Genomic DNA, 280,139 nt, shown 5'->3' with positions numbered 1-280,139 from the left:
GTGTATAGGATTGCAGGCTTTGCCCTGGCAGGAGAAAATACAGTTAATAAATGAGGAAAGATATGGAGACAAAGTGTTATTTAGGTCCCTAGGCAACTGACAGACCTAGCTCTCATTTCTGTCTTCCTGGTGGAAATACATTCATAACAGTACTATGAGCTCAGTATTGTCTCTATAATTAAGATATTAAAGAGATTTGTCTATAGTTTTATGACAGTAGCTTATTGAATCCTAAATACAGCCCTTAATCCTCTAGAACACTTGAGTTTCAGTCGTGAACAAGACTAGAACCAAGTTATGTTTCACTGTGTTTTGCAGGATGTGACCTAAACATGGCCAGTTCTTGGATTCCAGGTAATCCTCAGCATCAGCTTTCTCTTTCCCAGGCTGTGTTGCCCTTTCCCTTCAAACCAGCACCCAGACCGGCTTCAGCAAATTCAGTGAAGCAACGAGGCTGCTTTTACCCTTAGGGAATAACCTGAGCAGGTTGGCTTAGGCCATCTGATATGGAAAAGATTCTCGAGCGTTGGCGTGTCACAGTTCCTAAAATATTAAGTCACTGAAAATGCCTACGTAAACAGGGTCTGGAGGAGGGAATCAGAGCTTCTGGCTCCAGCGCCTCTTCCCTTTGCTTGTTCAGCTTCCAACTGCATGTTTTCCCCTTCCCTTTCCTTCTTCACCTCTTCCCTTCTGATAAGGGGGCCTACCTTCATCAGAGAACCTGGTTTACAAGGGTAATACCATTGGGCATCTGCTAAATGGTGTACATTTACCACGCGTGATTTTCACTTTATGGAAATAAGCCCTTCCTTTCCTAATCCTAAAAAGTCCTTATGAAGTTTTGGCTGTAAATATGAATCCTGCAGAAATCACCAAATCTTTCTTCTGTTGTGAAGAATGTAGGATGTGATCAGAATCAGTGGCATTTTGCCCATGCTCTCTTCCCAGTGTGGTATCAAAACTAAAGCACAAGGTCTTTCTTTACATCTCTCTCCATCCTTGTTTTCATTTCCTGAGACTGCCAACAAGCAATCACTTTATGCCAGAGAGAGGGAGGTATTTTGCTTGTCTGCTGCTGCTTGGCTGATGTATTTTCAATGTTACATTGGCCTTTTCCATGGGTGATGTTGCAGTTGATTGCTTGAGAACAGCAAAAGCACAAATATGGGCTATGTAAGGGGTTTAATGACAAATTCTGAGTGCAGAACGTGCGTAGGTTGTGGTGCTTGAGGTACTTTTGGAGATTGCATGCGATCAGGATCTATCACTGTACAGTGAAGGAGACGGGGTTAGCAGGAACGCACCTTTGACAGAGCAGTATTTGCAGGTGTGCAATTAATGATCTGGTGTCAGCTGCATTTTGTTGATAATATTTTGCCCTCTGGAAAGAAATGGCTTTATTTTGTCTATCAAACTATCTATTTTGTATGTATCAAACTATTTCTTTTCTCTATCAAAGACTCTTTTCAGTTATTAGCAAGTCTATAGGTTTCTGGATCTCAGAATGGCCAAGTTGACTGTTCATCCCTGTTGTTTTCACCTCTCCATTTCCTGATGCTAACTAGCTTAGGCAGCAAGAGAAGCAGTTCAAGATGGTTGCTCACTAACAACTTGTGTGATTCCTTTGATCATCTGTGATATCAATTCCTGAAATACATTCTCAGAATGTATTTTTTTATACCTAAGAAACTCAGATTTTGACATTTCCTTACATATCTTCAATTCCTTCAGGCAAATGTTGTCATGGTAGTTTCCTACAGACTGCATTGTGCTCTATAGTCTGTGAGCTTTGCTATTAGCACTTCTGATTTATCTCCCTAGTTTCTCTGTGAATACAGCTCACATCATCTCCTCTGGTGCGTGGAACACATCTATTTTTACAGGCCACTTGGAATATTCTCTCCAGAAATTTGCATACTGCTTCGATTCCAATTCGGCCAAATCCAAGTGCTGGTGGACAGGTACGTGGATACGTGCAGAAGGTAAGATGCTGTAGTGGGCAGCAAATCAATCTTCAGGTGTGTGGGGAGCTTCTGAGAACACAGAGTTGGATTCTGCCTTTAACATGCAACTCTACCTTGACCAGACTTTTCAATTACAAAGGTAGTGCTTTGGTATTAGCACCCTTAAAACCACCGAAGGAAAAGGGGCATATTAACCAATCCTGTGATTTGTACATGTGAAATCATGATAGGAAGCCACAAAGCTGCCAAACTATTGCTGTGTGGCTCAACCAACCATAGGGAAAATGGTAGGTGCCCTCTCCTCTTCTCTATGGGCAGGAACATGGTTTTGTTCTGCATGTATTGAGTCATCCAGTTATTGTACTTACTTTGTAATGTCATTCTCAGACATGTTAAGACAAGATTTAGCCCTCAATAATGGTTGGCATGGAACACATCCTCCTTTTATGATTTGAATTAAACCAAACTATGAAATCGTTGTTTTGGTATAACAATGCGTTTTGTTAAAACAGTCTTTATGTGCAGTCTGGAATGACAAATACCAGGACGTGTTTATCATCATAAGGAGAAACAGAGTGAAAAAGACTAAAGACAAAAAGAGGGTTATCCTATGAAGCTGTAACACTGTGATGGGGAAGGGCTGAGGGACCTGGGGGGCTCAGTCTGGAGCAGAGAAGGCTCAGGGGGGACCTGATCGCTGCCTACAAGTGCCTGACAGGAGGATGGAGCCAGGAGGGGCTGGGCTCTGCTCCCAAGGAACAAGGGATGGGACAAGAGGAACCGGCCTCAAGCTGCACCAGGGCAGGTTTAGATGGAGCTGAGGAACAATTCCTGCCCCAGAGGGTGCTCAGGCATTGGAACAGGCTGCCCAGGGCAGGGCTGCAGGCACCGGCCCTGCAAGTGTTCACACAGCGTGGAGACGAGGTCTCAGTGCCATGGGTTAGGGGTGGCCTCAGCAGCGCTGGGGTAAGGGTTGGACTGGGTGAGATTAAAGGCCTTTTCCAACCCAGTTGATTCTATGATTCTAAGTAGTCTTTATGGCTGTGTACTTCTGGCTTGCTCCCTGCGTTGATGTGATGAGGCTGAAGACATCTGCTAGTGCACCAATCCTAGAATGTCTCAATTTAGTATTTTAGTAAAGACTTGGTGAATCATCTGGGTCCAGAGACTGCTCAGAAAAGAACACTCATTCTGTCCATGGGATATTTTGGGTTCTGACAATACCTTACATTGCTGAGTTTCCAGTGATCTGACTCCTTGTTTCCTGCCTATGAAACTAAGACTTTTGTTAGACCTTGATGCTACTAATTTCTTGCTAGTGAACAGACCAAGCTTATTTAAAGAAATGGGCAATTTTGCAACTACAAGGTTTAGAATTACTAAGACAAAGCTTTAATTTGCCACCAATGGCAAATTCCTTCCCTTTGTATGAAATCAATTCAGAGAAAACAAAGACACTTCCTTTATGCACAGGCTTCCATCAGCTGGTGTGAGATGTGCAGCACAAGAGAGATAGAAGCCTGGCAGCAGTGCTCAGTATGTGCAGGAGATGCCATGCAAGATGGATTCAGAGTCTCAGACAGGCCAGAAAGCAATAGAGAAAATCACTGCAGGACTTGTTAAAAGTTATTTCCACTTGGTTGTATTAAGTCTGAGAGTCTTTTAGGATGGTTATTTCCAAATTACATCACTCTTATTTCATTATCCTATATCGTAGCATTTGTGGAAAGCAAGAGGCAAGCAGCAACCTTCCTCTCAGCAGCTTTGCTCTGTACAGAGCTTCATTTATGTTATGCAGGGCTTAACAATGCTTCAACACATGCATTCCAAATGGCTCCTTAAAGTCATATCTGTACACTGCACTACCACAAGTGGAACTCCTGCTCCTAGTCATATTATTTACAATGCAGTAGCACTCTCAAGCCTTTGCAAGGATGAGGCCCCAGTAGCCCACTTGCTGTTTGAATCCAGTAAAAGGCTGTGACTACCCCTAATTGCTTGCTAAGCAGCGATAGCTATTCATGACAGCATCTGGAGCCTCTTCTGCTTCGTGCATCATCGAAATAATTCTCAGCTCAATCCTGAATGCTCCTCTTTCTTCCAGGTAATTATGCAAGAGGCACAGAGATCCCAGGTTGAATTTCAGAGCCAAGAGGAAACGGGTGACGATGGCAGTTAAGTCATCTGTTGATCTGCAGATTGGGCCACTTTGAGACGGGGTCACTGAGATCAGAGCCGCTTACGCTGCCCATTGACTTGTGCCGTGTGAACAGATCTTTAACTCAACTGGGAAGGCTAAAGCAGCGAAAGAAACAGCCAGCAGACTGCTAGGATGGAATATTGCTGTACCGAAACATGAGTGCCTGTTTGCAGCTGCTGCCTGATTGTCAATAATTCAAAAGCCTGAAGGGGAGGAGCAGTGCAGAGGCCTTTGTTAGCACCAGCACACTACAGAGCGTCTCCAGGACGTAAATTAAGGTTGTTTCTTTGGCAGGCAAATCCACTCACTCAAGCAGGTGCAAACTATAATATTTATGGGCAAGACTGTGTGCCTATTGCTTATATCTGCGAGGAGGTAAATAGAGCTATTCCCATTGATTTCATGGTAGTTGTTCCCTCCCTGCAACCTGCTGATAGAAGGGACCTGCAAGCTGGGTCTGAGAGCTCCATTTCTGGCAGAAGGAGTTTTGTAAGTAAAGAAAGGTTGCAGGAATTAGCATTTTCTGAAGGCTTTGGTTCCAATGTAAGCGTTCCCCTTAACTTCAGGACAAACTCGGTTCTGACCAAGCTAGACTGTAACTAAAAGGGCAAACTTTATAGCATACATTCAAATAAAGACCCAGTAAGAGAAACTTAAAGTTTCTTTTATGCACTTCTTTTGGGGGTAGCTGTATGAGTTCCAGTCAAGGCCCAAAAGACAAACTATCCATCATACCAATAGATGCCCATAAGACCCAAACTACAAGAATTTGCTTACTTTCTAAACTGAGCAGTATTTTAGCTTCCTGATTTTTAGTGCAAACAGTGGGGTTTAGCTTCTACTATAGTTTTTCTAGTAATTGCACACTAAAGCTTAACTCTGGTTTCAGAGCCACAGTAATAGAGCAAGGAGATGTTTGCAATACTGTGCAGATTCCCAGTGCCAAACAGTGATTTTGGCTGGTCACGTGTTGGCTGGGCTGGTCAAATAGCCCTTGAGTGAAGTTTAACAGGCCAGAAGCAGAAGGTGCCTTTACACCTATTACAGGTGGAAGGACAGTGCTTCAGATTCTGGCACATAACAGTTCAGCTTCATAGGCCATGCTGACAGCAAGCTTTGCTGCTGCACACTCTGCCACTGCTTCCCTTTCTCCCTTTACTCTGCCAAGTAGTTGTAGAGGAGAGAGGCTGCTATGTGATGTTCATGATAACCAAAGATTCCTAAAGCAGGTGAATGCAATAGCTGTGAGTAATCTACTTGGTCAAACTAGCAATGACAGCATTAAAACAGGAAAACCAAATCAAACACCAACCAGCTGTGCAGTCAGGCCGATCCTATAGACCACAGTGCAATTGCACAGCAAGACCACTTGCATTGATGGCAGCATTTCTGCAGTGTTTTAGCTTGGGAATAAACAGAAAACAAATGCACGGCAGAAAGCAAATGCAAATATCATCCAGGATAAGTTTTCCTCACAGGTAAGGCAAGAAGAACAAAGAACTCAGTGGAAAGCATTAGCTCCCTCACTCCCAGATCTTATCACTGGGGTTTAGCAGTGGGCATCTTTGAATATAATACAAAGCTCCAACAAACCATTGCAGTGCTTGTTATTTCTATTGACCACGCTTATTGCATTACCAGGTCAGAGAGTTATTCTCATCAGTGGTGAGTTTAGTCATTCAGTGCATTAACTGCTTTATGACGGGATGCACCTCATCAAGAACGTGGATTATGAACACTCAGACATGAGATCGTATGACCCAGGTGCACAACACAGAAAACTTCTCTTAGGCACATCAGATGCAACCAGAGAATGTGCTAAAGAGAGACAAAAGCACCACAAAGGGAAAACCAAAAGGGACCCCCAAAGCTCCGGGGAAAATATAAAGCCCACGTAAACCCCTTATTGCTGAACAAGCTGTTGTGTGCTACATGTTAGGAAAGGACTCCTGTAATGGCTGGATTAGCATCAGTCAGTCCAAGGGATCACAACAATGCAGGTGGTTATGCATGTTACACATGCTCCCTGTGTTATCTTTCTGTTGTCCACTCGACATTTGTTCATCTTGTGGACCAGAACTGCCGTTTGTAACATCTGCATGATGGGATGAGGTCTCACTGATCACCAGTTCTTGGTGTAAGTGCTGAGAACTCAAACAGATACTGTTGATCGGGTATTAATAATGTTTCCATCATCCATAGTCACGACACTACCAGAAACTTCATTATTTCGAGTGTTCTACCCTGTGCAATTGTTCATCCGTAATACACAAACTGGGGCATTTCACTGACATTAAAACCAAACCCCCTATAACCACGTAAGGATTGGTTCCTTTATAGGCTAAAACAATTCCCAAAGGTTTCCCATAGAATAGTGCACACCAAAAACTTTGCTTCGGTTTTACAGGTGGCAAAACCAAGTGATGGCAGTGATTGAGCTGTGCTCGTACTTGCCTGTCTTTGAGGGAAGAGCAGGCTTTGAGTTTAACTGAAAACAAGTCAGGATGGAGGGAGCTACCACAACTCATGTTTTTCCTGCTATAGGTTCCTTCTCAGCCACCAGTTCCCTGTGTTTCACAGGGTAGAAATTACAGACAAAAGAGATGCAGAGGTTCAGAATCAATCAGGGAAATCCTCTGGTCCTCTTTTATAGAAGCATCTAATCAAACCTTCCATCAGTGCTGGATCTCTGGGTACACACTTCCCTAAGAACACTGTAAGTCTGCTGCTGCAATCATCATGCTACTTCCCAAATACCCTTTAAGCTGTGCTTATTGCTGTTCATAGCCTGCTTTCCGTTCGCTGTCATCGCCATAAGGAGATTCTCAGAGGTAAAATGCATTAAACATGAAAACCCAGTGCTGCATCTCTCATCAGAGTATGATATTTCTCAAAACAGACATGGCTCATGGCAAAGGTTAATCTATTTTCCAAAACATTCTTTGGTACCTTCATTGAACTTCATCCAAAATACCCTCAAAAGTTTGGTCATAGACTTTAGCCACTAGAAAAATGGTCAAAGTATATTTAACACACTGAGTTCTCTGGGAAATCACTGGTTTATTTATTGATTTACCAGTGAATAAAAGCCAAGAAGGGCTAAATCCCTCAAGAGCCACAAAGATGACCAACTCCTCCAGCCTACACATCTGGGTGATGGAGTTTCAGGGAGGAAGGAGGAGGAAACTCCAGTCTGCTGCAGCTTAGATCTACTCCAGCAGCCACATTACAACTGGGTTGACTTCCTCCTTAATCCTTAAAAGGACGTTGCCTCCAGGCGTTCCTGTGTTATGGGACAGAGCCTGGACATAGTTCCCAGAGAGGGCTAAAGGGGGTGAGTCACCGTGTTTCAGATGTGGAAAACCCATGTCTTCTACAATGTGATATTAAGTCTATAGAGTAGACGCTGTCTGATGTGGTTGAGTCTGTTCTCAAACCAGGTCATTCCATTTAGGTCAGAGTCATTCCCTAGCGTGCATACTATTGGCAAGCGTAGATGATCTTACTTTGACTTGGCTGGAGTCAAGCTTTCCTGTTCTATGAAGCAAAGCAATCTTGCTTGAACTTGGCCAACACTACAACGTGCAATGGGTGTTTTGGCTGGGTGTGTGTGCCTCTCCCATACACTTTCTCTCTTCAGTGGCATTGCTTTTGACATAGTTGTACTGGGCTTTTGGTGCATATTTCTGATAGTAATTTGAGCACACTGCTCAATTACCAACCTCACTCCTATTTTGGTTGTTATACTGCCATCATCAGTGTATTAGGTGAACAAAATAACACACAGTTCTGATTTCTGACCCATGGGGGGTTTCTATCTTGTTTCCAGTGTCAGAATTACATACCGCAGTATCTTGATCCACCACCACTCCCTTTTCTTCCCTATTGTGATAGAGACTGTGACCCCCCAACCTATTGTGATACAGGTTCATAGTAGAGGAGACCATCTAAGAGGTGGTAAAGAGGTCAGAAAAGGGTTTGGGACTGTCCCTACCTTCCTGGAGGCTCCATCTTAGACTGGTGTCTGGGTAACTCTGGATTGCATCTTCACCAGGCGGTACAGTCATAGAGTTACAGAGTAAGACTTGGGGTTAAGGACATGACATCCACAATTATATGCATTTTAAGAGGTTTCTCTTCTGCCTGTTGCCCAGCTGATGGTGTGAATGAATGCTAATGACCAGCTGGAGCCCATCTTCTAGCTCATCTGAAGGGAATTGCTATGTGCTCTCCCAGACTGCTCCACAGTGGAACCATAAAGTTGTTTCAAAAGTACAAGGCCCAAATCACAACAAAAGGTCCCCTCTGTCATAGAATCCCAGCCTGGTTTGTGTTGAAGGGATCCTAAAGCTCATCCAGCTCCAACCCCTGCCACTTGCAGGGACCCCTTCCACTGGAGCAGCTTGCTCCAAGCCCCTGTGTCCAGCCTGGCCTTGAGCACTGCCAGGGATGGGGCAGCCACAGCTTCTCTGGGCACCCTGTGCCAGAGCCTCAGCACCCTCACAGGGAAGAGCTTCTGCCTAAGAGCTCAGCTCAGTCTCCCCTCGGGCAGGTTCAAGCCATTCCCCTTGCCCTGTCCCTACATCCCTTGTCCCAAGCCCCTCTCCAGGTTTCCTGCAGCCCCTTTAGGCACTGGAGCTGCTCTAAGGTCTCCCCTTCAGGAGCCTTCTCTTCTCCAGGCTGACCCAGTGTCTGAATGGCTCCTGTAGGTTGCACTTGATAAGGCAGCTGAGTGGTTCCCATGTGAAGGGGTACTGCTGGTATTCAGTCCAGTGCAGGACAGACTAAGGCCACCTGTGTAGCACTGAAGAGCACCTTGAGGAGAACTTCATTCACAATGCAAATTCATTGCTAAATACCAACCATCCGTTCAAATACCTTGGCTGGAAACATTTACTAGCCCTATGCATGCTGCAGAGAAGAAAGGGATACCCAGCAATTTTGTTGTGTGTCCATAGTGAAACCCAGTAATACATTGATTTATAATGCATGAATATTCAAAGATTACAATTTTCCCAGTTTTAATTAAGTCCATAATGAGATCACTGGTCTCTATAAAGCCTGTTCTGCAGTCATGAAGATAGATTCTCAGATGGAGAGTAAAGATATGCTTGCATATGCTATTCTTGGTGCATTTACATGGTATAAGATCTCCGAGGTGGTGTTCTAGTGCAACTGAACCTGAGTCTAGAGAAACAAGCATTCCACCTCCCCTTGGGTGAGGATCTGTTAGTTCAAACCTTTCCCCCCAAAAGGACTGTATCAACATCCCACGGGATGTTTGCTCAGTGTTTCACAGGGAAAGGGTGGTGAACTGAGCAAATTCAGAGTTGTTTCATGATTAGAACAGCAAGAAGTGCTCCAGAATGAGCTGGTGACTGCTGAGTTGCACAAGAGGCTTACCAGATAACCCCTAAACAATGTGGATGTTTCACTTCGGTGTGCCGGAGGGCTTCTGTGCCAACAAATACGTTTGGCTGGTTCATATTTCATGTGTTAGACTACCTGGTAACTCCTTTACATAGGGCAGCTCTTTATGAAAGCAAGTTTACCCTCCAGATAGTTCTGTTTATCTGACTTGGAAACTGTTGGCTGTGGTGTTTAATGCTTACTCCTCAAACAAAGCCTCAGGATTTCCAGTGTATAGGGTTTCACAAAGCAGTCGTTCTGCTGTTCTAAAAGCAAAATGAGACTGTTCCGTGCATTGCAGCTGGGTGACAATGTACCCATTTACACCTTTAAACCACAGGACAGATTAACTTAGGCTTTCAATTGTCCTCAGGTTTTCTTCCCTCTTCTGCTTCCTGCTATAGGGGATATAGGAGCTTCCATTACGCCAGGTAGCCCATAGTCCTGCCTTTATTATCTCCCCTCCCTTCCATGCTATTGCTGCCTATTTTGGACAGTTGTTGTTGGTTTGGGGTTTTTCCCCCCTGAAGCGAGTGATTTCGAATTGATTTCAGGGCGGCTGATAACGGCAGGTATCGGTGATCTCTGAACAACAGCTCCCTCTAGTTTTTGTTCTCTTCTATTTCTGGCCAACAGCGAATGGAAACTAAAAGAAACCTTTCCCCTCCCACAAAGATTCATCTTGGTGTCTCGCTCCTCCAGCCTGAAATGCAGCGTTTATCACTTTGATCCCAAACCGAAAGCCAAATGCCATTACAACAGTGGAACTGAGGGTGTTAAAAAGGACTATGAGATTAGAAGATTACACACACTTAAACATTAAAACATATCTGGGTAAAAAGAAAGGAAATGACAATGCCCATAAGAACCCAAGTGATTTTAATGCTGAATAATGTGGGTCTCAGTTTTTAATCTGGAGGTACAGAACACAATTGTTTGTCTTTATTGGCTAAAGCTGATACCCCAAGCAAGCGACTGAGCTCATGGAGCTTTTGGGAATGTTTCACCCCTCTCTGCTCCTTGTTTGCACCATGCACTACAATCAATGATGCTGCGCTTCACCGACCATTCCAACTCAGAGCTGTGCTGTCCAGAGCTCTGAGGTAGCATCAAACACTCTGAAGGAGACCTTCAGCCCCTCAGTAGCAAGAAACAGCAAACATCTAGGCTGAGATGCTGAATCACAGGATCCCAGCCTGGTTTGGGTTGAAGGGGCCTTCAAGCTCCTCCAGCTCCAACCCCTGCCACGGGCAGGGACCCCTTCCACTGGAGCAGCTTGCTCCAAGCCCCTGTGTCCAACCTGGCCTTGAGCACTGCCAGGGATGGGGCAGCCACAGCTTCTCTGGGCACCCTGTGCCAGCGCCTCAGCACCCTTGATGTGAAGGGTTAACCACAGGGAAGAGTTTCTTCCTTATCTCCAACCTGAGCTTCCCCTGTTTAGTTGGAACCCATCACCCCTTGTCCTGTCACTGCAGCCCCTGATGGAGAGTCCCTCTCCAGCATCCTTGTAGCCTCCTTCAGATACTGGGAGCTGCTCTGAGGCCTCCCAGGAGCCTTCTCTTCTCCAGCCCCAGTGTTCTCAGCCTGTCTTCATATGGAAGAGGGAAGCTATGGCAGGGTATGCTAAAGCCCTGCTTTGGTACCAGCCCTTTTAAAACCTTTATAATCCTTTAGTTAGCACTCCAGTTTGGGGAGAACCTACGTAGAGCCAAGCTATCTGTTCTCAGCTATTTTGTTTGTCAGAGAGCAAGGTCTGTGGTTGAAAACTTAAGTTACCAAAATAAAATGTGAAGCAAATGTGCAAAGATTTTCTGATAGGCAGATAATCATTGAACAAGGTGTTAACATTGTGGTAAACACTCCATCCTTCAGAATATTTAAATCAGGTATGACTGTCTTCCTAAACGGTAGCATTTAGACCACAAAAACTGCACTTCAAACCAAACCAAATGCTCTCCAACCAAACCAACACCACGCAGCACAAATAAGCAAAACCCAAAGGGAGAAAGCAGTGACTTTGTGAGCTCAATAGCTGCAACACCATTTACTTCAGAAAGGTTCCTTTGTATTTAGGTTCTACCACTGTTACGGAGGGTTATCATTCAACAAGCCCCTTCCACCTTCTCCCTTAGCACTCTGAGCTCTGATGGGTGTCTCCTCCACTGCTGCAAATAGCACCTGGGAAGTTAGATAACACCCTCCTTTGAGAAGTGAAATCATATTCCAAGACAGAAGTGACAAAATATAAAGGTATCCGAATATTAAAACTGGCCTTATCTGCTATCATTGATAAAGATGGAACTGCTGTGAAACTAAAGCGTTCTAACCCCTTTCACTGCAGTATTTTTGACTTTAAACTTCTACTATGGGCTTGCAAGATGTGTCATATCAACTTCTATCAAACCAACATACCAGGAACAGTTCAGTAACCTGGATGACAAAGTGTTTTCTGCTCCTGACTGAGATGCTGCTGCACCGCTCACATGTTCAATGTGCAATGTACTTAAAGAATCTTCATTCAAATATGCAGGTTCCTACAGAAAACAATTATCAGCAGGAAAGTTCTTGGCAGAGTCACATCAGAGAGATCTTAAGAGAAAACACTTCAGGAAGAATTAATAGTACTGACTCTCAGGCTGTGATGGTTTATATCCATCACCCTTTTGCCAGTGGCCCAGCGGGAAGAGGTTTCTGGCTGGTTACTAATCTCAGCTCACACACCAGCCTTTCAGCGAGGTCATTTATCTTCTCCCACAGAAGTTTTCCTTCTTTCTTCCCAAAGAAGGCACCAGCAACCTTTTCTGCAGAGCATGTAAAAGGATGATTACATCTGTACAGAATCACCAGATTGTGAGCAATGGGGATGTTAGTACATGCTGCAGCTCTTTGCCTCGACCTTTTTATGTACATGTAAACAAAACCCGAATCCTCCTCTTGCACATTCTATTCCAATTCTCTGTACTGGAGAGCTCGGAAAGAAGGTGGAAAAGGAACCCTTTACTGCCATTGAAATTAAGCCTATCAACACAGCCTCTGTATTTCAGTCATTTCCACGTTCCTCTTCCCCTACACACATAGATGCAGTAGGAAATTTGTTTTAAACTCGCAGTCATTCAGGGAATGAAGGGAGATCAAACCTTTCACCAGTGCCATATATGAACCTTCTGAATCTGCAAGAGAAAAAGTGCTTTAGGAGCTCCACGGAGCATTTAATTACTGCAAGTCAGATTAATATGCTGACATTGCAGGGTTCCTGCCCTTACACAAGCTTCTGAAGAAAGGATTTTCCTTTCAGTGACTGATTTTTAGAGCACCCCAAACAAGTGCCATGCTCATGAAGCTGGTAAATGTAATCAGACCTAATCTGATCAGTATTTACCCCACTCTACCAATAGGCCCTTGTCTCATCATGTGGCACGTCGCCTCTCTCAGCTTTTTTCTATGGATCCAAAGTTTTTAAGCCTAATGATGTAAAAGGGTATGTGACTGGTGTGAAAGGCTGGACGTACATGAAAGTTTGCTAGATTATTTGCTTTTTCCCATTGGATTAACACAGCTTTTAAAATCATAAGTTGAAAGACTAGTGCATTAGCTGTTCCACTTTGCACATTACTCTAGATTTAGTGCTTCAAATAGAGCTGCTCCAAGAATGAAGCTGTATTCTCTCCAAGAACTTGTTATATTCTGACCCTAAACTGTGTAAGCATTGTCAAGATGTGTTAATTTGACAACTATTTGCAGGCTTCAGCACTCAATATTTGTACTTGAGCATCCAGTAACATAAAAAGTTATTAAGGTTTTATCTCTTTCCAAAGAAGTTTTAAAGACCAGGATTAATTTAGTTATTGACAAATGGTCCACCTAAATGAAAAATGCCAACATCATAATGACAAAGGTCATGCCAGTCCTTTGGAATACAGAAGGCAGGATTGTTTTGTGGAACTGGAACATACGAACTGTTTCATAATTGAACCACCATGGTTTGAATGGCTCACATTGTAATTCCCCTGATGATACGAACATGCAAAAGGTCACAAGTCCAAATTAGACTTGCAAGTTAAGAGATCTAACAAACTTAACTGCAAACATGCACTCATATATCTGGTTGTGTCATGCTGGGGCTTTCTTACATGACAGAATCACAGCTTTCAGTTTTATTCTTGTAACAGTGATATCACTCTGTCAAGTCATCTGCAAAACAGAGGAAAGACTTTAAACAGGAGGCCTTGGTTTGTACAGTGAAGGCTCCCATACTCAGAACCCAAAGGAAATGCAAACAGAAGAACTGAAGAACACGGTTTGTTATGTGGAACAATCTGATTTTAGTCCATGTCAAACACGTTGTTGAAGAGTTGAGAGAAAAGGAAGAGAAAGAGGTTTTCTACTCACAGATGGGGCATGTGTTTCCTTCCTTCTATTGGGAAGATTTGTTCTCATACTCCTTTATTTGTATTGCAATTCTGTAGATGTTCAGTCACCTCTTTCTTCTGTGGACCTTCACAAATTAGCGTGAACATGGATCTGCCATCAGATCTTCTGGGAACAGACCAGGCCTTAAATTCCTATAATAGACAATAGATCAGTCAAGCAGAAGTTGCCACACAACATAAGCTTAATACAAAAAGCCAGAAAGTGTGCTTGATCCGAGTAAAGCCACCTCAGGTGAGTACTGGGTACATGGACCTGAGCCATTTGTCCCACTGTTAGAAATAGCAAACTTGGATGGATGCTTTTCAGTTTAATCCTCATATTACTTTGCTTTATTTTCTTCATATAATCCAATCAGCTTAATAACAAAAGAGTTTCAAGATGGAGTTCATTTCTGGGTAGTTTTTGAACTGCCACAAAGTGGGAAATTTAAATGGGAATTGCACTTGTAACTGTAAACTTTGCCTTAGTGTATTAAGTGCAATGGCTTAATGGTATTGTTCAGGAATAAGGAATCCCAGCCTTGCCCTTTAGTTCACTGTGAAGCATAGGATCAAAGGCCAGAGATAAAACACATCTTCCAATCACCCTGTTCCTGCAGGGCACAAGCAAAGCTTTGCAGTCCCGTTCACCAGGCTTTTAATGAGAACAGGATCAAGTCCATATTTCATGCAACTTTCCAGTGGGTTGAGATAAGGAGGGGAATTTAAAACCAATTATTAGTGTTTCCAAAAAACAGTCACTTATCAGAGTTCATTTTATCAAAGCAACAGAGAAATCCTCCATCATTTCCATAGCAGCCGTTAAACAAGTTCCAACCCAACCATGTGCGTGAGTTCAGGAAACAAAGTGAAGTTTGCCAGGATTAGCTAACCAGTTTATTGTTTCGGTGAAGTCAGGCTGCCTCTCTGCCAGCAAGCTGCTTTTTCAAGTGCTATTCCATTTTTAAGCACAAAGCTTCCCATATTTATAGAACAAAGATTATTCACTCAATAGCGGAGCAGATGGATGCTTTCTCCCTTCTTGAAGGGGGCTGTGGGAACACAGCTACATCTCTGGAGACAAAAACCAGGCACACGCAGACGGGGTTTTGCAGGAATGACCATCCTTGCAGGTTTCTATCACTGTAGAAATAGCTTGCATAAACACAGCCCTATTTTGATGTTGTTCTTGAAATACAGGACTAAACTGGGGCTCTCCATCCAATCTGGAATGCCATTGAATATTCATGACTCCGGTGTTGGTTTTGTTAAGTTTTAGAGAGGAAATGGAATACGTCCTTTCCTAATTCTGATTTCCTGCATTCCACTGATGCAAACCCAACCCCACTCGGCAGAAAGAAGGCGTTTTAAATTAAGGTTAAACCCATTTAAGTGTGCATTAATGTAGGCCTGAGGTAATCCCACTGACATCAGCGTTATTTCATGTCTTTGACTTAATTTAGAACAGAAAATAGGCCTCAGGTATTTGGGGAAAAAGTAGAGTCAAAATTAAGCAGCGCCCTGGTCCTATAACCAGGTAAGGACAAAATCTGATGCCATTCAAAGCTTCCCTGACATCAACATAGAGTCTCTCGAGTAAAGGGCTGCCTTTACTTAGCCAGACAGCCCTTTGCAGAGCAGGACCAGCTGCCTTGCCCTGTCCTTCCAGCCAGAGGAGAAGAAAGCTAAATTAACAGAGAGCAGCATAGAAATAAAGCAAAATTCAGTATTCCTATGGACTTATATTCTCCTGCATGTAACTTGCTGTTTGTCTGCAGGGAACAAGCCTCACACTTCCCTTTCATTTACCAGCAGCAAGCAGTTCAAAGGGAAGTTTATCTTACAGGCCTATCCCTGTGGCCTTCCTGTCTGTTCTTTTCATACTGCATTAGACTGAGGAATATTCTCTTACTTGCTCATCCCATCCCCAATATATATTATCCTCATCTTTTATTTCTCTCCAACACCCTTAACATGCGTGCAGGCATGCTGGCCTCATTATTTTACATGCTTATCTGCCCCTCACACTTTGTTTCTGACTCTCCTCTACCATTTCAATGGCTTTATCTTCACAGCACCGTGGGCTTGTTTATTTACATTGGAGTGAGAAGCTAAAGCATAGCAAGTAATTTAGACAGGGTAAATTATAGCAGAGCGCAAAACTGAATCCAGCCACCTTATCTGGCACATGAGGGTCTCGAGCACCGGTTGTATTTTCCATTCAAAACTTGTTTGAAGCCAGGAGAGCTCTGTTTCTGCTGGGGCCACGGGCAACTCTGTGAAATAACACAGCCATTTGTCTGTCTTTGATGTCACCCCCTTGGAATTACCGCTTCAGGAGCTCTCAAATTGCCATCTAGAGAGTAAACCTCTTGCTTTGGAGAAGAGAAAGGAATACCCCCACTTCTCAAGACCAATGACGTTGCTATGGCTCCAGTTGACTCTTGCAGTAGGGGGGTTTTATGATGCCTTAGAGTTAGAAGTGAAATATTTATCATCCAGACCCCATGTTAGTATATAATGGACCAAAAGAAGTGCAAGAAAAATTAAATGTAACAGGAAACATCGCCTTCTGCACCACGTCTTAGTGAATTCTTCACTTCCTACTAAGTTTCTGCATCATTTCTCACAGCGAAAGCAGTTTACGTGACACAGCAGAGTAGGACATGGCCGCAGTAAAACATGGGAGAGCAATCGTGGATAGAGCACATGTGGTTTTAAAACTGCATTACACTTGGAAATGAGAAAGAAATACATTCGAGTGCACTCATGTAGCAAGAAGAAACATGATAAAGCAGCCGCAAGCAATTTAAAGCTATGCTGTGTGAAGGAGCAAGCAGCCCAAGGAAAACAGCAGTCCAAATATCTCCTTGGGATAAAAGGCAAACACACACTTAACAGCCAAGGGACAAAGCACTGGCCTGGGAGAATCCCGCAGGCTGTAATTCCACACAAGCAAGTACAGAAGGGTCACCTACCAGAGCAGTAGTGTGGGTTTGATCCAATGTCCCAACCCCCAGCTAAACCAGTCAGAAACAGGGTTTTCTCTACCTGTAAGTTATATTCTTTCCCCTGGTTTAGAGATGGCACTGCACAAGGCAATTCCCCAAGAAGACACAGAAAACACGTGTTAGATCCGTGATCTACCGTGATAGCAGCCTGGTTTTACCCAGCCAACTTGCATTTAGCACTAAAGAAGACAGGACCTGCGGCCACCTCATGAGCTTCAGCACATTTCCTGCTGTTTTCTGTGACCTTTCATATGTAAAGTAATAATTAGAAGCTTTCAGACTCTTTTCCTGGTGTTACCATGACAGACGGGGCTGTGTATAAACGTTAACATACAGAGAGCTCTATTGCAGGGTGCCCTTGAGGGTTAGGACAAGCAGCAGACCTCCCCCAGGGTACATATTAAAACAAACCAGCTTCGCATTCAAGCTGGGGCAGATCAAAGTGCTCGCTCAAAGATTACATTGCCATGTAATAAGTGAGACCAAATTCTTCAACCTGAAAATCCCATCTCCCACATTACACAATAAACCCCCCTCAGACAAGTTGGCAAGGCAAATCCTGGTGCTTCCATAGAGGTGGTTTCCTCTGCAACTCCGTTTAACCAAGCAAGCAGGGTCAGAACAGATCCCAGGAAGGAGGTGTCAGTGCATCATTCAGTAGTATCTATTAATGTCCTTCATATGTTCCTACATGATCAAACCAGAGCAGCAGTGTTGATTTCTGTCTCCATTCTAGAGAAGCTGCTGGATAAATTCATATTGTTAACAAGACATGGACTAGAATTGGAATTGCCAATAACCAACTGTGCTGTTACATCGAGACCTGTGTAATATTTCCCAGGGAAATATTGGTGCCTCCATAGCAAACAACTTGAGTGGCTCATCCCTTCTGCACCACAGAAAAGCCCTTTTAGGTCCATAGGGAGAAGCTTTTGTTCTATTCAGTATCTAACCATGGAAGAGTCTTTTAAAGAAATGGAAGAAACTGAAGACACCAGTCAGTTAAGGGAAGTCTTTCCCTGAGCATTAGCACATTTCCTAGGACTCTGTGACAAAGGAATAAAGGTAGTGAAATCTGTTTTGTACAAGGGGAGTTACATAGCTTGGAATAAAGGGGAATTGATGAAGACACATCATTAAAAGGGAGGAAATCTTCCCACTGTTATTTAAGAGCACAGAGTGATGGTCACTGTGGTAAAACTACAGCAGAGAGATTCTAAGAACAGTGACAAATTATACCCTCCAGATGGGAATTGTCTAGAAGATGCAGATCATTCTGAATTGGAAGATGGGATGATTAATCCATCTATTCAAAGGTGAATAATAACGGTGATTACAGAGGTAGGACTAGAGCCCATACTTGCTGCAGAGAATGGCATTCCTCAGTAAACCAGAGCTCAGCAAAAACTGGTACTTGGATGGTATTTCAACACTCAGCATGCACAGACCCTTGTCCTTTCTATGTTACAGGGATTCTTCTACTTCAGAAAGCTTTGATTCTTCCTGCCTGCTCCCAGTACATGTAAAGCCAGCATGCGTCAATGGCATCAATGCCAGTTGGAACGCTTTGTCTCCCACTGTTACCTCATAGAATGGTTTGGGTTGGAAAGGACTTTAGGATCATCCAGTTCCAACCCCGCTGCCATTGGCAGGGACACCTCAGTTCAGACCATGCCACCCAAGGCCCCATCCAACCTGGCCTACATCAGGGACAACTTATGGCCTATATTCAATATATGTGCAAACTCTACCGTTACCCATACACACATGGGAGCTACATCAGTAACTGCAAGGAACTGCACTATAGCTCAATGGCAAACCGTGTAGATCTCAAAGTTCTACTTTTATCATGGATTGGTTTGAGATTTGACTTGTTTTATGAAGAAAGGGCTTCATTGTTCCTCTTTCAAGTTTTCTATACAGCTGGAAACACACCATTCCTTCTCTATCTCCATCCTTTATCATTCATGTGACTTTCAGCTGGTTCTGCTACAGACACCAAAAACCACTTGACAAGGAGATGGTGTTTGCATCTTGATGCTTCTTCTACAAGTCACACACTCAGTTGCTTTATTCCTGGACATTAATAAACCCACCAGACCTTTAACCGAGCACTGTGGGGCAGACACATGAGGGACAGTTGTGGGGTTTATTGTTACAGATTTGGAAGCAAAATGCAGATCCCACAATGTGACAGAGCCCACCACAAGCCACAAGTGTGCTCTCTGGGTACTGGTACACATGGCTAATAGCACAGTCATACAACCTGCCCTTTCATCACTTTATAAGGCTTCTCTTTGGGATAGATCCAATTTAACTGGCATCTTCATGTATTCCAGCCGCAATCAGAAGTTAAGAGACACAGCTTTGTTCATCAAAGTTATTTTTAATGGGCTTCTTGTCCTATTTTCTGTCTGTGGTCTAAATACAGTCATTTCTTTGACTGCAGACTCTTTCAAATAAGGCAGAATGAGGAAGCAATAGGTTTCCCTGCTGCTCATTGTAATCACCAAGCTGCTTGCTCTGTCTCAGCAAACTGCTGAAGCAATTAGATTCAGAGACTGTAGCAGGAAAAACATTCCTGTTCCCAGCTTCACTGCAAATAACCCAACTGTCTGTATTCCCGAGTTTGTCAGCTCTCCCAGGGGACATGGCAGACAGCGAGGCACAAGTCTCAGAATGAACCTTTCCTCTTCCAAAGGTAAGGAACTTCAGAACTAGGGGTGCCATGGTGTGTGGAGGTAACAACTGAGATGGAAGGAACATCTAGAGGGTTCTGCTATTTTGCACAGAAAGGTTGGAAGTGTACATCTTTCCTGCTATGCCAGCGTGAAGCCTCTCTTCTCTTGGGTTTCCTCAGTCTCCTGATGACAGTCATTGGGGTTAGGAATGGTACCTGTTCTGCCCAAGAAATTTAGGGGCACAGAAAATGGGAGAAAAATGGTAACCAAAGGGCAGCCTAGAAAGAAACTGAGAGCTCTACAGGTAAAGAGCTCCCTTGTTATGCCAGCTTTCAGGCAAAATCCTTTTCCTTCTTTCTCAACACAAAACATGTAGGCAAACCAAACCATGGGTAGAAGGGGATGGAAAAAGGAACAGGAACAGCCCAATAAAATAAACCTGAAACAACATCCTGCTGGTCATGTTAACCAGAACAGTCTGATTTTCTGAGGTGTTATGTATGCAGCACCCACGGGGATTAGTAGGCAAAGTAAGGATGGAGATGTAACTGTGTGTGGTAAAGCTTTCGACGTGTGAAATGATCAACTCACAAACTGCTTTTTCATTTTCATATTTCTACAGTATGAGTTAACCTAGAGTCTGATCCAAGGTCCACTGCTTTTGATGGTTAGTACCCTATTTATTAAGTAGGAACTTGATCTGCTCATCAGATTCCATGCAAAAAGCACTAGCTCACATCAGTAAATACTCTGTACACCTTTTCATCCACAACTCATGAATATAAAGCCATTAAAATGTTTTGCAGCACTTCTTTGGTTTCCTGTTCAGTTAAACAATCACTCTTCACCAAGAAATGCCCTTCCCCTGTGTCACCATGGATCTAGAGAGGTTTCTAGAAGGAAAGCCACTCAGGATGAAGATTCCAAACTCAGGCAATGCCAGCACTGCTGCGAGGGGAGGGTATTCAGCAGATCCCTTCTCTCATCTTTGGTAGGCAGTATTCAAACACTCATTCTTCTCCAAGAAGAGAAGTAGCTGTGTAATTCATTGTTGGGTTACACAAACACATAAAAGGGATTTAGAGACTATAAGGCTTTTCCTATGAACATTTATCAGCTTTAAGGTACATATTAACTCCGAACTGTTGGATATTATTCTTTCAGGTCACCATCATGTGATAAAGAGCCTTAACAAAAGGCTCTCCAAATCCTAGAACATCAATGCTAAGACACTGTCCATTATTCAACAGCAGCCTTTGCCAAGAGCAGTGTTTGATTTCTTCTGTTGTCTTCATAGTCTCTTGGCAGAAGACTCAGAAGAGGAAGAGATCAGTGTCATATCTGTCAGATTGCTGGAGGTGCTCCCACAAACGCACTGCTAGAGCCATGTGGCTGTGTGGGAAGCCTCAAATTTGTTCATCAGGAACGGCTGAAAAAATGGGTCAAAGCTAAAAAAAATCAGGTGAGACCCATGAGATATCAAACACTGGAGGGATGCTTCTGCCACATTCACCTCTCAACTGATTCCCCTGTACTAGTGGGGTTGAACAAGATGAAGTCTTTAGGTTTCCTCATTAGCTTGCTCACCACAGTACTGGTATGTAATGAGCGGATTATCAAAACCAAACCCACCATTTTCTGGTGCTTGGTTGAGATTCAAACAAGATCTTTGCTATTAAGTGCTGAAAGATTTAATGAGCCCATCTACAGCAACTGGGAGTATCAGGCAAACGTCAGATTTTGCAGTGATCATAAACTGCATGTGTAAGACTGATAGGAAAGAGAGATGTTTGAATGTCAAATAAACCCCCCAGTGATATTAAATGGAAGGATTCAGATAAGGAGTGCAGAAGGAGCATAAGCAGGTCGAATTCCAGCATTCAAGAAGGTGACTCCCAGCTAGAGAAGTGTCAGATTGATCATCCTTTGATTTCACCCTCACTTATGTCACCAGGGGTTTCTTTTTTCTCTAAGCACTATTCCTGCTGTGCCATTTCTAGTTCCATGCTGAACGAAGATTACCAGTGATGATACACCACTGTCAGTTCAGATTACAGGAGCATTTGTACAATATGGACCCTATCTTTAGCGAGAGATTAAAGGTAGAATCATAGAATCGGTTAGGGTGGAAAATACCTTTAGGATCACTAAGTCCAACAAAGGTAATCACAGCATGAGCTGGTTTGGGGTTTTTGAATTATTTAAAGCTGCATTCTACAGTGCCTGTAGACCACTTGGGTAGACCATGGCTGCTGAAGTGCCCAAGGGAGCTGTATCATTTTCAGCTTACTCCTTGTAAGCCAGCACCTAAAATACCAATTAAAAACCCCCACCATCAGATAACAACCAGAGAATTAACCTCCAGAAAGGATACAGGTAAGTGCAGGATACAGACAAATACCTTAACCTCACGTGGATTGGGTAAAGTGCCAATTCTATATGTGGCGAGATAACAGCTCTGCCAGCTTTGTTTCTTCAGTCTAAAAGGCAGATGATGTGAAACCCTGTGTACTTGGGTCCCTGCCAGGCCTTGTTCATTTCAGTTCCTGCCTTGCCCCCAGCTTAGGGAAGTGATTCACACTTCCCAAACCTTCCCCAAATCCTGTCCTTGGAGCTAGCTGACAGCATACAGGGACATGATCCCATTTAGAGGGAGCTCCCGAGGGCAGGAACCAGCACAAGAAAAGAGGTGGCGGTATGTTAAGCAATGGAAGAACCTCATCTCATCAAAGGTGCTTCTTGGGACATCAATCTTAACACACAGAACTTTTGCTCCTGGTTTGTGAAGTGTGTGGAGAAGGTGTCTTGGTTTGTGATGGGATTTTGGTTTGGGTGCACATGGAAAGCTCTTCCTCTTTGGAAGTTTCTATTCCACATCTTCTTTTAAAAGAAAAAGGGAAAAGAGAAACAGTTGATAGGGATGGGGTGCATCCATTTATTTCATGGCAGTCAAATGAAATTCACTGTGGTCTTAAAAATAACAAGGGGAAGACGCAAGTAAATGACTCCAGGCAACTCCTTGGCTTTTTAGATGCTGACGAGGCCTTAGATAGTGGTTTATATACGGAGTCCATTACTGCATTTTATGTCAGCGTTGCTCATGATCCCTATAGTTTTATCCATAAAAGCTACAGATTTGGTCATTTCAAAAGCAAACAAGAAACCCAGTGCAGCCATATACCACTCAGAATTTAAGAGAAGGCTGTTCCAGTTACCCCTATTATTACAAGCGTTTAGTACAAGAATGCAGTGGCTTCAAGATTCAAGAGAATTCCAATAAAAAGAAAGCAATCTGTACAAGATGGCTTTAAAATAAAACACTTCCCCATCCCAGTTTTATGACAGGAATGATGTAGGTTGAGGTTGAAGACTTCATTGTTTGCCTTATTGCAGGGGCTGACTTTATAGGAGGCTGTGAAGACCTGTGATTTGCAAGCAGAACCTGATCACTGGTGTGGACAGTTTGAAGGTGAATGCACACTACAGAAATCACCAGCAGCTGTGAAGAAACTGCTTCTCTCCAGATAAGAATCCATAATCCCAGTTCAGTATTGCTGCCTTGCAATTAGTTCATTGTGTAGTGAAGTGTCCACCCCAACGGTAACCTGCTAAACTGAGAGGTGCTTACTAATGCAGATTCCATGGGATGCAAAGAGACGTCCTTAAACTTGTCTAATCCCAGAGGATTTCTCTGCCCAATATCTGGAGGCTTTACATGGAGGAAACCTGTAATTAAGTGTGGCAATGGGAAACAAATCTTATTTGTTGTGTAGATACAACACTGCAGGAGAGAAACAGGGTAAGGGAGAGCAGCCAAGGGTTTAGTTGTCCTTCACAACATTATGCTGGATGAGGAATGTAGCTGATGAAGCCACAGAAGAATCAAACATCTTCCAATGAACATGGAATTTTAAAGGAAGAAACACAAGAGCAAGTGACCAAGATATTGAACCCAAGAGCCTCGTTTTTAATGACAGCCAAGAATATCCTTGCTTCTGAGAAATAAATCTTACCAGATGCACTGGTTTCATTACACGGTGCTGCTAGGACTGAGGAAAGAGATGAACATGCTCAGCAACCAAAGAAAAACTCCTTGGTAACATTTCAGCATGAAGTTCTTGATATTTAATGCACAGATTCTATTCCTTCATTGTTACTGGCATGTTTCCATGACCTTCGGGAGTTCAAGTCGTGGATGGGACCCCACTCTTTAAGCTGGCAATAAATAAGGTGTTACAAGGCCTTTTAGCAAATGGCAATAGAAGTTGTCTTCTCCAGAAGTCCTGGCTTTCCTCAGAGTACCTGGTAGGAGTTTAGGTCCCCACTTCCACCCAGCCATTGTGGTACTAGCAAGTCAAGGAACAAGGCTTGCACACGAGTCATGTGCACACAGTTCAGGTTTGAAGCTTTTAGAGCACAGGATTAGAAGGGGTGCCTGTACCATTCTGATTTGATAATCCAATGCATTATGCTTCGACATTCCACACAAGGAGCAGCTGCCAGGCTCATTTCCCCCCTCAGGCACTTTAAAACCAGGATGGATTGCAAGGGCATATGTATTCAGAATAATTAAGAGTATAGGTTGCTTCTCTTTCTGGAGGTGTTTGATCTATTATACTGCTATACTTTTAAGGGTATTGCTTGTGATGCCTTCCCGGTGATGACAGAAACTTGTAAAACATATGCTTAGGTGCCCTTTTCAGTATTTCTTCTCCTCTAAATCAATAATTCAATGTGCTGGATCTGTCCTATCCACTAGGAGAAGATGCACAATCTGGTAGAAACGCCTTTCTCAAGTTATTTGCAGTAAACAGTGTATATTTCCCCATCTGCATGCCTTCAGGCCTTCCTTCCTCATAAAGAAAAGGCAAATGACTTCTCAGAATGCTTAGACAGAAGTGTTCACCAGCAAACTATTTTCTACGTGATGGATTTGCCACTCTGCTGTAACAACCATCTGAACAGAAAGCCTTTTACTGAGGCTGAGATTGGCAAGCACCCATTGGAAGCCTAAAGGAGAAGAGCATCATGGCTTGAGATGTCCAAAAGCAGTACAGGAATTTAGGGGGAAAACAGTGTTTCAGTCTGAACCCATCGCCCCTTGTCCTATCGCTCCAGTCCCTGATGAAGAGTCCCTCCCCAGCACCCCTATAGGCCCCCTTCAGACACTGGAAGCTGCTCTGAGATCTCCACGCAACTTCTCTTCTCCAGGCTGAACAGCCCCAATGTTCTCAGCCTCTGTCCAACATGAACATGCTAGAGCACAGAGTACTATAACACAAAGACCACACCACCCCAGCTACAGCCTTTCCCAGGTGTATCAGAGTACCTATCCCATCAGAGGTACACTCCACCCCCCAAACCACCTAAACTACAACAAAAAGGTGTTTTGATCACAGCTCTGTGGACTAGGATGAATTCAGGGTTAAGGGTGATGCTGCTTCCATGCATAGGCTGGCTGCTCCTGCCTCTTCCCAGAAGAGGAATGTGCTTCTCAGAACACTATTAGCAGCCTAAGGCAGCCCTTATCAAGCTTGGGTTTACATCCAGCGTGGGCATCCTCTAAGTGCACACATACAAAACTCCCTCCCTTTGCCATTCTCCCTTTTCCCACACACAAATGCACTTCTGTATACACATCATTTTGTGTCTCTAATGAGAGGAACACAGCCATCTCCCACTTGGAATGAGGGCTGCACTTCCACGCCAGCAATACCGTACAGTGTATTTACAGGGGAAATGATTATTAATGTCTATAGTTTGTTTCCCTATTGGCAGCTGGCGCTTTAATTACGGAGGCAAAATGCAAACAAAACACTTGTTTGTGAAGAGGGAGACAAGAAGAAGTGTTTTGTCCCGAGGTTGATTAGATTCACTGTTTTAAAAACACCATTCAATTAGACCCATCGAGTGGAGATTCGGGGAGGCACAATCAATTACCCCCAGTGGAACGCAGCCAGGATGCTGCGCTTTGCCTTGTGACAGTCCCAAGGGCCCTGAGATCTGCAGTACCTACAGGTGGTCAAGGTCTCCTGCTGGTTCTCCCTGAGAATGGACACATTTAGGGGCAGCCCACCCCTGTTTCGTGATGTGTTTTAGGAAAGCTTCACACCGTCTCATTCTGCACCTGGCTCCCCACCGTGCCAGGATTTTCCTTCGAGACCTTCCCTCTAGGAATGCAGAAAATTCACCCCTTGGCGTTCACGTTCCTGATGATTAACTACATTGTAGTTGATCTAGATTGGAAGAGAGAGCAGACTTCTCCTCCCAAACCCCACACACAGTTCCAGGTAGTACATCTGTAGTTGTAATTGCACCTTTTTCTCTGCTGGGACTTGTCAAGTTCCATTTCAAATGGGTATTGTACTCAAACTGTTATATCCCATGTTCTATTTTATACCTGAGGCCAGACTAAATGTTCATCTTTCAGTTACCTGTGTTCAAGACCTCCATTCTTTCCTTTTTAACAGGATATTATCCCAGTAAAAGCAGCAACCCTGCATTTTTGCAGGTCAGGACTCAAAATCCAAGAGGAATCCCTCAGCATCTTCCCTCCCTTCTGAGGATGCCGAAGCCCCACAATAGCCAACAGCTGGGAGTATTGCTAGCTCTTACTGGGATTACCACCACACACAACATTAACTATGAAAACAAGCAGAGTTAATAAGTGAATTGCATTCAGATACTCAACCCGCAGCCTTTTTGCCCGAATATGTCTCATATGCAGCTTCCTTCTTTCTGAAGGCCTCTTGGATGCAGGCAGGAACACTGACCTGTTAGGTTATTCTGGTCACCCCCTCCATCCTAGCCTCTTTGAGGCTCCAATCCCATTACACTACAAGACATAGAATGCAAAATCACATCCTACATGCTGAGCTATGATAGCTACATACATATGCATCCCTAACTGTCAGTCATCTGCCACACAACTGTGGTGCCTTTGGTCATGCCTTTCCATCACTCAGTGCTGCACTGCGCTCCTGTCACATACATACTTAGTGTTAAACCTAAAAAGAACCTGCTTCTTAGTCTTGCAACTTAAGAGAGGCCAATTAAACAGAGGGATAAACTGCTATCCAGGATGTCCCAGCTGCTAGACACGTTACCAGTACTCCAGCAGTGCTAAAGACTCAGTCCAGTCAGTTCTGGCATCTTTGTGTAGCTCAGCACAATGTAGTTACCAAGAGGCAAAATACAGGTTTGGTTTTCACACGCAGGCTCAGCACAGGCAGATTCAGGTCTTGGACTGCATCACCTTTACAGAGATGTGCAGAACTCATGATCCTGGCCACCAGAAAAAGGGCAAGAAAAGTACCCAAACCAACAGTGCTTCCAGTTGCCTTGTGGTTATATCTTATCCTCACTGCTTTCCTCTGAGAGCTACAGCACTTTAACATTGCTCTTCTATTGCCAAGCTCCTCAGTCCATAGAGAACCACCAAAGCAGCCCCAAACAGACCTTTTTCTTCAACCATCAACTTCTTGTGCAGCTTCCTCACAGGCTCTGCAATCACAGCTGATCTTCAGCCTTCCTAATGTCCTCATGCAAGGCAATTCATTCCCTTGTTGTTTTCCAATTGCTTAAATGACCTTCACAGGGCTTTGGGCAGCTTAAACAGAGTCACCTGTGCTCACCAGTCAAGTATCCAGGTGTATAGTCCTATACAATCCCAAAGGATTATATGCTTGGAAAATGCACCCGGAATGAGTTAGGAATGAGAATGACATTTTCACCAGTGCTAATTTAAATGAGCACAGATATATCCCTACCAGCTTCTCTGGTTGATGCTAACAGCCACCAACTCCTTTCAATAGTGTGGGCAGCAATGCATTAGGGAATCTTAGTTAAACTCAGGGTGAAAATGAGGGGTTTGATGAGACCCTTTTTGCCTCACTCCTCCTTAGGAGCATCTCAACCCATGTGAAAGCTTTTCTTAGCTATGGGTAAATCCTATTTCCATCATCTTGAGAGCTCCTTCATTATTCCACTCCTTTCAGGCATGTGACAGGAAGAGTTCCAATCCATTTGTGGTGCTGTCGTTTGTGACCAAGTCAGTGGGGCAGCACTATGGACCTGTCAAATTAAAGCGTGTTTCCCTTAGTTCAGCTTGTTATGGATTGCAAAGCTGCAGATGTAACTCCCCAGGTAACTGACAGGGAAAACTCAGCATGAAGCTGGGGCTGTACCTTGCAAAGCTCTCCAGAACGAGACTTGTGGGGCTTTTGAAGTCAAAGAACATCTCTGCACTGGGCTTTAGTTGAGCTCATCTAGACAAAGGTCAAATGAACTGACCCTGTGGCTGCTTGTGGTTTGTCTCAAGTCTCTCATCAGTCATCTCGAAACTGCAGGAATAGGGATTTTTGGTCCTGTCTGGAGGCTGGGAAGAGGTCTAATTAGAAGCCAGGCCATGAGATGGTGGATTCTTGGGACTCCTTTCTAGTCCTGCCATTCTGAAATGGCCACTCTAAAATAATGCTGCCATGGTGATAAGAATAATGCTTTTATTGTTGTCCTTATGATATGTTTGCCCTTACAATTAGTGGTATTTCTGGATTAGTTAGGGCGGAACATCACTAAAAAGAAGACAAAAGGACTCAACCCCCCAAAGAACTGTGCAGCCTCATGGTTTTCTCCTGGCAACCCATGAGTCCAGATGAGAAGGCAAAAAGGGAAGAGAATACTTTCAGATGTAGCACATCAACCACCTGTATGTGGGGCATCAGGACCTACATTTCCACCACCTCCCTCTCCTTTTCACCATCTATTAAAGGATTTAAAGCCCTTTCCATTTGCCATTCAGAATGCAACACTTCCAAAAATCAGGCTTATATACATATAAGCATAGTATATAAGTATAAAGTATATAATATATATAGGGTTAAGTATAAAGTATATAATAAGTATAAAGTATATAATATAGTATATAAGTATAAAGTAAGCATCCACCAGTCACAGGTTTGTCCCAGAGAAAAAGGCAAGTCTGAGATACAGAACTCTCTCTTTTATTCTAGATAAGGTTCATTTTGCCTTGTGAAGGGTGGTTTAGACTGGTCATAGAAGTACCTATGTTGCAGACATGAAGCTGAGCACAGATTGCACCTCAAGTGGTTCATGCTGATGACTGGAAAAGGGGAATCAAAGCGTGTCCCTAAATTTCAACCTCTGACAGTTGGGGTTCAGGGGAGAGACACCAAATCCTGGAACAGAAGAGGGAATTAGGTCTGGAATCTGCTCTGCTGGATAAGCCCCTGGCATGGCGCAGTAGCAGGAGAGAATTAGAGCCAGAATGAGTCTGGTTTCTGAGCAACCCCAATTATCTGTTAATGGCCCAGCATTACATGGGCAAATGTGCTCTAAATTAGTCCAAGTCCCTCTCCCATAATATCAGGCAAGCTCATCGAATGGGGGACATTTCCTGCAGGCAGGATAAATAGTTGAGAATGCCGAAAGCTTGTATTTACCACCGTTTCCCTCAAACTTCCAGGGCTCAGAGTGACAGCTTTAGTGCCAAACCATCCACTGCTGCAGCAGCCAGAGGTTACAGATGGCCCTGGTAAAAACCCTCATAAAGTCTAGGGGAACAGGCAAACATGAGGGAGAAAGCACTTGCAGACAAACACTTCAGAGAGGACTTGAATTAAATCAGAGACCCCCGGGAGCAGGGCAGGGAAGCTTTTCACAGCCGTTCATTACTTACTCATTCAAATGGTTGGATAGAGAATGAGGCACATTCAGTTCCGAATGGGGTAGCTGAGTCAGCCCACTTGAAGTGCATCCATCAGAGCAGGGAAAGAGCTGAGCAGGCCCCAGAGGTGGCGCAGAGGCAGATGTTGCTGCGTCACTGATGGACAATGAATGAGTGCCTGATCCTATTTTGAGCCCTTGATCCTATTTTTGCAGACATTCACCCTCAGTGCTCTGCTGCCGTCAGGCTGCTGCACTGTGTAACCTTCCTTCCCCCCCGCAGGTCTGTGTTAATCCAGCTTGGATGAGGAACAGTACACGAGCCTCCGGCTATAAGAGACCTTTGGGCTTTGAAAACGATGCTCTCCATCCCCCAGTGTCACTCTGGGCTCACAGGGATGGCAGAGGCTTTCCCATGCTCCAGGTGCCATCCAGTGATGAAGAGGTGACAGACCCTTAGCTGAAATCGGAGAGGGGCTTTGGACCTGTAGGGACAGGCCAAGGGGAATGGCTTGAACCTGCCCAAGGGGAGACTGAGCTGAGCTCTTAGGCAGAAGCTCTTCCCTGTGAGGGTGCTGAGGCGCTGGCACAGGGTGCCCAGAGAAGCTGTGGCTGCCCCATCCCTGGCAGTGCTCAAGGCCAGGTTGGACACAGGGGCTTGGAGCAAGCTGCTCCAGTGGAAGGGGTCCCTGCCCGTGGCAGGGGTTGGAGCTGGAGGACCTTGAAGGTCCCTTAAACCCAAACCAGGCTGGGATTGTATGAAACGACCACAGGTTGCATCAGCAAGATGGCATGTTCGTGCATCCCTCCTCTTTCAAAGCCTCAGTTCCTATTGGACTTGGAAATGAAGAACACTGAGTGCAGATGCCAAAGGCTCTCCCACATGGATCTCAGAAGAATGCATGACTCCTAGGTTTGATTTCAATTGTCCTTCTGAAGGTCTGAGCGTTACTGGCACAAAATCATGATTAAATTCATGCACATCTTTGAAGCAGTTCTTCCCCATGTATAGACCTTATTTCAGAAAACAACTTTAAAAAAGATCAGAAATCATAAAAAGAAAGCTACAACCTGAGATTTTCTTGTGTTAGGACCGGCTGCTTCCACGACACAGGTCTGTTAAAGTAAAATGTAGGTGGGTAAAACACAATGGCAAAGCAGTCTGTTTACAAGTCATTTTGATATGAGAGTAATCCAAAGCTTAACTGTATCTTAAGTATTAACAGTAATTTCCTCCCTTGCCTTGTTGTTAAGCATTTTCCTGCTTTCATTTTCTTCAAAAGCATTCTCTTTGCCTTTTCTACCTATATTAAATCGTTACCTTTAATCAGGGTTGAAATGGGGAAGCTTTATTAATTCTGGTTGCCTTTTCCTAGTGCTCCAAAAAGCCTAAAGCAGAGGAAAATGAAAGCAAGCTTTGGAGCTTAAACCTCACTGTTACAACAGTCGTGTTGAATTGTTCTCATTAAAGATGTAGGAGCTCATGAATTGGCAAAAGCTACGAAAGAGATGCATTAAACATCAAAAAGGGGAGGAAACAAGCCAGGAAATGCAAGTTTCAGAAATTAGGAGAATTTACGTGACATCAAATGTACGGGAATTGAAGTTGCCCATGAAAACAGTGAGCAGTGAGAAGAGAAAAAGACAAACCCCACCATGTACAGGTTGTGGCTGTTGGGCTTTAGTCCTTTAATTCGTCAGCAGTCTATGCAGTAGAACGCGATCTGTTACACACTGCGTGTGCTCACACTCCCCCTGTTAGATTCAATATGATATTAAAACGCCTTTACCAGCATTTACGAGCTTTTGCTGGAACACCTAAAAAGAAGGCTGGCATCTTGTTAAAGGCTATTCATGCCACAGGGCTTTTGTTTCCAGCTAATTCTGTTCCAGCAAAGTCCCTGTGTTTTCTTCCCTTCGAGCTGCTCAGAAATTCTCCATACCCAGCTCCGACAAGAAACTCTAACAGCAAGACATCAGCACACACAAAACAGGGTGATGAGCCTGATGCTGGGTTCGGATGCCATCACAAACTGCTTTTGCTTGCAAACCAAGCGTGGGCTCTGTGGGGTAGAACACAGAGTGCTCACTCACGCCGCTCGTCCCTACGATGTCCAGGAGCATGTCTACAGCAAACACTGAGGAGGAGGAGCCCGGAGCTGTTGTCCACACTAGGTTCAGTGTCCGAAAAACCAGCAAGGGGAGCCTCATCCTCTGAGAGAGATTCCGACCTGGTTCTGCTCTTTCAGGGGTCAAGATCTAGCACCGTATTCAGCCACTGGGTTTTTAGGTGGCCGCCCCTGCTGAGCTCAGGGTCCCCTTTTCTCACCCCTTCTAACTCTCCATCTCCTTGCAGCTTGTTCCTAACCATGACCGCTGGTCCTGATATCTGCAATCCTGCTTACGGCTTCTAAGTTCATAGCAATAGCCACCCTGCAGTATCTTCTGTGAGCAATGGGGGTTTAAAATGAATCAGTGAGAAGAAAAGAATGATTTTGAAAGGCAGCTAAGACACTTGTTTGAACTTATTTGCTCACTGCTACTTCTGTAAGTTTGGGATCAGTCAAATCCCATATCTGAGAGTACCAAGCCTGTATTTGACTTTTGCCCTTGTAAAGCTGCTCCACAGCTTCTAGACCCAACCTTGACTCTGACCTCAACATTAAACGACCCACTGCAGAGATATTTGATCTATTTTCCATTACAAAGACATGTTTCTTTGTCTCAGCTCTGGTTTTGTAACAGGTATTTAAACCAAGTAAACTTCATCTATAGATAAGTTGTGTAGACAATGATTATTGGCTCGGACGAGATTAACTCCCATTTCTGATGTAAATGCTGAATTGCATTGCAGAACAGGGACTCTGTTCCTCAGCCAGCAGCAAGGACTTCCTTTCCTCTCAAAATAAAAGGGAAATAAAAGGGGAAGGAAACTTTCTTTGGTAAATCATTATTAAATTTAGCATGTTAATAGTCTCCAAAGATGTGAAATTGCCGCCTTTGGCGGAGCCAGCCGGTTCCCTTTCACCTTCTGGGTCCTATTACAATTCATTGTCCAGGATTAGTGAAGAGCAAAATGAGAATGCATGTTTTAAATAGACATTGTACCCGTGAATGACAGGCGCTTGCTGTCTTTGCAGATCCCTTTACAAGGAGCTGATGATGAGGTCTGAAACTGTGATGCTGCCGCTCAAGGTTTCTCTGGATTCCAGCACCCACCGGTTACAGGAGAAAGAGCACACGTAAACAGGAATTAAGACTCGCCACGGCTGGGAACAATGCTAAATGCCAAAGAGTTATTGCATTCTGGAGCTTATAACACAGCGAATACCTCAGAGCAAACCTCCTCCGGCTGCAGCGGGACCCGGTCCTTTGTTGGCCTTTCTCTTCCAGAGGTGTTCGCCGAAGGATGGATGCTCCCCTTCTCTCAAGCGGGCCTGCACTGACACCTAGTAACTGCTGAGCTCATTGCAGCCCAGCTCTTCCCAGGCTCTACCCGCCCTGCTGCATCCAGCAGGGAGGAATCCTTCCACTCCAGCAGGAGATGCCTTCTGCACATCCTCTGGATTGCCATGAGAGTCAGTCCTCTCTTCTCACTGAGAAACAGCAATTTCCCTGCCGACACCGACAGCTCCTTGGGATGTAAAATCTTGCTTTAGATCAGACATTGCCATAGAATTAGCACAGAATGGTGTGTCTTAAAGGGAGCTTAAAGCTCCTCCAGCTCCAACCCCGGCCACGGGCAGGGACCCCTTCCACTGGAGCAGCTTGCTCCAAGCCCCTGTGTCCAACCTGGCCTTGAGCACTGCCAGGGATGGGGCAGCCACAGCTTCTCTGGGCACCCTGTGCCAGCGCCTCAGCACCCTCACAGGGAAGAGCTTCTGCCTAAGAGCTCAGCTCAGTCTCCCCTCGGGCAGGTTCAAGCCATTCCCCTTGGCCTGTCCCTACAGGCCCTTGTCCCAAGCCCCTCTCCAGGTTTCCTGCAGCCCCTTTAGGCACTGGAGCTGCTCTGAGGTCTCCCCTTCAGGAGCCTTCTCTTCTCCAGGCTGCCCCAGCCCAGCTCTCTCAGCCTGGCTCCAGAGCAGAGCTGCTCCAGCCCTCGCAGCAGCTCCATGGCCTCCTCTGGCCTCGCTCCAGCAGCTCCACGTCCCTCTGGTGCTGCTGCCCCAGAGCTGGACACAGGGAGAGTCCCCTCCCTGAGCTGCTGCTCACTCTCTGGGGGTGCAGCCCAGCACACGGGGGGTTCTGGGCTCCAGCGCTCACTGAAGCTGGGTCATGGGATGCCTCCCATTGACCAGCACCCCCAAATCATTCTCCTTAATTTTAATTAATTACTGATAGCATAGCTTCTAAAGAGACCTGTTTATAATTTACACACCCCCTATGGCCACTGTGCCAGCAGCTCATTCCCCAGCACTAATAGCTCTTCTAGTTATCTTAGGGAACAGATTACATTTACTCCTTAGGTAATATGTAAGGGTTAAAGAACAATTCAAATGCTATAGATTGGACAAGCCCATCAAGTAAATATCACAATAAATCAGTATTTTTAAGCAGGACGTGGCAGTTTTGCACAATTCACAACCAGTGACTTGCGAAGGTTCTGCACATGTTAAATCTTAACAGCAGTACAGTAACAACTACAGGTTTCCCATTTTAGGGACAAAGATGGGCACTTCAGTGATTTCCACACTGTTTAGGTGTTTATGTGCAACGAGGAGTCCAGATTCTCCACCTTAACATACTGTAACTCAAACTGCATAAATCTGAAGGCTGTGTCAATTAATAATTCTCCTTTGGATGCTGGGGAAGCTGTTGCATCCTCCAGTGGGCAGCAGGAGTAAGTTTGGAAGGGCTGAGAACAGAGCAGCAGGACAATAGTGCAGATAACTGGCAATCAAAATAATTACTCAGTGACTGTTATCTACTTGCAAGCTTCAGAGAAAGGCATGGCATCTAATCTTGTTCAGGGAGTGCTTTTCTTATCGATGAAGGTGTTCTAAAGCACCCTTCTTCCTTCATGTACACATCCCGACTGAGAAAGCCAAACACAACTCTCCCGACACCCAAATTCCACAAAGAAGCCTTTATATCGAGCACCCTTTTCATTGTTTTTTATACCCTTCCTTTCATTAAAGCCAAAACAAGTGTGCTCAGGTCACACAGTCCTTTTTGTACTCCTATTGATGTCCTTACCAGTTCAAACACTGACTGCTAATTCCTGTAGGAGACCATAGGTCAAGGTAAGAAGCAGTGAAGTCCATGTGGCATTTCTGTTGCTTGTGTCCTGGAACTGCCTCCCCTGATTGGAACCAGTTGGGTTTTTAAGTGCCCTCCTTTAACCTTTCAAATCACAAGCTATGGGGATGCCTGTGGTTCCTTCCCTGTGTGTTTGGAGGCACAGACAACAGGGACGCTCTTTGCTTCCGAGGTTTCTGCTGATTAGAGCTTGAGCTTACAACATGGTGCGATCCTGCGCCGCTTACAGCCAAGAGGTCCAGAGCACACTTCTGATGGAATGCACATGACACCAAACCATTGAGGGCCTTGCCTTCAGCTTGAGTGGAATGAGCTTTTGGTTAATGTCCTGGGTTTAGCAGTGGCAGTCATTTTTCTCTTTCTTGGTAGCTGGTGCAGTGCTGTGGTTTGACTTTCAGCTGGGAACAGAGCTGAAAAACAATGATGTTTTGGTTTGGCCAAGGACTTTGTGAGCCTCATGCTCTGCCAGGGAGGAGGGGAGCTGGGAGGAAGCAGAGACAGGACACCTGACCCAAGCTGACCAAAGAAGTATTCCATACCACAGCACGTCATGGCCAGGATGTAACTTGGAGTGAGCCGGAAGGGAGAGGGGACTGCAGGGTGGGATGAGGTATGGGTGGGTGCTTGGTCGGGCTGGGGGGTGAAATATCGGTTGGCTGGTGGTGAGGTGTTGTATTCTTTTCCCTTGTTATTTCCTTTATCATTACCATTATTGGTGGTAGCAGCAGTGATTTGTGTTATACCTTAGTTACTAAACTGGTCTTATCTCAACCTGGGGGAGTTGCATTCTTTCTGATTCTCCTCTCCGTCCTTCCAGGAGTAGGGGGAGGGCAAGAAGCGGGGGAGTGAGTGAACAAGTTGTATGGCTGGGGTTAAACCACGACAGTTAAGTTCTTGTGTTTCACGTTCTGGTTCTGCAACAACCAGCATGGCCCCAAGAAAGAGGAGGTCTCCTTTGTGGGAGAGGGAAGAATGAAGGCAGAAGAAACCCAGTTACTCAGATCTCCAGTGCTGACAAAGACACGGAGTGGAATCCATGCAAAGCAGCTAGAACATACTGCTGTTATTTGGAAGTAAAGACAGGAAGCAGCCCGAAGGCTTCACTGCACTGCCCAGCAAGAAGATGGGAGGATATGTATAACAGCAAAAAAATGGATTTATTGGTACAAATTTGTTGTAGCAACAGTCCTGGGTGCATCCTGTGGGTACCGAGAGACACTGGTTCCGGTGGGGCACAGTGGTGGCACTGGGGCAGAGCTGAGGGCCAACCTCTTGCTGCCACATCCCCATTTAACCCAGGAAGTTCCTTGTCCCCATCCAGCCCTGTGTCCCCACAAGCTGTCCTGGGCCAGTGTCACCAGCAAAAGGCAGCAGTTTCACCCCCAGACCCACCTCGAATGGGGCACTTCCCTGCACCATAGGTGATGCTTGGCATCCCCAGCCTGCTGGAGCAGTGACCCCCCTGTGGACCCACGCTGTGGGGCAGCCATGGGGCCAGAAGGCCCCTGTCCCTATCAACTGGCAGCAGTGCCTGCGGTGCAGAGCCCACATGGGGCAGGGGACACAGCACAGGGGCTCCAGGGATCCAAGCATGGAAAACCGTCCCTGGGGGTGGCTGCGGGAGGCAGCGCTGGGATCCCCCTCCTCCTCCTCCTCTTCCTCCACAGCCCCCTCTGAATGAGGCAAAGGAACCAGGAGCAGCCTGGAAGGTTTAATTGGAAGCTTTGAGGCTGGGAACCAGCAAAGGGGACACGGAACGGGGGACACAGAATGGGGAACATGGAACTGGGGACATGGAATGGGGGTTAGAGCAGGGACTTGGGGGTGACTGTGAGAAGCAGAAAGGCTGAAGGGGATCGCGGTGGGGCTGCAAGGAGGCCGCAGAGGAAGGAAGAAATCTGGTACCTGGGATAGGGCCATGGGGAGGGATCCAGGAGCCATCAGTGCAAGAGCCTCATCGGCTGGGGGTGTGGGCAGGGGGCACAGGGGTGAGTTCTTTGGGCCTCCTCTTGCTGCCCTTCTTGGTGCTGTTCCTCCAAGGAGGCTCTGAGGAAGACAAGAGCAGAGAAACCCTGGGTGCTGCTGTGGGCAGAAAGCAGCTGCTGGAGCTGCAGAGAGTGCGTGCCCAGGCTTCTGCTAAAGCTCATTCTGCTAAACCACATTAAACCCAGAGGAAAATGAGGAGAGAAAATGAGGAGACTCAAATCCAACTTTGTTACACCCCAGCCCTCTCTATTCTCTTGTTGGGTGCTTTCCCAACCTGCACATCCATACAACGCTCCATCTCATTGGCCTCTGTGATCCTCTCCAGGTAAACAGTGCAATCACAGTGCTGCAGACCCTCTCACAGCCCCCCCAGCTCCTGGCCCCAGGGCTGGTCACCGCCCCAAGGCCTCAGAGCTCATTCCTGAGCTCTTTTTCATGCCAATCTCATGGCCTTCACTGCCCACATCTCCCCCTTCTTTGCTTTGGATACCCACTGTCAACCCCTGCTTAAGGGCTCCATCCATCACAGACTGCCTAAGCCAACGGAAACGAACAAAACCAACACTCTTCATGCAAGTTTCTCCCTCGTGCTCCTACCCTAGCAGATGAACAGGTCAAGAACAGTTCCCTTTCTGCACTCACAACTGGGTTTGAGCTACAGGAGGAAAATGCAGATCCAGCTCCGTTTTACAGTGGCTGTAAACAGCTCCCGGTTGTTGTACCCCCAGCATCCCCCGTGTGCACAGGGTGCGAGGCTGCCATTGCTGGGGCTGCTGAGGGAATGGCAGCCCCCATGCAGCCGTCCCACAGCAGCCTGAAAGCACTCCTGGCTGTGGCAGCCGGCAGGCACAGGGTGTCTTGTCCTGTCCATTGCCTGCAGATGCTCTCCTGTGGCTGGGCGGAAGCCACGGTAGGGGCAGTCCTGTTGTGAGGAAGAGGCAGAAGACAAGGCCGGAGGAGCCCATCCTGCAGGGATCCCCAAAATGGATGCAGGCACCCCCTTCATTGAACCCCTATGGTCCCCCCCTCATTGTCATCCCTGTATCCCTGCAGCCGCCACCATGGTGGAGCTGGGCTGGGATGCTCCGGATCCGGATGCGCTGGCGCAGGCCCTGGATTCCCAGCTCGGGGACTTCGCCTTCCCGGATGAGTTCGTCTTCGATGTCTGGGGGCCATTGGCGAACCACATCTATGGGGACACTCTCCCCATCATGGACATGGGGACCACCCCTCATTGTGGACCTCATCTCCATCTGGAGCCACCCCAATGCGGGGACCCCCATCAAGACCACTACAAACCCTTTCTCCCACCCCATAATTGGGCCCCCGTCAAAAGTTGGACCCTCCCCCCAAAACCTGCTGGAAATGGGTGCCCCCCATGACACCTCCCTCCTGTCGCACCTTCCCAATGGATGCTTCCAGCCGTGCCCCCCTCAAACCTGGAACCCTCCCCATTGGGGGATGTCTGTGGAACTAAGGGTTCCCCCCCAAATCACAATAGGGCTTGAAGCTTAAAGCCCCTCCCCTTATTGACCCCCCCATGACATTAATGCTCCCCCCACCAGGGTGATGGATGAGGCTATGTCCCCCCCATTGAGCAGGGGGGTGGAGGACACTGGAGCTGCCCTGTGGTGCCCCAATGAGACTGGGGTCTTAATGGATCTAAATGGGGCCTTACTGGATCGTAATGGGTTCCTAATGGGGTTCTAATGGGATATTAATGGGGCCCTAAAGCAATATTAATAGGGTTCTAATGGGATACTAATGAGGTCTTAACCAGGTCCTAATGGGATATGAATGAGATCTTAATGGGTTCCTAATGGGATCCTCTTGGGGTATTAATGGAGTCCTAATGGGATCTTCATGGGATCTTAATGGGATCTTCATGGGATCTGAATAGGATGAGGGGTGAATGGAGTCCCAATGGCAGTTACTGAGGTGAATGTGGAGCCAGTGATATGGAAAAGGGTAAGTGGAGTCCCCAGTCCCTGCTCCTGGCACTGGGGACCCCAGTGCTGGGATTTGGGAGAGGTCCAAAGGGTGCTGGGATGGGTGTCGGGACCTGGGATGGGTGCTTGGTGCTGGGATGGATACAGCCTTGGAGCTTGTGAGGTCCCAAGGGAATATCCCAACCCTGGAAAAGGGATGCTCCAGCTGGATGCAGGGATGAAGTGGGATGCGCCAGCTGGATGCAGGGATAAAGCAGAACCATGGAAGGTTGGGTTCTCCTTCATCATTTGGGTGTGGAAGGGAGCCTTCAGCATGGATTGCAGCCATAGGACAAGGGGTGATGGGTTCCAACAGGAACAGGGAAGTTCAGGTTGGAGACAATGACTGGACTTGATGCTCCTGAACGTCTTTCCCAACCTGGCTGATTCCCTGATTCCCAGCCCCTGCTTCCCACTGATCCCTGCCTTCCATCCCTCATTCCCATCCCTCCCCATGGACCAGAAGAAGAGGTGGGCATGCAAAGCATCCTCTCTATGGGAAAATAAAGCAACTTTATTGAAGCTTGAGGCAACTGCAAGCGATGCCGCTCCTCAAATCTTCTCCCCGCTTAGAGCCTGCAGCAGCTCCTTCACCCCAGTGATGAATTCCAGCAGCACCCGGACTGGGAGGGAGCAGAAGCCACTGATGCTGGAGCCCGTGGGCGCCGGCATCGTCTCCTGGACGGGGGTATGGGAGACGTGCTGGTGGCTCCACGTCGGGGGCGTCGTGGGTGCTCCCATGGAGCGGAACATTCCCAGCTGGTGGAGGATCCACTCATGGAAGTGCTGCGTCGAGGTGTAGATCCCCGGTCTCTTGGCCCTGGCGCAGCCGCGGCCCCAGCTCCTCAGCCCCACAACCCAGTAGAAGTTGGCGCCCTTCTCCCGGCACATGAGGGGACCGCCGCTGTCACCCTATGGAGGAGAAGGAGCCAGGATGAGAATGGGGATGGGTCGCCACGGCAATGCCAGAGGGGACCACCACTGTCAGCCTATGGGAATGGAAGGGTTCTCCTTCATCAGTTGGGTGTGGAGAGGGACCTTCAGCATGGATTGGAGCCATAGGAAGAGGGGTGATGGGTTCCAACTGAAGCAGGGATGCTCAGCTTGGAGAGAAGGAAGCGGTGGGACACTGGGATGGGTTGGATGGAGAAGGCTGGGATGCTCCATCCCCAGTCAGAGCAACCTCAATAGACCCGGATGAGCTTTACCCTCCCTTCCACCCCATTCCGTGAATCCATGACCCAGCATTCCAAGGCCAACGGGTCTGTCAGGCACTCACTTCTGGCCCCCCTCGCTCCCCATCCGCTGACGAAGCACTCGGACAGCTGGGATACCCTGAGCGTCGCATCGGGCAGGCAGGCGAGCTGCACGTGGTACCCGCACCGCACCGGCTGGTCCAGCTCCAGCAAGGCGATGTCGAAGCCGCTGGAGGCGCTGGTATAATATTCATGGACCACGACCTGCCGGATCCAGCGCTTCTGGGTCTCGGAATTGGCCTGAGCCAGGTCCGTGATTCCGAGCATCACGAACCAGTCCGTGGTGAAGCTGGGAGGGAGTGGAAGAGCAGGGATTAGAGCCGCAGGACAAGGGGTGATGGGTTCCGACTGGGAACTGCAGGGTGGAGATAGGGAAGGGATTCCCTGTGAGGGCACTGAGGTACTGGGATGGGATGGATGGAGAAGGTTTGGATGCTCCATCCCTGGCAGTGCTCAAGGCCAGCTTGGAGCAAGCTGCTCTATGGAAGGCATCCCGGCCCATGGCAAGCGGTTGCAAGTGGATGATCCCAAGCTCCTTTCCAATCCAACCCAATCCATGATCCATTTCCATCCCATGCCATTCCATCTCATCTCATCTAATTCCATGCCATTCCATTCCATTCTATGGGGAAGAGGATTGGGAAGGACCACATTCCTGCTGCTTCACAACGGGAAGCACTGGCCCAGCGCACCTCAGGCTCAAGGGCTGTCAAGCTGGAAGCAGCCTTCTCCTGAGCACTCTTCCCAGTGCATCCAGGATGGGGAAGGGGACGGGATGGGAGCTGCTCCTTGGCTATTCCCTATGGCTGGAATCCCTTCTGCCCCTTACTTTTGCCCAACGAAGCAGTGAGCGGCCGTGAGGACCCACTGGGGGGTGATGAGGGACCCGCCGCAGATGTGCAAAGGGCCGTTGGCAGTGGGGAACTGGATGCTGACCATCCATGGCCAGGCGCCCTGCTGTGCGTCCACGCCTCCGACAATGCGCGACATCCCATAGTCTTCAGCCATGGGACGGGTACCGCAGGTCCCTCTGGAAGCAGAAGCCCAACATTGGATGGTTAGGGATGAAGGGCGAGCATCGTCCCACCCCACAGGGTGCTGCAGGGACAAGGGACCCTATGGTGTGCCCCATAGGTGAGCATCATCCTGCACCATAGGGTGCTGCAGGGACAAGAGGCCCTATGGGGTGCCTCATAGCTACACTGTGCTACCACATGGGGCGATGGCAAGGAAGTGGGGCTCTCCCAATCCCACCACCCCATTGGTGTAACCAGGGTTGGGAGCAGCAGTATCTCCCTATGAAATACCAGGAGCCCCAAGCCTGGTGCCACTCACCCACAGCTGTCCCAGGAGCCATGCACCAGCCAGGGCAAGAACAGCAGGATGAGGACTCGGAGAAAAGCCCTTGCTGGCATCACGTCAACCAAATAGCTGCAAGCAAGGAGCTGCCACCAATGAGCTGCAACCAAGGAGCTGCAACCAAGGAGCTGCAATGAAGGAGCTACAATAAAGGAGCTGGAAACAAGGAGCTGCAACCAAGGAGCTGCCACCACGGAGCTGCAACGAAGGAGCTGCAAATAAGGAGCTGCAACCACAGAGCTGCAACCAAGGAGCTGCAAGCAAGGAGCTGCAACCAAGGAGCTGCAACCAAGGAGCTGCAACCAAGGAGCTGCAACCAAGGAGCTGCAACCACGGAGCTGCAACCAAGGAGCTGCAAGGGTGAACCACAGAGCTGCAACCAAGGAGCTGCAACCAAGGAGCTGCAACCAAGGACCTGCAACCAAGGAGCTGCCACCACGGAGCTGCAAACAAGGAGCTGCAACCAAGGAGCTGCAACGAAGGTGCTGCAAAGAAGGAGCTGCAACCAAGGAGCTGCAACCAAGGAGCTTCAACGAAGGAGCTGCAACCAAGGAGCTGCAACCAAGGAGCTGCAACGAAGGAGCTGCAACCACAGAGCTGCAACCAAGGAGCTGCAACCAAGGAGCTTCAACGAAGGAGCTGCCACCAGGGAGCTGCCACCAAGGAGCTGCAGCCACGGAGCTGCAACCAAGGAGCTGCAACCAAGGAGCTTCAACGAAGGAGCTGCCACCAGGGAGCTGCAACCAAGGAGCTGCAGCCACGGAGCTGCAACCAAGGAGCTGCAACCAAGGAGCTGCCATCAAGGAGCTGCAACCAAGGAGCTGCAATGAAGGAGCTGCAAACAAGGAGCTGCAACCAAGGAGCTGCCACCACGGAGCTGCAACCAAGTAGCTGCAACCAAGGAGCTTCAACGAAGGAGCTGCCACCAAGGAGCTGCAACCAAGGAGCTGCAACAAAGGAGCTGCAACCACAGAGCTGCAACCACAGAGCTGCAACCAAGGAGCTGCCACCAAGGAGCTGCAAACAAGGAGCTGCAACCACAGAGCTGCAACAGGAGCTGCAACCAGGAGCTGCACCAAGGAGCTGCACAAGGAGCTGAAGGGTGGGTGGGGTGGGAGGAGCTGTCACACGGAGCTCAACCATGACAAGGAGCTGCAAACAAGGAGCTGCAAACAAGGAGCTGCCACCAAGGAGCTGCAACGAAGGAGCTGCCACCACGGAGCTGCAAACAAGGAGCTGCAAACAAGGAGCTGCCACCAAGGAGCTGCAACCAAGGAGCTGCCACCACGGAGCTGCAAACAAGGACCTGCAATCAAGGAGCTGCAATGAAGGAGCTGCCACCACGGAGCTGCAAACAAGGAGCTGCAATGAAGGAGCTGCAACCAAGGAGCTGCAACCAAGGAGCTGCAACCAAGGAGCTGCAACCAAGGAGCTGCAACCAAGGAGCTGCAACCACGGAGCTGCAACCAAGGAGCTGCAACCAAGGAGCTGCAACCACGGAGCTGCAACCAAGGAGCTGCAACCAAGGAGCTGCAACCAAGGAGCTGCAACCACAGAGCTGCAACCAAGGAGCTGCAACCAAGGAGCTGCAACCAAGGAGCTGCAACCAAGGAGCTGCAACCAAGGAGCTGCAACCAAGGAGCTTCAAAGAAGGAGCTGCCACCAAGGAGCTGCAACGAAGGAGCTGCAACCACAGAGCTGCAACCACAGAGCTGCAACCACAGAGCTGCAACCAAGGAGCTGCCACCAAGGAGCTGTAAACAAGGAGCTGCAACCAAGGCGCTGCAACGAAGGAGCTGCAAGCACGGAGCTGCAAGCACAGAGCTGCAACCACAGAGCTGCAACGAATGAGCTGCAACGAAGGAGCTGCCACCAAGGAGCTGCAACCAAGGAGCTGCCACCAAGGAGCTGCAACCAAGGAGCTGCAACCAAGGAGCTGCAACCAAGGAGCTGCAATCAAGGAGCTGCCACCAAGGAGCTGCAATGAAGGAGCTGCCACCACGGAGCTGCAAACAAGGAGCTGCAACCAAGGAGCTGCAACCAAGGAGCTGCCACCACGGAGCTGCAACAAGGAGCTGGGGTGGGTGGGTGGGTGGGGTGAGGAGCTGCACCACAGAGCTGCAACCAAGAGCTGCAACCAAGGAGCTTCAACGAAGGAGCTGCCACCAAGGAGCTGCAACCAAGGAGCTGCCACCACGGAGCTGCAACCAAGTGGCTGCAACCAAGGAGCTTCAACGAAGGAGCTGCCACCAAGGAGCTGCAACCAAGGAGCTGCAACCAAGGAGCTGCAACCACAGAGCTGCAACCAAGGAGCTGCAACCAAGGAGCTGCCACCAAGGAGCTGCAAACAAGGAGCTGCCACCAAGGAGCTGCAACCAAGGAGCTGCAACCAAGGAGCTGCCACCAAGGAGCTGCAACAAAGGAGCTGCAAAGAAGGAGCTGCAACCAAGGATCTGCCACCAAGGAGCTGCAACCACAGAGCTGCAACCAAGGAGCTGCAACCAAGGAGCTGCAACCAAGGAGCTGCAACCAAGGAGCTGTCACCACGGAGCTGCAACCACGGAGCTGCAACCACGGATATGCAACCACAGAGCTGCAACCAAGGAGCTGCAAACAAGGAGCTGCAAACAAGGAGCTGCCACCAAGGAGCTGCAACGAAGGAGCTGCAACCAAGGAGCTGCCACCACGGAGCTGCAAACAAGGAGCTGCAAAGAAGGAGCTGCACCAAGGATGGGGAGGTGCAACCAAGGAGCTGCAAGCAAGGAGCTGCAACCACAGAGCTGCAACCAAGGAGCTGCAACCAAGGAGCTGCAATCACCACTGCGCCCAAAGCGCAACTGCCCCAGGGATACGGGTGCTGGATGCAGGTCCCTTGGTGCTGGGGCTGACGTCATAGAGAGGAAGGTTCCATGGGGGGTGTTTCATGGGGGGGGTTCCACGGGGATGTCCATGGGGGGCCCCATGGGGGGGCATGGGGAGATGGGGGGGGTCTGATGGGCTTGGGATGCTCTGAATCCCTATGGGATGCTCTGGAGTTTTGTGGGATGCTCTGGACAATAGAAAGGGCTTCTTCAAATACATAGTGGAGAAAACCAACACAAGAGGCAGTAGAGGCTCACTGCAGAACGAGGCAGGTGCCCTGGAGACAGAGGATATAAAGAAGGCAGAGGTGCTGAATGCCTTCTTTGCCTCTGTCTTTACTCCTGCAGTCTCTCCCCAGGGACCCCAGATTCCCACGGTCCCAGAAGGAGTCAGGACAAAGGAGGAGTTTGCTTTGGTAGATGAGGATTGGGTTAGGGATCAGTGAAGCAATCTGGACATCTATAAATCAATGGGTGCGCATGGAATGCACCCATGGAGCTGAGGGAGCTGGCGGAGGTCATTGCTTGGGCACTCTCCATCATCTTTGGTAAGTCGTGGCAAACAGGAGAGGTGCCTGAGGACTGGAGGATGGCAAATGTCACACCAGTCTATGAGAAGGGCAAGAAGGAGGAGCTGGGTAATTATAGACCGGTCAGCCTTAGCTCCATCCCTGGAAAGGTGATGGAACAACTTCTTCTTGACACCATCTCTAGACGTATCAAGGATGAGGGGCTCATTAAGAGCAGCCAACATGGTTTTACCAGGGGGAAGTCATGTTTGAGCAACCTTATAGCCTTCTATGAGGAAGTAACTAGGTGGATGGATGATGGTAGAGCGGTAGGTGTGGTTTCTCTTGATTTCAGTAAGGCATCTGATACTGCCTCCCACAGCATCCTCATAGATAAGCTAAGGAAGCATGGGCTTGATGATCAGGTAGTGAGGTGGATCAAGAGCTGGTTGAAGGGAAGAGGGCAGAGAGTTGTGGTCAATGGGCAGAATGTAGCTGGAGGTCTGTGACCAGTGGAGTCCGTCAGGGGTCGGTGCTGGGATCAGTGCTGTTTAATATTTTCCTCAGCGCCCTGGATGAGGGAACTGAGTGTACCCTCAGCAAGTTCGCTGATGACACTAAACTGGGAGGAGTGGCTGACACAGCAGAAGGCTGTGCTGCCATTCAGCGAGACCTGGACAGGCTGGAGAGTTGGGCGGGGAGAAACTTGATGAAATTCAACAGGGGCAAGTGTAGAGTCTTGCATCTGGGGAAGAACAACCCCATGTACCAGTACAGGTTGGGGGTTGACCTGCTGGGAAGGAGTGAAGGGGAAAGGGACCTGGGAGTCCTGGTGGGATGGGGATGAGGGCTGGAAGGCAGGGAACAGTGGGAAGCAGGGTCTGGGAATCAGGGAATCAACCAGGTTGGGTAAGACCTTCAGGAGCATCAAGTCCAATCATTGCCCCACCATTAAAACATGGCATGTAGAGGGAGGGGGTTCAGCTCCCATTAGACCAGGTTGCTCTAAGCCCTATCCATCCTTCTCCATCCAACCCATCCCAGGGTCCCAGCACCCTCACTTCCTTACATCTCCAACCTGAACTTCCCTGTTCCAGTTGGAACCCATCACCCCTTGTGCTATGGCTGCAATCCATGCTGAAGGCTCCTCTCCCCATCCAAATGATGAAGGAGAACCCAACCTTCCATAGTTCTGCTTCATCCCTGCATCCAGCTGGAGCATCCCACCTCATCCCTGCATCCAGCTGGAGTATCCCACTTCATCCCTGCCTGCAGCTGGAGCATCCCGCTTCCAGGCTTAGGATCTTCCCTTAGGACCTCATAAGCTCCTGTGAGGGTGGTGAGGCACTGGAATAGGTTGCCCAAGGAGGTTGTGAATGCTCCATCCCTGGCAGTGTTCAAGGCCAGGTTGGATGAGGCCTTGGGCGATATGGTTTAGAGCAAAGTGTCCCTGCCCATAGCAGGGGGGTTGGAACTTGATGATCTTTTAGGGTCTTTTCCATCCCTAACCATTCTATGATTCTATAAGCTCCAAGGCTGTATCCATCCCAGCACCAAGCACCCATCCCAGCACCAAGCACCCATCCCAGCTCCCAACACCCATCCCAGCACCCTTTGGATATCTCCTGAATCCCAAGCACTGGGGTCCCCAATGCCAGGAGCAGGGACTGGGGAATGGGCTTACCCTTTTCCAAATGATTCAGCCCACATTCACCCCAGTAACTGCCACTGGGACCCCATTCAACCCTTATTTCATTAAGATCCCATGAAGATCCTGTTAAGAACCCATGAAGACCCCATTAATATCCCATTAATAAGACACCCTTAGGAGCCCATTATGATCAATTAAGACCCCATTAAGATCCATTAAGACCCCATTAATCTCCCATGAGGATGCCACTAGGACCCCATTAATCTCCCATGAGGATGCCACTAGGACCCCATTAATATCCCTTTAGGACTCCATTAATATCACATTAGAACCCCATTAATACCCCATTAGGACGACATTAGGACCCCTTTAGGATCCCATTAAGATCCCATTAGGATTCCATGAAGACCCCATTAAAATCCCATTAGGTCAACATTAGGATCCCTGTAGGACCCTATTAGTATCCCATTAGAACCCCTTTATGACCCCATTAAGAGCCATTAGGATCCATTAAACTGGTCCCAGCATCTGGGGTGGGGGGTGTCCCATTGGGTCTCTTCCATTGGGTGCCATCCAAGCCCCCCCCAGACCCCCCCCTCCGCCACAATGAGGGTGCAAACCCAGCCCTAACCCTGCCCCCCCTCCCCCCCAATTCTCCTGTTTATGGTAAAATCACCTTTAGTGGCAGAGACAAAAATAAGCCCCGGGGGGGGGATGGACACACAGACGGCACAAGACCCCCCATAACAGTCGTCCCCCCCAATAGGGACACAGTGACCGGGAGGGGGGGTTGTGCTGTGCCCCCCCGAGGCACTCAGTGCGATGGGGGGAGGGCTCAGGAACAAACTTGCAGCCCCGTTTCCAAGCTGACAAGCAGGTATTCTTTATTGCGGCGCCGGGAGACACGGGGAGAGCTCCTCCTAACGGGTGTCCCCAGTGCCACCCAAGCCGTCCTTTCTAGTCCCTGGCCATACACACATATTCAGGAGGCTACGGGGGTTTACACAGTTTCCCAGTACTTCCCCCATGCGTACACAATTGTGGTGCTGGTCTCTGAGGGTCCTTTACTTCTCCCAACAATCTTCATCACTTCTGGCAGCCTCTGAAGCACGCGCAGTAGATGCTCATACCACTTTAATTGCTTCGTTAGCACCAGAGACGTAATAATCCTCCTGTCCTCCTACTTATCTGTTAGTTTACCTGCAGCCCATCCTGGACCCCTGCAGTTCCCAGATACTCCTTGTCCCTGTGTCCTGTTCTTCTAGACTGTTTTTCTTAAAACTATGCCAACGACAACGATTTACCTTGTGAGAACTCTCACTACGTTCTCTAGCTGTGCTCTGGTTTTTTCCTCTATGTATCATGCACCTCAATCATTTTCCATTGCTACTGTTACAAAGCCATCAAACTGAACATTACTGAAAACCAACTCTAAAGGTTTCTATATTCCATTTTGCGATTTTGTGCCCCTTTGTCTCAAATTCCCCCCTTTTTCTGTCCTGTTGCAAATCCTTCTGCAACATTTTATGTATTACCATTACCATCAAGTCTTTTTGAAATAATCTCATTTCTACTTGGTGCTTAATTTCATTCCTTTTCCAATCTTCATAATTTATCATAGATCCTTTACAACACCAGAGGGAACACTGAATCATACCACAAGTAATCAATATTAAAATAATTAACACCAATATTCCTGCAACCAGTTGCCTCAACCAGGAGAGACTGGGTAACCATGAAGTTAACTTTTTCCGTATTTCTTCAAATCCCCAGGAGGTGTCATCCGTGGCCTTTTCATGAAATATCTTAGTTTGTTTCCAAATTTCCTCCAGATCTGTTTCAATTCTGCCACTTTAGTCTGCATAGGAAGAACAACTTCCATTCATTATGGAAGAAATCCCTCTTTGTGATGCCAGTAACATGTCTAGAGCCATTTGGTTTTGTAATATCACCTTAGATAGGCTAGTTATCTCTTGTTGTTCTGCCTGGATTATATCATGTTTTTACTTGCCATTTCCTCTATGGTTGCTGAGATATTTACAATTGCCTTCTCTAATTCACTTACTGCCAAAGATGGACTGTGCCGTCTTACAAAACCATGAGATGCGGTGTGCCATTCAATAACAGGGTTAAACCCTCGCTTCATTTGTTTAGCAAAACTTCCAATCCAGGCCCCGGAAGGAAACCTGTCGATAGTCGTGAAATTGGGTATTACAGCACCTAAGGTGCATGCCCCCTTCCAGTTGGGGGGTAGAATCTTACAAGCATTTTCTCCACATAACCAATATCATCCTTTCCCTTTAGGAATGGGACACCACTGAACTACAATACCATCTATATTAATAGTATGATTGCAATTTGAATGGTGACCTACATCTGTGCCATTTAAACAAGCCTGATCTCCTACCCTGGTTCCTGGTGTAATACATCTTGGTGCACAGGTGTGCACAAACACCTGGTTTAGGATTAACTATTCCAAATGTTAACCTTTCCTTCGAATACAGACTGCTAGTGTTCACCCACAAATTTGTCCATGAGACAGTGTTAGGAATTGGAACTCCAACTAATGGGAGATCCAGGCTTCCTCCTGATTTAGGCAACTGTGCACACACCCAACAGTCACTGCCATTAAAAACATTAATAACATTCTGCACTAATTTCAGGTGTAAGTTCTGGTCCCAAGCTTGTGCGCCAGTTATCCTATGAGTCCAAATCTGACCCATGCAGTCTCATACGTAAGGGTCTTGAAGGTTTGATCTGCCATGTCTTCTCTGGCTCTGCTGCTTGCTTTGTTCTTGAATAATGCATCCAGGCAGGCTGTTCCTTTATCTTCACTGCTGTAAAGGTGGTCAGTAATACCTGGTACGGTCCGCTCCACTTCTCCTCTAGAGAGAAATTCTTAACACAAACCCAGTCTCCAGATCTGAAAGGGTGAATCGGATCATCCAAACCTCGTGCTCTTGTCCCTGCTATTCTCCTATTCATCTCGTCCAATGGTTTTCCCAGATTGATCAGAAACTATCGGAGATAGCCTTCTCCCTCTTCCTGAAGACTTTCTCCTTTAAGCTGGGACTGATATGGTCTTCCACACAAAATTTCAAATGGGCTAACCTCTTCTTTCGACCGAGGTTTAGTTCGAACCCTTAATAAAGCCAGTGGTAAACCTTGGTACCAATATAAGTTCATTTCCTGACACATTTTACTAGTCTGTTGTTTGATCAGATGAACCAGCTTTTCTACTTGCCCACTGGCCTGAGGCCTGTATGGAACATGGAGTTGCAATCAATTTCTAATTTTTGATAATTTCTTGTAACAATTTTGCACTAAAGCGAGAGCCTCGGTCGGAAGGAATTGCCTCTGGTACCCCCAAAAGGAGGTTATTATCTCCTTAAATAATGTTTTAACCACTTGTTTTGCATTAGTTATCCTACAAGGGAATGCTTCTGGCCAGCCTGAAAAAGTATCCATTAACACCCATAAATATCAGTAAACCTCTTTTCTTGGTAATTCAGAAAAACCTATTTGCCACTGCTGTCCTGGATAACTTCTTCTATCTGTTGTCCCAATTTGATTACTATTTTCAGTCTTAGGATTCTTCTTAAGACATAGCTGACATTATTTTGTCACTAATTGAACTGTGGTGTAGAGATTCTTTCCTACAATTTGTTTGTCTAAATATTTATACAAAGAGTTGCTACCCCAGTGAGTCTTATTATGTTCTTAGAATCAGAGAACAGTTAGGGTTGGAAAGGACCTAAAGATCATCAAGTTCCAACCCCCCTGCCATGGGCAGGGACACCTTGCACTAAACCATATCACCCAAGGCCTCATCAAACCTGGCCTTTAACACTGCCAGGGATGGAGCATTCACAACCTCCCTGGGCAACCCATTCCAGTGCCTCACCACCCTAACAGGAAAGAATTTCCTCCTTATATCCAATCTAAACATCCCCTGTTTAAGTTTGAACCCATTACCCCTTGTCCTATCACTACAGTCCCTAATGAAGAGTCCCTCCCCAGCATCCCTATAGGCCCCCTTCAGATACTGGAAGGCTGTTATGAGGTCTCCATGCAGCTTCTCTTCTCCAGGCTGAACAGCCCCAACTTTCTCTGCCTGTCTTCATACGAGAGGTGCTCCAGCCCCTGATCATCCTCGTGGCCTCCTCTGGACTTGTTCCAACAGCTCCATGTCCTTTTTATGTTAAGGACATCAGACCTGCACACAATACTCCAAGCGAGGTCTCACAAAAGCAGAATAAAGGGGCAGGATCACCTCCTCCGACCTGCTGGTCACGCTCCTTTGGATGCAGCCCAGGATACGGTTGCTTTCTGGGCTGCAAGCACACACTGAAGCCTGCTCATGTTCATTTTCTTATCAACCAGCACCCCCAAGTCCTTCTCCGCAGGGCTGCTCTGAATCTCTTCTCTGCCCAGCCTGTAGCTGTGCCTGGGATTGCTCCCACCCAGGTGTAGGACCTTACACTTGGCAGGGTTAAACTTCATGAGGTTGGCATCAGCCCACCTCACAAACGTGTCAAGGTCCCTCTGGATGGCATTCCTTCCCTCCAGCGGATCAACCCAACCACACAGCTTGGTGTCATCGGCAAACCTGCTGAGGGTGCACTCAATCCCACTGTCCATGTCAGAGAGGAAGAGGTTGAACAAGACCGGTCCCAACACGGATCCCTGAGGGACACCACTTGTTACTGGTCTCTGGGTGGACACTGAGCCATTGACCACAACTCTTCGTGTGCAGCCATCCAGCCAGTTTTTATCCACCAAACTTAGTTCTTCCTGAAAGTCAGTTCTTCCTGAACTAACTTCCAGAGCTGGTTATAGGGGATTACAATTTGCCAATCAGGAATCTGAACCCAACCCTCTTTATTTTCCTGTCCTTTTAGATCCTCAATCAATTTTCTATCCTTTTTTGAATACCTCGGTTTGGATTTCTCTATTGTTAGCTTGCCATCGAGGACTAAGGACATGATTTGAAATTGTTCAGCTGCTCGTTTGGCTTCAAAACTGGCCAATTTATTTCCAGTTGCCTGATCAGAGTCACCTTGTTGATGTCATTTACAGGACATAACAGCTACTTCTTCAGGTAGCTGAACAGCTTCTAGTAATTGTAGAAGTTCTGTCCTTGTTCTTTCCAGATAGCACCATGTGCATGGACCACACCAAATGCGTACTTAGAATCAGTCCAAATATTTACCCTTTTCTCTTTAGCCAATTTCAGGGTTTTCGTTAACACTATTATTTCTGCCTTCTGGGCAGAAGTGTTTGCAGGTAAAGGTTTAGCTCTTATTACCTGTGAAGTGGTGGTAATGGCATATTCTGCCTTTCGCTCACCATTATTCATGAAGCTGCTACTGTCGATAAACCAAGAATCAGCATCTTCCAGGGGTTTTTCTTTCAAGTCTGGTCGGCTCGAATATACAGCCTCTACGGCGGTCAAGCAGTTGTGTGTTAGTGGTTCTGCCAACTGTTCCTGCAAAAGGATGCTGGATTCACAGCATTAGTGACCACAACTTCTATATCATCCTGCTCCACAATGGTGGCCTGGTATTTTAAATAAAATGTGCAGGAGATAACCAGTGGGCTCCTTTCTGCCCCAGGACTGCTGATACCACATGGGACACTGGTACAGTAATTTTTGTCCCACGGTGAATTTGCGAGCCTCTTCAATATTCATGACCACTGTTCCCACAGCCCTTGGGCATCCGGGCCATCCTTTGCTCGTTTCATCCAGCTGCTTTGAAAAATATGCCACTGCCCTTCTGTAGGGTCCTAGTTTCTGAGCAAGGACCCCCAAAGCTGTTCCCTGGTTTTCATAGGAATACAGCTAAAATGGTTTAGTCACATCCGGAAGCCCCAGAGCTGGAGCTCTCATTAACTCTATCTTTAAATTTCTAAAAGCCTCCTCTGCTTTAGCAGTCCAGTTCAAAGAGGGAGGCTTTCCCTTCACCAGTTCATGGAGTGGTCTTACCAGAACACCATAATCATGGATCCAAAGTCTGCACCATCCTGTCATTCCCAGGAATGTCCGGAGCTCCTTGACGGTCGACAGTCGTGGACTCTGCCAAATGGCTTCTTTTCTAGCAGCTCCAAGTTCTCTCTGTCCTCCTGTTATTTCATATCCTAGGTAGGAAACTCAGGTTTGGATTAGTTGGGCCTTGTTTGGATACCTGATAACCATTCAGCCCCAGAAAATTTCATAGTTCCACTGTCCACTGTGTACATTCTTCCTTGGTTTCTGTAGCAGTTAACAGGTCATGCACATGTTGTAACAGAGTCCCCGTCTGAGCAGGTGGCTGCCATGATTCTAGTTCTCATGCTAGAAATTGCTGGACTGTTTTTAAACCCCTGTGGTAATACTGTCCGAGTTAATTGAGTTTCCCTTCCTGTGTCAGGATTTTCCCATTCAAAAGCAAATACTTTTGGCTTTCTTTGGCCAATGGGAAGCAAAAGCAAGCCTCCTTTAAATCCAGGACGCAAACCATTTCTGATTATTAATCAACTCAGTCAGTAAGTCATATGAATTAGCTACTACTGGACGAATAACCTCTGCAGTTTTGCTGATTGCCCTGAGATCGTGGATCAGTCTGCAACTTTTCCCATCGTATTTCTTTACTGTCCAGATACGAGTGTTACATTCCAATTCACATTCAATTAATAATCTGTATTTTAAAATTTCTCAATGATTTTTTGATTCCCTTTGATCTTCTAATTTTAAGGGGTACTGTTTTATTCTAATTGGGCAGGCCCCCCTTTTTCATTTCCACTTTAACAGGCAAAGCATTTTTTGCCTTACCTGGAACTTCAGATGCCCATACTCCCACATATACCTGATTAAGGATTTCTTCTATTTCAGGGAGGTCCTCCTTTTTGCTTTTCTGTTGAATTAAACGCAAAACTGCAATTAATTGATTGGTTTTAAGTCTGAATTCCATTTTGCCTTCTTTAAATGTTGCTTCTTGTCCTAATAAAGATTTTAGAGAATTTGGCATGCATAAAAATGTATGCATTCCTATCTGTTTTACCAATTTGTACTTTCAAGGTTTCAGAAAGAATGCCTCACTTTTTTTCTTTTTCTGCTTTTTCTTGGTGGCCACTAGCTCCCACGTCTGTAACAAATTCTTTTCTCTCTGATCTAACACCAAATAAGCTGCTCCTGTACCCACTAAAATTCCACTTCACTTCCTCTAGGCCCTAGTTTTAATTTAATCAGTGGATCTGCTAGGGTAGATTCCCCACGTCCCTGTCGGTCTAGTTCCAATTCAGTCACCGGAGCCACCCCATGGCACTGTCCCCCCCCAGGGCAGTCTCACTTCCAGCGTCCAAACTCCCCATAGCACACACACCGATCCGGTCCCACAGAAGAGGACCCCAAGATCCCTCCTCCCACGCTCAAACACTGGAGCTGCTCCAGCTCCCCTCCTTTCCCCCTTGCTTTTCCCTTTTTTTCCTCACAGCGGCTCCCCCTGCTCTGCAGGGCTGCAGGTGCCTGCCTGTGCAACAGCGCTTCTGGTTTAACCCCTTCTCAACTCTGAACGTGGCTGTGCCGCTGGTTGCCAGTGACAGCAATCTCTTCCTCCTTATCAATATCAGAGAGGACAGATGCAGACGCTGCTCCTCTAGGAGGTACCTGTGGTACATGACTTTCCAACCTCTCTTCCTGATTACTGTTTTTTAACTTTAGATATCTTTCCCCAATATCACAGGCTGAACAACATTTCTCCAGCTTAGCTTTCAGTTTTTCCCTGTCCTTTTCCAAAGCCAAAATTAAGGAATCTGGCGGAGCTATATTAATTCTGCATTCAGTCTGTCACTCTGTGTGGTTTCTTGAAGTGAAAAACATATCTGCATACATTACTTCATCCCATTTTCATTGCCCCCTCAAAACATCATTAATTGCAACAATGTATTATAATTCAGAGTTCCATTTTTAGGCCATTTATCCCAATCATCCAAAGTATACTAAGGCCAACATTGGTTACAATATTTTACCAATGTTTTCTTACTTACCAAGCCTTCAGGAGACCCTCCAAGTTCTTTCCAGTGTGCCAAAATGCACCCAAAAGGATTCTTTTTCAAGATCTCTTCACTCTGCTGATTTTCCACTATCAATCTCACATTCACACACACACACACAAACGGGATGCCCCAGACACACTCCACACAGTTACAACACTTGAGACAGAGACTTAAAATCAACCTTAATATAACAAACCACAAAATAAATTAAATACCAACAAGATCCAAAACCATTTCCACAAGACACCCCCTGCGTCTTGCAGGACCCAACCCACAGGAAGCCCCCTGCTTCCTTTGGCTGTATACCAAACGGACGCTGGCAGCCGGGTATACGCCTTTACCTACGACATTTCCTATCTCGGTTTACGGAAGGCTTCCAAACCATGCGTACGCTTACCAAACCAGCCCAATTCCCAATTGAGTCTTTGGGCAAGATGCCCCCTGCACCTTTCAGACTACACAAAAGAAAAGGTACCTTTTAGGAAGATGGTCCTTGTCTGCTCCCGCAGTGATCCGAAGGAGGCGAGGGGTCCCTCCAGGAAAAAGCCCCGAGGGCCCTAGGGAGCCCTGTCCTCAGCGGGTCCTGCAGCCGAGCAGAGAGGGTCCCACCTGAGTCGCCAAATTGATTCGGAGAAAACCCCAGGGACAAACTTTCTCTATGTATCATGCACCGCAATCATTTTCCATCGCTACTGTTACAAAGCCATCAAACTTAACACTACTGAAAACTAATTCTAAGGGTTTCTCTCTTCCATTTTGTGATTTTGTGCCCCTTTGTCTCAGGTGGCAGCAGGGACAGGCACCAGGCTGCTGGGACAGCTCCGCTCGGAGCTCCAACGTCTCACACCGGACCTCGCACACTGCGGGAGGGCAACGGCTCAGAGCGGGGGAAGCAGCTGAAGGGGGGGGTCCTGGAGCTGGGCAGGGCCTTGCGCACCCACCCCTGCCCTAACCCCAGAGCCACCGGTACAACCCCAGCGTTACCGGTACAACCCCAGAGCCACCGGTACAACCCCCAGCTGCCTCCCCAAACCCCGAGGGCACCGACCCCTCCCCTCCAGGGAGCCTCCCGCTTCAGAGCATCCCACAGGGATTCGCAGCATCCCACAAGCAGAGCACCCCACAGGGCTCCAGAGCACCCCACAGAGCTCCAGAGCATCCCATAGGGATTCAGAGCATCCCAAGCCCATCAGACCCCCCCCATCTCCCCATGCCCCCCCATGGGGCCCCCCATGGACATCCCCGTGGAACCCCCCCCATGAAACACCCCCCATGGAACCTTCCTCTCTATGACGTCAGCCCCAGCACCAAGGGACCTGCATCCGGCACCCGTATCCCTGGGGCAGTTGCGCTTTGGGCGCAGTGGTGATTGCAGCTCTGTGGTTGCAGCGCCTTGCTTGCAGTTTCTTTGTTGCAGTGATGGCAACAACGGCTTTTCTCCGAGTCCTCATCCTGCTGTTCTTGCCCTGGCTGGTGCATGGCTCCTGGGACAGCTGTGGGTGAGTGGCACCAGGCTTGGGGCTCCTGGTATTTCATAGGGAGATACTGCTGCTCCCAACCCTGGTTACACCAATGGGGTGGTGGGATTGGGAGAGCCCCACTTCCTTGCCATCGCCCCATGTGGTAGCACAGTGTAGCTATGAGGCACCCCATAGGGTCCCTTGTCCCTGCAGCACCCTGTGGGGTGGGACGATGCTCGCTCTTCATTCCTAACCATCAGGTGTTGGGCTTCTGCTTCCAGAGGGACCTGCGGTACCCGTCCCATGGCTGATTACTATGGGATGTCACGCATTGTCGGAGGCGTGGACGCACAGCAGGGCGCCTGGCCATGGATGGTCAGCATCCAGTTCCCCACGGCCACCGGCTTCTCGCACATCTGCGGGGGGTCCCTCATCACCCCCCAGTGGGTCCTCACGGCCGCTCACTGCTTCATCGGGCAAAAGTAAGGGGGAGAAGGGATTCCAGCCATAGGGAATAGCCAAGGAGCAGCTCCCATCCCGTCCCCTTCCCCATCCTGGATGCACTGGGAAGAGTGCTCAGGAGAAGGCTGCTTCCAGCTTGACAGCCCTTGAGCCTGAGGTGCGCTGGGCCAGTGCTTCCCGTTGTGAAGCAGCAGGAATGTGGTCCTTCCCAATCCTCTTCCCCATAGAATGGAATGGAATGGCATGGAATGAAATGGAATGTGATGTTACGGATCATGGATTGGGTTGGGTTGGAACGGAGCTTGGGACCATCCAGTTGCAACCTCTTGCCATGGGCCGGGATGCCTTCCATAGAGCAGCTTGCTCCAAGCTGGCCTTGAGCACTGCCAGGGATGGAGCATCCAAACCTTCTCCATCCATCCCATCCCAGTACCTCAGTGCCCTCACAGGGAATCCCTTCCCTATCTCCACCCTGCAGTTCCCAGTCGGAACCCAGCACCCCTTGTCCTGCGGCTCTAATCCCTGCTCTTCCACTCCCTCCCAGCTTCATCACGGATTGGTTCGTGATGGTCGGAATCACGGACCTGGCTCAGGCCAATTCCGAGACCCAGAAGCGCTGGATCCGGCAGGTCGTGGTCCATGAAAATTATACCAGCGCCTCCAGTGGCTTCGACATCGCCTTGCTGGAGCTGGACCAGCCGGTGCGGTGCGGGTACCACGTGCAGCTCGCCTGCCTGCCCGATGCGACGCTCAGGGTATCCCAGCTGTCCGAGTGCTTCGTCAGCGGATGGGGCGCGAGGGAGGCCAGAAGTGAGTGCCCGACGGCCCCGTTGGCCTTGGAATGCCGGGTCATGGATTCACGGAATGGGGTGGAAGGGAGGGGAAAGCTCATCCAGGTCTATTGAGGTTGCTCTGACTGGGGATGGAGCATCCCAGCCTTCTCCATCCAACCCATCCCAGTGTCCCACCGCTTCCTTCTCTCCAAGCTGAGCATCCCTGGTTCAGTTGGAACCCATCACCCCTTGTCCCATCGCTGAAGGTCCCTCCATGTCCTCCTTATGTTGAGGATGCAGAGCAGAGGGGATGCAGCCCAGGCTATAGAGGGTGTTGATGGCTCCCATGGAGCTTCTCACCCCCCAATACCCCCAAATCCATCCCTTGTCCCCCTAATCCTGACCCCTTTTGTGTCCCCACAGCGGGGGCATCGTCCCCATCAGCCCTGCAGGAGGCCAAGGTCCGCCTCATCGATGTCAACCTCTGCAACAGCAGCCAATGGTACCGCGGGGCCATCAAGAGACACAACCTCTGCGCTGGGTACCCGCAGGGTGGCATCGACACCTGCCAGGTAGGGATGTGCCATTGGGGCTGCCTTCTCCTCTCCCATCTGCAGGGCCTTGCTCTGCATCCTCCTTTATCCCTGCTTCGGAAGCGCATCCAGCTTCCATCACCATAGGCTGACAGTGGTGGTCCCCTCTGGCATTGCCGTGGGGACCCATCCCCATTCTCATCCTCGCTCCTTCTCCTCCATAGGGTGACAGCGGCGGTCCCCTCATGTGCCGGGACAAGGGCGCCAACTTCTACTGGGTTGTGGGGCTGACGAGCTGGGGCCGCGGCTGCGCCAGGGCCAAGAGACCGGGGATCTACACCTCGACGCAGGACTTCCATGAGTGGATCCTCTACCAGCTGGGAATGTTCCGCTCCATGGGAGCCTCCACGACGCCCCCGACGTGGAGGCACCAGCACGTCTCCCATACCCCTGTCCAGGAGAAGATGCCGGCACCCACCGCCTCCAGCATCAGTGGAGTCAGCTCCCGCCCAGTACGGGTGGTGCTGCAGATCTTCACTGGGGTGAAGCAGTTGCTGCAGGCTCTAAGGATGAAGATTTGAGGAGTGGCATCGCTTGAAGTTGCCTCGACCTTCAGTAAAGTTGCCTTCTTTTCCCATAGTGAGGATGCTTTGCATGCCCACCTCTTCTTCTGGTCCATGGGGAGGGATGGGGATGAGGGATGGAGGGCAGGGAACAGTGGGAAGCAGCGGCTGGGAATCAGGGAATCAGCCAGGTTGGGAAAGACCTTCAGGAGCATCAAGTCCAATCATTGTCCCACCATTAAAACATGGCATGAAGAGGGAGGGGGAGAGCTTCCATTAGACCAGGTTGTTCCAAGCCCCATCCATCCTTCTCCATCCAACCCATCCCAGGGTCCCAGCACCCTCACTTCCCACTTCCAGTCTTGGGACCTTACTTAGGACCTCATAAGCTCCCAAGGCTGTACCCATCCCAGCACTAAGCACCCATCCCAGCTCCCTACACCCATCCCAGCACCCTTTGGACCTCTCCGGAATCCCAGCACTGGGGTCCTCAGTGACAGGAGCAGGTACTGGGGTCAGGGCTTACCCTTGTCCATGTCACTGGGTCCCCATTAACCCCTCATCCCATTAAGATCCTATGAAGATCCCATTAGGGCCCCATTAATATCCCAAGAGGATCCCATTAGGGCGCCATTAATAGCCCAAGAGGATCTCCTTAGGACCCTATTAAGATCCCATTAAGACCCCATTAAGACCCCATTAGGACCCCATTAATATCCAATTAATATCCCATTAGTATCCTTTTAGGACCCCATTAATATCCCATTAGGAGCCCGTTAATTGCCAATTAGGATGCCATTAGGACCCCATTAAAATCCATTAAGACCTCATTCATATCCCTCAAGCCCCATTAAGATCCCTTGAGGATCCCATTAGGACCCCATTTATATCCATTAATATACCTTTAGGATCCAGCAGCCATTATGGGAGCTCTTAGGGGGGGGGCTAACAGGGGGATTGGCAGCTCCCATTGGGGGGTTCCATGGAGGGGTTCCCATGGTGTGATCCCAGCACCCATTGGTTGGGGTCCCATGGGAGAACCCGGGGGGGGGGGGGGGGTCCCAGTATCCATTGGAGGGGTTCCACGGGGGGGGTCCCATAGAAGGGTCCCATGGGGGGAGGTCCCAGCCCCATTGGGTGCTGTGGGGGGGCTCAGCTCGCTCGCTGACCCGGATGCCCATGTAACTCTCCAGGAAATCGTCCACCTTGGCCACTGTGCGCTCCTGGAAGGCTGAGGGCTGGGGGGGGCACAGAGGGGTTGGGGGGGTTCCCAGTATAGGGGTGTCTCCATGATGGGGGTGGACAGGGATATGGGGGTGTCTCCATGATGGGGTGGGTCAGGGATATGGGGGTGTCTCCATGATGGGGTGGGTCAGGGATATGGGGGGGTCTCCATGATGGGGGTGGTCAGGGATATGGGGGTGTCTCCATGATGGGGGGTCAGGGATATGGGGGTGTCTCCATGATGGGGGGGGTCAGGGATATGGGATGGGGGTGTCTCCATGATGGGGGTGGTCAGGGATATGGGGGGGTCTCCATGATGGGGGGGTCAGGGATATGGGGGGGTCTCCATGATGGGGGGGTCAGTTGTTTGATCACCATGTTCAAAAGAAGCCGCTCCCCGATCCGGCTCCCAGTGCTGCACCGGTGGCACGGCCGGGATGGAAACTGGAGCCGTGCAGTGAAGGAGAACAACCCCCAAACCCTTTCAATCTATGGGAGCACTGGGGCCGTCTGTAGAGACCCCACAGACAAAGCCTCAAGAGTGCCTGCAAGACGCAGGGCACACAGGAGGAGCCCTGCTCAGGGTGTTTAAAGTGCCCTGGGCATGAATCCGGGGCTGGGAGGAACGGGTGGGATGGATTGGGTGACACCAGAGCTGCTGGCTGGAACAGTGAGAGGGGCAGCGCAGCCCTGGCTCCATCAGCCCCATCACCTCCATCACCCCGTCAGCCCCATCAGCCCCATCAGTTCCATCAGCTCCGTCAGCCGCATCAGCCCCATCAGCTTCATCAACCCCATCAGTTCCATCCCCTCCATCAGCTCCATCAGCCCCATCAGTTCCATCAGTCCCATCAGCTCCATCAGCTCCATCAGCTTCATCAACCCCATCAGTTCCATCAGTCCCATCAGCTCCATCAGCTCCATGGGCTCCGTTGGCTCCATCAGCCCCATTGGCTCCATCACCTCCATCAGCTCCTGTGTTTCCAACCTGCCGGGCCCTTTACCTGCAGGGAATGGCCCAGCCAACTCCTGCAGTGCTAACACTGGGCCGCTTGCTTCTGCAGCTGCTGCACGCTCCTTGTGCCTCAGAACGCCTCTGCCCTAAGGAAACCCTTCAGCCTGCTGATAACCTGGGGGGATATTTGTGTCCTCCTGCCTGCAGGTCCATGGCGGCTGCCTGCAGCCTTTGTCAAGCCTTGCCATGGGCTGGGCAGGGGAGTGCAGGAACCGGATGCCTCAGCTGCAGGAGCTGCCCGTGAATGCCCCGAGCACAATGAGGCAGATGCAAAGCATCACTTGGGGGCAGCTGAACAGTCACAGCTTGAATGTGTGTGCTTGTAACGCAGCTGTGATCAGGGGCTGGGATCTGTGTGTAAAGCACCTGTATTTACTGGGCAGGTGCTGGTAAGAAACTGCACCTGGCATTGCACGGATTTGTCCCTTGTACAAGAGATGCTGGAGCGTGCACATCTGCAGCAGCTGCTAGGAAACGCTAAGGCAAAAGGCAGGAAGATGCCAATGGGATGGCAGTGTTCTAAAGCAGGCGTTGACAGCAGATCCCTGGAGCAGCCCAGGGCAGGTCAGGGTTAAGCCCCGAGAAGGCCCAGTGAAAGTGTGTTGTGTTTGGGCTGGTTTCAATGGCTGGATGGAGGATGGAGCTCCTGTAGAGCGCCAGGGCCGGGTTCTAAGGCTCTGAGCAGGGGAGAGCTCCTGTTAAAGTGCGTAATCCTGCCCCTCCTGCATGGGAAGGCCCGTTCCCTTCAATAACCTGGGCCGAGGCTGTGCTTGTGTTCCCACAGGTAAAGGACCTGGCTGGGTCCCTGCAGGATGGGCTCCTCCGGCCTTGTCTTCTGCCTCTTCCTCACAACAGGACTGCCCCTACCGTGGCTTCCGCCCAGCCACAGGAGAGCATCTGCAGGCAATGGACAGGACAAGACACCCTGTGCCTGCCGGGTGCCACAGCCAGGAGTGCTTTCAGGCTGCTGTGGGACGGCTGCATGGGGGCTGCCATTCCCTCAGCAGCCCCAGCAATGGCAGCCTCGCACCCTGTGCACACGGGGGATGCTGGGGGTACAACAACCGGGAGCTGTTTACAGCCACAAGACATTGATCTGGGAGCACTGTAAAATGGAGCTGGAGCTGCATTTTCACTCACACGTGCACATCCGTGTGTGCCCATGCTCCCAGGGAAGCACACACATGCACTTCCATCCCTCCACACCCGTGTGCAGCACACATGTGCCTACCCCTGCCCGTGTGTGCCCTGGGCACATACACACCCGTGCTGCGGTCCCTGACCGTGGGTGCACCCCTAGAGCTGCACACGCTCATCCACCCTTGCACGTGTGCCCCAGGCACAGCCACAGCCACCCTGCTCTGCACACGCAGGCACCCATGGCCGGTGCACCCATGGCCACGCTCCCCGGGTCACAGCCCCCGGACAAGCCCCAGCACGAGCATGGATAAAGTGGGGTTTGGGGGCACAGGGCTGTAAGGGACATGGGGCACACACGGATGCTACCACAAGAGGCAGCCAGGATGAAGCTGGGGGTCAGGGGGTCACTGCAGGGATGCTGAGGACAGGATGGGGACAGGTCGCACAGGCTGGCAGCAAGGTGGCATCTGATGGCTGGGAAAGGCTCCCTGGGGGCCGCAGCACTGGGACAGCAGCCAGGCCCTGCTGGACCACAGCCACCAGCACTGGGGCACCGACAGCATCCGGACAGGGGCGGTTGTAGCAACAGTCATGGGTGCAGAGCAGATTCTCCTGGAAGGCATGGTAAGGGACATGGAAAACAACAAGGTGCTTGGTGACAGCCAGCATGGCTTCGCTAAGGGAAATCCTGCCTGACCAATGTGGTGGCCTTCAAGGATGGGGCTACAGAACTGATGGACAGGGGTAGAGCAGTTGATGGCATCTCCTTGGACTTGTGCAAAGCGTTTGACACTGTCCCATACGACATCCTTGTCTCTACATTGGAGAGACATCCATTTGCTAGGTGGAGCACTCGGTGGATAAAGAATTGGCTGGATGGCTGCACACAAAGAGTTGTGGTCAATGGCTCAATGCCCAGCTGAAGACCAGTATCGAGCACCCTTTTCATTGTTTTTTATACCCTTCCTTTCATTAAAGCCAAAACAAGTGTGCTCAGGTCACACAGTCCTTTTTGTACTCCTACTGATCCCCTTACCAGTTCAAACACTGACTGCTAATTCCTGTAGGAGACCATAGGTCAAGGTAAGAAGCAGTGAAGTCCATGTGGCATTTCTGTTGCTTGTGTCCTGGAACTGCCTCCCCTGATTGGAACCAGTTGGGTTTTTAAGTGCCCTCCTTCAACCTTTCAAATCACAAGCTATGGGGATGCCTGTGGTTCCTTTCCTGTGTGTTTGGAGGCACAGACAATAGGGACATTCTTTGCTTCCGAGGTTTCTGCTGATTAGAGCTTGAGCTTACAACATGGTGCGATCCTGCGCCGCTTACAGCCAAGAGGTCCAGAGCACACTTCTGATGGAACGCACATGACACCAAACCATTGAGGGCCTTGCCTTCAGCTTGAGTGGAATGAGCTTTTGGTTAAGTTCTTGTGTTTCGTGTTCTGGTTCTGCAACAACCAGCGTGGCCCCAAGAAAGAGGAGGTCTCCTTTGTGGGAGAGGGAAGAATGAAGGCAGAAGAAACCCAGTTACTCAGATCTCCAGTGCTGACAAAGACACGGAGTGGAATCCATGCAAAGCAGCTAGAACATACTGCTGTTATTTGGAAGTGAAGATAGGAAGCAGCCCGAAGGCTTCACTGCACTGCCCAGCAAGAAGCTTGAAAGATTCATATAACAGGAAAAAATTGGATTTATTGGTACAAATTTGCTGTATGAATTCTTTCAAGCTAAGCTCAGATTTGTACATGAGCCCTCCAAATTCTTGTCCGATGACCACACTTCCTAGCTCCTCAATTTCACAGAACTTTGAAACCTATGACTTAATAAATTGCGATTCTTTTCACTGCGTGTGATGAGAGGGTGTCATTTTGCAGGTCTTAAGGCACTTAATATCCCCTATGCTGTGTGCTAACACTGTGCTGGTTATTGCCTGTCACTGGAAAGCTCATCTGGAAGGATGGCTGTGCTCACTGGGCTCCAAGTCAGTCCTTACAAACTATCGACTAACTGGATTAGAAGGTACTCATGAGCTACACAAGCTAATATGGCCAATAACCTCCCAAGGGAAGAGCACCTAGCACGTCTGTGATTATTCCTGAACAAAGCTACTTACTAAGCGGACTGCATCCACAGAAAGGCACATTCCTCCTTTTCATCCAGCAAAGATGAATAACTTCTGAGTCAGGCTTACGCCTGGATTCTGGGAATGAGGAAACAAAGATCTTGTGGTTACTCGTTTGCACAAACTGATTCTTGTCAGAGCAGTGGTTTTTAGCATGGGGTGAAATGAAAGCAGCTGCCAACTGCCATTTGCTTCTAAAGGGCAGCATCCACTGCTCACATCCTTGCGTGGCTGCAGCTCCGAGGAGCCCTGGCCATGGATACACCACAGCCACTGAGTCTATTCTTTGTCCTGACTGTTTGACACTGTCAGAGCTGAGTGGTAAAGGGCAGGCTCCTTGCCTGCTTACTACAGCTTGTAGACAACACCACCAGTGTGCCTTCAGCAGAGCTGAGCGTGGCACAGCGGCTTCTGCGCTGTCATGGGGCTCCCAGATGTAACTGAGCACTTCCCATGCACTGTGGATCCTGGGAGCATCTCAGTGCAAGGCTAAAAGTACTCAGTGCAGATGATGAGCAAGTTCTAAGCAGCTGAGGTCTGCTCTCACCTATCAGTGCAGGCAGAATCGAGGGAATTAACCTCTTAGGGCAAGATTCTGCTCACCAACGTTGGGTACCATGTAAGTGCTGAAACTCGTCATCTGCCACAGGGTTCTTGTTGTGTTCTGAACAGGGCCCTTTGGGTCACTGTTATCTCAACCAATTTAGACCTATTAGTGCCCAAGAAGTGCACCAGAGCTGCCAGCAATGGGGGCCTAAGGTTGTGCCAGCACCCCAGATTGACTTACAAGATGAAGCCCACCCTGGAGCTGAGGTGTGCTGAGGACATGCTATAAAGTGCTCTGGAAATAAACCCAACATTCCTCTTTGGAACCCTCACCACTAATCCAGGGACTGGCAAGGAGCATCCCTGACAGTGACTTGAGTGTCCTTATTGCCTGCCTCCAAGGTGCGGCCTTCCCTATCTGATCCCTAAATAGTCAGTAGAGAAATTAAAGGGGATTAAAATAACGAGGTTATTTCACATCCTTCTCCAGATGAACCCAACCTGGACCAGACCTCACGGACTCTGCTAATGACTCCCTTAAAAAGGGTTGTTCTCAATTCAAGTTTAGAAAAGCAGGTAGAAGCTGGAGACTTCATCTTAGTGAGAAAGGGCCTTTGGTTACAATAAACTACTATTTTCTCCAAAGGCTGCATTTCTTGTAGGTAATATATATATATATATACAGCATATTCTGTGCTTCGCTATTTAAAATCATCAGTTTAAGTTTTATCAGGCTTCTTTTAGAGAAACCCCACTCCTGAAGCCAGGTCAGCTGAGAGCTGACCCTGAGAGCGTTTCAGCTCCTGAAGGAGGGTGCCTGGAGCATCCCTTCCCCTGCTTCAGTGTGGAGTCGCTCAGCATCGTTTCCACTCCTGTTTGCAGTTCAGTGGAGCAGCCCCGGCTGCCCCCATGAGCTCCTCTTGGGTGATGCTGTCAACTCTCTGCCTCAGAAGAGCTCTTGTGCCATGGCTGTGGTGCAGCTCAGCCCTGCGGTGCCTGGAATGCTGGTGCTATGGTGGATGTGCCTGTTCACCGTTCCCATACAAGCTAAGGGATCACAGACTCGTTTGAGGTGGAAGGGACCTTAAGGCTCATCCAGTTCCGACCATTCCCCCTTGACTGTCCCTACAAGCCCTTGTCAGGGATCAACACAACACCCCCCTCACCTGAGCAGCCTTTGAGCCTCCTCTGCTAGAGACAGGTAGGTTGAATCCCAGCTTTGTATTTGCTCCTTGTGAGAGACACAGGGAAAGACAAGGTTCGGTTTTCTCAAGTGAAAATGGGAAAGAAAAAAAGGAGGAAAACAGGTGGGGAAGGAAATTTTATTTCCAAGCTTCTAAAAGGATCTTACAAACCACAGAGAGTTAAAAAAAATGCAAAACTATATATATATATTATATATATATAATTGACAGGGTCCTTTTAAGCAATTCTTCACATTATTCTAATGGTGATAGGAAATACCACTTAACCATATATGTGTTTTTCCCAGAATCCTGCTCACTGCCGACAGCTGATGAACCTCTTCCCATACATCTCCCCTGGACTGTAGAGATTCCTTCTCTTGGAAGCAAAGGAGGAAGAAAGAGAACAAATTCATCAAGGAGGAAAAAGAGCAGCTCTCTTGAACACGGTGCTCCCAAGCGGGGCTGTGTGAAAGCCAGGTGTGATGCCCCTATGGGATCTTGTGCCTAACCCCAGCACTCCACACCTCTCAGTAACTCATCCCATCCCAGCCATTCCCACCTTCCCAAGGTCTCATGTCCTTCTCCAAACGAGCCCTAGTGCTGCCCAGCTGCACCCCTCAAGCTCAGCACCCCTCCTTGCCCTCTCCTTCCCACCAATCCAATCCTCAACCTTTATTCTTCAGCACTTCCCAACAGCTCTGCTCATCCACGAGGAATTCATCCCAGCTCTCCATCCCCACCAGCAGCACTGCTTCCACCTTGGCATCCCTGCTGCAGGGACTGGCTGCTGGCTACATCCACACCCGCTGGGGATGAGAAGGGATTCACACTCGGCTGCTCAGGATCTGGCACCCACATCGGGAAGCCATGGGCCCGTGGACAAAACCAACAGCTCCAAACCAGAAAGGACCTCAGGAAATAAATGCAGAGAAAGCCAAGACAGAGAAACGGAGCTGGGGCAGCTCCAGATTCCTGCTCGCCCTGAAACATCCTGGCTGCTTTTGGACGTTGCCAAAAAGTAAACAAAACCCCAATGACCCCTTGTTCCCCCCATCCCACCCCCCAACAGTTGAACACTTAATGTCCAGCTTAAGTGAAATCAACAGATTTGAAAACCCACACAGATGGCAAAAAGGAGAGCAACAACAACGAGGCAGTTCCTGTTGTCCTCACAACAAAAACCCCAGCTCGAGCCTCGGAGGCAGAGGGCTAAATGCAACATCTCTTTAAGGGCTGTGCCACCCCACTTCGGAGCCTGAAGGGGCTCCTTGGGTCCCATTCCCAGCAGGGAACCAAACGTCTCTCACTGGCCGCATCCTCTGTCCGGCCCTAGCACTAGGGATGCTGCTGCAGGCAGTTGATGGAGGATGGCTCAGCCCCGAGGTACCCGCTCCTACCTGCACAGCTCAAAGCCCTGCATCACCTTCCTCCTCCTCTACACCCTACACGTAAACCAGGCAGCCACAAACACCCCAGCCAGCTGTGTGAAAGAACGTATATATTCAGCACGCACTCAATACAGCATAGCAACAAAAGCTGTCGTTTCCTTAAAAAACAGAGGAACACCAACACCCAACTTCCAGAACAACCACCAAAGCTTCCAAACCTCTCCCCACCCTACAGCCCTGATACTCATCCTTCCGGCCAGAACAAGGCAACCAGTGACCCCAGCACTGCACACCCCTGCCTGGCAAGGGGCAGAGGAGGGGGCTGCCACAGCACCCAGCTCCTCCCGCGGAGCCTGGGATGCTCCCAATGGAGAGGAGCCTGGCCAGCAGTTTGCTCCCGTGCAGTTATTTGGGACACCCCCCTCTCCCACCCTCCCAAAGGAAACAGAAAGGGGGGCAGGCTCTGGATGCAGCTCCCAGCATGTGCCAGGGAAGAGAGAGGATCCCATCAGCGACGCTGGCAGGGTCCACGCTCGAATCGGCATCTCCGTGTCTCTGCTTTCTGCGGGAGGTGGGGGACGGGGCTGAGCAGGGGGAGAGGAGCAGCACGGTGGCAGGGACAGGGGCTGGCAGGGCCCTCACGCTGTGTGCAGAGGGGAGGTAGATCGGCTTTAGGGACCTCTTGCCCAGGAAAATGCCTTCTCGGACACAAAGCTCCGGGGGGAACGAGCCCACCGCAAGGCCCTGAACACCCACACTTGCCTTCTCCCGAGGGGAAGGCACCTCGGAGCCTGTCCATGCCATCGGAAAGCTTTTTAGCCCTGAAACTGCCTCCTGCGGGCAGCTGGGGACCAGCCTGGAGATGGCAGCAGCGACCCGCGGGGCAGGAGGGACCCCAGCTCCAGGCCGGACCCCAACCCCAACCCGCGCCATGGGGATAGCGTTTGATGCTCCGTGCCCCCCCCTCCCTCCCCAGGTCCCCGTCCCCAGCGTGCCCGTTAGTCCTGCTGCTCGTTCATCTCCATGTCGGACACCAGGATGTTCTTCTCGGCCGCCTCGCTGGGGTTGGACGTGGTGCGGCTGTACCGGGCGCTCTCGAAGGCGCCGCGCTCCGCGCTCCGCCGCCGCTTGTAGAGGTACACAGCGACCGCCAGCACAGCGCACAGCGCCAGCGCCGCCAGCACCACCACCGCCACGGCCGCAGTGTTCTCCGGCAGCGCTGCGGGGCGAGAAGAGGCTGGTGAAGGAGCCGGACCCCTCCTGCTGCCCCACCGCGGTGCCGCCCCTCTGCTCTGGGGACACCCCCTGCAGTGTGGTGTCAGCACGGGACCTGCTGGTCCGGAGGAGGGGCACACAAGCGATCAGAGGGATGGAGCACCCCTTCCTATGAGGAGATGCTCTATGAGAGAGTTGGGGTTGTTCAGCCTGGGGAGACCTTGTTGCAGCCTTTCAGGTCGTGAAAGCGACCCATAAGATGAGGAGAGACTTAGCAGGGCTTGTCGCAATAGGACAAGGAGTGATGGTTTTAGCCCTAAAAAACCTAGAGTTTTTTGGGGCGATGGAGAGGTGAGCCTGGAGGAGAGAAGCTGCATGGAGATCTCAGAGCAGCTTCCAGTATCTGAAGGGGGCTATAGGGATGCTGGAGACAAACTCTTCGTCAGGGAATTTAGTGACAGGACAAGGAGTGATGGTTTTAACACTAAAAAACCTAAAGGTTTTCAAACCTTTTAGGTTTAAAACCTGAAAGAGGGAGATTCAGGCTGGATGTGAGGAAGATCTTTATGAGGGTGGTAAAACACTGGCACAGGTTGTCCAGAGACATGGCGGATGCCCTACCCCTGGAGACATTCAAGGCCAGGCTGGATGTGGTTCTGGGCAACCCGGTCTGTTTGAAGATGCTGTAGAATCCCAGCCTGGTTTGGGTTGAAGGGACCTTAAAGCTCCTCCAGCTCCAACCCCTGCCACGGGCAAGGACCCCTTCCACTGGAGCAGCTTGCTCCAAGCCCCTGTGTCCAACCTGGCCTTGAGCACTGCCAGGGATGGGGCAGCCACATCCCCCAGCCTGGCCTGGCACTGTGGGCAAGGGCAGGGGAGCCTGGCTGGACACACTCCTCCATGGAGGGATGGCTCCTGCTGCTGGAGAGCCCTGACTGAGCGCCAAAACCACCTGGAAATGGCATTTCCCACCCACAGACATCATTTCTTTGGCTACTGATACAAGCCAGGCACCAGGTCCTGGTTCTGTGCACAGGCTAAAGGTGCCACTCACCTGCCCTGGAAAAGCTGCTCTCCTCCACTGCAACGGCAACACAGAGACGTGAGTGCATGGCCATGGCACCCTCCCCTCTTCCCAGTGCCAGCCCCACCAGCCCCACATCCTCCACTGCTCTCAGTGCCACATCACACTGACACGAGGCGATGCACCCACATCCCCTGGTGCTGCTCCACCACTGCATTCATCCTGTCCCAGCCATTTAGACACACAGAGCCCACCACTGAGCCCAGTGGGGACCTGCAGACCCCAGCCCCTACCCCTACAACCAACCCCTATTCTGGAACTGCCCAAAGCAGAGCTCTGCCCTGCAGCATCCTGCCCTGAGCCCCAGCTCACCCCACATCACCCCAGGCACAGCAGTGGGGGTCCCTACCTCTGGGGATCTTGCAGATGACCCCCATGGTGACGTTGGTGCAGGAGCCCAGGCGCCACACACCGTTGCTGCTCTGGATCCAGTAGCAACTGTTCTGGCTGAGCATGCTGGGCCCCGTGTCGTGCTGGCCCCAGTTGGAGTAGTTGACGGCGGTGTTGTCGTGCCAGACCAAGGTGCCACCTGGGAAACGGGAGAATTACAGCTGAAGGGGACACCCCATCTGTGGGAAGGTGTGATGGGGTGATGGGGAGGAGAGCCTGGAGAAGAGAAGCTGCATGGAGACCTCAGAGCAGCTTCCAGTGTCTGAAGGGGGCCACAAGGATGCTGGAGAGGGGCTCTTCATCAGGGACTGCAGTGATAGGAGAAGGGGTGATGGGGTCAAACTGAAACAGGGGAAGTTTAGAGTGAAGGAGTGAAGGGGAGGTGGAATGGAGCAGTAGGTAGGTGGGATGGGGCAGTGGAAAGATGTGATGGGGAGAGCTTATGGAGTGATGGGGCAATGGAGAAGACCAGGGGCTGCAGGGCATCTTTCTGAAGGGGCAGACTGCAAGTGCCTTGAGGAGGCTCTGGCCTTTAAAGGCACCACTGCCATCCCACCAGGCCAGAGGAGGACACACATGACACATGTGCCACTGGTGCCACCACCAAGGACTTCCGCTCACTGAAGACCTGGTGGGAATTCATAGTGGTGTCTGGAATATGTAAACCCTCACTTCTTCCTTTGTACCTTTGGGGTTGAAAGTCATGCCCAGCCAGGCGCCCTTGGATGGACCCTCATATGCCTGGAGATGCTCCCACACGAAGACATTCTCCGTCTCATCCTGGATGGACAACACTGTGCCGCCAACTGCAGAGGAAAGAGGATCAGGGAAGCACCCAGACCTCGGAGGATGGAACTTGACCCTGTTCCATTCCCAAGGATGCATCACCCCTTCCACCCCCACAGCCCCTCTCATACCTTTCTGGCACCTCTTCATGGCGTCCTTCTGCCCCAGCGTGATCTCCATGTGGAAGGTGTAGCAGTGGTCCCGGAAGGGGATCCAGGATGAGTCCTCCAGTGATTTGGGACAGCTGCCACTGTAGCTCCACTTGTGTGTGCGGGGGACACCTGGGGGGCACACAGTGCATTGGGGGCAGGGCATCACAGAATGGTTTGTGTTGGAAGGGACCTTAAAGCTCATCCAGTTCCAGCCCCCTACCATGGGTAGTGACACCTTCCACTAGAGCAGCTTGCTCCAACCTGGCCTTGAACACTGCCAGGGATGGTGTTGGCATCTTACAGCACGCTGGGGATAGCCCAAGCCCCACAAGGACACACACACACACACACACACACACAGTGCAGAAGGTCCCTGGTGGGATGCCATCTCCCACCCTGCATCCCACCTGGTCTGCCCCACACCAGGCCCCCCCCAACCAGCACCTGCTTGGAGTTGGCAGATGCCCCCCTGGAGCTTGGTGTCGCAGCCGGCCGTGCGCCAGGTCCCATCCACATCCATGTAGGAGCAGCCGGAGACCTGCTTGGGCTCCCCATCCTGCCAGTTGGCATAGAAGAGGCTCTCCTCCGTCAGCCAAGAGTAGCTCCGGCCTCCCTGCAGAACCAAGGGGAGGAGAAGCTTTGGGGGCTGCTGTGACCTGGGCTGGGATCTCCCTTCCATGCATTTTCCCCCTTCCCTCACCTCATCATTGACCAAGCCGATCCAGAGCGGAGCACGCAGGCTGCTGACGGCCTGGGTGAGGAACGCCTGGCTGTAGGGGTCGGGGATGGTGGCCAGGGTGGCGTTGAGGGTCTCGCAGAGCAGCAGCGCCTCGTGCCACCTGAGGGGCTTCTGCAGGATGCGGTAAGTGCTGTTGTGGTACAAGAGGGTGCCGGTGGGCGAGGGGGGGTACGGCGTCCGCGGGGGGCTCAGGGACGGGTCTGGGGGAGCAAAGAGACATGGTCAGAGGGCATGGAGCACACTCAGCTCCTCATCCCCACCCCATCCATCCCTCAGTGTCCATGGCAGCGCTGTGCACAGGGCATGGCACCAATGGACATCCCGGTGTGACCAGGGAGAGCAGAGGTGCCACGTCCCCATGGGCAATGAGCAGTGATACCCCAAGGCCATCCCCACCTTGGAACTATCCATCATCCCTATGGACACACCAAGCCAGGCTGGAGTTACCCCACAGCTAGGACCAGGAACATCCCACACTGAGTTCTGGGGAGAGCAACTTCAGCACCTCAAACTCCCCCCATGCTGAGCCCAGTGGTGGTGGTGGCAGGTCCCCAGTGAGCAGTAGCTGGGGCTGTCCCCCTCGTACCTATGCTCTGCTGGCAGATGTAGCCGTGCTTCTCCTCCGTGCAGCTCCGGTCATCCCAGCGTCCCGTGAAGTGCGGGGGGGAGCCGTGCCACACCACCACGCAGTTGGTCTGCATGGACAAGCCATGAGGTCAGCACTGCCCTTAGCATGGCCCTCCCACCCCATGGATACCCCCACCCTGCAGGGCCAGATCCCTTGGAAAGCCACCCCAGCACCCTAAAACCTTCCCTCCTGGCACAGGGTGCCCAGAGAAGCTGTGGCTGCCCCATCCCTGGCAGTGCTCAAGGCCAGGTTGGACACAGGGGCTTGGAGCAAGCTGCTCCAGTGGAAGGGGTCCCTGCCCGTGGCAGGGGCTGGAGCTGGAGGAGCTTTAAGGTCCCTTCCAACCCAAACCTGTGATCCTCATGGTAGGACATAGGGATGCTCGTGGGGGTCACTCACTGGCTTGTCACGGGGGCTGGAGGCGCTGCATCCCGAGGGCTCTCCGGGTGCCCAGCTCACGTGCTGGAGCGGCTCACCCACCACCCACTGGAACTCCCTCTGGGCATCGTGGAGGCCGATCCAGAGGTCGAAGGAGATGTTGGGCAGCATGGATGTGATGAAAGCTGCAAGCAACTGATGAGACACTGAGGACCATCCCCAGCAGGTCCCCAGCCAGCGGTGCCAGGGGGAGGCAGAGGGGGGGACCTACCCTGCTCCAAAGGGGTGGCGATGGTGGCCAGGACGGCACCCTGGCTCTCACACGCCTGCTTTGCCTCTGGCCACTTCACTATCTCAGCTTTGTCATGGCCATTGAAGCTGAAACACTGCATGGGTGGGGGCACAGGATGGTCCGGGGGGTGCAGTGAGCCCTGTACCCTCCCCACTCAACCACCAGCCCCACTATCCCCTTTGCACCCAGCTTGCCAGCCTCCCAGCCCCTCCTGCCATCCCACACCTCTCCCAGCATCCATGTGCACCCTCCCCATCCCCTCCCGCTCCCCCAGTGCATCTCTCCCTGCATCCCCGCACATCCGCCAGCATCATCCCCACAGCACATGCACGTGTCCCTCTCCGCCCTGCCGCATCTCAGCCACCCCATCTCCCCTCTCCATCCTGCCCCACCTTGTTGAGGAAGGGAAGCCAGCCACGGGGACAGCCCCCACTTGAAGGAGCAGGCAGTGGTGGGGTGGAAGGCTTTGCTGTTGTCCCATTGCTCCGCTTGCAGATGTAAGGCAGCGCTGTCATGCACTTCTGGTCCCCCCAGTCCTCTGTGGGGAGGGAAAAGCCAGGCATGATCCCCCTATTGCAGTGGGGTGGGGGTACCCCTGCTCAGCCCCAGCCCCTTCAGAGCCGGATCCTGCCCCTCACCTCTGCTCGCTGTCATGTACACGCACTTCTTGTCCTTGTTGATGGGCCGGGGCTTGCCCGGTGCCCAGGAGACGAAGTTGAGCAGGGACCCATCGGACCACCTGGGGAAGGCACCAGAGGCAGCACAAAGCCAAGCAGTGACTTGGTGAATGGGACCCATTGCACACCCTCACCACAGCACTGCCCTCTCATGGGGGATGAGACCCCTGGGATGCAGGCACTGAGCCACAGGGCTCTAAGAGCTGGGGACAGCGGGATGGGGACATGCGGGAATGCAGCGCCTCTGTCTCTGACTTACTTGAACCTCCCATCGCTCTCATAGGTGTGCAGCCCAATCCACCAGTGCTGCTCCTGGCCCCTGGAGAACTGCACCCAGAGAGGACACATCAGTGCCCTGCAGGGACTGGGGAGTCCCTGGGACAACTGCAGCCACTTCACGAGCCTCATCGTGACCCCATCAGAGTCCAGCTGCCCCCAGGTCCCTCCAGCAGAGGGTGAAATAAGCAGGGGAGGGAGTGGAGCCCGACAGCGGCATCCCCATCCCCTGGTACCTTCTTGAGGTTCTGGCCCAGGAAGCGCAGCTCAGCCTCGCTGTGCACTGATGCCAGCTCTGCCTGGAACCAGCTGCAGATGCGCTGCGCCTGCACCCACGTCGAGTGATGCTCAAAGAACTTGTACTCGGCCTCCTGGTACTTCACCCACTCTTTGCTGCCTGCAGGCAGGGACCAGTGTCATGCCATGGCCATGGCACCCCTGCCACAGCCACCAGCACCCACCGCCCTGTCCCTCAGTCCCCTGCTCTGCTTTTGCCCTGCTGCTGCAGCTGAGGAGCCTGACCCTCCCTGGTTGTGCAGCAGGGGGCAGCAGCAGGATGATGGGGCTCTCCTCCCTCCTATGACCCTGCACAGGATCCATCCTTATGGGGACACGCTGCAGGGATGTCCCATAAGGACCATGTGACGGGTGGCAGATGCCCAGGGAGGATGGTCCATGCTGGATGGACACAAGCCTGTGACCAACGCACCTTGGGTTGTGATCTCTGGCTCCTTCACATCAACACCTGTAGAAAGGGCAAGGGGAGGCTGTCAGAGGGTGCAGGTCTGGGGTGCAAACCACCCACAGGCTCCAAGTGTGAGATGCCCTCCTGAATCCCCTTGGGATGGACAGTGCCTTTCCCAGCCTCTGGGTTAGGACTCATCACAGAATCATACCACAGAATCCCAGAATGGTTTGGGTTGGAAGGGACCTAAGAGCTCCTCCAGCTCCAACCCCTGCCACAGGCAGGGACCCCTTCCACTGGAGCAGCTTGCTCCAAGCCCCTGTGTCCAACCTGGCCTTGAACACTGCCAGGGATGGGGCAGCCACAGCTTCTCTGGGCACCCTGTGCCAGCGCCTCAGCACCCTCACAGGGAAGAGCTTCTGCCTAAGAGCTCAGCTCAGTCTCCCCTCAGGCAGGTTCAAGCCATTCCCCTTGGCCTGTCCCTACATCCCTTGTCCCAAGCCCCTCTCCAGCTTTCCTGCAGCCCCTTTAGGCACTGGAGCTGCTCTAAGGTCTCCCCTTAAGAAACCTTCTCCCATAACAGTGCGAACTTCAGTAGGGAGGTGTCAGAGGGTCCCCCCCCACACCCTCTGCACCCCCCGCAGCCCATCCTGCACCAGGTTCTCCAGAGCTCAAGGGTCTGGGGGCCTCCTGGCCGGTACCTTTGGGCAATTTGCAGATCCAGTCCAGCTGAGCTTCGCACTGCATCGGCATCCACTGCAGGGAGGCCAGGTCCAGCACGGCGCAGCTCCGGATGCCGTCGTCATCGTAGTTACTGCGGTCAAAGTTGTGGTAGAAAAACTGGGGGTCGAGAGAGACGGGCGGGGTTGGGCATTTCCACCAGGGCCCCGTTCACCCCCCGCTGCACCCCGAATGCCACCCATCCTGCTGGCACCCCACACACTCACCCCCAGCCCATCGCTCCACCGCCAGCTCCTGTCCCCCGCTGGGTCCCGCCGGTTCAGGCCAATCCAGAACCAGTGCTGCTCATGGAGCTCCGGCTCCGACTCCCTGCAGGGAGCCAGGGGGAAGGATGAGAACAACCCCCCCAAACAGGAGCGTTGTATATGGATATACAAATACATGTACATTTATATACAGATATCCCTTTACAACCTGGCCTTTTTGCTTGCTTTCAAAGCCCGCTGTCCCCAAACACCCAAAGGCAGTACCGTGGGCACAGCAGCTCAGGGCTCAAGGAGGTTCAAACCCAAGCTCATCCCCCAGTGACACCAAATTTCCTGCACTTCTCCCTCTGGTGTAGCCAAACTGAGGCACCTTCAAGCCCACGCTCAGAGAACCACATCCCTGCTCCATCCACGGGGGTGTGGGCTCGTGCCAAGCGCACTCGGGCAGCAGGACACGGGCTAAAACCTCACCCAAAGATCTTGTTGAGGGTGTTGGCGATGAAGTGCTCCTCCTCGTAGCTGCCCAGGCTGAGCAGCTGGGCCCCCAGCTCCCGGCAGAACTCCTGTGCTGCGATCCACGTCTTCTTCTCCTGCAGCTTCTCATAGTTGAACACCTATGGAAAGAACCCCAAGACCAACCAGCTCCAACCCCTGCCGTGAGGGATGCCTCATGCTAGACTATGTTGGCCAAGGCTCCAACCTGGCCTTGAGCACTCCCAGGGACGGGGCATTTACCACTTCTCTGGGCATCCTGTGCCAGCGCCTCACCGTAAAGAGCTTCTTCCTTATATCCAACCTGGCCTCACCTTGTAGCAGTGCCGGAGCTTGGAGTCGGAGCTCCATCCCGACGGACAGGCAGCGGTGAGGCTGGGAGTGGGGTATGGCCCGGGCAGCTCAGGGTTCACCGGGGTGCCCAGGTTCTGCCGGCAGATGTACTTGGCCTTGAAGGTGCTGCAGTTCTTCACCTCCCACAGCCCCATGGAGCTGCCGGTGGCCAGGGCCACGCAGCCACCCTTGTTGTAACCTGGAGCGCTCACGGGAGCGGGGGGATGCCTGCCTTAGGGTCGGAGCACAGCCAGCACCCACCCTGCATGGGGGGGGATGTCCCCGTCCCACCCATGGCCACCTCCTTACCGGGCTGGTCGCGGTTCCAGTGGGTGTACATGACCTCGTCGCCGCTCAGCCAGCGGAAAGCACCCGTCTCATTGATGTCCTGCAGCGCTGTCCAGAAGTACTCCCCATCCCAGCCATAGATGAGGCTGCTGACGTACGCCTGCTCGAACCTGGAGGGGCAGCAAGGACGGGTGATGCTGTAAGCGGAGGTGCTGAGCAGCCCAGCATGCAAAGCCCAGTTGGGGGGGTCATACCCCGCCATGGGGGCAAGCCCACCACCACTGGTGCGGCACCGACCTGTTGGTGATGGTGACCAGCGTGGAGCCGTAGTCAGAGCACGTCCTGCGGGCATCGCTGTAGGGGACACGGTCCTCACCCAGCCAGAAGCAGGAGGGGCTGTGCCACTTCCAGCCCTGGGGATGGGTGACAGGGAGCATCCACCACTGCTCAGCCCAGCCCATCCCAGAAGGATGGGAGCGAACCCAGGCATTGAGAGCAAAGTCCCACGTCCCCCCTGCCACCACTTCTGCCTTCTCCTGGGAGGTCTCTTGCCCTCGGCCACCCCAGCTTGACCCCGCTCAGCTCTGAGCTCTAACAAAGCCCTGCTCCCAGAGGACGTGGCTGCAAGCAAAACAAACACCCAGGCAGCTTCAAAGCCAGGGAACGTCTGTCCCTGCCAATGTCCAGCCCGGCTGGGGTGCGGGGAGGGGAGCACAATCCTCCTCTATGCGCCATGGGGCTGGATCCAGAGCGAGTCCCACCGCAGCCTGCTTTAATCCCCCGCCTTGTTGATGTTGGAGCCTCTCCGGGGCTGCAGACACAATAGCTCCTGTCTTCTGCCAGAGCAGGGAGCGGGGCGGCCCCGGGGCTGGCAGCAGCCATGGGGAGGGACATAAGGGATCACCCACGAGAGGAAGAGCAAGGGTGGGAAGGGGCTTAAGGGGGGAGGCTCAGGGACCCTCCTGGCACAGTAGGAACCATCACCAGGGCTTTATCCCAAGACTCTGGGATATACCGCAGACTGCATCTGCAGTAGCAGCTTTATGGTGGGGAGGAAAGCATCTTTGGGAGACCAAGAGGGAAATTACCCCAAATCCCACCTTTATTTCCTCCCAAATTCCTGCTCCTGCAGCCTTTCCCCAAAGTCAAGGAAAAGGGGCCAGGACCATCAACCCCAACTGCTGCCCCCAGCTCCTGGCATGCCCTGCATCCCTGTGCACCTCTGCCTTTCCCACTGCCCAAACCTCCATCCCCCCCCAGCTTCCTTTATGGCTCTTACAAAAGTAAAGAGGGTTTGAAAAGGGGGACAAAAAGCAGCAAAGCCACCAAGAAAACCGAGCATGGGGACAGAGAGAACCGGGGCTGATCGTCCAAGCAAGAGGCTGCCTCCTCTCCCTCTGCCTCTGCATCTGGGTGCAAATGTGAGCATGAGAAGGATGGGAAACGGTTCATGTATCACAGCCAGTTTGCTCCCCAGAGGGTGCACCTCTGTTGGGCACCCAGGCTAACGCTGTGGCTAGCGAGGCAGGAGGGTTATATCCGCATGGGGCCACACTATTAGCCCTTGGCACGAGCAGATGGGTGATGGCAGCACCTTGTCCCCAGCACTGGGATTCCTCTGGCTCTGGCTGGCAGCTCCCATAGAGCCAAGGTTTGTCTCTGCTGTGCCCGGGTGAAGGAGCCCATTGGGGCTGTCACTGGTGTGGATGCCAGTGCCCGCTGGCTTGCTCTGAGATGCTGGGAGCCATTCAAGCGCTGGCAATGCCAGCCTGGCTGCTCGGAGCCTTGGGACAGGCACAAAAGCGACTTCCCCGCAAGCGTGGGAATGGGGTGGCCTCAGCTCAGAGGCTGGGGAAACTGAGGCAGAGCACGGTGGGGTGAGAACCCACCACATCGGTGGCGGCGTCCCTGGAATGCCCGCATCCCGCCTGGAAAAGGCAGCCTGCCATCGTGCCGAGCACGGGGCCGGCAGCTGCCTCCGTCCCACGGGTTTGGCACGGAGAGAGGCGACAGAGAAAGGAATATATTAACGTCCCTGCTGGCAAGCAGGCCAGCCCCAGGGGGAGGATCTTGGATGATGGACACGGGAGTTTTGTCCCAGTTTCCTCCTGCGGCCTTGTGCAACCTTGGAAGCGAGGGGCTGAGCCCCCAGGCACAGCAGCAGCTCCAGGCGCTGCTCATCAGGGCTGCCTGAAATGGGTTTGGGGAGAGGCCCCCGTATCCATGAGCATCAGGTAGAGCCGCATCCTGCCCCAGGTCCCCCTCACCTTCCGGCACCCGTGGTCATCCTCCTCCTTCTCCTGGCTCACCCTCCCGGGCTTTTTGCAGATGGATGGCAGGGTCTGGTTGCATGGACTGTCATTCCACCTCCCCTCCTGCACAGCACGGAGAGAAGCAGCAGTGAGCTCATCCGGGGTATTTCCCAGACCATGCACCCCCACCTTGGTGCTACACCAAATCCCCAAGGATGCTGCGCTGGATCCCTCCCATCCCAGCCAGGTCCAGCCCCATCTGGAGACGCTCCCCAAGGTATCCCTCCCCCGGCCATGAGGATGCTGCTGGATAAACCCAGCGCAGGCTCTCACCGGTCCCCAGATGGTCACACAGTCCTCCAGGCTGTCACGGAAGTTGTTGGGCTCAAAGGGATGCCAGTACGTGAACCGCACGGGGGTCCCATCCGACCACTCGAAGTTCATCTGCAGCTTGAGGTCGTTCAGGCCAATCCAGAGCTCCTCCACATCTGCCGGGACAGGAGGCTTTGGGGCTGGAATTCCCTCTGCTTGGCTGAAACCTCGCAGAGCTCCCCCCAGCACACGAGCCCCAGTGATGGGACCAGGTCTCTGCAAAGCACCAAACCCCACTGCAGGGCTCAACCTCTCAGCCCAGCGGTGCCAGCAGGACAAGGGAGGGCAGCCCCTGCCTGCAAGGAGTGGGCAAACACAGGGACATTTGCCAGCGGTTTCGGGCAGAACCGTCAAAGTCTGGACCCACAGGCTCAGGTCCAATGGTTGCAACCATTCCCAGCCTGGGGATGTCCCCCTCCTTCACTCACCCTCCTGCCTCCCCCAGCAGTAACTCCATTCATTCCTCAGCCCCTCCCCAGTGCCCACTGGAGTCTGGGTCCTCCCATGTCCCCATTGGCTACCAGGCACTTCCCTTTGGATAAGGGTCAGGATGCAGGCTCACCGGATGGGCTGCACTCGTACGGGAGGAGCAAAACCCAACCTGGGGGTGACCCTCATGAGGGGGGGCCCAAGCAGGTTTCTCTCATATTTTTCTACATTCAACCAACTGGGCCTGGTGCCATTCCCAGCTGCAGCTGTGTGCTTCCCTCCTAAGCACTGCAGGCTCCCAGGAACAGCTTTTCCATTTGCTGGAGGGATGATCCAAGGAACACATCACTCCCAGCCTGGGCTTTCCACTCCCTTCATAGCCACTGACTAACTCAGCTTCACAGCATCACACAGAAGTGACCTTCCCGTGGACCCCATCACCAGGCAGCAGGGATGCTGCTGACACAGCAGCTTCCCCTTACCTTGCTTGACCTGCTTGGTAACAAACTCCAGCTCGGAGAGGGTGTGGATGCTGACCAGGTCCCCCCCGCTCCGCAGGCAGGTCTTCTTCGCCTCCTGCCAGCTCTTCTTCTCTCCCACCAGCCGGTAGCAGTTGGACTGGAAGGGCTGCCAGCTGGGCTCACAGTCCACCTTCACCTCCGACCACGAGTCTGGCAGGGCACAGAGCAGCTTGAGGGCTCCTGTCCTGCTCTCCACCCTTGCCAGACCATAGGGAGGGAGTCCCTTGGGGTGCTCAGGACAACCAAGGCAAAGCAACAGTGGGAAAGCTACAGCTAAAACATAACGCACGACAGCAAAGTGCAAGCAACGGTGGCTTTAGAGCTCTGGGGACAAAGAAAGTCCCCTTAGTTTGCAGAGGAGCAGAGCAACCCACCCCATGGGGACCACGGGGGACCTCCCACTGCTCTCAATTCCCCTACCAAGCACTACTCATCTAGACATCCCATGGGAGCTCAATCACTGCTGCACACATCCCCAGCACCAGCAAGCTGGGGACACCAACAGCCATCTCCATGGGCAGCATCCCCTGCCTGTGCCGGGATGGGAGCACATCCAGCTGGAACACGGGACCACCCATTCCCATCACTGCCGGTGCTGCTCACCCGTCAGGAACGGGTCCACGGTGGCGTTGGGCTTCTTCTTGCAGACATAGGGGAGAGCGATGCCGCAGTCGCGGTTCTGCCAGCCCCCGGAGGACTCGGTGCGGATGACGCCGCAGTTCTCCTCACTGGGGTTGTCGGGCTGGTCTGGGGTGGGGGATAACGGGGGGCATGGTGCTGAGGAGCTGGGGCAGAGCACAGACACAGCGGGTCCTTCTGCCCCGTGAGCATCCCAGGGTTGGAGATGGGCGCCTGCGGTTGGGGACCACTCCTCAGCCACACGCCAGTACTAAGCTTGGGTGCAAGGACCCTTTCCTGCTTTCCTGTAGAGCCTCTTAAGGTATTGAAAGGCTGCAGTGAAGTCTCTGGAGTGTTCTCCAGGGGTTACAGGAAAGCTGGAGAGGGATTTCTGACAAGGACATGCAGTGACAGGACAAGGGGGAACAGCTTTAACCTTACAGAGGAGAGCTTTAGAGGGTGGTAGGTGCTGGTGCCCAGAGCTGGAACTGGATGAGCTTTAAGCTCCCTCCTATCCCAAACCATTCCATGATGATTCCATGACCCCCCCAAACAAGGAAGCTCAGCCCAGGTTATCCATAAGGCCCCCAGGCACTTGCAGAGGAACAATTCCCACTCCAGCTCCTTGTGTCTCCCCATAGGCCCATGGATGTCCCAGGCTGCTCCACATCCCCATGGCGCTCTCTGTTCTATGGGACAATCCCCACTGCTCACGAGGCTGTTCCCCAGCATCCCCATTACCACCATAACCCCTTTATCTCACCACTCTCCCAGTTGAGGTACTTGAGGGGAGAGTTGTCCGACCATTGCCAGCCTCCATTGATGTCCAGGTCATTGAGCCCAATCCAGAGCGTGGAGCTGTACCCGGTCAGCAGCCCTGGGGCCAACACAGCCAGAAAGGGCAGGATCAGTGTCCCCAGCCCCAGCTCAAGCTGTCACCATCCCCAAGCCCACCCCTGGGGCAGGCAGAGCAACCTGGCACCCAGGTGAGGATGAGTGCGTGCCCAGGGTGCCACTGCCTCACCATTGATGTAGGTCTGCTCGTGGATCTCGGTGATGCTCAGCAGGTTGGCCCCTTGCTGCTCGCAGCTATTCCAGGCCTCCCTCCAGGACAGCGTGGACTGGAAGTTGAACTGGTAGCAGCTGTTGGTGAGGTGGTCCTTGTCCCAGAATGTCTCACAGTCGTTGCCTGTGGGGCCAAGGAGGGTGAGCACCCATCAGAGTCCCAGCCACGGCTCCAAAACCCCTCATTAACCCACTAATAAACCCCCAACACCCAGCAACGCTCCAGCACTGCAGCTGCTCGCAGGAGGAGTGATGAGGCAGGAGGGAAAGGGAGAGGCAGGAAAGCTCCCAGATGAGCACCGGGATTCTGCTTTTCCCCATGGGATGCATCCCCAACACTTACTCTTTATGGGGCAGAAGCCCCACCGCTCGTCCTTGCCGTAGTCCTGGGTGGTGGCACACCAGAGATGCCCATCTTCTCGCCCCGTGCTAGTGCACTCGTGAAACCACTGGTTGTCGTACTTGAAGGGGATGGTGCAGGGCTTCCCGTGCGAGTTGCCCTGGATGGTGTAAATCTCTGGTGGAAAAGAGGAGCCCTTGCTTGAGGCTGTGTCTATGGGAGACTGGAGGGAATTCGGGATGAGGGCTGCTGGTGTGGGGGTTAGTGAAGTGCCCACCTCCCATCACCCCCATCCAACTAACAGGGACCCAGCTCCCCAGGCAGGACCCAACTGCTCACATTTTGGGGGTGGTTTTGGTTCATAGAATGGTTTGGGTTGGAAAAGACCTTAAGATTACCCAGTTCCAACCCCCTGCCATAGGCAGGATGCCTCACACTAGACCAGGTTGGTCCAATCCCAATCCAACCCGGTCTTCTAACAGGGATGGGGCAGCCCCAGCTTCTCTGGGCACCCTGTTTGGGTTATGGGATAACACTAACACCCTATGAGGCATTACCAGAGTAGGGCACGGAGCACAGGTCCTCCTCGGTGCCATACGTCCTCCACTGCGAGCCTCGTGCCTGGTCCCCTCTATCCAGGGAGGAATTGCCTGAGCGGGCACTGAGATGCTGCGAGAGCTGCTCCCCGAGGCCGCGGCAGCTCCAGCGCATGTTGACGGACTCCCGGTCGCACTCGTAGGTGGCCAAGGGGTGCAGCCCCGCCGTGGCGTTGGCCCCGTGCCACGACACCCCCAGGCACTGCATGGCCCCCACGTTGAAGAGGCGGTTTCGGGACACCCATTTCCACTGCTGGGCCGGGGCGCTGGTGTTGCAGCCCTTGGAGAGTCGCACCAGGGAGTCCTTGGTCTCCAGGCAGCCCTGAGCACCCGTGTCGAAGATGAGGAAGACTTTGGAGTCTGGGGGGGGGGGGAAAGGGTGAAAAGGGTTAAAGCAATGAGTAAAAATGGAGAACATTGGGGCTGTTGAGGCTGGAGAAGAGAAGCTGCGAGGAGACCTCAGAGCAGCTTCCAGTGCTTGAAGGGGGCTACAGGGATGCTGGAGAGGGACTCTTCATCAGGGACTGTAGTGATAGGAGAAGGGGTGATGGGGTCAAACTGAAACAGGGGAGATTTAGGTTGGAGATAAGGCAGGAGCTCTTCCCTGTGAGGGTGCTGAGGCGCTGGCACAGGGTGCCCAGAGAAGCTGTGGCTGCCCCATCCCTGGCAGTGCTCAAGGCCAGGTTGGACACAGGGGCTTGGAGCATCCTGGCTCCCCTTCCACGCACAGCAAGTTTCAGGGCGCATCCCTGGGTACAGCACCCAGCACATCGGGGACCACCGCTTCCCTGCAAAAAGAACCCCAGGGATTCACAGAATCATGGAATAGGTTGGGTCGGAAGGGACCTTAAAGCTCATCCAGTTCCATCGCCCTGCCATGGGCAGTTTGCCCCAGTGCCTGTCCTCACGGTGCTGGGCTCCAAAGGGGGGTGTTTGCCCCAAGTGTGGCATCCCCACAAAGCACCAGTGTTCGGGCATCAGAGCCAACAGCATCATCAGAGCTGCTCAAAACTGAGCTCCCAGCAGCAGCAGCAGCAGCAGCACCCGGCTGCAGGAGCCCACGCCAATGGCTTCAGCACCGGCCATCTGCTCTGGATGGAGGAAAAGAGCAGGGAACAGCGAGCGCATCCGTCATTTTTATGTGTATTTGGGGACCTGTTACAGCAGAAAGAACTGCGGGGTGAATCTCCCAGCGTGTGAACAGGGCGTGATGGAAAACGCCTGCCCGCAGCCACAGCTCCCACGGGCACAGCCCCAGCACATACGGAACGTCGCGTCAGGACCCTCGCAAATCCCAGCCCAGGCGCTGGAGGCGGGAGCAGAGCGAGGGAATCGCTGCCAGCAGATAAAGCACCCGTGCAGCTGCGGAGGGGAGAGAGCCTGATCCCAGCCCCGGCTCCAGCCCTGCATCCCCAAGGCAATCTGAGCCCCAGCATCGCCCCAGCGCGTGAATCCATCCCAGAGCCTGCAGGAACCGGTACCCCCGGGATGCTGCACTGGGACACACGGCCCCAGCTGACGTGTCACTGCTCAGAGATCGTTCCTTCCCCCAAACCCATATTTCTAAGCTAAAAAGTCACCCCTGGGGACCCCAAACAGCCACTTCTTGCCTCGCCTGCCCAGCACAAAGCAGCGCATCCACAACACAACTCCTGTGGGGTATTCTCTGCTTTAAAAGCAGCCCATTTGTTGCTCCAGCACAGGCGTTCAGCAGAAGTCAAGGCGAGCTCGCGGGCCCCGCTATATTTAGCTTGGGTTTGCTTTGGGTTCTTGCCATTGTATGAATGTTTTTGGGCTAGAAAGGTTTTCATTTCCTATTCCCCCACAACCTCACCCTACCCCAGCTATGTTATTGCAGGCGGCCCTGCTGCATTCGAGCAACAAACACCCCTGCTCAGCAAACCTCCCTGCGCTGTCTCTGAGGGGAATTGGAAACAGAGGAAGAAAGACACCCCCAAGACACCCCCACTTCATTCCAGAGCTCCAGGAAAGCACTGATGTAAAATGCCCATTCCCCAGCTGAGGTGACATCAGTGATGACCTCAAAGAGAGAGGAGCGAAGCCCGCTGGCGCGGTGGTCCCCAGGGAGCAGAGGCTGTGCACGTGCAGCAGGAAAAGGCAAGGTCTGCGAGAAGAAACGCTTCATTTCTCAGAAAACATCCTTCAAACCATGGCAAAATAAGCAAAAACTCCAACGGGGCCAATTTTGGCTGCCTTCAGGCTGGTTCCTTAAACCGGGGCCGGCTTGATCCCAACCTGGACATCAGGAGGCATCATCATCCTCCCCAAAACACCCATCTCACCATGCCAGCATCTCCCATGGCATCCCCATACAGCGGTGGGTGGTGCAACCCATCACCATCACTGCAACCCATCACCAGGGACACGGGGGACAGTTTAAAGCATTTCTGCATCAGTGCTGCATCCCAATGGGCCCGAGTACCAGCACTTGGTCAGGATGAGGCCTCCCTGGGTCACAGTGCTCCCAAAGGAGCCAAACACCAGCCTGTTGGTACTGGGAACAGGAAAGGCTGTTTCACCACGAGCATCAGTTCACAATTAGGGTTCAGCAACAGGACACCCTTCTCCATTTATCTGTTAACATGGATTTGAGGAGAACATGAGCAGCACATTGGGAACCCTTGGAGCCGCCTCAGGGTGCTCAGCACCGCACCGGGGCTGTGTGGCACTGTGCAAGGGCAAAGTATGGGCCTCAGAGGAAGCTGTCCAGACCGGAGGGGCAGCCCCAGGGCTGGAAAAGCACAAGGTATCATTTAACTCTAAAAAGAGAAGAGCTGGAGGGAGGAAATTACAGGCTGAGGGTTTGGGGCTGCCTCCGCACGCTGCAGGCAGCTCAGGGATGGGCCCTTAGCTCCAAGCAGGGAGATGCCGCTCAACGTGTCCCCTGCTGCATCCCTGCTGAGCCAGGAGGAAAGGGAAAGCTTCAGCACCAGCTCAGCCTTCACCCCTCCCTGTGCCCCCATCTGCCCCCATTGCAGATGTGCTGTGTGCTGAAGTCAGTGAGGCTGGAGCATGGGGAGCACCAGCACGAGCTCAACACGCATCAGCAAAGGCACGTGCTGTGCTTCACTTGGGGTGAAGCTTTTCTTTCATAGAACCAAAGAATGGTTGGAAAGGACCTGAGGATCACTCAGTTCCAACCCCTGCATGGGCAGGGACACCTCACACTAGACCATGTCCAACACTTATAGGGAATTTGGGGCTGACCTGAGCCCTGTTGGTGTCCATGTCATTGAACAGGCCCCTGAGGCATCAAAAGGAGCTCCCAGCCTCTCTGACCCCCTGAACCCCAATGGGCTTCAATGCTTATGGAGCAAACGGCTTCCAGTGTTTTCTGCATGGTCCCAACCATCTCCCAGCCACTCCAAGATGGGCACTGGGCCGCAGCACTCCAGCACTACCACCAACCTGAGCTCTTCCTTCTCCCACCCAGCTGCTGATGACCGGGATGGATGCAGAGTTGGATGGGATGGGACAAGGTTGTATTGATGACTCCCTTCTCCCAGCCTGGTATCCAACAGAGCAAACGCAGCCCTTGCACACCCCATGCCTCTCCCTCCTGCATCCTACATCTTTGGAGCAGAGCCCTCTCTGAGCAGCTCTGCTCCATCGTGTCCTGCTCCTCCTCCTGCTCCTCCTCCTGCACAGAGGAACTGTGAAAGCAAAGCGAAAGCGATGCTTTCAGCAAGGATGCTGTCACACAGACACCAGGATGCTGCATCTGGCTTACTGGGATGAGCATGGAAACCAAGCTGGTGCTACGAGGCAGCGTGATGGTGGGGATAGCGGGGAGCTGGGACTGATGCTTTCCTCCTCCTCCTCATGGGAAATACCAGGGTGCTCATGCTCCAGCACAGTGGGAGAAATCAGCCTTGGAGCCAGTGACTGAGCTCTGCTGCAATGGAGAAGGTGCTCTCTGGAGTAGCCTCGAGGGAGTTTTTACACCCTGTGCCTGCCTCCACATTCTTTTTCCATTGAAAAAAGCAGGGTTTTAGCCAGCAGGAAGTCAGAACTGAAGGAACTGAGCTCAACCCTTTCCCACCCCACAGCAAGCAAGGAAAGCTTCGCAACCTGCAACTGTGGGGAGTGTGGGCAGCACCAATGAGACAGGCAATGGGGATGGGGAAGCTCCAGGGGACAGAGGTGACCCTCAGTGGTGGCAGACATGGAAAGCACTGCAGCATGGAGTCCCTGTCCCAGGAGCATCCCAGCCTGGGCATCCACACCAGCACACCCAGAGCATCCCTGCTCTGCTGTGTTTGTCACCCTCCCATCACCAGCTGCAAATGCAGGGAGTAAATTCCAAGAGGGAACTGAAGCTACTGCTGGAGCCCAGTCCTGGTTATCCCGGATGGATACAGTCACACTGGTCCCAGGATGGCAGTGCCACTCAGCTCTGTGCCCGCATCCCTGCCATGCCTTTGGTGCCTCTGGAGGATCATCATGGCACCCACTTGATGGCAGAGCCCCATCCAGCTCCACTGGTGAAGGGACTGCCCCAACCACCCAGCCCCAATCCTGCTTTGTGCAGGAGGCTGAGCAGCAACTCCAGGAGAGGCTGATGCCATCCCCAAGATCTTGGCATGGAGAAGAGCAAAAAGTGGTCACTGCCATAAAGAGTGGCACATAGAGCAACACGGATGATGCTCTCCGTGCTGCAGACATGGCCATGGATGCAGTTTGCTTCACATCACAGTATCACAGTATGTTAGAGATTGGAAGGGACCTCAAAAGCTCATCTAGTCCAATCCCCCTGCCGGAGCAGGAACACCTAGATAAGGTTACACAGGAACGTGTCCAGGCGGGTTTTGAATGTCTCCAGAGAAGGAGATCCACAACCTCCCTGGGCAGCCTGGTCCAGTGTTCTGTCACCCTCACTGAGAAGAAGTTTTTTGTTTAAGTGGAACCTCTTGTGTTCCAGTTTGACCCATTGCCCCTTGTCCTATCATTGTTTGCCACTGAGAAGAGCCTGGCTCCATCCTCGGGACACTCCCCCTTTATATATTATATACACTAATAAGGTCACCCCTCAGTCTCCTCCAAACTATAGAGACCCAGCTCCCTCAGTCTTCCTCATAAGGGAGATGCTCCACTCCCTTATCATCTAGTTGCCCTGCGCTGGACTCTCTCCAGCAGGTCCCTGTCCTTCTTAAACTGAGGGGCTCAGAACTGGACACAATATTCCAGATGCGGTCTCACCAGGGCCGAGTAGAGGGGAAGGAGGACCTCTCTCGACCACATCACCAGGCAAAGGCTGCAAATCCTCAAAACCCAGCATGATGCCCCAGGCACAGCAGCAAATGGGGCTCCTAGAATCAACCAGGTTGGAATTCCAGCCACTCCTCATCACTGCCAAGGCCACCACTAACCCATGGCACTGAGGGCCTCATCCACACGGCGTGTGAACACTTGCAGGGATGGAAAGGGAAGCCATGAGGGCTCCAAGACCCAGACCCCCATGTGAGGAAAGCCAACCTGCTGACAAACCCCTTCCTCTGGAAAAGCTTTACCCACCACATCCTGCAGCAAGAAACCCACCCTTCACTCCCACAGTGCATAAAGAAACCTTTGAGCCCGAACCTCCGGCTTTCACATGCTCCCACCCATTAGAAAACAGGGCACAGGAGCCCCCTGCTCCAAACCAGCAGCCTGCCAGCCTGTTACACTGCCTGAGGGTGAGCAGAGGCTCCAAACCCCCCCCTGCAGTGATGGAGGGAAAGCTGTGGGAACTGGCAGCTCCTTCACAAAGTGGGAATGCACCAAGCTCGGGGGGAAGACCAGCAGCGAACCCCCTGGAATAAAAGAATACGACAGAAGAAGAAGGCGGCGGCGTTGCCCATGGGATACACAGCCCTGCAGGAGGAGAGGGAAGTGCTGGGATAGGGAGAGACCCAGGAAGGAGCCTGTGCACTGCTCCAAGGGCTAGGAAGGGGAAGCGGTGCTAAGATGCTCCAGCGAGAGCTCCCGACAGCAGAGCTGAGCATCCCTGCTGCCATGGACCACAGGGTATGAGAGCAGCCCCAGCCCACAGGGAGGGCATCACTGCCCTGCCTTCCTCCACAGCTGCTTTGGGGCATCAATAGACTCTTACTGCCTTAAAGAGGAACTTCAGATCTAAAAGACAAACCTAAAAGGGAAGGAAATGCAGATACCAACAGCCCCAGGGCACGCCATGAGTGCCTGGCTCAAGAGGGGCACAGGCACTGCTCCTGTCCGCTTGAGAACTGATGGCAAACACCAACCTCCCCACCCCTGATGCTCCTCAACTAGAGATCTGCATCCAGACAGTGATGCTGCCCAGTGACCTCCAGACTGCCCCCAGCCCAGCACATCCCCAGGGCTCAGCTGGAGCCAGAAGCAGCTCTGGGTGCTCCAAGCCCAGCTCCAGAATCAGAATCCCAGACTGGCTTGGGTTGGAAAGGACCTTAGGATACTTCTGGATCTTAAGCTTCTTTGGGCACCCTGTGCGAGCGCCTCAGCATCCTCCCAGTAAAGAACTTCTTTAGATCCAGCCTAAATCTCCCCTGTTTCAGTTTTAACCCATCACCCCTTGTTCTATTGCTCCCATCCCTGATGAAGAGTCTCTCCCCAGCATCCTTGTAGCCCCCTTCAGACACTGGAAGCTGCTCTGAGGTCTCCGTGCAGTTTCTCTTCACAGCCCCAGTGTTCTCAGCCTGTCCATAAGAAGGGGTCGGTGCCTGGATTTGCATTGAAAGCAACCCCAGGAGCAGGAGCAGGAGCAGGAGCAGATCCCTCCCTTTCCCCAGGGAAGAAAGCGAAGCTCCCGATGGCCTGGTTCAGGGTTTGAAGCCGCAGGACCTGTGCTTGGGGCTGAGCAGCTCCTCTTGGCTCGCCAAGAAGCTGCTGTTTACACGGTGGGAGCTGCACGAGACAAGCTCCTTACTTGGCCGCGATGCGCAGGCTACCTGGCACCCTGCTCACCCACGGCTCGTGAAGGCTTTGGACGGGGTCCCACAGTCTGCACTGCAGCCTCTCTGCAGGCATTAGAAGCCTGTTCTCCCACAGCCTGCCTGGGATGCAAACACATTCCACAGGGAATGCTGGCCTATGGGCAAGTCAAGAGACACAGCCACAGCCATTGCAGGGGACAAGGACCCCAGCATCCGCCCTCTGGTACCCAGAGCCACGTCAGGCTCCGGGCACGCATCCAGAGGGGAAAATCCCAGGTTTGCTGACTCCTTGGAAATGCAGGGAAAGGAAGGCAGTGCTGTCCATCTAACAGGACACAATGGCTAGGATCAGCATGAACCCTGTCCCATGTACATGTTCTCATCCAGCCTGGCATCCTCAGCCTTCTCCTGGGGATGGCTCTGGCTCATCTGACCACCCCGACCTGTGCACCCCACCAGCACCACAGGCCCCCAGGCAGCAAATCCGTGGGCACATCCAGGGGTGTGATGGGATACGTGGGACACGTGTCCCCATGGATGTGGCTCCATCACAGGTGGCTGAAAACTACCACTCTTTTCAATACTACTGAAACTTCCCATCAATCATGCTCTAAATCAGACATTTTCATAGTATTATCATGGAATGGTTTGGGTTGAAGGGAGCTTAAAGCTCATCCAGATCCAACTCCAAATGCACGGGCAGGGACCCCTTCCACTGTAGCAGCTTGCTCCAAGCCCCTGTGTCCAACCTGGCCTTGAGCACTGCCAGGGATGGGGCAGCCACAGCTTCTCTGGGCACCCTGTGCCAGCGCCTCAGCACCCTCACAGGGAACAACTTCTTCCTAATGTCTCACCTAAAGGGCTTGATCTCCCCGCTCCCAGCTCCAGCATCGTCCTGCAAACCCACTGCTTTACATGGAAAACCCCATTTACATCCCTGTTGCGACAGCACGAGGCGCAGCAGAGGATTGAGCTCCCAGCTTGGAAAATACCCTGTGCCCCTTGCAGACAGCCAAACCTTCGCTCCCGGGCTAAAGAGTACCCTTAGGAATTCACAAGTCAATCCCCTCATCATTTTCTAATCCTTAATTCATTAAAGATGGATCCTTTAAGGAAAAGCGCATCTGTGTGGGTCCCTTTTGGGCTCAGAGCAATCTGAAGAATGAGAAAAATGTTGATGCTCTGCGGGCTCGGCACAGTTCACAGCAACCAAACCCCTGCTCCTCGCCTGCACGTGAAGGACATCTCCTGACTGGCTTGAACACCCATAGAGGAAACACCAGGATGGGCTCAAGGGGCTGCTGCTGCTCCCACCTGAGAGCTGGGTGCACTGGAGCAGGGCACGATACACCCGTGATGCACCAACATGGGCAAAAGCCTTTTGTTGCCCTTCTCTAAGCACCAGAGCCAGTCTCCTGCTCTGGGTCTATCCGTTGCATTTAACAGACAGCAATTACAGCCCTTCAGCCGCCCTTTGCTTTGATTTGGGGGCAAAAAGCTTCCCTGGAAAACACTTAGGGAAGCAGAAGGCAGGAGCGCGCCTCTGCCCTGGGGAAAGGTGCGAAACCCAGCCAGAAATAAAGGCAAAGAGAGAAGCCTGCAATGTGGCTTTAAGCATCACCAGGACCTCACACCTCAAACACATTCCCAAGGTGCTGCCCCGGGGTGGGAAATCCCATCCAGTGGCTTTGGGGGAGGTTTGCACTGAAGGCTCAATCTCTTTGCTCCTCATTGCTGTGACTTGCGCAATCTCAGTCTCATCCTGCTGAGGCAGCGAGGTCCCACTGTCCCCTGCCAGGCACCCAGCCCCTGCACTCCCAGCACCAGAACCAACACCGCTTCCCCCTTCCCTCCTAAATAATCCACAGAAGATGGAGTTATCACTTCTTGGAGCTGCATTAGCTGGGCAACAGGTCACTTCCACTGCAAACCAGCGGGAGCTTCAGGCAGAAGCTGCTCTGTTTGTTATACAGGCTCCTTGGGGTCCCTTCTGCCCCCTCCCCTCGGTGCAAAGCTGACACAGCAGCTCCCACCTATGGTCCCATAGACACAGACAAAGCTGATCCAAAGCACCAGCAACACCATGGTCCCACATCAACAGCAGGACCTCATCCTGCCTGCAGCCACAGCGGGACAGGAGCTGCAGCCTCAGTTTCCCCAATAGAAGAGTGTGGGTACCCAAGTGATGCTGCAGAGATGGGGCAGCCAGTGGTAATGCTCCAACGAGAAGCCACAAACCTGATCCAGCTTCCCAGCTGTCCCAAAGGCAGGGATTTGTGAGGAACCCCCCACGAAGCGACAGCTCTGCAGGGAAAGCAATGCTGCAGACAGGAACTAACCCATCCCAGCGAGGATCCTTTTTGAGCTGCAAACCCAGCCTGGTGATGGGGGACCTCGGATGTGGCACTTCCATCGGCACCATCCCCTTCATCCCCTGGGTCCAAGCGAGGGTGATGGTGGGGAAAGCAGTGGAGAGGTGGCTGCACTGAGGATGCCAACACGGTGCTCGGTGTGAGCAGCTCAGCACCGAGGGCTGGAGCTGGCTGAAAGCTGCCTTGTTCCTCGCCCTGCCCCGGCGCAGGGACAGAGCTGCCTCTGTCCTGGTGCTCGCCAGCCCCAGATCCCACCGGCATTTCTCAGGGTTAAGCAGCCAGAATGGGCCCTTACAGGTAGCTGAGCCCTGCTGGAATCAAGCAATCCCCTGGAAAACCACAAAAGGAGGAGGAATTCATGGCCCTCGAGTAAACTGTGGGGAGGTTTAACGGGAATTCAGCTGCAGGATGCTGGGGGTTCGGCTGTCTCCAAACCCTGGCAACCGCTGTTCTGAATGCCCTGGGGTACAGGGGACTCCTTCCCCATCACCTCCTCTCTCCACCTCGTTTCTCCAAGCCGTGAGCCCCCAAAGCTCAAGGATCCCCTGTCCGGCATGGGCTTGGTGCCACCGGGATCACACCAGCAACACCAGGTCCTGCCCTGGCTGTGCTCAGCCCCAGTGAGCTGCTGGGCTGGGAAGAGATGGATGAACAGGAGCAAAGCAGGGAGCAGGGCAGTGCCCTTCCATGCTGCCATTCCCAAATCCGCTTTGGATTTGCAAAACATACTTGAACAAACCAGGCCGAGGGGTTATTTTCAGGCAAAAGCAGCCAATTGTGCTCTTCTTTCAATAAGTAAAGTTTCCCAACAAGGCCAAATGAATCCAAGGCAGCAACAGGAGCCGCTCCTCACTGCTGGGACAAACTATCCCGGGGTAAAAAGCGTCTTAAACGGCAAAGCCAGGGCTGAGCCTCAGGCGTTTGGCACATGGTGTTTCCAGGCGGCTTTAAACCAGAATGCGCCCAACTGATTGTGAGAAACTAAGGCGGAAAATGAGAGAGGCTGCGGACAGCCCGATCCCGCTCCCGCTCCCTGTGATGGGAATGGGAAGGGGGGAGCAGGAGGGGAGATGCAGGAAGCCTCCAACAAAACCCTCCGGCCCCTTCCCGACCTCCCCCTCCGCGAGCTGCGCTCCCCGGGGAGACAAAAGGCGCGGGGCTGCGGGGCGCTGCGGGCCGGCGGCTCCCGGTTCCCCCCCTCCGATCCCCGCGGAAGCGTTTCCGCCGTTTTGGCCAGACGCTGCGGGGCCGCGCGGCGCGGGAGTCAAACGGGAGCGTTCCGGAGGGGGGGGACGGGGGACGGGGGACGCGACGCGGCCAAACTGGAGAAAACAAACCGCGTCGGAAGGAACGGCGAGCGGGGGAGGATGGGGTAAAACAAACGGCGCTAAACGGGAACGGAGCATCCCGGGGGGGAACAAAACCGGAGCAACGGCAACGGCATTGTCCCCCCCCCCCCCCAAACCGGGCTGTCGGGGGGTACCCCAATAATAACGCGCGGATAAAAGGGGGGGGGGTCGCGGTCCTACCCGGGTGCGCAGCGCCCAGCACCAGCTGGAGGCCGAGGAGGCAGCAGAGGGGGGTGCGGAGGGGCCGCGGTCCCGCGGAGCCGCGCCCCATCCCCGGCCGCACCGCACCGCGCTCCGCTCCGCGCTCCGCTCCGCGCCGTCCGGGCCGGGGGAGGGGGAGGAGGAGGAGGAGGGGGGAGGGAGGAGGGAAGGGGGAGGGGCGGCGACAAGAGGGAGGGGAAAAAAGTTTCAAAAAAAGTAAAATTAGGGGGAAAAAAAGGAAAAAAAAGCAGCAGCAAACGCGGAGCGCGCGGCGGCGCCAGGAGCTGCGGTAGCGGGACCCGCACCCGCCGGGCCATGGCTCCCCGCAGCCCCGGCCCCACCTCGGGTCCCGCCTTCCCCTGCCCGGCCCCCGGCTCCTGCGGGCGTTTTCGGGCGCAGCCCCCGGTGCTCGCGCTCTGCCTGAAGGGAGGATGGAAAAGGACGGAGCTGGGCTCTGCTCCCAGGGAACAAGGGATGGGACAAGAGGAACCGGCCTCAAGCTGCACCAGGGCAGGGTTAGATGGAGCTGAGGAACAATTCCTGCCCCAGAGGGTGCTCAGGCATTGGAACAGGCTGCCCAGGGCAGGGCTGCAGGCACCGTCCCTGCAAGTGTTCACACAGCGTGGAGACGAGGCCTCAGTGCCATGGGTTAGGGGTGGCCTTGGCAGGGCTGGGAACGGTTGGGTTTGATCATCTTAAAGGTCTTTTCCAACCTGGCTGATTCCATGATTCTGCCATCCCAAGCACTGTATTGCTGAGCCAGCCCAGCTGCATCCTGCTCCATCCACCCTGCAGCACAGAGCTGGGCAGCTCCTGTCTTGCCTGTGGATGGTGAGTGCTGAGGTCAGACACAGCTCATTACACCTTCTCTACCCCAAGAGCAACCCCATCCCTCCAGCCATGGAGGGCTCCAGCTCCTCAGTACTCCAGTGAGGAGTACAGCGGTCACAGCATCACACAGCAGGAATGATGCACTGGAGGAGCTTTAGGGTCCCTTCCAACCCAAACCAGTCTGGGATTCTATGAAGAAAGCTGGGGGGAAACACTCATGTTACAGTGCAAAGATTTGGTTGCATCCAGAAGGGTGCTCATGGTGCCCATCCCATAGGAGCATCCCTGAGGATGCAGGAGCCTCACTTCCTCCTCAGGCTTTCAGGGATTCGGGCAGGCCTCAGCACACAGGTTGTGCCATACATACAATGCCATGATCCCTGGAGCAGGGAGCAGGATCTGTCCCCAGACAGGCTGAGCCAACCACGTGTTGTTTGGCTGCTCCTGCAGAACTAAATGAAACAAGGCAGGAAGGGCCTGGAGAGCGGTGCCAGGATGGGCTTTAGGGATGCGAACCCTCCGGGAGGGCCCAATTAAGCACATCAGCATCTGGGCTGTTGGGTTCTTTAAGCCAAGGATTACTTTTAATTGAGGCAGTGCTTGGGAACAGCCGCAGTCGCCCTCCATGGCCGGACACACACCGGGGGCTGCCTGCTGGGAATGAACCTGGAGGAGGGGAGGGAATCGCCCGGATCTTCAGTCCCATCCCTAAACCTTGGAGCCCGCTCCTGGAGGATGCCTCCCACCGAGGCTCCAGCAGCTGGATGTGATGGAGCCATCAAACCCTGTGAGTGGGACCCTTCATCCATCCCTTTCCCAGGAGATGAATCCCATCCAAGGAAGGGGACAGGGCAGAGCTGAAAGGCTTCAGAGCATCCCTACCTCCTCGCCTGGTCCATCCCATGTCTTGGGTGTGATTAGAAGCTAATTAGCACTTCCTAATCATTAATTCCTCCAACTCAGGCCAACAGCTCCTCACCTCCTAATCCAGTTTAGTACCAGTTGAGTTGTTACTCGTTGGAGTGGATCGGGAGGAAATGCATTTTTCCCTTCCCCTGGGAGCATTCCAAGCTGTCTGACCTCTCCGGCACTAAGGAATTGCTGCCAGATTGAGGGGATGTGGCTGTGTGCAGGGGACAGGCGACAGCAGCACTGGGATTGCGCCTTGTCCAGGACAATGGATGGGAGCTACGAGCTCATCCCGGGGTTACCCAGCACTTGGGACATGCAGCGTCTGTGCCCGGTCCCTGCAGCCAGAGTGGGATCTGTGTCCGTCCCCTTAGTTGGGAAAGTAAATGCTTCTGGGGTTGGAAAACACTCCCAGGGATGGATCCGTGGCACTCGCCCACCTCTGGCTGCAGGTCTGCCCCGGTCAGGAGCAGCAGCAGTCGGGATGCTCAGCTTCCACAGGCTGGCAAATCAGTGCCATTAATGGGCTGTGGGACCAAGCCTTGAGGGATGCGAAGGGAAACCCTGAGCTGCTCCATGGGTGTTCTGCCAGTGGCAGGGGGATTGGAACCAGATGATTTTAAGGTCCTTTCCAACCCAAACCTATCTATGAGTCTATGGCCCTGTGCGTTACCAAGGTTGGGGCTGGTATGGAGCTTGTGCCAGAGGCATTAGAGGACAGGATCTGGGGACCTGTGGGGCACAAGAGCAGTGCCCATACCCCCAGACTCAATGCTTTGAAGGAAGGATCTGCACCAACCCATCAGCAACCTCTGATGCCCGGCTTCAGAGCCTGGGGAGGACATGTGGGTGCATTATATGACATGGGGGGGCTGCATATCCTGCTCGATCGTGCTCTTCCATGCGTGTTCCCCCCATCCTTTGCTCTCCACAGGCTCCGGGAGCGCAGCAGTGCCCTGGGCTTTGGGGACCAGCAGCACCTGCCAGGCCCCGCTGCGAGCTCATCCCTCCATCCGCACCGCCCCGGCCTCATCCTGGCCCCCGGACGGGACGCTCCGGGCCAAGACCAACACCCCCTTGGCAGGCGCGGCGCTGAGCTCACTGCTCAGGGAAGAGGCCGTCCTGGCGTCTGCTGGCTCCTCGCCCCCGCGCCGGCAGCAGGCGAAGGCCACGTCGCTCTCCCCTCATCAGAGGCAGGCGGGGGGCAGCCAGGACACAGCTTCCCCCCGCTGAGCATCCCCCTCCTCACTGGGATGCGGGGCTTGAGGCATCCCCAGTGCAGCGGGGGTCACCCCCGTTTGCTTTTGCAGCCTTTCCTCCCAGGGATGAGCCTGGGATGCTGAGGGGGGGCTCAGCTCCTCCATGGTCCCAGCATGAGGATGCTGATGCTCCCAAGGGTTTGGTGCTGGGAGAGGGGTCTCGCTGCTGGGGGCACTGGGGGGGGCTGTAATGCAGTTTGCTCCCCGTGCTCCTCCCCTAAGCACAGTGTTGAAGATCAGCCCCAGCTTTACTGACACCCAGCTGGGGATAGAATCATCCTGGCCATAAAGAAGGGCCGTTTCCCTGCTCTTCCAAGCCATTCCCTCGGCTCTTGCAGGGAGCCCACGGGGCTTTGCCAGCCGCTGGAACCTTGGGGCAGCCCCAGACCGTCCTCAACTCTGCTCTCTCCCCACACAGCAAAGGGGGTCCCTTTGTGGGCGCCCCTCGCTGCAGCTTTTGGAGCTCTTTGGCCGCTCTTTTCCTGCAGCCCTTCTAGAGTCAGGCGAGTTCAAGCCGCGGCTCAGCTATTGAAACCAGATGTGCTCGCTCAGAGCTGCCACGAGGAATCCGAGGGCTCAATCCTGCCCTTCCGCTGCTGGGGGCTGCCCAAGGAGCAGCTGCCCCCCCCCGAGCCCAGCCGCTGCCTCTGCCTCCTCCCCACTGCTCCTGGGCGAAGGAATTCCAGCCCCGTGCAAGGAATCTGCTTTGAGGACAGCACTTTCCCCCCATGACTCAAGGAAAGCAGCTGGAGAGCAGCGAAAGGACAGCACATTCCGAATGGCATCTTCCTCATTCCGGAAGTGGGGATGGGAGTGGGAAGTGGAGATCCCACCCTGGCCTACAGGAGCAGCGTGGTCCAGTGGGTCCCAGTTTCATCACTTCCACCTCTGCTGCCGCCTCACCTCACAGCCACAGGCGCATCCCCTTCCACCTCCATCCCTGCCATTCCGTTCAGTGTGGAGGGGTTGTGGCACCGATCCCAGCCGCTCTCCTGGGGCTGGGTGTGAGCGGGTGGATTTTCAGGATCAGCCGGAGCCGGGATGAGCCAGTGCTGAACAAAGCAGGTTTTGAGCCCTCATCGCACTGCAGAGCTCAGCCAGGCCAAGAGCAAGGAGGATGCTGTGGACACGGCAGCTCGTGGCTCCCGCGCTGCAGCGGCTTCGGTCAAGAGAGGACAGGGCTGAGCAGAGCTCTGGGTTTCTTCTTCCCATGAATGCAAACCAGAGCCAAGCCCTTCCTAGCCCTGCTGCCTGCGTTCCCTGTAGCTGCTCGAATGGGGATGGGAGATCTGGCTTCTACTCTCCCCATCCCTACCCTGCTGTTCCTTACAGCATCCCTGCATTCTTAGCTCCATCCCATGCCTTTGGATGCAGCTGGACCATTGCACTGCCCTGCCCCATTCCTGCAGGAGACGGCAGAGCAGGGCCAGGGCTGCCTGGTGAGGCTCATCCAGCACTGGTGGGGCAGGTGGTGGTTTACCTGCTTTCAGGCTATACTGGACCAGCCCGAAGCACTGCCCCACCAGCCAACAGCATTTGGAAATGAGGAGCCACAGAGCAGTGGAAACACTGAGCTGCAGCTGAAGGGTGTAGGAAGAAAGGCTGGGAGTGAAGAGGAGCACAGAGGAGCGTGCAGCTCCTCACCAACAGCACGTCCTGGTGGCTTTTCCCATCCTTTGAGCCCTCATGCAGCTAATGCATGAAACGAGTGTCTCAGCCCCGGTCCTGCCTCCTGCTTCCCCACCCGGCACAGACAATGGGATCCTTGTGGCCAAGATACCAGTTCCTGGGTGCGAGCGTGGCGAGGGGAAGCTGTGTTTGCTTGGCCTCTCACCCCCTCCCAGGCTGACAGCACCCGGTTGCCCCCAAGAGCACTGCTGGGGCCAGGGTGAAGCAGAGCCACGTGAGGCAGTGGGAGTTCAGGGTCCTGGTGCATGGAGTCATCAGCATTTAGTAGGAAAAGGCATCTCCGGGATGGATGGAGTCAAGGCTGTGCTGGGTCTCACTTCCACATGCTGCGAGCCTCCTCTTCCTCTCAGTGCTGGAGGGTTTCAGTCCAGGCTTACTTGTGTAGCACTCAGAAAATAGCATCCTCCAGCAGCACACCCCAGGGAGATGCTGGCAGCGGCACCAAAACCTCACGGGGAGGCTTTGCCAGGTCACAAAGCAAATCGGGCCTGCCCCATTTGGCAGCAGGAAACTCATTTCATAGCGTGACTCCAACCGCTAACGCAGTAGGCGAAGCATCCCTCCAGGCAGCCCCTCAGCCAGTCTCCCTCCTGCTGGCATCGAGCTGAGTGTGTGATCCCACGCACATCCCTGATCCGGGGCATGCCTCGAATGTGGAATCTGGTCCCAAAGCCTGGCCATCACCTCGGGACCCTTGTGCACCCACTGCCGCCGTCTCCTCCTGCTCCAGTCTGTGTCCCATCATCAGCACTGGCACAGGGGGATGTGAGATAATCACTTGCAGGAGCAGGGAGAGAGCTGAGCTGCTCTCAGTGTTTGGTTTCACTCGCCCAAGGCTGACTTGAAGCACAGAGAGGCTGATGTCAGGTTTGCTGATCCCTGATCCCCCTCTGGAAGAACCAGGCTCCAGGGGCAGGGATGGCCCTGCTTCACATTGGGATGTCCTGCATAGAAGGTGTGATGTGCCAGTGGAGGAGCTGGGCAGGGACTGGTGCTCTCAATTATTAGCCCAGAGGTGAGCAGCCTCCACATCTGCCAAGGTCCTTTTGTGCCTTCTCTTGTGTATTTGTGTAAGGCAGGCTGGAGACGTGCGCCCATGAGAACTTCAAGTTCAACGAGGCCAAGTGCAAAGACCTAAACCTGGGTGGGTGCAACCCCAGGCGCAAGCACAGGCTGGGGGAGACCGGATGGAGCAGCCTGAGAAGGGCTTGGGGGTTTTGGTCAATGAGAAGCTCCCCAAGAGCCAGCTTCAGTGAGCGCTGGAACCCAGAACCCCCCCGTGTGCTGGGTGCACCCCCAGAGCGTGAGCAGCAGTCGAGAGAGGGGATCCTGCCCCTCTGCTGTGCTCTGGGGAGACCCCCCCTGCAGCCCTGATCCAGCTCTGGGTCAGCAGCACAAGGGGGACGTGGAGCTGCTGGAGCGAGGCCAGAGGAGGCCATAGAGATGCTGCAAGGGCTGGAGCAGCTCTGCTCTGGAGCCAGGCTGAGAGAGCTGGGCTGGGGCAGCCTGGAGAAGAGAAGGCTCCTGAAGGGGAGACCTTAGAGCAGCTCCAGTGCCTAAAGGGGCTGCAGGAAACCTGGAGAGGGGCTTGGGACAAGGGCCTGTAGGGACAGGCCAAGGGGAATGGCTTGAACCTGCCAGAGGGGAGACTGAGCTGAGCTCTTAGGCAGAAGCTCTTCCCTGTGAGGGTGCTGAGGCGCTGGCACAGGGTGCCCAGAGAAGCTGTGGCTGCCCCATCCCTGATTTTGTGTCCTGAACACACAGAGCTTCTAAGGGTAGCTACTACTCTATGGGAAATGAAGGACAAACCCACCTCCGACACCTGTCTCAGTGTTCCAGACCAAGATCAACACCAGTGAATGTGTGATTCCCCACTCCACTGCAGGGATCCCACTGCTTCGAGCTTTATGTGCAGCCTTCCTCATCCTGCCCCATGTCACCTCCACGCAGCCACTGCAAGAGAGCTCCTGCCAACGCTAGGAAGAGCAAAAGAGTAAGAGCCAAGCAAATGGGTTTCTTAAAACTTATTTTAATATCCATGTCTCATCTGTTGGGTAGAGCCAAAACAGTCTGGCCTGGTTTAAGTTACAAATTCTTCATACACTTTCCTTGAAGTAAATGAACAGTGTGGCAACAGGGTCTGTTATTGGAAGTGAAACCCATATTAACAAGGCAGGTGTCACAGGCACAATTCTACCAGGGTTCTTCACCACTGCCAGCCCCAGGAGAGGCCAACGCTGTCCCCAGGCCCCTGGGTGGGTGTTGCACAGCAGGAAGAAATGCTTCTGACACAGAGCTCATCACACGCACAGGGACAGCACACACTGCATGTCCCTGGAACAACAGGGCTGGGACAGAAAAACCCTTGTAGAATCCTCCCTGATGTGGACAGACACCAAATCATCAGTTCCAGCAAACGGGGTGAAGCATCAACCCTGATTCTGCCTGCCACAGACATGTCAAAGTGCTGCTTGCTAAACAGTTAACTTCTGCAACACAGCAGCAGGGATGGAAAGGGCTAAGAAATTACAGCTGAGGATTTAAAGATGCAGTATTTCTTTGTTGAAAACACGACAGTTTAGAGACCACCTTGATGCAGCTGCAAGTGAAGAGCATCCAATTGAAAGCCCAAGAGTCACTACAAAAAAGAGTAACAAAAACGAAAGCAGCGGAGTTCTCACCGCTTCCCAGGTCCGTTGCTTAATTCCAACAGACTCCTCTGCTTTTCAGTTAACTAAAAGTTCCTGATCAAGGTTTAAGCATAATATTTGCAGACAATGGCTTACAGTACGGCAGGCAAGCAGCAGCTCTCTGGAAGGGCATGATGGAGAGCATCACTTGCCACAATACCACCACTTGAACACCAAGGGTCCCAAACAGCTCACATGTTGCTGGAGCTGTGGGGACAACCCTGGAGGTGCTGTAGAGCACAGTCCACCCCACGGTGGTCAGGGTATTAGGTTATATGTGCGCAGGGTGATTTGGGTTTTAACCACCACCCTGAACTGCAGTAGTGCACCGCTCTGCTCCCTCCACCACAAACCCCGCTCTCCAACACTGCATCTTTAAATGGTTCTGGCTCTGAGCTCCTGCCACATGTTCAGAGCGCTCCAACCTGGCTGCCACATGTTCAAGTGCGGTGCTTTTTGTGTGTGTTTTCAGTCTTCCTTCGATGGGGGTGGTGAAAGGGGCAGAGTGGGGACAAGAGGCTTGTGTTCACAGCAGGCAGGCTCCAGCTGAAGGGGTAAGACCCCGCTAGGCAGGTTACAGAAGGGAGCCAAGAGCAATACTTAAGGTGTCTGCTCCCTTCAAGAGCTTTCTCTCATTCCCTCTCATTTGAAATGGGCAGCGAGTTAGGAAAGTCAGCAAGTTTTAAAAGGGAAGCGTTAAGGAAGAGAGGAAGCGTTGCTGCCAAGTCACCTCACTGAGCCGAGATAAAGCTTCAGCTTGGGGTTTGTATAACATGGACAAGACTATGCAAAGTACTGTGTGAGCACGGATCATACCTGTGGTCACTGAGCTGTGCTCCCATTCCTTCCTGTCCACTGCCTGCCTTTTCACCAGTCAACAAGGCTCATGCTCACGAGAGCAGGGAGCACGTCCTGGGCATGTCAGGGGTTTGCAAAAAGAACAGCACTTGAGTAAGTCAAAAAGGAGCAACCGTTGTGAGAGCTGTGAAGCAGCAGCTGAAAACCTTGTGGCAGATGAGCCATGATCCACTCTGATCCCAGGAGAGCAACACAGGGCCTCATGTCCTGTGAGCTTCGCTGCCCTCATCCCAAGGGAGCAGAAAGCTGCACCATCTGCAGCGCGGGCACTGCCATGAGCCTGCTAATACGGGTTTCACTTTGAGACCAGAAAACTGTTTTCTTCCAAAAAAATGTTATTTTTTTCGTTTTCTTTTTTAAAAATTGAAATTAATTAGGGGTAAAACACTAACTCTAGTGCCATGAACAGGCAGGATCAACTTTTTTCCCCTCCAAAGGGCAAAGAGTCATATACCATCCCCAGCTGAACCTTGGTGCTTCGAGCTTTTCAGGAGATGTTACCTAAACTTTATTAAAAGAAAAAGAACAATGTTTAAATATCAACACTGGACTAGCCCAGTCTTTTTCCAAAGTCCACATTCTTCATATGAAGCACACACGGCGTCCTGGATTCCCCAAGGCTGCATGTTCAGAAGTTCACAGTACATGGAACCACGTCTTTGTCGTTTGTACGTTCTTGAGTTTCCCCTCCTTGCTCAGAGCAGCCACCCTTTTGTGGTCATTTACTGGATAAACCTCAAGCCATCTCCTATCCACATGGCTTGGCCTAGATGCCGAAGGTTTTCTTGATGAGAGTTGATGTTGTCATGCTCTATGGATGGAAAAAAGCAAGAGAAAAAAAGCACCTGGTACAGGTATCTTGAGACCCTTGCAGATTCCTTTATTCCAAAGCTGTTTCTCCAAGTCTTTTTTGCCCATTTCTCAAGCAGTTTGTTTTTGGCCTATTCCTCTGTCTCAGTTTGAAGAGCTGTTATTGGATGATCCAGAGGTTGATGCAATTGCAGCTCCAGCTGGGCTGCTTGTGGATACAGATTTGCGGATGTGAGGCAGCAAGTACGGGTCACAGGCCAGCTGCTGGACATCTATCCGGTCCTCCTTTCGGTAGGCCAAACAGCGTCTGATAAATGCCTGCAGACACCCCAAAGGCAAAGCAAGAATTAGTAGATGGAACACAAACAGGAAGCCTTCTCTGTCAGGTCACACTTTTGGGAGCAGGGCCAGTCTGACAACGCCAGCACCCTGAAATCCCTTCACCAGTGACCACAGAGACAGCCTACCTCCTGCACCAGAAGCTCATCTTTTACAAGGAAGCATGGGCAGAGGCACACACTGCACTGTTCAACTGTTCAGAACTGTGTATGGTTCTGGTGTCTCCAATAAAAGGAGGACATGGAGATGTTAGAACAAGTCCGGAGGAGGCCATGAGGATGAAAGGGACCTTGGAGCACTTCCCATACAAAGATGGGCTGTGAAAAATGGGGCTGTGAGGAGAAGCTGTGTCAAGACCTCAGAGCAGCCTTCCTGTTCTGAATGGGGCTACAAGGATGCTGGAGAAGGGCTCTTCATCAGGGGACTGCAGGGACAGGACAAGAGGTGATGGAGTCAAATTTAAACAGGGGAAGTTCAGGTTAGATACAAGGCACAAGTTCTTCCCTGTGAGGGTGCTGAGGCGCTGGTACAGGGTGCCCAGAGCTGTGGCTGCCCCATCCCAAGGCCAGGTTGGACACAGGGGCTTGGAGCAACCTGGTCTTGTGCTAGAGGACTGGAACTGGATGATCTTGAGGTGCTTTCCAACCCAAACCATTCTACGATTCTGTGATCCCCAGCCTGACATCTATGACAATGCAAAGCCACTGACCACTCTACTCAAGGCAAGCATTAAACAGAGCTCCTGCTAGTTTAGGGAGACCAAGAGGATGGAGCTGCCAGTGCTGATCACTGACATACACAGCTTTACCTTTGCTTCTGGTGTGACTACTGGCTTTGGAGGGAACTGCACCTCAGTAGCTTTCAGAATTGTGTTCTCCTGCAGAATGTCTTGTTGTGACTGGTTGTGACCGAAGGGCTACCAAGAAAACATGGAAGACAGTTGTTAAAAGGTTGATTACAAGCCTTAAAAACCAGATACTACTGCTCATCAGCTTGACATCAGCACTTTCCTGAGCAAGAAGCCCATGAATGCTGTGAAGGTGCTGCAGACTGCACCCAGGTGAGCAGGACACATTGCTCCTGTGCTTCAACTGAACAACAGGGCCAAGCTGGAACACATCTGGGGTATCTCTGGCTCAGACAGATTTCCACCTGCTTCCAGGCCTCACAGGTCAGCTTCCTTCTCACATGCAAGAGGACCCTCATCTATCTAAGCTAAGTGAGGAGACTCACCCACTTCAGTCTTCGCTGGGCTGGTTCCACCATTTGTGTGACTGACAACATGAAGCAGCATAGCACATTCGTGGGTCAGGCTTTCACAACCCTTGGTTACCAAGGACTTGTGAAAACAAGGGTTAATGGAACCCTTCTCCAACCTGTATCTTTTGTTGCCATAAACCAAATTACCTTTTCTCAGGACCTGATCCAGACTCTTCCCTTTCAAAACCCATCCTAAAGATCTTCTAGAGTGAGTCTTTGTACCTACTGTTATTTTTTTCCTATAACACCTGAAGCCATCAAGCAGTATCAGGCTTCACAAAGACTTAGTGCACTGAAAACATCACAAACCAATGCCAGACAAAAAACTTCAGGTGTCTGGCTCTGAATGATACACTTGTCCTGCCCATAATGGCCTCAGTGGGAACAAGCCCAGTGGAAAGAGATGCTCTGCAGAACACTGCTTCTGAAGGAAGTGCTATGTAGAGCAAAACACAACCTAGTAAATCCTCTCCCCTTTATTACCTTGGAAGGAGACAAGACAAAAGCACCTTTTAAGTCTGAGGAGAAGAAGGAAGCAGAAACCAGGGCTGCCTCCCAAAAGGTTTGGAAATTACCAATAAGAGGGGAATTAAATGCTTTCTTACCTTTCTGCCATAGAGACACTGATAGAAGATGACTCCCACTGACCAGACATCAACTTTATTTGAAATCTTTGGAGGTTCTTTCCCAACCACAAAACATTCTGGTGGCAAATACCTGATTAGAAGGAAGGGACAACAGGTTGTAAGCAGCATCTCCAAACACCTTCAATCAATGTCTTTAGAAAGGAAGGAACAAGCTTCTGAGATCAGGACTTGAGGGACTCAATTTTCACTCCTGTGTTTCTCTGGGCCAAGATCACCAGGGCATATCCCTTCTGGGAACAGTGATTCCCAAGGACTCTTTGGACACTTGTGGTAAGAGCTGGTCAGCAAATGAAACAGCCCCATTTTCTTTTACCTTCAGAACTGGTATTTGTTGTTAGAAGGACTTAGCCAACAATTCCAGCCAAAATACATCTTTCTAGGAATACAAGCCCAGATGCCACATCCGACTTAGAGACACCCTGCCTTGCTCATACTAGTTAGCTCCATCTTCAGGAACAGAACAAAGCTGTATGATACAGAATACCTTAACAAACGCTGCTGTACAACTGTTGCCCATAGTGACAGTCTGCAGCTTGGGTAACGGCTAAGAATCAGAATCAGTGGCACTCACTATAGGCCTTGCTCTCAGTGCAGTGACAACATTTGTACTGATAAAGTACTGCTGAAAACATCTTTTATGTGATGCTTGAAAGGGAAGCTCTGGCTATAGACAGCCCTGTGAGATTTTTAGTAAGAGCTAACTATGGGTTTTCACAGCCTCATTGCAGTGGAATACTCCTTCCATCTCCTAATGTACCTGTATTTCCAATAGGCATGCTATTCTTCTCCTCCTTGCTTAAACTGTTAGACAACGCCATTATGGACTGTGAAACAGCAGCCAAGCTCCACTCCGGAGCTTGCTATCTCAGAAACATATGCAGTATTTCACCAGGCCCTTTGGATAAGAAATGGTGTTCAAATGTACAAACACTAACCCACTGTAATGTAAAAAGCTGCTAGCCTCAAAAGGAGCTGTGTGACAACAAGAGCAGTTTCTAGGGTCTCAAACCTCCAGTGTCTCAATCTGTTACAGACAACAGCAGCACACAGAGAGCTGACAGAAATCCAAAGCTGTTTATAAACCATTCTTGGTCTGTAACTTGCAAGTGCCCCAGGCAATGCTTACCAGTAAGTACCGGCTCCCTGCGATGTCAGTTCCATACCATCAACAGAGTTGTAGCTGTCATCATCCATGATTTTGGAAAGCCCAAAATCTGTGATTTTTATCTCTCCACATGCGGTACCATTGACTAGAAGAATGTTACCTAAACAGGGAAGAAAGAACCCTTCAGGATACCCATCTAGCAGGAAAATAAAGCAAGAGTAAAATCACACTGAACTCTGGCACTCTGCACAAGATGTTTTAGCACTCAGTACCCCAAGCTCCACATACAGCTCAGCTCCCATCAAGTGCTGGAACTGATCTGCCCATCCCTGAAACACCCTGTGGCCTGACATTACTTGGAGCCTCCAGATTCTGAACCCTATTAGCCAAATGAGCTTCATGTCTGTTTTGACCCCTCCCAAAGGTCCCCTTGGAAGGGCAGGTCAAAAAGGAGGATTAAGGAGAGAAGTACACATACACAGTAATGACTCATTCTGCCCAGAAGTCCTGACTTGCCCTGGTCTCTCAGCAAGCCAGAAACTCTCTCCTTCCTGGCAGCATTCCCCAATGGCTTTCTAAGCTCAGAAAGGACAATTACTGCTTAGGCAAGAGTCTTACAAATCCATCAAGGATAAAAAGTCTGATCATCACTGTTTCTCTCAAAACCTACAATAAAGCAGAAGAACTGTGCATGATGGCAGTGGATGAAGCAGAGCTTTAGACAAACTGTAGGCAGAGCTCTGCAGCATGCTCAGACAACAGGAGAACAGGCATCTGGGGAGAGGGGGGAAGTAACAGGGTCACTAGAACCAGTGCAACAGCACCACCTCCCGTACAGATTCCTCATGCTGATGCAATAAACCACATCAGACACCAGTTACACAATGCTGATGAAGTGCCACCAGCACAGGGAGACGAGCCAGGGATAACTGTCCAAAGAGATGGCTGAATTTTACGGGACTAGGAGAAAATGCTACGTAGGCAATATCCATCACCCTACATAGGCACACTTCCACTTTTCCCCTTCTCATTTTGCCCAGTGGCAAAGGGAAATCTGCAATCTGAAGAGGACCTTCTATATGGCAGATGTCACTGAACTCAAAGGCAGACCTGAGCTTTGTGAGCTGCCACACGATGCAAAAAATGAACACTTCCAAGTTAGCTTCTGCCACCGAGTTTTCAGGCAGATGATTACAGAAAGAATAAGCCAGAAGAAGGGGAGCATGAAACACAGTAGTAATTATGGGAACCTTTATGAAGCAATAACAGAAGCTCTCAACAGCAGAATACAAGTGGGACATTAAGAGACCAAACACAGACACTTGGTGGTTTCAAGGGCTCATTCTGAGCAAGGAGGCTACTTTTCCTGGAATGTTACTTCCCTGTTCTATGTTGCAATTCTGGGAGACAATGCCCTTTTCACAGCATGTTCTATGCATTTTAGGGTTTTTCTCTGGTTTCAAGTTAGTTTTCCCAGACAGTCCTGTCTGCTTTCTGCCATCTGACCAAAGTAAACTTCCCCACGTTACTTACAACCCCTTACCTTTAGTTACGTCCATAAACACGTCAGGCAGCAGCACAACATACCTGGTTTAAGGTCATAGTGTATGATGGGAGGTTTGATTTCATTTAAGTATTTTAAAGCATTCACAATCTGCATGATAATAGATCGTGCCTCTTTCTCTGACATTAACTTGTGCTGTTTCAGGTAGAAGTCCAGATCATTCCCCTCACAGTATTCTAACACCGTACAAAACCTGAAGGCAAAACAGGAGTTGTTGTAATTCAGGCACCCAAGAGAAACCAAATTCGTTTATTTATTCATATATTAGTCTTCATTCAGTCTATTAATCCCTTTCTAAAGATCAGCTACCAGGGATGCAGCCCTCAGCATTCAACAGTACAAAGATCAGAGATCCCCCATTAAGTGCTGGATCCAGAAGCTGCAGCATTTGCCCAAGCCAACCAAACACAGGATCTACTAGTAAAGCACCACATCTGACATAATGCAGTACTAGAAAACCCAAATGTGTTCAAACTGCCTCAGATATCTGCAGTACAGTCTGTAACGCTGGCATGGACATTCTCTGGACTCTCCTTGGAAGTTTTAAGAGACCAAATAGTTGGCAGTGAATCCATCAAACCAAGACAAAGGACACAGTAACATAACTTACGAGTCAGTATCCAGCGAAAAGTAGTCATATAGCTTAACTATTCGAGGGTGATCCAGTTCTTTGTGAATTCTGTACTCTCTACACGCATGTCTGTGAAAAGGAAAGTCTGAGCATTAGTCATACAAGTGACTTAGTTCTGCAGATAGCGAACCCAGACATACCACACAGCAGTCCAACTTCAGTCCAACCCATGCCTATTAATCAGACAGCAAACAAGGAACTGTGTTAAGAACCACAGAATCGGAGCGCGTCTCAAATGCTGGCCATGCTACAAAATAACTAATCTTGATTAATGGTATTGCTTGCCAAAATAGAATAACCTCATAATTAATTGTGAAGGGATCCAAGACAGTGATCCAAGATAGAACACAAAACTCAGCAAGTTCTAGAAGAATTCCATGATGCTCAACTGCCCAACATTCAGCTTAAGTTTCTCCCAGTGACTTGCTGGGGAATAAAGATCACAGCTTTGAAGCTCTGTGGAGAAGGCTTGGCTGCCAGTCTGCAGAGCTTAGCAAACCCATGGCCTTAGGGAGCAAGTGTAACCAACACCAAAACACTTCCTGTACTTCCCTTCTAGGGCATGACATGTGTAGTCCTAAGCATCTGTGAAAGGTTTAGTATTCAGGGAAGGGGAAGACTTTGAGAGAGCACAGCTGCAGGTGTGTATCTGGAAGATGAGAATGAACAACTGCTTCCCATAAGAGCAGAGCTTAGACATTTCAAAGGGGAGAAGCCACTTTAACGCTTTCTTCACAGAGCACTACTGGTGCTTTGAAACCTGGTGCATATAGAACACTGTCTGTGTGTGTGCACACTTTAAACATTAGATTAGGTATTAGGCACAGGTTCTTCCTCGTGAGGGTGCTGAGGCACTGGCATAGGGTGCCCAGAGAAGCTGTGGTTGCCCCATCCCTGGCAGTGTTCAAGGCCAGGTTGGACACAGGGGCTTGGAGCAAGCTGCTCCAGTGGAAGGGGTCCCTGCCCGTGGCAGGGGTTGTGAAACTGGGTGAGCTTTAAGGCCCTTTCCAACTTAAACCATTCCACAATTCCTAATCTGACCGCAACTTTTCCAAGTAGCTACTGAGACAGAGAGTGGACTTTGAAGTGTGGCAGAACACAGCTAAGAAATGGCAGCCTGTTACTAGACACCCAATGCAGGAGGAGCCTGGAAACACTTTACAGCCTTACTTACTTGTGATAATTTTCTTTCTTCTCATCTCTCCAGTTTTTATTTAACTGGTGTATTTTCACAGCTACGTATCTCTGTTCTGTTAAATCAAATGCCTGCAGAGAGAAGAGCTGCAAATCAGTAGGAATCACAACTTCAAGTTAATACTGCAAAAGCAGACAAGCTCTAACAAACCAATATCCCCACCCAGGAAATCAGCATTACGACATACCAAGTGAGGAGCAAACCCACATTTTGATGTAATTAGTTTCACTAATGAAACCAAGCAACTCTGAAAACAATTGAATATGCCTTGCTTTGATCTGACCTTCCCCATGGGATCGAATTAATGCTGCATTTATACTGACATTTTACCACCACCAGAGCTACAATGGGACCAGAAAAGCCAAATTACCAAAATATAGACAGTTCATCAAACAGGAAAAGGCTCTGCCGTTATTCCCCCTAACTCATTTTCTACACTCAGTTAAAACAACCCCAAACCAATACTTTGTTCCACACTGGTAGCTCAGCTCTCGGTCTTGCAGCATGTTTCATCTTAATTAGAAACTGGAGAATTCAGTGGCATCACTGCATAAATCTTGTGCTGTTATTTTCCCCTCTAGTTTCTTGCTGTTTAAACAGTCTTTAAAGAATGGATCTCTGGAATTGTGCTCTTGGAGAAATGCTTTTACCTTGTCTGAGAGCAGCAACAGCTAGTAATTATAGCATGGGGCAAAATCTTGTTGTAAGCAGAGGATAATCTGTGTCCATCTTACAAGTTCTATACTTAATTCCTTATGCTTAATAGATTGGCGAAGAGTCTGGAGAAGAAGGGCTAAGCATCCCTTTGTTTCAATACCATAGTTACAACTCTTGAGCACAGTCAGTTTTGAAGCATTCATACCCTCTTGCTTTCAGCTGTGGAGCCAAGGCTTTCTGTTCAGTCAGCCAAGGCAGCAATTCAGAGCACATCTCACACTCTCTTTTTCACTACCTAAGTAGTCCCACCCTCCCTAGTTTAGAGACCTATTGTTGTACTGCATCAAGATAATAGATCTCCCTCAAGTTTCCAATTTTTGCATTGGCATAATTCTTTTAAGTCTAGCCAATTCCACATGGATTAAAAACTACTGAGGACAGATACAGGGAATATTCTGAACTGGAAGGGCTCTAAACATAACAGTCAAATAGGAAGCACCAAAGCATCACAGGCCTTGGCCGTGCAAGAGTGCTGACACACTTCCAAGGAAATCCCAAGACTAAACACACCTCCCCGGTCTGCTACTTCAGAGTGTAAATGAAGACACAAGGGAAGCAAGGCTTCTACCCCCAGGAAATGCAGCCTTTGCTCTTATTACTGGAGCTATTTTCTGTCATTTACAGTGAGGTTCTGGCTTGCTATGCCATACTCAACAGAACACGGCCACTTTGGGTATACTGGCGTGTAGCGCTTGTCTCTTCAAGTGGTTTACTGTTCTGACCTGATAAAACTTGCCAACTTGGTGCAGTGTTTTCTTGAAGCCTGAGGACAGGAGCAGGACCTAAAAATCTCAAGCCTGCTATCTAATACAAGCCAGATGCAACATGTGCTTCATCCTCCCTTCTTCCCTCTACAAGCACACACCATTGAGAAAACAGGCACAAAATGCTGCTTACTGCACTGCTTCCCTGCAGATTGAGATTACAGCACACACTGCCACTTCACATTTACCTTATATACTTCACTGAAGCCGCCTCTACCCAGAAGATGTAGCAACAAGTATCTATCATTTAGCGTTGGATGGTCTTTAAATCTGGCGAGAAAGACACAGTTTAAGAGCACTGACAGAACTAATGGGATCTGCTCACAACAGGTTAGCTACTACACAGCTTACAAACAACATTTTTACATTAAGACAGAGAAATATTACAACTGTGTTAACAACTGACAGATCTGATGCGATGTAATCACTTTCTACTGGTAAACAACTATGTAGTGGCACCTTGATGCCCTTGGAAGCCTTTGATTTACATGAACTTCAAGTTGATCACCATGCCACCCCCTAGTCAAGTGCCATACTAAGCTGCAACATCAATTTCAAGCAGATTGTTTCCCATTTGAAGCGGACAAAGACAGAAATTGTTCTACATTCTTGTCCCCAGTTCCCATGTGCTTACTGTGAATTATCTTCATTATGTATCCTTTTCAATTCCCTGATATGTAGATTTCTAACCCTCTCTAGCCGTTCCAACTCTGCCTGGATCTCTGCTTCTTCCTGCACAAGGAAAAACAAAAGGAAAACAACGCTGTGTAAGACAATGCAGTTAGCATTTCTGCCTCATTTATGGAAACACAGATGTAATTCCACTTGGGAAGAAGTTATTGGAGATAGAAGACGGCCCTCAGAAGTAAGGAACTAGGATGTCATGATGCCACACGGGAAAGGGGCAGCATCCGGAAAGGATGGAGAATGTGAAAGGACATCGGGTCCTATTAGCAGCGATGGGTAGGACAGGTCAGAGTGTAACTTAGTGCCACGTGGAGGTTTTGGTACCCTGTTTGTAAAGCTGGAAGTTCTAGTGCAATGACACTAAAATTCACATCACCATGGACAGGGCTGCAAACCTCAATTAAAACACTTGCCTTGAGCTGTATTATTTGGTATATATACCTCAAGGGACATAGTTACCCATTTGTCTTCTGACTGTTCCTTCTCTTCTCAACTGGATCTATTTTTAGGCATAAGGAATGAGCCAGTTTCCAAAAGTGGAGAAGGATAAGCACAGCCTCAGACAATGCCACGATCCCAGAACATTACTTCATTTTCCATTAAGGTCCATTTCCAAATGGATTCCTCTGTTCTAGGGTGGCACACGACATACCAGCATAGACGGATCTGCAATTAATCCACTCCAGCAATGTGGAAGCTGTAGAACAAGCATGCCTTTAGCATGCTGCTGCCTATATCACTTGTCTTTGTTCACAGGTCAGTAAAACACAATGGGCAGAGTGCCAGCAAGATTCCATGGGTGCATTAACTTTCCCTTGCCACTGAAAATAACAAGGAGCACAGCAGCATTAATGAGGCCTTGCATTCAACTTGGGTGTCAAGTGGAAAGCTCAGGCACCACCTGAGAAAAGAAAGGGGACTCCAGCAATGAGTTTGCATCCTTCCTCTTTGTTTCATATGGGAAAGAAAATTCTAGGGCCTCAGCAGAGATCATGGTTAAACAGGAAATCACAGAAGGCATCTATTTTGTTTCAGTACCTCATCTGTTGAAGTGTCCCAGAAAACTTATTTATAGGTTATTGCAATCACTTTCAAGGTAACCAACAGCTTATTTAAAGAGAACCTCACCTGCAGGTACAGTTCCTACTGAAGCCAATGTATCTGAAAACAAACATGCACTACAACCACCTAAACAGTCCTAGTTTCCCAAAGCCCAAGAGGTTTTATTGGGCTGTTACTGATGATGCTGGCTACTTGATATTGCAAAGAAATGGGAAAGCCAGTGATCATTGCAGTTTTTGTTGCGTTCTCATCATTTTCTTCCCTTAATCCATTCATTCCTATTCCCCCATATTAGACACACAGAGAGCCCAGCACGAGGCAGGTCACAGTGACAGCATAAGATGCATCAAAACATTGGAACTCCCTGCATGAAATGGTATGTAAGAACACAGGAATCTATTAAAGCACAGAACAGCTTCCCTGAATACCACTGCCTTGGAAAAAAAAAATCATTACAAAACCATGGCCATCCCTTTCAAGCAAGAAAACCCTCTCAATTATCAGAGAAATGCTATTGTTCATAGAACACTGCATCAAAACCCACCTAAAAGCCTTTCCTGCAGATAGTTCTTACCTTTTTAAGGTGACCTAGACGGAGTTTGAAGATTTCTTCCTGTTCATGGTATTCTGCTAATGTTAACCTGCATAAAAGAGACAGATCCAATGCATTAGGCTTCAACACACGGGATAAAGTTAACAATCTGCAGAACAAACACGTGACCATAAAGCTGTGAAGCCCGTATCAACTGTGTCTGTTCCTTTTGTAAACAAGAATATGCACATGACAGCAAACAGCTGTTCTTTTTGAAACCAAACTGAGGTCAAAACTTATCCCAGGACTCCTCTTGCAATAGTTATGCTCTGTATAGTATGAAGGCTAGTGTATGTGGTCTCCAGAGCATCAACACCACAGCTAGTTTCAAGAGGGAGCTGAGTTTTAGGTCCGTATGGGGCTGTGGGACCTTGGTTCACTGTGCAGTGAATCAAGAGGAGGCAGCATTAAGCTACATGCTCATCTTGAAATGCCCCAACTTCTCTCTGCTGTTGGTAACACCAAGGGTCCACATATTTGCAGTGAGTGCTTAAGCAGCTGTTAACTGATGCATTTCATCCCAAAAGTCGCAAGCCAAGTTCCTTTTGAAAGAATCTCAACCATAAGGAACTGCTTATTACAAATTACAGCTACAAAAGACAGCCAGGACCATAAATGTTTACATGTTGTCTCACTTCATATGAAAGCATCCCCCCTCCCTCCCCCCCCTCATCCCCCCCTGACAGCCTGAACTTTAATCAACTTCAGCTAACCTAAAAGAAACATCCCAGAAGTTTAGGTCTTTGGTTGGTGTTGCTGCATAAAGGAATAAAAGGACAGCTGAATCAATCAGCAGCAAGCTTCCCACATGTTCTTGTGCACAATGAAATAAAGGGCTGAACACCAACAGTCTACTCGTTGAGCAAGAGATGTAAATGAGTACCACCAGGCTAACAGTGCCCAAAATAGCTGCCTGGTAGCAGCAAGCACTGCAGGAATCAAGGAGGCTCTAAGACAAACACACCAGTTCTAATGCAGCTGAGGATTCGAAGGGTGCCCAACCTGCCCTAACAGAGCTCAAAAAGCCCCAGCCTCAGATTATTGCTCCTGCATGCAAATCTTTTTCCCATTCAGACGCTAGAAACCAGTTTCAGGAGAGCACGTGTTTGAATTTGCATCATGGGAACTTCCTCTCCTTTTTCAGCCACAGCAACAACCATGAAGCAAGGAAGAACCAAAAATCAGAGGAAGGAATGTGGCTGGCTGCTTCTCATTCAACTTTCAGAAACACTTAGATTCAACTTGCCTAGAAGACTCCCTCCAAAAGCTAGAACATTTTGTACCTGACACACAGCAGTCCAACAAATGCATTTATACACTAACTATGCTTAAGCAAGTAGTCAGTCAGTTCAGTTGCTTCAGCTGAACTGCAAACCCATGTTTCCATAAGCTAAACCATTCCACATGAACCATATCCATATGCTGGCAAGCAGTTTTTCTCAACACCACCACTAGAAGCTCTTCAAAACCACAATGATAAAACCCTGGATTATATCAGTGAAGGAGTACAAAAAGGCTTCTATCAAACCCAGGTAAAGCTATCTTGTGCCAAGGCAGGCTCACAACACAGGCAGAAGATCACTTGGTATCACATTGTCACGATTTCCACACATCAGAATCTGTGCTGCCATGTCTTCAGAATATGCCACATTACAGCTGCCCCAACAGAAACAGGGAAAGCCTCATCCTACCCTTTGTAAGTGAAAGATTACCCCAAAGAACAGCACCACTTCAAAATATCCAGGCACTGGCATCCAATTTACTTTTCCAAACTCAAATTGCAATGGAAAAGGATGGCTTTAGAACTTGATTTAGATCTTTTTAAGCTCTCTTAGCCAGAATGAGGGCTCAGTGTCTCTATTCAAGCCACTCACTTGTGGAAAGCACACAGCGCCCTCCAGTACAACACACCTATCTCCAGGAACCAGCACCTGATCTGGGGCTGAGAGCACCCTGAATATCAGGATTCACCCAGTTAAGCATCATCTCTGCTGTGACTGCAAAAGGCAGTGAGAGCTTTTTGCTTCAACCAAGACCAAGAATTCAAACCCCTCCAGAAACTCTGAGGTCAAGTCATGGCCAGGAGATGCCACAGTGCAAGAAGAAAAGTGTCATTCTGAGTTACAGTATTAGCCAACAGCAATAAAATGAAGATTGTAAAGGAAACTGGTAGAAAGTAGTGGGAAATCTCTGACTCAATGGATTCTCACCCCACAAAAACTTCCAAGAACTAATGGTATCAATTTCTTGGAGAGAAAAGCTTTGTCTCACAAGAACATTGTGACTCTTGGAGCATCAGTCGCTTCAAAAAGAGGTTTTGGGGGTAGAAATCTTCTGTAAGAAGTAACACTTCAATTACCTTTGCGGATACTTGAGTCAGGGAAATGGAAAGGACAGCTTTGGAGATAGAGGACAATGCTTAACACGCTGTCTTTAGAGAGAGCATCATTTTCTTCAGTATACCCAATTACTTGTTTGAAAAGCCTCCCCAGAAATGAAACAGAAAAAAAGGCTTCTAAATGGGTCCTCATTTTGTGTCCTTAAAAAAGCACCACGTATCATACAGTGACACTGAAATCCATTCTGGAGTTGCAACACTTTCCCAACTTGATGCAACAGGAACACTGAAAAAGCACTGCATTCAAAAGCCTGGCCTCAGCAATGCTCCCTGTTTTACTCCAATGAAAACTATTTAGAACTGCAGCCAGATGTTGCTGAATGCCAGGCTAATTCCACAATATTCATTTGTGCATGGAGTGAAGCCTAGAGGCAAGGGCAAGACTCCATTTCCCAGGAGAGAGTTTGTGCTCTGCTCAAAGCATGCAGCTCTGCAAGGCACAGAGAAAGCAACGGAACCTACGTTTCATTTTCTGCTCCATTGGTCTTGTTCTTGCGCTGCTTCTGCTCGTTGCTGGCTGGAGGGGTCTGTCCCATTGCAGGTGGCTTCCGTTTTGCTAACATTTTTCGTTGTCTTTCTATTTCTTCCCGCTGGGAATTTATCCTTTCCTGTTGTCTGGAAAGAAGAGAGTAGGAAAAAACCCATGAAGCAGAGAACTAATGGTCTGTACTTGGTTGTTCTTCAGCATCTGTTCTGAACAGATTGGAGCAATGACTTCCCAATCAGTTGTACTTGTAAGATTAGTAACAAAATATTTTTGTACTGGGAAGGGGGATGTGCCAAGCATCATGACTCATATTTTTAAAGGTATTTTTACATAAAAGGGGATTCTTTTTCTGGCCCACAGAAACCTTTCAGTAAGTGAAAGGTTTTATTCATGCCGAGGATATCCAAACCCAAGAGTGGCTAACCTCACGGAAAAGCCAGGGATCCATGGTTAGGCACTAACTTTCCACATGCTTTTTCCTAGAAGGCTCTGTTCTAAATATCAGACTTTCCTGTTAAAGTATTCCTTAAGTCTGGCACTGTCTGAGAAAGTATCCTTCTGCTTCAGGGGTGCACTTAAACTACCCTTAGCTCTCTAAAACATAAACAGCATTCCCAATTTCACTGAGAAAACAGTCTCTCCTCCAAGATAAAAGGACTATCTTAAAACATTTTACAGGGATAAAAGCACTCTTGACATTTCAAGTCTAAATGACTTGAGCATTTACATACTTAATGCACTTTCTAAAGAGACTGAGACTGCAGGTAAATACGCCAGAAGTATTTCTTCCATGTCTTGCAGCACAACCTAAGGAAGAATTATGAAGTCCTTAATCTGCACCTAACGAGAGCTGCACCTCCCTATCAGACTCTGGAGAAGGGATATGATTTTAAAAGATCACACATAGCTCTCTCTAATGCAATTAATTTGCCAAGTCCTACTTAAAGGTCTAGGCCAGGTGGGAATTGAGTGGGTATTTCCATTAACATACTGCATAAAAGGGTCTCTGATCTTCATTTCCAGGTTTCTGCAGCCCCTTTGATCACTGTTACCAGGAGGCAAAAGAAGTTTAGTAGCTTGGATTTTCTCTTTTAAGCTTCTCTACTTTCTACTTAAAAAAAGAGAAAAGCTAATTAGCCTTCATTGGCTAATATATGCAAGTATGCAAATCAAATTGATTGACTCACAATATATGTGAGTATTTAGTCCACTCCTGTGCCCTAAGCACTGCACAGCCAGGTAAGTGCACTGAGAATACCCAATGGGGCAGCCTACTCCTTTCCAACCCAAAGGCCAGCTCAAACCATCTGATTCCAGGCCAAGTCTCTGGAGGTTTAAGTGAAAACACATTTCTCACTTCAATGCCAAAACACTCCCCATTGTCAGTAGCTGTGTTCCTATCTGTTCCTTTCATGAATCAGTCACACCATTCTCACATTTTGACATGCAAGACATCACACACAACTGCTTAGCTTTTCTGTCTATGCCTCTGAAGTTAAAGACAAGTCTGCCTGTCCTCACTTGATGAGGTTCTGGAAGGCATAGCCATCTGTCCACTGCTCGGTGAAAGACGCCCCGTGCCGCACTGTGGTGAAGTGACCTAGCCTCAATCGATCCTGCATGCTCTTATCTCTGCAGGCCATCTTCTCCTGTTTTGACTGAAAACAGAACAAAACACATGTAAAAACAGAAGCCATAAATCAGCAACTAAGAGCTGTGGTGTGCTTTAAATCACTGCCAATTCTTCCCGCTTTCTATTGTTCCAGTACTGCTTACCTGAAACCCAGCTGAAAATCAGTGCCTGCTTCACACTGGTTTGACAAGCATTTGTTTGCCTCCTTTCTGACATTTCAGACTCATTTTTATTTCCCCATAACTACTTGGGCAGCTCACCCATTCTATGATAACCTGAAATCAGTCTAGCAATAGGATTAGAACTATCCCTTTGTACCAGTAGTTCAGCCAGACTCCAAGTGTGGTTCTGATCAACCCCTTACTCACTCAAATGGGAGATGGGGGACACAAATGCACCCTGAAGCACCGTTAAGAGGAAGATACAATGATCAGCCAGCTCAATCCTAGACTAGCACCACACCCAAATGTGACACCATCTCAGTTAGGTCACCAATGCATCAAAACTGGTGATGGTGTCTGTCTCAGAGTGTTTCTGGTTAAGTAAAAGGAAATTTCCAAGGCCTGAGATGAGAGCAGCAAAGTTTCACTCAGGAATAAAGATGAAGCAGCGAAGCTTCTCACTGGAGCTCTAGACCACCTATGTGAAAGCCAGATGTTCCTAACACCTAGCCCACAGTTACAAATCCTCCCAGAAAGGGGAGTCAGCCAAGAACAATCAGCTCTGTGACAAAATCAGCTCAAACAGACTGTATGTACTGGCCAGCACCCTGGTAGTTTTGCCCATCCAGTGCCCACAAACAATAGATGTAATCGGCCTGCAGGTGAAAGAGCAATCAAACCCCACATTGTTTAACCATCAGGAAATCTCTCAACACCAAAGCAGGCTGGACACTGGTAAAGAGCAGCCTGGCACTTTCCCCAGTGTCTTTAATGTGATGTTTCACATGTTACACAAAGCAGTGATCTCCAACTCTGCTGTTTGGAAGAAGGAAAGGTCTAAATCACTTGCCCACGTCACAGAGCATTATCTGGCAATTTCACTGCACGATGGGATACTGCTTTTGCACTGCCAGAGCTGGACAACATCGCTTTTCAGGTGTATGAGTTTCCAAATCAAGTAATGCTGCTGCATCTACAGCTCAGACTATTTCACTTCAGCAAGGGAGATCACTCCCTGAGACTGTGAAAAGTAACCAAACCAAAGCATTCTGAAGCATTTCAGTCTTACTGACATCCCTATTTACAAAGGAGTAATTCAAGACACCAAAACAACAGGAGCAGGTTTTCACTGCTAAAAAGAAGAGAGAAGTTTTCAAGGGTGTGAATTGTGACTGCAGATATGGCAAGTTCCCTGCTCACCTTTTCTATAAGCAGCTTCTTGCTCATCGTTACACATCTATTCAACCGCTCCTTATACTTCTCCAGCATCTTCTGCTGTTCATCTATCTGTCGTCTCAAATCACAGTTGGCCTAAAAGTGAACAGAGAAGAAAAGCCTTTGACTTTAAACCACTCAAAGAGCCAAACTAAGCATTGCTTAGGAAGAGGTTTCTCCAGTTAGCTCTAGGGATTAGATTAAAGTAAGCAAACCAGCAGGGTAAAAAATGACTAGGTTCCTTAGGAAAACATCCAAGCTAAGCTCTTCAGTCTTTAACCCATCCAAATCTTAAGAGCCCTCTAGAACAGGGAAGTGCCATCATCCTGATATACACAGAAGGCACTAAAGTACAGAGAGACTAAACACAAGCAAAAGGTGTTTAATTTTCATGGTTTTTAAACATTTAAGACCTTGCCACAGCTCCCAAGTCTCAAAACAGCTGAGTCACCCCTGATCTATCCTCGCTCTTTTGCCACAATACTGGCAGAGGAAAAGGATGGGGTAACTCCCTTTGTACTTTCAATTAAATTCATGTGAGTTACTATCCCTCAACCCCCCTATACAGGTTGCTCCCAGCAACAGCTGCTGTTTTTAACACCACCACAGTGTACAGCAGGATTCTATGTGCAACTGTTTTCACTAAGAAGACAAATCTAACCATCCCCCTTACAACCAATAGTCAATCTAGTTGCTGATTAAACAGCAAAGGGCTTCTGTACAAGTTTGCCTCAGCTCTTTCAGGTGCTGAGACCAGATACACACTAACACAACAGCTCCTTCCTTCCCCCTCTTCTCCCTTTAATGTGTTTTCTAATCCTCTGCAACACTACACAAGAGATGCCTCTCCAGCTGATGAAAGCTAAATCAATTAGAACTCGTCCATTAAGACAAGATCCTTGATTTAACAGTTTTTATCTTCTATTGAAGAATACTAATGGGTTAAGAGGAGCTTTATTCTGTTTGACCAAAAGATGTTCTCCTTATCTGTATACGTGTCACTGACTCCCATGAATGGGCATTTCAGAATACAACTTCTCAGTCCATTGAGACTCATGCTGCTCAACAAAAAGCAGAGTCAGCTCCTAAGTATTTAGAAGAGGGGAATAATTCCGCAGAGAAACATGTTAGGTTAGTCTGCAAAACACAGGTGTGTAGCACTGCTGAGGCACTAACACTTGAGCTACAGCTTCACTGCACAGCCACAGTCCCTGTGGATTCAAACAGGTCCAGAGTTGCCACAAGCCACACAATTCTCCTGCTGATTGTGGAGCTGACTCTCTTTGTTTTACCTTGTGAGAGCTGGTTCTACAAATCATATACAAAGTCCTGCTCTGCAGCCTAGCTGGCACATGCATTCTAGGTATCTTTAAATAGCATCTTTTCGAAGAGCTGTCCCACTTGAAATACTTACTCTTAATAAGTCATCTATCCTCCCCTCCTTCTTCTCCAAGTCAGAGTTCTTACTGTTTTCTAGTGCAGATATTTTTTCCATTGTGAGGTCAGACTGTAGGGAAAAAATCACCACAGACCACATTTAAGGAAAACAAGTATACCAGATAGTCAGCATGTAACATTGCATTGTAACCCCATCTGATCTCAACAGTTAGGTCTAAGAAGAAGGAACCGATCCCCTGCATCCTAGCAGTCAGGGAAGAACTTTCTCCATTCTTCATTTTCTTATTGCATGGTAATACCAGAACACAAACTGGTAACAGGTAAAGGGCCACAATACGCCATGTCCTGCAAATTTTGTCTTTATAATTGAGTTCTGCCCACTCCTTGGTGGTCTCTGGCAGTCACTGTCCTTTCCTGCAGTGCTTGTACAGGAAAAAGGCTTCAAAAACCCAACCAACCACCAAATCCCAACCCTCAGCTGGAATATTAAATATATGAGATCTTTCAGGGGCACGGACAACCACTTGCTAGACAGAAGACAAGACCTGGGGGCTCTAAGGAGATCTTGACACAAAACACAGGTCTTCATATTGAAATCCTGTAACAGATTGACAGCAGGAATATTAAGCCTTTGTTTCTGACAAACTGATGTATTAGTGCCCACAAGGGACAGCAGCATCATAATTCTTGAGTGAAACCTATTTGGAAAGCTTTATGGGCTGCAGCACATCTCAAATACCTTCACCAATGAAGTGAGAGTTATACCCAGGAACAGAAGACAAAAGACATGTACTGTATTCTCTAGCAGGAGGAGTATTTCAAACTCAGCACTCTCATTAATAGGTGGGGAAGCAAAGTGTAAGAAGTCAGCATGCACATGAACACAGCAGCTAAACCAGCCAAGTCAACACACAGGATCTCTCCATGACTGCACAGATGTCACATTTATGACTAGCAAGCAGCTACCCTGGTTCTAAGAAGGGTTAGCAGAGGCTTACAGCAGAGGCTTACCTATGGAGCTGCTATGGAACTGTTCCCCATTTGTTAGGCTTGCCTGGAAGCTAACCCCATGAAGAAAGAGACAAACTTGGCTGACCATTGCTTCTCTACATATGCTCGATATGGGAAAGAGCAAAACCTGCCAGCACTGCACATCAAGCAAGATGAGCCTAAATCCCAAAAGACAAAGAGAAGGCCTGGGCAGGTTACCTCACTTGAGCCTTAACTTGGTTTTTGCTTCCCGACAGCCTGCAGAAAGCATGTGTGACAAAAGGCAATGAGAAGGCTGGCTGTTGAGAACCTCTTCTACACATCCTCAACCAAGCAGCAGAGAGTTTCTTTAGTGATTTTTGTCATTTGCCAAATGCCTAGATGTGCTCGTGCTGTGTCAGATGAAGCCATGTTTCAGGATGTTCACTCTAAGGAGTGACTTCATCACAGCTCCCCTTGCCCCACAGCACTGGAGGGCCACAGTACTGATTGAAACCATGCTCATGCTGACTTGGTCCTCTCATTGCCAGAAATGAGTCTAACTGGGAATCACTGAAGATTACTTTTCTTAATCCTATCAATTCCAAACAGGCTTGGAAAGGAAAAACAATATATGCATGTCCTCATCATGCAGCCAAGCATCTTCCTGTATTCTTTGCCTTACATGTATGCGACATCTAAAACTCTGGAGAATATGATGAAGCCGAGCATTGGCAGAAAGAATGCTCAGATAATATCTCACCCTTTTCAAAGGAGATGGACCTTGTGAGCATCTTTAGCACATGACAGAATAAAACCATCTTGCTCACTTCAGGTGGGACCACTATCCTAAGCATGAGTATTGGGACAGCAAAGATTGAAAGGCACCTTTAGCAGTCTCTTGAGTTATGGCATCATTCTCACACAAGAATTCTCCATGCAGTAGCAAGAAACAGGAATCTTCACAGACAACAACAGAGATGACAAATGTGACCCTGATGACTCAGCAGAGCTCAGAGACTTAAGCTAGGAGGTATCCCCAGAAGCAGAACTGCTGTCCTTCATGCACAAAGAGCTTGTACCACCTGCTGGGGAAATGGAGAATGAACTTCCCCCAGCAATAAAATCATCTCTGACACAGGCTGGTGTGAGCAAATGATTGACACAGAACTGATGGTTTAAACTCACTCAAGGGAAGGGTCAGTCACAGAGTAATCAGAGATGAAAATCAACAGAAGATTAAAAGCAGACTTGGAGAAGAAATAAGCAAGGTGCATTGCAGATAAAGCTGAACATCCTTAGAAGCAACAGAAGATGACACAGCTAAAAGCAAATCTTGACATCAAGTCACAAGGAGAATCAAAAAGGCACCAGACAGCAGTACAGTCAAAAGAGCTACTGCTCATCTTGACTTCCATGTCAGTGAAGTCGCTGAGAAGCAGAGACAGGAACACATCACGCTCCAGCTTGACAAGACAAACTATTCCATGGGTGTAACTTTGCAGAGGTCAAAGAACTTCCAGCCAGACTGTGGATTTTGTACTACAAGCAGCATGGATGCACCCAGTGCTTGAACAGGCCCATTCACAACTATCACTCAGGTTTCCTTTACATCTTTACTTGCAGAGGGAGGAAGAACATTCAGGATGCACCAGAACTGAAACAACCAGGGCTAAGGTATTCCTCTCCTGAGCACATTCACACATGGCTGAAGAATTGCCCACCATATTGACAGAGAAACCTCAGTAACAGATTGGGCCAATTCCAGTAGCAGCAACTGAAAACATCCTCTACAGAATCAGGAACAAAGCTCAGAGTGATTTACTTCAATCAGTAGTTACAGCCCCAGCTGGGACTACTGTTTTCACTGGAAACATTATATTTACTACAAGTAGTACCCTTTGGTGTGGAATACAAGCTGCGTCAAGCTCCAATCTCATATCCAAGAGATGTATCATCTAGTGAGCTATACCTGTGACTGTTTGTGCTGGATGGAAATCTGTTTTTGGGAAGTGCAGGAATGCTCAGTGTTCCCTGATCCGGTAGAAGATGGGCTGCCTTGCTGGGCCTGTAAAAGAAAGTTAGTGTATTGTTATATGCTTCTCAGCATGACCACTAGTGCCCATGCAGATACCCTTCTCTTTACATGGGAGGTGCAGCCTGGCCTGGGTACCATACTTTCATGCTAAGATTTAAGAATGCTCAAGAGGTTTAGTTCAGTAAAACAAGAGTCAGTTTCTCAGGAAGCCTGGCCCAACCTGCTAAAAGACAAAGCTTTTAAAAGCCTAATGTAATTCATGTCAGCTGAGATTAAGCGAGGCCAAAACAAACACTTCTCACAGCAAGACAATACTTCATTCTTTTGCTTTGTTGCATCTATCAGATTAGCCTCTCAGACGCTATTATTTTGATCTACATAAGAGCTTGAGTTAAGTTAAAACTCATTTATTAACCAAGCAAAGCCTGGGACCTAGAACTCTTCTCAAAGAAGATGAACTTACCAGATGATGGTGGCCATCAACATACCAGGCTGCACTTGAACTACTGCCTTTGAGCAGAAAAAGCTGCAAGTTCCCCATCCCTTAACTAGAAACATCCCTCAGGATTCCAATCTTTTCAGAGCTGCTCACCGAGACAAAAGTAAAACAGAGGCCACCTCCCCTCTGTGCCAGCTGCTCATTCTCTAGCCGCTGCTTCGCCAGCATCACCGACATCAGCGTTGGCAGAGCAGAGTGTTCCTCCTGCGGTTCCTTTGCTGTGCTGCCGTCTACCCCATAGAGCGGCTGCTCCACTCGCCGCTGTAACACAGGCAAGAAAAATACAATGAACTCTTTTTTTGGCCCCCTTTCCTCTTTAAAAAAGAAACAAACCAAAACCAATTCTCTGACTCTGCCAAAACTGTTGTCAGCGAAGCAGCAGCTCAGGAATGGGCAGGCAGCGTGGTGAGGATCTGATAACTCAAAACATGACTCCTTGGAGTGACTGTTCCAATGGCAGACATCAAAAAGATGATGAAGAATAACAAGAAAAAAACAAAAGGAACAAATGAACACACAGGACAGAATTCCTTGTCAGTTAACACCCCTTCTTCCTTTGCAGATACATGGGTTTCAGAGCCAATGGAGCAAACTAGGTTGTAGATCCAACAACCTTAGTGCGTTGGGATTTTGGTCAATGCATTCAAAATTATACTAGGGGATGCTTTTTAAGGACTCATTTTAGAGCAGCCAGTGTCACCATAGGTTCATTCCAGTGAAGTAAACTGAGTCAGAACTGCTAAATGTCAGCAATGTAACCACGTTCAGGACCTAGGCATCACCGCAAGCTCATTTCTGTCGTTATAGCTGGGACCAATCTCCTATAAGATCAGCAAAGCACTAAAAATCTTTTAAGCATGCATTATATCTCTTAAAAGCCAGCTCCTTTCTTCTGCAGCAGACTCATTTTTCAACTGATACAGGAACCAGGTTCAGTAAGAACAAGAATCACCTGAGCTACATTGATTACAGCACTCAGACTCATTGCCCTTGCTTTAAAAGCCAGCCCATCACTGCTAAAACTGGGTACTAACAAAGTCTTTCCAAGCTGTAACTGTGGGCCAGGCATATGCCACATCGAAAGCAAACAGTCAGGTCAGGCTTCAGTGTTTCCTTAACAACCTAAAGTGTAACCTGAAGCATATTTTCTGCCTAACATTTCAAATGTCAAGAGCGTGCTTTCTGCCCCCAAAAGAATGTTTGTATATGAGAGCGACCTTGCAAGAGTCTGAAGACCTGCAGATCATTCTTCTGATCAAAGGAGAAGCAAGGCAACTCAAAGCAGTCAAGAGATTTGAAGAGAAGAAGTAACATCCTGAAGCCATTACAATTCCTCTGCAAGTTCTGATTGCGGACAATTTCCAGTCCTGTACAGATTAACTCACAGGTTTGGAGGAGGTTTGTGAAAGACATTTTAACACTCTGCTCTCTTCCTAAACCATACTGCCACCTGTAATGGGTAAAATACTCAATCTTCTCCAACTTTCTCTCATCCCCCTCTTTTGGGGGGCTTAACCATTTCTATTCAGTTTGTAAGAACAGGATCTTGAAAACACACATAATAGTTCCTTATGAATAAGCAAATATTACAGGGTCAGCTGCAAGAGTAAAGAACAGAAGATAAGAAACACAGAGCATCTGTATAAGGAGAGACATGACCTGGCCTAATTGAAACTAACTGCAACATCAGTAGTCACCACATGAGAAATACTCTGTTCAACCTTTTACCTACTCAATACATACACAGTGTAGGACACCAGAGGAAGGAATCTACCTGTCCCATGATGAACACCTGGAGGGTATCTCACCTGCTGGAATAAAGCACTGTCCCTAATCCCTCACACATCTGCAACATCCAGAGATGGTATTTCTTTCATGAACTTCTCTTTTGAGAGATGTATTAGTGAATTAATACAAGATAGGAGGAAAGGCTGTTCAATTAATGAGGTCTGTTTCAATTTTTAAACACATAATAAGTATCTAGAAGCATACATGAAGCTCTCCCTTAAAGCAGCATTACAAAGCTTCCAAAATCTAGCAACACACTGAATTCTGAGCACAGCATCCAGTGTTGGGGTTTAGTTCAGCACAAATTCATGAGCTGTGCAAAGGTCTCTGCAGAACAGTGTAATCAGGAAACACTCTGCATTTGAGTTTTGGAATACCAACCTTTCCCACACTGCTCTGTGGGTTTGGGACCCTCAAATCCTGAGACTTAAAGAGGGGCCCAGGCAATGGTCAAAACTAGAGCTCAGACACCAGAGCTTCTGAATATGGCTTTGCTAGCTGAAAGCAGTGTCTTTAGCTGCTCTGTGCTAAAATGCCTTGTAACTCCTGGTTCTTTCTTCACATTCAGACCTTGCAGAAATGCTGTGACAGCAAAAGGGGATTATGTAACAAAAAATAGCAACAGATGTGCATGTACACACATTTCTTTACAAGCTTTTGCTAAGGCTCCTTATGAGTCGCATGTACATAAACAGAAGTAAAAGACATTCCCAACGAAATTATGGTAGGCACGGTTTTCCGTATACCCAAAGGGTCCAATCTAGATCAGAGTATCATTGTACTAGTGCCATGCAAACATTCAATATCCTCTCTATGAAGAAGCTCATGAGCTACAATGGAAAACAAGATAACTAATATGTGTGTTCCACCTTTCAGTACTGACAATGATCTATCTGCATGCTAAAAACATTCATCTTGCATGCTTTAAGCTCAGTTATTCATATCAGTTACAACTGGACAAGCGTCTCAGACACCTGGTTTTGCTGCCAGAAACCAGTTTCAGAGACACTTCTTTTCTATTCAGAACCTTTATTACCTGTCTGAAGCGCAGCCACCAACCCAATCAGTGCCAAGGCACCAGCTCTGTCCCCAGGGAGACACTTACCGGCAAGGGGTTGGATAAGGAATGCTGCGGTGATGACCTGGCAACAGGAGGCACGCTTCTACCAGGGCTGGTTCCAGGGCCACTTCCCCCAGCAAACTGGCCAAAGGAACAGGTTTGTTCATCAGTAATTACACAGAGATACTATACTGAAGCAAATTTAACAGACAGATGAATCAATCTTAAAAATGAAGCCTTATAGGCTCTAGGGACTCATAAAAACAAACTGCATAGAAGCTAAGAGGAAAACCTTCACATTTCATGCACTGTTTTCGAAACTAACAGTAGAAGTGCTTCAGACAAACATTCGTATTTGCAGCGAGTACATTTTTAACACAAAAATATATAAACCTGCACACTTGGCTACAGATCTATTATTTACTGTATAGAATTATGAAGCCCATTCCCTGTTTCTAACTGTGCACCACAGGAGTGGTAAGAACTGTACACCCCACTGAAGCAGCAGTGCCAGTCACCACTAAAGGTAGGACAAGTAAGCAGGTGGGCAGCTGGTCTAGTTAGTACAGAAATCCTTATGTTCCTGCGCCACACTGTGCACCGAACTTACAACAAACTATAGCCATACAGTAAACACCAATAAGGACTTGATTTCTGATTAGTCAGTAAAATAAAGAACAAACTTAAGATTGTTTTTGGCTGTGCAGACCCAGAAAAGCTTCATAAGCTACACAATCAAAAAAAGAACAGTGATTTTCAGGATGTTCATCACTGGTCTGGGAGGGTTTCCATCTCCCAGGTGGTACCAGCATCCCATGGCAAGCTTTTCTGGAGAGGGAACCCTGACAACAACTTCCTACTTGAATCAGGACTTTGCAGGCAGGCTCTTTTGCAGCACTGGACACTTATCAGAATAGGTTTGGATACTCAAGAGATATCCTCATCCCAGATCCAGGTTCAGTGGAAATCAACCTCAAACCTGTATTTATGTGTTAAAAATTTGCTTTATCAACTGTCTGAAAAATCAGCTCCCAGAAATCTCATGTCCTCGATCTAATTGCACTTGAGCACATCAGGTCAACATCATCAATCAATAACTCCAATGAGGGATCAGTAACAGAAGTCACCAGACATCTGACAATGTAAAGATGCTTACCTCAAAATAATCACTAATTTTATGTCCCCTAGGGGTGCCTTTTCCTAAAAGGAAAAACAAAGGATGAAAATAAGAGTTGTAATAGTAAGAACAGAAGTTATGATGCCATGTTAAAACTACTCCTATGTTTTGACACTCCTTTCCCTGTAAAAAGGGGCAACACCTTCCACAACAAAAGCTTCTGCACAACAAAAGACTGCCCCAGGGTTACAGCTCTTGTTCTGTTGTTGGGAGGGTCTACAGTTGACAATTCAATTAACTCCCAGTTCCAACCATGTCAAATCCAATCAAACAGCATTTGCACTTTGCTAAAGTACTTAGGAAACACTAAAGGGGCATTGAAAGTTGTGTAGGTTCTCCAGCCTTTCATTCTAGATAAGGACAGGGCAAAGGACACTTCCACCCCTTTGCCATCAGGCACATTACTGCATATTAGGTCACTCACAAGCATTCCCATAAGAGCTAGAGAGTTCATTAGTGGTGGTTTAACACCAGCTCATTAAAACTTAGCTCTTCTCCCTTATTATAATATTATCAAAGCAGTTTAGTCAACACAATCCTTGTTACTTTCTTGTTGAAAAGAAATAGAGATCTGCCCATTTGCTAGAAAACCTGAACTTGGACACACTGGGTTTTTCCTAGTACTCTGAGGCAGCACTTCCTGCTTTATAACTTGAGCACAGTTTGTTCTCTATTTGTTGTGGTGAGGACTTACTCTACCAAAGAAGGCATAAGCCTCAGAAAGCAAGGCAGAAAGCCTGTATTTAAGTCTGGCTGTTGTATATGTAGCGACGTGGGACCAAACCAACACTTCAGAGAAGCCATATCAAGCCTTTGGGCAGTCTGTCCATGAAAATGCAAGAGTTTGTGCAAATAAGCTGCGTATTTCCTGCAATAACAAGGCTCCCAGAAGAAAACTCCACCATCATAGCGTAGTTTATAACAAGCTGCCTGACACACCCTTGAGAAGAGCCATTCGTTTCCTTGGACACTGACTGCACAGATTACCAACCATTGCGGACTCCTACAGGCAGGGTCAGGAGGGTGAATTACCTTGACTGGTCTCATAGGCTTCTGCTTTCCTTTTCCTATTCCGCTGGTCATTCTGTTTTTTCTCAGGAGTCTGTTAAACAATACTTCAAAATTAACATTTCTGCAGTTATTCCAAGACTTACAGAAAAAAAATGCCAAAACACAATCATCTGCTCCATCTCCCCCGTGGCCATTTCATTTCTCTGGTGCCTCTATTTCTACTGCTGGTACTTAAAGAAACAACCGCTCTCAAATAGCTGCTACCTTCTCATACATGTGCTGCAGAAGGGAGAGAACAGTGAGGTTAATCAGGTTTCTCTCTATTTCAGCTGAGCAAACCAGCCTCTACTGCCCAGTTACTTCGGAACAAGTTCAAACACTTACAAAAAGCCTGTGTAAACCATTTCAGGGTGATCATAGTACTGGTACAAGAGGAGTTTGAGTACAAGGAGGTTTGAGTATAGACATCCAAATTTGCAGTCCAGTGGCTACTCACAGTCTACTGGTGCAATTCAATACAGCCAATGCTTCTTCCCAAGGCCCTTTGCACATGGTTACAAAAACTATCCTGTCACTGGTGCACGACAGCGACCATACACAAAACAAGGCACATCTCCCCAAACCAGGAGAAAGCTGCAATTCACCTGGCCTTTGGTTTATTCCTCATCTGCTCCCATGAAAGCCAAGGGTCAGCTGCATCTGCCATTTCTGTGAGCAACCAGAGACGCAAGGAGCAGCTTACCAGTGGACAGTGATTTATTTATGCACAATATATAGCGCATGTGAGAGTGGAGGAGACCCTGCCATGGTGCTTTCCCCATCACCAGGGTCACTTATGTGGCCAAACCTGCTGAAACCATTAGGAAGCGCTGCACTAGAAGCAGCCCACTGAGGTTTTTGGAAAGACAGATTACCTTGTCATTTCCATCACCAACGTCATTATAAAAACATCTCTTATCCCAAAGGGTCCCTAATCATTTCTGAGCTGTATGCTTTACAATCACTGCAGCTACCACTAAACTATAGCCCGGGGGCAGGAAGAAAACCACAATGTGCAAAACACAGCTCTGGGGGAGGGAAAACTATGGCCAGAAAGTTTGTGGTAAACCTAACTTTCATGCTCTTTGGAAACCAAAGTCTAAAGTACCCTGTTTAAAGATCTCTGCCAAAAGACTTGCACACAGGAAGCACAGAGATCAATCTACCTCCTTTAGCAGGACAAAAAGGATAAAGCTGACACAGCCAGAATCTCAACCTGGCTGCTGGACATCTACATCTCCATGTTAGCAGCTGGGCAGTCAGTGACATGTCACTGCTTTGGTAAGAGGATGAAGGGGCTGTTCAAAGGTGGCTATCATGTCTGCAAGAATGAGGGGACTAAAAACTCCATAGCTATCTAGAAACCTGCTGTACCAGCTCCTGTATGTGTAAAAGGAGGTGACATAGCCTCCTCACTGCATAGTGAAGAGCAACTCCTGAACAGCGTTGGCGTGACTCTTAACACCACAGGCTCCATTACAGCCTCCATGGAGCTGTGAGCATATTAATGAGATTCATTTTAAGTTGTGTTTTCCATTCAAGTACTTACATAACAAAAAATTACACACAAAATTATCTCTTACAGCCTGAAAAAACAAGGAATGGGAAATTTGATTATGTCAGCTCGGTCAGTTCAAATCACTCCACAGACGTGCATAAAAAACCCCAAGTAAAAGAAGAACAAATACTCAGTTTTCCACTATTAACTATACTTACTTGCAAGGATTTTAACATATTGCGTTCTTAAAAGACTTAGCTTCACCAGACACCTCATACCAGTACTGCCATGTAATAAAGGGAAATATGACCCCAAACTTACCTGATAACAATGCAGAAAGTTCGTTAAATGTATTTGAAGTTGAGATTTTGCTTTATTAATGTGGAATTACGAAGTAAAAGCGTAACTCTACAACTGAGTTTGCTGCTTTAGCAAGCGTTTCAAAGCAGTTAATCCTCAAGCAGTGAGCTTAAACAGAGACAAAGCATAAATTTTCACCTCCCCACACTTACAGAGAGCGATTCATAAAAATGCTCTCCTCTTAGTCCAGACTTCAGCAACTTCACATATTTGATAGGTAAGGCAAATTTTTCCATTAATGCTCTCTGGGTTTTGATTTGGCCCAAAGCATATCCAAAGCCAGCAAGCAAATCACAACACAGCTGAAAACAATTTCCTAAGCTGAGCTTTACAAATGCTGTGTTATCGGGGTTGGGTAAAATCTGTGGTGAGCTTCAAGAACCATTTCATAGTGTGGCCCAAAGATTGGAGGGGTAAGATCCAGACTAAATACTTCCACTAGTCCCTTCTACACCCCAAAGGAGGAATACTGTCACTCACTATCACACAATTCCTTCTAGGTTTTGAGTTCAATCATCTCCACCTTAAGCCCGATTACCATGAGGGTTTGTGCCTGCTTACCTCCAATTCTTTATCACTCAGAGAACCCACGCTGCACAAGCTCTGGTTGGAAGATTCACTATTTAATGGACCCTAGTGAAAAACAAGCAAAGACTGTTAGAAACAACTTCGACACAAGGCAGATTATGTCCTATCAAACACTGCATCTCTGTGCTAACTACACTGCTCTAAATCATATGGATACAGGAGTAACACTGGTAAGTACCTAGACACAGGATGGGGCAGCACTAAAAACTTCAGCAGCTGTCTGGAGCAAGACAGAGGCTGGACTGCAAGTTGGACAGACTCTTCTCTGTATACAGATCCAGCCTTTGCAATGATATTTCTGTATCAATTTCTATCCCAACTGCTCAATTTAATGACGTCCACAAAAGAGCTAAGGCAGTATTCATGGCAGTCTAAGACAACTGGTTGGAGAAACAAAGCTTGTGATTTGCTGAGGAGTGGTAGTTCCAAGCCCAGCTCTTCAGGCAAGCATCTGCTTGAACCTGGGCTAAGAATTCAGAGGCATCTTCCATCTGGCAAAGCAGCTATTACTGTTATCAGATGCTGGCAGTGCCACTGATTTTTCTTTCAATGCGTAATTTTGATGCTTTCTTTAATACTAGGAAAGTGAACAAGTGAACCCATAGACAATCCTTCCCACTAGGCTATGTTATGGACCTGTGGCTGACCTGCCAACACCTACACAGCTGCTCCTACGAGGCTAAAGTGCAAATTCAAGAGGTTGGAAGAGATTTACCAATGTAGCATCCAGGTACCTACAAGCATCTGCCTGCATCTTCACAGGCTCTACTAGATACACATCCGCATTTCTACATATCCAAGCAGTCTGAAGATTATTTAAGATCTGCATCAAAACCGGTCTTAAAAGGAAAGAAAAGTGAATCATGCAAAGTCACCATGTCTTAGCCTAGTGCTCTGACACAAAAGTGGCCTCCTACAGATCTAACTTAAGAAATCCAGAGGAATTTGACAAAGATAGAAAAACAAGATACACAATTACTCCTGGAATAGTGACACAATAAAGCTACCTCTTCATTAAGGATTTGTGAGCATCTTTCCCCAAAAAATCAGTCTATTTTTTGCATTCTTACTTTTGTGGTTACCACTTCCCACCAGTCAACCTTTCCTGAAGGCAAAGCCACTTTATCATCATATACTGAAGTAGAAAACTTACGGCAGGGGTGGGGAGAGGCCTTAACACCACAGAGAAATCCCAGGGATTACTTGTGAGGGGAGCAGTTCTTCAATCCCACAAGCACCACCACCAAATTACACTTGTGACACAAGCTAGCTGTTACTAATCTGAATTTCCAAGCAGGCATCCACAGGAAGGAACAGTCCTGTTTACCTCCTGCAGGACACTGTGACTGTTAACTACCACATTTGTTTCTCCTAAAAGGACATGCTTAGCTGCTTCAACAGAAAAAAACCCAAACCAAACTCAAACAAAACCCAAACAAACCAACAACCAACCACCACCTGAATAACTCAAGAAGCTCCACATTTAGGATTCCATTTTAAAAGCAACAAACTCTCAGAAACACTGCAGATTTATACTCTTTAAGCCATCTCTTACCCCTTCAACTCAGCGCACAAAGAGCTCAAGACCAGAAAGATATTTTACTTCATCTCTTCAACAAAGAAGCAAGCTCCCCACTACCCAACATGACTGGTACAACTCCAGGCTTGTTCAAGGAGAAGAGAAGGCTCCTTAAGGGGAGACCTTAGAGCAGCTCCCAGTGCCTAAAGGGGCTGCAGCAAAGCTGGAGAGGGGCTTGGGACAAGGGCCTGTAGGGACAGGACAAGGGGAATGGCTTGAACCTGCCAGAGGGGAGACTGAGCTGAGCTCTTAGGCAGAAGCTCTTCCCTGTGAGGGTGCTGAGGCGCTGGCACAGGGTGCCCAGAGAAGCTGTGGCTGCCCCATCCCTGGCAGTGTTCAAGGCCAGGTTGGACACAGGGGCTTGGAGCAAGCTGCTCCAGTGGAAGGGGTCCCTGCCCGTGGCAGGGGTTGGAACTGGATGAGCTTGAAGGTTCCTTCAACCCAAACCAGTATGGGATTCTATGAACTCTGGGTTATTCAGGGATTTATTCCTCGGCCAACATGACTTATCAGCAGTGTCAACACTAAGCTTAGCGACAACCACACGAAGGCCTCATTGATAAAAAGAGAGTAACAAATATCTTATGGCAAACAGCAACAGAAAGTTAATCTTTTCACCCATGTAAAAAGCTGGTTTATAAACTGCACAAATGCTGTCCTCTAAATTCCTTCAGTTCCTCTCATGAACTCAGACCTGAGCAGTATGTCCTAGACATCAACCTTCTGTGCAGGCGTGAAAGTTTTATTAGGTGCAGGAGCATTTGCTGGTCTCAGATGGACAGGCTGAGGTTCTGACATGTTGAAGATTAAAGTGAAAGTTGTTCCCACATTTGCTTAAACCCAACTGCCTCCATGTTACACATGGATAGCAAATGACAGGAACAGCTGCTCCCAAAATGCCACATTGGAGCTTTTCAGGAACACTGTGGTTGGCAGGATACATCAGTGGCTTACGAAGGGCCAATATCTCAGCAATGGAGCTGTATTCTAGGGTCACCTGAAGAGATAAACTGATGAAGTCATTTATAGTTAGGAATCCAAGTTTATCCTCTCTAGTACCAAAAAAAAATCCACTAATTTTGCATCTGAATGTAAAGTTCTGGAATGCAAGCAGCTGGCAAAATGCCCAATACAAAATCCACTCTGTCTTCTTACTTCCAGTACCACAACTACCTGTACTGACTATCCTGCGTGGGAAACCTCCAGCTCCAGCAGTTGGAATCAATCCCATTTTTCACATCAACAAAAGAGCAGTTCAGTTCTGATCACAGATCCTGGAAGATCAAAGAAACCTATTTTCCCTTTACTTCAAACTTCCTCTAGACACTAACATCACAAAATCGACCTCAATGCAGTAGTCGAAAGGGTGAAAAGGAGCTAACTGCTCTGTTATAGAACCAGGAAAGAACAGCTTTTCAGTTGTCTACAAGTATCCAGCAAGGTCACAGTCATGTGTATTGATATTGTGCATAAACGCAGAATTAATTCTTTGTAGACATGTTTTGACTCATTTCCACTGCATGAGCTTTCCTTTCCCTCGATTACTTTTTAGAGGGCCTTGCACTGATGCTTTTCTCACAGTATTAGACTTCTCTTACACCCAAGGAGCTGAAGCATCTTGTTCATGTCAAAGTTGGCAAAAAAAGGTCTTGTTTTGAGGTGATCTGGCTACAGAAATACTGTTCAGCAGAACATGCAGTAAAGATGCAATACCCAGGATCTTTAAGGAGCATGGTCTAGTTCTCAGGTGCACCTCTCTTCTCCTACAGTTATGCAAGGGGAAGGCAAGGCAAGTTTTCCTGATAAGCCAGCTAGGTTCCTAGTTTCTCACGTTATCAACTGCTTATAGCAACAGGTTTAGACAATGGATATGAGAAAACATCCATCTGAGTATCTCCCCCTCAACTAACAGCCAGTGAGCATGTGTATAAAAAAAAACCCCTTCAAATTGATGTTTTATCATTCCTGACTGTTTATATTTAACTCAGCAACTGACATTGGATAAATGTGCAGGCCTTAATTTAGCATCCCATTTAAAGTGGTCATGACACAAAAGGAATTAAAGGAATGAACCTGAATTTGGGGAAAAAATGATATGTAAGCAATGGCAAAGAATACAGAACACCATCAGAATAGTGCCAGGGAGGCAGCAGTTAGGAATAATAAACATGCAATAGTTTACACAGGAAAGGGCTTATGAATTTTGTTCCAGAAGAAGTCATCTGCACTGGCATCTGGCTTTTCTAGCACCGTCTACTTGGGGATAATACTGTACTTCTCTGCTATCACTTCCAGCCCACTCATCCACTGTACCCTGTCAAGAGAATCGGTGATGGGGCTCAGCAAAAAATGCAGAATACGTGGGTCATCTGGAAGCAGCTAATAGTTTCTATAGTGTTTACCCAAATGACAAGCACAAGAACAGCACACACTTCCTCCTCCGCAAGGAATTTCTTTCTGAGATAAGCAGGCATGCTCTTTTCCCTTGTGATTCACCTATCAACTGCTGCTTCTAAGTCCGTGACCTACCTATGCACAACAAACCCTCCATGTCGAGAAGTGGATGCAGCAGCAGCAGGCGCTTTCAAGACTCCTACTCAAAGGCAAGTATTTAGAATCTGTCCACTCACAAGAGCTGGTTAGTCATTTCTCCCTTTGCAAGAGCCCTGGAAAGGCCACAAATGAGGCACAATGACTGAAGTCTCAATAGGAACAACCAAGTCTGATAATAGCTCAAATTGGATCTCCCATAGAAAAGCCAGCCTGACACAGCCTGCTCTTACCCATCTCCTGTTCAAGCCTATCTATCTACTGCCTTGCATGACTTGTGCATTCCCTCAGCCTCTCCAAGCTCCCAAAATGATCCTTCAGGCCTGTCAGCAACTCTTCTGTTGGGCAGTCTCCATTTTGTGCTCTCCAACTCCCTGGATTGAAAGGGAGCTCTAGGAATTCAAGCTGCCTAGCCAGAATCTCCAACATGGACTTACAGCAACATGCATTGCAAAATCCTCTTGCTAACTAAATGGCAGAGACATGCTTCATTACCTCACGCCAAGGTAACCTGAGTTCTTCTGAAGTCTGTAGCAAATCAAGAGATTTCAAAGGGAAAAAGGCAATCCTTAGTTCCACTAAAAGTTAGTGCTCACTCCACACAGGCTTACACCAAAGCGAAATGGTTTCCCACTCACTCTGGTTCAGGGCTACTGTGTAAGACAGGTTTAATTGACATACTCTTATTCAAGCATCATGTGAGTATGAGAATTACAGCCTGCTGCTTAACTGGGCTTTCAGAAAAGCTCAGTGGTATAGCCAATAACAAACCCCCCAAGTCACGCAGGGCTTTTTGCCGTGAGGAGTTAATCTGCTCTCAGATGTTCACAGGTAACCTCCACTGTATCAGATGGGTAAGCAGATTTGCAACAGGATTTACTTGGCTTCCATCACATCTCAAGAGTTCTCTCAACTTGAAAAACAGTATTTTACTTTACCGATGGCAAACTGAACTGGAGGGTCACACAATTCACCCCAAGCCTCAGTTCAGGGGCAGAAACAGAGCTGAGACCTGGCAACTATGTCTGGGCTCTAGCAGCCAGAGAGCACATTTGAAAGAAGTAATGTTGCACACGGAAGCATCCAAGCAATTTTCAAGTATCTGGCATAAAGTCCAGGCACATTCTGGGGTGGCTGATCAATTCAAACCTCAGTTTCAGAACTCTCACTAACTAGCTCTGATGGCAAGGGACACCTACGAAAGACCATGGCCATTGCAGCACCACTTTCCTCCAAGGAAGACATAATGATTCAACATGACTTCTCAACTCGGTAAATTTGCTGCTAAAAGTGTTGCTAAGTAGACCCCACAAGTGGTAGTTACTGAGCTGAGCCAGGCTGCTAGAGTGAGAGAAATGGTAAACCCCAAAATAATACAGATAAACGCAGCTCTTTTTTAGAGGCAGATGCTCTGCAACATAAGTGACGCTCTTCAAGTTATTTTCATTTCCCCCTTTACAATACCTCAAAGGAGGAAAGGGAGGATTAGCTACCACCAAGACCAATGCTTCTTCAGTTCTAGCACGGTCATCTGAATGGAGATCAACATGGTTCCTACAGCATGACAAAGGTTACTCTCTAGAAATACTTCAGCCTTTTCAGTTTAGCTATAATAACACAACTTAATTTAGAGATCTTTTACAGACCACACTTGTAAAAGATAGATGTGCTTTTGTGATGATCCACCCTGGTTAAGCCTGAGACAAGCCACATGCAAACACAGAGTCACCCATCACAAATTACCTGTTCCAATTCTTATCCACAAAAAAGCCTGAGGAAATGACAAAACCCCTTTGGAGTTAACCCACCTGATACTGTAAAGGCAGCACCCAAACGGGGGGAAGGGAGGCAGAAGATAAGAACAGACCAAATTAAACAATATTATCTAGAGAAACAAACTACGTGTTGTGTGTGTTGTGTTCTGTACCTACTGACCCAAGGAAGATGTCTGGTATGGCTAGTCAGAATAACCTCAAGTGAATGCACTTAGATTTCCCCAAGTAAGTAAACAGAAACAGGAGCTAAATAAGCAGAAATACTGGTAGGTGTCAGAGAGTCACATGTCGATTCAAGGACTTGCTTTGCAAATTTGAGGAAGAATGGCACTTTACCATATGGCAAGAATAGACATCTAAAGCATCACTGGCTTTTTGAAGCTATTTAGTGACCTGGATGAACCACATGAGTCTAGCAGTTGCCTAGAAACATTCCTTGCTCATAAATTTGATTCCATGCATTAACTCCAAGCTTCTAGAGAAATATCTTTTCCAGCTCCTAAGGAAGATAATTCATCACAGAATTGCACCAGCACTTTGAGGCACTGGGGATTGCAAACGACCTCAGTCTTTGGGTTGTGCCTTCAGCTACCATAAGAGGTGACACAGCACAGCCGTTTCTAAAGTAGTTTAGGTTTCTGTCCTCTGCTACTGTTACTGGAAAAGCTCTTCCAGAATCCCATCGCTCTCCAGCTTTTTAATAGTTTCCAATCTAAAAATTTATTCTAGATGAGCTCAGTCTCATTCATTTCTCAGAAACACCTGTAATTATGTTTATAAAGTGGGCTTTAAAGCTACAGTTGTATTACGATTGTAAACTAGCACGTTAGTTTTATGCAGGTCCAAAATACAGCCTGTGTTTTTAAGCACTAAAGAAACCTAACCAAACACACTGATCCACCCAGTCAGTGGAAGGCAGGAAGCTCAGTTACAACTGCCTGCTGCCTTCACCCAATAGGAGAGCATCTAAGATGACATTTCTTCCTTTTATGCAATAAACAGCAACAGAATACCTTCTATCCCAGGAGGATGTGCCAGGCCCGGTCCCACTAGATGGCACTGCCTTACTCTACGTAGCTTTCCCTTAAACATTTCATTGGAGAGAGCTAAAAATCTTAGTTGAATCATACAAATTGTATCACAGCTTTCCCAATATATTCCCTTTAAGACAATGACCTACCAATGCCAGTGCGGAGCATGACGGACGGAGACTTGGGGGGGTAGGGAGGGAATTTGAAGCACCAACCTGGGAGGGAATGTAGTATCTGAGATTAATATTGCAACCAAGATTTGCTGCAACATAGTAGAGTCATGCTAATTATGTAATATTAATGGTTGGCTGATCTATTGCAAATTACCAAGTATGCAAGTAAATAAATAGAAATTGTCTGAAGTAAGTGTAATGTGCTTTAACAGTTTACTGACTAGTACAAAGTAAAACACTATACTGCATAACAACAGGTAAAAATAGAACTCAGTAACAGAACAGCTTTGCTCAAAGTGAAGCCTCCAAGAAATGAGGCTTTTTTGCTTGGCTATGCCTTAGAAACAAAAATGAGTTTTTAATATTCATCCATACACAGAAAGGGCATGTACTTTCTGCTCCAAACATATTGAAAACATAATTAAGACTTGCTTTCCTGTATCTTTTAAAGGTTATTCCTTTAAAAGGAATAGTTGCTAAAATTCTTTGTGAGTGCTGAGTATGTTGGCACTGTTTTAAAGCAACAACAGCATCTATGCTTAAGTTTCAACTAACCTAGAAAGTTGTTTGGCTTTATCTATACTGGTACAGCTAAGGGTGTTAAAGTGACATACATGGGGGGGAAGAGACAAGGAACTGATGAAAAAGTACATTAAAAGTGGTAATGTTGTGTAAAACATGTCTTTCAAGATCATAAATACATTACATACCATAAACTTTTACGCTAGTAAAAGCCTTAAGATTAAAGGCTTAAGAGTAGGGGAAAAGATCACCCTCCCCCTTACCCCAGTAACTGAAATTGTTACCTCTTAACAACTTGTAGGGTTAACCTTCCTTCCTACACTACCTTGTACAGCTGAGCATTTTACTTACACTTCATTCCAAGCCTTAACCTTGTTTGAGTCCTGCCTGAAGTGCAGAAAGAGAAGTACGAACTCAAACAAAACCCTTTTTCAAGTTCTGATTTGCTTTCCATCTACAAAGTTCCTTCTCCAAATAATTCTAAGAGGTTTCTGAATATCGTCTCTCAGGGATATAGTGTTTCACCATCGACCTTGATATTGCCCAAAACTCAGGATCTTCCTCAAAAGTCAACTCCTTATCACTGACCTAGTTTATGATGAGTTCTGCCACCATTTCATTGCTCAGAGACTATCAATTAATGCTACCAACAACATCTGGAGAAATAACAGCTAATTATTAATCAATAATATATCAAGCAACCACACTGTGTTGTTGTTAAGTGCCTCAACCAAGAAAGGCAGCTGCTGAACAATTAGGAAGTTGTATGTGAGGACAAAGATGGGATTTTACTAGCAGGTTGTGGGTCACAGAGACAGAAGAGCTCACCGTCAAGTCCTTTGTTGTGTATGTGTTCTATGAGACCAAGTACACAACTTTAGCCCACTGCACCCACAAAGAACTGAACAAATTCCTGGATATATTATGTCTGGTTACATGGTGTATCCAACACAGTGCACTTGAAACTGTACCTAACAAGTGGCCAAATTCAGCTCTAGAGTGCCGCCTTTGAGAAAGGAGGAGACAGATGAGGTTCCCACTTCCACAGACAAAGTTGCCACAGGGTTTTTTTGGGGCGGGTGTACACACTGTCTTAAGATGGAGCAACTCCTAAGAACTGAATTAGAACCCAAAATCTTCTGTATAGTAAAACGTCTGCTCATAGAGATCCCATTTTCGTTCCTCTTCAACATACTTCAAGCAAGTTAGCGGTCAAAACACAACTACTACTATAAAACATTCTGCTAGCAAAGCAAAACTATCAGTGTAGATTAAAGCACCACAGTGCAGCGCAGGATGGACAAGCAGTCATGCCCATAACCAGAGATACTTACACTCACCTTAGCAACCCCGACTCCAGTGAACCTGGCCTCCAGTAGTTCCTGCCTTCGTGGGTCCAGGCTATGCAATTCTTCCATCATTTCTGCTGCTACGGGAGAACAACATTCAGATTATGCAATGCAAGGAAAGGAGAGAGATTTAATATTCTGTGCCACTGAGGAGGCTCAAGACTGCCTGTTCTGCAGCACAACCACGTAGAAAGCATTTCTCTTGCCAGAGAAAAGCAAGGTTACTGTGCAATAATAACATGACTTTTCCACCATGTTACTGTATTTAAACCGTAACCATGCTGGAGAGCCTCCTCTCCTATCTGTTGTACCAGCCATTTCAAGATCTCTACATCCAAGAAACCAATTATGCTGTGTTTCTCCCACTGGATGCTTTATTAAAAGGAAAACATGGGACCAGAGTCTTAGGACTAAAACCTTCAGAGCTCTTCATCCATGCTGCATGACGAGGAGGGCAAAAAATGAAGCAGCGCTCGTTACCCCATCATTTATTTTTGGCCAATCCTGGAAATCCTAGAGCTTCCTGAACTCCACATTTCACCAACAGCTCCAGTTCTTCCAAACACAGAAAGGGATTAGAAGAAAACAAGGCTTGTTTAAAGCTTTTAGAGCAAAGCATCAGACACCTTTAGTGAACCAGCTGCTCCTATATACTACATGTACCTGGGGTACCTCTTGGCAATCCAACACAAGAAATGCCATTATTTGAAGGGTTGTAAAAAAAAACCCTTAATCAGTATAAACAGGTTAAAAATGAAGAAATGTACAAATCCAAGCCTGAACCGTGAATAAAAAATGGGCCAAATTTCAATGTTCATTATAACTGTGAATCACATCTTCCCAACTGCACCAATCAAGTTCATTTCCAGAAATGTCTGTTCCAGTTTCATTTTCTGGACTAAGGTAAGGAAAAAAAAAAATAGGGAGGAAAAAAGGAAAGAGAAGATAAAGATTTTCTGCATAAAGAGCAGAGGCGATGAGGAAAGTTCTTGAAGGGCAGCAAGTGCCCCCTAGAATAGGCAGTGTACAACTGTTCCTTTTATTAACTGTCCATTTTGTCCCTGCCGTTTCCTCCAAACCCTGCAGATGTAAGTTCTAGGAGGGCAAAGTGAATCCATCCCAGGGGGCATTTACAACTGCTCCCCCAAACCAGCAACAAGCCTCCCAAACTAATGGGATACCAAATGTGGTTATTAGAGAAACGTAATTGTAATCTGGGCTTTAAAACCCCATCAAAGCCAGCAGCCTAGTTTTCAAAACAGGAAATCTGTGCACCGAGGAAAATGACAGACGAGCCATGAACGCAAAGATGTTAAAGTGCTCCTAGGTCTTTCCCCCATTACAGAGGGCAACCATCCAGGAGGGAATCACATCCCATCGCTGCGATGCTGGTCTGGGGAAGGGGCTGCCACAAGTTCCAAAGGGCCGAGCTCCCCTTTGGGGGCTGCCCCGAGCCCCCTCTCCCTGCCCTCCCCGGCTCCTCTGTCCCAGGCTCCCTTCCCCACTACGGGGAACAAGAGGCAGGCGTTTGCACACCAGCCGGTGAGTGAGCAGCCTTGCCCCGCTGCCAGCTGCTGCACCGCCTCGGCCTGCCTCCTCCTCCTCCTCCTCCCCGGCACCGCCGGCAGCACCGCCTCAACTCCCAGGCCGGGGATCCACAGGCCGTGCCCAGCCCCTTCACCTCCCCCGCCGCCCCAAGGCTCCCAGGCCGGGCCCCCCCATCGCCCCCACCCCGCTCTTACCCCCCGCCCGCAGGGCCGGGCCGCGCTTGGAGCCTTCGGGGCCTGCTCTGAGCCGTGCCCCGGCGAGGCGGCCACCCGCGGCCCAGGCCTCGCTCCCGCCGCCTCGGGGCACAGGCCTCGGGCCCTTCCGCCGTGACCCCGGCCCGGCCCCGCCGCAGCCACCGCCGGGGAGCGCTTCTCAGCCTCCGCCCCCCGCGGCCCCCGCGGCCCAGGGTCGCTGCCGGCTTCCCCCGACCCACCCACCGCCACCCCCCCCTCCGCCCCGGCCTCGCCGCCCCCAGGGCGGCCTCGGGCTCGGCACCAGGGCGGGAGGCGAAGGGGGGTCCCCGCGCTTCCCCCGTCGCCCCGGGGCTGTCTCACCTGGCGCTGCCGCCTCTACTGCTGCTCCTCTCCCCTCCTGCCCGGGCCGAGCGCTCCCCGGGCACCGCTCGGATCCCGCCGCCGCCGGGGGCAGGAGCAGGAGGAGGAGGAGGAGGAGGAGGGAGGGAGGGAACCTGCTGCGGCGGCAGCAGCGGCGGCACGGGCGGGAGGGGGAGGCCAGGGGCGGCTCCGCGGCCTCTCCTGAGCCAGACGCCGCCGCCGCTGCGGGCACCCGGGCTCCACGCGGGGGAGAAGGGCGGAGGGGATGGGGGGGCTGCGGCAGCAGGAGGGGGGGAAGGTGGGGGCTCGCCCCTCGCCGGCTCCGGGGCGGGGAAGGGAGACGGGGCGGGTATGGAGATGGGGGGTGGAAAAGGGATGGATAGGCCGCGGATCCCCGGCCTCGCGTAAGGAACCTCGCCCGGCCGGGGTGCGCGCAGGCCGGGGGCAGCCGCAAGGCCTCGCGGCAGGACAAAGGCCCGGGGGGAGGGCTCGGCGGGCGGCGGCGGTGCCGGGGTCAGGTGGGGAGGGCGCGGGGCGGTGTGTGGGGGCTGCGGGCAGGTGCCGGGGCCGGGGCCGGTGTTTCCCCCCCTCCCCTCCCCGCGGCGCTGAGGGCCCGGCCCGGCCCGGCTCGATTGGTGAATACACGGACACACACACACACGCACTAGTGAAAGCGCGCGGCGTCTCGCGAGATTTGCACGGCGGGGAGGGCAGGTCAGCGCGGGGAGGGGGCGGGGGCAGGTCAAGGGGCGGGGCCTAAGGAGGGGCGGGGCCTGCACTGGGATGGGGGGACAGGGACGGGAGGGGCCAAGGCGGGTCTGTGGGGGGGTCACATAGGGGTGGGGGGCAGGAGGCCTGGGGGGGTCAGGGCAGGTCTTGGGGGGCTAAAAGGCCGGGGCGGGGTCACATAGGAGTGGGCGGGGACAGGAGGTTTGGGGGGGGTCGGGCAGGTTGGGGGGGGCAAGGAGCCTGAGGGGGGGTCACATGGGCCTGGGGGGAGCAGGAGCGTGCGGGGGTTACAGAGGCTGGAGGGGGGGGGCAGAGAGGGTGTGCCATGGGGTCAGTGGCTCATCTGCCCCCCCCCCCAGGGTGTCCCCATAGAGGGGGGGCACCATGTACTCCTCCCCCAGCTTTTCCCCCTCTCTCCTGTCCCCATCTCCACAGCCACCCCCCTCATCCCACAGGGGAGGGTGCGGGGGCAGCCAGCACCCCCCCACCTCGGAGACCCCCACAGATCCCCCCAGGGTCTCAGCCTCGCTCTATGGGGCTGATGGTGTTTGGGTATCGCTCGTGAAGCACAGCCCTGGTGCCAGCAGCTCCCGTTGTCCACCCTGCCTCGCATTCCAAAGGCCGGGCACCGATAGGAAAAGCCCCCCCCCCCATTTAAGACATGACAAATGGGGGCTCGCACCGGAGCATTCCCATCCCGGTTCATCCCGGTTCATTCCCAGCGCTGGGGGCAGGATGCGGAACGCCGCCGCCGGCCGGGACAACCCGCTGGGCTCTAAGGCTGAATCAGCTTTATGGAAAGCAAACAAACCCGGGAGAAGGGGGATAAACCCGAGCATTGTTGGGAAAGGAAGTGGCCAGGCCTGTCCAAGGGGAGGCAGGCGCGGATTAGCGATGGATGCGGATCCAGCCGAGGGATGTCCGTCCGTCCATCCATCACCTCCGCTCCGCCATGGAGCGAGCTAGGAGCGGGCTGGAAAGGAGAGGAGAGAGGGAAAGCTGGTGGAGCATCGCGGGAACACCGCTCTCCGAGGGCGACACGGAGGGAAGTTGTATTTGAACGCTGTGCTCCCAGCCTGGTGGTGTTAACCTGGTGACACACCCGGCTGTGGAGGTGCCTGCCTGCTCTCACACGCTGGGTTTCCTGTGCTTTAAGCTGTCTTTTTAACGTGTGCTGTGTTTTCGGGGTGTTACTCCTGAGTTTTGTCTTTCACAGCAATATTCTACCAGCTGAACTCATCACAGCCATTTGGGGGAGTGCTGATTGGTACCATTGCCACTAAACATTGTTCAGGGAGGTAGAAACTGCGTTTGTGCCTTTCTGTTTAATGCTGGGTGCAGGGAGGAGATCTGGGAGGTCTAAAAGGGATCAAACCCCTCAGCTCTCCTGGACCCTGCCCCACTGCCCCTAAAGCCTCCAGCTTTAATAGGGGCAGCACAAGGGGAATGGCTTGAACCTGCCCGAGGGGAGACTGAGCTGAGCTCTTAGGCAGAAGCTCTTCCCTGTGAGGGTGCTGAGGCGCTGGCACAGGGTGCCCAGACAAGCTGTGGCTGCCCCATCCCTGGCAGTGCTCAAGGCCAGGTTGGACACAGGGGCTTGGAGCAAGCTGCTCTAGTGCAAGGTGTCCCTGCCCGTGGCAGGGGCTGGAGGAGCTTTAAGGTCCCTTCCAACCCAAAGCAGGGGACTGGTTCCCTGGAACAGCAATAGTCTCCAAGGTAAAAACAGATTTATCAGTGGTTAAGACACGGCACACTTGGATCTTTATTTTCATGGCATTATCTCCTGCAGGAGCTAATCCCCCAGCTTCTTTTCTAAATAAGAAAAGCCAACTTACCGGAATGTGCTGGCAAGAACAAGGGAGTTTGTGAGGTTTTGGTTTTACAGGGAAAGGTTTTCTCATTCAAAGTGGTTGAAATAGGTAAAGATTTAATCATTTTTTTATAAGAAAACTTCATATCCCATTAAAAATTCTAGTGTCAAATTTTAAGATGTTACTTCTAAAAGCTGATCAAGCACCAAAAGTAAAGCCATTAAGACTGGCAAAGCAAACTTGTGTTGATCTCAACTTGATTTTTCCCATAGTATTTCAGTTTGGGAAGTTTCAGTACATTTGACTTTGTGGCCCAGCAAGAGAAGAGAGTATTTGGACCTCCCCAATTCTCATGCAGGGAAACTCCTTCTTCCAGCCCATACTTGAGTGACACACAAAAACTAATGTGGTTTTCCCCCTTTTTCATTCACTTTGTAAGAGCCCCTGAGCTCTGGACCTTTTAGAGGAGCTGGTTTGAGAGCTGGCGACTGAAAGGTTATGAGCAACACAGATCATACATGGCTGAACAAACAGTACCTCATTCACAGGGGCAAGCCAGCCCTTCTCCACCATCACCTCTGTCAGACTCCTGCTCTCCAGGTCCACCATCAGCTGGTGCTGATGCTTCCTACTACATCCCCCATGGCAGCTCTCACTTTGGTTGTCAGCAATATCCTTGGGCACATCGCATTTGTATCATGCTCTCCTGAGACCCTGCTTGAAGCACTGTGTGCAGCTCTGGTGTCCTCAACATAAGGAGGACATGGAGCTGTTGGACCAAGTCCAGAGGAGACCACGAGGATGATCAGGGGCTGGAGCAGCTCCTGTATGGAGCCAGGCTGAGAACATTGGGGCTGCTGAGCCTGGAGAAGAGAAGCTGCGTGGAGACCTCAGAGCAGCTTCCAGTGTCTGAAGGGGGCCTATAGGGATGCTGGGGAGGCAGTCTTCATCAGGGACTGGAGTGATAGGACAAGGGGTGATGGGTTCAGACTGAAACAGGGGAAGTTCAGGTTAGATCTAAGGAAGAAGTTCTTCCCTGTGAGGGTGCTGAGGCGCTGGCACAGGGTGCCCAGAGAAGCTGTGGCTGCCCCATCCCTGGCCGTGCTCAAGGCCAGGTTGGACACAGGGGCTTGGAGCAAGCTGCTCCAGTGGAAGCGGTCCCTGCCCCTGGCAGGGGCTGGAGCTGGAGGAGTTTTTAAGGTGCCTTCCAACACAAACCATTCTGGGATTCTATGTTTTGAAAAGCTACTCAGCTGCCACAGCAATTCCCTTTGTCACTGAACTCCACTGGAGCTGCCCCCACAAGCTCCCCTCCGGTAGCACAAGCTTAGAAACAGAAGGGCAAACCCCTGCCTTCACACCCCAGCTCCACTGTTAACCCATGCCAGATTGGACCAGAACTTGGAAAGATTTGATATTTTAATACAACATCTAACAAGCTCCCCCGTCTTGAACTTTGTGAAGATAAAACACCAGGAGCCAAGCTCCTGCTCTTTTTGATGTGTTTTTGGTGACCTGCATTTGCTTTCTAGGCTGTGAAATACTCTAAGATTTCCCTACCATTTCTGTGCTGCCATGAGGTCTAGAAATGTACTGCCCTAAGGTAACACACAAAAAGAGAGTTGAGATTCCTCAGTGATAGCAGGACACAGGGAAGATAGCTGGGGACTTGAGAAAAGCATCAAATAGCCTTTAAAACCTAAAACCTGGCACCAGTCCTCTCAAATCCAAACATTTTACAGCCATTAATAGGATAAAGCCCACAATATTTTAGCTCTTAACATGCTTCTTAAGGCTTTAGCACTGCCCAGGACCTCACCTCTAAGCATCACAGCCAGAAGATGCCAACCTTTGTCTGCAGAGTGGATTCTCTCACACCTAAGTTGCAAGCGAAGTGGGCAACACTTGGGGCATTCAAAAGAGCTCACCCTTGTGTGGATTCTCCAGTGTCTAGTAAGCACAAGCACAGCCCTTCCCTCCCCTAAGATCATTAAAAGGGTCTTCCATTAGACAGGGAGAAGGCTGGTATCTCAGCTACTCAAAGATAACATGCCATCGCCTGACTCCTTCCTGAGGCCATTCCGAGAGCCTCCACCCTCCCACACAATGGAGTTTATCTGGGAGGTTGTTCCTGCCCCTCCCTCTGTCTACACCTTCAGGTATCCCATTAGGGAGGCTTTGATACCCAAACCCAGTAGGAATGCATCCAGGTCCCTCAGCCTCCACACATGCAGCGAGCCAAGCGCAACCTCAGAGCAATTCCCTGATCCAAGGGAGCACACGTCCTGCCTGCTGGAGGAGGCAGCCCTTGTGTAGGAGTACCTGGATTTGCACAAGCACCATGGCTTGGCTGAGAGGAACCAAAACTTGCAGCCCTGTGATTGTGTCCACCTTCCCCAAAGCACATGGTACTGGCAAAATCCACTGGTTTTCTGCTGCACATACCCAAAATGATGTGATTCTCCTTTGGTTGCCAGTAAGTCTTTCCCTGTCCTCACTATCAGCTTCCTAGAATACAAGAGGGTATTATTCTCATCAGGATTTGCCCCCTGCTTCTCTTCCTCCTGCCTGAAATGAGCATAATAGCACGTTACCTTACAGAGCTTTTGAAAGGCTCAATTAAACACACTGCTCTGAGATTTGTGTAAGGGGAAAATTAAATCAACTTCCTGTTGTAAAGCTGCAGCATGCACATTTCTTCTGCAAGTATATTTAGCCTCTTTGTGACCGTCTGTTAAATACATCCCAACCTTTGTAAGGCCTGTCTCAGTAGGGAAGAAGTCATCTGAAGTCAAGGAAAAGCCAGGTTTAGTTTTCCATGCAACCTCGATAGAGATCGACCTCTTCACATCCACCCTTAGCACTGAGTGTGGAAACACGTGGCTATGTAAAGACTGCAGGCTGGGTATCATGCCTTGTGCTTAGTCCCATGGATGATGGTGTAGTCTGAGTGGAGAACAACCAGTTTTTTTTCCTCTCTAAATGAGGAGAGCCACATGCAGTGCCCATGGAGAAGGGTGGCAGGGAATCTCTGCGCTCATGGCTGAAGAGCAGATCACCCAGCGTTCCCCACCACAGAGGTGTGAGTCTGGCTTGGGATGCAAACAGCAACTTCCCACTCCACATGGGCTGAAAAATAACATGAAAATGCAAGAGCTACAAGGATCCATTGGACTACAAACCCTTAAACCAACCTGGAGACTGCAGTCCTGCTCACCCCCCACCCCAAAATCAAGCTGCTGTTCACACACTGTGTTGGTGCTTGCAGTGAAGAGTCCTTGGGATTATTCTATAGCAGGGAGCACAGTTTAGAGCAGCAGGGTCCAATCTCACCAGGGTGTTCTTCCTGGAAACAGCTATGGACCAACAGACTGGGAGCTCCAGACAGGTGCTGACACGTCAGACTTGCCAGTGATCTTTGCCATCAACCGCAGCCAGTTCCCTCTCATCCAACTGAGCATCAACGACTGTGTTTTCAAGAGTAAAAGCTTTCACTGGCATGACACCTCCTGCCATAGCAGACAGCCTTTGGGCATGAGGTGAAAGCAGAGGCACACATGGCTAAGATTCCCTTCCTACTTCTCCATGCCTGTGCTCCAGCCAAGTTGCCAGGGCTGGCTTGTGCTCTCCATAACAAAGATGGCTTATCCTATTTAGTTCAGATTAGCACTCACTGCTACCTACACAGGTAATTTCCTGTGCTATGTTCCACTTTCACAGCAATACAAGTTCCCATTCAGCAAGGCACTTAGCACAGGAACCTACTGCCTTCAGCAAGAGCAAAGCACGAACTCCAGAGCTCTGCTGATGAAACACAGAGCTCACAGTTCCTCTGCCTCTAGAGCACAGGAGAGTCCTCCAAAAAATCCCTTCCTTCTCCTTGCTTTTGTAGTAATTTCCATCTTGTCCTGAAAACAGACATGACAACACTGTTGGAGTCAGAATCCTATGTACATGGTACCAAAAAGATGTGTGTCAAGAACAACCTCTGTCAGGGCAGATGAATAGCTACAACAGCAAAACTGATCCTGACCATGTGTCTTCTCTTCTGGATTCACCTTCCCCATTATGGCACCAAACCAACAGTGGTGGCACTGCTGGGACTGACAAATCAGGCCTAGCTGACTGACAAGGACAAAAAAGACTGCATGACTCAGTTTCCCTCCATCTGCCTTTACAGGGACGGAAGGATGCTCCACAACCCCCTTAATAACTTAATCCCTGCAGCCATATCCCCATCCGTGCCCTCACTTCCAGGCACTGGATCCTGTGCATCTTTCATTTGTGCTCAGGACAAAGTTACATTCAGTTTGGGTCTGTGATTCCTGCAGGGAATCCAGCTGGGGAGCAGTCAGGGCTCATCCCAATGCCAGGAAGCTCTTTTGGCTTTAGTTAGGATGTGATGCCAAAAGCCACTGGCATGCATTCATGGAGGTTCTGTCTTTATTGAAAATAGCCATGTCTCATTTATCCTGGAGCTGTACAACTAAGTCCAGAATTAGAAATGATGGTGCCATACCCTGAGAAGGTGGAGCTGAAGTATCTGAGAGAGAAGACACATGTCTGGTCTCACATACTTCTGTCAGAAGCATTTTGATGAGTACTGTTGTAACAATACAAATCACTAAGAATTGCTGCTGTTTCCCACTTCTCTGTGGGAAGATCCTGAGAAAGCTCCAATATTCAGTGCAATTTACAACTTCTTTATATTTGAAGTAATGGTATTAGAAATACTCCACAGCCTCTTGTTGTCTTTACCTTCCTTGTTCCCTTCCTGCCTCCCAGTTTCCAACCAGGATGCTGTGTGGAGATTGATGACAAAGGGATCTTTGCCATTCCTTGGAGCCCTCAGCATCGTGGCTGGAATGAAAAGCCTTTCTGAAGGACAGGCTTAATGCCATAATCCCTACATGAAAGGGTTATGCAAAGGGTCAGAATAGGTGATGATAAAGTTCCCTTCCAGCCAAAACAATCTACGAACCTCCAAGGAAATCCACCATCCTCTGGCAAGAGCCAGGACTAGACTTTCCAAAGTGGAACAATGTCTGGCTCCAGAATCGGAGGGGCAGCGCCTCTGAAGAGCAGTGAAATCATCTCTTCTGCTTGGGAGGTTCAACAAACTACACTGGCACTGCCTGTAAGCCACAGACCACAACACTGGAATGCTGGAAACAAAACCAGAGCAGATATGTTCAGAATGGCATTAAAGCTAATGTTACACTGCTAAAAAGGAAGAGAAAAAAGGCACTTAACCTGGCTTTTTAATACGGTAAAAGCCAATTTGGAGATTCCCTTTGAACATGCTAGGAAGCTGTTGTGCAACCCAGCCTGCTCAGCAGGCCCAAGGTGGGAGTAGCAGAAGCTGCTGCAAGTTAGGACCAAGGTACCTGAGCAGAGCTGTGTGGGAGGCAAGGCTGCAGTGGCAGGAGAGCAGCAGCTTCAGAGAGAACAGGAGCTGACGGAGATTAATGAAGGCAGCTCAGGCAGTACCTGTCTGTAGGAGGCCTGGCTCAATTCAAGGCCATTAACTTACTGCTTTCTGAACACCATGAACAGGACTGGAAACAAAAGCATGTCTGCCCAGCATGGTTCATGTCAAGTGAGTGCTTAAATACTCCAGCAGGACGAAGAGCATTAAGAAAGGCGAAGAGCCACTTCAATGGCTGCAGGCTCACAGGGCTGCAAGTTTTTGCATGAAGCCCAAGTCAAAACCAGGCAGGCAACTGGGATGGAGCCTTGAAAGTAGAAACAAATAAATTACTAGCCTTCATTTTGTCCCATTTGGGAGTTGAAATTTAAAGGGGAGTCCATCAACTTCAAATAAATCATGTTTATAATTAAGAACATATTTTCCTGCACTGCTTACAAGCCTTTGGATGATTAATAAGGCATTTTTCAAATTACTTTAATTCCCACTAATTATGCTGCTTGTTTACCCCAGTCAATAATTTTCCTTCCAGGGAGATAAAGCTATCCCAGGAGGAGGTCTCCCTCCAGGGACCAAGAGGGAAAGGACCCCAGGGAACTGCAGAAGGCACCAGTAACACATGGGAGGTCTCTCACTGGAAGCGACGGAGCTGGTTACATGAGTCACGTCACGTCAAACACTCACAAGACTCCTTTTGCTAAGCCTGAGTCTTTGCCTGGATAAGATGAATAGCCATGAGCTTGCTCAGCTCCCAGAAGCCTTGAGCTCTGTTTTGCCTAGACCTTGCCTGAGGTACCAACCTTGCCAAGGAACCAGACTTTGTAGGTTTAGCATGAAAACACAGCAGCGACTGCACAGCTTCTGGGTTGGGTCAGGCTTGTGCCCAGCAGAAACCAAATGTGCCTATAAAGAAAGAATCCTTATCTCCATTTCAGACCCTGGAAAGTCTCTTTGGAAAATACAGTGAAAAAGCTGAACAGGAATGCTCTTCCCAGTTATTTGATTGATTCCCTTCCAACGTTACTGAAGAGCTAGATATACTAAAAAGAGCAGTGGTGAATTCCTATTCCCAACCCAGCTCTGCAGCCTGCCTCTATGGTGTGGATGGATTTGCTGGGTCACTTTTCCACAGCAAAGGCTGAAGTGTCCATACCCAGAAGCAGCACAGATACTAAAATGTGCAGGGTGAGCCAGCAACGTGGTAGTTGTGAACCTATCGTGCTGCCACATGCCCAGCAGAGAGTATTGCTGCAACCCTTTAACACATCAGGGTGCTTCTGGTTTGACTCTCCAGACTCCTGCTGACTCTCCAAAGATAGCAATGGCATTTCCTCATCTTTTTACCCTTTCTCCTCTGTTTCAAGACAGCAGTTATTTCATAACCTATGTCACTAGAGTTGACAGTTATTCTTAGGCAACTGTAAGCTACAAATACAAGTGTCTAGCTAACAAACCATACACACTCTGTATAGCACAAACTGCTCTTCAGCCAGTGGCACACAAACAAGAGTTTGGTGCTTCTTGATCTAAAACAAGGGAGCAGATATCAGCCAAGGCTTTCCCTTCCTGACAGATGAGAATAACACAAGAGAGCAAAGCTGTAGTTACCTAACGGTGGCCCAAATCCTTCAGATCAGGCGTGCAGAAGCATGTGAGTTTCTGGGGAAGTCTGATTTATATTAATCAAACCAGCACCGAAAAGCGTTACCACAAACTTTATTCTAATGCTTGTTGTACCACACCCTAAAAATAACAGAAGAAAACAAGCTGAGATAAAAGACATTTGCTGTCAAAGGTGGGGGAATACCTTCAGAAAGCCACAGTCTTGCCTTCCTCTGAGAAATGAATTAAGAGTGGGAGATACACTTCAGATTTCTTATCCAAGATAGCTGTCCTGTCTGCTTGGGTTTAGCACACCACCATAACAGGGCAATACAGTCTGTCACCTGGGGTTGCAGAAAAAGCAGGGAATTCTGGGGAAACCCTGCTCCCATGAGCTGCTTGTGACGCTCAGGAGGTGCCCCAAAACTGGCATCAGCCCCCTTCAAAAACCTGACCCTGCCTTATATATATTTGTGGCACCTGTGCTATAGTGTGCTAGCTCCCTCTGTGAACACCCTTGAGGGCAGTGATGGCAAGGCAGCATCATCTGCTTTCTTGGCAGGTTGTGTGCACACCACGAGGCATCCAGGAGGAGGATGGCACAGAGAAACCTGCATGGTCTCAGCTCCTGCCCTCAATTGAGGCATTTTTAACTTGTGGATTTGCATAAATCTGAATGAGCAAAGAGAGATGCATGAGAAGCTGGGTAAGGGATTCCTATGAGACCTCATGACCAGCTGCAGAGAGATTTACCATTTGTATGGGTTTTGTTCCCAAGACAGGAGTACACAACACAGAGGTAAGGTCAAAGCTCTCCTTCTGTTTTATGTGGAAATCCAGAGTAAGAGTGACTCACTACTCAACTTGCTCAGCTGCTGGAAGACAGCACAACCATTCCTTAAGTTGTTAAAACCATAAAGAAGTTAAAAACTCAGACCAGCAGCAAGACATCTCCTCTTAAAGCATCCGTTCTTCCACTCCCTGGAAGTGATGCGAGGCACTGGAAAAGGCACTGAGGTCTCATGTGTGCCAAACTCCGTAAAACCACATCTCACCAGGAGAAGACACTGCATGTGGCCACAAAGAGGCTCCAACCTAAGCAGCATGCCACGTGTCCTCACGGCTGAGGGCCAGCAGGCTTGAGGTATTTGCACTGGATCCATACTCGATACATGGTCATCTGTTTCCCTCGGTTCACTTGCAGCCGCCGGTCAACCAGGTTCTGGATCTTCTCCAGCCCAGCTCTTGTGAAGAGCTCATCTAATTCATCTGGAAGCAGAGAGATGGAGGAGATTGAGCTTTCATCTAACCGATGCCTGTTCACGGTAAGAGCTAAACTATGTTGAAAGATGAACCAGAGGAAACTCACCATCTCACTCTGGCAGGGAAACGTAAAGATCAGACAGGACTTAACTCATCTGCTATGGGGAGGGATTAAGATCAGTTTCTCTAGTTTCCTTTCAGTTACCTTCTAGCAAAGAAGGGAAGCAGTATTTGGAGGACAACCAGTATTACATAGACTTGACAAAGAGAAAACAACAGCAGTTTCAGACATGGGTATTGCCTCTAGTAACTGATTAAGGGAGCATCTTCTGGCGAGTAGGGACAGATCCATTCCTTCCCCCCTCCCCACTCTCCCCAGAGGAATTTCCGAGTCTGCAAGAGCAAAGAATGGGATCGGCCCTATGCTTTTAAATGGTGGCAATGAGATGTGTGCTGTAGAGGCTGGAGGGGAATGGGATTCATTAAGGTTAAGTTTAGGAATAAAATCCTTACAGAAACCACACCCTGCTGGGGCCCAATCAAAGCACTAAGAGCCCTCGAGGCTGGCAGCACTTACACTGGCAGGTATTCCTGACCAAGCAAATAAGGATCATGGTGCCCCAGCACACTGGCTGTGGGCAAAGCCAGAGCAAGTCCTGCTGAGCAGCAGAGAGCTTGTTCAACTGCAGGCTGGGAGCACGTGATTTGTATGGAGTTTCTGTAGAAAAGGGTAACAGGTCCCAGCTTGTGCTCTTTTATCAGATGCTTGCCATCGTGAAGCGTCTGCCAAACACGCATTAAACACCAGACTTGTGCACTGTGGAAGGGAAGAGTTTGTTGCAGTTGTGTCACTGCTCTAAAACTGACCACGCAGAGGGGCAGAGTGGAAGTGACTGGAGGCACTGTTGGTGATAAGCAGGGAGAACACAACTCTGCTGAACACCAAGTGGCAGCAGAACTGGAGAGGCTGCCTCAGTGCTCAACTATGTCCTACCTATTTCCTCATGGGAGGATACTGAAGCTAAGAGAAGTTCCTCCAAGTGATGTCCATCTCACAAGATTCAAGGAGAGCTCCTCCAATCTCACCCCTCCCAGTGCAGCAAACACATTAGTCTTGCTGTAGAAGGATTTTCCACTGTGGAATTCACCACACCATATTCACATTAGCAAGTGATAAGCCCAGGTCCCTGTGCAATTGAGAGACTCTTGAACATTCCCCCCTGCTCCAAGAAAGACAGGGTGTAAAGAGCCAGTGGCAAAACCTGATGGCACAGGGACAGAAAGAGGTGAGGAGAGTCAGAGGGGATGTTTTATTGCTTTCTACCTTGTGTGAAGAAGTAGACTCTGGTGCCGTCACCTCTCACATAGAAGTTATCAGACAGACACTGACCTAAGGGATTTAAACAGTTACCAGCTATCATTTAAATATCAACAACTGCCATTCAACAAGAGGCACTTCTCCCAGCACGCTCTGTGTGTCTTCTACATGGGGTAGACACTATTCCAGAGCAGCAGCACCTAGTAGTGATGCAGTGAGACTACGCAGGGGAGAAGAAAATACCTTTCTTAAACCGAAGCTGGGCCAGGTCGTAACGGCCATAATCTCGCAACAAAATCATCCCTCCTGGTTTCAGAAGGCAACTCAGTCTGTTAACAATGCCTTGCATCCTGAGGAAAAGAACAAAGCAGAATTAGCCAACAGTCTGCAAAATGATGCTTGTACTTTCCACAAACTATCAAGTTTTACGTATTTCGACTTCATACAAAGAGAAGCCAAAAGCCAGCACTTCTCTGAGCTCTCTCAGACTTAGGTGACTTGATTTTATTTGGCTGCCTTATTTCTGACACTCCCTGATTCTGCTTGGTTTTTCTCTCCAATGATAACTTAGCCTGCCACAGCAAGGATTAAGTGCTCTCTCTTACTGATTACAAAAGGATTTCCACTGGTTTCTGGAAAACAAGGAGTGAACATGAAAAATGCTGCAAAATAAAACCAAAGGGAACAAAAGGCAGTAGGCTGTAACAGTCACACCAAAATCACAGCACTTCTGAACCTGTCCCCTCCCTTCTCACCATCTCCCATCTGAGAAATCAATGCGGCCTTTGAGCCTTAAAATCTAGCAGCATATATTACACAAATGGGTGCTGAGTGCTCAGTGTGGCTGGGGTTCAGAAGTGGGGAGGAAGTGTACCTATAGCCACTTCCCACTTTCAAATCACACCTATCCTGCATCAAGAGCTGCTACAACTGAAAGTACCTGCAAATGCCATTTTCAGAGGCTTAATGGAAAACTGGACCAGAACTTTCCCTTGCTATGAGGGCAGCTACTGTGAAAGAGCTCAACTTCTATATGCATTATCTTCTGCAGCCAGAAGGAATGATTCCAACTTACTTCTCTGGGAGAATCGCTGAGAGGACAAAGATAAGAATAACAACGTCAAGACTCTTGTCTGGCATTGGGAAAGGACTTTGGTCATTGCACAGGTCATGGACGAACGCAAAGCAGCGAGAAGAATCATATTCTGCATTGTTCTGTATTTAAAAAGAGAGAAATAAGAGCATTAGCAGCAGACCTTGATCTCAATGTTATCTGGACGTGGGAGTATTCATGGGAGATTTACAAAGAGCTTTGGACTTGTAACAAGTCAGGCAATCAGCACTGCCAAAACCCCAGGACTGGACTGAGGGATTATTATAAGGTCAGCTTTTCCATTAATAGTGAAAAAGTGAGAGATTTACACTATTAAACTAGTCATCTATACAAAAGCAAGAGTGTAAGGGCACCCCTCTGTGTCTCTGAAATCAATATTCACTTCAAATACAAGCAAACTACTCCCTGTACACCAAAATCAAACCTGGCTGCCTGAAGTTATGTAGTTTTCTAAAGATGCTGCTACAGATTGCAGCAGCTTCTATAAACAGTGCTCGTGTCACCTTAAGAGGATGAAATGGCATGCTGCCTCTGCTGCTGTGCTTCCCATCTCATCTCATCTCCTCTCATAAAATGACTGATTACACTTGATACTTCATGTATTCTCAGTTCTGTTCTGACCTGAAATGTCTGTCCTTTGACTAAATTCCATCCTCCTGCTCCCCAGATAACAGTATCCCTCCTCAGCTGTCTGTGCAGAAGCACCCAAACCATGTACCCAGGACTGCAGTGCCAGCAGCACACACACAAGCCAAAACCAGCTTCAGTTCCTGTTAAAAAATAGCCTGACTGTTTTCAAGGTTGAGCAGTTACTCAGCTAAAAAAGCTGCCAACCACTGGGGAAAGAAAATCTGGCTGAGCTGTCTGCTGTCAGTGTGACATTTTGAGAGCTTCAACTTCCCTCATTTCTGCAGTCTTTGATGGTTCATCTGCCTTATTACCAGTGCAAGGGTCAGTAACAGGGCTAGCTAAAGAAAAGCAAGCTGCCAACACAGCTACACAGCTGTGATATATCTGTGTTCACGTGCAATTGGCACCATGTACTTGCTACCTGCGTAAGTTACCACTGACTTTACCTGGACAAGATCCACAGCTGTAGTAGAAAAATCACAGCAATACACAAATAGGCCTGGATCACTGAAAGAAAGAAAATAAATGATCAACATTTATATAAAGGTGCTGCACCAGGATTAAGAAATGTCTCAAATACACAGAGTACAGAATTGGGAGCCAGAAATCCCAGGCTTTAGTCTATCTCTGTTAATAATGTCTCGTGCAAAATCTGGTGGATCAAGTCACTCCTTTATGCCCCAGCTATTCTCATATGGAGCTCACAGCTTACTCTTCCTTCCAGAACAGGCACTAAGGCCTGTGTGAAAACGCTTTCAGAATGAGACATATAAACTTGCATTACGTTTTGTGGGTTGCATTCTAAGACCAAGTATTTCCAAGGTCAAACCAAAGTCATCTGAAGTTGCAGATGGCAAAGGTACCACCTGCACCTGAGATGTCTAAACTAACAACACATGCAGCACTTTGCCAGTTGTTTTTAGGAGGCTGGTGCATCATGCAGGTAAAAACCTACTGAGAACTACTTACTTGTTGGTTTGTAGAATCGGGAAGACTGTGTTTCCAGCACCACAGCCAACCTGCACAAAGCAGATGTACACCGAGTGAGAAATCACTTCTTCAGCATCTCCCATACAGCTGTTTCCAAATCATCCCCCTACAGCCATGGACCAAGGAGCAACTCATGAGTAACAGCTGAGCACAGCAGTGACCGTTTGCAAATCTCCCTGCAAGATCTGAGTATGTTCAGCTCTGAGGAGCAGGTTTTTGTATAAGCATTTGTGGGAAACCACTAAGCCGGTTCTCGTAGGGATCTCACTAACAAGCTATATATTGTTACTCCTTTGAAAACTGTTATTGCTGGAATCCCAACCATAACAGCCAGTATGAGTCACTGAAGCACTGGCAAAAGCCATGGATTAGTTGCATTCACTTCCATAGAAACTCAGAGCAATGCAGAGAGAACTTTGCTTTCCTACAATTACAACCTGCTGTTTCAGAGTTTCCTTCACTAGATGGCTCTGCCTCAAGTTACAACTAGGCCTACTCTAATTCTGCCTTATTATTCCTTCTACTTGTTCCCATTTGAAGAGAAGGGTTTGAGGAATTGGCTTCTGTATGCTTAAGGAATCAGTAAAACGGAAACAGTCTGAGCTGAAAACACCACAGATGGCTTGCAGTGACAATGTTACTGAAGTATTCAGATGAGACAGGAAAGCCACAATGACCATGAATGACAAAGTCTGAGGGAGTCTTAAAGCCACAGATTAAACAAACCTGGAGGACAATTCACATTGACTCTCCACGGAAGGGTGTAACTTATACAGAAGGTGAAGCATTCAACAAAACCAGTGGTATCCCCAGTGAACAAACTAGAGGTGACAGAGCAAAAGGTTGCTAGTAGCTGTCAGGAGTCTAATATTACAAGTCCTACAGACTTTTCTGGGACAAAGCCTGTATGTGAGATTCCCCATTACTACAAGGGCCATAAGGAACAAAGTAAACAGCATCTTTACATTCTTGGATTCATTGTTTTGTTTCACACCCCCCAAGATGTGACAAGAGCCAGCGCAAACATATAAAACATAAATGACAAGGGAAAAGCTTTACACAGACAAGAATCAGCTTCTTCAAAAGGTGACTTTTAAATGCTTATTTCAACATCTGATAGTCAGTTTGTCTTTTAAACTCTCAAACTTCTTACGGCCCTTGTGCTCTGCCAATTCACAGTCTGAACCAAAAGAACCCCAACAGAGTTAATGGTTGAATTCTGTTCTAAGCTGCCTTCTATTTCTTGCTGTTTACTGACTTGGGGCAATCATCCCATTCACTTGCTGTTTGCCAATGATACATGTGACAGTCCCTGTCACACTGACACTGACACAAGGGACTACTCCACGTGTAACTCTGTTTTACAGCTATTACCTCTAATATACGGTAAGATGCAGATGATCCTGGGTAATCCCCATCACCTTCATTCAGCTCACTATTCTTCTGTGTAGCCAACTTCTCTGTGCAGATCTTAGGTGTGCTTTTTATCAGGTTTAACTCATTCTCTGCCCTGGTTTCCAAGGAACAATGTCCATTTTCACAGCTTCCCAGCTCTTCGCTGTTGGATTCTTCTTTGTTACTAAATTCATGCAGAGAATCCCCATTTTGACATGGGTTCCTCTGAGGTGCCAGCTCAGGGAATTCAGTGAACAGCCAGTGCCTGTCCTTGAAGAAGCCATTTTCATGGATTTTATAAAAGTCATCCCAGTACCTCTTAGCATTCACCTCATATTCCTCTGTGAACACAAACAAAAACATCACCAGCAGTCAAATCAGAAGGTCTCAGAGTTTAATCAGTTCAGACAGTGAATGAACACTGCAGCCATCTATTCAGCAATCTGCTTTAATAGGTAAGGTCATGGATTGAAAATCACCTTTATTTAAATCCTGCCAGCTCACATCAACACTCGGCCTGCATCCTCACTGTCACTTTGTTAGGACTAAAATAGGGAAAAGAGGCAGAAGAAGAAAAGTGTCTGTCTCCTGGCAGGATTTAAAGGAAGCTGGCTATAGAAAAGGTCTCTTTGAAGGACATTGGAACGAAGAAATCCAGGTTTTACTTCCACCTCCAACAGTAACTTGGATACTGCTAGAGCCCAGTCTGCAGCACTTTGCTTTCCACAGTTCTGTGCATGTTAGAGCATCACACATTTATGAAATGAAAACAAAAGAGGAGGGTCAACAGAAGTGACCACTGCCATTATAGTAGTGAAGAGCTAAGGAGGACAGACTGCAGATGGTAAGAATTAACTTCAGCAGCAAGCATCATCATTTCACAGCAAATGGACACACTCCTGGAGCAAGATGAATATTACAGAAAGCTGGAAGAACATTTACAAAGCCATGATCTAATGAAATTCAAGTCACCCAGTGAATTATTTCCACACACCTGGGCAGATTTCAGATGAAGCACAGTTCTAGGGAAACTATTTTTGCCATGGGAAGTTACAAATCCAACTGGCTTCCTGAATTCTCACCAATGTGATGAGTTATCTGTCCGTCAGAAGAGCTAATTCCAGCACCCTGTGCTTTACATCCCAAGTGCGTTTCAATTGCATGCAACTCCTCAGCTATCTTTGCACAGCAACAAGTGCATTGCTGAATACAAATGATTCTCCCCCAATTAGAGATAACAACTGTATGTGAGAATGGATAACATCTCTCCAACATCTACAAAGAGTAGGGTTAAGAGAAAAAGCAGCATTAGTATCTGAACTGCAGTTTTATTTGTCTTTTTGAAAAGCATAAAGTGTTTAGAAGATACTTGAAAGGAGATACTAAGATGAACCAAGAATGCCTGGAAAAATACACAGCCTCAGCCAAATACAGATAAAAATGGCTTTAAGAAAACTCAGAAGTCAGTCATATGTATATTTTTAGTAGGATCTATCCCTGAAGCACAAAGAACTACACATAAAAACAATGTATCTCAACTACCACAATTTTCTCCTTTTAAGAAGCCTTGCCCATAAACCCCAAGCTGAAAGACATTTTAATGTCTGATACTGGACTAAAGCAGTAAGCTTGTGTTATGATCTCACCATAGCTCCAAGTAAGTAAGCAGGGTCAAGTCAGTTTACTATCTGCATAGGAGAACTCAGTGACTGCTAATGGCAGAGGAAGGAGCATTACTGATTCATCCCCTGGCACACTCCTTCCTGAACTGTCACCTCTTCCATGTATTAGTAGGGATATGCAAGGCTGGTTCCCAACAACCCCATGACAGCCTGAGTGCAATGGGATGCTTACCTAGGTGCTGGGGCAAAATTCCAGCCCAGCCATTTTGGACTAGCCACATTTTTGCCACAGTCTAACACAGAACAAGACATTGTGCTCTTCCTGTGTCAAATGACTGTGGAATTCTGGTGGATGTTATACTATTGAAGAGCTGTTATACTGAACCCACATGTGTGGAAGCTTTATTTAAAGCTCCTTTACCTCATAGCCTAGTGTTTTCAAAGTACTGGAATAAAGAATCAGTAACAATATGAATGCAAGATCATGCAAGAAACAGATTTAAAGCAAAATAAATGACCATATTCATTTTTCAGTCTGACTTTCCTGCACAACTTATGCCAGAAAAGTTCACATAACACTTGCTTCAAAATCCTTTTTGTGTTATTAGCTCGTGGGAACATTGGCGTGCGAGCCAGATTCCTCCAGAGACCTTTCTGATAAGGACTCCTGACTTTGCTGCTCATCTCTGTAAGGACACCCCCAAAGCCAAGCCCATACTCACCCTTTCACATTGCAGAAGAAGGGCAAACAAAAGTAACTGTTCACAAAAGACAGGAAGAAAACCAGGGACCCCCTGAATTGTATGGGGGGTAATTATAGAGCCTCAAAAGGAAACCAAGAAACTCTTCCACTTCTTTCTTTGTTCCCAGCCAGAAGACACATCTTCAGCATACCCCACAGAACTTCTTCTTCAGAACAGATTCTGACAGCCCCAAGAAGTCCACAGAATAATACAGCCATAATGACCAATAGCTTGCCTTTGTTCTCCTGCTTGGACACTAGTGATTCTCAAAGTACTAGACCCTTCAGGCACAGTTGGCTGGGCTGGCTTCCCTATGTTTCAGCCATCCCATTGTCTCCACATGCTTCCCACTGAATAGCAACCATCAAAATTTGACTGGCTTCCATTGTTCAGTCTGGGAAATACATCATGAAGACCTGACAAACTGCTCTAACAGCAAATTGCTCCACGATTTCATAGTTGCATATAGGTTCTCAAAGCATGACAGACAGCATCCTTTAATGTTAACCAGATTTTAAAATGAACTCAACACAATGGGCATCACAATAGAAACTGCTGGATACTTCTGGGAATCCAAGAAATTAAAAGGGTTGCTCTTTGGTATAATTAAATTTGCTATTGTGAACACAACTGGAAGCTATATGGGAAGTGTCTCAATAGTTCCAGTAGTGTTCAGCATCACCTTACAGATGACACACTCAATTTAATTTGAACAAAAGGAACAGATCCATCCTAAAGCTCAGCAGGATATAATATGATCATCATCAAACACATCTCTTATCATACCAAAGAACAGGAAGCCATTTCACCCTCATTTAAGGGACTGGATGATATCTAAGAGGTGTGGAGGAAAGATGCATTATAAACCAGAACAGCTTCACATTTAATCGGAACAGCTTCAGCCATATTACTTCCCTATAGAGCTGTGCACCTTTAGCTTGATTCAGATTCAGGTAAGCACTGCATTTTGGATATATAGATATCCTTTAACCCAAGGTTGATGGATTTAAACCTCTGGAATCTCTTCTTTTGCCTCTCTGATGATAAACACTTCCATCATGATAAGATAATTATTCTTCACTTCTCATTTAACCATTATCATGCTGTTACTCACTTGGTAGAGAGATATGGACACGACTTTATTAGACCTTCTTAAGAGAAAAACTGGGCTTTTATCAGATAGCTCCACAGCATGCAAGTAACAGAAGACTGACTGTTAGAAGTTAAGCTATAGAGAGCAAAAGTAAGCAGAGGCAACAGCACTACAGCAAAAGAAGACTGTTGACAAGGAACACTAACAAGTATTTAAACACACACAGCATGAACAAAGAAGCTCAATCCAAGATGACTTCTCCAAACTGAGACCATTTCTGTTCCAGTAGGATGAGCTGCTGGAGAAGGTAAAGGAATCACAGAGAGGTAAATTAAGAATAGAAAGATTCCTCCTTCTCCATTTTTCATTATCAACAACTAGGTAATGTATTTTGAATGATTTGGAAGAGAGGGGAAGGGAGGAATAAATGATGATGCATATGATGCATATGTAGCTCTGGCCACAGTTCCACTCTTGTATGCACAAGTCAAGACTCAGCATTAGAAGTCTGCCCAAAAGTACCTTGTTTATCTTGTGGCAATAGCTGTGAGCTGTTCTCTTGAACTTTACTCCTGGCACTGGCTTCCTGCTCTTCTGACCATTCCACATTATCCCTGTTGTGAAACATAAGATGAACTACTCAGCTGAGAATCACAGGGCAAAGACAGAGAGGAAAGAGAAAGGGCCAGACACCCCTCCAAACAGCTCAGAGCTCTTCCACAGTCTAACTCCAGCTCAGCAGCAGTACAACAGCCATCAGCACTGTTCTGAATGAACTGCACTCATAACATTACAAACAATGTAACTGGGAGGGATCCCAAGAGACACCCAATCTGTCCCCCAATCCTTTTCCCTATTTGACGCTCCGCCAAGTTGAGAGGAAATAAACCCTTATTGTACACCCAGGAGGGCACTCAGCACAAACAGGCCTCCTTAGAGAGGAACTGCCATCCTCACAGCGTGAAAAGCACTTGTTCCTATGCAGGTGATGGACAGGTAGGTGCTTGTGTGTTTTCACCCATGTGGGTCACCAACGAAGACCATCTGCCTTAGAAAAGCACCTTTTCTGAAGTTAAACCAAAAAAGGCAGCTTGGTTATTTGGAAGGCAAAGTGTTCTATTAAATCCAATTATGAGAAAAATATGCAGGAAGCTTTAAAGCATTAAGAAGCGTTAATAACTTGAATGTGAATGCACAGTTGTGGAGTCATTAAAGTGATTCACTTGACCTTTCTCCATTAAAGCAAGTGAATGAAAAGCAGAATACAAAGACCAAGAAGCACTATTCTGGCCTCAGGAGGAATTAGTGTTTTTATATTAACTCACAAAACAAAGATTTAAGTGTCAGGTGTGTGGAAAAACTAGATTACTAGGAGTTTCTGCAGGAAGTCAGCATGGAGGATATGCTTTTGCAACCTATATTTGGTAGAATGAAGTCCAAAATGAATGACAAGCTGATACATGCACATACTCCCTTTATTACGTGTTAAACATACCCAATTGTTAACAAGGAACGGTAGCCAGAGACCAAAAGTGGAGGTATGTCTGTCCAAAATGCAAAACACCTTCAGTTCCCAGGAAATTTGGGTGTTTAACGTATCTGAAACCAGCTTTCTCCAAAGGAAGCCTCCCATTCCAAGCTAACACCTAGCATCACCTCACACTGTTCCAGTAGCAGATGGGTGCCATGATCATTGTACAATTTACACCTTAGTCACTAACAGATGGAGAAGGGCTTAGAGATTTCTGAAAGCAGACAGTTTAACTGTTATTAACTACAGCAATGAAGCAATTGCTGCAAACCAACCCATTCTCCTGAAACCTCAAGGCAGCTTGAACCATCCCAACCGCTTTGGAAGGGACAGAGGAAGGCTCGGGACCCCATGGGGATGAGCACCCCGGAACAGAACAGGGCCCTCCCGCATCTAATGCCCGGCCCAGCCTCCCCTCCCCTCCGCTCCCCTCCCCTTCCTTCCCCTCCCCTCCCCTCCCCGCCTGCCCGCACCCGCAGCCCCACGGCTTCCTCCGGTGTCCGTGGCTGCCGAGACCCCCGCTCCACGGCGCCTCACCACAGACCACAGGGGAGAACGAGCCCTCCCCCGCCTACCGCGCTCCCCCCCGCCGCCGCGAGCAGCACCGCCCCGGGTCTCCCCGCACAGGGTCCGGGGCTCCGGAGCAGGCCGAGGCCTTGGCCGCCCTCACCAGGCGTTGTGCTGGAAGAGGCGGGCGGGGTCGGTGAGGAAGCGCCCCCCGAAGCGCTGCCGCTCCCTGGGCGCCGCCATGATGGGACGAGCGTCACCGGAACGGGAAGCGCCGACCCGAGAGAGGACTGGGGCGGGCGGGCGATGGCGGAAAGGGGGGGACCGGTCCCTCAGCGGCGGCGGCGGCGTGGGTGGGTCGGGAAGAGGCGATAAAGCTGCTTTTACTTGCTTTTATTTCGCGTTTCGCACACCGCGGCTCAACCCGCTGTTATCCGGTATTCACAGGCCTGCGGTGCTGTCATCCAGCCACGATCGTAGCTTGCCGTTCATGGCTGCTCTCTGCTTCGCCCGCCGCCGCCGGGCGCTGAGGTAACAGAGCCCACAGAAGTCAGTGCTTGCCTCCGGGTCGTGCCCGGCGTTCCACAGGGACGAGCAGGTGCATGCGGTGCGGTGGGAGAACCGGCTGTCGGTGTGGTCCTCACTGATCGTGTGCCAGAGCTTCTGCAGGCTGCTGTGGTGCGAGGGGGCTGGGGTGTGCCGGGGCCGCTTGGCTGCCTGCGCCTTCTGAAGGGAGGAGGGAAGTGGGAATCAGGCAGGGGATCATGGTGGGGAACTCAGCTCTGCCCATGTGGGAACACGCACCACGTGTGTATGTGCGGAAGAGCACTCAGTGATGTGTTACGGGGTGCTGCTGGCAGGTAATAGAATCATGGAATCAACCACGTTGGAAAAGCCCTTTAAGCTCATCCCAGCACTGCCAAGGCCACCCCTAACCCATGGCACTGAGGCCTCGTCTCCACTCTGTGTGAACACTTGCAGGGACGGTGCCTGCAGCCCTGCCCTGGGCAGCCTGTTCCAATGCCTGAGCACCCTCTGGGGCAGGAATTGTTCCTCAGCTCCATCTAAACCTGCCCTGGTGCAGCTTGAGGCCGGTTCCTCTTGTCCCATCCCTTGTTCCTTGGGAGCAGAGCCCAGCCCCTCCTGGCTCCATCCTCCTGTCAGGCACTTGTAGGCAGCCATCAGGTCCCCCCTGAGCCTTCTCTGCTCCAGACTGAGCCCCCCAGATCCCTCAGCCCTTCCCCATCACACTTGTGCTCCAGGTCCTACATCAGGTCCATTCCCTTCTCTGGCCCCGCTCCAGCCCCTCAATGTGTCTCTTGCAGTGAGGGGCCCAGAGCTGAACACAGGATTCAAGGTGCAGCCTCGCCAGTGCCCAGTGCAGGGGCACAACCACTGCCCTAGTTCTGCTGCTGCACTGGTGCTGGTATGGGCCAGGATGCTAGTGGCCTCTTGGCTGCCTGGGCACAAGCTGGCTTATAACCAATTCATGCTGACTGTTAACAATAATAAACAAGTAAGCTTCTATTATATTTCTGGTTTCATTTTTCTTTGCACTTAGGACACAATTGCTCAATAATACCCATATCTAGTTAAAGCATTCACCAGCCAGTAAATGTATAGGTTACATGAGTAACCAGTCACTCTTAGTGCTGCTCTGATTGCACTCCCCATACTACAATGTGTAACATCTGCCCTCAGTGTTTGACACCAGGACTTGTGTGCTGGCTGGGCTGTCTGCTCTCAGGTAATGTGATGTATTTAGGCACTCAGTGTTGACATCGAGGGAGCATTTCCACTTCCTCCAGGGAGCAAGAGGCCTAAGAGCAGCTGCCTGAATGAAAGCAACCCTGGCTTTTCAGCCCTGTCCTGCACCTACTGCTGTGCTGTAACATACCTGAAGCATCATTTGTCTCTCACCTTCTGCATCCGTTTTCTCTCACAGAAGCAGCGGGTGTCAAGCAATGTGGATTGTGTGTTCTTCGCTGCCTTCTGCAAGCTGTTTCTTGGCTTCCTCAGTACTGCTGCATCTTGTTTAGGACGTGGGAAGATGGGGACGTGAGTGTAAGGGCTGCCTGAGTAGGGGCAAAGGGAAATAGGAATCAGTGACTGTGCAGCCCACAGCTGGCTGCCTCTTGGCTTCCTCTTCTCACCTGGAAAGAACTCAGTGAGTCCTGAGGTCCTCACCTCTCTGAACCTCAAGTCACAGCAGCTACCATCAGCATGCCCAGCATTAGCAGGCATAAATCCTCGCAGGCACCAGTCCCTTGGCTACAGTGTTGAGTGCTTAGTCTGCAGCAATCCATGGCACAGAGATGCCTCTAGGTGTTTGGGTGACCCAGAACTCACCCACTGCTACATGCTTTGTAATAGGCTGTTTAAAGACACTAGAAGGTGATGCCTGCCCCCTGAAGAGCCTCTGGCAGAACCCACTACAACTGTGTGAGTCGGCTTCTCACCTTGGGAGGGTTTTGAGCTGAATGAACTCCCAAACTCTGCTCCAGGTCCGTTTTCTGTGATCCTCTTGGAAATTACCTTGGGAAAGGCTTGCTAATGCAGGGCTGACCCTGAGCCTTGCTGAGCCCAATACCAGAAGCACTTTGGGAGAAGGCCATGTGCCAGGAGGGAACAGAGAAGCTGTGGCAAATGCCTCACTTGAGTTGTCACCCTCACAGATCCAGTGACTTCCCTATTGGACAGTGGGAGTGAGTGTCAAGCCATACCTTTGTGGCTCTTTGTGTGAGCTGCTGCCTTCTTTCTGTTCCCAGCTGAGTCATGGGCAGTGCTTGCAAAGGAAGATGTAGTAGGGTAAACCACCTCTTTCCAAATCTTGTTTCTGCCACACTTGAAGGCATCATCATCCATCCAGTTTTTCTGGTCCCTAAGTTTCCTCTGGTAGTGACTAGAAGACAAAAGAGGGCGTCATTGTCCCATGAAACACAGCCCAAGGCCTCACTCAGCACTGGCTGCTGTGCACCTGCATATCTGGGAAGACCTGGTTCATGTGAGGATATTTTAAACTGCAAAGGATATTAAACTGTGTGATAGACACAATTTATGGTGGCATTTACAGCAGTGTCTTTGTAGAGCAGGTGTCTGAGCTATGCAGGTGCATGGCCAAGTAGATACAAAACGTTTCTGGAGATCCAGTCTCTCTTGTTTTACAAGGCACAAATCTCCCAGTAAGGAGGGATCTCCCTCATCTATCTCATAGAGCTAAGGAAGCTCACCTGATAATGTCAAACAGAGTTTTCTGGGGCAGAGCTGCCAACTCCACCAGCTTCAAGAAGACTTCTAAGAAGAGCATTCCTCTGTCACTGGCAGAAGTGTAGCTGCTTGAGTGATTTTCCCAAGATGCTGGAGGGGAAGAGAGTGGTCAGAGCCATGGCTGAGCCTTGTCTTAACCTTCACAGAGCTCAAAAGGAGCAGAGACCACAGCAGCTCCCAGAGAAGTCTGGACAAGTTATGTCACGGGGATCCACCCCCTTTACCTGCTGTGTACTGGTTAGATATCTAGCAGATAGGACAATTCCCTCAAGCTTATGATTAGGTAAAGAAGGTGAGGTCTGCTCCTTCTGTGTCCCATCTTGTAAGAGAAGAGTTTGGCCTCTACTCTTGCAGCCAGGAGCATCTGGACCGAATGCTGGATTGCTGCCCTTGTCCCTGAGACTGGCAAGCCATGGGGACAGAGCTAACCTTGAGCTGGCCTATCATGGCCCACTGAACCATTGCTGTCTTGTCTGAATAGAGCAGCTTTCGTTTATTTGGGTCCCAGCTGCTCAGTAAATACCAGTTGATTTGAGAATCAGGTAAATTCAGATATCTTTGGATAAGGGAGGCTTTTGGTGGAGCAGGACGTCTCCTATGGGAGACAGGATGGAGCAGGATATCTGGGTGAAACACATCAGTAGCACTGTCTAGGGAGTCAGAGAAATCCAGTGGTCTGTCTCCTGCAGGAAAGTGGCATCTCTGTTAGCAGGGCAGGGTTTTGCTGTAACACAATGCTGGGGTGAGCAGCTCAGAGTTGGTGCCACAGAAAGATTCGCTACTAAAATCTAAGAGTAGTGAAAAAGCTGCTCAAGCTTTCCACTTGTAACTGGTTTGTGGATTCTTCTGCTTCAGCATGCATAAAGAGGTCCAAAAGTGCAACGTGTAGCCATGAAAGCTAATCCCTGGTAAACACTAAAATGCAGCAGCCCAAGTACAGCAAACATCTGGGTACAGTATTGCCCTGGGCAATGGGAGGGCACATGGAGAATTGGTTTGCACACTCAGAAGTTGACTTGGAAAAACCCACAAGAGAATAATACGTGGTCTGGTGCACTCCTCAGCATCTGCACATACCAGTTCATTGTACACCTCTTGACTGGTTAAGCTAAAGGACTTTTTTAAGGGAGTTTTGTTTGTGTCTTTATGGAAATCAAGGCCAGGTTGGACGGGGCTTGGGAGCAGCCTGCTCTAGTGAAAGATGTCCCTGCCCATGGCAGATATTGGGACTGGATGAACTTTAAAATCCCTTCCAACACAAACCAGTCTATGATTCTAAGCTAATCCCCAGCTGCTTAGTGGTCACCTCCAGACTGTGAGGTTTAATATTGCCACCTGAGTCTTTGGGGAATAAGTTGAAAGCATCAGAGGATGCTGAGAGGACAGAGGACAGTGAATTAAATGGGCCAGACGGAGGCACTGCCTGTATTATGTTTGTTTGGAAACCATGAACTGTAACCACTGGGGATCTGGTACTGGGATTGAGGTGGGTTGTTTCTTATGGCCAGTGGCAAAGCATCAGCCTCTGAACAGCTACTGAGGGGGAGTTGGAAAACTTGGGCAGAGGAAAGGTGAGCCTGTATTTAACCTGAGGCACTGGTTGAGGTGGTTGGTTTGTTTCTAGCTATGTCAAAAAGGGTATTTACGGTTCCTTCAGTCACTGGGACCCCAAATCCTTAGCACAGGGGATTGTCCCTTTCTTTTTGTACTCTGGTTATTGTCTCAGGAGGATCATGCAACGCTGCAGGGCCAAGCTGAAGGTGAAACCTCTCTTGGCTGTGTTGGCAACAGGCCTTCCAGCGGGGAAGCCCATAACAAAGGGACATTACCTTTCTGTTGCTTCCTTGTCATGTTCTTTGCTACTCTGCACTCAGTTCTCTGCTGAGGGGTACGTGAGAGGTCCCTGCCACACACACAGAGACATAAGAGAGATGGACAGATTGACAACTGAGAGGCATGCAAGAGACAACAGGTCCTGCTGATGGAGTGGAGCAAGCAATGCAGGTGCCAGTCCTTGTCCCAGCCCAAAGGGCCAGACGGTGCTGGAAGCACTGCCAGAGAAGAGCTCACCACCCAGCTCCATGCTCACAGTGGTGGGAATGAAACACTGTGCAGCACCTCAAGGCCGCACAGAAATGATAACAGGATCTCCACTGTCTTCCCCACTTCAGGCCAGCTTTGACAGAGGGCAGCTGTGGCCACCCTGGTGTGTGTGGGGAAGCAGGAACATCAGCCAGGAGGTAACAGCCCTGGAAACCTCCCTGCAATGGTGGATGAGCCAAGCTTTGTGACCCACAGCCCTTGTTAGGGCTGGTGCTCGGAAGCCTTCCCCAATCCAGCACCATGCCTCAGCATTTCTTCTCTAGACTGATAATGCCGACACACACAGCACTGTAGAGACGTGGGTGAAGGCAGGACCTCTGCACATGATCACAGAACAGACAAGGGACAGCAGTGTTTCCAAACACCCAGTTTCTCCCTTCATGCTCACCTCACTGGCTTCTTTGGGAGAGGTTTTACCACCCTCTTCATTGGCACAGGCTTTGTCATTGCGCTGGTTCTGGAAGTCCAGAGAGGAGAAGCAGCAGCTCTTTCTGGGTGTGGAAAGACAAATAAGGGGAGAGTCTTGCAGGCTTCCCATCAGGCAGGACTCTCAGCTGTAGCCACCACCAAGAGAGCTGGAAGGACCTTGTGATGACACCTCTCCCTGTTTCGTGCTACTGCAGCATTCACTCACTGTCTCTTCATGCTCATGGGCAGGAGGCTGTCCAGCAATGGAAACCCTGTGTTCTCCCAGAGTTTCCTATCCTCTGCTCATGGTAGCCAAAGGCTGACTAGTCACAGGAGGGGATTAACATCACACCAAACTCACTGTCACAGATACTGTCCTTCATCTGCTAATCCAGCACCTGCTCTGGCTGGTGGACATGAGGCAAGAACTGGCTCCACATGGGAGGCTGGTTTGGAGGCCTCCAGAGGGTCCTTGCCACTAGTATTTTTACGATGCACTCACCATTCACTTTTGCCTTTCTCAGCTCCTTTCGGTCTGGATGGATCTCTGGGATGGACAGAATGGAGCCCTCACCGATGGCAGCAACTTTGTCCTCTAGGGAAATCAAAAAGCCCCTCTGAGAGTTGTTTTCCTTCTAAGGAAAGGAAGAAAAACAGCACTCAAGGTTCCTTTTAAGGGAATCAGTTGCCTTGTGTAGCTTCTGTGTTAACATCATGTCCTTGTCATTTGAGAAGCACCAGTACAGGTATGCACAATGCTTTTAGCTCATCTGCTTCCAGAGATTCCTAAGTTTCTTCCAAGGAAAAAGACCTGCCCTTACCTCCCATGTGTCCTGACTTTTCTAGCTTCTCAGTGCTGGTCAGGACCTTGCTGGTGATAGATTCCAGGATGGACTCTATGTCCTTGGTGTCATCTTTGTACTCTAAGGTAGGGTCTGGGGAATATATGGGTGAAGTAGGGCATCTCTCCAGCATCAAGGCCTGGTTCTCCATGAAGATGTCAGGCTCTGACAATGGCAGCGAAAGGGCAGCCAGAGAGGCATCATCCACAGCAGCAAGACACAGCAAGTCCTCTGGCTCTGAGACGAAGTAGTTCACCACTGTGGCCAGGTCAGAGCTCAGATTCTTCTCATTGTCTGTCCCCTCTGTAACAAGAAAGGGTTGGAAAGCTGCTCTGCATGCTGGCACAGAGACACTTGGCAAAAATGGTTATTAATAATTATAGAGACTCCTTTGCCTTTCACCTACCCTTTCCCTCTCAGGATCTAAAGGACTGTAGCCACAATAATGCAGTGAAACTCCCTCCCCTCAGGCAGGGTGGGATGCTGAGGCCAAGAAGGATTACATTCCCTTTCCATGGCCATTCATCTCCCATCACCTCCCTCCATGCTGCACCACATGTGCAGGCTCTAAGCACAGCCCCCTTCTTTGATACGCTGAGGGGTGTCATTTCTATCTTGCCAAGATACAAGTCCTGCTATGAGCCAAATAAAGCAAAGCCAAAACTCAACACAAGACTACAGGGAGGGGAGAAAGGGAGAGGATTTAAGCTCTGAGTGCATGGTGTAGCCCATTCCTTGCAGCCTCACCGTGCTCCTGGCACTGGGATGCTGGCTGTAGGGACCACATAGGAGCAGGGAGCGAGGCAGGGAAATGGTTGTCCCTACCTGTGATGTGTTCTAGGACTTCCAGCAGCTCCTCGCTGTCTGAGGGGACCTCTGTGATGCTTGCCTTGGAATCTGCAGCATGGATGTCAGCTGTGTCCCCTGGGGTATCTGGGAAGATGAGGCTTAGTCAGTGAGGAAAGTGGGTTTGAGGAAGGGGAGCCCAAAATACAAGAATCTGCAGCTTTAAATGTCTCGCCAAGAGGGCAGTTTATAAGACTGAGACATCTCATATCCACATAGGATTTGGTGATTTTAGAGAATCTCACCCAAAACTGCCTCCCAGATCAGGGCCTTTTTGGCCAGACGTAGGCTGGAGTGCCAGGCTTTCCCCAGAGCATGACACTGACATCCCAGGCTAACCCTGACTCCTTTACAGACCTGGAAGTCCTATAAAGGGTAAATCCCAGAGCAACCCAGTTTCATCTCACAGCTGACCCAGCTTTGGACTTGAGACCTCTTGAAGTCCCTTCCAGCCTCAATTATCCTGTTTTTTTTTGTGTCCTGGGAAATGTCAGCATTTTGGTTTTTAATTCCAGCTCTGTCTTTTCTTGGTCCTCAAGTCGTACTCCTCCTGCCCTGCGGATGCTCCAGATCCTGAACAATCCCAAGGTGCTGGTACACTCACCATCCACAGCCACATCCTCCAGTGCCTCCTGTTGATCCTGGCCTGGTAAGTGGGTTTCCTTTGGGGGTAGCTGATCCTGGTCTGGAAAGTGGATTTCCTCTGGGGATAGCTGGTTTTGGTCTGGTGAATGGATTTCCTCTGGGGATAGCTGATCCTGGTCTGCTAAGTGGATTTCCTCTGAAGGTAGCAGAGGCTTCACCTCTCCAACGCTGTCCCACTTCCCTAGACCCAATGGGGAGATATGTTTCATTTCAGAAAGTTTCCTAGAGACCTGGAAAACACAGTTCTGGCTTGTGAAGGGGACAGAAGACACCTTAAATCATCTGCTTGCTGCAGCAGGAAGCACTTTGCTCATTCCTGGATTTATTACCAGAGATCAGTTTATAGGATGTATTAATGGGCTCCAAGAAGAGGAAGCACTTCAGTGCTTTCAGAAGTAAAAGTAGCATCAAAAGGAGCCCTGGCCCAAAGTGCTGCTGCAGGAGCTGTGTCTATGGGGTGGGTTGAGGGCTGTCCCCATTAGCTGGAAACCTCCATGGGGGAAATTTCCCCTGGGGATCTCCATCCCCCGTGGGAGATGATCAGAAAACAGCCCAGAAAGGTGCCCAAGCCCGTACAGACATCACCATCTAGTGGTCCTTAACACCAACAGCCTCAAAGCAGCCCAAAACGTGCAGGTTCAGCAGGGTTGGAGCTATTGCTGCTTGCGAATGTAGCTGAGGGCAACCACTGCCTTCACCACTCACCCCAGGAGGTACCTCTGGTTGCTCACGCTTCTTTATGCTGCCCAACAGTGACACAGCCCTGGGTTTCTGGGATAAAGCCACTCCAGGAGCTGCTCTTCATGGTCCTGCAAGGAGCCCTGCTCACTGGCATCAAGGGGCAGTGAACTTGAGCTAAACAGGGATCTTGCCTTGTCCCACGGCTCAATGGGAAATGAGGATCTGCTGCCTGAACCGCACACATGGCATCACTCTGGTTTCTCTATCATCGATGTGGGACAAAGGATTTCAGAGGAGCAAACACAGTTGAAATGGATGAGGAGAAGCAGAGTTACCTTCTCGCTCCAGCACGGCCTCATCCTGCTTTCCTCCCACCTCACTGTACTGCCTCACGCTCACGCTGGACATTTTCTTCCTACTAAGGGAGCAGACAAGGAGCAAGTGTGAGATGTCCTTCTGTCTTAGGGACCCAGATCACCCTTAGAGAGCCTCAAGGGTGGGACTGGCTCAACCTGAGATGGTCCCTTCATTACCTGTCCTGGGTTGTGACAGCTGTCCTAGGGATGCTGGGGGCTCTGGGCTGTGATGCATGGGAAATGCTCCCCTTGATATTGCTGGCCACTGGGACTTGCTGCTGCGGCTGGTCCTGGCTTTCACTTGTTGTCTTCTGTTTCTTCTTGTTCTTTATCTTGTTCTTCTTGTTCCATAGCGGCCATTTAGTTGGTAACAGATTGAAGGAAGAGGGGGTCTGGGGGCAGGTACATCCACACCATCAAACACTGCCTGAGCATATGCTGAGCCCAGGGAGGGGGATGAGAGGGACCCATCAGCCTCTATCTGGGGGGCCTCTGGAGGGTCCCCAGCTCCTGTGCAGGAGGAGTCCACCCCAGGCTGGGCCACATCAGGATGCTCAGATCAGATCCATCTCCAGACCAAATCCTTGTCTGTGCTTTCAGGATAATATACAGACATACAGCCCCTGGCCTGACCCAGCTGCATCCCTGGGGATGAGGGCTGTGTGTGTGGGTGATGGGCACATAGTTTTGGGGTGCAGGCATCCTTCCAAAACAGCTCATGTGGATGTGTGTGGGGCCCCGTGCTGCCCACCCTCACCTGTGTTGCCTTTTGTTCTCCTGACACATTCTTTCTGCGTGTCACCCGCCTCGGTGGATAACTCTCAACCATCAACAGCAAGCAGCATTGGCCAGAGTCTCTGCAACATTGACAACATTCTCCATCACCCTTCCCTGAAGCCCTGCAGCTTTTCTGCCTTTTGGACAAGCAGGGAACATAAGGAGACTGAAACACAGGCAAATGTGGGCTCCTTCCATTCAGGGAGGCACCCCCTCACTCACGTAGACGCCCCAGTGGATTTCGACGTCCTTCTGGATATGGAGGTCCTGCTGGATGCGGGTTTCTTGCTCAGTAAGGATTTCTCGCTGCATTTGGAAGTCCTGCTGGAGATCTTGCCGTGATTGTGGACATCAGCCAGTGTGGGGCCTGATGGGGCTTCTGAGCACACAGATGCATCCTGACTATCCTGAATTTCTGTTAAGCTATCTTGTGGTGCCTGTGGCAGGGCCTCAGTGGCTACAGGCTCATGGGAATCCAATGGCTTGCTGGAATCCATCCCCTCCTCAACCCAGCCCTGTAGTAACAGGGACTTCAACCCTGTTCTGGTCCCCTGCAGCACCTTGTGTTCTGATGTCACAGAGCGCCTGGTAGGCAACATTCCGAGGCTCAGCTGTGCACCACCTGCAAGCTGTTATAGGGTGTGATGGGGCACAGTGGGATACCTGGGGCACAGGGAGGCACAGGGATGGGGACAACAACCTACCCATAGCCCTGCACAGGCTGGATGCATCCCATGGGAGGGACTGGGCTCAGTGGGTGCAGTTCCCAGAGTGGGTGACTGCTCTGTACCCCAGGGTGACCCACAAGCTCTGCAGCATCATGGAGAGGGGACCCAAACCAAGCGCTGCTTCAGGGCAAACACAGAGGAATGGGGTGAAACCCCTGCACTGCAAACTCCCTCTCCACTCAGCCAGCCAGCTCGGTGGTCTCATCCTGCTCCTTTGTGTTGTAGCCTTGAGCATCCCTTTGCCTTCCCCTCAGCCCACCCTGCAGTTGAAGCGCTTCTCCTGGGGGTAAATCCAACCCAATCCAACTCCAAAGCACAGTTGGGTGCTGGGACGCCCTCTTCAACCCCGAGTGCAGCCGCGGGCACCGAGTGCTGCCCTGAACCCTGTGGTCCAGGGTGCGGGGCTGAGGGGGGGAGCAGAGAACCAGGCAAAACGCTGCTTTGAAGAGTGGCCGCTGGGTGTCCCCGCAGCCCCGTGCCCAGCTTTCATAGAGCCACCACAGCATCACAGCCTGGTTTGGGCTAAAGGGACCTTAAAGTTCCTCCAGCTCCAACCCCTGCCACAGGCAGGGTCCCCTTCCACTGGAGCTGCTTGCCCCAAGTCCCTGTGTCCAACCTGGCCTTGAACACTGCCAGGGATGGGGCAGCCACAGCTTCTCTGGGCACCCTGTGCCAGCGCCTCAGCACCCTCACAGGGAAGAGCTTCTGCCTAAGAGCTCAGCTCAGTCTCCCCTTGGGCAGGTTAAAGCCATTAAATTACAGCAAGGAATAAAGAAAGCAACCCCCCCCCCCAAACAACCACTGGAAGGAAATGTTGACCACCACCTGAATGTGTTCTCTGAAGGGCTGGAATTACCCCTAGGAACAAACTCATTTCAAGCATTACTAAGCATTCAAGCATTACTAAGAGCAGCATTTCCCTCTTCCAAAAGCCATTCTCATACACTCAGCAGGCAGGTGGTGATGCTGCCCTCCTCCACCATTCACCCTGGGTGGAAACACTTAGCGCATCTTTGGATTCACTTAGCCCATAATAAGTGAAACAAAAAGGAGCCTTACAGGAGGCTTTGCTCTCCCCAGGAGCCACAATTCACCCTCACCCTGCTTTGTTTGACATCTTTTATTGTATGGATGGTTATTTCCATGGTGTGAATCACTGCTGCTCTGGTGCTGCCCATCCAACCCCTGCCCCTGCTCCTACACAGCCAGGGAGCAGGGACACGGCCACCACCAGCTCAGGCAATTGGGGCCCTCGGGACTAGCCCCACACCAGGCACTGATGCAATTTTAGTGCAATCAAAGGGGATGAAGCTACCCCTTAGAGCCCCTGTGCTCTCCCTGGGGTAGGGCAGCAAGCACTGTTACAGCAAACTCTGCTATCAGGACATTGCTTTGTTTTTCCCAACAGGACAACAGCTCCAGGCAGCAGGACACGACCTGAATGGTGCCTGCTCCTCTAGAACCAGAAAACCAAGCTTGGTGCAGTTACACAGCCCAAAAAGCACAGCAAAGGAAGAAAGGTGGCCAGGCTCAGGGGTAACGGGCAGCACAGTGTTCCTGAGGCTGCTGCCTGTGCATCTGTGTGCGTTGTGGAATGGAGACAGTGGAGGGGGACATGGGGAGCTCAGCACCAGCCCAGGGGCTGCAGCTGGAACCAGCACAGCTGATGCTACATAGGGTTGGCCAATGGTGGAACATGAAAGGAAGGGCACCACGATGCTGGGGCGCTGCTTTACAGCATCCTGGGCCAGAGTATTGCCTGAAAGACAGGGCTGATGGGTTGCTTGAGCAGTGTCCTCAGTCCACAAAGCCAAGGGATGGCTCCTGTACCCAAGAGGTCCACATCTGTCCAGTGCACGAAAAGATGCTCGGAGCAGGCAGAGCTTCACCAGGAGGAGATGACAGCTCAGCACTTGGTTTGAGCATCTGCTCTTGAAATCCACCTGGCCCAATGAGCACCAAAGGGTTAACAAACTGGCCAGGCAGACAAAGTCCCGTTTCTCCATGTTCAGTGTATGGAGGGGCCGCCGGCTCCTGCGGGGCGACCCACCGAGGTAAGGACGAGAGGTTTGCCATGGAAAGCACATCCCTGCAGTTACAGGGCTCTGGAGGCAGTCGAGGGGTTGTTAAATTACACACAGACATTCACACACACACAAACACACTTGAGCTCTTCTGTAAACTGGACTCCAACAGAGCACACAGGGTGATCCCATGGCAGCGCTGGATGCGGCATCCTCAGTTCCCGCGGTACGTGATGTTGGTGAAGGTAGATGTAGCCTCCTTATATAAAGGGTTGTGGCCCTGGAAGAAGAAGGAGAAGTAGAAAGAACATCATCATTTTGTGCTTGGCATCAGCATTCATTCTACTTTACAGCTGGGAAAACTGAGGCACCAGGTCAGCATTGAGTGGTTGACCCATATCTTCTCCACTCAAAGCTTCAGCCCATGAGGTTTCATGGGAGAGCAGGGAGAAGCTGCTGTGGAGGAGGAAAAAGGCAGCAGGAGCTCCTGAGAGAATCACCCCATGCCTCTCCATCCCTTCCCTCTGGGGAGAGGAGGAAGTGAGGGACAAGCACTGGTGCTATCCCAGCCCTTGTGCTCTGGGTGCCTCAGTTCTTCCAGTATCCCATGGCAGGAGGGACTTTCTGCCTTGCTCACAGGATGGAAGCACTGGTGTGGGCAATGAGTAAGAGGGTCACGCTGGTGACAATGCTTGGGATAAGCCGGAGGTGGGAAAATCATGTGGGACATGTGCTATCACCCATACACATCCTCTGGGACCACATTGGAAGGGGTGTCCAGGTTGGGCAGTGTCACCCTGAGTCCTTCGCGCTTCATAGGGGGATGGAGCAAGCTGGTCCCTAAGGACCATGCCCTGGGACCACAGACAGCAACTGGGCTCTTATGCTGGGAGCACTGGGATCCAGGGACTCCCGACCCACTGGTCCTCACCGTGTCCCACTTGGCCCTGGCCTTCTCCTCCTCGAAACGGGCGAACTCCCGGCGGTCGTGGATGGTGATGAGGAGCTTCCAGATGAGCAGAGCAGCGAGGCCGATGAGCAGGATGGCGCCCGTCACCGAGAGCAGGACCACCAGGACATCCGGCCCCTTCGGGCAGTCTGGAGGAGGGAGAAGGGCAGGGTTGGAGAGGCTGAGCTCTGGGGCTGCCTGGCCATAGGTACATGGAGCTGCTCTGGACTTAGGAGGGCTTCATCCTGCTCTGTTAGACAGCAGGAGCCTCCCTCCTTGAGCACAGCAGGTTCTGCATAGGAGGATCCCATCCATGGGATGCACGTGCTGAGAACCTCAAGCTCCTCTCTGTAGGGTGGGCTGCAGCCCTGCTGAGGGCTGCTTCCATGGCCCTGCTTTGGAAGGATATCCAACCCCCAGATAAGACCCTGAGGTCTCTGGAGACCCCAGGGATGCTCTGCTGTATCCCAGCCCTGGCTAATAGGAGCCAGCTCCTATCTGCTTCTCAAGTAGCATCACCCCATGGAGCGAGAAGCAGGATGAGGGCAGTGGGAAGGTTTAGCCCCCATCCTTGGCCTCAGTGCAGGGTGTGAAATAACCAAGAAGAGGTGGGGAAACATGAGACAGAGGCAGGAAATCACACCCTGTGGCATGGAGCAGGGAACAAAGCAGCTCTTTAACCTCCCTCACAGCCCCTGAACCTGGCTGGGGTGGGAGGTACAACAGGCACTCAAAGCATAGATTCAATAGGTTGGAAAAGAGCTTTAGGATCAAGGCCGATCTCCCCACTTAGCACAGAAACCCAGCACTGCTCCCTCTGCATCCCTCCAGCTGGCTCTTACCGGGCTCCTCGATAACGTAGAGGATGGACTTGCCGCTGGAGTCCTCATAGTACTGGAACCGCATCACGCAGTCGTTCTCATCCTTGTAGGTGCAGTTCACAGCATCCTTGCCCCTGTCAACTGTCACAGTGAGAGGTTCAGAGCCCCCCAGGTTAGGGGGCTGCCCATGGGGAGGGGGAATGGGTGGTGGACGCAGCCTCCCCCATTCCCACTCTTCAGGACAGGGGCTGGGGCTCTCTCTTACTGAGCTCCTGCACGGTCTCGATCTCATCGCGGCACATGCGGCTGCAGGACTGCTGCTCCACCAGCGTCCCCCGCTCAAACTTCTTGCACTCCACGCACTCCCTGAGGGAGAGGAGAGCAGAGAGGAGCCGTGAGCTCCCCCGTGCTCACACCTTGCACCTCAGGCAGCAGAAATCACTGCAGCCCCAACCCAGCCAGGCTGCTGGGTGTGAGAGCTCCTGCTGCCACTGCTGCTGGCTCACTGGTGGGATACCATGGATGGTTTGGGTTGGAAGGGACCTCAAAGCTCCTCCACCTCCAACCCCTGCCACAGGCAGGGACACCAAGCCATCCCAAGCACTGCCAGGGATGGGTTCTGTTCAGCCTGGAGAAGCTGTGTGGAGACCTCAGAGCAGCTTCCAGTGTCTTAAGGATGCTGGAAAGGGGCCTTCATCAGGTACTGGAGTGATAGGACAAGGGGTGATGGGTTTGAACTGAAACAGGGGAAGTTCAGGTTAGATCTAAGGCAGAAGCTCTTCCCTGTGAGGGTGCTGAGGCGCTGGCACAGGGTGCCCAGAGAAGCTGTGGCTGCCCCATCCCTGGCAGTGTTCAAGGCCAGGTTGGCTTGGAGCAAGCTGCTCCAGTGGAAGATCTCTCTTCAGGTCCTTTCCAACCCAATCCATCCCCATGACCCACCCCAGCTCTGCCCTTGCTCACTTTTTGATGGTGCAGGCGTCCGGGCACGTGGGGCACTTCTCGCAGGTGTCTCCATAGGAGCCGGGCTGGGTGCAGTCACACTTGCCGCAGACGCAGGAGCCGTGGCCGCTGCACACCAGCCCGGTGCTGGACATGCACGTGTCCGTGCGCGTGGTGCAGTTGCAGTAGTCACCGGTCCAGTCCGGGTCGCACAGGCAGTCCCCGCAGCTGCACAGCCCATGGCCTGGGGACAAGCCAGAGGCCATCAGGACCCTTGAGCATCCCCATAGACCCCAATAGCAATCACCCAGGTGGGGCTGTTGGCATGGCAGGGCCCAAGATAACCCCTTTCTACTGTCCATGGGGTGGGACACAGCTCACATCAAACCTTTGCTGCAACCCCAATGCTCCTCTTATTCTACCCAAACAACCAACGCTGCCAGCAGCAGCAGCTGGAGATGCTCAATCAGATCCAGCTCTGAGTTAGTCAAGCTTGGCTTTGGCTTTTAATTTCAGATTGAGTCAGGTTAAACCCCCCAATCCTGCTTTATTCCCAGTCCCAGACCAGGCAGCAGAAGCTGAATGCTGAGAAAAGCCCAACAAGCTCTGCACTCTCAGACTGGCTTAATCAGACAGACAGACATGCTCAAACCCTGCCAAAGCCTGGGGCTATTTGCACTGTGGTTTGATTACAGCTCAAAGACACAGTAAGGGATGGGAATGCCATGGAGCCAGCACACGCTGGCCTGTCCCAAGCCCTGAGTGCACTGGGGCATGTCAGGAATGCTGCTCCCAGCAGGAGATAGGCCAGGAATGATCCTCACCACGGCCTGTGGGACAAAGGCATAAGAAATCAATGCGCAACCCCGTGAATGAGGACCTGTGGCTGAGTCACAGGAAAGCAGTGGCACACCGGGTGGCAACGTATGGAAACATAGAACCATAGAACAGTTAGGGTTGGAAAGAACCTTAAGATCATCCAGTCCCAACACCCCTGCCATGGGCAGGGGCACCTCACACTAAACCATGGCACCCAAGGCTCCGTCCAACCTGGCCTTGAACACTGCCTGGGATGGAGCATTCACAACCTCCCTGGGCACCCATTCCAGTGCCTCACCACCCTAACAGGAAAGAATTTCCTCCTTATATCCAATCTAAACTTCCCCTGTTTAAGTGTGAACCCATTACCCCTTGTCCTATCACTCCAGTCCCTAATGAAGACCCCCTCCCCACCATCCCTATAGGCCCCCTTCAGATACTGGAAGGCTGCTCTGAGGTCTCCACGCAGCCTTCTCTTCTCCAGTGGCTCAGTGGGGTGGGATGGATGCCAGCAGGGTCAGCCAGAGCAGGTTAATGAACAGCTCAGCCAGGCTGGGGCAGAGCATCAGCAGCGCTTGGGCAAACAGGCAGTGAGTGGTTGTGCAAACAGGTGGCAGGAACAGGTGCCCGGGGACACAGGGGCACCGACTGTGCAGGGTGAGGGAAAGCCCAGTGTTTCTGCCTGTGTTAACAGCAGGCTGATAAGGTAAAGCATCAGTCCCACTGACACTGGGCTGAGGGGCAGGTGAGGTCCCCAGAACTCCATCTGGGGACATACAGAGTGAGGCTGGGAACAGGGAAAGGGGTGGCTGCCCCCTCCTCATTCCTCCTTGAACCACTTTTGGGATGTCCCACAGTTTCATGCCCCAGTCTCGGGCACTGCCACTCCTCTTGCATCCGCTGAGAGGATGGGGTAGAGCCTGGGGGTTCACTCAGAGCTCCAGTGCTTACTGGAGAAGTGGATGGGAGAAACCCTCTATGGGGAAGAGGCACACCAGGACATCTGAAACCACTGCTGGGACGGGTGTCCTACAGAGAGGGACTCCTTCCCCAGTGCCTGGCGCAGGAGGAGAACCCAAGGACCTGATTCTGTCTCCCCAGTGAGGAGAGAAGCAGCAGCCAGGGCTGGAGCAGGGCAGTCTGGTAGCACATGGAAGAGAGGAGAGGAGATGCTGCAAGGCCAGCGAGGGAGAGGATTCCCTTCCCCAGTGCTTTTGCCAACAGGGAGTCCTCAAGACCTGAGTGGAGGATAAATGCCTCTCTCCATCCCTCTCCCTCCACCCTGGGGTTTCCTCCCACAGAACAATACCTCTGATGTGTTGGGTGCTGTGATTCAAGCAGGGTCCCTGCCCTGCACACCCCTGGGTGCCCACCAGCCCCCTTGATGGGAGTTCTGAGTCTAAGCGAGGACTGAGGTCTGATTTTAAAGCCTGTAACCCAGGCATAGGAGGTGACCCCAGCTGCCAAAAAGGGAGTAATCCCTCTGGCATTGCTTCAGACCCAGGGCTGGTCATGGAATGGTTTGGGTTGGAATGGACCTTAAAGCTCCTCCAGCTCCAACCCCCTGCCACAGGCAGGGACACCTTCCACTAGAGCAGCTTGCTCCAAGCCCCTGTCTCCAACCTGGCCTTGAACACTGCCAGGGATGGGGCAGCCATCCCCTCAGCACCCTCATAGGGAAGAACTTCTTCCTGATGTCTCATCTGAATCTCCCCTGAATAAATCTGAACCCATCACCCCTAGTCCTATCGCTATTCCCTTGTATTGTGGTCCAGGCAGAGCCATTGCTGAGCAACAAGCCAGCGGCGGGGACAATGCATGGGACACCCCCCCAAACTGCTGGTGCCACCTTTCCTCATGACCTTGGGCGCCGTGAGCACCTTGATCCGCTCCCTGCCCATCACTCACCCGAGCACATCTGCCCCTTGAAGCGCACGCAGGAGAAGTCATCGCACTCGCAGTACTTGCCCGTCACCTTCCCGAAGTCGCTGCTGTGGCACACGCACTGCCCGCAGATGCACTCCCCGCGCTGGCTGCAGAGGGGCTGGCCCGCCCGGGGGCTGCAGTTGTCCTGCTGCGAGGGGTTGTACTCCTCCTCCGAGCACTCGCAGTGCGAGCCCAGGCGCCCGGCGTTGCAGCGGCACACGCCGCACTCCAGGGTGCCGTTGCCTCCGCTGCAGGAGGAGCTGTTGGCCTCCGCTTGGCTCTCGCAGGAGCAGTCGCAGTCGAAGTTCACCACCACGGTCAGATTGTCCTTGAAGCCCACGGGTTTGATGGTGAAGGACTTCTCCCGCTCCCGCGGGCATCCCCGTACCTTGGCCTCGATGCTGAAGCTCACCTGGAGGGCGAAGGGGAGCATTAGGCCATCAGTACCATCAGCACTGTGCTGTGGTACCCAAGCTTAGGGAGCCCAGGAATGGGACCCACCACATTCCGTTGGGCTTTTCAGGGCTGTCCCAACATGGTTTGGGCGTGTCACAGTAACCAGACTGAATCCCATTCACTGCACCCAGCAGCCTGGCCTGAGCTATTGAACTATAGTGTTTGCATCCAGCAGACTCAGTAAAGCATCTTCATCCTTGCTGGACCCCTCTTTCCACTGGAAAGATCCCCGTATTACCAGGGAGGTGGTGGGGCAAGGAGATGGTGGTGGTGGAAAGCATCAAGCTCTACACGGAGGGGGAGAAAAACCAAGTCCATAAACAGGATCCTCACCGTGTCCCCAATCTTGAGCCCTACACAAGACTTGAGCCCAGGGATGACCTCGTCGTTGAGGCAGGTGGCATTGAAGGCCAGGGACAGCTCTTCAGGGAGGTCACGCACCTCCAGTTCCACCTTGGAGCGGATTTTCTAGGTGAGGAGAGAGAAGGGTTGAAGGTGACAGCAGAGGCTGGGCAGGGACCAGCCCCTGGGATGGGGCTCCCCTTCCACCACGGTGCTCCCATGCACACGGGAAGGGAGCCAAGAGCTTTGAGTCTTTCTCAGGACTTGGCTACATCATTCCCCATTGGGAAATGCCTTCGAGGATGGGAAGGGGCAGGCAGTGACCACAGTGACCTCCCTTCCCCAGCATTCCCGCACGCACGGGTGGAGGCAGATGCTCACAGCTGGCCCAGGAAGGATGCTCAGGGCTGGGGGAGCTGCCAACTCTGTGTGGGCTGTTTGCAGTGTGAAGCAGTGGCTATTTTGGGAGGGAGAGAGCTGTGTGGGGCCATCACGTTGCACACTCACCCCATAGGAGTCCACTATGAGCTGCAAGACGTTGCTGGAGTCTCTGGACAAGGTGCCCACGGTTGTGCCTGGGATCAGCTCACTGTAGTTCTGCAGGAATATCATAAGCATGGGTTGCATGTAACTTAGCCAAACCTGTCTGGGCACATGGGAGCTTCCCTATGAGCTTTGATAGGACAGGAGACCTCCAAGCTATATGGGGCCACCCATGGCCAGCTGCAAAGGATGCTCCTTGGGACTCACCACCCCCCTAAGAAGGTGGCTTTGCACAGGGGCTGTTACCTGGTAGAGGCCAACCACTGTATCTGTCACAGCAAAGATCAAGTTGATGTTCTTCTGGGAGAGCTTCTCAGTCATCAGGCCCAGAGAGGGATAGTCCTGGGGAGGAGGAGAGGCTGTACCCAAAGAACATGTACCCCCAACCACCCTGGTCCTCATCATGCTCTCCAGCCATGGCTGGATCACCTCTGCCATCCCATGGGGTTCTTCAATAGGGTCTCCACAACCCCATCGTGGAGGTTGGGATTTACCAGTGTGGTGGAGGCAGAGTAGAAATTGTCCTTGTCAATGTGGCACTGGGCATCATTGGGCTGCACGATGCCGGCCAGCCTGCCATCCAGCGCGATGTGGGTCTTGGCATCCGTGGTGAAGACGAGGAGATGGGAAGCATCATTCCTCCAGCCAATTTTCTCCTGTAGTGAAAGACAGCTCCTGGTTATGCAGCAGCCCTGTGTGCCAGCACCCTGCCGCTGCCTTTGCATGCCCCAGGTCATAGATATGGGCTGCAATCCCTCCCATTCCCAGCGAAATCAAGGTGGAGGCACAAGGTGGATGTCCCTTTTGGGCTGGTTACTGCAGGGCTGACATGGGATCATTATGCCCCATCCCTGGCAGTGTTCAAGGCCAGGTTGGACGGGGCTTGGGGCAAGCTGCTCTAGTGGAAGGTGTCCCTGCCCATGGAAGGGGATTGGAATTGGATGAACTTTATGGTCCCTCCTAACCCAAATCATTCCATGATTCTGTGATAATCAGTTCCCAGGTACCTGATCTCCTCCTCTCTCCTCCCAGGACCATGTAAGGGCCCTGCTCTTCCCTTGCCTTGGCTGTTGGTCTAGAAACATTCAGGTTGAATGCTCATCCTCTGCAGATGTGAGCCACACAGCAGCACCACAGGGTTTATGTTCCTTACCTGGTGGGCTTGGATGGCCTCTGCCAACCCACCAGGGCCAACCCAATGAGCATCTCCCAAGCCCCAGCCAGGCCTTCTTGCCCCTTACATCGCACACGGTGGCCTGGATGATGGCATCGAAGCCACCCTCGGGCGCGTCGCGGTTCCTTGAGACACTCTGCTTCCGCACCTCCTCGTTGAAGCGGGTCACCTCATCCGTGAGCGACAGGACGTGCTTGTACCCAAACATGGGCAGGCAGGTTTCCCCGATCCTGCAGGGCATCAGGCGGGGCATGAGGATCAGATCCCACCTCCCATGGGCCCATCCAGGATGCTTGGAGGGACCCAACCACCCCAAGAGCCCAAGGACACAGCCAGAGGCTGGTGAAGCAACCACATGTCCTAGAGAAGGGCTCCGTCCTGCTGGAAGTTTTAGAAGCCACTTTCTTACTCATAGCAAGGGTTGATGATGGCTTCTGGAGGGGAGATGTACATGTAGGGGGAAATGGGCTTGTCCACAAAGGCTCCAAAGCCGATGCGTAGGTTGCTGGTGAGCTTGCGCATCTCACTGGCCAGCTTTGTGCCCAGGTTCTGGATGTTCCTCAGATCGTCCTTCATGGAGTTGGACAGGTCCATCAGGTAGTAGATGTCCACGGGGTAGTCTTCCACTTGACGCACTTGGACACGGAAGATCTGGGAATCATCTGTAATGTGACAGGGAGTGAGAGATCCTCTCCTAGGAGGAGGAGGGGGGGATCACTGCAGGACTAGGGAGAAAAATCAACCTATGGGGTCAGCAGGAACCCAAGGAGACGGTTTAAAGCTTCTGGGAGGAGAACATCACACTGGTACACGAAGGGGCAAAGCCCTTTGGGCAGGGTGCTTGCACAAGAGATAATGGTGTGCACCTTGGACATGGCAAACGTGCTTACAGGTCCTGTTCTCCAAACCTCCTGCCCAGAGCTGACCCCCACAAGCTGCATGAACAGCATGACCAACACGCACTGGATGGAGTGAGTGAAAGACCCAGCGTGTGGATACAGGGAATACCAGGGCACTGTATGGCTGCTTCAGACTTCCCTGAGCAACCAAGAACTCCAAGCATCTCCCAAGGCCTTCCCCATCCCTGTTCCCTCCTTCTTGGCTCCTTCCAGCTCTTCCATGTCGTCACCACACAGTCAGGGGGCCCAACTTAGGGCTCAGAGAGCATCTGTTTCTCCTTGTAGAGCTAAAACCAGGACTCTGAGCTTGTGGGCCATGGGCTACTTAAACCCTTTAACATTTGGTCTTGATTCATGAGTGGAGGCCAATGACTCATGCCAAGCCTTGGTTGGACAGAGGTCAACTGGGGTTTTCTTGTACTGCCTCCAAGAAACAGGGACTTCAGCACTGCACACTATCTGTTCCTCTCCAGAGCACCACAACTACCTGCCTCCTGCCAAATATACCTATAAGGGCCACTTAGCAGCTACATGTCCCCATCACATGGGGTCACTTCAGACACACAGGACATACAGGGTGAGGACTCTTGTCTGGAAGGCCCAAGAATGTGCAATCAGCCACCAATATCTGGGCTTTAATGAGCACAAGGGGCCAAAATTGTTTCTGCTGAGACTGGAAGAGTCATCCATGAATGGATGGCAGGGAATGGGCTGCACATGGGACAGAGCACAGTGATGGTACCACTTGCTCCACATCCCCAAACTGGTTTTGTGACCCTAGGAGAATGATTCCTGTTAGTTCTGCCTCCTGCTTGGCATCACTTGGAGCTCCTCCATGCTGGCAAACGACCATCACAGTTAATTGTCTCCAGCCTGTCTGAAACAAGCCTAGGGAATCACAGGGACCTGTTGGCAACCCAACCCTTCCAGCTGCTCTACAGCTTGTTAGACATGAGCTGACCTCCACCAAAGCATTTAGAGTACAGCAGCAGAGGCCAAGGTCTAAATGGCTCGATAAAATAAGTCCATGTGTTGTTGAAGTTGGTGTATCCCATCCTGCCCATTGGGATATGTCAGGGTTGAGCCAGGAGACTCATCAGCTTGCAGACAGCCCGGCTGCCCAGCAGGGATGCTCCTGGAGGGTTTGGTGCAGCTCCCAGCTTGGCGTTGCCCCCCATGGACACAAGAGTTGGTGAGGCAGTGATGGCTCACTCATCACTTGAGTCCTTTGAGTTATTCCCACTGCATCCCCCCTTCCCACGGCAGTTGGAGGCTCTCACCTGGCCGCAGGTTCAGCCGTATTCTTTGGGGGCTCATCTGGGTGGTGATGGAGCTCCCTGAGCCCTTGTCACTGAGGGGTCTGGCCTCCAGGATGGTCACGCTGCTGCTGGGGGACTCGATGTAGTCGTGCCCGCAGCCATTCTCCAGGAGGTTGGTGAGCAGGTCACAGCGAGGGGACCCTTGTGCCAAGACCTGTGGGAAAGGCCCATGGTCAGGAGCCAGGCTCCTCCAGGAACCCCCATGGTTACAGCACAAAGAGGGCCCCCTTTTCCACTGGAGAGCTCCTTTAGCACACCTAGTGCAGGAGACCAGGATAAGAGGTGCTTTGGGGCACGGTGCCTCTGCTCAAGGGAGATGCTGCACAAGTCCTGCAGGGGTTCAGGGCAGGTTTTGGTCTGTTGTGCTCTGGTGGAGCCCAGCAACCCCTGCCAAGGAGTGAGGGAGAACAGATCCCTGCCAAGCGCACTCCCAACTGCTGGCAGATGGAGCCCCAGGTTTGGATTTGGCCAAGCTAAAAGGAAAGCCCCTTTACGTGGGATAGCCAGAAGACGGTGAGGAGGGATGTGAACATGGCAGGGGATGAGGATCAGAGGCTGGGACTTTATTATATCCTCAGCCATGGCAAAACACGACCCACCTTTTCCCACTTTAATCTACTGTGCCTTTAGAAACCCATCTGTTTCAGCCCTGATCCCTGCTGCGGGGAGCCCATTGCATGAAGTGATGCTCAGTTCCTGTGCAAGAACACTTCAGGCTTATCTGGAGCTCTCCAGCTTCCTGCAGGATGGAGCCAGCCAGGAGAAAGGAGAACCAAAAAAGGAGTGAAAGAGCAAAAAGGGCTGTGGTAGAAGCCATCAAGGGCCGGAAGCCCAACGTGTGGAGTCACCATGGGGTCTGGCCTTGTCCCTCTTTCCTAGAAAGCTCTGGCTCCTCGCCCTTATCACAGCACATTCAGAAGGGCTCCGCTCGCTTTAGCTTCTCACGGAGACAGATATGGGAGGAATTTCTTTCCCAGCCCAACGCTGCCAAGAGGCTCCCTCCCCTCCATCTCCTTCCCACAGCCCAAGCTCTCCTACATTCAAAGTCTACAGCAGATGACCAGCACAGCCTTTCCCTGTAGTAAAGTGGCACAAGTCCTGCTGGGGCTGGTTCAGCTGGATCCTAACTGCAGCCTCCCAGTGCTGGCGAGTTTCCCCATGCAGGACATCATCCGAGGCTGCCTGAACCCTGGAATGAATGTGTGTGTTTTATGCTGGCCAAGAGCCCTCTGGAAACAGTGTGGAGTGATGGCCAGAGAATACATCAGCAAATTCATCAGCAGACATGTTCCTGCAGCCTCCTGCTCCCGCTCTCACTGCCTGGCCAGCACACTGCTGCCCAAGAGGACAGCTCATCCCTCTCATTTTAGCTGCCTTGAACCCACCCAACCCCACAGGGCTCCCTGCTGCGGGAAGAGGTGCCTGGTTTACGCCACATCCCATCCATCACCACTTACATTCCTGTCCCAGGTGGAGAAATCACTGGAAAAGCATGAGGGTAAAGGCAGGCTGGGCTCTTGGGTGATACCTGGAGATGCTGGGAAACTCCCAGGCCACACAGCACCTTATGGGATTAACAACATCATTCCAGCTTTGAGAGTCCCATGGAGATGCTATTTAACCCCTTACCCTGGAGCCCTAAATATGATGATGGATCCAGGACTCACAGGAGCCTCCCCAGCAACAAAACTACTGCAAAAGGCAAAGGAAAAAGCCACTGTAGCACTAAAGGAGCACTTGATGATATGGTTTGTCGCCTGCATCCCTTGTGAGTGAAGGCAGGACCAGGCAGGGTACTGGCAGAGCCAGCTCCATTCCCAAGCTCCCAGCACAGGCAGCTGTGGGAATTCCTGCATCCCCAGGACATCTCCATTTTCATGCCCAAGGCAACCACATAGAGCATCAGCTCTGTGCAGGAGAGAACCCAAAGCAGAGAGGCCACAGCAGATTAAGCTAAAACCTTCCAGCAGCTTCTCTAGAACAAACCCCTGGTCCACCTTTGCCTCCCCTGTTCCTCCAAGGCAACCAGAGGGGGTGAGGCACTGGAAGATGTGTCCCAACAACCTCCCAAACGATTTTAAAGCCACATCTCGGTGTTACAGGTTGGCTGCCATTTCCCAATGGAAAAGGGAAGCGGATCTGTTGGTAAAAAGCAGTCAAACTTCCTGAAAACTGAATAAAACTCAATTCCCTCTGCATCAGCCTCAAGAAACCACAATGAAAACCTTCTCTTGTCCAAAGGCAGGCTGGAGCAGCAGATAAGGGCTGCTTGGGGAGGCCATGTGGGTGGGAAAGGAGCAGAAGGAGCACAAATAAGGACACTTCCCCTTTAAAAAACAGAGGGATGGGGGGAGGGGGGGGGCACAGTATCAGAGACCTCCCCACCCCTGGGAAATTAAACAAACCCACGCAGAGAGCCCTCATGCGCTCTGTTCAGCCAATGCGGTCCAGATGTTGGAGGCAGAGCCCGGCTCTCCGGGGGCCGGCTGCTGGCGGCTCCCTCGCTGCTCGTCACGTCCATGAGCAGCCATGGAAAGATTTCCTTTTTTGGGAACCTTTGCTGATGCGGAGGAAAAACCGAGCCCCGAGCATCACCGCTCCCAGGAGCAAACCCAACCCCATTCCTGCTCCGGAGCTGGGAGCGAGGCTCCTTATCACACCCCTTGCTGGAGGCAAGATGGGGCACAAGCATCTTCACTCGCACCAAGAGCCGATGGGCACAGCGAGCAGAGGCATTCCCTCCACACTGAGCCCAGAGCATCGGGCCATGCAGGCACAACCCAGCAGCGTTTTCCAGCTGGGATTGCTTCCCCCCAGGTCCCGCTGGCACAATCTCAGCCGGGGGAAGCGGGGCTTTCATGGGTGGGGAAGCAGAAAGGAAGAAAAGCTTTGCCAAAGGAGGAGGTTTCATCACCTCTCCCCGTCCCAGCCTCTCCTCTGCCCTGGGGCTGCTGCTCCATCCAGTTGTGAAACTCCCTCCCATTACCTTCTGATGGACTAACCCCAGGGCAGCATTTTTGAAGGGGAACGTGGCAAATCATGGGGGCTCTCACCTACCCAAACAGAGCCACGACTCAGCTCTCACATCCTCTTTAGCCCAAACCCAGGCACTTTGTCTTCCTTTCCCCTTCTTTCCAACAACAAAAGGCTCTTAAACCCAAATCCTAGCTTCTAATCAGTGATTTCCCTTCTTCCCCCCAGCCTCCTTTCCTTTTCCAGCCCTTACAGCAATTAAGCTCCTTTAGCCTTAGTAAAGTGCTTAGTAAAACACTTTAGCCTTAGTGCTTTACAAGGGGTTATCAAGGAAACCAAAAGTAAACGAAGTTTGAAATGTACTTTTCCTAACAAAGTGAATTTCCAGTGGGAACACCAGCATCTCCCAGCCAGCTCCTGCCAATGCACTCAGATAAGGGACAGGTTTTCAGAGCAAGGCAGGAGAGGGCATCCCAAGCTGTGGTCTGAGCCGGATGCCACCAATAAACACGTTTAGACACGGTGGGAACAGATGGAGACCGAGGTTGCGGCTGTAACACGGGGAGCAGCGCCCATCCCAAAGGCTCATCCCTTCCTCCACATCCCTGCCTTACCTCGGCAGAGCACCAGGCACAGAGGGGGCTCACAGCCAGGCACTGCTTGCAGGAGTTCACCCCGCGGGTGGTGCAGATGTTACCCCCTGAAACAGGAAAACAACGCAGTTACATCCTGCATCCACATGGGTGCTGAAGTGTCAGTGCTCAGCCAGGCCCCCATCCCACCAGAGCTCTGCTCTAATCCTTTTCCTATCCCCCAAACCCCAGGAGCTGCCTCCATGCTCCTTTTATAACCTTGGTGCCAGCTGGGCTTCATCCTGCCTGGGATTGAGCATCATTTCCCACCTGCCAGCTCCTTAAAGGGTCCCTGCTTCCATCCTTTCAGTGCTGCATGTGTTGGAGTGAGGGGCATCTCCCCTTGTGCCTCCCTGCTCATGTTTTGGGGTACAGGGGTGAATTCCCAAGGGCACAATGTGGTACCTGCATCCCTGCCAGCGGCTGGGGAGCTGCTGCCTCTTCCCATCACCCCTGACCCAGTGTCGTCGGTGCCTTCTTGTGCACACACTAAACTCAGCAGCTGCTCTTGGCCCAGGTTCAGACACAGGGAAAGGAGGGGAGGGAAAGGGCAGGAGTCCAGGAATGTGCTGGTAACCAGTTGTGGTTGTGCCGATTCCCTGGGCAAAGGTTGGGCTCTGTTGGTGGAAGGGGCAAGGGAGACTTTGGGTGATGCTGGCACCAGTCCTGCAAGCCGGGGGGGGATTGAAGGGACCCCAAATGACAGCAGGAGCCCTGGGCAGCTCCAGTGCCTGCAGTGGCAGAGGCAGAACCATGGGGCTCTGTGGTTCCTGCTGTCAACGGCTGATGTGGCTGCGGTGGCATCACCCTTCCTCCTGGAGCACAAGCATCTTAGGGCTTGGTTATGGGAATGCTGCAGCCTGGGGAGCCCAGGAGCATGGAGCGGTGACTGCTGGGGTCTCCCCTTTGCCCCGTGTCCTCTTGTCCCTGCCCAGGGCTTTCCCAATGTTTCTGAGCACAGGAAATGCAACACAAAGCAGAGAGGAAATGGTGAAACGGTGTCGTCAGGTCCCTGGGCAGAACCACAGTGACGGCAGCGCGTGTTCATGCCCCTTGGCACGCAGCCTGGGCCTCATGTGTGTGCTCATCGTGTGTGCACACATGTCGCACCTATGTGCATCTGCATGAGGTGGTGTCACAGGCTGAGCTGGACACGTTGTGGCTGCTTGGGGATGTGCCCCATGGCCATGCCACCTCCCTGCTTGTCCCACACAGGGTGACTACATTTAAAGGCTAAACCCCAATTGCCCTGCTCAGCACCAGCTTCAGGGTGGCATCCATAGGGACACTCTGCAGCATATGAGGAGGGGCAGGATTATACATTTAGCATTGCCTAAAGGAGCAACATGTTGCTCCGAGGACATGCAGGGATGCAGAAGCAGCATCACACCCTTGAGCAGACAGGATATGAAGCTGGGGCTTGGTATGAGGAAGGCAAAGGGCTCTTAGCACTGCCAGCTCCTGCTGTGTGTGGAATCCCTCCTGCCTTGCCAAGCAGTGGTGGCTGCAGCCCAAGCCCATGTGCCTTGGATTTGGGCTATGCCCTGGAATTGCCCTTAGGGACAAGCTCAGAGGATGAACCACCAGCAGTGCTCCTGACCTCCTTTACTTAATGCCAGTGTGGGGTTTGTTCCCTCAGGGGTGGGTTTGAGCTTGGCCTAGGGTGGGATGCACTGGTCCATGTCCTCTCTTGAGCAGGTTTCCCCTGTGACTTGAGCCGAGTGCCTCAGTTTCCCCTGTGCAGCGTTAACCCTGGGCTGCACTGAAACATGAAGTGAGGATCTCCAAGCTTGGGTCTGCCTCCACTTCTCCTGCTGTGAAACCTGAGCTCTGGGGATAACGAGCCCCAGGTCTGTCCCTTTGGGCTGGAGAGCTCCTCTGCTCCCCAGCAGTCGGTATGCATTACCTCCTGCCTGTGTGCAGCCTCTGGGCTCAGTGCTTTCCTTCCCACCCCACAGCACAGGGGTCCTTGATCTGGTGCTCCCCTCTCATGCTGAGGATGTAGCCCCAGTGAAGCTGCACATGGGGTTAGATGGGGCTGCAGCCCAGAGGGTCCTGCAGGAGGGATGCTGCTATGCCTGAAGCTGCATCCACATCATGTCACCATGTCGTTGCTGCTTTGACCAGGGGGTCACTTCCTACCCCCAGACTCATGCAGCCCTCTGGTCCCCATGGGCTCCATTGCCCATGACTGAGACACATGCCCAGGGATGGAGGACCCTTCCCCAACCTGGGAACCTGGCCTCTGGGAAGGGGCCAAAATGCCCCAGTGCCAGTGGTGTTAGCACTGTTCTCACCATCCAGATGTGGCTGTTCCTGCTGTGAACAGGCAGCCTCAGCCTCTCACTGTGCAGAAATGTCTCTGCTTTGGCCTTTCCAGCTCTGCCTGTGTGAGGGAAGTGGGGAATGGGGACCTGGGATGGTGTAGGAGCAACAGCACAGGCAAAGGAGGGAGGAGGAGGATGCTGCATCCTGAGCCCACTCCAGGTTTGGTTGTAGAACTTCCCAAGCAGCGCTTCCCAGGCTCAGGACACCGCCTGGATGCAAGACCCAGCACAGCTTTTTGGGATTTGATTTTCCCAGCCATAAAACCTCATGACCCCAAGTGCTGTGAAAGCGGTTGGTCTCTCACAATGATCTGATCCTAAAGACTCAGGCTTTGAAAACAGAAAGAAATCCTAGCACATAAATACAGGGAAATGGGAGATGAACTGGGCAGCATGGGAACTGCTGGGGCAGCGATGTGGGATGATGCACTCGAAAAACCCCAGACGTCTGTGGCTCAGCATCACCCTTCCCCGGCTGGAGGAGCTTACTCAGCCCCCAAGCTGCACTCCAAGTAACCTCGACGCACCGCAGGAGCCAGGCACATGCTTTGTTTTTCCTCCCTCTGCCAAATGGAGCAAGAAAATGCCCACAGAAAACCTGATAATGATATTTTAGAGAACTCGATAAGGACACAGCGCATCCGGACATCCTGCTTGATGCAGCGATCGGGGCTTAGGCTCTGCCAATGGCATCCCGGGGCTCTGGCTTTTCTCTGACCCTCTCCCTGTCTGCAAGCATCATCCCAGGGAAGGAACAGCCCAAACAGAGCTCAGCTTCTTACAAGCACCGGTACACAGGACCAAAGAGATCACCCGTACAGCCCCAAACTGCAGCTCTATAGTCTCAATGGGCTGTTATCCTAGGTCCTGTATTGATGACAGGGATCAGGTAGGTCAGAGCCTCAGGCTGTTCCTGGGAATTCACCAAAGTCTGGAATTCTTTAGACAGAACAACGTTGCCCAAAGAGCCTGGCCTCGAAAACAATGGGACCCATTTATAAACCAGGAGCTGAAAACACCAATTCACAGCTGCAGGATTTTCTCTGAGCCCCGGGAACACACCTGGGGAGGACAGAAAACGCTTTTCTCTGCTCTTCTCCATGCTCCAGACGCTGGAAATGTTAAAGCTACAAATTACCTCTGTCTGAAATCACCTCATCCTAACCCCCAGTTCTTAAAAGCACCAGAATAGAGAAAAGAGAACTCAAGACATAAACGCACCCCCTGCCTTTAAACCAACCCGGCCACAGCGCCCAACCTGCCCCGCAAACTCTTCGTTGTGCATTTAGGAAGGACGGAGCCCAAGTCACACCCTGGTCCTCCCATTACAAACCCTTACCCGGAGCCAAACACAGCGGAGGTACAGAACACAAACTTGCCGCACCCAGCGTGGAAATAACTCCCAAACCACGTCCCGATCCTACAACACCTTTGGGGAACCCGCCTGGCGCCGACCCCTCCAAGACCCAACCGGTCTGAGCAGCTTCAGGCTGCCCGCTGCCCCCTCGGAGCGCTTTTCCCAGGGAGAAAGTGCTGGGATTTGGGGCGATTTGGGCCGCACAATCTCGGAATGACCCGGCTCGAAGCGCTCCCAAACCTACCCCAGGCGCCAGCAGCGCAGAGCGCGATGATCCCCAGAGCCACGCTGAGCTTTCCCATCTCCTCCTGCAAGCCCCGAGCGCGGGGGGCTGCCTGGACCGGCCCCACCGTGAGCGATGGGGAGCAGCTCGGGAGGCTTGGAGCAGCCCAGGAGATGAATCATGGGGCTGGGTGTGTGACACACGGCGAGCGGGGCCGGCCGGAGGGAGGAAGCGGCGCTGGCTCGTCACTCACTGGGGAGCCGCTCTGTGCCCCCCCCCGCGCTGCCGGCACCTCCTCATGCTTGGCTTTGCTTTGCTTCGCTTTGCTCCGTCAAGGACCTACTAAACGCTGGCAGTGAGAGCTCACAGCGCCGGTGACCTCCAGCCCTGGGGCTGGTAACAGGCTCTTTCCCATAGGCTCTTTTGCCTGGGTTTAACTCCTTGCAAAACCTTGCTCCCTCCTTCCTTTCGTTAACTCTTGCGGGAAAGGCAGCGCTGAGTCCCAGGCTTGAACGGGAGGTGAAGGTGTGGGTTCTCAGCTCCCGAACGGTGCAAGTGGGGCTGCTGCTGCTCGAACAGGGAGCTGAGTGAGATCCGAGCCTGGTGAGAGCAGCAGTTTGGGTGTAAACCTGGCCGTCACCACGGCAGGGAAGTTCGGACCTCATTTTCCTCTCGCTTGTATTGGTTTCCCCCTCTGTGTCCTCAGAACTTGCTCTTGTACTGAGCAAGGAGAGGGATTGTCCCCCCTGAAACAGCAGAGCTGTTTGTGGGTGCCTCCGGGGGGGGGTGGTGTTGATAAACTCTTGTTTAACTTGGAGGTGGGGAAACTGAGGCACTCAAGGTACGGCTGGGATGCAAATGAGAGAGAAGGGCTGCTTTCCCGGAGCCCAAGGATGCTCCCACCATGCATCGGGTTGGGAACAGTAATGGCCGAACTCTGGAGCAAGATGGGCCAACACACAGGACCATCAGGCATCAGAAACAGAGCTGATGTGTGTGTCTGATGGTGCTGGATGTGATGTGAGGGTCCTGTATGAGAGCCACAGCCCCACGTTCCCCCCCTACGAGAGGGGATGGTGCCTGGGAGGGTGAGAGCTGGGGACTCAGCCTCAGGAGCTGGGGATTTGGCTTTAAAAGTTGTTTCTGTGCCTCTTTTCTTCCCCACTCACCCCCATTCTCCCTCCGGGAGCTGCTGCCCTCCCGCGGCTGCGGGGGATCGTTTTCCACCTGATCCAACTGCATCCCAAGGGCTTATTGATGGGGATTTGGTAAAGAGCACCAGGAGAAGCCCACCGACCCTCCTGCAGCGTCCGAAAGTGCTGCTCCTTGGCTGGGACATCAATACAAACCCCAGAGCTTTCTGAGGGGCTCTTGGTCGTGCCCTGCTCATAGAATCCCAGACTGGTTTGGGTTGGATGGGAGCTTAAAGCTCCTCCAGCTCCAACCCCTGCCACAGGCAGGGACCCCTTCCACTGGAGCAGCTTGCTCCAAGCCCCTGTGTCCAACCTGGCCTTGAGCACTGCCAGGGATGGGGCAGCCACAGCTTCTCTGGGCACCCTGTGCCAGCGCCTCAGCACCCTCACAGGGAAGAGCTTCTGCCTAAGAGCTCAGCTCAGTCTCCCCTCGGGCAGGTTCAAGCCATTCCCCTTGGCCTGTCCCTACAGGCCCTTGTCCCAAGCCCCTCTCCAGGTTTCCTGCAGCCCCTTTAGGCACTGGAGCTGCTCTAAGGTCTCCCCTTCAGGAGCCTTCTCTTCTCCAGGCTGCCCCAGCCCAGCTCTCTCAGCCTGGCTCCAGAGCAGAGCTGCTCCAGCCCTCGCAGCATCTCCATGGCCTCCTCTGGGACCCCAGAGCCATCTCCCACTGCAGATCCCATTGGGTACTTTTAGTGCATCCCAGTTCCTGCTTTTCTTAGACTTCATGGGATGGGTTGATGAATTTGTTCAAGATTCTAGAGAGAAACGTGGGAGCCCTGCTTGGCTCAGCACCCGCCATGGATCCTCCCTGCCATCCATCTCACTGGTCCTCTTCACTAAGGGACTTATCCTGCCCTGTAGCTGCTTGCCCACACCAGCAGTGCTGCAAAGGCATGCACAGCATCACCGCATGCTCTGGCTCAGGAGTGATGGATGAGTGCAGCAGCCGGATCCACGCTCTGGCGAGTGGGAAGAGGCTGGAGCTGGAACCACCAGAGGGAGCAGAAACTCCTTCAGTTTGCGAGTGAGCGGAGAGGAGCTCCCACCCGGCCAGGGATGCTCTGGTTTCCCGGTGGGACTTTTCCTGGCCCTCAGGTCAAACCCGAGCAGATGCTCTTGCTCCATCAGGGCTTTCCACCTCCCTCCTGCACGCAGTTCTGCCTCAAACTGCCCTGAAAGAGCAGGCAGCCCTGCAGGGAGAGGAACTCCAAGTGCAAAAAGCAACAAGTAAACCCCAAACCAAATGGGTTTTGAGGCCCTGAAGTCACAGCAGCACAACAGGGCACAGGTCCAAGCTGGCTGAAAGGAAGATCAGTCGAGACTCTCTCTGCAAAGCTCCCCTCCATCCTCAGCCAGCCTCACGCTCCTGCCTTGGCTGCAGTTCATCAATCCTCATTTTAGGGCCATTAAAATCCCCTCCAGGGCTGGGCCAAGACAGCCAGGATGTGCACAGGTAAACCAAGTCCTCACATCGTGGCTCGGGGGTGATCTGCTCTTCTGTGCCATCCAGACACGTTTTCCAGGCAGATACCAACAGGCAAAGCCCATTGTGTCACCTATAAGCAGTGACACAGCAGTGCCATGGGACAGGCAGGGTGAGGACTGAGTCAGACACCGTTGGACACCCCGAGTTTGGGTGTCCCTTGGGGAGCTTATGCAGACACAGAGAGCAGAGCAGTGATTGACCCTCCCCTGGCATTGTTTCAGTGGGGCTGAGGGGCCTGAGTGAGGGGGTCTGTGATGCTCTAGCCCTGGGTGCAGCAGTGGTGCTGCTGTAGGACCCACAGCTGGGGACAAGGCAGGGAAGGGGTGCAGGGATCAGGGTGCAGCACTGCAGTGCTCCCCGTTGAAGGGGCTAAAAGAGCAGGAGTGGGGGGGAAGCAGGAGACAAAGATGCTCGGGGAGGAATCCCCCAAGCAGAGGAAGACAGAGATGCAGAGAGGGGGATGGATCCAGCCCTCATCTGGAGGCACAGGACAGGCATCACTGAGCAGAGCTGGGGGTGGACGTGGCTGGATTGGGCCAGCGCTGCTCTAAGCATGAGTGGGTGGCATAGAGCAGCAGGCAGGGATCGGGAGAGCAGCGCTGACCTGAGGCTCATGCGAGCCTTCACAGAGCGGGACAGGGGACCTGCCAGCATCCAGGAGGACCAGGACCATGCGGGATGCTCTCGGGAGCAGGTCAGGGGGGTGGGAAGGACGATGAATTGGGTGCTGCTCCACAGGTCCTTAGGGGTCATTCCCCACCTTGGGGTGGCACAAGGGGTGGGTGCTGGCCCCCGGGGCAGGGCAGAGAGGGGGTGCACAGGGTGGGGAAGGGGTGGGCAGCCTGGGTGAGCGTGCAGGGGGAGGAAGGCGGGCCTGGGGGGAGGCTGGAAGGGGGTGGAGTTGCTGGTTTTTCCTTTGAACACGGGGAAGACTTTAGCTTGGAACTTGCATTTGTGGAGCTTCCAGCCGGCAGGAATCAGCTCTCCCTGCTGCGGGAAAGCCCCCGGCGCAAAGGGGGTGCCCTGTGCTTGGGGGGCAGCGCGAGGGAAGGAGGCATGGAGCAACCCTCGGCTGCCTCCCTCTCCCCTCTGCCCCCTTTGCCTTTTCTTTCTCTGTCTCTCTGCTTGTCTGGGGGCTTGTGCTAACGCTGCCTGTGCCAGGAGGGATCCGGGAGCGAGCTGACCCTCGCCTGCAGGAATTGGCTTCCCACCTGCTCCCAGCCTCGAGGAAGCATCCCATCCATCCGGGGTGTTGTGAGGAGAAAGGCAGGAGGTGGCTCGGAGCCCTGGTGTGTGAGGGCGGGCAGGGGGACAGCAGGCTTCTCCTCTTGCCTTCCCTGGAGATTTGGGATCGCGCAGAGACCATGAATGGATCCTTTTTCAACCAGACCCTCCTAGAGCAGGGAGCTTACCCCAACAGGACCCAGGGCTTGGGGATGCTCATGGCCTGCTGCAATGGGACCAGCTCGGTGCTGGCGACCGGTGGCAGCTCTTCGGTGCTGGCACCTGATGAGAGGAGCCTTTACATCACACGGGTGGTGCAGATCGCGGTCCTCTGCGTCCTCTCCTTGACTGTCATGTTCGGCATCTTCTTTTTGGGCTGCAACTTGCTCATCAAGTCCGAGAGCATGATTAACTTCCTGGTGAAGGACCGGAGACCTTCCAAGGATGTGGGAGCTGCAATCATGGGACTTTACTAAAGCCACCGGGCTTTTGTAGGCAAGTGAACTCTATGGACCTGGTGCCAAGATGCACATTCCCATGTGTTTGGGGGGAGCGGAAAAGGGGGAGACAGGGGTCTTTTAATATGTCTGTGTCTATGGGCAAGCCAATCTGTGCTTCCCAGTCAACAAACTGTCCTGGTGACTGGGGAGATCACCCCAGAGCTGTCTGAAGCACAATAAATGAGCAGCGTTGTGTTGCATGCAGAAATGGCTTAAGTTTTGCATGAAACTTGCAGAAGCAGTGATAACGTGCAGATCTGGACTCTTTTCTGCTGTTACCTTGGATACTGCTACCTGGGATTTAGGGCTAAGAAAAAAAAAACAACAAAAAAAAAAGGCAAAAAAAAAAAAAGGGAAATTACTACAAAAAGAAACCAAAAAGAACAAAGTGAAGGGAAAGCAACGTGCATGGCATGGACCGCGGCTTGGACCATGGGGCAGGGGCAGGGAAGTGATGTGTAGGTTGGACAACAAAGTCTGCACGCTCCAAAATGTGCCGGTCTGTTTCTATGTGGGACCTCAAGCATGCATCTTCTGGTAGAGTTTTGTCATGGGGAAAGCATGTTCTTCCTTATTTTCCTGAGCTATCCTGTTAAATGAAGTGGTCCTTTCTTCTTTAGCACTATGCCGAAGGAAGAAAAGAACCCACTCCAACCCCAAAACAAAAGCATGCTCGGTTTTGTACACAACAGCCTTTTCTCAAGTGTTCTATTGTTACCGTCCTTGAGGTTTTTTGTAGTCTTTTTGGAAGCTGGTGAACATTCGGGAATCAAAAAGAACCTGTTTGAAATGAATTTTGTGTTGTCTTCATTTGGTTCGTGTGTGTGTGCAGAGTTCAGGTGTTTTACCCCTGGTTGTAGGTAGCATCACCTCACCTTCCAATTGAGCTCTGATCAGAGGTATTTCGTTAAAGCAGAAACCACATTTCTCAGAGGCAAGTATCAGTTACCACTTGCAAATCAATTTGTCAGGAACTGGGTGTTTCAGGCTTGTGTTAAATCCCTGCACTGAAGCAGAGCTTCATAAAGATGCATTGAGCGCCTCTTGCAAAGCGAGCTGCAGCCTCCAAGTGCAAACCCCGAGCTCTTCTGATCCTGATGAGCTGCCAAAACTGAATGATGAAAGAGGAGGAGGGCTCCTGACCTTTGTTCCGTGATGGATTTGCGGCTCTGGCTGTGGGTGTGAGATGGAAATGATTGGAGTTTTGTTGCGCCAACAACATTCCTGCTGGGTCCACTTCTGTAGTGGGAAAGCAGTCCTGGATGCTGGAGGAGCTGATGAGCTGATCCATTGGGATGTAAAGAACAGCTCTCTCCTTTCCCAGGATTAACAAGATTAAAGGATGCTTTGTAATTGATCAATATTTGCTGAGCACCTTCTCAAAGGTTCCTGCAGGGTGCTGGTAACCCAGTGCAGAGCAGCACTAGTGCAGTGCTGACACTGGTTGCTCCCACTAACCTGTTGTCTGTAGCGCCTTGAAAGCACAAGGACAGTGTGGCAGCAGGACCAGGATTTGGGATTCAAAGCTTTTAAATGTCCCATTGGTGCCAGTGAAACAGCAGGACTCTGATTTCTATGAGGTCTGCATACCTGAGCAACCTTCTCAGCACGGAGGGTTTGCTGCCCAACCAACACATGTAATAGCGGCTCACAGAGCAGCATAGAAGGGGATTTTGGTCCCTGCTGCCCAAGGGGGTGTTAGGACCATTGATCTCGTTGCATATGAGCACAAACTGGTCCCACTGTGGGAGCACAGCCTGGTCACACCATCAGGGTGAGATGCAGAGCATCCCAATGCATACGATGAGCCATCCAGCTCTGCAAACACTTCAGAGTGCATTTGAATGTAGATGTGGCTGCATCTTCAGGTTGCTGTGCTGTCAGAGGACAGCCCAGATGTACCCATCCAGTTTCTGCTTTAAGCATTTGGTCTCTCTTGCCATCCATCCAGCAGACATGGTCCCAGCACAAGAGAGAACTCAGAGCTGATGGAAGAAACCTTCCAATGTCAGCAATACAAGCAAGGCACAGGAAACGTTGCTAATGCAAAGGAAGCATCAAAACCACATTAAATCTGACCTGCATCAGGGAAGAAGCTGGTCAAATTATCCCAGCTGTCCCCATTACCTTTGCTTTGCCAGGGGTTGCCCCATGGGGAAACATGGCTCTGCAATCCTACATAGCCACCAAGACACCAAGTGTCCTTAGAGACCACATCCAGGAGTGGGATTTGGGTTTTTTTTGTCCCTTTTGTGCTGTGGAGTCTTCCAGACCAAAGGAGAAAATTCATCCATGGTAGGGTCACTTTGACATGAGGTGGAGGAGCAAAGCAATGCCCTGAGTGCCTGCTGGGATGGATGGAGCTTGCTCAGGAGTAAATTAGGAGAGGGAAGACTTTCCCCATGGCCTCTTGGGGCAAAAGCCCAACTTTACCTTGGCTTATTCATTCTCTACTGGGGCTGTGTCTCTTCCATGACCATAAGGGCTATGTCTACATCATTGGGTTTTGTGGACCAACAAAGGGTCTGCAGAGTGACGGAGTTGATGGGCACCATCCATATTTACCATACTATACGCTGTGGTGTCCCCATGGGGTTACTGGGCTTCTATCTTGCTCTCAGTGGGTTTAAGACACTTACACACAAGTCCCCATCCTCTCATATTCCCAACAAAAGGCTGATTACCCACTGAGAGTCATGACCAGTGCAGGTCATTCCTAGTGAAAGGTGCTGAGGGCACCATGATGCTGCCCACATCTCTGACCCTGCAAACCCAGCTTGCCCTGCCCCAGAGGATGAGGTGGTTCCTCCAGGGCTTGCGTAAGGGAAGCAGACCATAATGGCTCTTTCTGCTGCCTTTCCCCATGAATAGCTGTGTGTTTTCAGCTCACACCTCCTCATTTAGCTGAAGCTCCAAGTGGGTTCTGGCTCCCAAGAAGATTTAAGCAGGTTTTTTTTTGGACAAGGCTGGTTTCATGTTATTTTGGTTCAGGTTCTTTGAACTGTTGCTTGTAGCAGGTTTAGTTCCAGAATGTCACTGGGGTGCCAGGAGCTGCACACATATGACTGAGAGACACTGAATCCTAGAATGGTTTGGGTTGGAAGGGACCTTCAAAGGTCTATAGGTTCTATATGGGTCTATAGGTCCAAAGGTCTATAGGTTCTGCCTCTAGATACTGCTGGCTCTAAAGTACAGAGGAGAGACAGGGAGAGAAGGGATAAGCTTAGGTGGATCATCACATCAATGGCAGAATGAGGACCAGCATTGAGTGTCTTTTAAAATCATCACCTAGCAGTGGAATAGAAGATACCAATGCAGTCCTGTGGGAATGGCCACACTGGTCCATCTAATCTGCATCCCTCCTCTGAAAGCAATCATGATTTTAGGCAGTGTGTGGTCAGTCAAGTTATGCTATGACTAGGGAGCTGCTTCTTGACCTCAACCAAGAGCACCCAGCACTGGACCTTCCCAACCCTCCTTCCCTGTCACTGGGCTGGTCCACACTTGCAGTGATTTTGTTCCATCTGGGATTTCCTATTCCTGAGGGCAGACAATGAAAGAGTTAAACAAGCCAAGACAGACGGGCAGATTAGGGGAGAGGGAGGATCCCAACCTGAGCCTGGCACCAGATGTACCAGAGCACCTGCACCAAACACACAGAGTATTTAATAATTCCTGAGAATTGCCATGGTAATGAAGCACGGAGTCAGGTTGTTATGGCAACAGCCTGTTTTTTAAGGCAGGGAGGCTTTACCCAGGTTGTAACCTCAATCCAGCCTCAACGCACTTCTGAGTGGGTCTGGGATGCTCTGCCACTGCCTGTGGTGTGGTGTGTGCCATTAGCTTCCCATTACCTGGCTATTGGGAAGGACACATCCATGTCTCCAAGTGTGTATGTACAAGAGGGCAGTCATGAGCAAGCCCCCATTCCAGCCAAGCCCAAAGAGAAATGCTGTGATCCCAGTTTGAAGCCTGCCTATGATTACCTGCATCCCAAGCGATGCAGGTCCCAAAGCTGGTCCCAAGATGAGGCAGGCACTTTGGGGGCTGAAAAGGAGGTAACAGATCACTTTTCCTAAAGGCACATGACAGACCTAAAGAGAAAGCACAGGATTCCTGAGCTCTGGCAAGGTGTCCCTGCACTGAAGGGGCACCCATCAGGCAAGACTGGAAATCTCCTGTGTCTCCCTCCTGCCTTCCTACCAGTGGGCACAAAGCCACTTCCATCTCCCCCCCAAGTCATCCCCTCCAGCAAACATGTCAGGTTTGTCCAGCTGATGCTTACATTGAGTTTTAATTCAGTGCTGGTTAAAGCAGCAGCCCTGTGAGCCCATTTTCTATTAAGGAACCAGAAGCCGTGCACAGAAGGGTTCACTTAGCAGAGAGATGGCTTGAAATACACAGTGCAATTACTCAGGAGCATCGCTTGATAAATCCCCACTGCTGCTCAGCATGGTTCTCTTGTGTTTGCTGTGTGAGAGCCATTAGCCTCTAGATAAAGCCTCTGTAGTCCATTAGCTCTGCCACAGAGGGACAAGTTGATGCCATTGGAGTCAGGTACTCAAGGGAGACCTGAGATCAAGTGATGACAAGAATTCAAGAGCCAGCACTGCCTCACAGCTTCGGAGGCTTTGCCTACCAGTTTCTCTGTTTGAAAGGGGAATGTTTCCCAGTGTCTGTGGCTTTCCAGCTGCTTTGATGCTGCGGCTGCTGCTGGTGTTTTGGCCAGGAATTCCTCAGCTCTCCCATCCTGCCCTGACTCCATGCTGAAGACTGCCTGGACCTGCTGGCCTGGCACAGGACTTGCTGCCTACTGAGGTGTGCAGAGCACTTGGCACCCACCACAAAACCCGGGACACAGAAAGCTCCCCCCTTCCAAAGAAATGTAGGTTGTCCCTTTTGCTCCTTGCCAAATCAGAGCTGTTATGGGATTGAGTGAGCAGTTAGAGTCCTCGGTATAAAACATGGATCTCACAGCTCCATCTGTACTCGGAAAATGATCAGTGCCAGGAATATTCCTGGGCGCTGGAACTTGGCTGATGGCTTTGAGAACGGTTCTTGGTGCGGTTCAGACCTGTGCCAGCAACCTGACCCCGACAGGCCCAAGTGAAAAGATCACAGTGCATTCAAGGACACTTCTTCAGCCTGAGCTGGCTGTGCAGGGTGAGCATCTCATTACATCCGATGGATTCACATGCAAATGTAGATGTCCTCAGAGCAATTGGCTTTCTGAATCCAAGTGTCTCAAACATGAATGAGGGATTTGAAACCCTTGGTTTTAGTCCTGGAGAATGCATCTTTGGAACACAGGGAAGCACAAAACAGCCTCAGCAGCCCGTTCCATGGTGCTGGATGCATCTTCATGTTCCCCCGTTAAGATGACTGAGCCAAGCTATTCCCCTGCAGGCTGGTCATGGTTTGAGCTCCTCTGATTTGAGAGTCAGGCAATTCCTTGGGCTTGTTTATTCCATCAGCACATGGGTACGGAAAGTTCAGTGAAAGGGAAATCAGAACATTGCCAACAAACCAGGAGGGTTTGGCAGAGCCCTGATGGTGTCACTGTCAACGTGCTGGAAAGTGGTGGGGGCACTGGAAATACTCAAAGGCATGTAACTAAAGTGACTGTCTCTGATTTGACAGACACTACTCACTGCCATGTATTTCAGGTTGCGTAACAGGAGTCCAGCTTCAGAGCTGCCTTTGCACCTCTTTGGCTCTCTCATCCTTCCCAGCAGCTCATTAGCGTGGATGACATTTTCACATCGTTAATTTAAGGCAGGTTCATCACCAACAAAGCAAAAATGTCTTTTTACTGACAAAGGTAGTGAGGGAAGCTGAGAGCTGGCTCTGCGTGCCAATCTCTGCTGCAGGTCACAGATGACTTTAAAGTGGAGGCCTGGGTTTGCTGTGCATGAGTCTAGGAGAAAAGCATACAAGATCCATCCATCCTATGATGTTCCAGTTCTTAAAGGGTCCAATACTGGGAGCACATGAGCCATTTGAAGTGTGGATGTGACACTGGAAACGGAGATCTTAATAGGAAAAGGCAGGAGAAACTGGAAGATGGGCTGGAACTGCAGAGCTGCACAACTCTGCCTTCTTCATTTGGGAGCCTTAGTGTGCCTGTTGGTACTGGTTGAGGCTGGTACACAAGTGTGGGTGGGAGGAACGATGCTCGTGCAGAGGAAAACAAGGTGTGTACAAAAGCAAGCTCAGGGCACTGTTCCCTCTCCATGTGCTGGGTGCTGGCTCTCTGCCCTGGTATGGCTCAAGCTTTCATGCAGGTGGGGTCAAATCCAGAGCCATCCTTTCTGGGAGGCCCCACAAGTGCCCACATCTTACAGGTTTCTGTGCAGCTGTGAGTGCTCCCCTCTTGCCACAGAGTCCCCAAATGCAGGTTTAATAGGAGGAGACAGCTGAAAAAGCAGGGAAAATGTAATTAGGCTGGAATTAGCTGAGTTCCTTCTCGCAGATAATTGAAAATCTGACTAATTGGTTGCAATGAATTCCCAGTGCAGACAGGATCCAGCGTGGTGTGTGCTGTGCCAGCTGCCACAGCACTGCACAAGGACCAGCCTGCAGACTGAACACTACAACCCACTGGCCTGTGACCCCATACAAGGCCCAGTTCATCATCTCCAGAGAGATGTTACAAGCCTAAACCCCCTTGGCTGCAATAAGGGTGGTTTAGTGGTCCATGTACACAGCAAGGCTCTTGTTCTTCATCCCACACTTCACAAAGCAGGCAGCCAGTGGGAACCAGACTTCACACAATCCTGGTGTGATAGGACCTACCCTGCACTGTTTGCAGCACGCCAGAACTGGAAAGGACACTAGGACAAAAGGACAACTTGCCTCCATCGTGATCACAGAATGCAAGCTTTTGGCTGGCCTCAAATACTGGCTGTGTTTGACCAGTGCTGAATCAATGGTGCTGGTTGCCCCTACTCCTATCTCTGCTGCTCATACTGGTGGGTTTTCAGAAGCTCTGTTTCATGATCAGGGCTGCCCTGGGCTAATGGAAACATCTAGGGTACAAGTTGGGTTTGGCAGTGACACTCCTAGATGTGCCTTGGTGATGCTTTCTGGTAGGAAACCATAGATCATAGAATCATAGAATAGTTAGGGCTGGAAAGGACCTTAAGATCATCCAGTTAGAGCCCCCCTGCCATGGGCAGGGACACCTCACACTAAACCATGGCACCCAAGGCCTCGTCCAACCTGGCCTTGAACACTGCCAGGGATGCAGCATTCACAATCTCCCTGGGCAACCCATTCCAGTGCCTCAGCACCCTCACAGGAAAGAATTTCCTCCTTATATCCAATCTAAACATCCCCTGTTTCAGTTTTAACCCATCACCCCTTGTCCTATCACTACAGTCCCTAATGAAGAGTCCCTCCCCAGCATCCCTATAGGCCCCCTTCAGATACTGGAAGGCTGCTATGAGGTCTCCACGCAGCTTCTCTTCTCCAGGCTGAACAGCCCCAACTTTCTCAGCCTATCTCCATACAGGAGGTGCTCCAGCCCCTGATCACCCTCCTGCAGATATAGGAGCCTCTGGCTGTACTGAAGCTCCCTTCTACCTGAGCACAACTGAATGTCTCCACCATGAACGTGACAAGGCAAAGTGAAACAATCATTCTGGCTGAGGACCTTCAGGAAACAGGATGCTGTGTGCTCCACATCCCTGTTTCATAGAGTAAACACTTGATACAGATGGCAGTTTCCCAGTGCCCGGGGTTGGTTCAGAGACGTAGCACAGGTAGGAACAAACATGTTCTTTTCATTGCAGCACTTGAAGGACCAAAGCTAGAAAAACACTGGACTTACTGTGCATATTTGGCTCCGGCTTCTCCTCTTTCTCGCTGCTCAGCAGCATGCTGCGTGCCAGGTGGCTGCAGTTCATTATGAACTTCATCAAGTGCCTGGGGAAATAAGTCATGGGGAGGATGAAAAATGACACGCACATTTCCCTCAGTGATGACTGTTCATCATCTCCTCAGACAGAAATGCAATAATCCCTGGGGCAGGCAATCGCATTCATGGAATCAGAGTTTACACCATTCCTGAGGTCTGAGGCTTTTTCCCATCTGGGCTGTATCCCTAGGGATATTTCTTTTGCTTTGGGGTTCAAACCATGGCTCTGCCTGCTCGCATCTCCTTGTGTTTGAGGTGCTGGTTTCAAAGCACTTTGCACTAGAGATGAGCCAAAACAAGCCCAGCTCCTTCTTGGCTTTAGGTAGAGCAGGGAAGGCTGAATGGAGAGAGAAGTTAGCAAGAACCTCGGCTGCTTGGGAATTTGTGACAGTTCCTTTAAATGGCTCCGGCCTGAAGCATGCAGGGCTTCAGGATGACTAACAGCTCCATTATCCTCTGCAAGGCATACACCAGGTTACCCTTTAACAGACAGGAGGGAACAAGACCTGGCAACAGGACACAAAGAAACACAGCTGGCCATTTGGATGCACTGGGGCCAAAGTCCCCTTTTAGAGCTCCCTCCTCATGGGCAGGGAGGTGTGAAAAGAAGCAATGGAAGAGCAGCCATGCCAAAGCTCAGCATCAGCATTCCCCTCTTTGTTATAGTGGCAATGCCCAGCTGAGCCTTGCAGTTAGAGCCATTTCTGGAGGAGGGGATCATTTAGGACTGTGCTTTCATGTGCTAAAGCTTGTGGCAGCTACAACTTAGAGCACCCTCTGCATCCTTTCTGTCTCTTCATGCCTCCCCACGTCACACATAGGGGAGTCCTGCTGTGGACCAGATCATAGAACCTGTATAAAACAGTAAACTAACACCAAACCTAGGTTTCTGTGTTGCTCAGTTCATTCTCTGGTTCACCATGCAGCCCCAGGCCACACTGCTGGCACAACCAACAGGAGCCATGACCTGCTACAAGGCTGTCACATTGTGAAAGGCATTTCTCAAGCTCCCCAAAACCAACTTTAGAACTCTCTCAGCTTTCTCCACTAAGGCTCCAGGACCTTTCCTCTAGAGCTCGTTGTTCCCCATCCGCAGCTTGTGGTGCTGATGATGAATGCAGGTTTGCAACCTCTGCTTTGGTTCCTGGTGAACCCCATCACATTCCAGCACCATTCCTCTGCTTCACTGGACTCTCTTCTTGAGTTACTCACACCTCTCCTCCCAGTGTGGGCTGTCTGCAAAGGTGTTAACACATCCAAGCTACCAAGCAAACCTTGTGCAGCATCTCCCTTGCTTTTCAGGGTGGGATGAGGCACTTTTGGGGAGCACAGGTAGGATGCCATCGACTCTGCTGCCTGCAACAGTAAGAAATGCTTTGCCCAAAGCACCTGACGTGGGACCTGTTGCTCCCTTACTCAGTCTTCAGTGTAAATCACTGCAGTGGAGCTGGGAGATTTTACTCCTGCTTTGAATCTGGATCACAATGCAGAGTTGTGGGAGTGCGTGGCTCTGCTTTCCTGCTGAGGGGTAATTTTGGAGCTTGGGAAATAAACAGAAAGAGACAAAACATGAGGATCTCGTGATAACGCTTGGCTCGCTTTGCCTTAGTCCAGCTGCCACATGCCGGCTCTATTTCTCTGCCTTTTTCTCCCTTCTTTTGCTCTCCATTTAGTGCAATGTGACAAGAATTGGCCCTTGCCACCTTGTCCACGCCAAAATGCCTCACCTCCTCTTTTACCCCTCTCCCACGTCCAATCCCATATTCCTTCACCCTTTGCCCAGCTGGGACAGTCTCCCTGTGAATCCAGGCTACTCCAAGTAAATGCTTCCACTTGCAAATATCCTAGGGCCGTTCTTGCCATGGTTTTCTCTCTGTGGGCAAGTTACTGCCTCCTGAAACCTCGAGCTCAATGTGGAAGAGCAGCCTGTCTTTTTGACCAAGGAATGACTTCAGCTGGGGAGTAAATTGCCTGAGAAGGGAATCTGGAAGGAGCCGATGCGCTCCAATAGAGCAGCCTCCAGCTCTGTGCTATGAACGCTCCTTATGAAATGTGCCTTCGCTGTGTCTGCTCTGGGGACTCTGCCTCCTGGCTTTGGACAGTGAGAAACCAGCTGGGGAAGTGTGCCCAGAGCAGGGCTGCAGGAAAACATCTCCTGCAGGCCAGAGAGCTCTGGCATGGCTGCTATGGTCAAGCTGAACACAGGGAGCCCATTGTGTGGGCTGGGGTTGAAAGTGGCCCCGAGCACATCGCTGCTTTGCCTGCCGAGAACAGGCTCGGAGTAAGCCCTGCTTAGCTAAATCGGGTCCTGCACTGACTGCATGCTTACACCACCTGAACTGCACCCTACCAGAGAAGGGGGTTCCCTCCTTCCACCCTGTGCCCATCAGTGAGACAGATCAGGGATTTTTGCCTTCAGCTCCCTGCCCTTGCAGTGTGGATCCATCTGCTGCCAGTGCCACTGTACTGGAGACAACTGGGAACATGGGATGCTCCATCTGGCAGTGGCCTGTGTCTCCCTGATCATGGCTCAGCATCGCAGCTGAATCCAGACAAAGCTGCTCTCCATCATGAAGGTCACATGAAGGAAGAGCCCTGCCCTGGAGATACTTTGCATGGAACAGCAAAGATGGAGGTGGGCACCCCTGCAGTGATTGAACCCCAGTCGGGGTGCATGGGGTGCTGCGTCCTATCCCAGCAGTCTCAACACTGCCTGCTTCACTACGTGGGATCTTTGGTCCTGCTCCTGCTGGCTGCTGATGAACCAAAATAACTCCGTGTTTTTCCCAGCCAGCGCGGAGCTGGGATGTGTTTGGGAAGGCGACTGCGACGCGGTGACAGATGGCCAAGAAAGCAAACGCTGTTTTTTATGTCACCTCCGTGTTTCCTCCTCTGCTGTCTCCTGCGCTGGAGGCGGTGTTTGGAGATGGTGTGTGCTGCCAGCACACGGCTGGCACCAGGGCTGAGCAGACAGCAGGAGGTTGCAGCAAGGTGTTGGCCACCTCACGCGTGTTTCTCCCCCATCTCTCATGTTTTGTGACCTGTATCAAGCCTTTCTCCTCCCAGCGATGGCGTTGGAAGTGGATCCGTGCTTGAGGTGGAGTGTTTGATTCGCAGAGCCACTGAACACCCCTTATAACCTGCCTGCAATGACTGCTGGCCCAGGCTGCTTTCTTTTGCCCTGAGGAGCCAGGAAAGCTCGGGATCAATAATAGGGATCTCTTCTTACAGACCCAATGCTAACCAATGCACATGGAGAAACCTGGGCAATCTCCTTTTGCCGCCTGCCTGGTGAGGAAGGAGTGACTGACATCTCTGCTTGGCACAGCATCTATCTGCCTCCTGCTTCTGCCTTGTTTCACTTGGCAAGTATCCCTCTTCTCCTTCTGTTTTTCCACTAGGAGATCTCACACTCCTCTGCCTTGGCAGCAGACAGACAGACAAGAAGATGTGGACAGATACAGGGGGTCAGCTCAGCAATGGTTCTCCTGTCTCTCCCTGGAGGAAGAATCTCCCTGAATTCAAGGATCCCTGAATTCAAGGACCTGGCACTGAGCAGTGGGATCACTGGTGCTTAAGGCAGCCAGAGCCTCTCTTCCCAAGACAGGAAAACTGAATTCAAAGGGGCTGATGAGAAATCAGTGCCACACTTAGTGACAGAGCTATGAACCAGATTCATTTCCACTGTGAGCTTGGAACCCTATGGGGAGCCCCAAAGGGCTCTGCACTTCCAGCCCCCTCACCCTGAGGACCAGGAGACCACAAGTGATGAGCATCACACAAAGAAGCACAAGGTAGGGAGAGCCAAAGGGGAGCTGGTCTGCACCCACACACCCAGACCCAGCCCTTCCCTGCAGCAGGAGCACTGAAACTGAAATGAATTGCTATTTACAGTGCTAGCATCCTTCCTGCTGCTGCATGGAGCCACACTGGGGCCCTCCCTGTCCTCCTTGGTGGGCGCTGGCACTCAGTGCCACAGATGTGGAAGTGTGGTGGGGAACAGGAATGCTGTAAGGATGAAGAGCAGCACGCTCATGGTCAAACACATCCCGCACTTGTCATCACCCTGTGCCACTCTGTAGTCATCCAGGGCTTAGGAACAGCGACAGGGCAGAGCCAGGTGGCAGAACAGACCTCCCTCGAAGGCCCTGGCCATTATTCTGCTATGCAGGGACGCACGTGTTGGTGTGCACAAGAGCGATGCCAGCCCATGACCTGGCTTCATTCCCCATAGAAGTAGCATTGGCAGCAGAAAAGAACCTTGAGGCCATGCTGCTCGCTGCTCTAATGCACCCGCCTGGCCCCAGGGGGGTTACTACATGTTGTAAGAGCCAGGCACCAGGCCAGTCCCTCCTGCCAGTGAGCAAGGGCTGAGGCCACCCTCTGCCTGGTCATTTCTGCCTGGCTCTGGGCTGATGATAACAGTGATTTCACACAGGCAGCATGCCTTTGGTTTCCCCATCTATAACATCAGTGATGCTCAGCTTCTTTACAAGCTTCTGTACAAGTATTGATGATCTCATGGTCCTTTCCAACCCTAACTATTCTATGATTCTAAGTACTGCAGTACAGCGTTTACTGTGCTACAGACCTGGGTGTTTACTCCATTCCCCTCATCAGTCTCCAGACTTTATCAGACTTCCTCCCTGTTTGCACCATTACAAGGAAACAAATAGCCAAGATCTTTGGTGGCAGCAATACACGCTGTCCTCTTCCCATGCCTGCTGTCCTGTGAATGGCTCTGGAGAAGTTAGACTTGTACCAGAGGTCTGTCAAACTGCATTTGGGATGAAGATACTGTGAGCCAGCAGCTCCATGAATGAGCTCCATCAATAGCATCAATGAGTCCTCCATCAGTGTAGGACTCTTTGCAACACAGGCAGAAAGGGTGTAAGATGGTCCCTATGTATTTGGACTTCCCTAGAGCATATGATGGATAGTGATGATCTGATGCTTCTGGGCTGCCACAGGTTTTGTTGGGCACAAGTAGCCACTGTCCTGTGTGTGAATCATCCTTTCTGTAGAATGGATTGGGCCCACGATCCATAGAAGATGCTCTGGCTTTGCTATCAGATGAACGTTGTAGTTTCAGCCCTTCTCTCCCATGGCAGTGCAAGGAGGGATGAGGGATTGATGCGGTGTCTGTGTTGCAGCTTTGAACACAATTCAAAGGAATCAAAGATCAGAAGTGTGTAAGAGTTCCTCTACAGAGATGGCCTAAGGTAGAAACCTTCAGCCTAGAAGAGAGTTCAGTGCCCGGCTGAGGTTTGTAAGATCTTCAGACAGGGGCCAGGAAACAAACACCGCTTGTTCTTCACTCTCCAAGGACCAGAAGGTGGAATTCAAAAGACATGAGAAATCAGCAGGCACAAAAGGAGCACACAACAGTGCTTCTGCACACTGCAGGACCTGCCCCTGGTGAAGGAGCTTGCACAGAGCCAGACCATGTATCCCTGCCTTGGAACTCACCTCACTCAAAAGCCAGCACTGCCTGCAGGCAGCTACCGTGGCACGTGCCCATTGGTGTGACCCAGCGTGCCCGCTGTCACCCCTGCATGCTGCTCAGCCCCATGGCAGGGAGGAAGAGAGAAGTTCTTGGCTGACGCAGGGCAGGCTCAGTGTTATTTTGGGATGAGATTTCCATGAATAACTCCCCTCATCTGCCAAACCCAAATTAAAACCTGCTGCCAACAGGCAGGAGCCCTCCCCCTCACCCCCCATCCTTCTCCTTTTATTTTATCTTTTGGAATATTTCATGCATTAAGAGAAACCAGTGATCAATCCAGACTGTGCATTAAACACTGGCCCACGCGGTCTGGGAAACAAAGAGCAGGAAGGAACCCTGCGATTCCAACTGTTGCTAGCCAAGACATGCTTGGGAATGTCAGCTCTTCTCAGAACAATTCTTGCACCTTTCCTATAGATAACGTGAGATTTTGGGGAAAAGCACCATAACCTGCAAGCATGGGAGCCCCAGAGCCAGGGATGTCCAGGAGGGCTGGGTGTCGATGCCTTTCCATGTGCAGGGAAGAAGCCTGCTGAAGGACTGGGGAATGTGTGGCCAATTTAGGAGGCTCCCAGCCTGCTTTCCAGGGTAAAAGGTGCTTGTTTTCTCCATTAGAGTGCCCAGGCAGAATAGGGCTGGTGGTTTTGTCTGGCAGAGATTTCTCTCTTTTCCTGGATGCAGCAGGAGTCCTGGGTGCAGCAACACAAAACCTCTTTCTTCTGCTGCTGATGGTGCCCTGCAGCTTGGGGCAAGTGAAAGGAATGGCTCAATGGGTGGCTTCCAACTGAAGGATGAGGGTGGGCTCTCATCCAGCACCCACCCCTACATGCTCCCAAAGGCAAACAGTTCCCCTCCTCTTCCTCATGGAAGCAGATCAGCAGGGAGGTTCAGTGCAGCTCAGGCAAACCCTTCACTCCCTGAAGCACTGGTAGTACTTTGTGTGTGCATTCGAGTGTCTGCGAACTACGAGAGTGATGGGGAGAGCACCAGGGAGGTGCAGGAAGAAACCCACTAGAAGGGACCAGATCCAGTGCATCACACACTCCCCAGCCCCTGGGCCTGAAGGGGAGGGCCAGTGCATCTCAATGGCATTCATTCCCCTTCACCTCCACCCGGTCTATTCTAGGAAAGCCTGCCCAGAATTCCTGCACCCCAAGCGTCACACTTCACAGCTCCCTTCCCACGCAGAGCTCAGCCAGCAGCTCCATGCCTTACTCTGAATAAGCACTGCTTCCCTGCCTGCCCCCCCACCCCAGCCAGGCTGCACTGCTGATGGGGACCTGCCTCCCCCTGCACCCAAGGGAGGATGTGACAGCATCACCCATGCCATGGTGCTGTGTTCTGCTTCCCACAGAGGCCAGGGAGAAGCAATAGGGACAGAGCTACACCAGAGCCTTCACTCCTTGGTCTGTTTCCAGTCAGGACAAGCAGAGGAAGATGCTTCCAGGTGGTAATGCCTAAAGGTTCAGTGCTCAGGGCCAAGCACTGCTCTCGTGGGTCATCTCAGAGGCAATTACAAGCATAAGCTAAGAGCAAGCTCAGAGCATCCCTTGGCTTCAGGCCTCAGGCCAGTGTACTGATCCAGAACAGCATCCTACTCTGAAAGGACACATTCAACATTACATACAAGGCACAAGTTCTTCCCTGTGAGGGTGCTGAGGCGCTGGCACAGGGTGCCCAGAGAAGCTGTGGCTTCCCCATCCCTGGCAGTGCTCAAGGCCAGGTTGGACACAGGGGCTTGGAGCAAGCTGCTCCAGTGGAAGGGGTCCCTGCTCGTAGCAGTAGGTTGGAACTGAATGAGCTTTAAGGTCCCTTAACCCAAACTATTCTATGATTCTAAGCCAAGATGTAGTAACAGTGCTTTCACTGTGAAATATGCGCAAGTTTTTCAAGAGATAGATCAAGGGCTGCTCCTGTGGGGATAGATAACATGAGATGTGAAACTCCAGATGGAAGCAAAGGGAGAACGGCCCACTTGGGGAATGCACACATGGGAAGCCCAGCAAGCCCAGATGCAGAAGACAATATTACCATGAATAGAACAGACTTAGGTGGTGAGATTGCAAACACTTCTGTGCTGTTCCAATCTCTCACAGAGGTAGTTGGCAAGACACCGAAACTCCAATAAGCCCAGTTTTCAAGCCTCACAACTGGAATCATCCAACACTGCCTCCTCCCAGGACTTCACTTATGAAAGATTAAGAAGAACTAAATTCACCCACTTGTAGCCATCAGCTCTGTGTCAGTTGATGGCAGGGCAGACAGTGGCTGCATCCCTATGAATGTGTTATTTTCATGTCACCTACTCCCTGTAACTTTAACCCTCTCTGGCCTGAGCCATCCTTCAGTGACCCCAGGCAGATACCTGCATAACCAAGATCAACTCTTTCCTTTTTCCTTCTCCCAATCATTTTCACACTTCCAGACGTGGCTGGGGTTCCACCGTAGATTTTCCTTCCGTGAACTTATCTGGTTTCTTTCTCAAAACACATAAACTTCCATCACTCTCACAAGACAAAGACTCCAGGTCGACTCCCACCATGTGTAACGTCCCAAAAGGCAGGTGCTCCAGTTGCCCCATAGCTTAGGCTTCAAAGGATGCTCTGCCACTGCCGCAATCTCCGCACACAACCCACACCATGGTTTGGTGGATGGCCTGGCTCAGAGCTTTTGGCAGGTGCTCCTGGAGGCAGCCGTAATCACTCATTTAAATCTCATTTCTTTTTCTTTTTGAAAGCTCCCTAAAAAACACAAAAGATTTCATTCCTGCATCTCGCTGGAATTGTGTGCATATTGCCATGGCAACCATGCCAGAGATTTCTGTGGTCCCAGACCCATTTTATTGGTTATTAGATATCTGTGCAATAAAAATATATATATAGCTTTGTTCTCCCATCTGCCTCTTCCATCTGCTTATTTCCAAGTGAAATATAACCATTTGGCACAGTCACAGCTTTGTCTCCTTCCTCATGGGATTTGCTGAAGGAAACAGAGGTGCATCTGCTGGTGGTCATGGAAGAGGTGAAGGGAAGGAAGAGGAATGAAAGACATTGCTGTGGACATGAACCTGACCTTCACACACATGGAAAACCCTGTCAGCTGCAGTGATGACACCTGCAGGGTTAAACCAGTCCTTCCTCACAGTCCAAGTCCCAGGCTGCAGTGGCTGGTGTGCCCATCACCAGTTTTGTTAAGGGGAAAAGAAGCTCAAGAGGACTCCAGCCAACACAAACCCCATTTGCTCATGGTGGAACTGCAAGCTCAACCCCAGCAGGTTGGTTTCCTGCCACAGGGTCACTAGGGAAGGTCGAGTGGAATGTTCTGTCCCTGGTCAGTGAACAGGAAACTCATCACAGCTCAGCTTTGTCAATTCAGAGCCCTTTCTACCTTCCCAAAGCAGAAGGAGAAAAGCCTCGTCTCATCCCATGCAAGGAGGAAAACACCAGCAATGAGACCTCTGTGCCAAACTGACCATGTTCCTCCTTACAGCTATTGGAACCCACGCTGAAAGCTGTTTGACATGCCCCCCTCTGCGGGACTAATTCCTTCTGGCAGTGTTTGCCTTGCCTGCCCTCCCCCGCAGCCTCTGCTGGGAGAGAGGATGTGTTCCAGCCTCCCGGCTCCCTCGCATTATTTAAGCTGTCAGTTGGTAATTATAGCGCTGCATTTCAACTTGATGCATCCCAGGGGGCCAAACCACACCAACAGACTAAAAGTGGCTCCCGACTGAATACTTCGGGAGCTGCCGCTAGAGCTGAGCCGATGTCTCCATCAAGCCAGGGTGAGACATTCCTTAATGCCCCGACTGCTCCTGGGAGACTGGAATGGCACCTTGTACTGTAAGACCCATATGTGCACTTCCTTACCCCTGAGAACACAACATTCCTGCTCTCCAGATGGGAGGCACGGCTTTCACAAGGGTTGTGTTCAAGGCCAGGTTGGAGGGAGCCTTGGGCGATATGGTCTAGTGGAAGGTGACTCTGCCCATGGCAGGAGGTTGGATCTGGGTAAGCTTAAGGTCCTTTCCAACTCAAACCAGTCTGGGATTCTATGTCTTCTCAATGTAAACATCTCCACAGCATCCTCCCCATCAGCTCTGCATCCCACAATGCAGATAGAAGGGGCAGGGAGGATGCAGCCTTGTCTAGTTAGGGATGCCTTGGAGTTCAAAGCTAAGAATGACCCTCACCACAGCCTCTCCAGCTGACCCACACAGCAAGGCCACGATGACTTAGTCCTATCAGTCCAGATCCCCATTTCACACAGGCTGAAGCAAATCAAGACTCTCAGTCACACAACCATGAACAAACACCAAGCCGGGGGGACCTGCACACCCCTCTCAGTGAGGAAGGTGTTGCTAAGCAGTTGCTAAGCAAGTGGTCGGGTCAAGTGAGAATAAGCAAATAAGAAACTGGTGTGATGTTGATGCTTTCTAGCTTTCAGTTTTAGCTATATCTTCCAACCTGGTGGTCCCTTTGTCCTGTGTGACCACAGAATCATCACCTTCAAATGCAGAAACAAGTGCAGTGGTCAAACCACCTATTGCTGAGGACAGGAACATGGAGAAAAAACAAGGTTGGGGTAGACAACAGGGTGGGGAAAGGCTTGAGGATCCTAACCTGCCAGCTCCTGACACAACAGCATCCATCTCCCTTAGCTCTGTTCAGGGAGATGTTGTCTTACAGAGATTTGTTCCCAGATCTAATGGCTCAAATGTGCCAGAGGAGACTCAAAAGCTGGTTGAAGACTGCTTCAGAAAGTGCCTGATGCTGGCACCACCTTCCAGTTGTGGTCCTGCTGGCTGAGCATCACACACTGCATTGCCCAGGGCTAAAGCCAAGGGAGGTCCGGCTGTGTGCCCTCCACCACTCTCCACTGGTTGGAAGTGGACACCCAGAGCACAGTTACTGTTAAGAGAGAGAGTTCACAGCTTGCTTAGCAGGATGCAACTCTTCCTAAAAGCATAAAAGAAGCAATAAGTGACAAAGAAGACCAAAAAGTGCGATGAAAATTGGATTGAGCCATCACTCTGTCTGAGAACTGCCTTTAGACCAGGAGATGCAGGGAGGCTGTGCAGCTCCTATGTGCTTTGCCATTTGCATAAACAGCCCACAGTAATTATAATTTCATCTTGAATACATATTATTTTAATTGGGGCTGCTCAGCATTAACTGGAGGAATCACAAAAGAACAGTGGAGTGGGAAGGCTGTTGATGGCTTTGGCCTTTCCTTCCTCCAGCTCCTTTCTGGTTGACCTCCCTGAACCAACATTGTGCAATGCAAAACAAAGCATGCATTGCCAACGTAATTACAGCCCTGAAGCAGCCATGCAAAGAAACCAAGCACCATCCTGCCTGGGATGATGATAGCACTCAGCAAAGCTGCTTCAGAACATGATTTTGTATTAGCACCAGTGCAGCAGCAGGGCCAGGGCAGGGATTGTCCCCCTGCACTGGGCACTGATGAGGCTGCATCTTGAATCCTGTGTTCAGCTCTGGTCCCCTCACTACAAGAGAGACATTGCATGTGTGTCAAACAGATGGGGAGCTAGCTGGAAAATCCAGTTGTTTCTGCTGCTGATGTGATGCGAGATGGACTTCGTCATCAGGACCTAGGGAAGAGCACCTTGTTGGAACTAGGTGATCGTTAAGGTCCCTTCTAACGCTAAATGTTCTATGCCTCACACATGTTCCAACCCCAACCGTGAAAACACAGCCATCCCAGACTGCTGTACCTACAGGGAGATGGGGATTGATTAGCTTAGGTGCAGAGGTAGAACATGGGAGCCTACAGGAAGCTGCACTGGGACTGGCTCACGCTGTTGTCTTGGAACTCCACAGGCAGCGAAAGCTCCAGGACCACTGTTGGCAGCAGGATGCTGCTGTCGGGCCTGTCTTTGGCAGCCTGTGCTTTCTGGCTTGGTTTCCCTTAAGTCCCCATCCAGCTGCAGCTGAGATTCCACCTGCCTGACCACAGAGCAGTTGTGCTTTCCAAGAAGACAGGCTGCCTGGTTGGCAATGCCAAGGATAAGCTGTTGTGGTAGCACCTGCCACTGAGCAAGCTGGCTTTGGGCTGAAGGCCCTTGGTGGCACAAGCAAAGAACAGGCTCCGTGTCCCAGCCAAAAGGCACTGAGGATGTGAGAAACTCAATTGTGAACCTTATGGAGCAGAACGTGTCTCCCTGACGGTGCTTTGATTCCCGAGCTGGAAGCTCCACTCTTTGAAGCAATGAGATGGGGAGATTTTTCTCTGCAGACAATAGATCATGGAAGTGATTTGCTTTGATCTCAGCCAAATATGAATAAATACAGAGCTGCTCCACCATCTCAGGTGGAGTACAGAGCTAATTGTCTGGATGCTGATGGGCAAAGGGCTGTCTTGCCAGCTGCTGCCAGTAGGCTGCAAATAATTAGAAGCGTTCCTGTGTAACTGGCATATCTTCTCTTTCAAGCCCCAAAAGACCACTATCTACTTGGTCTGCTCTTTCTCATCCAAACATACACACTTACTCTCATAGGCAGGGCACAGGAGATATTTAATGTGCTTTGCTCACTGTCAATGAGCTCTCGGCTGGAAATTGTTCACTTTGGAACATCATGCCCTAAAAGATGACAAATGAGAGAGTGCAGATGACAGCTGGAAGGCTTGAACCACCCCCTTTATAGAACTGAGAGGTCAAGTGTATCCAGTTCAGGTCAGAGAAGGCTGAGAGGGCAGGAGCAGGCTACTGCTGAAAGGTGAACCTTCCACTGGAGCAGCTTGCTCCAAGCCCCTGTGTCCAACCTGGCCTTGAACACTGCCAGGGATGGGGCAGCCACAGCTTCTCTGGGCACCCTGTGCCAGCGCCTCAGCACCCTCACAGGGAAGAGCTTCTGCCTAAGAGCTCAGCTCAGTCTCCCCTCGGGCAGGTTCAAGCCATTCCCCTTGGCCTGTCCCTACATCCCTTGTCCCAAGCCCCTCTCCAGGTTTCCTGCAGCCCCTTTAGGCACTGGAGCTGCTCTAAGGTCTCCCCTTCAGGAGCCTTCTCTTCTCCAGGCTGCCCCAGCCCAGCTCTCTCAGCCTGGCTCCACAGCAGAGCTGCTTCAGCCCTCACAGCATCTCCATGGCCTCCTCTGAGATCCTGGAGCCATCTCCCACTGCAGATCCCATTGGCCACTTCTAGAGCATCCCAAATCCTGCTTCTATAGCACATGTCCTTACTGGAAATGCTGCCTATGTGACCTTTCTGCAGGGTGTGTGAACACTTGCAGGGACGGTGCCTGCAGCCCTGCCCTGGGCAGCCTGTCCCTCTGGGGCAGGAATTGTTCCTCAGCTCCATCTAAACCTGCCCTGGTGCAGCTTGAGGCCGGTTCCTCTTGTCCCATCCCTTGTTCCTTGGGAGCAGAGCCCAGCCCCTCCTGGCTCCATCCTCCTGTCAGGCACTTGTAGGCAGCCATCAGGTCCCCCCTGAGCCTTCTGTTCTTCAGCCTGAACCCCCCAGGTCCCTCAGCCGTTCCCCATCACACCTGTGCTCAGGCCCTGCACCAGCTCCATTGCCCTTCTCTGGCCCTGCTCCAGCACCTCAATGTCTTTCCTGTAATGAGACATGGAACGCTTCTGGTCCTTGTGAGCACCACACCTTTGAGCCATCCCCAACTCATCACATGTATGTTCACTACAGACACTCCGGGGTCCCTTGGCTCCTTCAGACCTCCAGCAAGGGGGTACAGTCCCAGCGGGGGGCGCTTGGGTGCAGGAGAAGAGTTTCAACACTTACCATGAGCAAGTAGAAATGAGAGGTTGTCATGGATACCAATATCCAACTGACCTCAGCCTTTCTGTTAGATCCCAGTTCAGGGAAGCATCTAAACCCATGCAGACACAAACATCCCTGATGCTGCAAACAACGTGGGTGTTTAACAGACTTTTGAATTAAACCCAGAATGGGAGCAGCTTTTTTGTTTTTCCTACATTCATGTGGAGCAGCAGCACCAGGAAGGCTGGGGGGTGTCAAACTTGGAAAGGATCAGGTACCCATAATCCATAATGAACTGGAAGAGGCTTTTAACCAATGCTAGGACAGAACATTCAGAGACACTAGACCCATGCGTGTTTGCAGCCGTGCCATCGACTGGACATCTCCTATCTCTAGGCTATCACCCCTGCTCTGCAGGGACAAAGCAGCCCCTATGGAAACTCAGCCCCTTCCCCACCAGATCACATGCAGCCAGGGACAGGGAACAGCCACGATTCCCACCTACAGCCCCACCACAGACCTGCTGCTAACGCTTGTCTCAAGCTTAGTCAGAAGGAATCTGTTGCCTCCAAGCTGGGCTCTGGAGCTGCGCTGGGCAGCAGATGCTGCTGCCTCCTCATCCCAGCCTATGCCAAGTGAGCAGTCTCACTACGCCATGCTGGGTCTCTGGCATGTCCATAACCTCCTCAAGGCAGTGGGTGGGCATTAGCTTTGCCTCTTTAACACGGTTAATGCAGTTTGGGCTGCAGCCCTGCTGGCATGCAGGTTCATTCAGAAGGGGTCCTGCAGCCCCTGTTCGGATTCTGCAAAGGGGAGATGCTGGGAGTGACTGAGGAGGTTGAGCACATTCAGACACCACAGCAAAGGGAGAAAGCCCCGGTGTTCCTCAGGCCTCACACTCAGCCCCTGTGCCTCAGGATGCTATGAAATATCTTCATCTCCAGCCGAGCAGAGCAATGCTGGTGAAGCCACAACTGACCTGTCTGCTTTCACCATCTCTTCTCCTCTGGCTTTACTCCATGTCTCCACTTTCCATCAGGAAGGCTGTGGGGTATCGAACTTGGAAAGAACCAGGTACCCATAATCCATAATGAACTGGAAGAGGCTTTTTACCCACCCTAGGACAGAACATTCAGAGACACTAGACCCATGCATGTTTGCAGCCGTGCCATCGACTGGACATCTCCTATCTCTAGGCTACCACCCCTGCTCTGCAGGGACAAAGCAGCCCCTATTGAAGCTCAGCCCCTTCCCCACCAGCTCACACTTCAGAGACCTAGAAGCCATCAGTCCCATCACTGCCTTTTCCCTACCTTCATCTTGCTGATGCCAAAGCTGTGTTTAATCACCTCCCGCAATCCTACAGAGGAGCCCTGTGAGCTGCAGAAGTACTGTGAAGAGCAGATGAACCATGGAGCTTTATAGCTAACCAGTGCTCCTCCCTGCACCTCCTGTAATGTCCTTCCCTCAGACATCACGTACACCTGGGCCCTGTTCTGCCTCTTCTCCACTTCCCTTGTCTCCCTCCTCTCCTCTCCAAGACATTCCTGCCCAGGGACTGGCTGTTGTTGGGCTGACCCGTCTGCAGGCAATGGAATGGGTGAATCCCACCATTTCTTCCCTCATTTGGCCTCAGCAGATAGCTGCCAGCCCATGCTTTCTGCTAAGTTATACGGGACAAGCTTGATACCCTTGAAAGTACCATTCTGAACCCAAGACCTAGAGCTGGACCGACGCCCTGCTCTCAACTTGCTTCTACACCAAGAAGCAGAGCAAGCCCCTTTCGTTTGCTCGCATTTCGGATCCAGAACCTATTTCTGCTGAGCATCACCCACTGGTGCCTCCCGCACTGCGCTGCTGCCCTCTCCTGGCCTCTCCAACGGGCCTCAGCGCAGCTACAGCCATAGATGCTGATCCCTTCCTTGAGGCCGAGAAGGTGGGGATCCTTCCCGCAGCCCTGTGTCCCTCCAGGGGCTCTGAAAGCCAAGCGATTTGAGGCTGAGCTTTTCCCTACCCTGTCCTATATAACCTCCACCTCAGCAAATGCTCTGGCTTCAGATCTTCCTAGGAGCTGCTTCTTTATACAAAGTGGGATAAGGAACTGGAGTCATTCCCTAGTGCAAGACTGAATGGGAATGATGCTTTCCATACCTGAACACAAACATGTGGCTCAACCTGCATGATAGGTCCCCTCCTTGTAACCCCCAAGTCCCTTTGCATCTGGAGCATCCAGTGTTGCAGAGAGGTGCAACTAGAAGTAAAACTTTATTAGCAGAAGGAGTGGTTGCAGTCAGAGCTATTTGAGAAGATAAATACAGAGAGGAGAAGAAGGGTATCCCTCTTATCCATTGCTGGAGATTTCAGGCAGTGTGAGGTGGTCTGAGACACAGAAATAATGGGCAGCAGTAGCTGGAGGGATGCTGTCCCTCAGGGAATCTCAGAAGCTGTTCCTTCTTTTCTCTGGTGCCAGCATAGGAGTTGTCTCATCAGTCACCTCAGCCAGGTTCAGGGACATGGCAGGGGATGGTGCTCCATCCCTCTCCTCCTTGTCACTCCTGGTGTCACTGGCATCAAGGAGACTCTGGAGGCTCTCCCTGGGGCTCCAGCAGAAATGGCTCATCCTTTCCACCCCCATGGTGCTTCCTTTCATCTTGGAAGCTCTTGGAGACTGCAAACGGTAATCTTGATAGAACCAGTAACAAGAGCTTCTACAAAGACACAGAAGAGAAGCCCATAGTGAAAACCAGTAACTGCACGGCAGCAACCAGCACCAGAGCCCTGCAGCCACCCAGCACCAGCCCTCAGGGCCAGGATTCCCCAGGGCCATACCCAACCACTCCCTAGATGGCTGTGTGAGCTACTGCCAACATTACTACTTAGGGGGCCTACAAGGGTGCTGGAGAGGGACTCTAGTGTGAGGTGTCCCTGCTCATGGCAGAGAGTTGGAACTGGACGATCTTAAAGCCCTCTCCAACCCAAACCATTCTATGATTCTATGATTATCCCAGCTGTTGAAGTCCTACACCCTCAGGCTTTCCTTCATTTCATGTTCCAAGGAGGAATATAGAGCTCCAAAAATGTCCCATGCTGGGAGATGCAGATCAGACTTACAGGATGAAGAGAACATTGAGGAGTAGTAATGCTGGCAAGACAATAAGGAGCAGGGATGGGATCTTGTGCGCGGTGGAAACAGCTGAGGGAAGAGAAATGGATGTGATGGTGTCAAATGAAGAAGTCCCACTGCTAAAGACCCTGGAGATAATCCTAATGCTAATTGTCCCCAGCCCCAGAGAGAAGCAGAGATGTTGGGACCTACATTAGTCCTGGCAGTGAGGTTCTCAGAGGCAAGCTGGGGACACCAAGAGAGAAATCAGTGTTCAGCACTGGCCTGGTGGAAGGGGCATTGATTCCTTCAGGGAGCTGTGATTCCTTCAGGGATGGTGATGGAAGAAACGAGAGCCCCCCAAGGGCTGTAGAAGTTGTCATAGCCAACATAGGGCAGCTGCTCTGGGGTCCCACTGCACTGCCTGCCCTCTACTCAGAGTCCCCCAGTTCCCCACATGCCCTTGCTTCAGTAACGGGTGATCTGCGTACCCTGCTTGGTCCTTCCCTTCTTGACACAGTCCTTCATGGAGCTGATGCCTGATGCTCTGGTGGTCATGCCGTGCTTGCAGGGAGTGCAGAATGCCATCCCGTGCGTCACACTGTAGGTCCCAACAGGGCATGGGAAGCACTTGCTGCTTTTCGGAGGGCTGAACATCCCTGGTGGGCATACAACTGAGGAGAGGACATGTAGAAAGGCCCTTCTAAGCAACAGCATTGTATTCAATGAAGAGTTAGGGAAAGGGAGCCCTGATGCTTAAGGGCTCAGAATTACAGGATGGGCACCATATTCATTGGATTGAGAGGGCATGGACCCTGGAAACAAGCTGTGCATGAGGAAGGGAAGAGACAAACAAGAGGAAAGTAAAGGGGGGACCAAAGGGCTATGGACTCTTGGCTCACTGCAACAGTCAGGACATCTTTGGAGCTGCTTGGTCTGCCCATAGCCTGCGCTGCACTGCTCGATCCGTAGGAAGCCGATAAACTCGTTGGTGAAGTTGATGCTGGGGATACCAGGCCGAGTGATGAGGAAGGACTTGTGCTCCTTGAAGAACCAGGTAAGGGCGAGCTGGACCTGGGTAGGGCAGAGCAAATGCAGCTCAGTAAGGCTCTAAGAGAGAAGCACTGATACATCCTCCCAGTGCATAGAGCTGTGCCCGTGTGAGCCAACAGGGGACAGGCACCACACAGCAGCCTGAGTGGGAGCTCATGGACACTGAGCAAAACCCCAGGGATGCTCCTCATCATTCCAGGGTCTGGAAATAGTCTCCTCATTGCACACATCCCCTGTGCCATCCTCCTTTCCCTCCTTACCCACCCCAGGTTGTGCAGGACTGTTTTGTGGTAGCAGTCTTTGACTCTCTCCATGTCCTGGGAGTTGCAGTGTTCATCCCAATTGGGTCCAAAGAGGGACACTGGAACATGGAGAGACACAAGTGCAGCTCAGGCAGCCCCAGCTCCAGCAGGAGGTGGGTGAAGCCATAAAACTCTTCCAAGAGGCCCTAATGTCATTACAGCCCCGTGCTCCCTCCCTCTTTTCCCTCCAAGCACAAACTGAGATGCTTGAATTCCTCTCACTTCATCCCACTGCCTTTGTTATCCCCTGGGGACTCTACTGTGATGCTTGTGCCTGGGGGTCTACCTTCTAGCTGAACTTGGACAACGAATTCATCCAAAGGGCTGTTGAGCGAGGGGAAGCAGAAGGTGACATTGAGGTGGAGTTTGCAGTGCTGCTCCATCTCCAGCTGCCTCAGCTTATCCTGTAGATGATGCAGGAACCTTTTGGTCCACTCATCCTCACAGAACTTGCTATGGAAGAGCAGGACAGTGTCCAGGCCTCCAGGCACATGGTAGCCTGTGGAAGAAAACCCTGACAGGTTTCTTCCCCCTTGCCAACAGAGAGCATCCTTGTCCAGAGAGCTGAGCACGGTCCCACCTCTCCCTTCATCCACCCTTCCTGCCCTTGTCGGGTTGCCCCCGGTGCTTAGCACAGCACAGGACTCACCAAGGATGCTGTAGTGGAATGTTTGGGACACAGGGATCCTGTGCTTTGTGTAGGAGATGGTGCACGAGTACTTCCCGCTGTCAGCTGCTTGGAAGTGTTGGAAGAGGAGACGTCCCTCTTTGGTGACTGAGAGCAACCTGGAGACTAGTGCAGGAGACAGAGGGGTTGATGGTGATCACCAGCAGTTGGCTGTCCTGTGCTGCTGGCCCAGTTCCTGGTGGCTCTGTCATGCTCCCCTGGGCTGACCCAGATTTGGTCTCCATAAACCACTGCTGAGACTCTACAAAGACTCCCAAAAGCTGCTCTTCTCCCCGTTATTAAATTATTATTCCCCTCCTGTTGTTATAAGTTATCAAGGGAGAGGGAAGAAGAAATTAAGCATGGAATTACCCCATAACCTGTGTCCTTCCTGTAGCTCATCCCACACAATCCCATGAGACCCCAGTCTCCATGCGCCCCTCCCATGCTCCTTCCTTGAGGGGCTGTTTCCCCTTTTACCCCCCTCTTGCCTCACAGCAGCAGAACCCATCACTGCTGCTTGCTCCTGACTTAGGACCTTACCTGGCCGGTCCTGCCCCCAGTGGTAGGTGGGATCAGCCACCTCCATTTCAATAGGGCTGCAGGGCAGTGAGTACAAGCTGCTCTCCTTGTGGATGAAGACAAAGCCTAGGCCAGAGGGAGAATGAAAAGCTGGGGACACATCTGAGGCATCTCAGGGCATTGCAAGGAGGAGGGTTGGGAAGCCACTGGAACAGGCTGCGAACCTGTGTGGTGTGCGGGTGGACCCAGCCCCACTGGGGACCATCCTACAGGGATGAGGTTGGTTATGTACTTAGGGAAGAGAAAATGCCAGGAGCTGTGATGAGCAGAGCTGGCTTGTGTTGGCTGTGACTGGAAAGCCACATCCTCTGCCCAGGTCATCGGCAGAGGTGTTAGAGAGGACATGGTCCTGCCATCAACTGAGCTGGATGGGGGCACTGCATCACCCAGGAAAGAGGAGTGCATGGATCAGGAGAGCTTTGTGGATCTCACCCCCTTGGTGTTCCCAGCTGGATGCAGGTGGCAGGGCCCAAGGCAGGGACACTGTCTGTCCTAGGAGGAAAGCAGAGGGGCAGCTCTCAGGCTCAGCTTGGACAGTGCTCACCTCATGCTGGTCTCCTCTCTAAGGCTCTTATCAGCCCTCCAAGGAGTCAGAGCACAACACATCCACCTCCACAGTGATCTTCTACCTGAGCAGCTACGAAGCACCAAAGTCAGGATGCCCATGACCAAGACCTGGGTTCCTCCAGGGTCTGGAGCGCAGAGCATCCTGCCCTGCTGTGCGGTGTGGAACACCTTGTTACCATGGTGATGAGGAATCTGCTGCTTCTCCCTGTCCCCATAGTGACAGCTCAGAGGCTGGGCACTGGCACATCCTGCCCACCTTGGTCACGCTCAGCAGGTCTGGGCTGTGTAGGAAACATGGCCCTTCTTCTGGGGACCATCTGGGCACAATGCATTAGAATATGGTTGGGGACATCCTAATTGAAGAGATACGGTAATAGATGATGAGGAAGCACAGGAGACACTTGTCCCAGGGCTTCTGGGATTCATTAATGAAGGTTTCCTTTCATTTCATGGTGTGGGGCTGTGTGTTCCCTCCTGCTTGGTGCACTGACTAAGTGCTGCAGCAGCAGCAGGAGGGAGACCCATCTTACATAGCAAAGAGTTTGGATCTCTGCTTGAACTGCGGAATTCAGGTTCACGTATGAAGCTGAACTTGGGTTATCCATAGTAAAGTGTCAGGAATACAGATTTACTTCCTTACCACCTTACAGCACTTGTTATTCATTTGCATATGTTGGAGAGAGCACAGGCACTGCATCAGTAAGTACATAGCAAGATCATTCCCTGTGTTGTTCCGACTAGGAATTAACCTTTCCCCCTCCAAGAGAGTGACGCGAGTTACACTCACATGCAAACTCCATTTATAGATAGGAATTGATACAGGAGTGTCTCTAGTTTCTGCATCCCTACATGGCTGGAAAAGAGGGATATGGGATTTGTGGGCATTTTGCATCAAGGAGCTTTAAGTTTTCCTTGGCTTGTATGAACTGCAGGAATACCCAGGGATGGAGGAGCATCTGGAGCATCCTATTGTGCTGTACACACACATACCCGCTTTCTGCCTCTGGCACTATCCCTTCCTGTTCCCTGCTGCAGATCTCATGGATATCCCACTTGTCCAACAAAAGAGTCACCAGCTTCAGCACTGAATGAGAAGGTGTCCTGGTTCCTTGGGGTATCCCCAAGGGTATCCAAGGAACTCCTGCTACAAGAGGATCAAATGCAAGAGGACCATGGCTGGCTCCTAGCTATGAGATCCTGAACCCTCTGTGCTGCTTAGGACAAAGGGAATGTGCCCCTTTCTGCAGCACTCGAGGGCCCATGGGAGCCAGAGCTACATCTCTTGAGCTCATGATGCCTCCTGTAGAGATCATAGAGATCCTTCAGGCTTTCACTGCACCAGAGCAGCGGATTCTAGAGCTGGATCCAAAGAACACCACCTGGAATGTCACCATTACTGCTAGGCCTCTTCATTCAGACAGGGACTGATGCCTCGGTGTCTGTATTCTGCTCTAGGAGCAATTGCAGGCAGTCACCAAGTTGTGTTGGCAGCACAGGGAAAACCCCAGCCTTGGGACAGGCAGTGACATGCGGCTTCCCAAGGGAAAGCAACGCAGCTCTTTCTACACAACCAATGCAGAGGAGGGAAATCTGCCCTTCAGATCCTATCTGGAGCCAGTTGAACCTGACTCATTAGGAGGGAATTACTCCCTGATCTCTCTTCCTTTGATAAATACAGTAGTGGTGATAAATATTCAACGTGGGCATCAAAGCAACACGGCTGGCATTTATCTCTTGGCTTGTTTTCCCCTTTGAAGGGCCAAGGGTTGTTAATAAAGGCAGGAGCTGCACTGATAGCAGTGGTTTAATCACTCAGGGTTAAGCCTGGTGATGCAGAAAGTCAGAATCCAGCTCTCCCATGAGCTGTTTCCTATCTGTGGGCAATGCAGAGGGAGGAGCAGCACAATGTTGGATTAGGGGCAGGGGGACTACATGGGAAGCACCAGGGACAGTATACAAGCAGGCAGGATCACAGAGGGAAGCCCTGCTCCTCTGTGTACGGAGCTTTGGGAAGTGGGTCTGAGGGGTTGAGGGGAGCAAGGGGTTGAGGGGGGCAGCAGGCTCAGCCTGAAGGCACCTGGAAAGGCTCAGTGTCTTCTGATGTGAAGGCTGATGATGCCTCTATACAGGGACATAAAGGAGAGGGAAACAAGAGGTGGCCTCTGCTAGAGGGAGGTGAAATAGCAGGAGGAGGACAGCAGAGGGTAGCAAATGCCTGAGTTCTTCTCCTGGCCTGCAGGGCTGGTGTGAGGCACTGGCTGGGTGCTGCAGCCTGGTACAGCCCCACAGCGCACATCTGGGCAGATCTGGTGTAAAAATAAACCAGGGAACAAGGCGCTTTGATAAGAGGGAGATGTTCTTAGCGCAAAGGCTTGTCTGGAAATACATTTCTTTTAGAAGCTTCCTGCTGAGATATCCCCAGTGACCCCTTCAGTGCCAGGGAGGAGGCAGCGCGATGCTTGGATTAGAATCAATGCAGGGTTTAACCAAGTGAAAAGGAACCTCTCTCGGTAGGGATTTCGTTTCCCAGGAATGGCAGCGTTGCATTTCGGTTGCTGTTTGAGCAGATACTTCCGCACTTTTGGGCTCTGCTGTGGCACTGTGCCTGTGGATCTCATGGATGGAGATCCCCTGTTCCCTTCCCTAGGTATCCTCCAAAGGCCACATCTGGTCTCAGTGGTTCAGAAGGGAAGCAGGTTTCCTTCATGATGCAGACACAGCCAGCCAAGTAGAACTCAGAAGTACAGCAGTACTTTGCAGTCATAGTTGAGGCCCTAAAGCCATCCTCTGTGCTTAAATCCCAGTCGGACCTGCTGGGATTTCACATCTGGCATGTCAAGGTCTCCTGCTGCCCTTTGTGCGCTTCAGCTTCCCCATTTAATGCAGGGGGATGATTGCAAATGCTCTAAGTGTCATTAGCACCCCAGGGTAATTACAGGACAATGTGTCTCACTCCTTCCCTGGGGATGCAGGTGATCCAGGTCAGACTCAGCGCTTTGCTTTGCCCTTCAAGGGGCAGGGAGATGGCCCCAGCTACTGGCTCATGTGATCACATCAAATAGGATCACCCATCTTCGTGATGAGTCTTTAACACAGTAGGTGGGTTACAGATGGTAGAGGAGCGTTTGGGAGGACACCTCTTGCATGTTCCTTGCATGACTAGGAGGCTCTGCTTAGGTTTTGGTGTGTCAGACACATGGAGCAGGAGAGAAGTCACAAACTGGCGAACATGTTGAGGCTTATAGGGTCTATGTTCCCCATTTGAACTCATTTCTTCCCATTCTGCTCCCCTTGCACAAGCCACGCACTCCTCCAGCCACTGGATGCATGGAAAAGTGCCCTGGAAAAGGGCTTTCTGCCCCACTGGAAAAGAGGCAGCTTGAAACATCACCTGATGCAGGAAAAGAGCAGTGTGCAGAGTTGATTTATATGTCTCTTTACTGATTAACACACCACTTTTCACACCCCTCTGTTGTGAACAACAGGACCAAGTACTAACAGTGACAGTGCGGCAGTGATAGGGTTGGGACCAGGTACTCAGGAGTAGTTTCTGTGCAGTTTTTGCTCTGAATTCAATCTCATATTGCAGAGCTTTCAGTTCTGTTTTAAAGAAGGCTACATCTCTTTTTCCTCTTGAACAAAGGAAGAGATTTTCCCCTTTGTTTTGTGGTTCTGAGTCATTCCCTATAATAGCAAATTGCTGGCAAAGTTGCAGTTATGGCTAAATGGTCACTTCAAATTTAAGTCTTTTTTTCCCAGCAGCTTTATACCTTTTTAAAGCAAACAATTGCTCTTCTGGGATGAAAATGTCTTCTTACTCGGTCTCATTCTGATATCCAAATATCCTGGAACACTGGGAGAAGAATCGCTCTGAATCCCTGCCATAGCTGATAGCACCTTCTCCTTTCTGGCTGTTTTCCTCTATTCTGATGGCTGTCATAGTTCCTCGATTTGAGTTGTAATTAGGGGTAATTTAGCATCTCTCTGAAAGCGAGAGCAAACAGAAATGCAGTGGCTGGCAAACAGGATGGGCTGCTGGATCTGTGGACTGCGTTATTTGCTCTATCCCTGCTCCACTTCAGATGAGCTCCATCAGGGATGTGACGCAGCACTGAGACACAGGAGAGCATCTTTAAGGTGTAGGGACCATGGTGCAGCCCAAGGACATCCAGTTGGAGGTGGGAAGGGATCACACACGGGCTTCCATAGCCCAGAGATGAGCAGACTGCTTTCCCTAGGAGGGAGCTGCGGGGTAGGTCTGGGAGCAGCCTGACCTCTGCCCAGCTCAGCAGCGTTGCAGTCAAGCTTCCTTCCTTCTGTTGCTGGCAGCAAAAGCAAAGGCACCTTCTCCTCTGCTGCCTGCTGCAGATGCATTGGTCAAGAGCTGAGGCTCCTGTTTCCCTCCCTTTGGATGGTGAAGCTTTTCCTCTACAAAGATCTCTTCACATCTGGCCGTGCTCAGCCTTTGCCAGCATTCATGCTGCCTGCACCAGGACACTTACCGTCCTTGAGCTGTTCAGGGAAAGCCTTTAGGTATATATTCTGGCTCCTGACAGGCATCTTGCCAAGCTCCTCTGGGAACTGCTGCCTTTCCTTCTCCTTTCCTGCTTCTTTCTGTCCATTCTGCTGATAACATGGTGCAGAGGCCCATGGTGCCAGACTTCTGTTACCCTCAAACACTTGGTGATGGAGCTTGGTTGGAACCAGTGGCAGTGTTGTGATAACTGTGCCCCAGGGACATGACACGGGGCAGCCTGTGTGCAGAGACTGTGCATCCAATATCCTTTCTTTTGGGGGTCAAACATCCGTGGGGAAACAAATCCCAGCTGCCTGGCAGGGCCATCCCATAGCCTGTTGGTGTAGGAACGTGTAGCTGTGGTTGATGGAAGGCATCGTGGGACCGCTGGGGACATGGATCTAATCATTTCCTCCCTGACACTTGCAGTTATATGAGGAAATATAGTGGAATGCAGAGGTGGGGAGGCAGGAGAGATCTGTCTGAGCTGGTGCAGGATGGCTCCCTGGAGGGAACTCACTCAGGTCGGGTGTAATTCCAAGCATCCCAAATGATGGAGTTTCTCACTCTTCCGCATTCAGGAGGTTAATTTCACAGGCTAATACGTTTCCTCACTGCTCAGCCTGCACCAACCCACCTCTGTTTTCACACAAGCAGCTCAGGCCTGCTGCCTTTGAACTGTCTTCCACCATAAATATTTCCTTGGCAGCAACATCCCTCAATGTCTGGAGATGGCCATTGGCAGCTGAGCCATCACAAAGCCAGCCAGATCTGCCTCGTGGCTCCCTCCTAGAAACACTCTCTGCTCTCAAAGTTAAGCCTTAAGCTCCCTCCACTGTGTCAGTAATTGAGACTGAAACTCTCGTGGTCCTGTTGCTGATGTATATTCATTGTCCCCCAGCGAGGAGTTCAGCCACCTAACACTCATTCCTCCTCTGTGCAATGGTTGAATAAGACGCTGTAGCCATAGTAGAAACCATGGCACATTGCAGCGATGGACTTATTCCAAGGCTGGATGGAAAGCAGGCAACTAGTTTGGATGTTCAAAGTGGGTTAATGCTCCAAATCAGGATGAAAAAGCAGAACTTTGCTCAAATTGGGAAGGAAAAAAGTAAAGCAAATGAAATCAGGCCAAAGAGTTCAGTGATTCATGACATCCCTTTTTGCCTTGGACCATTTGCATCTAAATATTGATTTTATTTTACCATCATTAGCCATTAGTGCCCAAACAGCTTTTGAAGCACAACGTTGGCTTTTCATCTCAAAGCAGCTGAAAACCAATACTTGGATGATTTTAAAGCTTTGCCAAATGAATCCTTGAGGTAGGAGATGCATGGAGGAGCCATACGCTCCTGTGAAAAGCTTCTATTTAGTGAGAGAAACCTCGCTCACTGGAGGAGCAGGGAATAATAGGTTTCCTCTGGAGCCATTGAGATGAATCACTCCTGCCAGCAGTCCTGTGTCCAGCTCTGGAGTCCTCAGTACAGGAAAGTCATGGACCTGTTGGAGAGGGGATCAGTCCCAGTGGGCATCTGGACTCTATGTGAGTGTCATGGCATTTCTATGGGGTTGCAGCAGGAGTGCTGCTAATTTTCCTGCTATTTCATTACCAGCTGAAGGGATGCTTATTACTGATGCTCAGGAAAGCAGAAAGTGCAGGAAAACCAGGGGGAATTGTTCAGTGAGTCAAAGCAAAGCAGGAAAGAAAGCCAAGCCCAGATACCCAGCGCAGAATGGTTTGGTTTCCAGCCTCTCCCTACTCCGTGGCTATGATCACAGAACCATTAGGGTTGAAGGGACCTCTGGAGATCATCTAGTCCAAGCCCTGCCAAGGCAGAGCTACCCAGAGCAGGGCACACAGGAACGTGTTCATGGTGGGGTTTGAGTGTGTCCAGAGAGGGAGACTCCACAGCCCCCTCTGGACAGCTTTGCCAGGGCTCTGCCCCCCTCAATGGAAAGCAGTTCTTCCTCGTGTTGAGATGGAACTTGTGGTTTAGTTCATGGCCATTGCTCCTCCTCCTGTTGCTGGGCACCACTGAGAAGAGTCTGGCACCATCCTCCTGGTACCTCCTTTGAGCTGTTGATCTGCATTGATGGGATCCCCTCTCAGTCTCTCTTCTCTAGACTGAACAGGCCCATGATGTCTGTTTCAAGGTGTGTGCTGAGAACTGGACAAGCAGATGATGGTGGCAGCCTGGACCTTGGGACCTTTCTTCCATGGGCATGGTTCTTCTGCTGCAGCTTCTCCCTGGCAGAGAATACCTTAGAATTCTTGGCAAGAGTTTTCAGATGGCCAGCTCCAAAGCTGTTCAACCCACAGAGGTGCTCCTGCATGTTACACCTTACAAGGGAGCATCGGTTCTTTGTGATGAGCACAGAGCAGGGAATGTCAGCCTGTCCCCTGATACAAGCTTGTGATGTACTGCATGAAGCCATCACTGCCAGGACCACTGCTGGATACCATCTGATGGCAGCAAAAGGGGATGAGTCCAGTTTCACCTTTGAAGATGCTTATCCAATGGACGCAAGACATCTCTTAATCTTCTGTGACAACTAAATCACAATGCCTGGAACCAAAGCACTTCTGTTCATAACAACACTTATGGACCCATTGCTCTCCTCTACCTGATGAGCTCTCATAGGGACAATTGAGTGACAACAGATCCACAGTGTGCTGGGTCTCATCTGTAGCTTATTCCACAGCCTTGGTTGGTTGATCTTCCATGGCTGCTTCCTCATGGGGAGGTTTGTCAGCCCAGGCCAGCAGGGATTTAAAAGACTCATTTTTGCATCTGGAAAAGGAAAAATTGCTGGTAGTCTGCATGGGATGGGGTTCATCTGACCCATGCTGCAGCCACAGACAACCTGGTGTCCCAAACCCCTCTGCTGTCAGAGCAGATCCAGTTACTGGAGCCCTGTCATTCCCTCCACCTCAATAACCACCTAAAAGAGGTCAGAAGAGCTCAGAAGTGCTATGGACCTGTTGTAAAGGGGTCCTCAGGATGTGCAGTCCCTGATAACACTGAGGACCAGGCACATGGTATCTCCTTGCATCACCTTCATTTTGCTACAAGAAGTGCTCTATCCCAAAAGCGGTGCTTGCCATGATCATCTCTGTGCACAGAGCACAGCCAGCCCTCAGGGTCGAGCAGCACAAATAAATCCAAGTCCTGTGCTGGAGAAGAGCCCAGTGCCAGCCGTCTGCCAGCACATCCCTCTCTGTATGACATTTGCTCGCTTGGCATTAACTCCCCATGTGCTTTGAAAGCCCTTCCCTGCCTGTTGTGGAGGAGTTCTGCAATGAGACGTCCCCAGTCTCATTCAGTTTTGTTTGTGGAGCTCTCATTTTAATTGCTGCTGCTCGTGAGCATCCTCAGGCCCATCGCCGGGGGCTAGTGGGTGGCAGGTTGGTTGTACACAGGGTATTTATAGCTTCCAGGCACCCAGGGGATGGTAAAACTGGCAGCTGAGCCAGCTCCCAGTGGGATGGGGGGGAAATTCCCACAGGGAGATTTTCTCCTTGGGGAATAGTGGTAGAAAAGAACAAAAACATCCCCTCTGTGGAGGATTTTTTTTTGCTGAAAAAGACGAGTTTAAGTAACCTTGAGCTGGAAGTTTGCACTGAAAACATCCCCAGTGCAAGCACTGGTGATGGAGCAGCAGGACTCTGGGCCTGGTACCTGCTCATCCTCAATGCCAGGAGTCAGTAGGGGAAAATAACCTCTAAAATCCTCCTTCTTATGTCTGTTGTTGCTGAGATGAGCTATAGAGCAACACCACCCCCTCCAGAAGGGCTGGTCCAAGCCTGGTTTAGCCCAACAAAGTGGACGTTGCTTGCTAAGGGCACCCAGGATAGTATAAACCCTCCTGCATCACTGCTGTGTGGGCCCATGAGCCATGCTCACACCTAGCAGCCCCCTTTGTTTTCCAAGCTGTGCTCATGTCTCTGCCCTCCCTGGAGCTAAAGTTTCGTCTCAGGTCATTTTTCATTCATTTCTGTAACCTCCTCCTGTCAATAACTGAACCATCTTCAGTTCAGGAGCTAGGGAAAGACTCCTCAGGCAGCTTGCTTGTACTGTGGCAAACCTGCCTGCATCCTATCTGGTGTTAGTGGTGGTGGGGAGGAGAGGTGTGCAATTGTGCATTCGCACTCTGCTGTTGCATAAAGCACTGAACCCTCAAGAGCATCCCTTTTGTAACCTTGGAGCACGGCCTGACTTAAAGTCTCTTTTGGAGGTGTGTGAAAGATGAGGACAAGGGTAATTACAAGGATGGATGGATGGGACCAGCATCTGCTCATTGCAAGTCTCTGAGCCACCTTGAACATGGGGTCTTTGACTTTCTTATCAATGGCAATTTCTGTCTTCAGGTCCAAGCTGTGGCATGGAACAGGCTGATCTGGAAGTGTAGATGAGGCCCTCAGTGCCATGGGTTAGTGGCGGCCTTAGCAGTGCTGGGGAATGGTTGGACTGGATGAGCTTAAAGGGCTTTTCCAACCTAGTTGATTCTGTAATTCTATGATGAATGGTGTCCAGGTTCAACCCCATCTAGACCAACAGTGACAGAAAGTTACTGCCACTGCAAATGCCTTGTAACCTGCACAAAATGAGTTTGTTGGAGCTCAGTCCCCTTTTAAACCAGCTCTTGGGCAGTACTCAAAGAGCCACTGCAGCATTTAGCCTTGCACAGTGCAGGGTAGTGGCCAGCAGGGACTATCTGTGGTACCAGGGTTTTCCCTGTGTGCCAGGTGCTGTATGCTCAGACCTGCTCCACAGCAGCTACAAATGGCTCAGCAAGCCACCAGTAAGAGAAATACACACCCACAAACACCAAAGGATTGAAACCAAGGACTGCAGGGCACAGAGAGCCAACAAACCATTACCACACACAGGGGTGCAGCACCTCTAACCCACACTGGTTTGCAAGTGCTGAGCGCTAGTGTTGGATGCTTGAGAGTATCAAGCCACAAAGGGTGATTCTTTGTGCCCTTTGCACCAGTGGCTGTTTAGCCACTCATCCTAATTGCTGTCTGGTGCTGCAGGAGCAGTGAAATCTAGAGGGAGGTTTATGATCGCAGCATCACTTAGGAGGACTTGATTGCCTCAGTGGGTCTGTTATTGAAGAGGCACTTCAACCCTCTGTGTGTGTGGTTTTCACTAATGGAAAGCAATGAAGTGAAATGTTCCTGTTAGATATACACTCCCTATGTATACACAGCTGCAGAGACTGCAGAGGCCAAAAGAAGAGGAGAGAGGTCACAGATATGGGTTTGATTTTGTGACCTTGGCCATGTCCTTGCACTGAGGAGGTTAGAGATGCCATTCTTCATCTGCACCACAAAAATCCCCTTGTTCCATAACAAATTCTGCCTTCATTGAATAACTGCTTCCTTCAAACGATATAAGTCTTACTGTTTTGTGCCAGGAAGCCAAATGCACAGGGCAGAATGGATCCTTAGCTGGTGTGAATCAGCCTTACACCATTGGCATCACCTGGGAAACACCAATTTATGGCACTCAAGCTGGTGGCTTTCCAGGAATGCAGGGAGGAAAGCACGCACCCACTGAAGTGAAATGAAATAAAATGAAAGATGAGTGAGGCAGTTTGAACAAGGACCTGCTGCTGAGCAACCCCCAGGCTTCATTGCCAAGGCAGGTAAATAAACCGCCACTTATGCCATAAAGAGCCCTATCCCCGTCAACTGGCTGTTGTAAGCATCTCTGGATCCGCAGGAAGGTGTTTACAGATAAATGACCATCTGATGGAGATGAATGATTTCTGTGAACCCCAGCAGGTTTTTCTCTTGCTGACTGGGAGGAAAACATTCGTTTAGAGTAGAGCTGCAGATGAACCAGAGCAGAGTCAGTTCAGGACGGTGAGTGCCAGTTTCAGTGAGGAGCAGCCTGATGGGGGGGACATAGAATCACTTCCCATCAGCAGAAGCTCTTTGCATCCCCATTAACCCACTTGGTTTATGAAGGGAGTTGTAACCCATGTACGTTCTCTTGAAGAGTTCTCCACCAGCTCCTGACCCTGCACATGGGAGCAGGCAGAGAGCAGAAAACACACAGACACATTGTGGTGCTGCAACCCATGTGCAAAGTGCTGGTAGGGCTGGATGGAGAAGCTACTATGTGAAACTAGAGAGGGGGTAATACATGGTTATACATGGTTGGAGATCGATAGGGCCACAGCAGGAGAGGTTGGAGGGACCATATAGAGCTGGTTTGGGTTTTTCTGCCTCAGTTCCCAGTGTCATGCTGGGGCAGCTCCTGAAGTCACCCATGCAGATTGGTCCTGTGGAGCTCAAGGATGAGGATGTTGCTGCCAAGCTCTCCTTGTTTCAGATTCAGGGTTAAATCAGGTGCTTTTGCTCACTTCATCCACAGTGTCTGCCCACTCCCTTGGGGTGTTCTATGTGGTCCTCTCATAGCTCAGGCACAACACATGAGGCAGCCAGGAGGAGATGCTTGCTATTGCCCATCCCTCCTCTCCTCCACCCTGCTGCTTTGTTACTGCCACCACACTGTTTCCATGCATACTTGATTGATGTCAGATGCAGGTTCAGGATCTTTCTGTTCCTGCTTCTCACCATTTCCAGAAAGAGAAGAAAGATTGCTCCTGTCTCTCTGAGTTATTACCCTGCTACCTGAAGGCCTATTAACATCAGCAGGGGGATGCTGCTGTCATCTGCAAGTCTCTACATTGCTGTCAGAGATGCTCCTGCATCGCCTTCCTCCAGCAAACACAGGCTATGGTGAGTCCCACAGCACATAGGCACCTTGAGCTTGGCCCCAAGATGGAGCTGATGGCTGAGCCATCAGGTCCCCACATCACAGCCATGCTCCTGCCCTGAGCAAGAGCAGCCTCACGGGTTGCAGTAGGTCCTTCTCACCACATGCAGGTCCTTCTTATCACACAGGGGCCCTCTCACCACACTGAGGTCTCACCACAAAGAGATTTTTCTCATCACATAGCACATTGTCAATGGCCAGAAGCAAGTGCTAGGCAAAGAGCAGCAGAAGCACACAGAGGTGTGTTCCTAGCCCCCAGCTATTTGTGGATTAGTTTGTGCAACGGAAGTGGTTTCTCTGTGTAATGACCCTCTGAATTTCCCTTGCACATGGTTATCTGGTCCCCTTATACTACTGCTGATAGAGCTGGATCTCCTTGCCATGTCCCTGGGGACACCAAGTACCTTCCCCACAGTGACAGACTGCACAAGCTATGACACAGCTTTGGTTAGGTAAGACTGGGCTTAACCTCTGTGCAAGCCTTGGCTTTGGCCTCAGAGGCACCAGTGTTCCTATGTGGGAAAACTCTGGTTTTCCATCAAAAGCAAAGAGCCAAACCCTGGTCCCTCCTGGCTGCACTTTGTGCCCATCCCTTGGCAGCAGCTGAGCAGGATCTATTTGCTGGAGCAGACAGCGATGGGCTCCTGTCAATGAGCCTGTAAGGCAGTAAAACCAGGTAGGAGCCAGGCTAAGCAGGGATTTAGCCAAGATTAACTGTGTTAACAAAGCACTTAGCTCAGCCCCACAGCAAATCCCCTCTGGTTGTGACTGCTGGGAGGCAGCCAGCATGGAATAGGAGCACTTCCCTCCTGAGCCTGACTCTGGCTTTGGACCTGGCTGGCAGTTTTGAGAGGGTTTTGACCAGAAACAGATCTCCCTTCAGTGCTGCTTCCCCTTTGGGTATAGGAGAGTCGAATATAGGAGTGTTGAGCCCTATTAAGCCTTAAGCAGGGTGGACTTGACTGTTCTGTGTGCAGAGGAGCAGGGGACTGGAAAGCCCCATGGGGACAGGTAAGAAGGTGACTGTTGGCAGGTTATCCAACCTCAACCATCAGATTCTTACTGGATAAGGAAAGACAGGAGGTTTCCAGAAGCATTTTGGAGCAACAACTGCTTAGAAACAACCCCTCTATGCTCAGCCTGCATCCGTGCTGGTGCTGGGCTCCAATGCCTCATCCTGTGGATCAGGGGATGGTTCTGTGTCATCACACAAGAGTTCAACACCCCAGGCAAAGATATCCCTGTCTCCTTCCCACCATAGCTTCCATATGCATTATAAATGCATTTTTTAAGTCACTCCTTTTCTTCCTATGGGCACAGAAGAGCAGCAACCCCGTTTGGTAGTGTGTCTTCAAGCAGCAGCTTGCTCTATCCATGGAAAAATGGGGATTAAAGTGGGACAGAACTGGACATGCATGATGGATACATACATGAACATGGATACATACTCCAAGTGACCTAAGAAGCTTCACAGGTCTTACATCAGCATTGATGTGGATGAAGTGGGAACTACTGGGTATTTGTTGCTGTGGGATTCCTTGATAGACCTTTGGGAGTTTCCTCCTATTTCTGATTACACTTGTGAAATCAATTCCAATTTAATCCAATTTGTCAGCAGCTAGTGGGCTCTTTGTGACCTCAGTGAAAAGAGATAACAGGGCAAAAATGAGGTAGGAGTGGTTATAGTAGTTAACACATGGAGTATACCCAGTGCAGCACACTCATAACAGAGAGGTAGATAAAGGTAAATGAAATCTCTGCAGCAGCCTGCTTTGCTCCTTCTTTCTCATTAACATCTGCCTGAACAGTCTGTTTTAGGATGTTTTAAAGATAAACTTCATCTGTAAGTAATGTAGAATGAGAAACTGAAAATGAGCAGGGGTAATAAGTTAATAATTCAGTAATTACTAGAGCAAGATAAAGGTAGCAGTAAAATGTCCCTCGCATTGCACTACATGTGCTGAATCTGGCTTTCTGCTCCAGCTCCTATTTATCACCTGTCTAAGAGGTTTCTTAATGCTCTGTCACACTCACCCATATCTCTATGCAGGCCAAGAAATTCTCCACCCATAGAACATAGATTCCCAAATGGATTTTCACGGGTTTTGGTGGGGCTGGATTTGACAATCCCTACACTTTGTTGTATTTATCCTGCTGTTAAAGACCCTGCAGCATCTTTGCATCGCTGGTATTCTCCTGCCTGAAGGGAGGTGATGTCTCTCTCCCTCTCCCTGCTCACAGCCCTGCATCCCAGAGCATTCCCAGCATTCTGGAATGCAGGAGGGATGAGGATGGCTGTGCTTGTGCCTGTTTGCTTGACAGAGCAGCTCAGCAGCTGCCTCGCTTGGCAGAGTGGTGCAAGCTCACACTCAGAGGTTTGGACACAGCACCCATGGCTGGTTTGAGCTGGGAGGGAGCATTACAGGAATCTTCCCACAGCTCTGAGATTTATGTGGCAGCTTCACCCTGGAAGTACCAAGACACCCACAGCTGGTTGCAGCAGGGCAAGACTCCAGCTGCACTCCTTACCCCATCCCATGTGGGACCATGCTGGGCATCACAGAATCATGGAATGGTTTGGGTTGGAAAGGACCTTAAAGCTCATCCAGTTCTAACCCCTGCCGCGGGCAGGGACCCCTTCCACTAGAGCAGCTTGCTCCAAGCCCCTGTGTCCAACCTGGCCTTGAGCACTGCCAGGGATGGGGCAGCCACAGCTTCTTCATTCAACCCATTCCAGTGTCCCACCACCCTCACATGGAAGAACTTCTTCCTTATATCCAATCTGAACTTCCCCTTTTTCAGTTTGAACCCATCACCCCTTGACCTATCACTGCAGTCCCTGATGAAGAGTTCATCTCCAGCATCCCTATAGGCCCCCTTCAGACACTGGAAGCTGCTCTGAGGTCTCCATGCAGCTTCTCTTCTCCAGGCTGAACAGCCCCAATGTTCTCAGCCTGGCTCCATACAGGAGCTGCTCCAGCCCCTGAGCATCCTCGTGGCCTCCTCTGGACTTGCTCTAACAGCTCCACGTCTTTCCTATGTTGAGGACACCAGAACTGCACACAGTGCTGCAAGTGGGGTCTCAGGAGAGCATCACTTCCTTCATCCCGCTGTTTGCACTCTGGGGATGCAGCCCAGTGCATGGGTTCATGAGCTTCTGGGCTCAAGTGCTCATGAAGCCAGGTCATGTTCAGTTTCTCATTGACCAACACCCCCATCATACTTAAAGGGCCACAATAAGTTGCCTGAACTGCTTCTGCTGTGCAATGTGAAGGCTTTTATTCTGCATTTGGCTGGACATGGGTGCAAGCATCTGCATGCCCTCCCCAGCACTTGGGATGCTGAATTCATGTGATGCCTTTAATTTTGCAGGTGTGCAAGCATGGTCCCTCAGGAGCTTGCTGCAGAGCAGGGTGAGTTCATGGAGATTGTCTTTGCATGTTAATGAAACCAGGAAATCTGATTATTCCACATGGAGTTAATGGGTTACCTGCGGAGGCAGCAGGAGCTGGATAACATCACAGCTGGTTGCAGTCCTAGGGGGAATTGCCATCGGATGCCACCTCCAGCTCTCCACAAGTCTCCTTCTCTCCTTTTCCTATGAAGCTTCTGTCATCTTTGCTGCTGCCCTTCTAAGCTTAGATCCCATCTCCTCACTCAGCCGTTTACTCTGTTAATCAGCCTGGCATTCCTGAGCACTGTGCTGGGAGGAAGGATGCTCCACACACAGCACATCTCCCTCAGGCAGCAATAAATATGCTGGGTGCTCACCTCCAACCGATTAATGCTCATCCTGCCTGCGTGATGAAACTACAGTGCAGGGAAAGCCTCCAGGGCCAGGAAGCCTCTACCTCTGCTCTTCTCTCCCCAAAACATGGAGAGAGGAGCTCTCTGAGCTGCCTGGACTCATTGAGACATGTTGATCTATTTGGTGCTTTAAAAACTGCTCATGTCTCCATCTCCTTTGGCAGGAGCCCAGTGTTTAGCTTGTGTTGAGCAGCCTGCCTGGCCTTTTGGTGTTCATTTTGAGCCAGACATCAGTCTCAGGGCTCTCCAAAGCAGCCCTGGCAATCACAGGGTCACAGCGCTGTTGTTTGGCTGTGCATCCCTCTCCCTGGAGCTGTCCTGGGTTCCTGTTCTGGATCCTCAAGCCTGCATGGGTACACATCATTTGTGTGCTATCATCAGCCTAGCAGGCTGCTGCTGGTTCAGTGGGAGCTATGACTTCAAGGAGCAGACAGGAGCTGTAGGACCCTTCCCAAAGGAAAGCTGCTGCCACTGGTGTGGGAAACCCTCTTTGCAAGAAGAGGTGCAGATGTATGGTGTGAAAATGCCCCAGAGAAGCCCATGGGGTGCCTTGGGTCTGCCTCCAGCTTTTACCCCTTGGGTAAGAGGCTTTGCCAGTAATTTTCCTCTGAGTGAAAGGAGCAGGGGATTAAACCCCCCTGATTTAGTAAGAGTTGCAAATGGGAGGTGAAATGTAAAGTAAAAATAAAGGGAATGGGGTCAGACCCACACTGCCTTCCCGGCAGTTGGTATTTCCTGGAGAACCCCCTTTAATGGAATGCAACAGGGTGAAAAGAGCTCCAGTTTCATCAGACCCATACAAGCAAACCTCACCTTGCCTCTCCTTTTTCTCTTGCAGTAAATGAGGAGAGAATCTCTCCAGCACCAAGACACTGGTGTTCAGTCATTAGCTTTCAGTTTGAAGGCAATCAAGCTTCCCATGGCCCATCTCTCCATGCTGTGCCATCCTGTGCATGCCAAGGCTGGTGCCAGCATGTGATTTCCACCTATTGCTTTAATTCTCCACGAGGAAGATTGGAAGGATGGGGAGGATTGAGGGATGAGGGTGCTTCAATCAAATGATTCATCAAAGGGAAACCAGCAGTTCTGCAGGCTAAACCCAGACTTGGGCAATGAATGAGGTGAAGAAAGAGAGAAAGAGGATCTAGATGTGGCAGGGATGGTCTAGGGCTTTAAAGCATCCTCAGGAGATGCAGGAGAAGGTCAGGTCCGGCTCAGCTGTAAGCAGAAGGCACTCAGGTTTCTGGGTTTTTCTCTTCCCATTTCATTTTCCTTCTGTTTGGATTATTTCTCACTGCTGCCATTGGAGAGATGCCAGGTTAGTATCTGTGAGCGCATTGCTGCTACCCAAAACCTGTGCCTTGCCAAGTTGTCCCATCTTGAGGACATCTGCCTGGCCTTGGGAATGCGGAGCCAGCTCAGAGCTCCAAATGAACTGAGTGTCTGTGTGAGAGGAACTGGGATGGGGAGGGATGTGCCAGCGCATCCTCAGCTCTTGTCCTGCCTTAGCACAGTGGAAGATGCTACATGCAGACAGAGGTGATGAATGTGCAACTCCCTCCCAGTCTACATCTGTTCTAGGGCTTGTTAAAAATCGATCTTAACTAAAAAACCTATAAAACTAATATGAGTTTCAGGGGTTTAAAATGTTCCTTGGAAAGACTTTCATCGTTTTGGTTCCAGGCCAAAACATCTTCAGTTTTCAGCAACTGAAAGCTGAAAGCTTTGACAATAGAATTATATTTGGGGTTTGAGCTTCAAGTGGGAAAGAAAAGCAAGAAAGAAACTGGCATTTTATTAAAGAAAAAACCAATAATCAATCTCCAAATGCTTCTCAAACAAAATGAGTAGTTTTGACTGAGAGCATTTGCTGAGCCCTGACTGATTTTTTCCCTTTACTATAGGAAAGAGATGAGGAAAAAAAGAAACACCATCAACCTGGCCAGGGCATCCAAGGATATTGCATTCATTTCTATTGTACATGGATATTATTGAACTGCTGAAAAAGTCCCACTTCTTTGGGTTAAAGTAAGTGGTGCAGGTGCTGTTTAAAGTGCATCACTTTAGAAACAGGAATGGCTATTGACTGCAGTGAGGAGAGGACACGGAGCAGCAGGTATTAGGGACAGACACAGAGAGCATCAGCCAAACTCCTAAGTCTCCATTAACAGGAGCTCATACATAAATCCAGATGACAGGTATTGATTTTCCTTTGCAAGCTGCATGCTCTCCCCTGCCCAGTGAAATGAAGCCCCTTCCTTAGAGAGAGGTCAGTGGCATGGCAGAGCCGCAAAGGGCTCATCTGGTGGGGAAATAGATAATGTTCCTCCAAGAGGAAAACACAGCCAATCTCAATCCCTGAAGAATTCCTAACCCCAAACCAAAATCAGTGCTGGGAAAGGGGGAAAAGAAATGCTTTACATGACTTCGATCCCTCTTCTAAATCCCGGATGTGCTCCTGACCTGTGTAAGGGGGCAGCTCCAGAGGGTGGCCAAGTTTACAGGATCAACAAGGGGTGGCACTGAACAAGAAACAGAAACCCACCTTCTTCCCTGCTCATTCCAGGAGCCCGTGACACTGTGCATGCACTGAGCATCGCAATGAAGCTGGCTCTGTGCCCCGAGAGCGCTGCCTGCACCCTTCCTGCGGTGCCAGTGCAGTCCTGTGCTGCCTGGCAGGGAGTGCTGAGATGACAAATGCTGCTGCAGCCGCCCGCCATCCCATTAGGATTCCTGTCACGCTCCGCAATCGCCCTCTCGGAATGCGGTGAGAGCCCGGCCGGGGTTTTCTCTGGAATTGCTTTGCAGCAGGGAACCGGAGCAGAGCTGCTTGCAAAGGACATGAGAGGAGCGATGGAAGTGATGGAGAAGCCTCCTCTCCTGTTGGTAGCAGTGTGGGTGACTGTGATCCTTCTGCTCTTGGCTTGCAGGGAACTTCCCAGCCTTGTCTCATCCTCAGCCCAACAGCTCCAGCAGATCTCAGCTCACCTCCTAAACAGGCTCCCCACTTGTCTGGCAGTGTTACCTCTAAATCCAGTTTTTCCCTCCTTCCCAAGCGTGTTTTGCCTTGTCAATCACTGCACAGCAGCACAGGAGCAGAGTTAAGGGTATTGGAGGACCACCAGCTCCGCTGGGCTGATAACAGTGTCCAAACAAGCATCAAACATCCCCTGAGTGACCAGGTGCTATGGGTGGGTAAATGTGCCTAAACTCACCCAGAACCCTAAGAGGTGACTTGGTTGTTTGAGGCTGGATGTCAAAGCATCCTGATACCTGGCTGCTTCCTGGTCCCCATCCACTGCCTTGCTGTGCTACTGCTGCTAACATATCACACCATCAAGCCAAGAAGCACTAAATACCCTCCAAAAAGGGAGAGAAGGGCACAGAGCCCATGGGGAAGGAGCCTCAATGACCATCCTGCTTAACACCAGTCTGTGATGCTCCCCTGAAAGAGAACCATAACTGGGGCTGTGCAAAGGTTCCGGCTCAGTTTTCATATACCAGAGGCAGGGAAGTGGAAGAGCCTGAGGGATGGGTATTAGCGAGTGGCTGTGAAGCACAGTGAGCATGGGGCTGGATACCATGGTGCAAAAACAACCTTGCAGCACCTGAGAAGCTGTAGATCAGGGTCAGAGATTTCCCAACCTCTGGCTTGCTGCTTCCAGGCAGGAATAACCCATTTCCTCCCCTCTTGCGAGGCAGGAATAACCCTTTTCCTACCCTCTTGCCAGGTATACTGGATGTTCATAGGATGGACCCACTGCCTCTCATCATACCCAGGGTGCTGGTGGCCTGGGACAACGGCAAGACACTAGCATCACCCTTCATCATGGGTGATCTGGATACAGAGAAAGCTCTTCCTATAGGTGCTCTCAACCTAAATACACCCCGTGGCTAACGCAACAGGCTTAATTTGCCTCAGGAAGGATCAGATGCGGCCCGAGGAGCTGGTCCTGATGGGGGCAAGGGGCAGATGTGTCCCGAGAGCCACGCTGTGATTCACCATCACTTGCTCAGGGCACCCGGCGAGTGCTGGGATGCTCCAGGGAATCACCGCGCTGCTCCGCGATGGACAGCTCTGCATGGAGCACGGTGTCGCTGTTGGGTAATTAGCTCTGTTAGGTGTGCCATTAGTCTCCTATTAATGCAATTAGTGCTGTGGCGTTAGTGTGAGCCTGTAATCAGCGCAAGAGGCAGCTGCAGCTCAGCTGCTGAGCACCAAGTGGCACCGATTTTAGGCTGGTTTTCCTGTGAATCCTTGGTTGTGAACACAGATGCTTGCTTCAGCCTCAATGAAAAGAAGTTTTCCAGCCTCTGTCCTTGCTTCAAAGCCCCAGAGCTGGCTGGGGAGATGATGAGAGTGTCCCAGCTTGCTCCCCAGAGCTGCAGGACTGGGGGAAATGGGGTTTGTCCTTTCAGGGGTCAGAGGACCAGATCTGCACGGATGCAGGTCCTCTCCCACAGCCTTTGATACCCTGTGGTACCCATCTGGTTGCTGTGATGGTGGACAGGGGGAAGAATCACATGTCTTCCCACCCGCAGCCATTCCCTGGCCCCCCAGCTCATCTTGGCACGTTGTCAGCCCATGTCAAGGCTTGGCTTTGGCTGAGACAGTCTGACAAAGCACCCTGTTCGCCCTTCTGCACCACCGCACTGACAGCAGACACTGCTGGCCTCTGGGGATGTCAGGGAAGGAGAAGGGTTGTGCAGGATGGGGACAGGGTCCATCTCCATCCCACCACACTGATGGTGTCACCTTCCAGTGTGAAATCCCCTGCTCTTTTCTATAGGAACCAACAAGCCATCTGCCCTCTCCAGCCACTGCTGCTGTGGTTAACAGCTGAGCAGATGAAACTGCAGCAAAGCAAAGGTCCCCGCCAAGCCCCCGCTCCAGTGAGGATGTTTGGATATGGGAAAGCTTCTGACAATCATGATTAACAGCCTCTTCATCTATTCATGCCAGTGCTAAGCCATGGGAGCTCTGGGCCATCTCAGCTCTATAATCAAGACAGGTTGAGAGAAGCAATTTTCTCCTCTTGCAACTCGGTTAATTCTCATTTAATTGCTACCCAATTTGCCTAGATTTCCCTCGATTGCCATGGCATTGGCCCCGCACTTCCTGCTCTCCAGCAGTGCTTGACTCGCGTCTTGTTTTGCCAGGCTGGGCTTTGTGATGCCTTGGGTTGTGCTGGGGCCTCCAAGTCTCTCCATGCAATTTTGGTGTAATGAGCCTGAGATACAGCTTTCATAGGAGAAAACCTCTGGGGACTGGCCTGGCCTTTGTTCCCTGTGTCACACAGTGTATTAGGGCACTGCTTTTGGAAAGAGAAATAGAAAGACATGGTAATTACACACAGATGGGAAACATTGGGGGCAGGAAAGCTTCTTTAAAGGAAAAAGCGAATAGGAGCTAACCAGAATATAGTGAATTTAGAGTTTAGGGGAATGGCTTGAACCTGCCCGAGGGGAGACTGAGCTGAGCTCTTAGGCAGAAGCTCTTCCCTGTGAGGGTGCTGAGGCGCTGGCACAGGGTGCCCAGAGAAGCTGTGGCTGCCCCATCCCTGGCAGTGCTCAAGGCCAGGTTGGACACAGGGGCTTGGAGCAAGCTGCTCCAGTGGAAGGGGTCCCTGCCCGTGGCAGGGGTTGGAGCTGGAGGAGATTTAAGGTCTCTTCCAACTCAAACCAGTCTGGGATTCTATGATTCTATATGATCAGATGAATTTCCCTTAGCACCACCTGACACAAAGGCAACAGCCCAAAGGATCCTGTATCAAAAGCTCTATGGAACGAGCTGTTCCCCGTTGAGCAAAAAAAGGGCTATTTTGTCTGCTTAAGTCAATCTGCGTCTCTAAGCACATCTTAACCACATTAATGCACTAAAATACAGCTCCTGTTAGCCACATAAATAATGTTCATCAGAATCATAGCATTTCTATTACCATGGCTTTGGGTTAGTGATGCAGCGCCAGTCAAACTTCAATACCGATGTAATCAGTCTAGCCTATTATCCAAGGCTTTTCCTGAATATCTCATTTTCCTTTTGAACCAGCAGCCACAGTCACGTTGCTTCTCCCTGCCTTGGACTGAGGTCCTGCTTCTGTGTTTGCAGCGTATTCCATTTATACAGCTTTCCAGGCTGCGTTTCCCCTTGGTTGTGTTGCTCCAGGTCTGTCCTGGCTCCTGCTGTGCTGAAAACCTCTCCACAACCAGGAATGCTGCAAGTGCTTAAGCAGGGCTCTCCTTTTTGGCCCATATTTCACATACCAGCAGTATTTTGGCCCATATTTCACATTCTCCAAAGCCACCAGCTCCTTGGGACTCTCCAGCTATCCCTATAACAAGGACCTCATCCAGCCTCTAAGACCTCACCAACACCCTTGAAGCTGTAAGCACAGGAGAGGAGACCCTCCCTGTTGCAGCATGGTTGGATCATCTGCTCTCCTGAAGGCTTGGTTTTGTCTCAAGCAAAGCTGAAGCCATTGTGGAAGCCAAGAGATGCACTTAGAGACAATCCTTTGGGACCAAGCCACAATCCCTGACACCCGGTTAGGTCAGGATGGGGTATGTCCCACTGGGGCTATTTCCTTTGGGGCAGAGGAGGCTTCTGCAGAGGGTCCTGAGTCCCTCATCACACTGATGTCTCCTGAAGCAGGTATCAGATCTGGAAGACTGAAGCTAGATGGTGCTCTGTAGCAGAGGTGTCTTGCAGGATGGTGCGCAGCAGGCAGAGCCCAGCATCTCCCTATGCAACACAGTGCAAACCCTCAGTTTCTCCAGGAGGCTCAGCAGAAGACTTGAGCAGCCTAAAAGCAGGAGTTTCCCAAGGCAGCTTTTATCTGGCAGGGAGGAGAGCAGGGCAAGAAAGCTCAGTCATGGTTCCTGCATGGGCTCTGCTGGTGCTGGGATGGGAGCAAGTTCTTGGAGACTGCAAGGGGCCCAAGTATTTCCAAAGAAACCTGGACAACCCTTGGTGCACATAGAATAGTTAGGGTTGGAAAGGACCTTAAGATCATCTGTTTCCAATCCCCCTGCCATGGGCAGGGACACCTCGAACTAAACCATGTCACCCAAGGCTCTGTCCAACCTGGCCTTGAACACTGCCAGGGATGGAGCATTCACAACCTCCCTGGGCAACCCATTCCAGTGCCTCACCACCCTCACAGGAAATAACTTCTTCCTTAGATCCAATCTAAACTTCCCCTGTTTCAGTTTGAACCCATTACCCCTTGTCCTATCACTACAGTCCCTGATGAAGACTCCCTCCCCAGCATCCCTATATGGCCCCTTCAGATACTGGAAGGCTCCTCTGAGGTCTCCACGCAGCTTCTCTTCTCCAGGCTGAACAGCCCCAGCTTTTTCAGCCTATCTCCATATGGGAGGTGCTCCAGCCCCCGATCATATGATCATCCCCATAAGCATCACTGAGCTGGGAGGTGACTCTTGGCCATGCGACCGACCCATCACTGCTCCTTGCAGATGCCCATCTCCAGCACACAGTGTGATGCACACACCTCTGCTGCCTTCAGCACCGCTCCCCGAGGAGCAGCCAAAGAAGTCTTTTCTCCGGGGTTGAACAGATAGGTCTCTGATGGGACCTGTCAGAGCCGTGCTTGCATCTCTGATCTATAGATCTCCTCCAAACTGGAGACATCCAGCCCTTTGAAAATGTCATGAGAGTGGCAGGGAGCTTCCTGTCTCCTGCTGCCAGGAGAGGAGAAAAGCCATTTAACTGTGCCTGCAGCGACAAACATCAGCAGGAGGGAGCAGCGTGAGAGACGGCATTGGAATTATGGGATGCAATAGTTATGTGGGGGTTTGGAAGTGCTGGAAGGGCATCACATCGCAAACAAGAGGCATCTTGCAGAAAGCCACCAATGAGCCCATCGGCCTATAAGCCACCCCAAGATTTCCTCTCCCTTCCTACCTCCTACCCCTTCCAGGAGCATTGCCAGTCTGGGAAGGCATAGACAGGGTTAAACATAATGGAATGGCTCAAAGCTGGGGGCAGAAATGCTGTGTCTGAGCCAGGGTGGAGGAAGGGGAATGATGGTCCAGCTTGGCTTTAAAGCTATAAACCCCCCATGTGATGGACAGTGCATCATGCCTGTGGCAATGGAGCAGGTCCTGGCTCTGGCAGTGGGGATGTTTGCCCAGAACAGCCTGGCTGGGAGGTGGGATGAAAGCTCACATCCTCCATAAAGAATCAGATCATGAGCTTTCCTCTCCCTCCATTCAGGCTCTGGATGGCAGGTTTGCTCCTTTGGTGGCTCTTGGTTTGCTGGGGATGTAACACAGGCCAACCAGGACCCCCAAGCTTTGACCCTGCATGGTAAGACTGAGGCTGGAGAGCAACTCCATAGTGGGATTCATGTGTTAATCAAATAGAGGAGCTAAATCAGATTCCATCTGTGTGTGCTGGAGAGGCTCCTGTGAACCTGTCCCCCTCCCAGCCGGGGATACTCCATTCTCAAGGTCCCACTTCGCCTTTCCCAACCCCAATAACATCAAGGGTTAATGCAGGGTTATCTCAAGAGGCTACAACCTCATCAAGAGCACAGGCTCTGTAGGCCATTAATTTTGGAATTACTTGATAACTTTAAATACAATCAAGTAATCAGCAGGAACCCGTAATTATTATTTATGTGCATGGTGCTTACCAAATTACAGCGCTCTCCAAGGCTCTGTGTGATGAACAAATTAATTCTGCAGCGGAAAAGCTTGACCAGAAAGATGTTTGTGTCTGAATTTCCCTCGTAAACATTGATGGATGGAATGAAAGTCGAGTTTAATTGGCCCTCCCTCCTGCTGGGAAGCACATTACAGCTTTATTCTGCCTTCACTCAGCTGGAGAGAGGGAGCATCACAGGAAACAGAGGAGTTTCTCTAGCCCTGATGGTACTTGAATGGGAGACCAGAACAGGGTGCTCTCCATCCCCCTTTAGATGAGATGGTGTTGGTACCCTCATGGTATCATGCTATGGGCATGTAGACTCAGAGTAGAGAGGACAAAAGAAGCCACCAGCTGCCCCTAGTGACTCTGGACAGCAGGATGCTGATCCCAGTGCAGCATGGAGATGCTCCCATGGGAAGTGGGGAGAGCCCATGTTGGGGTTGTGTTTTCCAAATGATAAACGTGCCCCAAAAGCCCTTGTGAGAGGAATTGAAGTAATTTTAATCAAACCAGGCTGAGAATACACACACTTCTCCAGCTACACAAAGCAAAGTCATGTCAGTCAGAAGAGACCACCAAAAGGAGAAGGAAAAACCAGGGATGTGAACACAGATGCTTCTGGTTGAATTTCTTTCTTTGGTTTTGCAATTTCCATCTTCTTTTCCACCCAAAATGACCCAGCTTTAGGAAAATCCAAATTGAACATGAAGCACATCGCTGTTTTTAGTAGCATCACTTGTATAGAGGATGAAAACAAGCTCCCTGGGGCATTTCCCTCCTCTGTAGCCAGCAGACCTTTATTAATCAAACTAGCCCACAGTGGGGACACAAAAGCCTACTCCCTGTAGAGCATCAGCAGTAGGAGCTCCCAGGTTTCCTATTGAATAACTCTGGGGGTCTTTTTCTCACCCATATATTGAATAAGGGTCAGTTTCTGGGACTGTTGGTGATGGACGAGCTTGTACAAGGACGAAAACCTGCCTCATGTACAGGGGATGGTCCTCATTGTGGTCACTGTCATACAGGGAGCTGCTGCAGCTCCCAGCATGTTACCAGAGGCAATGGGGTAGTTCTGATTTTGGCTGTACCATTGACATGCAAGGAGGAAATCCCAGTGGGAGGGAAATGGGAGGAATTTGCTACAAACTATTGAGCTTCTGAAGTGCTTAATGAAAGAATTGAAGGTTTTTGCCTATGCCTCCTTTTAAAAAAAAAGATTTTATTCCTTTCTGGTGGTGTATCCTGAGGAAATCTCAGACCACCACAATTCCCAAATGCTCAACTCGCCCTAGGGCAGGAAACACTTATGCTTGTTCTTTATAGCAGGGAAACTGAGGCACAGGAACATGAAGGGATTTGTACCAGACCCAGTGGCAACATCCCTGGGATGCAAAGAGCAGACTCGGTCCATAACCACTCCGGCATCCTCTTCCTGCCCGAGCATCCCCAGACCTCATGTGGCTCCACCTCGCATGGACCTCTGCTCAGCTGCTTTGGGTGACCACATGGAACAGGACATCAGGGACCTGGCAGCTGCATGGGAGATGCGGTGATGTCCCCAGCACGGGGAGGGAGGCTGCTGCTCCTCCAAGGCACTTAACCCTGCGCAGGAATGATTTGGCCCCATCCCCTGCATGAGAGCAAGGAGCAGCTTTGGCACCAAGCATGGGTGAGAGCAGGGCAGGGAGGAGGGGAGCAAAGCCATGTCCCTGTGGTAGCTGCCTCTGGGGAGCTCAGGCACCTCTTCACTGCTGCTCTTCCTCACTCTTCCACCCTCCAGACAGGGCACAGGGTCAGGGGCTTTGCAAAGACCTATAGATCCATCTGGGCTAGGTTGGGCCAAACGATAACCTAAACCTCATGCCTCCCTTCAGACTTAGCCACCTCTGTGTGGCTGTTCAGAACCCCTGGTGTCCATCCCTGCAGCCTGCATTGTTCCTTCCCCTCTCCCACCCCACTGCTCTGCCTCACATCCTTGGTGTTGAGATGAGAAATGACCTGGTCAGACCAAACAGCAGTTACAGGACATCCTGGGGATGTAGCAAGGGGCAGGAGAAGGGCTCAAATAACCCCAGTGGTACAAAACCACAGCCACATAAAGCAATCCATCCAGGGTTCTCCATCCATTCCATGTCAACTCAGAGGCCTGTGAACTCCCTGCAGAGGGTTATGCCCCTTCCCAACAACCTCCCACTGGAAGGCTGACCCAGCTTCCCAAGGGACCAGCCTCATAAGCTGTCCCAACAAGGTCCTGGTGTCCTGTCACCTCAAAGCTGTGACAACAATGGGACATGGGGCAGTGCACCCAGGGTGCCTGCTGCAACCTCTCCAGACTTCTCTGGCTCCTTCTGCCACCCAGCAGGTCACACCGCTGCCAGGGAGGTGACAAAGCAGCCTCTCAGCTGTCCTATCCTACAGGTCTGCCCCAGTGAATAGGGCAGGAGCCTCTGTAGGGTTTCCCACAGCGAGTTAATGCACCCTCTGCTGCAGTGGGTGCAGCAGGACCCGGCTCCTGTGCGGTGCCACATCAGGGTCCCTCGCAGCATGGACACCAGCTCCTCATCCTGTCCGGAACCTCGCTCCCGGCTCAGACAGCCGTGGACTGCTTGATGCTGTGGAAGCTGACGCGGGTCGGGGAGGTGGGGATGGACATGGCCCGAGCCACGCGGGCACGGATGGAGTGCTTGTCCTGCCACCGGTGCCACCGCTTCCGTACAGCCGATCGGACCTGAGGGTACGAGACACAGGAGGGGACAGTCAATCACTGCACAGCTCTCAGAGGTTGCACATGGGCACCAGCCATCCTCAGTCTTTCAACCAAAGTCTGATGGGGAACGGCTGAGGGACCTGGGAGGGTTCAGTGTGGAGAAGAGAAGGCTCAGGGGGGACCTGATGGCTGCCTCCAAGTGCCTGACAGGAGGATGGAGCCAGGAGGGGCTGGGCTCTGCTCCCAAGGAACAAGGGATGGGACAAGAGGAACCGGCCTCAAGCTGCACCAGGGCAGGTTTAGATGGAGCTGAGGAACAATTCCTTCCCCAGAGGGTGCTCAGGCATTGGAACAGGCTGCCCAGGGCAGGGCTGCAGGCACCGTCCCTGCAAGTGTTCACACAGTGTGGAGATGAGGCCTCAGTGCCATGGGTTAGGGGTGGCCTTGGCAGGGCTGGGATAAGGGTTGCACTGGGTGAGCTTAAAGGGCTTTTCCAACATGGCTGATTCCATGATTCTATTAAAAAATGCTACCAAAACCTGGCTCCCAGAGACAGGGAGGGCCCTGTCACCTCCCAGGGCACCCAGCCCTGTTTGATGTGATGCTGGTGAAAAGCAGCCCTTGCAGCTGTGAAGAGAGATGAACCTGAACAAAGGTGCCTGAGCTCAAAACTGAAACAAGAGGGAAAAAAGAATCTGAGCAGGGGCTCTGCAGCTTCTTACGTGCTGCGCTGGATGCTGCAAGGGGCGGGGAGCAATGATAGTCCTGGTCCTGTCCCTCCTTCTCCTGCATCGATTATACATGATTTGGTAACAATGCAAGCTTGTCTGCAGCAAACTCTCCTGAACCAGCAAAGGTACAAGAGCATTTGGGAGAAGGCAGAGGAAAAAGTTCAGGATCAGCCTCTACCCTCACCTCCTGCTTTCTGCTGTCTGTGTTGTGGGTCAGAGCCTGGGAAGTGCTGTTGTCCATGTGCCAGGTACCCATGTGTGTCTGTTTGCAAGGAATAGTGTGGACCCCCTGAACGCCCCCAGCCCCTGGTGCTCACCTCGCTGTTCAGGAAGCAGTAGAAGACAGAGACGAAGAAGCCCTGGAAGGAGACAAACAACAGAGTCACTGTGGAGCTGTGGTCAGAGGGCACCCCCAGGCCCAGGAGCTTTGGAGCAGCTCTAAGGTTTGGGGGTGTCTGGTTCTGGGCAGTGGCAGAAGCGGGGTGAGGCATCAGCAAGGATGGGCTCCTCCACATCCCTTGGTGGGGGACGGGGATGGAAGCTTGTGTTGAGGACCATACCTGGAAGGACTCCAGAAAGGAGTTGAAGTAGATGAAGACAACCCTGGAGATCTCGTCCTCCCCTGGGTTGACAAAGAAGAGCATGTAGGTGATCCCCAGCAAGGGCAGCAGCACCAGTGTGGCCTTGACTGCTTTCCTGGAGGGAAAACACGGACCTGAGCTGCTGCAGTGCAGCCCTGGGAGCAAGGACTCTCAGCACCAGCATGGCTGGGACTGGTCTGGCTGGATCTGGGGAGGATGGAGCAGCACTGAGCTGTTTTCTAATGTGATCCCCAAGTGACTCGGGCTGGTTTGAGCACTGGGCACCTTCTGTGGTTGCTCTATCCAGAAAAGGGCAGTGCAGAGTGGAGGCCTGACCTTGAGCTGGCATGAAATGATTGCTTGGCTGCTCGGAGGCTCGATTAAAAAGGAATTAAAGAGGGTAAAATAATTCACACACTTCAACATGGGTTTATGAGAAACTGAGCTAATTAATTTGATATCTTTTCTTGATGAGATTACAAGTGTGGTTTCTCAAAAGTCATAGTGCTGATACAGGAGAGCGTGGGATGGATCGGGCCTTGGCATCTCATCCACTTGGATTAGGGAACAAGAAAATGCTGAGTCAAGCTTTTGCTTAAAGATCCTGTGAATGGATAGATTCCAACATTAGCTGGATGCAGGAAAGTCACCCCTGGTAGGGGTGGGCAAGGACAGTGCATCACTGACCTGGAGGAGAGCCACAGGGCATGAGCATCTTCAGGCTGGCAAAGTAGGGGACAGAACAGGCATTGCTATAGTTTCTCCAAGGCAGCAGCCATGGTAGCAGGGGTCTATTAGGTTTTAACCAAAAGCCATCATCTAAGGTGAGCAGGAGTACCCCAAGGGCTGTCCCTTGCCTGGTTCAAGCAGGTCTGCACACTCGATAACTGACTTGAGAACCCAAAAGTCTCTCAAGACTCTGAGGCCAACCAGCCTCTTTCAATAACCTTTATCTTTGTTGAATCATTCATCCCAGCTCAACACCCCATGATGAGGAAAGTTGGCTTTTCCCTAGTGACTGCATCTGGATTTTTCCATGCTCAGCTGAAAAAGCCACCTTCCACCCCAAACCTGCTTCTCTTGATCCAGCACACAGTGAGATTCCCTGATTCCTGTCCCCAAAATGAAGTGAAATAGGGAGAAGCACTGATGAAGACCAAGGTGTCTTCTCCGGGTTTGGGTACCCCAGAGAACTGATCTGACCAGGCATCTCCCAAATATTCCAGAGCAGGGAAGGGTTAAATCTTACTGCCCAGTGCTGTCAAGTGTGCTGCCTTCTCCTCACCGCTTCATGAGGAGGTGTTTGTGCTGGCATCGATTCATTGCTCCTTCCTCTGCCTTTGCTTTGCTCTCAAGCAGAGATTTAATTCTCACCTTTGTGCCAGGATTTGCAGCTCTGAACCCAGTGACCTGATGGGGTCCCACCAGAACAGGGTTTTGTACAGAGACTCCTCTCCCAACAGCTCCCAAAGGCAGATACAACCATCCATGTTCTCCATCACTGCCAGGATTTCTGAACAACCCCAGATGCAATGGCCACGTGCCTCCAAAAAGCATTTGAGGAGCTCTTAGATGTCTCTCCCTGCTCCCATTCCCTTGATATTTGATGAGGCTGTTCCTGTCCCTCCCGGTCATGCTAATGCAAGGGTCTGTTTTCTGCAGGGTCACTCATGCTCTTACCTGTACTGGATGGTCTCCGACGTGGTTGAAGCTCGGAGCTTTGTCATGAGGATTCGGACGATGTTGAAGAGAAAGATGAAGTTGATCTGGAAGGAAAAGGGCACCTGGTTAGTGTCTGCTCCCACAGGGTTCCCTCCCAGTTCCTCAGCAGAGGCTGCACCAGGGGAAATGGGAATGTTTCCTCTTGAATCTCATCTACTGGAACAAGACATTGGATGCTTTTAGAGCACCTTAGCACTAAGATTTAGGGGTTTGATGAAGGCCAAGGGCACGCCAGGAGACTGAAGAGGAAGGGCAAGTGTTAGAGAAAGGGCTGAGACTGAAAACGTGTGGAGAAGGAATATATGCAGCTGGAGGGGTTTTGGGAGAGTGGCTGCTGTCACAGCAAGCTTGGATGCTCTCCTGGCTGCTGACCTGCTAAATGAGGGCATGGGAAGGTGGCACTGGGAGCTGTGCTCCATTGCCACCAATTAGAAGTGGCCTGGCTACCTGATGGGCTGGGAAATGAGGAGCAGGATCAATTATTCACTGCAGCTGCTTGGTGCTGCTGATTAATACTCCCTTGGGGTTTCTCAGCATTGAGCAAGGGGGGAGAAAAAGTCATGGGGCTTTGTGCACATCTTTCCTCCTGCAAATGCGTGTTGGACCCCTGGCACTGCTGCTTGTGACTTGCCACCGCTGCTCTTCTTTGTCCCTTCCCAAAGGGGCAAAGCCCCAGCAAATGATGCTCCATCTGAACACTGGTTCAAGCGCAGCTACTCAGCCAAGGGCCAGGAGAAAAGTGATGTGGATCAAGGAATGAAGCTCCCAGGCTTCTGCAAATGCCTGGCAAAGCACCCACCTGCACCCAAATAGTGCCAGGGCAGGGATGTTGCCAGGTGGGACTTAGTGATGCATGTGGGGTCTGCTGATGGGAGCATCCTTATCAGAGTGATGTCTCCCTTTCTAACCCATCCCAAACCAGCAGGATTCATGCATGCTATTTCTTATTGTGGGTTAGGTGCCCAAATTTGCTTAAGATGCAGTTTGGGTGAGGGGAGCTGGGCTTGCAGATCCATCTGCAGCAGGACCCTGCTCAGGAACAGCCTTATCCCACGTGCAGACGGGAAGGACCCTCTATTTAGCAATCAAGGCCACATTGCTCTTACCAGAAGCACCAGAATCATGGGGCCTTGGTAAATGTAGTCTGTATAAACTCCTGCTCTCTTCCCAAACCAGCACCTGCAAGGCAAGGACAAGCAGTGCTGGGGACAAGCCAGCAGCGTGAGTGACCTGGATTTGCACAATCTCTGTAAGTCACTATAAGGTGAGTGCACAATGTGAACTGCTGTAGCCACTGTGGAATAGTTTCCCCCTAAAGGTGGAGGTACAGGGGGCTTGTGAGGGTGTTTTTGGGCCCCATATGGATGTGGGAACTGGCTATTGTAAGAGAAGCAGGGACAACCTTACACATGCACATGTCCAGGTTGGCTCTGTCCCCAGCAACCCCTGAGGAAGCTCCTGGGAGCACCTTGTTGGGTTTTGTTATATCAGTGCTGTGCCTGCGTGTGTAGCACAAGGCTCTGGAAGTCAGGGGTAAAACCAGCCCTGAAAAACAAGGCAAGTTGCCATTCATCTCCATGGGCTCCTTTTAGCTTAAACCCAGTGATGAACTCTCAGGTGCCTGTTAAGACTTCCATTAGCAAGTCTCTGAGAAAATGGCTCAGGTGGTGGTAGTTTCTATCTCTGCTGGTAGATTAAATCCCAGCTCCATTTAGCAAATACATTGTTGGAGCTTTGGCTTAATCTTGCCTTTCCCCCCTCTTCAAAATCTCATTTGTCCTTTGAAGGATAAAATACAGCACTAGGCAGCTGCAGGCAGGGCTCATGCGGCACAGAGCCTGAAGGTGTGACGAAAGAAAGAAGGATATTATCCTTGAAAGAAGGATATTATCCTTTTTTTCCTCCCACCCTTTCCATGTATTCCGCCTCATGTCAGCCCTTGCAGGCAGGATCCATGCCTGCCACTGCAACTGGGATAGAAAGAGAATGGGGAATGAGGGCAATCAGGCTCACTTCTCATTGTCGTAGTACAGCTTCCCGATGGCCCAGGCGACGATGATGGGGAAGGGGATACCTGCAGAGGAACACACAGAGGAACATTCAGGGGTACAGCATTGCCACAAACCCCTGCTGTAACAGGGATGTTCTCACACAGGGTGAGATGCTGTGGCCATGCAAATCGCATCCTCCTGCTCCTGGCAGCCTTTCTGCAGCTCTTTGGGAGCAAGGAGAGGTGGAGGATAGAGGTGGGCATCACTGGGCATGAATCCTGGTACTTACACCAGCCGATGCAGATGAACATCCATTTGCGGAGCTTGTCTGTGGAGTAGGTGAGCACGATGGCTGTGTGCAGGTAGCAGCCCTCGCCAAACATCCAGAAGAAGTTGGTGACATGGAAGTAATTGTAGGCAGCAGTGACCAAGCGGCACCAGACCTGCCAAGGGGGGTTAGGAGGAGACAGGGAGGGTAAGGAGCAGAGTTCTGTGTTATAGTGATAAAACTGACCACAGAGCAACACAGAGCACAGCAGAGCAATTGAACCCTTGTGTATCAATAAGCCAGTGCTACCCTCCATCAGCAGCTATTTAGACCCTCAATCTTCAGGATGCTCAAGCTCCACACACATCCCAGCTGCAAAGGGCTGGGATCAAACTGGCTGCCCCACTGAGCTGCACCTACCACATTGCTCTCGTGCACCTCTGGGTTCATCGTGAGCTGCACCACGAACCACGTTGCGTTGCGTAGGATGAAGGCTGTGATGAGGTTCCAGTGGATGATGTTCCTCAGGCACCGGATGCTCCTGGGGAAGTGGGGGATATCAGAATGCAGTGGGTGTTTGGGGGGTCAGGGCTGTTTGTGGAGCTGAATGTCTTTGTTGGGAGATCAAGGGTGAGCTGCTGGGACCACGCTTTGGGTGAGTTGGGCAGGACCAAGGTCCAGAGGTGGAAGGCACCAGGGATGCCTCCATAACCAAGAGCTTTAAAGGCAGCAAGGGAGAAATAACCCCGGGACAGGCATCATCTCTCCAGACCGGGGAGCAATGGCCATGGGAGAGGACATGACAAAATGCAGGGGATGGATCCATCCTCAACCCAAGGGCTGTGGAGTGACCTCTATGGGCTCATCCCTCCACCAGGGACATGGCAGCAGGTCAGGCCACTCACCGCAGGCGCATGAAGAGGACGAAGGCCACGAGGAGGGCCCCCAGCGAGACACAGTGCCCCAGGTAGTTGATGATGACAGCGATGTGGTAGTGCAGCTTGCTCTTCTTCTAATGGGGGGAGATGGGGAGAGGGTCAGCAGCAGCCCCGGGTATCAGCACAAACCCACCTCCTCCAACACATCACCTCTCAGAACTGCACCACACGTTTTGGGTCCTTTTCAGAAAGCAACTGGAGCCAAGCTCATGCCAGGACAGTGGAGAAGGGGTCGGTTGGATGGGGCTAACATGGATGGGAAAGGCACCAACCTGGCCCTGCAGAGGACTCCATGCCAGGGAAGCTCATGGTTGCTGCCCCTACATTCCCCCTGCTCAGTGCTGGGACATCCCCAACCCATCATCTGGGGAAATCCTGCTGTAACTCAGGCAAGCTCAGCAGCAAAGTGACATCTGATGTCTCTGTTCATTCCCCATTGCCCTGGGGGTATGAGAGGCTGGGACGAATCTGGGCAGAGGGAGCAGGAAGGTGTGAGTGATAATTAGATTAATGGATTGCTCCTGCTGTTAGGCACTCATCCAGCCTGGGAATTAGCAATTAACTCGGTGAGAAAACCATTCCTGGCAAGAGTTATCAACATCTTAAATACCAGAGATGGGATCAACTGCAAATGAACAGCCTTTATCTCTTCTCCTTTGCTCTGAGGGGTAGCTTGACCTACTCAGGAGTATGTAATTCTTGCTCATCATCTATTTTATCCCTTCCAGCTTCCTAAACATCTTTACATCACTGCCAGCAGGGAGGGAAGTGGTTGCAACCTTATATCTCGGATACTGCCGCACACCCACCCCACATCTCCCTCGGGCTGCTCCTGATGTGGATGCTGTTGCCTTTCGAAACCCCATTGTCTGTTCCTCACCCTCCTGCTGAAAGCCCAGCCAAGGGACTACCAAGGTCCTACCTCTTCACTGAGGATCTCCTGGCACTGGGAATAGTTGACCCGTGCTGCCCAGCTCCCGTTAGCAAGGCATTCCCTGTAGCCATTGTCTGAAAGAGAGGGTGCTCATTGAAGGGTTAACAGCGCGTGGGGATGGGTACGAAGATGTGACATGGTGACTGTCACTGATGCAGGGGTCACTTGCATCAAGTCCCCTGGCTTTGAAGCCAGCTCAGGTGCTGCCTTGCTTACAAGTCTGATTAGCATCAGCAGTGGGGAGATGCCAGCAGTGCATTAACAGGAGAGATCATGAGCCTCTTCAGGACAATGGGACAGGGATGGGAATGGTTGTAGACCTCTGAGCCTCCTCCAACAGCAGGGCAGGCTCACTCCTCTTCCCCTTGGCCCAAGGAAGCTGTGGCTGCCCCATCCCTGGCAGTGCTCAAGGCCAGGTTGGACACAGGGGCTTGGAGCAAGCTGCTCCAGTGGAAGGTGTCTCTGCCTGTGGCAGGGATTGGAACTGGATGAGCTTTAAGGTCCATTCCAACCCAAACCAGTATGAGATTCTATGATTCTATGCCCCTTTCGCAGGAGCATGTCTGGGAGGACCTGCTTATAAAGCTGCTGCTGTGCAACCACCCTCCCTGGAATTAGGGATATGAGGGTGCTTTTATGATGGATCCCACAGAGACCCCAGTGACCTCTGTACCCAGAGATGTACCATCACTCATGCCCCACAGCCCCTGATGCACGTGGGGCTGATGCACATCTCCATCCCTCCTCCACCACATCCCCACCGGGGCTGCTCATCTTACTCGTGGTGTTGTACCGCACGCCATAGAAGTATTCAGGGCAGGGTCGAGCCACCAACTGTCCCACCGCGCTCCGGGGCCAACATGTGCCGATGAGATCTACCGAGGCATTGCACTGGGGACCTGTAGGGAAAGTGGGTTGTTAGAGGTCTGTGGTCCACTGTGGGCCACCTCCAGGCTGTTGAAGGGTCAAGGTTTGCCTGGAGAGCTGGGGCTGCAGTTCTGGTTGAGCTGAGGGGTCCCTGCAAGCTCAGTGCCCAGAAAAGCTTCATGATAGACACCAAATGGGCGCTGTGACAAGGCTCCCAAGGGCTGGTTGACCCATCCTGGCCATGGTTATTGCCCTGGTCCTGTCTGAGCACCTGGGTTAAGCCCAATTCCAGTACAAGGTGGGTTTCTAGCCCTGCTCCTTTCTTCAACCATGACTTTTGGCATCCAGACCCACAACAGCCAACAAGAAGTCAGGTTTTATTCTTACCTAGTGATGCCACCTGATGACCAGCCTGGTCCTGGTGGGAAGCTCCTCAGAGCCCCTCTAACCCTCTTACACCTCCTAGGTGCAAGCTCTCCTTCCTCACTGTTCCCATTGGTCTCTTCCAGCTTTTCCCGGGAAGAATACTCCAAGCCTGCTGCTGCTATTTCGGTTTTCAAGCAGGACTTGTGTGCTTTTTCCAGCTACACCAGTGTGTTAATGTAGGCATTAGGTAGGCCAGATTGCAGGCTTTTTTATGTCTGATTTGTGTATATTTAGACCAACACATACTGTAGCTAAATACGTCCTAGCTCCATCTCAAAGTGAGGTAGGAAGTACAACGGCTGTAATATCTATAGAATACAAGCCTTGGCAGGCAGCAGATGGATGGGCAGCACACCCTGGAAGGGGCAGAGATCAGTGCAAACCACTGAACCAAAGGTGTTTGTGCTGCTGTCATTTCCTAAGACAAAACCCTCCCGATTCACAGCTCTCAGGGTGCGAGAACACAGCGTTTCCCCTCCACCCGGAGTCTTAGGTGCTATTTGGATGCCTTTCCCCAAACTTCCTATGGACAGAGCTGACAGAACGGTGACTGAACAGAAAAATACTGTTATTAATGTGATGGTTTGTATTAATTATCTCCAAATTTGGTTTCTTGAGCTGTTCTCAAACCAAATTTCCAGTGCAGAGAAAAGGAGGGATTTCTTTAAACATCTTTGCAATGGAGAACAACTCCTGAGCTGGGGAAGCATCCGAGCGTGGTGAGCACTACCTCCTGCTTCCCATAGCTTGTAGTAAGAAATTAATTTTAACTATGACCTTTGCTTTTAGCTTTGTTAATGTGGAGGGTTGCTGCAGCAACCTTCACTTTAACTGTTTTAAGCCTGTATTTCTTAGGGAACAAGGTGCATTTAATCATGCGTAGGGTGCGTGTTTGAGCCTATCTGCATCCATTAGCATTTGTTAAGCTCTTCAGTTGTTTTGACCCAAATCTGATGGAGAAATAGAGGGTCACAGAGAATGAAGTCTCAGTTTAAAATTTTATTTCTTTATTAATATTAATGTAAATGTTAAATTATTTTATTATAATATTCATCCAGGTAAAGAGAAGACAATGGGTAACTGCTTCAGCTAAGTACAAAGTTAAATTGCCAGTGCTCTCCCTATTAGCCACTTGAGAACCCACCCCAGTGAGAAGCTTGCTTGAACAGCTGGAATAGGAAAAGCTCCACTTGGAATAACCCAGCACAGAAAAAGGATCCCTGCACAGGGCTAATGCTCAGAGCAGTCATCAAAAACCCACCCTGTGAGTGGTGGGGCTGAGAACAAACTCCATCTTTAACACATCCCCTCCTGCCTCAGTTTCCCTCTTGCATCCCAGGGGCTGTGCTGGGGCCCAGATGCAGATTGCTCAGGGAGGGCAAGCAGGAAGCCTCAGTAATGAAAAGTGAGCAGAACCAGAGTGGCAGAAGCAGTTTTCTGCAATAGTAAAACCAAGCCATGGCAATGCCATTAATAACCAAACCCAAGACATTCATGGAGATGCTGTGGTCACCCAAAGGAAGTGTTGTTCTGTTACCCATATACTCAAGTCTGGATTTAACATCTCCACATTTCTCCAGGGCACTTGGTTAAATGCTGCTTGGCAGTCCCATTAAAGCGCTATGGGCACCCATCAGATGACAAACCAAGTGGATGTGTCTTGCAGTCCCACCATAGCAAGGACACAAAGTGAAGGTGGAGCAGCATCACCAGGAGCTCGGTCCCCTCCATGTCCCATAGGTTGGGGCTGTGGTGTGGGGTAATGCTCCGGCTTGGGGGATGCGGTTGGATGTAGGAGGCCCCTAGGACTTCACACTGTGCACAGGGGGCTTTGCTCCAGCACTGCTGTAGGCAGCATTTTGAGGTCTATCCCACTGGTTTGTAACCTATGGGAGACTGGAAGATGTTTCCCTGGCTCACTCTGAGAAATACTTGATGAAGAAAAGCAGATGCTGCTCTTCCTGCTCTCTCCAGCATATAGGGAAGAAAAAAACTCCCTCCTGCTGGGGAAGGGTTAAATAAAACAGCAAAGGCAAAGAGTGCCGGGAGAGCTTCCATGTCCCATTTGCCCAGCACAACCCTCTGCTCCAGCTGCTCCCCAGCGGCACATGGCTCCCAGCACTGTTTAGCATGGAAATGATATGTATCAGTGCTAAATGCTTTCATATCTGCTTTGTGGCCCATCCGTGTTTACAGGGGGATTATTCTCCCAGGTTCTGCAGACGTCTGCTCCAGCCTTCTCAGCACCGTTGGCTGCACAGACGGTTTTGGTCTTTGCAGCTTTACAGCAAGAAAGGTCAATGTATTTCCTATGTGCAACTAATCCCCATGATTTGGCTCCCTCCTGCATGGAAACATGACATTTGGGGTAGGAAGGAGCTGGCCGTGCTTTGAGACGGGGAGTGTGGTACTGGGGAAGTCACTCAAATCCCTTCTCACCCGGTTTCCTTTGGGTTGTGCTGCTTTGAAGCAATATAAAGCATTTCCTTTCTTCTGAAGACGAAAAGTGCCTATCCAGGGACTGAGACAACTCTATGACAGTAACTGTCTTGGGATAACTACAGCAATATCCCTCCTGTTTATACAAAGCATCTTGCTCCAGCCTGCTTCCTCCACTCACAGGGGCCACCGAGATGGCTCCAAGCTAAAGCCATGCAGCCGTGTGAACCTGGCAGGGTAAAGCTCTCCAGTCCCAGCTAATCTGCCAAAGGATTTTGATTTAAAGAGGATGGAGCATGTTTATCCTGGGCCAGTGCCACCCAGTGCTCTTGAGCTGGTGCCAGGAGGCACCATCAGACCATTGCTAGGATGATATGAAGAGGACTGAAGCCAAGGTTGTGCTGATATAACCATGCTGGTAAACACGTCCTCACCTCACACTGGGCACAGCTATGCACCAGTGCGGCATCCTAGCTTGCTATGCACCCAGCAACACAGGCTGCTTGAAGAGCAGTGTCCTTATCCCCTCATGCAGTGCAAAGGGGCCAGGAGAGATGATGGAAATCTGCATCACAGGCTTGTTCCTGTGGTTGGGTGTGATGGGGTTACGTATCAAAGGTGTCCTGGGAGGCTGTCAGCTCATATCCCTCCCTGTCCTGATCTCTTCCTCAAGCACAGTCATTTCTGGCCAGCCTTGAAGTCCTCAGTGACTGCATTGCTGCTGCCTCTTGAGCAGGCTGAAGCCTGGGGCTCCTTCAGGAGCTGCTGCAGCACTTGCATTTGGTAATCAGGGCTTCACCTCCACATCTAATCAAAATGTACTCACTGTAGCCAGCCTGCAAAAGGTCATTTGTCCCTTCTGGGCAGCTCCACCAGTGTGGTGGAGCACAAGGAGCTGTTTCATACCTTATTGCCCCAAATCAGGGGCTTTTTGGGGGGATACTATTATTTCAAGTCCAAGGAGGGGTGGCTCAATCCCAGCCATGGAGATGCTCAGATAATAAATGCTTGAGTAACACCTTGAAGCACTGGGGGCAATGGCATCGTGGGACAATTTGTGTTAATATGGGGTTGAAATCGGGGTGGTGGAGCTGCTTGGCTTCCCTCTGAGTCAGGACTGGCACCCAATGGGAGCAACTGTGGTTGTGTCTACATAGATCCTTGCTCACATCCTACCTCCAGCACTGCTTTCAGTGGCACTGGATGTTTCTATTTCTCCTTGTAAGAGTCCAGTCCTTAAAAAATCCCAAGCAATCCTTCCCAAGCATTCAAGTTCCATGATCATCAATGTAAAATAATTACATGGGCTAATTAAGTATTATGATAGCAAAGTGTTTTTGTAATGAATTTTCAGCTTGTTGCTGTTCACCAGCATTGGCTGTCCCCTTGGGTCTTTGCTGCTGTTCTGGAGAATAAATAAGAGGCATCAAGCCTAGCTTCTGCAATGGGTTTCTGATGCATTTGCTCAGTGTTGTCACTTAAGACTGATCAATGCTTCTGTTGAGCATGTGTTTACTGAATATCTAATGTAGTGGGATGGGTTTGGGTCATATCTTGATCTCCTGGAAAGAGTGTTTGGAGTTGTTATTACCAAAGGCTGCAGCAAGTGTTTTATTCTGGTATCCGTTGGGCTTTGCTGGTGGGTAAGCAAAGAAGCATAATCCCTCACTGGCAGAGATTTCCTAGCAAAGACTTCTAGCCTGGCTACAGATGAACAAAGTGGCTGGCTGTGATTTTACTGCATCCAGTCCAAAGTCCAGTTCAACTGCTGTAGCTGCTGGTAACGCTGAGATGTGCCAGGACACTGGTTTCAACCAGAAAACCTCATCACCTCCTCCACTACAATAAAATCTATGAATATAAACAAGTTTCCATTGACATCCACGTTTCCTAGATGATGGAGCTGGATGGATTTATCAATGCGAGTATACACATAAACCACTATGATTTTCCATATAGGTGAGCTCACATTTTTTGATTCCTCAACCTCAGTATCACTGCTTTTAGTGTCCCTGCCAGGACTCATTGCTGCCTCCTTAGCCCCTGCTCAACCCCTTCATTACTATTTCTGCCATGGTGGAAAAGATGCCAACAAGGCTGAAGGGAAAAGAGATGCTGATGTTGTCTCTTGGTCAAACTGTCACCCGCTGTGAAACGAGTTCCCAAACCTGGCTGATGAAGTGCCTGTGAAGGAAACGCTCTCGGCACTTACTGTGCTTCTCAGCCACAGGCTTTTGCTACACTCAGACCAATTTGATTTGCTTTATTTCAACACAAAGCTATGCTCCCATGCCCTCCTTGAAATAAAACCTCCAGTTAACAAAAGAGAGATCTTCCTATTCAGTTCTGCCCAGCTTTTGTGTCATTTCCCTTTGCTTAGGTGAGCTTGCAGTGGCAGGAAACTTTTCTTTCCTGGGAAGGAATTGGCTGTGCTCTCTCCTCAGCACACACACAAGGTTAAGGATAGTCATTTATTCTGATAACACTTTAACAGCTTAAAGGAGAGAATCGTGCAGCCAGGACCAGCCAGGGATATTGGCAATTGGGTGCCAACTCCTTGGCTGATGGTTGAGTGCTACAAAAGGCAAAACAATCCTGTGAGCACTCCCAGCTCGCTTGGCTTGAGTGCTTTCCACTGGGCTGCTTTGGAAAAGCCTCATCTATTAATTAGGAAGAGGCTTTTCATCTGCTCAGATTCCCCCTTTCTTCCCCAGGGAAGTATCACGATAGGAAGCGGTCCTGCAGCTGTCAAGGGATGCTTTGCCCTCATGGGTGAAGTGACCTTGTACCTCCTTGGTGGGCTTTGCAGCAGGCTGAGGTTTGAAGTGCATGGGTGAAGCAGCTGTGCATGGACCCTGGGGAGCTGAAATCATCAGGAAGACAAATCCATGGCCTAAGGCAAACTGGAAACCCTTGGGATAAGCACCTATTAGCACAAGGGATGCTGATCCTTGCTGCATTCATTTCAAGCCTAACCTGGGAATTTCTGTCTTACAGATGTTTCAGGGTGCAGCTGACCTGACTTTCCTGATTCAGCACCATGACCTCAAGTCCAGTCTGATATGATTTCTGCCTGGAGGAGAAAACATTCCCTGCTCTTAAGGAAAACAGCCTTTCTGATGGAGTGGCCAAAAGTGTGTGGGTGCCCATGTGTCCCAGGACTGACCAGAATCAGGGGTTCATGAGGTGGGGTCAGTCTCTCCTCCCAGGGAACAAGGGATGGGACAAGAGGAACCGGCCTCAAGCTGCACCAGGGTAGGTTTAGATGGAGCTGAGGAACAATTCCTGCCCCAGAAGGTGCTCAGGCATTGGAACAGGCTGCCCAGGGGTATCACTGTCCCTGGAAGTGTTCACACACCATGTAGGCAAGGCCCTCAGTGCCGTGGGTTAGTGGTGGCCTTGGCAGTGCTGGGGAACGGTTGGACTTGATCTTAATGGTCTTTTCCAACCTGGTTGATTCCATGAGTCTATCCTATGATTCACTGAGAGGTATTTTTGGTGCACACCTACAATATGAGGTTCGACCATCAATGCCAAGGGACATTGCCCTGCACTGGGGACAGTGTACTGAGGGGAAGACAGATAAATCAATGCTGATAAGGGGACAGGACAAGGGAGCAATGTGGGGCTCAGCTTCTCCTCTTCCTGGATAAGGGTTTGCTTGATATTCCTGTCCATGCATCCTCATTAAACAACGTGAGGTTAAATAACGAAGGTGACCCAAGAGAGGAGGAGAGCTCACACTGGGTTGTCGTTTGGAGGAGGGATGCTGCACACAGGCCTCCTTGGTCCATCCAACTGATGCCCAGCCAAGCGACATGCTGGAGAAGCACTGGGCTGGTGTTGTCAGCATGTGCCACTTCCCAAGGGTTGTGCAGAAATCAACAAAGGAAGTCTCATGGCCCCGCTGCAATTCTCATTAGCATCATCCTAACGTCTCCCCATGTTAAATAGCCTCAAAACCAACTTTCCAGTTTTGTTAATATCCCTCCCTAGGAACCACTGCATGAGTCAGGCAGGGCTTAAATGGACCCCAAGGACGAAGGCTGGTGCTGAGCTGCACTTACCAAGCAGCAGACATAAGACAATTAGTTTCATCTTTGCCTCATGATCGAGGGCCCTTCCTCAAGCTGGAAGTGGCTCTCACACGTGCCAGCCCTACCCCAACTGAATAAGTTATTCAGGGATGGCAGGTCAGACGCATTGAGGCACTGGAAATGTGAAGCCTGACACAGAATCACAGAATCATAGAATAGTTAGGGTTGGAAAGGACCTTAAGATCATCCAGTTCCAACCCCCCTACCATGGGCAGGGACACCTCACACTAAACCATGGCACCCAAGGCCTTGTCCAACCTGGCCTTGAACACTGCCAGGGATGGAGCATTCACAACCTCCCTGGGCAACCCATTCCAGTGCTTCAGCACCCTAACAGGAAAGAACTTCTTCCTTAGATCCAATCTAAACTTCTCCTGTTTAAGTTTTAACCCGTTAACCCTTGTCCTGTCACTACAGTCCAATGTTGTCAGGCTGTCCCAGGGTGATGGGCACTGCACTAAATCCTGCTTGGATTCATGCTAAGTCGTCCCTACAGAGCAAAAGCAAACCCTTGCAGGAAGCAGCACCCACTGCTGGAGCATGGCAGCACTTGCAGGGTATATCCATCAGCAAAACCAAGACAGAAATTCTCCTCTCTTGCATCACAAGGTGCTTCTGATGGTCAGAGTCCACATGTTGCACCCAGGGAGGTGAGTAAGAAGGAATCAAATACCATTTATCACAGCCTAACATGGCCAGGGACAACCACCTTGCCAAGCAGCGTGATGAAACCTTCAGGGAGCAAAGCACATGAGTGATGACCAGGTTTCCCTTCTGCACCATGCCAGAGACACATTTCCACTGGCAGCCTTGCTCTCGCTTGGCTTTCTGCCTCCATTTCTTGGGCTGGGGATGCTCCTTGCAGGGCCGTGGTGGCCTGGGCTTGGCCAAGCATTGAACCAGTTGGTGCCAAGTTATGATTATGAAGAAGGGGTTTTTAATGCTGCTGTTAATGGAGCTGGGTGGCGGGCAGCCATCCATCAGTGCCAGGCCTCCATGGCCATCCATCACCCTGATGGAGAGAGCTGCTCTGTGCAGCAGGGACCAGAGTGAGCTGGGCAATTACTTGGTGCCTGCTCTGTGCTTCATTCAATCATGGGAAAATGAACTCTGCAGCAGCCCTGAGCTGGGGGGGAATTGTCTCTTTGTCCTCTCCTCTCCCTTAACCACCTTCCCTTCCCAAACTCCTGTCACTAAACCAGACCTCTCACTGCTGAGATGATCCAAGGCTTGAATACAGGCCAAATGCCAGTTTCGGCACAAAACGTGGGTCTGATCCAGCTGGAAGCAGACCCATGTATGGGTGTGGAATAGGAGTGAGCTGCCCATGACCCTGCTGGTCTCAAAGACTTGGCTGAACTGGCCATGCCATGGCCACATCCCCAGATGCTCCACAGACACCCCTACACCCTCTGTTACCCATCCCTGCCGTTGGGTTCCCAGGAGATGCCTGGGGTGGCTGGGGCACAGGACACTCACCCGTGTGGTTGGTGACAGGCGTCAGGCTCTCGCAGTACTGCTCTTGGATGGAGGCTGCCACTGGGCTATCCCAGAGGAGAAATGCCTGCATGGGAAGAGAGCAGATGACAGGGAGGGTTACACGTGAAATGCGCCACTTCCCCAGCCCACAACCCCCCCTTGGACATGGCAGGGTTTGAGCTTGTCCATGTCTTGGTGGATGTTGCCCTGCAAAGCTGAACGGTGGACCCTTTCCAGGCTGGGTTATCCAACCTGGGGCCATGGGGTTGATGCTCTCTGCTCTGTTTTCCACTCACAAATCCTCTCATGTCCCAAATATCCCCCTCAGCAAAGCACAGTTCAGCCCTGCACAGCCCCTGCTGGGTTGTGGAGCTTCTCCTCTTTAGCAATTTAATCAACACTTCTAGCTTTAGCATCTTTGAATCCTGAGAGCAGACAGGGGAAACATGATGAGCCTGACACCATGCTCAGATTTTCAATACCTTATTAAAATCACAGCCTTGTAAGCTGTCAGTGGGGAGATGTTAATACACATCCTTAAGGAGATCTGATCCACAGACAACCGGCTCTGGCTAAAGCCTTTCTTTGGGAAAAAGACTCGTCTGCAAACACTGACATCCCCGTTGCATTGGGAAGCACTGACCAGGATCTGTTGCATCCCTCCTCCAGAGCAGCTCCCGGGCGGCTCTGCAGCTCCAACAACTCTGTCTCCTTGGGGAGCTACTTTGGAAAAGCTACTGCTGAGTGATATTATCTTTGCAAGAGCCTGGGGAAACTAAAGCTGAGGAAGGCAACTGCAAGTGGAAGGTGCAGAGGGATGGGGCTGTCAGACCCAAGGTGCATCAGGGAGGCAGATGGGGCAAGGAAGGGACCTGATGCTTTGTGAAACACAGTTTCTGCCCTCTTTCTCCTCCAGCTCAGAGATAGGTGATGGGCTGATCCCTAATGCTCAAGGGGTGAGTGCTGGTGGTGGATGATCTTCTTTCACCCCAAACTTTCACCCCACTTCTTTCACCCCAAACCTGCCCTGCAAGGACTGACTAAACCCCTTGGAGGAGCGCTGGCTGCCAATTGAACAGCAGAGCCATGGCCCAGTATATAACTGTATACAGATCCCTTGGGAAACTCAGACCCGAGCCTGGAGGCGGGAAAGCCTGCAGCATCCTCAACCCAGGGTGATGGGTTCAGACTAATGCAATGAACAACAACCTCCGCCTTGCCCACTAGGCTGGTCCCTAGTGCCTGATCTCCCTTTCTGAGTGTCATTTACCTTCTAAACTGCTCTGGGTAGGGGGAAAATGGTCCTTCTCTTGCCCTTTAGCTGTTTCAACACTGGTTGATCTTGCTGGCACACCTAGCAATCCCCTGTGCCTTACCAAAGCATTAGAAGGATTTATGCAGACACAGACAAGCTCAGCACCCACTTGCTCTTTTCCAAACAACTATTTACTGCCTTGGGAAGCTGGTTTTGACAGCAAGAGAGTTGTCAGGCAGACATAGAAATGGAGCTGAGAATAGTTTCCTTGTTATGACTGCTCCAGATGGCACAGGGGATCTGGCAGCAAAACCCTGCCCCGAGTGCAAGCGCTGCACTGAGCTCCTGTTCTGCTGGTCCTGTAGGAGATGGGCACCTCCTGGGTCCGTTTGCTAAGAGCTAAGGACACCTAAACCCCATCCACGGGCCAAGTGAGGTGCAGCAGGGTCGGGTCCCCTCTGTGTTGATGCCTATTGATGGTGCCTGCTCGACCTGCATGGACAAGAGTTCCTCCCAACAGGGGCTGGGGTGGTTTGCAGCCCTGAACAGGCTCTCAAGTGTTAACTGGATGTGTTCCTCCTCATCGCAGCCTGCTCCAGCCTGGCAGTGCCTGTTCTCCTTCCAGACACAGGGAGAGGTCTTGGCACTGAGCAAGCAACATGAACCAAGCTACAGCTAGAGGGGTGTATGGATAGAGTGCAGTCAGTCCCTGGCTCTTTGCAGGCTTTGTAAATGAGCTGAAACAGCTACAGAAGGAAGAAAGACAGAAAGGAGGAAAAAAATAGGTTCCCTAAACCAGAACAAACCCAACAAACCCTAACAGCTTTTTGTTACCAGGCTCTGAGCCTTGTCTCACTGCAATGTGCCCAATGCGCTTGACAGGCAGAGGATCTTTCCTGCTCCCATCAGTCAGCTCGAGGGGGATAAGCTGGGGAGCATGGCAGCTGCATGTGCATTTGCACCAGCCAGAAGCACCCTGATCTGGTACCCTGACGATGGGCTCCCACCTGTTTTGTGGGTTGCTTCAACCCCTCCCAAAGCTTTGCAGAGAGAACAGGTCAAAGCTCCGTCCTTGAAGAGCTTCTTGTGCCAGAGCATCGCTGCCGTAAGATGCCACATGGTGCCCAGCAGGTCCCAGCCGAGCCAAACATGCCTCAACAGCCCTGAAACAGCAGTGGGTCATGCTCGGGCCAGAGAAGGGCCGTGTCCCTCTGCCCTCCCAGCCCTGCTTTGACATAGGCTATGGCAAATCATGCTCTGCAGTGAAGAGCACTTCTGTGACTGCCAGGATCCTGGAGAGCTTCAGCTGAGGGTTCAGCTGCACGGGGAAGGAAGCAATCTGCTCTTCTAGAAGCAGATGCTTTGCATAGGGGTCAGTTGCCCCTATGGGGGTGACAGTTCTGCTGGAAGCTGCACGGGCCCCATGAGGCCCCACACTGGCAGCAGCTTCTCCTCCATCAGGAGCCACCAATGACTCCACTGCTGTCTCCTCAGCTCCCTCCAGGCTCTGCTAACATCTGTGTTTTACACACAGGGAGGCACTGCATCAGATGCTGAGGGTGCTGGGTCAACCCTGGAGCACGCTGACCCTCACTGCACGGCTCAAGGCACCGAAACCTGATGCTGAGGCACTGCTTACTGCATCCTCCCCACAGCAAACACCAGCTGCAGTCAGTGTCGCACCACCCAGCAAATCAAGGCTGTCCCAGAAGGGACACTGAGGCACTGAGTACCACTTCCCAAGGTCACTCAGGCTGTGCTGCACCATGTGGGGCAGGTTGCTCCCATCTGCACCCACTACCTGTGTCCTGATGCAACGTGACTGGGTTTTCTGGAGCCATTCCCTGTGCCCATGAGGTCCCCTGGACCAGGAGATGCAGCACAGCAGGCTCAGACAGTGTCTTTGGCATAAGGATGCTGAGGCTCTCACTGCTGGTATGGGTGCAAGCAGCTAAATCACACACACACAGAGTCAGTCTCTGTGACCTGCTGCTGACCCAGCAGCTAGATTCAATTAATAACCATTAGGAATTAATGTCCCCCTGCAGTGCTTTCCCTCTCCAAAGCAATCCATAGATATTAATTAATATATTCACAGCCAAGCCAACCATCAGCCCCCCTCACCGTGCTACCCAGAGACAGGCTTCTCCCCCCGTGGTTATCTTAGTGCCTCAAACAAGATCGGATCTGCATGGCAGGAAGGGCTGACAGCTCTGAACAGTGAGATAGATGGCTCATAGCCTAATTAGCAACCTAAAATGGGGCTTGGGTTTCCCATTGCTGAGCAGGCTGTAATTGGAGAGCAGGATTAGGATGGGATTAGAGGGATGAAGCGGTGCGAGGCGCAAAAGATGGAGAAGTCAGTGGGAGCAGTGGGTGGTGGTGGCCACTGAGACCTCCCTGGGAGGGTGATCAGCACCAGCCACCCTGGAGTCACCCTGGCCAGCAGGACCTGTCTCCCCCTCAGTTCTTTCCCCCAGCTTGGCTGGAAGGACAAAGACCTCCTGAGATACACAGGCTGAGCACAATCTCTGCCCTTGACTCTTGCTGCGGTTCCCGGGGGTGTTAGGCTGAGATGGAGCCTGCAGGAAAAGGTCGCAGACTTTGGGTGTTAAATACAGTGAATGCTGGAAGAGCTGGTGCCAGCCGGTGATGGCAGAGCAACATCAGCAGCATAGGGCACGGAGCAGCACATCTTGCCAACACTGCAGCCAGAGGCTGGAGGTGGCCTTGAAAAGCCTCATGGAGCTATCCCCTCATATGTGTTAGGAAGGGGCCAGGGAGCCTCCAGCCCTTCCAGTCTCCTGCCTTCACTCTGCTCTGATGGATCCCTTTGCCCTCTTCTCCTCCAATTCCCAGGCACCATCTCCTGCAGCTGGTGAGCTTCTCACCACCTCCACCCTGAGGGTTGCACTTGGATAAGTCCCATCCCATGTCCAGGCCACAAATGAAACCCCCAGGGATCATCTCACCCATGAAGGACCCGCTCCACAACCCCTTAGCCCTGACAGTGACCCGCTTTGCCATACCCTAAGCTCCAGGTTTCTCTGAGACCCCAGCTTTACCAACAAACACCTCATTGCTCCTTCACTCGCTCTCGTGCAAAGCCACGTCTGAAGCCCTGCCTAGCATCAAGGCATCAAGGCAAAGCACAGGCAGCAGAATAAGACTCAAACCAAGAACCATGGCAGGGATTTTCTGGTTGATGCTCCTCAGGGGGAAGAGCAGGCAGTGAGAACTTAGCCATGTGAGAGGGTCAACCCCATAGACAGAGGCTTTGGTGTATTTATTCTCATTGGAGTCTCTCTCTGAGTGTTTTGGATGCAGATCCTAACAAAAGAGTATCTGTGAGGGCTAAACGAATGCCCTGTAAAACCTGATTTAGGAGCAACAAAATGTTTTCCTGGATTAAACTCTCATCTCTCTCACTTGCCATAAATAATTCTGGTTTCAATTCTCTATCAGAAGGGGCACGGATTTTTGGGGACAGGTGAACAAAAGAATAATGGCATTTCTAGAATGGAAGCTAAAGGCAGAAACAAGGGGAAGGGGACAGAATCCGAGTGGCTCCTCTGCATCCAGAGCAAAGGCTGCTGAAGAGGAGTTGGAGCAATGGACACAAGCACAGGGGAGGGCTGTTTTCTAAGGTGCTTGTATTAAACCACCCTGCACCCTGTCCATGTGACACATTCACAGGTACCTTCATTCTGGCCTTGGAGATTTGTTTCTTGCCTCCCAAGACCCCTCCTTTACCCATCACCTTTTTAGGGCCATGTCCTGGGCTAAACACCCACTTGTTTAATTCACCTTTCCCTCAGTTGATCTGCATTCACAGATAGGGAAAGCTTGGCTACACCAAAGCTCCATCTGCCAATGCCTTTCTAGGGTGAATAGTACACGATTTGGGGGTGGAAGGGGGACTGTAGCACCCTTTGCCTCTGCCATGTGAATGGAGGTGCTTGCTCTGGGTGGGTGAATCACAGCAGGACACTGCAGAGAGGGAGGGTCTCTTCTGTGAGCTCAAAATACTGCTAGGGGAAGAGGAAAAACAACAGATGGGGCTCTGGGCATGTTACACCATCTTCAGAAAGAGCCACCCGCTCATGAGTGACAGCTCTCAAGTGTTGGACAAGGGCTCCTGGGCTCTGTTTGTTGAAGGAGCCCTATGCTAATGATTTGTGCTTCCCTTTGGGTCCAAATACTGCTCACCAGGATAAACCCAGAGACACAGCCCCTGCGAACACTGCAGGCTCAGAGCTGAGCTCGAGCTCGCTGCTCACGACAAAGTTATGGTGAGCAGAGCTGTGTTTGAGGGCAGGGTTGAGCTGGCTGTGCAGGCGACTCTTGTCGTATCTCTGTGTATTCATCCTATGGTGATGGAGCAGCTATTCTGGGAACAGGCTGTGCCATTTCCATTCACTCCTTCATTGGAGATGTGAAACCACGGGGATGATTTCATACACACTGAACCAACTCCAGCTTTTAAGGAAAGTGAGGAGTGGAAGAGATCCCCAGGGTCAGCTGCTACTGCAGCTCTACATCTTATACAAGGTTTTGAGCAGTGGAGGGGTAGTGGGCTGGTTTGGGGGCTTAATGCTGCTGAAGCTGATAAGGAAAAGAGAAAACTACCCCACCCCCAGCATCAAACTCTGCTTTCTACATAAAATGCTTTTGCAATCACTTTTTAGCAGCCCCAGAAATGTCACCAGTTCCTGTCAAAGCTGCAGGTGAACTGTTTCCTTCCTAAGCATTTCTTTACTTTCTTTAAATGACTTGCAGGGTGCCAGAGAGCATTTTGCAGCAAGTTGGATTCCCTGCATCCTGGTCTGCCTGCCTGACCCCTCGAGATGCCTACCCCACAAGGCAAGATGGATAAGTCAGTGCTAAACGGGAGCCGCTGGCCAGATACACGGGGAATACCTTAGCTATGCCAGCCCAGGGCTGAGCTCTCCCTTGGAGCTGCAGGGATGCACACTGGATGCTGCTGTGGGTACCCCTAGCTGCAGGGATATGCTCACTTAAGGCTGGAGTTTCATGGTCCTGAGGAAAGGGTTGGGATTGTGCTGGAAAAGGGTCTGAATTTGGAATGCAGGTATTGCTAAGAAAAAGAAATTATTTTTATATATATTTATAAGAATATATATATTTATATATGAAATTTATCATTTATATTTTTATCTATATTTATAAGGAAAGAAACCTGATAATTAGGCTGCAAAAGGGTGCTTTGTAGATTGGGTTTCTTTCTGCAGATGGTTGGGAGAGACTTCTCTTTGCTTGAGCTGCTTTTGAGACCCCTTCCTGGTCCCAGCTCCAGTGAAGGAGTGGTTTTGCTCTGGAAGCCCCATCTTCACAAGAACACTGTCCTTGGGGAACACCTGGGGATGGTAAGGAGACCCCAAGCCTGAGGATGGAAGCTGTGTCCCAGCATCTTTGGGCTTTGAAGAGCACAGTATGCTCACATAAATAGCTACTGGGAGCTGTCATGCTCGCGTGACTGCCCCAGTTTCAGACCTTGCCCCTGTTGCACTGGGTCTGTGGCTTTGCCAGCAGTGTCCCACATATTGGCCAAGGAGGATCTGGGCTGGGGGGATCTTGCCCTGTCTCATCTTTGTTTCTTACACTGGAACCAAGAAACAACTCGAACCTGGAGTTGTAACTGCGCAAGAGCTCCTGCACACCCCTAATCCTGTTTTGTAGGAGCTGCTCGGAAGAGGAGCTTTTACAAGCAGCACCAACTTGGCAAGGAGGTCTCCTGGTGCACATCAGCTCCTCTCATTGCTTAGGTGAGAACTTCCCTATCCCAAACGTGCAGCAAATCCTCCTGCTTGCTCTTCCCACCATGATGCAGTGAGAAACCAGCCCGCGGGGTACAAACCCCAACGGAGGCTACGGGAAGGGCTGACCCTTTGCCGTTCTAACTCTGCAGTCACAACTGGGCCACTGAGACAGCATTTTGCAGGGAGCCAGGGAGATTTCTTTCTTTGACACAGCAGTTTAACCAAAAACCTGATCATTTTGCTGGTTTGTTCAAATAACATCCCAGATTCCACTTTAAACCTTTTTATCTCCTCGTTTCCCCAGGGTTTAGGACTGGAACATGCTTTGGGCCGGGAGCATTTCCTTTCTTGATGAGCCCTCCGGGAGGAGGAATATTGCTTCTGACAAAGCATTTGCATTTTGTGCAGAGCTGCAGAATTAGCGGTGGCTTCAGTTCCTCCGTATAGAGAGGAAAGTCTGCTGCTTTGAGGGTGGGGAGTGAAAGGAGAGGTGGCTTTAGGAAAGCAATTAAGGGGGTTACAATTAGGCACTGCTTTGTGTTGTCCTGATCCATCGCTCCCCAGCAGCCTGAGGGGAGCCGGTTTCATTGGGAGGTGCGCTCGGGAGGATCTGGCTCCGAGCATCCCCGGTGGTTTAGGGGCATTGTCAGCTCTTGCCAAGCCCCTGGACTGGAGGAATTCCCCCCAGGGCCCTTTGTGTGCCGGGCTCTCCTTTTACTTTTCCCTCCCTTCCAAGAAACGGAAAAGTCACTGCGGAGGAAGGGAGCGGTGCGGGGAGCAGCGGGGCGATGGGAGGGAGGCAGAAGGTTCCCTGCTGGAAGATAAGGACTTAAAAGCATCTTACCTGCAGGAGGAGGAGGAGGGCAGGACGCAGGCTGGGCACCATCCTTAGCTCCCTCTGCGCCCAGCTCCCAGGGGCATGGCTGGCAGCGGTCCCGCTCCCGCTCGGCTCCTTCGGCCGTCGGGGATAAAATCCTCGGGGCTCCGCGCAAAGGAGCGTGTCCGGGTCCCAGCGGAGCTGCTCGGGGGCGGGCGGGCACCTTTGGCATCAACCACCAGCTCCTGCCTTTTATAACCTCCCTCGGAGCCGGTGCTTTGGCTTCCCACCCTGCGGCTCGCCTGGCGATGGGCTGCATCCCTCCCCGCTACATCCCACTCCCCCCTCTCTCCCTCCTCCTCTTCCTCCTCCCCTTTTCCTTCCTCCTCCTCCCTAGTGCCTTCCAACTCAAGTTATTTCATTCTTTCCCCTTTCTCCGTTCCTCCTCCCTCAGCGCCTTTTGCAGCAGAATCTTCCCACCGGCCCAGGGACCCCCCTGGACCCGGCTCTGCTCTCTCTGCCCCCCTCACTCCCATGCGAAGAGCAGCAGCTTGCAGGAGGGTTTGTGTATTCGGGGGTTTGGCTCCAGGGCTCTGGCAGAGGGATGGGGTGGAAGGCAAGGCCACCCTTTGCAAAGTGGCTGGTGAAGGAGAAGGGAGGTGAGAGCCCCTTTCCCCTTACTATAGGGATGGAGTGGAAGGGGCTTCAGAGCTTCCTTGTGAGGGAGATACTCCTAAGGCAAAGATGGGATGTGGAGCAAGTGGATGTCGGTCCTTCCATGCAGTGAGACTATGCTGGGGGCACTTGGCCATAACAGGGGGAAACTGAGTCACGGAGGAGGTGGGGGTCCTGCTGGGAAGGTGGTGGAAGGGGCAGAGGTGATGGAGCAGAGCAGGGGGGTTTGAACTGAGAGAGGAAGGGAGCACTGTTTTGGGGGATGTGTGTCCTGGAGAGGGTGGGATACAGCAATAGGTGGTGTGGTGGAGCCTGGATGATGCTCCTGGGTTAGTGACATCCCCCCCAGCCTAACCCTTAGACCTCTCATGTCTCTCTCATCACATCTCTTGCCACCCTCTGGCACCCTCCACCCTGGGTGTCTCTTACATCCCCTGTCTCTTGGGGGACCTCATGGCCAGGCTTGGGTCCATCTCTGAGCTCAGTGACTCAGGAAGGGGATGGCAGAAGACATTGCCATTGAGGTCACCAGCCTGGGGGGACCAAAGATGCTTCCACACTCCCAGTCACAGCCTCTGCCTCTGCAGACCATGGTGTGTTGCAGACAGATAAATGGGAGGGCAGTGTCCCTTGATGGATTCACGGCCGAAGCCTCCATCCATCTTTACTGAGCTGCTTTCTGTCTCTCAAGCATGGGAGAGGGCAGGAGGGGATTCAAGGTCCTTCTTGCATCTGCAGGACCAGGGCACAAGCAGGGCTGCACCCAGCAACCCATGCCCCATCTCAGACCCCCAAAGGATAAATGCTCCTGGCTCAGTAATTAAAGTGAATAAACAATGCAGACATTAATCTTCCAGCATGAGCTGGATTTATGCCGTTGTGTTACTGATTTGGCAAAGAATTTTGAAAATACGTAAAGCTCTGCTAAATTCAGGTAACTTTTTGTTGCTGAACATCCCTACCCCTGACAAGTGACAGGATGAGACGTGCTCCAGAACCACTCTTGTGTTACCATTCACGTCAGTAAGCCCATTGAAAATGCAAGATTGTCTTCAAAGGGCTTGAGAAAGCTCCCTCACCCTTGGGCAGCCTGGATCCGGCCCCTTCACTGAGGGCATCGTGGGTCTAGGGCACAGCTCCACACTCAGGTTTTAGGGGGCTGCTCAGGGCCTTGTGCACCCCAAAGGAGTGGGGACCACCGGAGACCCTGTTTCCACACTGAGGCCTGGGTGATTGTCCTTTGCCATCTCTGCCTGCCCATGGCCACCATGTCCAATAGCCACGCTCTTCCAAGGTGCCCAAAGTGTGAGGTGATGGCAGAAGAGCAAAAGTGAACATCGACTATTTTTAGTCAAGGAATTGGTTGCCAGGGACATGAAGATAATTCCTTCCCCATATATCAAGGCAATAGCTGCGGTGCTGTTTGAGAGGCCTAATTGAGGGGATTTATAGTAAAATGCAACTTGTCAAATGTGGCAAAGGCAAAATAAAACAGTCCCTGAGACGAGGAAATCAGTCCATTCGTCATGGTTAATCTGAAGCTCCTCGGTGCGGCACAGAGACAAATGTGGGAGATGGGTATTAGGGATGGGGAGACTGAAGAGACAGATTGGCTCTATAGGAAGAAGGGAGAGGGGCGGTTTAGCCTGACTTCATCTGCCTTTGGTTTATTATTCTTATTTATGTCGCTGCACATGGTTTGATGCTCCTGTTTCTGAGCAGCTCCATGACAGGGGCTGTTTCTGTGACTTACACCACTGCAGTGCTCCTACATTGTCCCCTGCACTCATCCCCCTCCTTGGTGGGAAAACCACACAGCTCCATGTGTCCAGGCTGCACAATGGGGGTGAGATTGGAGCCAGTCGCTGCACCAGGGGCAATGGAGCACGTGTGTCCCCGCTTCCCACATGCAGCATCAGTAGCACTGTGGGCCATGTTTTGCTTCCAAATGGGACATCTGTAGGGATAAGATACTCCTTGGTGTCATGGACATATAGATCAGGTTGATGGAAGAATGGAGTTTGAAAACACAGCTGAGATCACAGCGTGCCTCAGTTTCCCTATCAGTGTCTTGAGACTGTTTCTTTCCTGCTTAAAGCGAGTGAAGCTGAGGATGCTTTTCAGTGTGGTGCTTGGTGGAGGAAGGACTCAGGCCATGAAGCTGCATTAGTAACTGCAGGCTGAGAAGGAACCCACCCCGACACAGCAGGTTTCTCCCATGGGACTTGCTTTCCCCCCTGGTTTTAAAATCCAGGCTTGGACTTTTGCGCCTGACCCTTTTCCCTCCTCTTAGACCTGCAGAGAGGGGAAGAACACGCTCTCAGACCCTCCCTGACAAAAGAAAGTGGTAGCTGGGACCATGGTGCCCTCATTCCAGGTCACCACATCATATAATCATGCCCCAAATTTAGGTAGCCCTGTTGTATTTGACCATTTTATAGTCTGTCTCATCCTTGCAAGCCTTATGGCTGCTCTGAAAGGGACAAGAGGAAAACTTAAACCACAGACCCGTTGAGTATGTTGAAGAGAAGGAAGCCAAAGGTTTGTTACTCAATCAACAACTTC

The 280,139-nt window shown here is 50.7% G+C and overlaps 11 protein-coding genes across 28 annotated transcripts; 2 read left to right on the top strand and 9 right to left on the bottom strand.

The window, feature by feature from the left end:
• Positions 1 to 39,143: 39,143 nt before the first annotated feature.
• Positions 39,144 to 41,262, bottom strand: LOC133218839 (acrosin-like). Its single transcript, XM_061365634.1, has 4 exons — positions 41,183 to 41,262; positions 40,680 to 40,877; positions 39,800 to 40,142; positions 39,144 to 39,503 (listed from the first exon to the last, which is right to left on the bottom strand). The coding sequence occupies exons 1-4, from the start codon at positions 41,260 to 41,262 to the stop codon at positions 39,144 to 39,146; spliced, it is 981 nt and encodes a 326-aa protein (XP_061221618.1).
• A 14,418-nt stretch (positions 41,263 to 55,680) lies between these two features.
• LOC133218838 (acrosin-like) lies at positions 55,681 to 58,070 on the top strand. Its single transcript, XM_061365633.1, has 5 exons — positions 55,681 to 55,760; positions 55,982 to 56,203; positions 56,728 to 56,993; positions 57,380 to 57,528; positions 57,714 to 58,070. Exons 1-5 carry the CDS (start codon positions 55,681 to 55,683, stop codon positions 58,068 to 58,070), a joined length of 1,074 nt encoding a protein of 357 aa, XP_061221617.1.
• An 8,696-nt stretch (positions 58,071 to 66,766) lies between these two features.
• MRC2 (mannose receptor C type 2) lies at positions 66,767 to 93,185 on the bottom strand. The gene is made up of 30 exons (XM_061365658.1): positions 93,062 to 93,185; positions 82,190 to 82,588; positions 81,636 to 81,809; positions 81,252 to 81,416; positions 80,991 to 81,104; positions 80,213 to 80,356; positions 79,571 to 79,759; positions 78,621 to 78,775; positions 78,303 to 78,410; positions 76,333 to 76,448; positions 76,057 to 76,205; positions 75,729 to 75,946; positions 75,394 to 75,536; positions 74,923 to 75,025; positions 74,677 to 74,815; positions 74,000 to 74,035; positions 73,527 to 73,687; positions 73,274 to 73,341; positions 72,976 to 73,076; positions 72,730 to 72,875; positions 72,317 to 72,431; positions 72,067 to 72,230; positions 71,626 to 71,734; positions 71,001 to 71,239; positions 70,745 to 70,913; positions 70,280 to 70,429; positions 70,049 to 70,168; positions 69,322 to 69,501; positions 68,943 to 68,969; positions 66,767 to 67,892 (listed from the first exon to the last, which is right to left on the bottom strand). Exons 1-30 carry the CDS (start codon positions 93,150 to 93,152, stop codon positions 67,672 to 67,674), a joined length of 4,413 nt encoding a protein of 1,470 aa, XP_061221642.1. The 5' UTR covers positions 93,153 to 93,185; the 3' UTR covers positions 66,767 to 67,671.
• A 6,594-nt stretch (positions 93,186 to 99,779) lies between these two features.
• Positions 99,780 to 142,217, bottom strand: TLK2 (tousled like kinase 2). 13 transcript variants are annotated; one of them, XM_061365644.1, is made up of 23 exons: positions 142,092 to 142,217; positions 139,981 to 140,069; positions 138,095 to 138,160; positions 130,984 to 131,055; positions 128,547 to 128,616; positions 127,494 to 127,537; positions 126,383 to 126,478; positions 123,583 to 123,750; positions 122,925 to 123,020; positions 120,000 to 120,092; positions 118,571 to 118,681; positions 117,098 to 117,234; positions 115,552 to 115,704; positions 112,674 to 112,740; positions 110,985 to 111,082; positions 110,539 to 110,620; positions 108,849 to 108,940; positions 107,654 to 107,743; positions 107,067 to 107,236; positions 105,501 to 105,639; positions 104,333 to 104,444; positions 103,276 to 103,383; positions 99,780 to 102,446 (listed from the first exon to the last, which is right to left on the bottom strand). In XM_061365644.1, the coding sequence occupies exons 2-23, from the start codon at positions 140,059 to 140,061 to the stop codon at positions 102,273 to 102,275; spliced, it is 2,319 nt and encodes a 772-aa protein (XP_061221628.1). In that variant the 5' UTR covers positions 140,062 to 140,069; positions 142,092 to 142,217; the 3' UTR covers positions 99,780 to 102,272. The 13 variants fall into 13 exon arrangements, with proteins under 13 accessions (XP_061221628.1, XP_061221629.1, XP_061221630.1 ...); XM_061365645.1 differs by having other exon boundaries at positions 139,981 to 140,066; positions 142,092 to 142,207; XM_061365646.1 differs by lacking the exon at positions 142,092 to 142,217 and adding an exon at positions 141,732 to 141,887.
• Positions 142,218 to 145,908: 3,691 nt separating this feature from the next.
• Positions 145,909 to 164,142, bottom strand: LOC133218844 (tRNA N(3)-methylcytidine methyltransferase METTL2). 2 transcript variants are annotated; one of them, XR_009727282.1, is made up of 10 exons: positions 164,031 to 164,142; positions 162,352 to 162,443; positions 158,351 to 158,712; positions 156,956 to 157,005; positions 156,433 to 156,493; positions 155,318 to 155,457; positions 154,486 to 154,592; positions 154,249 to 154,314; positions 152,701 to 152,930; positions 145,909 to 145,918 (listed from the first exon to the last, which is right to left on the bottom strand). XR_009727282.1 is itself a non-coding variant. In XM_061365642.1 (9 exons), the coding sequence occupies exons 1-9, from the start codon at positions 164,108 to 164,110 to the stop codon at positions 152,779 to 152,781; spliced, it is 1,110 nt and encodes a 369-aa protein (XP_061221626.1). In that variant the 5' UTR covers positions 164,111 to 164,142; the 3' UTR covers positions 152,617 to 152,778. The 2 variants fall into 2 exon arrangements, 1 of the variants encoding a protein (XP_061221626.1); XM_061365642.1 differs by lacking the exon at positions 145,909 to 145,918 and having other exon boundaries at positions 152,617 to 152,930.
• A 103-nt stretch (positions 164,143 to 164,245) lies between these two features.
• Positions 164,246 to 167,327, bottom strand: LOC133218851 (uncharacterized). Its single transcript, XM_061365663.1, has 4 exons — positions 167,098 to 167,327; positions 166,591 to 166,769; positions 165,788 to 165,942; positions 164,246 to 164,593 (listed from the first exon to the last, which is right to left on the bottom strand). Exons 1-4 carry the CDS (start codon positions 167,172 to 167,174, stop codon positions 164,309 to 164,311), a joined length of 696 nt encoding a protein of 231 aa, XP_061221647.1. The 5' UTR covers positions 167,175 to 167,327; the 3' UTR covers positions 164,246 to 164,308.
• A 2,942-nt stretch (positions 167,328 to 170,269) lies between these two features.
• Positions 170,270 to 173,338, bottom strand: LOC133218850 (uncharacterized). Its single transcript, XM_061365662.1, has 4 exons — positions 173,193 to 173,338; positions 172,995 to 173,077; positions 171,938 to 172,159; positions 170,270 to 170,790 (listed from the first exon to the last, which is right to left on the bottom strand). Exons 2-4 carry the CDS (start codon positions 173,065 to 173,067, stop codon positions 170,432 to 170,434), a joined length of 654 nt encoding a protein of 217 aa, XP_061221646.1. The 5' UTR covers positions 173,068 to 173,077; positions 173,193 to 173,338; the 3' UTR covers positions 170,270 to 170,431.
• A 2,289-nt stretch (positions 173,339 to 175,627) lies between these two features.
• Positions 175,628 to 194,584, bottom strand: ITGB3 (integrin subunit beta 3). 2 transcript variants are annotated; one of them, XM_061365640.1, is made up of 15 exons: positions 194,265 to 194,584; positions 190,319 to 190,404; positions 186,693 to 186,885; positions 184,923 to 185,175; positions 184,581 to 184,743; positions 183,834 to 183,995; positions 183,586 to 183,681; positions 183,304 to 183,393; positions 182,788 to 182,922; positions 181,981 to 182,410; positions 179,275 to 179,497; positions 178,580 to 178,680; positions 178,336 to 178,455; positions 177,476 to 177,642; positions 175,628 to 176,824 (listed from the first exon to the last, which is right to left on the bottom strand). In XM_061365640.1, exons 1-15 carry the CDS (start codon positions 194,320 to 194,322, stop codon positions 176,759 to 176,761), a joined length of 2,343 nt encoding a protein of 780 aa, XP_061221624.1. In that variant the 5' UTR covers positions 194,323 to 194,584; the 3' UTR covers positions 175,628 to 176,758. The 2 variants fall into 2 exon arrangements, with proteins under 2 accessions (XP_061221624.1, XP_061221625.1); XM_061365641.1 differs by lacking the exon at positions 194,265 to 194,584 and adding an exon at positions 190,607 to 191,636.
• Positions 194,585 to 197,452: 2,868 nt separating this feature from the next.
• LOC133218842 (reprimo-like protein) lies at positions 197,453 to 199,438 on the top strand. Its single transcript, XM_061365639.1, has 2 exons — positions 197,453 to 197,616; positions 198,084 to 199,438. The coding sequence occupies exons 1-2, from the start codon at positions 197,601 to 197,603 to the stop codon at positions 198,620 to 198,622; spliced, it is 555 nt and encodes a 184-aa protein (XP_061221623.1). The 5' UTR covers positions 197,453 to 197,600; the 3' UTR covers positions 198,623 to 199,438.
• A 22,613-nt stretch (positions 199,439 to 222,051) lies between these two features.
• Positions 222,052 to 226,247, bottom strand: LOC133218849 (zona pellucida-binding protein 2-like). Of its 3 annotated transcripts, none has more exons than XM_061365659.1 (10): positions 226,142 to 226,247; positions 225,945 to 226,004; positions 225,474 to 225,578; positions 224,913 to 225,056; positions 224,550 to 224,762; positions 224,222 to 224,322; positions 223,811 to 223,982; positions 223,400 to 223,582; positions 222,917 to 222,998; positions 222,052 to 222,513 (listed from the first exon to the last, which is right to left on the bottom strand). In XM_061365659.1, exons 1-10 carry the CDS (start codon positions 226,218 to 226,220, stop codon positions 222,243 to 222,245), a joined length of 1,410 nt encoding a protein of 469 aa, XP_061221643.1. In that variant the 5' UTR covers positions 226,221 to 226,247; the 3' UTR covers positions 222,052 to 222,242. The 3 variants fall into 3 exon arrangements, with proteins under 3 accessions (XP_061221643.1, XP_061221644.1, XP_061221645.1); XM_061365660.1 differs by having other exon boundaries at positions 223,811 to 223,976; XM_061365661.1 differs by lacking the exon at positions 225,474 to 225,578.
• A 24,097-nt stretch (positions 226,248 to 250,344) lies between these two features.
• On the bottom strand, positions 250,345 to 277,230 carry LOC133218841 (corticotropin-releasing factor receptor 1). 2 transcript variants are annotated; one of them, XM_061365637.1, is made up of 13 exons: positions 276,927 to 277,230; positions 269,048 to 269,132; positions 260,519 to 260,638; positions 259,728 to 259,813; positions 258,773 to 258,879; positions 258,288 to 258,408; positions 257,889 to 258,042; positions 257,622 to 257,682; positions 256,715 to 256,787; positions 255,567 to 255,652; positions 253,866 to 254,001; positions 253,623 to 253,664; positions 250,345 to 252,595 (listed from the first exon to the last, which is right to left on the bottom strand). In XM_061365637.1, exons 1-13 carry the CDS (start codon positions 276,966 to 276,968, stop codon positions 252,455 to 252,457), a joined length of 1,254 nt encoding a protein of 417 aa, XP_061221621.1. In that variant the 5' UTR covers positions 276,969 to 277,230; the 3' UTR covers positions 250,345 to 252,454. The 2 variants fall into 2 exon arrangements, with proteins under 2 accessions (XP_061221621.1, XP_061221622.1); XM_061365638.1 differs by lacking the exons at positions 259,728 to 259,813; positions 260,519 to 260,638; positions 269,048 to 269,132; positions 276,927 to 277,230 and adding an exon at positions 258,976 to 259,087.
• Between the last annotated feature and the right edge of the window lie 2,909 nt (positions 277,231 to 280,139).

This window comes from Neopsephotus bourkii, unplaced genomic scaffold (assembly GCF_033783945.1).
Source record: "Neopsephotus bourkii isolate Nb327-2 ecotype Australia unplaced genomic scaffold, CSIRO-AGI_Nbou_v1 NB_1288, whole genome shotgun sequence".
In the NCBI taxonomy this organism is placed as follows: Eukaryota; Metazoa; Chordata; class Aves; order Psittaciformes; family Psittacidae; genus Neopsephotus; species Neopsephotus bourkii.
Note: the sequence above shows the minus strand (reverse complement) of the source record. Positions and strands in the feature narration are given on the sequence as shown.

Bases quoted from the DNA above. Each gene is read 5' to 3' on its own strand.
- TLK2 (XM_061365644.1), bottom strand. From the start codon at position 140,061: ATGATGGAAGAATTGCATAGCCTGGACCCACGAAGGCAGGAACTACTG. The intron at 123,021-123,582 runs GTGAGCAGCTCT...TTTCTTTTACAG, and splicing joins TCTGTTTTACTTTTGTCTCG to GCCCAGCAAGGCAGCCCATC. The intron at 105,640-107,066 runs GTATGTTGTGCT...TTCCCTGTTTAG, and splicing joins ACACTATGACCTTAAACCAG to GTAACATTCTTCTAGTCAAT.
- LOC133218851 (XM_061365663.1), bottom strand. From the start codon at position 167,174: ATGCTCTTCTTAGAAGTCTTCTTGAAGCTGGTGGAGTTGGCAGCTCTG. The intron at 166,770-167,097 runs GTGAGCTTCCTT...TTTGTCTTCTAG, and splicing joins ACTCTGTTTGACATTATCAG to TCACTACCAGAGGAAACTTA. The intron at 165,943-166,590 runs GTATGGCTTGAC...GCCCCTACTCAG, and splicing joins TCACACAAAGAGCCACAAAG to GCAGCCCTTACACTCACGTC.
- LOC133218850 (XM_061365662.1), bottom strand. From the start codon at position 173,067: ATGTCCAGCGTGAGCGTGAGGCAGTACAGTGAGGTGGGAGGAAAGCAG. The intron at 172,160-172,994 runs GTAACTCTGCTT...CATTGGGTCTAG, and splicing joins GGCCGTGCTGGAGCGAGAAG to GGAAGTGGGACAGCGTTGGA. The intron at 170,791-171,937 runs GTGAGTGTACCA...TTCTTGTTACAG, and splicing joins GGAGGATGTGGCTGTGGATG to AGGGGACAGACAATGAGAAG.
- ITGB3 (XM_061365641.1), bottom strand. From the start codon at position 191,384: ATGAACACGCGCTGCCGTCACTGTGGTTCTGCCCAGGGACCTGACGAC. The intron at 190,405-190,606 runs GTGGGAAATGAT...TTCCTGTTTCAG, and splicing joins ACCCTTTAAGGAGCTGGCAG to GGGGTAACATCTGCACCACC. The intron at 185,176-186,692 runs GTGAGAGCCTCC...GTCACATTACAG, and splicing joins ACGGCTGAACCTGCGGCCAG to ATGATTCCCAGATCTTCCGT.
- LOC133218849 (XM_061365659.1), bottom strand. From the start codon at position 226,220: ATGCTCTGCGCTCCAGACCCTGGAGGAACCCAGGTCTTGGTCATGGGC. The intron at 224,763-224,912 runs GTGAGTCCTGTG...TTTCTTCCACAG, and splicing joins ATTCCACTACAGCATCCTTG to GCTACCATGTGCCTGGAGGC. The intron at 224,323-224,549 runs GTAGACCCCCAG...TCCATGTTCCAG, and splicing joins TGTCCAAGTTCAGCTAGAAG to TGTCCCTCTTTGGACCCAAT.
- MRC2 (XM_061365658.1), bottom strand. From the start codon at position 93,152: ATGGGGCGCGGCTCCGCGGGACCGCGGCCCCTCCGCACCCCCCTCTGC. The intron at 82,589-93,061 runs GTAGGACCGCGA...CCCCCCCCCCAG, and splicing joins GCTGGGCGCTGCGCACCCGG to ACTCCAAAGTCTTCCTCATC. The intron at 81,105-81,251 runs GTGAGGCAGTGG...TGTTGGCCCCAG, and splicing joins CGAGCAGACCTACATCAATG to GGCTGCTGACCGGGTACAGC.
- LOC133218841 (XM_061365637.1), bottom strand. From the start codon at position 276,968: ATGGTGCCCAGCCTGCGTCCTGCCCTCCTCCTCCTCCTGCAG. The intron at 258,409-258,772 runs GTGAGTGGCCTG...CCACTTCCCCAG, and splicing joins GTCCTCTTCATGCGCCTGCG to GAGCATCCGGTGCCTGAGGA. The intron at 254,002-255,566 runs GTAAGAGCATGA...TTTTCCCTCCAG, and splicing joins TCGGAGACCATCCAGTACAG to GAAAGCAGTCAAGGCCACAC.
- LOC133218838 (XM_061365633.1), top strand. From the start codon at position 55,681: ATGGCAACAACGGCTTTTCTCCGAGTCCTCATCCTGCTGTTCTTGCCC. The intron at 55,761-55,981 runs GTGAGTGGCACC...CCTAACCATCAG, and splicing joins GGCTCCTGGGACAGCTGTGG to GTGTTGGGCTTCTGCTTCCA. The intron at 56,204-56,727 runs GTAAGGGGGAGA...ACTCCCTCCCAG, and splicing joins CACTGCTTCATCGGGCAAAA to CTTCATCACGGATTGGTTCG.
- LOC133218844 (XM_061365642.1), bottom strand. From the start codon at position 164,110: ATGGCGGCGCCCAGGGAGCGGCAGCGCTTCGGGGGGCGCTTCCTCACC. The intron at 157,006-158,350 runs GTAATAGCTGTA...TGCTTTGTGCAG, and splicing joins CATCTTACCGTATATTAGAG to GTTGGCTGTGGTGCTGGAAA. The intron at 154,315-154,485 runs GTATTTTCTTCT...TAAATCCCTTAG, and splicing joins CCAGCTTCGGTTTAAGAAAG to GTCAGTGTCTGTCTGATAAC.
- LOC133218839 (XM_061365634.1), bottom strand. From the start codon at position 41,262: ATGCCAGCAAGGGCTTTTCTCCGAGTCCTCATCCTGCTGTTCTTGCCC. The intron at 40,878-41,182 runs GTGAGTGGCACC...TTCTGCTTCCAG, and splicing joins GGCTCCTGGGACAGCTGTGG to AGGGACCTGCGGTACCCGTC. The intron at 40,143-40,679 runs AAAGTAAGGGGC...TCTTCCACTCCC, and splicing joins GCTCACTGCTTCGTTGGGCA to TCCCAGCTTCACCACGGACT.